This window comes from Tiliqua scincoides, chromosome 7, assembly GCF_035046505.1.
Source record: "Tiliqua scincoides isolate rTilSci1 chromosome 7, rTilSci1.hap2, whole genome shotgun sequence".
Classification (NCBI taxonomy): domain Eukaryota; kingdom Metazoa; phylum Chordata; class Lepidosauria; order Squamata; family Scincidae; genus Tiliqua; species Tiliqua scincoides.
Window position 1 is genome coordinate 54,285,221 of NC_089827.1, and position 288,358 is coordinate 54,573,578.

At 46.0% G+C, this 288,358-nt stretch overlaps 4 protein-coding genes and 1 pseudogene across 4 annotated transcripts; 2 read left to right on the forward strand and 3 right to left on the reverse strand.

Annotated features, from left to right (window-relative positions):
• Positions 1-19,092: 19,092 nt before the first annotated feature.
• On the reverse strand, positions 19,093-140,280 carry CACNG2 (calcium voltage-gated channel auxiliary subunit gamma 2). The gene is made up of 4 exons (XM_066634170.1): positions 140,070-140,280; positions 48,845-48,928; positions 27,371-27,511; positions 19,093-19,628 (listed from the first exon to the last, which is right to left on the reverse strand). Exons 1-4 carry the CDS (start codon positions 140,278-140,280, stop codon positions 19,093-19,095), a joined length of 972 nt encoding a protein of 323 aa, XP_066490267.1.
• A 37,432-nt stretch (positions 140,281-177,712) lies between these two features.
• Positions 177,713-177,832, forward strand: LOC136658046 (5S ribosomal RNA; annotated as a pseudogene).
• A 632-nt stretch (positions 177,833-178,464) lies between these two features.
• Positions 178,465-184,975, reverse strand: IFT27 (intraflagellar transport 27). Its single transcript, XM_066634088.1, has 7 exons — positions 184,749-184,975; positions 182,293-182,372; positions 181,426-181,485; positions 180,732-180,791; positions 179,371-179,488; positions 178,963-179,072; positions 178,465-178,744 (listed from the first exon to the last, which is right to left on the reverse strand). Exons 1-7 carry the CDS (start codon positions 184,780-184,782, stop codon positions 178,646-178,648), a joined length of 561 nt encoding a protein of 186 aa, XP_066490185.1. The 5' UTR covers positions 184,783-184,975; the 3' UTR covers positions 178,465-178,645.
• A 27,243-nt stretch (positions 184,976-212,218) lies between these two features.
• PVALB (parvalbumin) lies at positions 212,219-220,364 on the reverse strand. Its single transcript, XM_066634108.1, has 4 exons — positions 220,304-220,364; positions 216,626-216,758; positions 213,911-214,020; positions 212,219-212,247 (listed from the first exon to the last, which is right to left on the reverse strand). The coding sequence occupies exons 1-4, from the start codon at positions 220,362-220,364 to the stop codon at positions 212,219-212,221; spliced, it is 333 nt and encodes a 110-aa protein (XP_066490205.1).
• Positions 220,365-265,955: 45,591 nt separating this feature from the next.
• NCF4 (neutrophil cytosolic factor 4) lies at positions 265,956-279,794 on the forward strand. The gene is made up of 10 exons (XM_066633990.1): positions 265,956-266,056; positions 268,646-268,730; positions 269,560-269,713; positions 270,973-271,043; positions 271,576-271,703; positions 271,849-271,906; positions 273,685-273,783; positions 275,210-275,340; positions 276,067-276,132; positions 278,828-279,794. Exons 1-10 carry the CDS (start codon positions 266,025-266,027, stop codon positions 279,045-279,047), a joined length of 1,044 nt encoding a protein of 347 aa, XP_066490087.1. The 5' UTR covers positions 265,956-266,024; the 3' UTR covers positions 279,048-279,794.
• The last annotated feature ends 8,564 nt before the right edge of the window (positions 279,795-288,358 follow it).

The window sequence follows — 288,358 nt, forward strand, 5'->3', positions numbered from 1 at the left end:
AAGGGATGGCTCTGCAACATAGTTGATAGCAGTGATGCATGTGATACTCCGGAAGGGTCAGGAGGGCAAGGGTAGAGAAATGAGATGCAGCATCAGTGCATTGAGGCATGGAGTTGTCCCCCCCCCCCATTACCTGTGTTGGATGCATTGTACTTGCTGCCCCTGTTGGGGAGGTGAGGTAGAAGTTCCAACTGGGTGTCTGTCCATGGAGTCCTCCTGGAGCAGACGGCCTGCAATAAGAATTCTGAGGAGACAAGTGTTAACAAACTGTCTTACCAAATATGTTGTGAGGGACAAGAAGGGACAAGAAGTTTGTGCAAGTGCTCCCTTTGTGTGTCAAGGACCCTTTCAGCATGGGTCCCACATCACCACAGTTTCCCTTTGAGAAGAGTATAGCCTCATGCTGGGCTTCTGCTCATCTGAGTTGTGGTTTCATCTGCTGGGGTTCCTGTGGTATATATGGTACCTGTTGCCTATATGCGGATGTTGGGCAGAAATGGCTTAAGGGGAAGGAAGGCTGTAGTGCTGTAGTGCCCATCTGTAGTTCCTCTCCTCGTTCCTTCTTTCCATCAAGAACTTTGTCACTTCTCAGTCTCTTGAAGGTGTCCACACTGCACTTGGAAGTTTCTTTCTCCATAGAAACCGCCACTATTTTGGCATTTTCTTCTTGGGAGGTATCCATGCTGCTGTGTGTCTTGGAGCAGTGGCATCACCAGGGGGGTGCAGGCCACACCGGGTAACACACACGGGGGTGTGTGTGACACCACTACTTGCCAAAATTTTTATAATCTTGGTATTTTTGAATAATACCATCATGTTATACATCAATCGATGTGTTATTTCATGCATAATGCAACGAAACTATGGTTGGCAACCTTCAGTCTTGAAAGACTATGGTATAAGCCTACAGCACCTGGTATTCCCAGGCGGTCTCCCATCCAAGTACTAACCAGGCCTAACTAACCTTGTTGCAATATTTCCATTCCAGGGATTTGCGGTGTGGGGATGGCAGGTGAGGCAGAACCACTTCATCAAAGTCTGTGGAAAAACACCATCGCCACCCCACCCTCTTACACTTGAGGAGGCTCTCCTTACACCTGAGAAAGAAGGTATAAGGAGAGCCTCCTTGGATGTAGTCTCCTCAGGAGTAAGGAGAGGTTTCTCAGGTGTAAGCAGGTGGGGCAACTGAGGTGCTTTTCCACAATGACGGGGCAGTTCTGCTTCACCTGCTGCTCCCACACAGCATGTCCCTGCTCTACTCTATCAAAAGTTATGGCCAAAAAACCAGTAGGGGTGGGGTGATGGTCCATCACCATACGCACTGCTTGGGGCATTGCCCTGCCTGCTGCACAGGAAGAGATCCATCACGGAGGTGACCTGCTGGCCTCCAGCACTGGGTGACGCAAACCCTAGTAGCACCACTGTTTTGGTGGTCTCTTTCCCAATAGGACCTCCTCCCATTTTGTGCTCTTCCTTCCCCACCGAAAGCTTCCATGTTCTCCACTTTGCCAGACCTTTTGCTCTGGAAGCTGCCTGCACCCTTCTACCTGGGCAGGCCCAGAAAGAATAATTCTGCAACAACTCACATATAGGCTTTGGGCGCAGAGGTGGTCTCAGGAATCAGCAGTGGGCCCTTGGCAGCTGCTCAGTGATGCTGGTCCTGCTAACAGTTTCAGAAGAAAAACAACATTCTTTCTGGAGAGGGATACTTAGAGCTAAGTTAGACTGAGAAATGGTTGAATGTAATTCAGCAAGTTTCAGGGCTGAGGGCCAGCCTATACGTAAACCCACATCTTTCAACACAAGTCTGCCCCAAATAGGGGGTGGGGAGAGTGAGAGAGTGGGGTAGATGATATTAAAGCAGGAAGTAGGTGTATAGACAGTTCACCCTTTGTCTTAAAAACGTAAGAAAAACCCTGCTGGATCAGGCCAAAGGCCCATCTAATCCAGCATCCTGTTTCTCCACATCTGCCTCAGTTGATCTCTCCTCTGTGAATGTGTCCTTTTAAAGCCATCCAACCTAGTGGTCATCACGTCTTGTAGGAATGAATTCCACATGCTACTTATGGGCTATGATGTGAAAAAGTTACTTTTTTTCTGTCCTATATCTCCTTCCAATCAATTTCAATGGATTACCCCTGGTCCTAACATTGGGAGAGAGGAAGAAAAATCTCTTCCCCACCCCACTCTCCACACATACATAATGTCTCAATCACATTCTCTCTTAATTCCCATTTTTTTCCAAGCCAAGGAGCCTCAAATGTTGCAGTCCTTTCTCATTAGGAAGGTGCTCCAGCTCTCTGATCATTTTGGTTCCCCTCTTTTGCACCTTTTTCAGCTCTACAATGTCCTGCTTGAGGTTTGGAGACCAGCCTGGAAATAGAATTTCAAGTGTAGTTGCACCAGAGTTTTCTATAAGGCTATTACAATATTAGCAGCTAATGTGTGGCAGGGAAGACCTTGGGAAGAAGGAAAGCAAGAAGAGTACAGCAATTCCCTTCTGCCCTTTAAATTGCACCCCCCCCCCCGTCCAGTTTCAGTGATCCTGGAGTAAAACCCAGTACTGCCTTTTCAAGTTTACTGGTGATGGCTGCTACCATGCTGCCCATTGGCAAATGGGGCAATGACAACTTTGGGGGGACTTCCGGTCAGGGCTGGGAAGGGGAGAGGAGTCAGTATCTCTTGCTCAAGGTTGGGATTAATTGAATAGCAAACATGACTAACAAGATCCGAACGCCTGCTAAAGGGAGGAAAAGACAGAGGAAAAGCCCGTGCTCAGATTGCCCAGATCGCCTAGAAAGGGGAAACCTGAAGAAGAGGAAAAAGAAACAACTGAGAATGGAGAGCTTCTTCCCCTCCTCCACCCCCACTGGATCTGAGTGCGCTGTAAGTACAAATATTAGTCTTACTGCAATGGCAACTGAACCTGTGGAATCTTCAGATGACTCAGCAATAAGGGTGCCTATTAGCAGATTGTGTCCAGCTGAAGTGAGGGGGAAAGCTAGAAAAGTTGGGAAACAAACCTCTCCCGGACAGAATCATAAGACTAATGGTGCCCAGATAAGGCAGTCTGCCTCAGATTGCACTTTCCAACAATTAGGAGAAATCTGTTTTACATCTGCAGAGTCACTGCTAGTGATACTAGATCGCCTAAACAAAATAGAAGGGCAACTAGAAGCCATAATTCAGAATCCATCTCAGCTAACTCTGAATGCTGCCAGGTTCCAACCTCCAGTAATTAATGCCGAGGACGCCATTAAATCATCCTCCTCCATACCAGAGACAACAGACTATAGCAGCGCACAACACAGAAAACAAAGGAAAGTGCAGCAATTATTCCAAAACAATCAGATACTAATTCACTTCCCCAGAAGAGATGCCCACCTTTGGAAATCTAAAGAAACAATACTCCGGTCTCTTTCCCAACTTTTGAACTTTCAGGTTGTTCATTCGGATATAAAGTATTTTTATTTCTTACCCGTCCAGTCAACGTATAAAAGACTTTTTCTTGACTTCTGCTCAGCAAGTGTGCCCCAGCAGATATTTCACGCAGCACAAAGGCTCAGAAGATTTGATATCTTCCCTCAGTGCATTTTTAAAGAGCTAGGCATCAGATCATTAATCAGGAAAAAAGCTAAGCGTGTAGAAGTCAACATCACTTGGAAGACAGATATGCCAACATCATGCAATTCAGATCTTCATGGTACAGTATCTGCAAGACAAGCTACTGTGAAGGATAGACATCAAGTGCATGGGCGTGATGAACTGGAGGATCTGCAGATAAGATTGGACAGTCTCTTAGAACAAAGTAGACAACCCAACCGTGGACATGAAGGAAAAGATCTGGTTTCTGAGATGACAAGTGAGGCGAGTGAGCCGATGGAGTCTGATATCTCCATAGGACTGAGTCCACCATCAAAAAAGCTGTCAAATTCTATTATAGAAGCTGCTGATATGGTCCAAGACTCTATGGCAAAGGAATTGTGCTTTGGAAAACCACAAGGGAGCTTTAGTCTCCCTCTAACAACCAAAGTGGAAGAAATGACTAATCGTCTGGGACTGCTGCTGGCTCCAGACCCTCACTTCAACAACATAACAGCTCTTCTTGCCCCAGATTTGCTTCATTCACCATGCAACTCACACCATGCATCTGAGGGGATAGATAAAGAACATGCCAAAGAACACTCTTTAAGGACTCTTCTGCCCAGCTCTGAAGAGCTTCCAATTTCTGATAATGGCCCCCAAGGTTTGTCCTTTGACCCCTTACAAACAATGAAGCTATTTGCAAAATCTGATTCTTTCAACTGTAATATAAGCTCCCAGCTTACGGACCAGTTGCCTCAACTGGATGTGGATGAGGTCAAGCTGACTAGGGAGGCCCTGGAGGCATTCAGAATCTTACCTCATCAGGAACAATGACAGACTGTGCAGAAAGTGGAAATGCTCTGGAAGGAGCTGTCGGATATGATGCAGATCACACATTGCCTTACTTCATGTGAGAGCACATCTTCTCCACGGGACTCTCCAATGGTTTCCTCAGACAAAGTCCCTTTCTTAAGGGCAACCTATCAGACTGAGATGCATCAGGAGTCCCCAGTCAGGGGAAGCATCCCTTACTCCCTCTCTCTTGGGGGCTCTCCCTCTACAGTGCCACCTCCTGTTGGCTCAGCCTGGGCTTTTGAGTGTGAGAAACAGCCCCTTAACCATCTGCTCCCTCCACGAAAAGAGGCCATCGATAGCAAACACTGCTGTTTAGATGATAAAATGGAGGGCGTGGTGATGGAGATGCCCAATACATCTATTCAAATTAAACAGCAACCTGCCTCTACTGTTTTAGAGGAACCCATGACACAACTCTCCCAACTTTCAACAGTGGATATCCAACCAAGTCAACAACCATTGATCCATCTTGTTCCTGATAGAACCCCAGCCGTAGCAGCAACAGGCAATGCTCTAGAAGAGACAAATCTGCCGGATGGATTGGAAACCAAGCTAAGATTGCCGGAGACCATTATGCTTGAGCCAGAGCTACAACCACCTGCCTCAAGTATGCAGAGGGGCTCAGAAATTCAAATTCCCTTAATTCCATCAGACTGACTGCTTCCACATCGACTCCCTGAAGCCCTCCAAGGTCAACTGAAAATCCTGTCTTGGAATATCACTGGCTGGTCAGCAAAGTCACGGGAGAAAGTGCTAGATGAAATCCTAAGGGATAGAGATGTCATATTGCTACAGGAAACATGGGCTACCTTACCCATTGAGTATGAAGGGTTCTCCATAACATCACTACCAGCGCGGAAGAGCGCAGCAAAAGGTTGTCCTGCTGGCAGTCTCGCCATATTAGTGAAACCAGTTTTTAAGCATGAGTTGCTGTTTATGGCTGATAGCGATTGTAAAATCCAGGCAATTAAGCTGAGGTTGCCACATCAAAGCCTTATGGTTATAAATGTGTACATACCACCTGTCAATGACAAAGCGGCAATCGAAAAGCAGTGGGTATATTTTAGTGGCATGTTTAATGAACTGACTGGCAAATTTCCTTCTCTCATACCAATAATTTCTGCGGATTTTAACGCCAGGGTGGGACACAATAACGACATCTTCCATCAAATCTTAGATCTGCCTACTGATATGACCTTATCAGAGATTTGTTTCTCTGAAAGGCAGTCAAAAGACAGAACAATTAATGCGGCTGGGCTTCTTTTGGCTAAATTCTGTATTATCAATGGCCTCACTTGGTTAAACAGCCTAGATTATCTGGGGCATAAAGGAGAGTATACCCATATTTCAACTAGAGGTATCAGTGTTATTGATTACATTCTGGTTCCTTTTTATTTTCTCCCACAGATAGTGAATTTTAGACTCCCACCATAGTCTAGTGACCATTTACCCTTAATATGTGATCTGGCCTACTTCTCAGATTGCCACCACAATTCCCACTCTCAGGTGGAGGACGGTCACCCTGACATAATTAAAAGAATTAAATGGGATGCAGCCACTAAAGAGTCCTTTTGCGCACTACTACAAACTGAGGACATGTTCCAGTTGTCTACTCTGGATCCAGATAACCAACTAGGGATTGTGACCTTATTTGAGGTTTTAATATCAACTCTCCAGAACAAACTGGGCCGGATACCTCCACCTCAAAGAACAGAAGGTGGGAGAAAGAACTCTGCCAAGCTTGAGCAGACTTGCTTGACACTGAAGTTTGCTGTACGCAGTGCTTACAATAAATTTCGAGTAACTAATAATAGATTAAATTTACTACAATATTTTAAGCTGTCTGCCCAACTCAAGGAAGCTATTAAAACTTCGTTGCACCACAATGCAACAGCGAGATGGTCACGTTTAATTAAATCTGTGAGATTTAAAAACGCCAAGATTTTTTAGCAAATTATATCAGGCTGTTTTTATGAAAACTCATTTGGTTTCACAGCAATTCCAGCTAAAATGTGGGAAGCACATTTTAAATCAATCTTCTTTGATGAATCTAAAGCTGTCTCCATTGTTAATATGCCACTCCTGTTAGATCTACCTGATTGGCCTGCAGTCTCAGTGGATGAAGTTCTTTCACTCATTAAGCAGTTAAAGCTGGGTAAAGCAGCGGGACCAGACTCAATTCCTCCTGATATTTATAAAGAAGCACCAGAGTGGTGGGCCCCAATAATTGCAGAACTTTTCACTAGAATTGATAAATTTGGGGTACTTCCGGACACTTGGACTAGATCTATCTTGGTTCCCATCTTTAAAAAAGGGGATAAAAAACTTCCGCCCAGCTACAGGCCAATCAACCTTTTAGACCTGGCAGGAAAAATGTATGCTTCCCATCTACTTAAGAAACTTTCTGCCTGGATCTCGGACCATAACATCATAGGCCCAGAGCAAGCGGGTTTCAGGACAAATAAGTCTGCAATTGATCAGTGTGTGGTATTATCACACCTAATCTTCAAACAAAGGACCCAAAATAAAGCCCGACTATATGTGGACTTTTTAGATTTAAAGTCGGCCTTTGATTCCATAGATAGAGATAGACTCTGGGATAAACTTGAGAAGATGGGAGTGGACAAAAGGCTATTAATATTAATTCATGCGCTTCATTTAAACACCTCGTGCCAAGTGAAATTATCTCCGAGGGGCGGCCTCTCGGCCCCAATTCCAATCAACAAGGGGGCAGGGGTGTGTTCTTGCTCCCACCCTGTTCAATCTCTTCATTAATGATCTGGCTCCCTATCTAGCAAACTTTGATACACATTCCCCCAAATTAGGTTCAGTGGATATCCCTCTCCTTTTGTATGCTGATGACATGGCCCTGATATATCGAACTAAAATAGGATTAAGGAGACTGGTTAATGCCTGCATAGAATATTTCACCAACAATGCCCTTCAGCTAAACTATGAAAAGTCCAAGATTGTGGTGTTTGGGCACTCTTGGAAATCACAGTCTTGGCTTTTCAATGGTAAAACAATACAACAAGTAAAGGAATTTCAGTATCTTGGTCTCCGGTTTCACTACCGGCATTTCTGGTCTTCCCATCGTCTTATAGTAATTCATCCAAACTAGCTGTTCAGGCTATTACTCGCTTTTTCTTCTCTTGGGGTAATTCATTCATTCCAGCTGCTCTCCAGGCTTTTAATGCCAAAGTTACACCTCAAATTTTGTATGGCATTCCTGTTTGGATGCCAGCATTAAATGATTCAATTGAAAAGATACTTTCTAATTTTCTATACAAGTTCTTAGGTGTACCGCATTGCGTTCCCTTTGCGGCACTTTGCCTGGAGACAGGCCAATATAGGCTGGAGTTTCTAGCTTGGTCCAGTTTCTTAAAATACTGGGCCAAAGTGTGCTTCAGGGCTGACCAAAATCCTTTGTTAAAGGGGTTATTGACTGACTCGCTGTTGTCTCCTTGCTTAGCTCTATTCAATAAGAAAATTAGACAAATGGGTCTCGAGGAAGATCTACAAGGAGCTGCTACACTTGAGACTTCTATCAGGCTCTTGATAACAAGACTGGTAGACATAGAAAGGCAAGAGATTTTGGCTGCAGCACAAAAAAAATGTTCACCCCTAAATTTCCATCTTAACAATACCTTTGGTCTACAACCAAAATACCTGTCCTTCTTAGAGTGCCCCTTTGCAAGGAGGGCTTTTACATTAGCCCGATGCAACGTGTTGCCTTCTAATGACCTACTTGGTAGGTTTAGAAATGCCCCGAAGGAAGAACGATTTTGCAATTGTGGCCTCAGAGAGGTAGACTCTCTTCCACACATTGTTCTGCATTGTGCTTTTAATCAGGTGCTCAGAGACCAGTATCTCCCCTCATTATCAGGAAACAAAAAAGGTCTCTCTGAGATCACCTCTTTACAACTTTTGCTGGCAGGTGAATTTGAATCTGTGACCCTTCCAGTTGCTAAATTTCTACATTTGAGCAACTTGAAGCGGGCTAAGTTGCTGGTTCTAAGCAACTTGGAGTAACTGTGTAAGCAAACTGGTGTGTTTTAACTCTTATTTCCTATCTCTCTTTTAATATATACCTTCATACATGACTGTTTGGAGATATTAGTTGTAAAACTATATGCCTAATAAAGGTTTGTTGTATGACAACTTGGGGCAGTTCACTAGTAGTATGCAGGGGGCCTCAGGGGGTCAGCCAGGTCAAGTCAACCCTCTGAGACATGTGGACCCACAGCTGGTGCCAACCTGACCAACCCCTGCACATTTGACATGTGATTATGCGGTACTCACATTGAAAGACACAGATAAGTGCTATGGGTAGTTTAGGGATCTGAGCTCAGGACTCCTTATCTGAGGTTGTCCACTACACATGCCTCCTGCTTTTTCAAGCCTTTGGGTTGATAGTGGACAGTGGATGAAATTGCTCTGGAGCAACCTCTGCCATGTCGCAGACTCGGAGTGGCTCCTTGGTTTACTGAGGAGCTGCGAATGATGAAGCGGCAGGGCAGACGTCTAGAGCAATGGTGGCAGAAAACTTGCAATGAATCTGATCGGACATGGAGTAGAGCTCATTACAGAGCCTACTCCGTGGCGGTGGTAGCAGCGAAGAGATCGCTCTTCTCTGCTACCATTGCGTCTCCTGATAGCCGTCCGGCAGAGCTGTTCCGTGTGGTGCGGGGCCTCCTTCATCAGGCCCCTCTAGTGGGCCAGGAGGAATACACGGTCAGCCACTGTGACGTGTTTGCGCAACACTTTGCAGATAAAATTGATTGTATTCGTCGCGACTTGGATGCCACATTGACAATGTCTGACGATGTCCCCTTGGCAACTGCTTGTCCAGTGTTGTGGGATTCTTTTCAGCTTGTACAGCCTGAGGATGTGGACAGACTCCTTTGGAGTGTGAGGCCATCTGCCTGCCTGTTTGACCCTTGCCCAGCTTGGCTGATAAGAGCTGCCCAGGGTGGACTGGCTGAGTGGACGGGGGGGGGGTGGTGGTGGTGGTCAACTCTTCCTTGATGGAGAGGACGTTGCCACTCGCTTTGAAATGGGCGGTGGTTCGTCCCCTCCTGAAGAAGCCCTCCCTGGATTCCACTGTGTTGGATAACTACCGGCTGTCAGGTCTATGTTCTGGATAAGGCAGAAACACAGCCAACAAGGTGGTTCAGGAACAGGTGCAGATTGCTGGAGTCAGCAGGATCAGCAAACACCTGTGACTGCCTCACCCTGGGTGTGGCTTAGCCTACACTGATTGGCCACTCCAACTACTTAATGTTTGGTCTGTTGAGCTTCCAGTGCAGCAGTAGGGGTGTAGTAGGAGACTACTGAACTGCTGCCAGTAACTTGGGAGGCTGGATGTGAGTATATACATGTTGTTACTGACCATGGAATGAACTTTGACTGTGTATCTTGGAAAACTGATTTGGATTTGTTGTTTATGGACTGACTGCTCATCGTGCTGACTAGGACTGTTTATTGATTACTCTACCTGTGATAACCCTTGCTCTGAAATATAACCACTGCATTCAAAGAACTCTGCTGGTGTATGCTGTTTTGTGTGCCTGCTCATCCAAGGTTCCATACAACTCTTTACCAGACAAAGGGTTGCAACTCTAACACCGGCCAGTCTCCAACATCCCGTTTCTGGGCAAGGTAATTGAGTGGGTGGTGGCATCCCAACTCCAGAGGGTTTTGGATGAAGCAGATTATCTGGATCCTTTTCAATCTGGTTTCAGGCCGGGCTTTGGGATGGAAACTGCCTTGGTTGCCTTGGTTACCTACGCTGGGGACTGGACAGGGGGAGCGCATCCCTGTTGGTCCTGCTGGACCTCTCAGCAGCTTTCGATACCGTCGACCATGGTATCCTTCTGGGCCAATTGGCCGAGTTGGAAGTTGGAGGCACTGTTTTGCGGTGGTTCCGCTCCTACTTGGAGGGTCGGTCCCAGATGGTTGTGCTGGGGGATGCCTGTTCGACACCCTGGCCTTTGACGTGCGGGGTGCCGCAGGGTTCAGTTCTGTCCCCCATGCCATCTAATATCTACATGAAACTGCTGGGAGAGGTCATCTGGGGGTTTGGAATGGGGTGTCATCAATATGCTGATGACACCCAGCTCTATCTCTCCTTTCCTCCAGACTCCAGGGTGGCGGTTGTGGGCCTTGAGCGTTCTCTAGAAGCAGTGAGGATCTGGATGGGGGCTAATAAGCTGAAATTAAATCCGGATAAGACAGAGGCTCTCCTGGTTTGGAAATCCTCAATGCAGGTGCTGGACTATCGGCTTGCTCTGAATGGGGTTGCACTCCCTCTGAAGGAGCAGGTCCGCAGCTTGGGGGTCCACCTGGATTCGCAGCTGCTCCTGGATTCCCAGGTGGCGGTTGTGGCTAGGGGGGCCTTTGCTCAGCTTCAGCTGGTGCGCCAGCTGCGGCCGTACTTGGATCGTGCAGACCTGGCCACAGTGATCCATGCCACGGTGACATCGAGGTTAGATTACACAGGTCTGCAACCAAAAAGCTGTTTTCATAATTTTATCTGATTCTTATGTTTTTTGGTGTGCTGAATTCGAAAATGACCACCGTTTTTTCCTGGGACGTCAGGTTTTTTCACAATCGAAATGTGCCGTGGTCAAACAGGTAGCTGGAAATCGCTAAATTTCAGTCATCATACTTGGGGGGAAAAAACTGAACATGGGAAAACAAATTTATTTTCACTGCCAGTGCTTCCCAAAAACATGAAAATACATGTTCTAGACTTAAAAGCAAAAATTTGTTGATGGAAGGTACATCTTTTCCATGGTACAGACATCGGGAAAAAGACTTTCTGTCTTTTTTCATGAGGGCAATTTGGTGTTTTGCTCTGATTTAGAGGGGTTGATGGCTCAGTTCCACATTCAGTATGATTCTTCTGAATGGAGGCTTTTCATTGACTCTTCCAAAAGAAGCTTAAAAGCAGTTTTACTTCACAATGGTGGCCGTTATGCATCCATTCCTGTTGCTCATTCGGTGTACTTGAAGGAGACTTATGAGAACTTGGAGTTGGTACTCAAGAAAGTGGGTTATCAAAACCAAAACTGGTTGGTATGTGGGGATTTAAAAGTATTGTGTATGCTGCTGGGACAACAGGCTGGGTACACCAAATACCCTTGTTTTCTATGTTTATGGAACAGTAGAGACCGACAAAATCACTGGAAGCAAAAAAATTGGCCACCAAGAAGTCTAGTTGTTGGTGAAAAGAATGTTATCAGAGATACATTGGTACCCCCTGAGAAGGTTTTATTACCACCACTCCATATAAAATTAGGATTAATGAAGCAATTTGTTAAGGCACTTCCCAAAGACAGCGAATGCTTCAAGTACTTGGGATCCAAGTTTCCAGGTTTAACGGAGGCAAAACTGAAAGCGGGGTTTTTTGTTGGCCCGGATATTAGAAAACTCATATCCGACAAAGACTTAATCAGTTCAATGACTCCAACTCAAAAAGAAGCGTGGGTTGCCTTTACTGTGGTCATAAATAACTTATTGGGAGACTAAAAGGACCCAAATTACAAGGAAATGGTGGAAAAAATGTTGAAAGCGTTCCACAAGCTTGGTTGCTCCATGAGCTTAAAAGTCCATTTTCTCAATTCACACCTTGACTATTTTCCTGAAAATTTGGGAGTAGTGAGTGAAGAGCAGGGAGAACGTTTCCATCAAGATATAAAAGAAATGGAAAGAAGGTATCAAGGGAAATGGAGTGTAACGATGATGGCTGACTACTGCTGGGTGTTGTATAGGGATCTTCCGGAAGCCACCTACAAGAGGAAAAGCTCAAAAAGAAGTTTAGAGTTTAAAAAAAGACGATTTCATAAGCAATCTACTTGAGTGTGTTGTTAATTTTGTTGTCACCTGTGCAAATGAGTTAATATTTTTCATGTAAATAAAAATATTTGTGTTATAAGATTTTTTAAAACGATGACCACCCGTTTGTTCGAAAACCTGATGTCACAGGACAAAACTGCTATCGTTTTTGGAATCAGCGCACCAAAAAACATAAGAATCAGTCAACAAAACCAAAACAGCTGTCCAAAAATTTTTTTTTGCAGACCTGTGTTATTGTAACGTGCTTTATATGGGGCTGCCCCTGAAGATGGTTCGGAAATTGCAATTAGTGCAGAATGCGGCGGCCCGTGTGGTCACTGGAGGTAGGCAGTTTGACTCTGTCAGCCCGCTTCTCTGGGGGCTGCATTGGCTGCCCATTTGTTTCCAGGCCCAATTCAAGGTGCTGGTTTTGACCTTTAAAGCCCTATACTGCTCTGGGCCAGGGTATCTTAGAGATCGCCTACTTCCGTACAATCCAGTTCGTCCTCTTAGGTCATCAGAGAAGGCCTTTTTACAAGTGCCGTCGCCTAAGGAGGTACATGGGGCGGCGGCAAGAAATAGGGCCTTCTCAGTAGTGGCACCAACTTTATGGAACTCCCTTCCCCTTGACTTGAGAATGGCTCCCTCTCTTGAGACTTTTCGGCGAGGCCTGAAGACCCTTTTGTTTAAACAAGCCTTCTGAGTTCCTGGCCTTTTTACCATCTTTTCTATATCTTTTAGTATTTTTACAGGCCTGATTCCTCTATGATTTGCTGCGTTTTGCTCTTTTTATCTGACTTTTTATCTGACTACTGTTTTTATGGTATCTGTTAATGTGTTTTAATATGTTTTTATTTGCTGTTAAATTGTGTTTTAAATCTGTTTTTAACATGTTGTAAGCCGCCCTGGGTCCCTTTGGGGAGAAGGGCGGGATATAAATAGAGTATTATTATTATTATTACTACTACTACTACTGAAGGTCCTCTGTCAAAACATTCCTTTGCCTGCAGGGTTACAGAATTTACAGTGCATCCCTACCCATGTCTACTCAGATGAAAATCCCAATGTGCCTAACAGAGCTTACTTCCAGGTAAACATGCTTAGAATTGCAGCCTTAAACTTTCAGCTGCTGGGTGCAGCGAGAGCAAGCAAATTGTCCAAATCCAAAGAGGTGTGGTTGATGCTTTGCGTGGAGTGAGAGGTGAGAGGTGACAGCTGAATCTGGCCTCACTGAATCTGGGATAAATAATGTGTGATTTTGACACATGTTGCAGGGTAACCTTCAGTTATGAGTCAAGGCTTGACATTCTAGCTAGACATCTTGTCTCAAGTCCAAGGTACATAGTTTCCCAACAACTACAAAACTTCTCTACTATGTTGTGTCAAGAGTGAATCTGTTCATGATTGGGCCCCTTTTCATTCCATCTTTGCCAAGATTTGTTAGTTACATAGACATTTTGTCTTTCCTCAAGGGATCTGAGAGATATTTTAACTTTGCAGTAGCTCTGCAAAAAAGGTTAGGTTGAGGGATTTGCCTAAGCCACCCTAAGATTTGCCAAAGATTTGCCACCCACCCTTGCCTAAGATTGGGACCATTCTGGTGCCCTCATATTCCCCTTTGCCTGGCCTGATAACAAGCCAAGGCATGTCTGCCTACTCACGAGTAAATGTGGCCACATGGCTTTGTTTCGCTTTCCATAGGGCTCAATACACTCGCAGCTTGGAGGGAGGGACTTCCTTCTTGGGTGTTTTTTGGGGGCTGCATTCATTGGATCAGGTCCATTCTGACATTGTTGGATTCCTCTCAGCCTGCCCTTTCCTGCACTATGGCAAGTTCGCCTACTCATGAGTAAACGTGTGATATGGCTCGGTTTCACTTTCCATAGGGCTCCATGCATTTTTTTCCTTTCTGGATTTTCGGCCCTAACTTATGAAGAAAAGGAACTATTTTGCTCTGGTTTTTGCATTGCATTCCGCTGGAAATTCCACATCCAACAGTATGTGGCATGATGGGGTTGCTCCTAAAACTGCAAATTTAGCATGTCATCTCCCCAGTGCACATCACCTCCCCCCTTGTGTGTCAACTGGTGAGGCCCGCAACCCCCTAGTGATGCCACTGGTAGGGCAGACAAGGCAGCTTAAGGTTTTCTGTGCTACCATGAGTACTAGAACTAGATTTCATTGACGCTGCTCTGTCAAGACAGTCCCTTCTGAACGTACTGTGGGCATTACATAGCTTCTTGCTCATATAATTGTGAGGCAGGCTGTGCCTTTTTTTTTAAGTCATGCCCTTTTCCGGTTCTTAAGCGCGCGACATTATGGCACAATACTTTGAAAGCTTGGATCCCTGACTATGTGATCTTTCAAATATACCTGTATCAGGAAGTTGGCATGATCTAGCAGTGGATGAGGAGATAACCGTGAATTTAGGAGTTCCAATTCAAGTCATATCTTGATGATGGAATTATGATATGGCCTTAGTCATTCTCGTTCTCAGCCTCAGTTCACATTCTGTGAAATGGGAATTAGAGTCACCCATCTACCACAGTTGTTGTAAGGGCAACGACAATAAAAAAAGGTTGTAAAACAAGTATAGGCGTCAAAAGTGCTTATAACAAAGGAACAGTATGAACAGGTCTGCAGCGAGAACACTGCTTCAGAGGCTCTATTTTTGCCATCATCCCCATTTCAGGGCTCATTCAGAATTAATGTTTTAATCATAACATTCAAGCAAGCAAGCAAACAGTTGGTTGTGTGAACTTGGTGTTGGGAATCTGAAAGTACCCACAACACATTGCCTTTCAGAGAAGACCAAACAATTTCAATGAACAACATTTACTTCAGACTCAAAATGTCAACACCCTCTCCCCTTTTCCAGGTTCCACATCTTTTACCCTGGGTCCCCTAAAAGAGGGCAAATCTGAGATCTTGTTGGCCAGGTCGTCAGTCATGCCCTCCACTGACCAACTTTCCATGGGGATTTTGCCATGAAAAAGAAGAGTTGGGTATAGGAGGGAAAAAAAGCACCATTTTACTTCAGGCCTCCAAACAAACCTAGAAACAAGGACCAAGTTATATATAAAAAAATCTTTATTTCATGTACCAGGATTTTTTTTTTTTGTAATTTTCTTCTTTTTAAAATTTTTCTTTTTAACAGTCTGAAAAAAAACACAAAGAAAATGGAGGTTTGTTTCTTGAACTGGTTTGAGCTGAACATAAGCAGTATTCTTGGAAAAATTTCCCCACCAGTCCTAGTCCTCCCTCTCTTTTGCCCCCCTCGCTTACGTCTTCTCACTCTCACTCACAACACTCGCTCGCTCAGTCACTCACAGGAATACTCATTCATCTTTATTCGATCAGAAATGCTCAAGAACTCTACAGGCATCAAGTTCTCAAAAGCAGCTTTGGGATTTTCAACCAAAATACCATCCTCTGTCTATGCTGGAGTACAGGAAATTGGTTTTAACTCATTTCTGGAGGGGCTTGGATTTTATTTCTGCTGCCCTTTTCCCATTGTTAACAGGTTTACAGGCTGAGGTTTGGGATTTAGCAAGAATTTCTAGGCATTCCTTACAGAATGAGGTGTCCTGTATCGATTCCTAGTGTCACCTAAACTGTATCTATGCTCTTCAGGCGCATTTGACCTACCTTGTTAAGTTTGTACAGAATGGATCCATTCTGCCACTGGTGCAGGTTCCTGTATCCTGCTCTGTCAGCCCTGCTCTTGGAGAGACACTGCTGTCCTCTGAGAGGAGAAAAGCAAGAGAAAGCAGCAGTACCTGGGTTGGTGCTACAGGGTGCTTGAGCCCTGCTTATATTCCAGTGGGAGCTGAGCTGTGGAAAGTGAAGACTCTTTGAATTGGAGCAGCACTAGTTTGGACAGAAAGCATCAAGCCCAGGCCTCAGGGTATTGAGAGTAGTCAGTGGACCCCATTCAGTAAACCCTAAACGCTATTATTTCAAGACAACAGAAAGGGCTCACAGAGAACTCACTCCATTTCTTTTGGCCCCAGCCACACCTGCACCTTCACACAAACTTCATGCCATGTGCCAGCATAGCCAGTGTCTCGCCTGCTGTCGCACTGCCTTGTCAGAGCCTGCTCTCTCCATCTCCCAGTAGCAGCATTCAAGCAGGAACTTGAATTGTTTCCTGGCACACTGTGGCCCTTCAGCAGAAAGCACCAAATGTCCCTCACATGCGCATGATCATGCTTTGGACATGTGCTACGTGTATGCTGTGGCTGAACTCTGTCAAGGATGTCAGTGGTAAGAAGGGAAGGAAGAAGCAGTGCTAGGTGTGCACTTTGCTTTCACGGATGTAAACCAGAAGCAACTGGGGCAGAATCAGCAGCATAAGCCGAGGGTTCCAGTTGTAAAGGTGGAGGAGGAGAATCATGGATGCAACCAGCAGGGCTGAACTCTCTATTGCTTTGCAGCTTACAGCATGACAATGTCCTTGCTCCCAAATGAATGTGGAAGGATACTATACCAGTGAGCAAGGGACAACTTTAGATCAGGACGATCAGCAACAGAAGGAGGGTTTGCCTACGACATCCTAAATTTTGTCTCCTCTCCTGGCATGTGCTAAGAAGCATACATAAGCTAGTCATGTAGGGCATTCCTCAACCTGAGAGGGGGCACAGTGAGGGGGGGGGAAGCAGCACCTGCCAAACCTTTGCTTGCTACTTAGCTATTAAAGGCACATGAGCCCCTTTTCAGGGAAGGGGCTGGCAAGGCCCAGCCATAGGCCCGTGGTAGAATTTTACACCGAGTCTTTATGGCCATAATAGTAGGAATGGCCAGTAAGCAGAGTACCAAGAGGCCCTTGAAGGAAATCTGGAGTCCCAAGAAGACAATTCTCATGATCCTTCTCCCCAACTTCTTAAAAAAATCTATTGCACTTCCATAGATTGGCTCCCACCTCCAACTTCTGGCAAGGATAGCATATGTGAAGACCTTCCTTTCTCTCTGCCATCATGGACACGCACACCATCATGGAGATCCACATTGAGAGACAGAGAGAAGTATGGGGAGACAGAGAATGAAATGGGTCACCTAAAGTGGCTAAGCCCCAGGGATCCGGCTTACTTCCCTTTTCCTCTGCCAAAACTTGCAGACTCCACATGGCACAACTTGGCTTCTCTGACTTTAAATACAGTGTAAGAGGGGAAACTTCAGCAGTGGCAGGTTCTCCCCTCATTGTGCTGCAGTGGTGAAAATAACTGGTCTGCTGAAATTCTCTCCTCTGTGCAATTCTTAAAGGCACAGAACCAAACTGTCCCATAATGAACAGGGCAAGACTTACTGTATACTGTCTCTGTATTAGGCAGAGTAAGCTTACCTCTTTGTGTGGCTGGCACTGACAACAGAATGAAGTCAGGGAATTACCTTTTCAGGAGTATATACCTGGTTTGGGGACTGTATCTTGGGAGCTGCGCTGGTTGTGTATGTAGAGGAGGGAGGGATGCGGGTGAAGCTGGCAGCCCCCTACCCATGAATCAGGAAAGCTACCACTGGAAAGAAACAGACATCAGTGGGCATGTAGCAGCCACCCCATCTGGAGGCTTAAGCCTGAGTGCAGGGGAACAACATGTGAGCCTGCCTGGGAGTGAATGAGAGCAGATGTCTTATGCATTAACAGCGAGTCCTTGTTCAGTGTTCCGACTCCAGCTAGAGCAGCACCTCTCTCTCTGTCTCCTGGGAAGAGATTTTGCTTGGCCCAAAATTCTTAGATGGCCTTTGGGGAATGCTAGCCACTCCAACCAGCTGGCCAAGTTCGGATGTCTTTTTAAAAGGTTTGTCGTTGTCATTAAATGGACCTGGTTTCCATGTTCTCTTTAGAAGCCTCTCAACCCCTAAGTTTTTTTTAGTTTTCACAGTTTTCAAGCTGGAAAAAAAAAAGAAAGAAAATGAAAAGAAAAATACTATCTGGCTTTCTTGCAGGTAAATCCACTTATTATATTTACATGTATTTATAGTTGGTTTTCTTTTATTAAAAAATTGCCACTTTTTTATGAAGCTTTTTTATTTTTATTTTTTTGCAATGTCACTGTTAACGTCAGGATAGTCACAGGCTCGTGAGGCTGAACTGATCAGCCGTCACTTCCTGAGGCCTGGAGACCAGCGAATTGGCATTAGCCCCCGGAATCCCCAGGGGCAGGAAGGTCACTCTTAAGCCCTGTGGACCACCACGAACATGGCTGAATCACCAGTTCCTCCAGGGGCTCCAGTTAAGCTGAGGCAGGCCACGATGCAGGTGCAAACAGAAGCATCCCCAAGGATGCTCAAATCACCGCACTGCACTGCCCAGATGCCCCTGGAATTCCTTAGGAACCTGCCAGTCCACAGGGGGTTAAAAGCGAACAGAAAAGAAACAAAGGATGAAAGAATAAAACCCCCCAAAATCCAAAGAGCTGCCTCCTCTTCCTGCTTGGTTTTTAAATTTTTGTTGTTATTTCTCTGTTCCTTTTTTAAATGTTTTTATTAAATGTTAAAATAATGGTACATGGGAAATCATGCATTTTCTTTTAAATTTATTTTCTATTTTTATATTTTTAAATTTCTTTCTCTTGATTTTTTTTAAAGTTTTTTTCTTTTTTTTCTTTTTCCTTTTTTTTGAACTTTTTGTTGTTTCTTCTCGGATGTTTCACTTACGTTTGTTTAGTTTTTTATTCCTTTTTTGCTTTTGGAAGTTTTCCCCATGGTTGCTTTCTCCTCTCCCCCCCTGCCCTCCCCACTGCTCCCTCCCCATTCCTGTACCCAATTCCCACTCCCACCTTCCCTGTCCCCCATTTTCAGCCCCTCTCGATGGCTTCATACGGGGGTGGTCCGGCGGTTGGCTGTGTTAGTGTGGATAGAGTCCTTGTTTTCTTTCTGGATACAGTTGTGAACCTGGAGGAAGCTGTTATCCCTGTCTGAATTGTAGGTGGCGGTGGGGGTAGTAGCAGCCTTCAGGGGGTCCCTGGTCAGGGTATACATCGAGATCTCTGTTGATGGGAGGGTGTTGAACCCTTTGATCCCGACAGGAGAGGCATCCCTGGAGTGTGAAGGCTCAGTGGAACGGGAACTGGAGCGACTGCGTCTCTGATAGCGGTAGCGGTAGCTGGGTATGCGGGTGATGGCAGAGGACTGGAGGTAGTCCGTGGCATGAGCGCTGGCACGCAGCTGTTTGTGCCGGTCAATAAACATGTGTACGGCCAGCACTCCCACCATCTCGGCTATAATGAAGGACAGGGCCCCGAAGTAGAAGGACCATCCGTAAGAGTAACTGTTCTTTTTGGAGTCGCTTTTCGAGGGGTCTCCAGCATTGGCTGATATGTACACAATGATGCCAATTATATTACTCAGACCTGTGGACCAAGGGCAAGAGAGAAGAAAGTGTTAAGAGCCTCCCCAAGTGTACACCAAGCAATAAACTGTGGGGGCCTTGCAGGCATGGCAACTACCTTGAGTACTATGCAGATATTTCCTCCAATATCTACCCACTTCTAAGGGCCAATTTGCATGATTATTTTTGGCACTGTGGTTGTTCAGGGCAGCTACCACAAGGTAACCATCGGGCATATGGCCTGGGACCCAGAATACTCCAACACTTGTCAGAATCACAGCAACACCTTCTAGTTCAACTTTCTTTTGGAGTGTGCTGTTGTCAATGTCTGCTGACAAATTCACAACTACAGAAAAAAAGACAATTGCGGTGGCCTTTTCATTTAAAAAAAAAAAATGCAAGTGACTTGTCCCTGACTGTTTGGTAAAAGAATACCAATTCCTAAAAGCTTGCAAACTATTTAGCACCTTGGCAAATAGCTGAATAAAAGCCTGTTTTGTTTTTTTTAAACTTAAAGCAGGGGTCCCTGAATTATGGTCTGCAGGCTGCATCAGCTCCACTAATACATTTTAACCAGTTTACTGAGTTCATTGGCATTATAATGGCACTTCTTCCCCCCCCCCCCCCCCCGCCACCAAAGCACTCTCTGCTGGATGAAACAACTGCTGACTCTGGGAGAGCCCAGCTGAGAGAGAGAGAGAGAGAGAGAGAGAGATTAAATGGTGTGGGCAATTCGAGCTTCTATTCCACTCATGGAGTATACACATGAGATGGAAGAATGAATAGGCTGTTCCCTCTGTAGTCTCAGTTCTGGTGTGTCTTTTGTAGTGTGATTTTTGTTTTTAAAGAGTTCATACACATTTTTGGAATTTAAGAAAGTTTCAACTATATGCAATTTCTCCCCTTATGCACTGACTTTAAAACCTCATCCTCACATAAGATGTGGCCTGATTGTATACGTTCAGCATATGAAAAATTAACATTGTGAAAAAAAAAAACTTTCATTCTTTCTTTCCTATTCCATTTTGTGTGTGTGTGTGTGTAAGATTGCAAGCCATCAAACAAATAAATAAGGGTCTGTTTACATTACAGCTATTGTATGATGGAATTCACTATACCAGGGGTGTCAAACATAAGGCGGGGGGGGGGTGCAGCCTGTGGAAACTCTTTATCCAACTCAAAGGCTCTCCCAGGACCACCATCAGCTGTTATCAGTTGTTGAACTGGGTATCGGTATCACGGCTGGAAGCGCAGCCTAAGTTATAATTGGACTTTCCCAGCTCTTGAAAATATTTGCATATTTTCTCTTCTGTTATTTGCAGCTAATGAGTTTCTAAGTGAAAAAAGTGCTTGTTTCTGGTTATGACCTGTTTAATGACATCACTTCCTGCCTAATGACATCACCTCTTGTGCTCAGCAGGCATCATGAATGCCATTCAGCCCGCTGTATGAAACGGATTTGATACCCCTGCCCTATACTGTGGCTTCAAAGGAAAAGACAGTGGCAGGAACCGAGGCAGGGCACATGACTTCAACAGGTACCCAACTTTAGCCATTCAAGGCTCTTCATTCAGAATCAGCATGTTTCCCCTTGTGACTGCCAGCCACTCTCCACGGCCACATTGTTCAGAATACTTGGGCTTTACTGCACAGCGGCTGCTCCCATCTTCCTCCACCACATGAGAAACAGCAGAAGTTGAACATAAAGGCTTGTAGTATCGGCATGTCAAAATGCGCTTGGCTAGAGGGTCCTTTGCAGCACACTGTTATCCTCCTTTGGGGCTTAATGTCAAAGGTCTGCCAACTTTCATTTGAGGAAAAAAATGGCAGGAGATAGAGGAGATTGTTGATCAAGACAGATGATGAAGTTTTGGTACCAGTTCCACAAAGTGCTATGGAGAAGCTTGGTGAATTAAGAAGCATTTCATTATATTCTGTGACCCTCCTAAGCTCTGTATTGAAGGACAATTGGTAAGCCTAGAAAGAGGAACAAAAGTTCAGTCCATGCCTATAGGTATAAAATTTGCACTTTGACTGGTACACAGTCTGGATTGCATTCATGCCCGCTGAGAGTTGAAAATCCAATAAAAGTGTATGAAGGGCCTTTCCAGAGGAGCAGACAACAGTGCACTTCAGTGTAGTATAGTGTAATAATATGCATTCGTTGCATAGAATCTGTCCTCAAAAGTGTGCTTCTGATGTGAGGACATCAGTTTCTCCCAGCCCTGGATGCACTATATCTCATAGTTGGGAAAATGCAATTCCTTTGCCAGACTGCAATTGTCATATGTCAGAAGTACCTCTTGACTATTGCCTCTGATATCAATGACAATGAATGATTCAATTCCTTCATTAGTACACAGGTGATTAAGTCACCTTTTTTAATAATCAGGGTTGTGCAGTGCGGGGGGGTGGCAGGTGAGGGAGAACTGCCCCATCAGCCTGTGGGAAAGCACCGCAGCTGTCCCATCTGCTTACGCCCAAGGAGGCTGTCCTTACACCTGAGAAAGCGGGTATAAGGAGCGCCTCCTCGGATGTAAGCAGGCGGGGCAGCTGCGGTGCTTTCCAATGGACTACAATGGGGCAGTTCTGTTTCACCTGCCGCCCCTGCAACTACACACCTTTGAATCAAGATAAGCCCTAAAGCTTCCATTCAGTTTGGATTCCATCTCCAAATATACCTGCTAGACTTCACCTCCAACCCGTGCTGGAAATAATAAAACTAGGTTAGACATTTTAATAATCTTACCCATTCTGATCATATTTCTAAAGGTATGTTGAAGAAACTTTACAATGCTCGGTATAATTATGTTTTAAGATGGAATCTAAGTCTCGCTTTGTTCTGCTCCAGTTATAAGATACTGTTATAACTGCCTTGCAGTTGGTATCTTACAAAGTTGATCCTAGTTAAATATGCAAAGGGGTGATGCTCTTCTAAGCAGCTTTAGTCTGAAGTGGAAGATTGGCTTTTTTAAAGTATTCTTTAACTGGCCATGTTCAGGAAACCTCAAGAAACAGAGGGATGTTTTTCAGAATTTGGGATAAAATTGGCCAGCATAAATGCAATCTAAGAGGTAACAGACAAGATTCAAGAGTGGTACAGAAGCAGGGCTGCCAGTTTTTCAACCAGCCTTTGTAACTGGTCCTTTAACAGCTTGGTCCACTGGCATTAAGGGATGATAACGTTTATGCCTGTGCCACAAAAATGCAGCTGCTAAAGAGGCTCTCATGGACCAGGGCATTTTTTTCTGATCAGTTGGGACTCTTGGGAGGTGGGTCAGCATCTTCATCTGTGTGATCCAACTTGATAACAAAATAACATGCGGCACAATTCTATCCCCCTTCTGGACACACGCTCCGCTGGTGCAGGCGGACATAAATGCATCATATAGCACATCATGATAGTGCTCCAGTTAGTAGTGCTGGCGGGAAGGCCTGTGCCATCTTGCTGATACCAGTGCAAGGAGCAGCATGTGCTGGATCCAGTAAGTTCTTTGCCAGGCAGTGCAGGGGCAGGGAAAGGACAGGGAGGGGGTGTAACGGGGTGGCGTAGCGTGGCGATGGTGACGGGTGGGCAGCGTGGCCACCTCCTCCTTGGGAGGAGGTGGGATTGGCAGCAGTGGTGCATGCCATATCCAATCCCCCTTCCTGATCCTGATCCACCAACAAGGACAACATGGTCTTGAACCAGAGATTTAGCAGACGCAGGTCCGAGTTGCCCCATTGCGGCTGCTGGGGCTTTCTCCTGGGCAAGGTAATGAATGTCACCTTCCCTTGAGGAGGTATCTAGCATGCAAAATTCCCCTGCAGGATACAGCGCAAGCAGCACTGGTGCCACTGCGCCAGCGTGGGGGAATTTAGTTAGGATTGGGCTGTTGGGGCCAAATCCTATCCAATATTCTAGCACAGGTGCAGCCTTGCCAATGGGGTGTTGGATAGGAAAAGTTGGGGAAGTCCAATGGGAAAGTTGGGTAGGATTGGGCCCTTGGTCTTTGACCCTTCTATAAGGACTCTGAGCAGAGTGCAAAACTGACTCAAACCCTAGACTGGAGTGACCCTAGATAGAATGCACACATTATTTTTTGAAACTTGGCAGTAGTGTTCCCAGAGGATGGGTAAAGTGCCAAGTTTTGCAGGGTGCCTCAAGTGCCTTGTAAGTTGTGCCCCACCTCACCCTCAGAGTCATTCCCTGTGGCAAGAGCAACACAGAAGGGATGCCTTCACATTGCTCTTGCTGTTGGGAATGGCTCTGAGGGTGAGGGGGAGCAGCAGCTTACAAGGCGCGTTGAGGTGCCCTGTAAAACATAGCACTTTGTCCCCCCTGGGAACATTACTGAAACTCGGGTACAAAAACTAGTCCATTGCCTATATGCTGAAATACATCAACAATGCACACTTGTTTCAACTGCTGGGGTTTCCTGCAATAAGCACAGAAGTAGAGAATGAAAAATTATTGGGTTCTCAGTTCCAAGTTTATTGCATTTCATGACCCCATGTGACACCAGACCTCTGCCTTTATGTTTGGAATGCATTATGATTCTTAGGCTGCAATCCTAAGCTCACTTTCCTGGGAGTAAGTCCCATTCAACACAATAGGGCTTACTCCTGAGTAGACCCAGTCAGGATTGTGCCCTTAATACGTTACTGTCCCTTTAAGAAAAACACGGCATTGGAAAGAGAGAAGTCAAAATAGTAAAAAGGCGTCTATTTTGGTTGGTGGGTGATGGTGACCAGAGGCTGGTGCAGGCTGCTTCAGAGACACATGGGGTGTTCTTGACAAAGAAATGTTTGATTTTCATTAATCACTTTGGTCCAGAGCACAACCTGTGCAGTACCACAACTGATGGCACCACACCAGTATTTTGCCATGTAAATTTGGGTAGATTTTTGTACCCAAGTTTTAAAAAATAAAGCATAAATTAGCACAATCACCTGGCTCTGACAGACCCCAAGCTCCATCTCCATCCCAAGCAGACCCCAAGCTCCATCTCTGTTTAATATAAACATGCTCTCCCTTTCACATTTTCCCCAACAGCATGAAGAAAGTCAATTTCTACCTGCCCCCAGTACTAGGTAAAGGAAAATGTGCTGTTGGCAGCTGCGACAAGAACAGAAGTGAAGTCTTTTTGCTTTCTGAGTCCCTCCTGAAGCACCTGTAGCTGTGACATCTACAACACTGTTTCATGTTCAGTGTGCTGCCTTTGGAATCAGGGAGAGTCCTTCCCCAACCATCAACCTCACCTCCCCAGCGACCTGTAGGAAGAGACTCACGTTTTGCTTTGCAGTTCAGAGGTACAAGGGCCAAATGACACAATATTTTAAACGTGTGGCTGCCTCTTCCCCGTGCCATCTCTAGAAGCTAACATTTTATTAAGCCAGTTCTGCCCAGCCCACAGGTGTACATATTTGATCCCTGTTGCGTATATGCATCAATGGGCAGAAATGGCTTAAAGCAGATCCCCAATGTGACATCCACAGGCTCTGTAGTCCACTGGCTGAGCACAACAATTTCTTGTTATATGGGCTGACTGAACAGCACACCACTGAGAAAGTCAGAGAGAAGTTGAGGTTAGAGGTAGCCATGCACTTCAGCTCAAGTGCCGTTTGGCCCTGAAGGAAGTTCCACATTAGAGACATGAGCTTGAGAAGCTAGTTAATCAGCACCTGTCTTCAGGTGCCACCTCTCCCTGTGTTAGCCTGGGGACAGTGGTGGCCATGTGACAAAATTCTGCTTTGTACAACCTCACTGCAAGAAGTTAGAACTGTGAGTGCAAGAAGGAGGGTCTTCATCACAGTGGCCCCACCTTTAGCCCCACCTCCCTTTATAGAGGAGGAGGAGCCTCACCACCTCTGGCTGATTTCCGGGAAGACTGCAAAACTGCACAGATTCAGTAGGCACTGAGCTGCTTTAGCAGTGTGGGTGGCTGTCTTTACAATTACTCTTTGGTTTCCTGCTTTATCATTCCATTGTTTTGAAAGACTGTACATGGCTTGAAATACTGGAGAAGCAAGCAAACAAGGGGTGCTTCACGATGAGAGTTTTTGACAAGTCCTGGAAATATGAACGTTCTTTGAGTCTTAAGAGCAGGCCAATATACAGGGTGTCTCAAAATGTACACACATTTTAAGGAGCTTTAATTCGGTGGTTCCCAAACTTTTTAGCACCGGAACCCACTTTTAAAAACGTTACTCTATGGTTCATTTGTGACAGTGCACGCACCTGTACCGATGGCAGAGGCCAGCATAGGATCGAATTGTAACTGATTAGGTCAAGAAACTGCTTCTGTGTACACTATAGACACGATATGTGTGAATTATATTATTATATGTGTGAATTTGAGCATAATAAAGTTGACACTATATAAAGCATGTGTACATTTTCTAGGGATGCCCAGTATGTTGACCTATAGGAATTCTGCAGATCATCATATGGCTGCAAATTATGAGAGCATGTGAAAGCAGGTGTAAGTATAGAGAAATTTTGCAGCATCTCAGAGCTGTCTTCAGGCTCTGCCTTCTCCCTACACACATCCATCACGTCTGCAACATGTCAATGCATGTACAACTGTTCACATAGAGGCATGCTGCAAGCATCCATCAGAACACACTTAGAGTTTGGCTGTCTTCATGCTTCCCCTCTACCCAACATGCATTCACTGAGCATGTAGACAAGTCCTCAAATGTCTGAAGGGGGCTTATATGTTGGCCCCCTTTGGTAGTGGCAGAGGAACTCTGGTGGTGGTAGGAACTTTGGTAGTGGCAGAGACTTCAAGCACAGTAATTTGTCCAAACATCTCACTGGTAGCCCCATACTAGAAAGCTACAGACATGTGATCCCTAAATGATCCAGTGGTTCTTAGAGGATAGGGAGGGTTGCAGGAAGTGAAATGCAAAGTTTGATTCACTTCTGCCTGGTTGCTGATGGCATATCTGACTAACCCTGCAGGTTACACGTTTTAGGGTATGAACTCACAAGCTGTTTTTCCAACATCTGCCCAGAAGACAAATGGGAAAGGCTAGATTAGTCTGCACCACATCTTGGGTGGTTTCTCTAATGATGACAGCACTTCTGGGCAAGTCAGTACTTCACAATGTCTAGTGGCCTCACCTAGCAAGCAACGCTTAAACCCCGGAGACCTCTAAAAATGAGATCTCCCCTTCCAGCTCTATGTGTGATTGGAGCAGATCCAGGTCACCAGACTTCTGCAATCATGTGTAGGTTGGGCTTCACCTAGTTATGTGTGAGAACCCCAAGGCACCAAACTGATTCATTTGGTTTATCTCCCACCTGCTTTCCATAGCTAAAGAAGGTGGCTAGAATGGGTTCTGGGGCAGTCTCATCCAGGCACTGAGCAGACCCAGACCTGGTTAGCTTCAGCAAGACCACACTGTACCCTGCACTTTCACACTGTGCCCTGGGACCACTTTCCTGAATCCACGAGTACAGCCATTTATTTAATTTTTTATTCTCTCTCTCTTTTGGGAAGGTTTTAAGTTCTGCTCTTTCATCTAAAGTCAGTTCATTCACACCACAATTGTATACATGTCTACGCAGAAGTAAGTCCCATTGTATAGTCGCCCATGGCTGTGCAAACACAGCATATCCTTTCTCCACCCATTTTGTCCTTTTGCCCCCCCCCCCAAAGATCAGACAACCTGCTGCTCTCTTGACCTCCAAACACACTGAGCATCTCCCTCAGCTCTTGGTTTTGTTCTTTGATCCCCACAGATGGGCAACTTGCTCATCATCCCTCATCCCTTTACCTGCAGACACGAAGAAGATGCCGGCACTAAGGATGATGTTATGTCGGGTTTTGTAGAACTCGCTGGCTGCAATGCAGAGTCCACCCATGAAAAGCAGAATCACACTCAGGATCGGAAAAATACTAGAGGCCCTGACAGCCCCTGTAAGCAAAGAGAGGGAGAGAGGGCCAGAGGAAGGAGAAAGGACAGTGTGCACGGCAGACAAGGGGAGAGGGGAAGACAAAACAAATGGGAGAAAAGTGAGGAGGGAGGAGATGGTGGGAGAGGGAGAATTGCAGCAAGGATGGATGAGGAAGACCGAGGAACAGGAAAGGCCAGTGGTACAGGGAGGAACAGGGAGATAGAGAAATAGAATGTCAACAGAAGTAGACTGTTACATATGAACTCTCAACATCTTGGATATTATTGTAATACCAAACGGTGCTTTTAAGGGTTGGGAGCCAGTTAAGTGGCATCTGGGAGCAGGACTGTGCCAGGCTCCTCCTCCTTTATGCAGTTAGAGAGCCCGAAGGCATATCTGCCTGTTCAAACAGAAAGTGAAATCGGAGGGCCAGAAAACCACGGTCAGCATATTGTAACATTTAGAACAGAGGCAGCGGCTGCACACAGCAGAGGAAAAGAAACAGGGGGCTGGTTCAGATGACACTTTCTCTGCTAGCCCCCTCTTTCGAGTGCTTGAAACACACCACGAGCATGCAGGCTCTACCGGTGTCCCAGCATGCCAGGGAGTTACAGCTGAAGCCCATGGGGGTTTGCGTGTCCACTCCTCGACAAGCTGCAAGCACTATTTTAAATGTCATTTGCAAATGTGTGAAGAGGGGCCAAAGGATCATCTAAACAGGCCCACAGAGAGTTTGCAGTTGTGGGTGTGAAGGACTTAGGTCAGGGCAGCCACATGTGTGTGTGTGTTCGTGTACCCCCTTATTCTTTGGCACCCATCCTCACACATTCCAACCAGCAGATGGTGGCAGCACGTAGGTACACCGCACATACACACAGAGTCCCCTCCTTACGTAATGCGCTTCGGATTAATAGTTGTGGTATGTGGGCAGCAATACTACATAATATGATTGATTGCTATAGGAATTACGCTGCTTCACCAGTGTTTCCTGCCGCAAACGTGTAAAGTGTGAATAATAATAACTTTAATAATAACTTAAGGCAGGAGGTCTGGTCTAGAGGGTAGAGCCTCCGTCTGCCTGAAGATAACATCCACAAGGTCGCCAGTTTGAGGCCACCGGCACCGTGCGACCTTGGAGCAGCTGACAAGCTGAAGCCGAGCCATTCCATCTGCTCTGAGCGTGGGAGGATGGAGGCCATAATGTGAAACCAGATCAGAGTGAAACATCTGGACTGTTGTGGTTCTTGAAAGATAGAACCTTCTTTCAATTGTAAAAATCCCTATTTAATAAGGGATTTAAATAAAAGCCTGCCTATGTAAACCGCCTTGAATAAAGTCTTGAATAAAGACCAAGAAAGGCGGTATATAAATACCTGTTATATATTGTTATTATAACTTTATTTTTACCCCGCCTTTCCCCCTTTCTTGAAGGGACTCAAGGTGGCTCAAGGTGGGTGAATGTCACCCACATATGCGCATGTGAGTTTGGAGAACTTGACCGGGCCTGAGTGCTTAACGATGAAGATGCATGTGCAACATTCACAACTGGAATATTTGCGGTGAGAGACACTGGCACTAACGTTTCCTGTTTCCAGTCTTCATATGTACATCAAACGCTCCCTTGGTCAGTCTTCGCAAACACAAATACAGAGTAGAATGGCCAGACATCATGTGCATGGGAAACATGGGCAAAATCCTCCAAGCACCTTGATGGTTTGAAACAGTGTCGTATGACATCACAATCTATGTTACATCATCTTGGAAAGGTGCCTGTAGTCACGTCAAAGCAGGGTGGTAGCGCTTTTAACATAAATCTTTCCCCCTCTCTGCCCAGGGGAGAGAAACCCAAAATGTCTGCATTACCTTTGATTTGCTCTTCCAATTGCTCATCAAAACCTCTAAGCCCGACTCCTTCCCAGATTCTGCACCTTCCCTCCCCACTTAGATCATCGGTGTCACTAATTCTCAGTAGTGTTTCTCTTGATGCAGTAGCGTGGTGGATCTTGTCATACAAAGAAGTACAGAAGCTCACAGGAGACAAAACTGTTAGCACAGTTAGCTCACAGGAGACAAAACTGTTAGCACAGTTAGCACAGGAGGGGGGAGGAGCCAGCCAGGAGTATAAAGCTAGGCGGGCCATCGCGTGAGGCTCTCTGCAGACGCGTGTGGCCTCTGGGAACCAAGTGCCTTGGGAACTAAGTGCCAGGTAAGGCACAAGAGTTTAGCATCTGGGCGAGTTCAGCAGCAGGGCGAGGAGGCCAGGGCCCCATACACTGCCCTTCCTCTTCCCTAGAGAAAAGGGCTGCTATCCAGTGTACGGTTTTTAAAAGGATCCCTAAATAAAACAACAACAACAACAAAAAGCTATGCAGTCAGACAGCCAGCAGCAGGGTGGGGGCTATCCAGTGTTCTGTATCGAGTGCCACATGTATGATTATATGCCTCTGGGGCATAAGTCATGGGTGTGTCCTCGATGCAAGGAGCTCCAGGCTCTCAGGGAACGCGTCCGCTCCCTTGAAGCCTTGGTGGCCGACCTGGAGAAGCGCAGGCAGCCAGAGGAGGACCGTGGGGAGACTTCTGGGGACGATCAGGCTTCGTCCCAACCTCAGGCGTGCAGCTCCTCGGCTGCCCGGGTGGGAAGTCTCGGGACTGGAGGACGTCATCCTGGAGAGGAGGGAAACAATCCCCTAGGGGGGATCCCTTCTCCAGGGGATGGGCCCGTATCCGAGCGCACTTGGGATACTCCTCGGCGGGAGGGGGGTCGGGGCCTTCTTGTAGTGGGGGATTCGATTATTAGAAACATAGAGAGGGGGGTTTGCGACGGATGTGAGGACCGCATGGTGACTTGCCTGCCTGGTGCGAAGGTTGCGGACATCACTTCTCGTCTAGACAGGCTGGTAGACAGTGCTGGGGGAGAGGTAGCGGCTGTGGTGCATGTCGGCACCAACGATGTGGGCAAGTGTAGCTGGGAGGTCATGGAGGCCAAATTTAGGCTTTTAGGCAGGAAGCTGAAAGCCAGGACCTCAAAGGTAGCGTTCTCCGAAGTGCTACCTGTTCCACGCGCAGGGCCAGCTAGGCAGGCGGAGATCAGGGGTCTCAATGCGTGGATGAGACGGTGGTGTAGGGAGGAGGGGTTTAGATTCGTTAGGCACTGGGGAACGTTTTGGGACAAGCGGGGCCTGTACAAGAGGCATGGGCTCCATTTGAACCAGAATGGAACCAGACTGCTGGCGCATAACATTAAAAAGGTGGCAGAGCAGCTTTTAAACTGATCCCTGGGGGAAGGCCGACAGGAGCCGAGGGGCATCCGGTTCGGGACTCCTCATCCCTATGGGATGAGGATGGGGAGGTTAGAGAACAACAAGACAAAGGCAGGGTAGGAGAAGAAATTGGGAAAGGTAGGGAGATGGGATGTGATAGACGGTTTGGCACAATGAGAGGATGCGGGGACAAAGGAGCGAATAAGCAGCCCATCCTGGGGCATTCCGTGTATAAATGCTTTTATGCGAATGCCCGAAGTCTACGAGCAAAGGTGGGAGAACTGGAATGTCTGGTGACAAGGGAAAATATTGACATAGTGGGCATAACGGAAACCTGGTGGAATGCGGAGAATCAGTGGGATACCGCAATCCCGGGCTATAAACTCTACAGGAGGGACAGGCAGGGGCGTGTTGGAGGTGGGGTGGCCCTTTATATTAAGGAAGGGATAGAATCCAGCAAAGTAGAGATTGAAGGTGGGTCCGACTCCACCGTAGAATCTCTGTGGGTTAAATTACCAGGCTTGTGCAGCGATGTAATACTGGGGGCGTGCTATCGTCCTCCAGACCAGAAATCTGATGGGGACCTTGAAATGAGGAAACAGATCAGGGAGGTGACAAGGAAGGACAGGGTTGTAATCATGGGGGACTTCAATTATCCTCATATTGACTGGGTCAATTTGTGTTCTGGTCACGATAAGGAAACCGGATTTCTTGACGTGCTGAATGACTGTGGCTTAGATCAGCTAGTCACGGAGCCCACCAGAGGACAGGTGACTCTGGATTTAATTTTGTGCGGTACGCAAGACCTGGTTAGAGATGTAAACGTTACTGAGCCGTTGGGGAACAGCGATCATGCTGCGATCCGTTTTGACGTGCACGTTGGGGGAAGAATACCAGGCAAATCTCTAACAAAAACCCTTGACTTCCGACGGGCGGACTTCCCTCAAATGAGGAGGCTGGTTAGAAGGAGGTTGAAAGGGAGGGTAAAAAGAGTCCAGTCTCTCCAGAATGCATGGAGGCTGCTTAAAACAACAGTAATAGAGGCCCAGCAGAGGTGTATACCGCAAAGAAAGAAGGGTTCCACTAAATCCAGGAGAGTGCCCGCATGGCTAACCAGCCAAGTTAGAGAGGCTGTGAAGGGCAAGGAAGCTTCCTTCCGTAAATGGAAGTCTTGCCCTAATGAAGAGAATAAAAAGGAACATAAACTGTGGCAAAAGAAATGTAAGAAGGTGATAGGGGAGGCCAAGCGAGACTATGAGGAACGCATGGCCAGCAACATTAAGGGGAATAATAAAAGCTTCTTCAAATATGTTAGAAGCAGGAAACCCGCCAGAGAAGCGGTTGGCCCTCTGGATGGTGAGGGAGGGAAAGGGGAGATAAAAGGAGACTTGGAGATGGCAGAGAAATTAAATGAGTTCTTTGCATCTGTCTTCACGGCAGAAGACCTCGGGCAGATACCGCTACCCGAACGGCCCCTCCTAACCGAGGAGTTAAGTCAGATAGAGGTTAAAAGAGAAGATGTTTCAGACCTCATTGATAAATTAAAGATCAATAAGTCACCGGGCCCTGATGGCATACACCCAAGGGTTATTAAGGAATTAAAGAATGAAGTTGCAGATCTCTTGACTAAGGTATGCAACTTGTCCCTCAAAACGGCCACGGTGCCAGAAGATTGGAGGATAGCAAATGTCACGCCTATTTTTAAAAAGGGAAAGAGGGGGGACCCGGGAAACTATAGGCCGGTCAGCCTAACATCCATACCGGGTAAGATGGTGGAATGCCTCATCAAAGATAGGATCTCAAAACACATAGACGAACAGGCCTTGCTGAGGGAGAGTCAGCATGGCTTCTGTAAGGGTAAGTCTTGCCTCACGAACCTTATAGAATTCTTTGAAAAGGTCAGCAGGCATGTGGATGCGGGAGAACCCGTGGACATTATATATCTGGACTTTCAGAAGGCGTTTGACACGGTCCCTCACCAAAGGCTACTGAAAAAACTCCACAGTCAGGGAATTAGAGGACAGGTCCTCTCGTGGATTGAGAACTGGTTGGAGGCCAGGAAGCAGAGAGTGGGTGTCAATGGGCAATTTTCACAATGGAGAGAGGTGAAAAGCGGTGTGCCCCAAGGATCTGTCCTGGGACCGGTGCTTTTCAACCTCTTCATAAATGACCTGGAGACAGGGTTGAGCAGTGAAGTGGCTAAGTTTGCAGACGACACCAAACTTTTCTGAGTGGTAAAGACCAGAGGTGATTGTGAGGAGCTCCAGAAGGATCTCTCCAGACTGGCAGAATGGGCAGCAAAATGGCAGATGCGCTTCAATGTCAGTAAGTGTAAAGTCATGCACATTGGGGCAAAAAATCAAAACTTTAGATATAGGCTGATGGGTTCTGAGCTGTCTGTGACAGATCAGGAGAGAGATCTTGGGGTGGTGGTGGACAGGTCGATGAAAGTGTCGACCCAATGTGCGGCGGCAGTGAAGAAGGCCAATTCTATGCTTGGGATCATTAGGAAGGGTATTGAGAACAAAACGGTTAGTTTTATAATGCCGTTGTACAAATCGATGGTAAGGCCACACCTGGAGTATTGTGTCCAGTTCTGGTCGCCACATCTCAAAAAAGACATAGTGGAAATGGAAAAGGTGCAAAAGAGAGCGACTAAGATGATTACGGGGCTGGGGCACCTTCCTTATGAGGAAAGGCTACGGCGTTTGGGCCTCTTCAGCCTAGAAAAGAGACGCTTGAGGGGGGACATGATTGAGACATACAAAATTATGCAGGGGATGGACAGAGTGGATAGGGAGATGCTCTTTACACTCTCACATAATACCAGAACCAGGGGACATCCACTAAAATTGAGCGTTGGGCGGGTTAGGACAGACAAAAGAAAATATTTCTTTACTCAGCGCGTGGTCGGTCTGTGGAACTCCTTGCCACAGGATGTGGTGCTGGCGTCTAGCCTAGACGCCTTTAAAAGGGGATTGGACGAGTTTCTGGAGGAAAAATCCATTATGGGGTACAAGCCATGATGTGTATGCGCAACCTCCTGATTTTAGGAATGGGTTAAGTCAGAATGCCAGATGTAGGGGAGAGCACCAGGATGAGGTCTCTTGTTATCTGGTGTGCTCCCTGGGGCATTTGGTGGGCCGCTGTGAGATACAGGAAGCTGGACTAGATGGGCCTATGGCCTGATCCAGTGGGGCTGTTCTTATGTTCTTATGTTCTTATGTTCTTAGTGGTTCTCAAACTTTTGGCACCAGGACCCACTTTTTAGAATGATAATCTGTCAGGACCCACTGGAAGTGATGTCATGACCAGGACATCATCAAGCAGAAAATTTTTTTATCAATCCTAGGCTGCAATTCTACCCACACTTACCCAGGAGTAAATCCCAGGAGTTACTCCCAGGAGTAAAAGCATATTCATTGTAGCCTGTTAAAAGTACAGGTCTGTAACATTTCCCCAAATGTAGTCATGTACCATAGTAGCATCAAGTTGGATATATTAAAAATAAAATATTTAAATGAATGGGGACCCACCTGAAATTGATTTGTGACCCACCTAATGGGTCCCGACTCACAGTTTGAGAAACACTGTGTTAGCAGCTTTCTTTCTTGGGAGCACGATGAGATTCAAAGACAATCTGGTTAAGCGGTCACAACTGGCCACTCCGGTTTAAGGGAGCACTCCATTGCTGGGCAGGCAGGCCATTACCAAGAGAGAACGCCAAGGAGACCTGGTGCAAAAGCATATGTACATGCGCGCAGCACCCACAAATGTTAACGATGGAAGCACATTTGTATCTGTGTTGAGATGCTTGCCTGGGCCCCAGTGAAATGGTTGGATGCCATTTTGGATGTGGATAAGTACAGGTTGCACATGACCTGGCCCCACACGACCTGTTCAGTCTGAAACAGCTGTCTTTGCTGAATGCAGTTCTTATGGGCAGTTCAGGCCAACATTATTGCCAACTTGCTGCGTAGCATCGCTTTGTGAATTACACAGTATCCAGCATATCTCTGACTTGATTGCTTCCAACTTTTCTGTATTTTACAAAACGGAAGCATTTGTCTATCTGGTGTGAACTAGCAAAGTGCCATTGCTCTGAGGTAGAAGGAGGCAGAGTGACCGGGGGATTGATTGACAGCCCAGTCCTAACCTGTGCCAGCACAGCAGGCTGTACGAACTGCACTGTATCCAACACAGGTTAGAAGGAAGCTGGAGGTCTCCGGGGGGGGGGGGGGGAGAGATATTTCTCTTTACCCTGAGTAATGCTGCAGCCTGCCTTATGGCGCTTTTCGGATCTGCGTCAGCTACATAGCTAGTGCAAATTTGGGAAGCCTGGAGTAATGATGGGAGGGCCAGGAAGGGGGTTAGGATATAGCATAGGAGGCCTCTGCCAATCCTGCCCCCCTCCTGGACCTGATCTGCCTCCTGTTCCTCCTTCCCCTGCCCAGAAACACCCCCTTCCCAGCCTCCCCCCCCTTCCCTCTGCTTTCTCCTCCACTGCCCAGTGCAACCTTACCTATGCCATCCAGGCGAATTGCTGGATGCAGCATCAGTGGGGCAGCGCAGGGCCTTCTCTCTGGGTGCCGTGAACATGCTTTATGGCACGTTTGCGACACTTTCAGTCAGCACGGCAGTAGCTGTGCTGGCCAAGAGCACGGTTAGGGTTGCACTATGGTGTTGCATGGGGTCAGATTCTACAGTGTTATTCTAGGTAACTAGTGCTGCGTTAAGCCCTGTGTAATTGGCGCCCTCTCCTTGTAATTCTGATTCTAAGTGAGCATGGAAAAACCATGTCTCAGCAATGCTAGAGAGCTCTAGAGCAGAACCTATTTAAGGCTGCAATCCTATACATAGTCACCTGGGAGTAAGTCCCATTGAATAAAGGATTGCACTGTAATCAACAATTCCTAATCACCCAATCCTATGAGCATAATGCACGGCCAGAACTTGCATTCTGATGGTGCAGTGTGCTTTAGGCAATCACAAAAGGCAATATGTATATCAGTGACTTACAAAGATGCCCTGGCACCCATAAGTCAGTACAGGGAGTGGGGGGGGGGGGAAGAGTGGAGCAGGAGGCGGAGTAATAGGGCAGGAAGAAGGGTATGTCCAGGCAGGGAAGGGGGTTGTACCAGTGGTAGCAGTGATGCCAATATCCTATCCCCCTTCTCCATCTCAATCTACCTTTCCAGGTCCACTTGGACTTGCACCAGCTCAATTGCTGGCACAGGTCCAAGTAGACCCATTTGGGGAGTGGAGACTTCCCCTGCAAGGGAAGGGAAGCAAGGGAACAAATACTCTCTTACCCAGAGGAGATATCTGGGACACACAGCAGCTGCATTGGCAGGGGAGGTGTTTAGAAAGGATTGTGCTATCAGTCTGTGTTACAGGAGTTGGATTATGGCCCATGTCTACATTTAGATGTTACCTTTGCCCATGGTAAATGTGGACTAGTACCTAATATTTGTCCACTCTTGACAAATATTGTAAGAGTTCAGGAAATGCATGTAGAAATCCTTGGCTGTTACTTTGCAAGAAGTCAATTTAACTGCGTCCATAGTGTCTGGAGGGTAAGTTCTGGGAACTAGCTGAGATGCCAACTGATGTTGTGCCAATGCAAGTCCAAGTGGTGAATGAATAGCAGGACAGCACGAATCCAAATATGTCACTGAAAAAAGAGGCAAGTGACTTACAGCCCAATCCTCAGCTGCCTGGAGCGCAGGACTGCTGGGGCACCAAAATGGCTGCCACAGCATCCAACGTGCCCCAGGCAGCCACCACTGCCTCCTTGGGAGGAGACTTTTGTCCCTTTCCTGAGAGTCAGGGAAGTAGCCCCACAATGGGGTTACTTGATTCTGCAGCAGCTCTGGAGCTGGAGCAGAATTGGAGAATCCCTTGTCAGGTTGCGCAGCCTGACATGGGGCTCAGGATCTGGTGAAGTGGACCTCTACCAGTCCCGCCCCCTCCTTCCCTGCCCTCTGCCTGCCCTCCACCTGCCTCCCCCCACTCTGGAACTCCTCCCATCACCTCCCCCCATGCCCCACTTACCTCTCTGCTGCCTGGCAGTCCGGGTGTCCGCTGGGTGGCAGAATGTAGGCCCAGTGCCAGAGCTGGCCCAGTGTGGGCTCGCCCTTGGCTAGCTCCAGTGCTGGGCCCGCAGTAAGGGCTCGCAAACATGCCTTACGGTACAGTTGCGACAGTGCATGCTGGCAGTAAGCCGGCGTGCATGGGTCTGGATCAGGCCCTCAGAGCCCAGTCCTATACCGGTCTACTCAGAAGTAAGTCCCATTAGAGTCAATGGAGCTTACTTCCAGGAAAATGTGGTTTGGATTGGAGCCTTCAGCAGATGCAAGAAAACTGCCTCATTACAGAATGATGCACTCAATCCCCATGCATTTTGAATGGTGCTTGGTCTTCATCAGGGAAACATTTATTTGTTTAAAAATCTCCTTTACATTTTCCAAGAGGAGCTGCATTTTTTCTTTTTCCTGCAGGTAACTGATGTTATGCAGCTTTTCTTCGAGAGTGTCAAGGGAGATTTTTAAGCAGATTGGTGCTCCCCTGATGAATGGCTCTGACCGATCAAAATGTGGTGGGAACATTTGGAGAATGTTGAATTTAAAATCATTTTCCTCCGCCTACTTGAATCCAGTTACTTGAAAGGGGTTAATATCTGTGCTCAAAATATGCAAGGCAAGAAACAAATTTTCCCCATACTGTATTCCGTGAGCTTTGGGACTAGAGTGACACAGAGCCTGAAATTTTGGATTCAGTGGACTTTTTGTTCCTTCTTTGCAAGGCAGAAGTGAGAGCTGGCCATAGAAAGCATTCTTAGCAAAGCTAGGATTAGACAGCAAATTTCCTCCCCTTGGAACAAAAGGTACCTGAAAAGGGAGGCATTCATTCTCTTACTAATTCATATCATATTTCATATGAAAAATGTAATCTTACTGTTTAGCTTTCAAATATTTAAAAGTGCAAGTAAAAGCAGCACATGACTTCTGCATGCAACTGAGTATGGGATTTGGGGTGCTAGTCAGAGGGGAGAATGTGACTAGCTTGACCTTTGCTGCAGCCTGAGGGGTGTTTTGTAAGGAACATTTGGGGTTGGAAATCCAAACCAGCCTCAGCTCAACCTCTAAACAGCAGTACTAACAGTGGACTACACTGCAGGGCTGTCGTAAACTGCTTTTTCTGTTTCAATTCTCTCCCCCTCCTCCTCTTCACAGAATGGGATTAACTAACTGTTATGGCATTGATGTAGCTTGAGGGGTGCTTTGTAAGAGGCATTTGGGGTTGGAAATCCAAACCAGCCTCAGTTCCACTTCTAAACTGCAGAATTAAAAGTGGACAACACTGCAGTGCTGTTGTAAACTGCTGTCTCTCAGTTTCAACTCTCTTCTCCCCCTCTTCACAGTATGGGGTTAATAGACTGTAGTGGTATTGAAATATGCATTGGCAGGGCTATTTTTTGAAGGTTTAAATCTAAAAAACACCACAATTACCACATTTTTCATATGAACTAAGCCTTGAGTTGAAAAAAGCAGCAATTTATCTCTTTACTGGTATTTTTGCTTTTTGGAGGAGTGGAAGACACATGCTACTGTCCAATCACAACTATGTTAAAATCCTGGATTCTGCCATTGTTTCCTATGGGGTGCCCTGTTGTGTGTCTGTGTGTGTGTGTGTGTGTGTGTGTGTGTGTGTGTGTGTGTGTGTGTGTGTGTGTGTGGTTGAAGGAAGGGAGAGTTTAAAAATAATTTCTCCAGAAATTTCCTCTCCAAATAAATGAGATGGGTGGCTTTGCTATTTTCTTATCTTGGGGTTTGGGGTTTTTGTGCCTTTTCTGGGCTTTCCTTTGGCACCTGCTAACCAATTTGCTTAGCCAAGTGCAAAAGGTTGATCCCACACTAAGCAATTCAGGTATTTTCCATCTGATTTTGCTGGGCGTTTTTTTATTCATTGCTTTGTGAGATTTCTCCATGAATTCTGTGTACATGCATGAAACGCAAAGAAAAAAATTCAATTCCTCACTTAGAAAGGGACGGGCAATCTTGGCTCAATGCCTATCTATTCCCCACCGATTACTTACAGCTAAAACTGCATTTGCTTAGGGCCAGAATGTATGAAAACTGCCTTCTATTGAGCCATCTGACACTGTAGTATTATCCACACTGATCGGCTGCAGCTCTCCAGGATTTTAGGCGTATTTTGGAGATGTCCAGGATTGAACCTGGGACACCCTGAATGCGGAGTATGTGCTTGGCCATTGAGCTGCAGCCCAGTCCCCAACACACACCTCATTGCTCTGGAAAACACAGAAGTGATGTTGTTGAGGTCCAGCAGATTTTAAAAAAACAAAACGTTTTAGATGGACAAAATCGACCTCCCTTGCATTCCCCAGTCTTCTGGCCATGTTTCAGAGATGGTGCTATGCTATGCTAATGACTTCTGGAAAGCACTAATGAGATTTCACAGTGGGGAATGTCAGCAAATGCCAGGAGATGTTCACCATCCATGGATGCCCTACATACAGGGGAACTTTGGAGACCAGGACTGTATACCACCGCTTGCCTTTTTTCATATCTCACTAATTAGTTCAGTGTGAAAACAACAAGGACGCTCACGGCAGAAACAGAGAGGTTTTTCTGGGCCCATTTTAACGGGCTGGAAAAGGACCAGTACTCAGAGTACACGACGGAAAAGCAAGCCTTTCTATGCCAGCCCAACTCTATGCAGGATTCATTGCAGTTACAGGCTGTGGATTCCATCCCAATCCTGCAGATTCCTAGAGCATCTCCCCCATATGCAAGCCTCTCCTTTGATGAGAACAGCAGAGCAAATGAAACCCTTTGACATAGATAGCTGTTGCAGGGGGAGTGTGATCTGTAGAAGCAAGGGGGACTGGCCACATCCTAGAATTGCTCTGTAGAAACAATGCAGTGTGAAGGTATTACCTGAAGAAGGTTTGAGCAAAAGGGTTGGGGCTGGGACTGTTGCTCTGTGATATGCATGTGGGAGACCTGCTGGGAACGACCTCTGAGCCTGAAACCCTGGAGAGCTGCTGTCCATCTGTAGTCAACACTGACCCAGGTGGATCAATTAGTGGAAGGCAGATTCAAGAATGATAGGGAGCATGTATGGGGAATGTTGTCCAAGCCGGCTTGTCCTATCTACACTACCAACTACTCTTGTATGGGGGGGAAGAGTCTAAGGGAAGACTGGCAAGTAGGATGCCCAACTTTTGAATGGACTTCTGTAGCTGTCCCCTTATCAGCAAGTTGATCTACAGCAATTGGGGCATAAGAAGAACCCTGCAGGATCAGGTGAAAGTCCCATCTAGTCCAGCACCCCTTTTCCCCACAGAAGCCAACCAGACACCCTGGGAAGCCAACAAGTGGCATCCCAGGAAGTGGCTCCCCAGCAACTGGCATTCCAAGGTACAATGCTTCTTGAACCTACAATGCTTCCTGAACATTACAGCCCATTGAGTAGCAGCTATGGATAGACCAGTCTTCCATGCAACTGTCCACTTCTAAAGCCATCTGAGATTGTGTCAATTCCACAAGTTGTGGCAATGGCCACAAGCTTAGATGGCAGGTGATTACAATAGTAAATGTTTAGCAGATGAAAGTGTTTTAGCTCAGTGCCATAAAAACATTCATCTGCTGAATTCTGCATGCAAACTGCTGCTAAAGGAACATGGGCAGGCCAGACCAGGCCAGGTTTTATTTTTCTGCCTAACTGACAAACCCTACCTAGAAGTCACAGCAGCTGCTCTCCCACCTGACAAGACTGGCACATGGCTTCCTCCACAGTCTGAAGGACCAGAAATTTAACTCTCTGTGAAACAAAACAAATAAATATGCAGTGGCATAGCTAGAGGGGTGCAAAGCACTAAGTCTTGCAAGGAGCCTGACCGCAGCATGCAAGGGCCCCTCCCCCCTTTCTGAACCATTCTGGATGGTGGGAACAAACTGAAGGCACACACCTAGAATGGCTCCGAAGGAGAGGGGGAGGGGCCCCTTGCATGCTGCGATGAGGCTCCCTTCAAGACTTAGGGCACAATCCTAGGTCTACTCAGAACTAAGTCCTATTTTGTTCAATGTTGCTTACTCTCAGGAAAGTGTGGTTAGTTTGGCAGCCTTAGTGCTTTGCACCCCCCCTCTAGCTACACCACTGCAAATATGAAAGATGGCATCTCTCTGTATCAAGTGTGTTGTGGATAAATCTGACTGAGGGCAATCTCAATCAGCCGATCTGAATGGCAGGATAACATTCCTGGCTACACCCCATGTCATTGTAATTCTCTCATCCCCACCTTAGGAAGAGTATTGAGGATCGTCGTTCTTGCACTGATTTATTGCTTTAACTGGTAACAAGTTAAAGAGTTAATGGCTGCAAAATCTTCCACCGGTTGACAGCCTTTCTTGGAACAAAAGCTCCAAAGCTCTTTTACCTCACACCAAGTCTGTGAAGGGTACCCTGGTGATCTAACAAGCCCAGGCTGAGGGACTTTCCACTGGGAAAAACACAAAGCAGGAGGAATAGACCTGATAACATTCGCCAAACCTGCAAATGAGAAAATGCAGCCTCAGCAAAAAGGAGAACAAATGTGGAACCTAGAGAGTATATTTTTTAAATTCTACAAATAAAAGGAGCTTTGGATGAAGGCTGCCAACCTTCACCTTAGAAGTGACAACAGGTGTACCTTTTCCTATTGCTGCGGTCTTGTGCAAAGAAAAAACTGCACTTTCTGAGGGTGTTGTTGGTTTTGCAGACAAGTCTTTCCAGAAAAAAGACAAATTTTCCTTGATCTTCCAAACACACACACTTACAACTGAAGTATATAAGAAACTTACAAGTGGGGTGCCCTTGCCTTGCCCAATCCTCTTCTTTTGGCCTAATTTAGAGCAAATCTACCACCGGGTAGATGGGACTCGTCAGCCTGGGAAGGCAGCTCATCTGAGAGAAGGAAAACTCTGATCCCAAACCTCCACTGCCTTGTGGCTACATCCAGTTGTGGAAAAGGCTTCAGGAGTCAACCTCGAGGCAAAATCCGGAGCCGGAGTCCCTGAGGCAGTTCATGGCTGAACACAGTCACGTTCTGGCAACTCCTGCGACGCCGCTGGAACCAACCGTATTGGCTTCTGCCTTTCCACTGGACCATTTCAGCGACGTGGAGAGGGGGGATTTGCTGCATGGGTAACAGCCTATCCTCCATACCTACTTTACCCAGGCTTCGCGCACTGGAGAGGACACTCTGTTCCAGAGCCACCATTCAGAGCGTGACACCATGGTCTTCCGAGACTGAAGGATGCCAACATGAGAGCAAAATGTCCTTTCATTAGGCAGCTTGCCCACAGAAGAGAAGCTACATGAAGCCTTGGGTAAAGGCTTTTTTTGGTGTGATTTCTGCTCAGCAGCACACATGCAGACCCGGATTTCGAAACACAAACAGGCCTTATAACTTGGAGCGAGATGCTTTTTGAAAAGAGTTCCAAGTGATCAAATGCCTGTCACCAGGAATCGCCATGATCGCACATTCCCCTGCACATGCACCTGTAGACATGTGGTGTGCACACACAGCACCACACATGCCTGCATTTGTTGGTCCTAGCCAGATCATGCCCTTCTCATTTTCCCATTTTACCCTGGCAAATTAGAAATAATGACTTCACAGTTGAGTGGGGATTTGAAACTGAGTCTCCTCAGTCCAATTCACCACAATGCCCTGGCTCTCATAGAGAAAGAACTGCAGATTGTGACATATTAAAGGTATTTACAAATAGGAAGGCTCAATGAACCATTGTAACAAGTGGCTGTAGGAGGTGAATATATCTACTGTTATGAAGATCCAGGAAATGTGGGCAGATGACAAGATGAAACTGCCTTATTCTGAGTCAAACTATTGGTCCAGCTATGTCAGTACAGTCTACACTGACTGGCAGTGCAGCTCAGTTTCAGATGGGCCCTCTCAGTCCTTCCTGGATAAGCCATGGATGAAACCTGAGACATTCTGGATACAAGCATCTGTTCTGTGTCTGAGCTACAGCCCAGTTTGAAGCCCCATCACTAACAAAAGGGTCTAGAATTCCTACCTGTACAAATCTGGAATTCCAGAAGAGGGATATTTCGGTCCTTTCCCCCAGCCTCTATCCCCACTATTTAAATCATCATGAAAGTAAGGCCAAGAGGGCAAGGGGAGATATTTTAATATTTGCATATGAATGCCAATTTTATTACTATGAGTTGTCTAAAGATTAATTAAAAAATCAAGATGCATTGAATGATCCTGCTTTGAGGTTGAATAATGGCTCCAGGTCTTCTTGTTCTCTATAAATTTTTAAGGTAGGAAGATAATCAAATGTCTGCTTGTGAAAACCCTTAAAATTTGAGTAGCCCAACAGCTTAGCTTCCATTAAACGCACAGCAGGTCGAGGTCTTTCATTTAGAAGTTTCGGAACAACAATGCTTAGAAAAGTCCAGGTGCTAAACCTGTTAAAGTAAAGCAAAGCACTTGGCAACACAGTTCAGTGCTTTTGTGAGCTATTCAGCATGTGCTTGATTCAGGTACTCAAAACAAGGAAATAAAGTGGACATCAGATCCAGTAGCCACGCTTGTTGACATATCAGACTGCCTTGCTGCATAAGATCAGAAGACCATCTAACCCAGTTATACTAGAGTACTAGTATCTCTAATATTCAGAGATATACTGCCTCCAGACATGGAAGTTCTATCAAGTTAGTAGCCAGTGTTTGAGCTTTAACTCAAGTTACACAGCAGCCACATATCATGTTAGCTCAACAATCCCTTCTCCATTGCAGAGCGATCTCTCAGGAGGGGGTACTTTGCAGCAAAGGGAAGAGGGTGCCTAGTTCTTCTTTGTCAGTTACTTTTCCCCTGAAGTCCTCCCCCCCTTTACCCCTCCAAGGTTTCCAGATCCAGAGGGGTCAGCTGCCAGGAGGGTGGAGGAAGGAGCTTGTTATTACTTACACCTGTGTTGGACTTTTGAGACTGACGATTGGCTCCTTTTCTCTGCAGGTTACCTGCTAAAGCCTCTGGCTTGCCTTTGGCAAGAGCCAAACGGCATGGGGATCGTGCCCAGAGGACTGAGGTTCCTTCCTGGATGGTGAACTAAAACAGCGGTTGGATTATTCCTCCCCTTAGGTTTAAAGGCAGGGGAGAGGAGCAACATAAATCCTTAGGGCAGCACAGTCTTTTTCCAGCAGAGGAGTGGCCTGTGAGACATCCAGTATTAGGCTTGTCCTCCTTTTATCTTTTTATAAGCAGCTCTGCTGGTTGTCTCTGTCTGTACAGGCCAGTCTCAGAAGGTGGGCCTCGCCACATGTGTTTTTTCTTAGGAGGGAACTCAGGGGAAGGGAGGGGTGCCACTATCAAGAGAGTGATGGGCCAGGGGAGATATGGTGGTGGGGGTTGGACAGGCCATTACAGGAGAAGGAGAATCCATCATAGGCAGATCATCTCTCCTTCTGGTCCTTCCCCCAATTCTTGGATGCCTGGTGGTCTTGGCAGTGAGTCCCTGGATCTGAAGCTGCCGCTTCTGAATGCCAGGTCGGTGAATAACAAAACCTGCATCATCCAGGATTTAATCCTGGATGAGAAAGCCGACCTGGTATGTATTACGGAGACCTGGTTGGACATGGTAGGAGGAGTTAGTGTCTCCGAACTTTGTCCACCAGGTTTCCAGGTGTTGCAGCAGCCAAGATTGCAGGGACGGGGAGGGGGAGTTGCAATGGTCTATCGTGAGTCCATCTCCCTTACCAGGTGCCCTGTTCAGCAGTTTGCTGGGTTCGAGTGCCTGCATGTTGTGTTGAGAGGGCCGGACAGGATTGGGATTCTGTTGGTGTACCACCCGCCCTGCTGCCCAACAATCTCCCTGCCTGAGCTGACCGGGGTGATCTCGGGAGTAGCATTGGAGTCCCCCTGCCTATTAGTGCTGGGGGACTTCAATGTTCATGCTGAGGCACCTGCAGCAGGTGCAGCTCAGGATTTCATGGCTGCCATGACAACCATGGGCCTGTCCCAGAAGATCTTGGCCCCAACACATACTGCAGGACACGTGCTGGACCTGGTGTTTACAGCTGGGCATGGGGGTAGTGATCTGGATGTAGAGGAGGTTAAGATCACTCCGTTGTCATGGACAGATCACTTCCTGGTAAGGTTTAGGCTTGTTGCGGCTTCTTACCTCCGCAGAGGCGGGGGACCGCATTCTATGGTCTGCCCTCGGAGGCTAATGGATCCTGAAGGTTTCCTGGGGGCTCTGGGGGATTTTCCCACTGCCAAGACTGGCGTCTCATCTGAGGCCCTGGTTGACCTCTGGAATGGGGAAACGATCAGGGCAGTGGATGAGATTGCTCCGGAGCGACCTCTGCCACGTTGCAGACTCAGAGCAGCTCCTTGGTTCACTGAGGAGCTGTGAATTATGAAGCGGCAGGGCAGGCGTCTAGAGACGGTGGCAGAAAACTTGTGATGAATCCGATCGGACACGGAGTAGAGCCTACTCCGTGGCGGTGGTAGCAGCAAAGAGATCTTTCTTCTCTGCTACCATTGCGTCTGCTGATAACAGTCCGGCAGAGCTGTTCGTTGTGGTATGGGGCCTCCTCCATCAGGCCCCAATAGTAGACCAGGAGGAACACATGGTCAGCCACTGTGATGTGTTTGCACAACATTTCGCAGATAAAATCGATCGTATTAGTCATGACTTGGATGCCACATTGACAATGTCTGATGATGTCCCCTTGGCAACTGCTTGTCCGGTGTTGTGGGATTCTTTTCAGCTTGTACAGCCTGAGAATGTGGACAGACTCCTTTGGAGTGTGAGGCCATTTGCCTGCCTGCTCGACCCTTGCCCAGCTTGGCTGATAAGAGCTGCCCGGGCTGGACTGGCTGAGTGGACAGGGAGGGTGGTCAACTCTTCCTTGATGGAGGGGACGTTGCCACGTGCTTTGAAACGGGTGGTGGTTCGCCCCCTCCTGAAGAAGCCCTCCTTGGATTCCACTGTATTAGACAACTACCGGCCAGTCTCCAACATCCCGTTTCTGGGCAAGGTAATTGAGCGGGTAGTGGTGTCTCAACTCCAGAGGGTCTTGGATGAAGTGGATTATCTGGATCCTTTTCAATCTGATTTCAGGCCAGGCTTTGGGATGGAAACCGGTGGATGACCTACGCTGGGGACTGGACAGGCGAAGTGCGTCCCTGTTGGTCCTGCTGGACTTCTCAGTGGCTTTCGATACCATCAACCATGGTATCGTTCTGGGCCGATTGGTCGAGTTGGGAGTTGGAGGCACTGTTTTGCGGTGGTTCCGCTCCTACTTGGAGGATCAGTCCCAGATGGTGGTACTGGGGGATGCCTGTTTGACACCCTGGCCCTTGAGGTGCGGGGTGCCACAGGGCTCAATTCTGTCCCCCATGCTATTTAACATCTACATGAAACCACTGGGAGAGGTCATCCGGGGGTTTGGAGTGGGGTGCCATCAATATGCTGATGACATCCAGCTGTGTCTCTCCTTTCCTCCAGACTCCAGGGTGGCAGTTGAGGTCCTGGAGTGCTGTCTGGAGGCAGTAAGGATCTGGATGGGGGCTAACAAGCTGAAATTAAATCTGGATAAGACAGAGGCTCTCCTGGTTTGGAAATCCGCGATGCAGGTGCTGGAGTATCGGCTTGCACTGAATGGGGTTGCACTCCCCCTGAAGGAGCAGGCCTGCAGCTTGGGGTTTCACCTGGACTCAGCTGCTCCTGGATTCCCAGGTGGCGGCTGTGGCTAGGGGGGCCTTTGCTCAGCTTTGGCTAGTGCATCAGCTGCGGCCGTACTTGGATCGTGCAAACCTGGCCACGGTGATCCATGCCACGGTGACATCAAGGCTAGATTATTCTAACACGCTCTATGTGGGGCTGCCCTTGAAGACTGTTTGGAAACTGCAACTAGTGCAGAATGCGGTGGCCCGTGTAGTTACTGGAGGTAGGCAGTTTGACTCTGTCAGTCCGCTTCTCCAGCGGCTGCACTGGCTGCTCATTCATTTCCGGGCCCAATTCAAGGTGCTGGTTTTGACCTTTAAAGCCCTATACTGCTCTGGGCCAGGGTATCTTTAGAAATTGCTTACTCCCATACAATCTGGCTCGTCCTCTTAGGTCATCAGAGAAGGCCTTTTTACAAGTGCTGCCGCCTAGGGAGGTACGTGGGGCGGCGGCAAGAAATAGGGCCTTCTCAGTAGTGGCACCAACACTATGGAATTCCCTTCCCCTTGACTTAAGAACTGCTCCCTCTCTTGAAACTTTTCGACGAGGCCTGAAGACCCTTCTGTTTAGACAAGCCTTCTGAGTTCCTGGCCTTTTAAACATCTTTTTATATCTTTTTTAACATCTGATTATAGGCCTGATCCTTTTCTAATTTGCTGCGCTATGCTCTTTTACCTGACTACTTTTTTTATCTGACTACTGTTTTTATGATGTGTCGTTATGTTTTTATCTGTTTTTAAATTATGTTTTTCAATTTGTTTTAACCTTGTTTGTAAGCCGCCTTGAGTCCCTCCGGGGAGAAAGGCGGGGTAAAAATAAAGTTGTTAATCATCATCACCACCATCATCATCATCTCCCAAGATTGCTCTGTGATAGGCAAAGTTTAAACCAGAGTATGAATGGCAAAAGACAGATGACAACACATTGTGTGATTCCATTCCAAATGGCACACTTGCATCAAAGACAAGGGCTGGGTCCAGGAAAGAGTCAGACTCCCTCATCCATATGCTTATTACAGGAGAACCTGTGCATTTTAATGCATGCATGCCATTCATAATGATCAGTGCTACGAATATATTTTGCCATTTAAATTCAAGGATATTTTTGGTAACTGTGTTTAAACAGCAGACATATGAACAGGTTCCATGCCTCTTCTCTTTATCTCCCTGTCCACTACTACACCCCTCACATCTTTTTCTGCTCATCATCCGGACTGTGAGTCCCCCAACCCTGGTTCATGCCCCTACTGGGGTTGCCAGCAGTCAACATGAGGGGCAGGTGCACAGGACAGCTGAAGTATCAAGGGAGACTGATTAGAGGCAACTAGCCCATCCCACAAATTAACTGAGAGTGCAATCCTATCCATCTTTCCAGCATTGATGCAGCTGTACCAACAGGGCATGTGCTGCATCCTACGGTGGGAGGGCAGTCCTGGAGGCCTCCTCAAGGTACGGGAATATTTGTTCCCTTACCAAGGGGCTGCATTGAGGCTGTATCAGCCCTGAGAAGTTGGTTAGGATTGGGCTCTGAATAGGGCTGACTTATTTAGCATGCATGGAGAGTTGAACAGAAAAAAAGAAACCTAAGTGTTGCCTTTTGATTAAAAATGTAATCATTCAAAAAATAAGTGCACAGAATGGAGACACAGGCAGATGGAGACAAATGGCCCAATCCTATGCTGCCCGGAGCGCAGGGATGCCGCGGTGCTGAAAATGGCTACTGCGGCATCCTAAGCACTAACTGGGCAGTGCTGGCAGCACCTTGGGAGAAGGGACTTTTGTTCCCTTCCCCCAGGTGAGTAGCCCCACAATGGGACTACTTGATTCTACTGCAGCCCTTGAGTCAAGAGCCTCCATGTCGGGTGCTGGACCTGACTCGGAGGCTCAGGATCCGGTGAAGCAGAGCTCCACCTGTCCAGTCTTTCTCCCACCCCACTCTCTCCCCTGGCATGCCACCTCCCCATCTCCCTCCATGCCCCCACGACCTCTCCACTACCTGGTGGTCTACACAACTGCCGAGCGGTGGAGCACCAGTGCTCTGCTGGCACTAGGGTCTCGTAAATGTGCTTTACAGCACGCTTGTGACAGTGCATGCCGGCAGTAAGCTGCTGCGCACTGTTTAGGTTTGGGCTCACAGGCATCTGCAAAGGGGGGGGGCTAAGAGAAACTCCCCCTGGCTTTTCACATTTTTGCCTCATTGCCATTGAGCATGTCCATCCTCAGGGGAAATGATTTTTGTCTCATGTCATCATCAGGGAATGCAAGGCACCCAGTGCACGAAGGCACACACCATCATCAGTTCAAAGGAAAAGAAGCTGCAGACTTACGGAGGAAATATTCTGCTGTGTCGGCTTCATACTCTGTGTCCTCGAGGAAGTGATCGATTTGCTTACACAGACCTTTAAAATTCCCTACAATACAAAGAGAAGAAACAACAAATGAGAACATCAGAAATCGAGGCAACAGCTCCCCTCCTGTCCTCTCCATTTCCTTCTTGCAGGCCTTGCCAGAACACAGTCTCACCGTACAATAAACGTGTGGTTCGTTTGTTGCAGGAGAGCCAAACACCTTCCCCCACCCCAGTCGTGTGTTTCTCCAATGCTTGCACGGCGATAAACCGCGGTTGGGGAAATGTGATTCGTCCTTTCCTGTTCCTCTTCGTTGAGAGTTTGTATTGCAGTAGTAAACGGTGCGCTACATGAGCCTCACAGTTAGTTACTGGACAAATGCCTATGACGTCACTGCGCTATTCTGCGAGCTTTAAATTAACGTTCTACCTTTTGTTAAAAAAATCAATTCTTTAGAGACTGTCAGCTGAACCAGTCAAGAGCAGAGCACTCAGGCAGTCATAAAAACAAGTGAGGATGAAACACATTTTCTGCAGAAAAGCACCCCTCCTTAAAAACAAAACATCACTGCTTTTCTTCTTAAGTTCCCAGCACTGGGGTGCGCATGGCCTCAGATAGTTGCAAGCAAGAAACACCAGCAAATGGACTATTCCCCCTTGTAGCAAACAACTCTCTTTGGGAGCAAAACTAAACTAATGTACTCTTTGCTCCATGCTTTGCATGGAATATTGCCCCACAGAAAGAGGATTGTGGTTAGAATTACTTTCATGTTCAGGATGAAGTTCATTTTTTTTTTTTGTTATCTGAAAATAAGAACATAAGAACAGCCCCACTGGACCAGGCCATAGGCCCATCTAGTCCAGCTTCCTGTATCTCACAGCAGCCCACCAAATGCCCCAGGGAGCACACCAGATAACAAGAGACCTCATCCTGGTGCCCTCCCTTGCATCTGGCCTTCTGACATAGCCCATTTCTAAAATCAGGAGGTGGCACATACACATCATGGCTTGTACCCCGTAATGGATTTTTCCTCCAGAAACTTGTCCAATCCCCTTTTAAAGGCGTCCAGGCCAGATGCCGTCACCACATCCTGTGGCAAGGAGTTCCACAGACCAACCACACACTGAGTAAAGAAAAATGCCCTAGTTGTGCCTTTATTCACATCTAACCCAATACACATTACAACTATATTTATGCAAATGGACGGAGCTACATTATCCTTCCATCCATACCTACTTACACATGCTTACCAATATAACACAAGCATCCATCTGCATGGGCAGATACGTTTCATATTCATGTATATTGCGGCATCACAATGTGTGGCCAACATTCAACATGCTCATTAGTTAATCTGTGCACAATCAGAAAGAGCTTCTGGCGATGTCTTGTAAGAAATTGAGGCATTGTAAGGTCCTGCCTTCAAGATTCTCTAGAGACCCAGAAAATGTGTAATTTTAAAAGCATTGGGTAGCAAGAAGTCTTTAAAAGGAAACTGAAAGAGTCTCTCATTGCAGCCAGACCAGGTCCAGCTGAAATCCTAAATGAAACCAAGATCAGAACTCACTCAGATTCTGGCATGGTCGAGCTACTACCTGGAGTGGGCCTCTAAACTCTATACCATTGTTGGCCTTCAGCATCAAAACTGATTTTCTATACATAACAGTTATTATTTAGGCAGCACTTTATGCACACATAGAGCTAGATCCCAGATATGTAGAACCCCATCGTTGGTGGTGATTTGCTAAGACCATTTATGGTAACCAGACAAGATGGACGCTTGCTCTCCCCAGATGTCCAGGACTCATACCCACTGCTCCCCACCAGGACCATGTATGACAGACATGTTCCCTATTCCAGAAAATTAAATTTACAATGACACTAGTGACAGCATACAGATCAAGCAGAGGCCATCAGGATGTCAATAACAGCAGCAAAGGAAACTGGGCACCTGGTGGAGCCAAAGGCCACCAGATTTAACTTGCTGGGTGAGCAGATTCTCAGATTGGAGTTTAAAATCAGTTGTGTTCACACAAAGCTGCTGTGTTTAACCACCTTTAACTCTCTTAAAATCACCCCCTTTAACTCTCTTAAAATCTATTGTCTGTCTCTGGTCTTGTTTTGATTTTGTATTAGTTGACCTATCAGAGCTTCTCCCAAAGAATTCTAGGAATTGTTGTTTGGCGAAGAGAATTCTTCGTCAGAGGCATTTTTAAGGAACTACGGTTCCCAAGCTTCCCTGGGGAGAAGAAATGACTGCTAAATCACCCAGTGTAGATTCTAGGTGGCTACTCTCCAAAAATCCAACTTTACTGATAAATACGTCAGCAACCTGGAGACAAAGTGGAAGAGAGAACCCGTTAGAGTTCTGAATGTCAACATCCAACATAACTTAGCCAGATATAAAAAGAAATCAAGCCTTATCAAAAACGCTACTATGTTTTGATATTAAACCAAACAGGGTTTAGTCCTCAGCAGGTTCCCTCTAAGCTCCTGGCAATGCAGCTGTGCAGTCAAAACCAAGCCACACAGCTCAGAGTCTGGCAACCTGAAAGTCCGGCGATGATGAAACTGGCCCACCTCACCCCAGCAGTGTCTTTTCTAGTGGCTGTCTGCTGGCGTTGCATCTTTTTAGATTGTGAGCCCTTTTGGGACAGGGAGCCATTAGATATTTGATTTTCTCTGTAAACCGCTTTGTGAACTTTTCGTTGAAAATCGGTATATAAATACTGTTGTTATGTTATGTTATGTTATGTTATGTTATGTTATGTTATGTTGGATGTCATCGCAGAATCTCTGGAGATGCTGCTGGCAACTACAGAAGGCGTCCACACAGTGTTACAGACCTCCTTACAAGCAATATTGGTCTGCAAGACCTCCAGTGAGGACTGGGAAAGACAATGGAGAGCTACTGCCAGTCAGTGTACAGAGCTAGATGGACAAATGGTCTGATTCAGTATAAAGCAGATTCAGTGTTCAAAGCCAGCCAAGCCAAATTACTCAACAATTTCAGAACTGCATATGGGTTCATAAGGAATAGCTGATATCCCAAGGATCTCAGTACAGCAATCACATGGGCAGCCCAATCTGAAGCTCGTGGTGGCCAGGGCTGCAACAGTGCCAAAACAGCAGCAGCAGCAGCAGCAACTGTTACCCTGCACATGCCCGATCTCTTCTGATCTTGGAAGCTAAGCAGGGTCAGGCCTGGTTAGTACTTGGATGGGAGACTGCCTCAGAATACCGGGTGCTGTAGGCTTATACCATAGTCTTTTGAGACTGAAGGTTGCCAACCAACCAGCATCCTATGGTCATCAGGCAGCCACCAGCATCTCCTTGGGAGAAGGCAACATTCGTCCTCTTCTCCTGGGTAAGGGAGGAGGCCCTACAATGGGGCTACTAGACTATGTGCAGACTGTTTAGCTGGCACAGAGTAAAGCAGCCCTGTGCTGGGCTGGGAGGCTCTAATCTACTAATGAGTCAAAATCAATCTGTTAAGCTTGAGGCCTGCCTAGTTCCAGTCCTGCTCTTACACATCTGTGAGAACCTGAGCAAATGGTTTAAAACAGTATTTCTCAACTAGTGGTACGGTTACCAGCAGTGGTACTTGAGGTGGTGCCTGGTGGTACTCCTGGGACACCTGGACACCTGTCACCTGGAACGTGACGCAACAAACAGTGATAGGAGGCTCAGCTCAGTGGGCAGAGCTCCAAAGCAAGCTTTTCTGTGCTTGGAAAAGCCCTCCTGTCCACTGCTGGTGTTTGTCATGTCTCATCTGGCCACCCAATCCAGAAGTAACTGGTGATGATACCAGTGCCATTTACTTCCGGTGGCACTTTGAACAGCTGGACCATGAGAAGTGGTATGGCAGAGGACAAAGCTTGAGAAACACTGGTTTAAAAGCCATCTCCAGTTCTCCCCAAAAGACAAAATAAGGACAGTGATTTACCAGGGATACACAGGAACCGTGGTAAATAGGGGCAGTTGAAGTGTATATAGCCATAGGAGGAAAAACAGAGATTGATTGCTTGTGTTGAGCCCTTGACAATCACAGCCTCTAGGACTAAGAAAGAGTCCAGGCAACCTAAGCAGGAAATTAGATTGGTTAGCCAGTGCTCTAAGCCTGTCAGGAAGTCAAATAGAGACAGCTACCTGTCCGAGAGATGAGTCTTTATTACATAACTAGCTACAAACAGGCCCTTGAGTCATGGGGTCAAATAGATAGGCTTCAATTATAACTGCCTTGACATAACCCTTTGGGAACAGCCACAATGCATACAAAGAAGAGGACGGAACGATGCCTTGGGAAGACGGTTTCCAGATTATTAAGAGAAACTGCAAAGAATCAGCCTAGGGTTTCATAACAATCCTACATTTTGGCTCTCGTCGCTGGTCACTGCCTCTGCTAGCTCAGCTTCACTACAAGTGGCGTTATGTCAGTAGCACTGCCAGAACTCTCTGGGTAGGGCCACACACGCAGATCCCATCACTTGATTACTCAGCATCTGATGATTTGCAGCATCTGTTGAAATGTATTATGCTCGAGGTGATCTGAGGTGACACCAACGTTTGTGGTGTCAGAGATCTGCGATGCCTGCAGACACGAAACAGGTGATCCCAAACGACCCAAGAGAGATGGGAATCATTAAGGATATCAAGTCAATATCCAGTTATCCGTTATTCCCAGAGCCCCTTGCAGCCCCCCGTGCCCTATTACCTTTGCTTATGTTGATTACAGATCTCTTGCTTGTACAAATGCTATAAGCCAGTGGTTCTCAAACTTTTACCACCGGGACCCACTTTTTAGAATAAGAATTTGTCAGGGCCCACTGGAAGTGATGTCATGTCCAGAAATGACATCATCAAGCAGGAAATTTTTTTACAATCCTAGGTTGCAATCCTACCCACACTTACCCAGGAGTAAGTCCCACTTACTATCATTGTTCAAAGCATGTACATAGTAGCCTGTTAAAAGTACAGATGTGTAACGTTTCCCCAAATGCAGTCACATACTATGGAAGCATCAATTGTAATATATTAAAAATAAAATATTGAAATGAATGGGGACACACCTGAAATTGGCTTGTGACCCACCTAGTGGGTCCTGACCCACAAGTTTGAGAAACATTGCGTATAAGCCAAAAGCTTATAGCCTGTCGAGCAGGCAAGCAGCCTGCAGCCTAGAAGCCTTAAAAAAAATGAAGGAGGTGGCGCAAGTCCGATGAGATCCATACGTGCAAGGATGGCTTACCCGGAAGTAAGGCGAAAAGTTTCCCCTTACCTCTGGTTGAGCCGCTTTGGGTACCTATCCTGCGCTGGATATAGTGCAAGCCTCTTGGCTTGCCTGTTCCAGCGCAGGATAGGATTGCGCCCTTAGTCTTGTTTTTTGCTTATAGCGTTTGTTGTAACAAGACATCTTCTCACTTTGGGGGAATGCAATCAACATAAATAAAGGTTGCACAAGGGTCACAGAGATAGGGGTTCCCCTTATCTGTGGTTTCCGATATCCACGGGGTGGGGGTGGAATGTATCCCTCATGGATACCGAGGGACACCTGTAGTGTACACAGAAAAATAACCTCTAAAGATAGTCACAATGGCTATTTGACCACATACAATTCAAATTGCCAGAGAAATAGTGATAGTTGAGATACAGTTTAAGTTCCACTCTAGGCAAGGCCAACATTCTGAAGATTTCTGGAAGAATGTCCACAGAAATTCAATATTTAACCTAGAAAAACAAGGGGTCCAGGTTATATATTGAACTCCTGTAGACTTTTTCCAAACAGTCTTCAGAATATCAGCTCTCGCCTGTAGTGGTTATAGAATTTGAACTCTATTGCATTTACTCCCTCGGGTAAATCATAAGGAAGGCCTTAACAAGTTAGTTAATAAGTTCTACTTTTCCCCAAAGGCAGAGCTGTTAGCCTATTCCTTAGAAATTCCAGCAGTGTTTCCCATTATCTATGATATTCTAACCTAATTTATTGGGTAAAGTTGCTACAGGCTGACAAATAACAAAGACATTCTTTCTCATATGCTTGCCACATCTAAGCGTGTGTGCAAGCCAGTTGCAAAACCCACTGTTAAAATTATATATGTTTCATCTTTAAATTGTTTTTTTTCCCCACAAGGTGGGTCATAGACTTTTGGAAGAAATTAATATGTTTGTTCATTTGGGTAATAAAGAAAGCATTTTTGCGTAACATTTACAGCCTTTGCACGCTTACTCAAAAATTAATTCAGAAGTGCTTCCTTCCAGGTACATGTACCAAGGATGGCAGCCATGTAACCCAACTCTATACATGTATGCACAGTAGTACCTGATCTGTAGACCTGATCACTTCCTAGAGAGGAGACTACTTGATCAAGCCCTGCTGGATCCATGCAAAGCCCCCCGGTATAACATTCTTCTTCAGAGGCCCACCAGTTGCCTCCGGGAAGCCCACAAGAAAGAGAGAAAGGTATACTGGTTTGATCTTGGAAAAAGGAATCACAGGCCGCTGTCAACTACACTGTCGCTACAACAGCTGAAAAAAGCAGCTGGTAGGATTGGACAGAGGAGTAACTTTATTCTCAACATGTTTAGATTGAAACTAGCGAGGGTTGCTTCAGATAGTGTTTGGTGAGGTTCTTCTGAAGTGGGTTCATGCTCGAGAAAGGACTGGTTTCCATTCAAATGCATCAGGAACGAAGCTGCTTTCCTTTCCAGTTTTACCAGCTGTTTTTGTTTGTTTTTGTTTTAATCTACCTGAACTAGTCAGGTCGGTTCTGGTTCATGTGGGAAAATGTGAACGATAATTAAAACGATGCTGTTTGCATATCTAACAAGGCAATTAATATATTTGTGACATAGTCTCTATCCTAATCTTGACACCAGATGGTTAAACATGCTAGACCGAGGAAGGCTGCAACATCGGCAGGAATAAGGAACAAAAGGAAAAATGGAAAACAAATGGAAAACAAATGGAAAAGGAAAAATGGAAACAATCCTGGATTATTTCTTGATGCTGAAAGATGTAATGACGGAAACTACTACATCGTTTACATTTTGAAAACCCAGCTTCTTCTCACTCTCACCATCTATCTTCATGCTGCCAACTGCTATCTCTAATTTATTGGAGCTACATCATTCTGGGTTGAAAGTGAGGGGCTGAAGTGAGGGGGTGAAGAATCAAGGGTCCTGGTTGTTGCTGTGCTTGCCTCTGCCAGGGATCCTGCAGGTCTGTACAGCTGCGAAGAGCATTGGGATCCCCCCTTGTATCTTTCACAAGATGCAGTGACACCCAGTAACTTTAAGGGGTTTTCAAAGGGAATAACACAGTTCTATCACTGGCTACCCACCAGGACAGCTATATTTGACCTCCAGGATCAGGGTTGGCGAGCCTTGGAAAACCAGTTGCAGAGGAGCAGCGACAGCAGAGGGGTATTCTTAATCTCCTGTTTGTAAGCTTCCCCAAGACAGCTGGTGGGTCACTGTGGGAAACAGAAAGCTGGACTAGAGGGACCTGTGGCCTCACCCAGCAGAACTTTTCTCATGAGTAGCAGAGAGCATTTCAGCAGGTGCAGCTTTTCTCCCCTCCGCAAAACACATACCTGCCAAAATCCTCTCTGAGTGCAATCCAGAGCAGCTGCAAGTCCCTTGCGTCGGCCCAGGAGTGTTGCAAATGTGCCATAAGGCAAGACTGTGATGACTAGTGTGCTGGATAGGCTGGAGCATGGACATGTGCTGGCCTCCCAATGCTGGATCCAGCCTGGTGAAAGGTAAGTTCGCACTGGCTTAAAGAGAAGAGCATAAGAGGTTGGGGAGGGTGGCGGAAAGGTGGAATGGGGGTGTTTTGCGGTGGGGGAGGGCAGGTGGGTCAATGGGCCAACAAGGCCTGGGAAGGGGTGGGACCGGCCTCCAAAAGTTGGGCTGGATCCTAATACCCCTCCCGAGCAGGCCAACATTACACTGGGCTGCTTGGATCAGCGCCAGCAATTTCGCTAGCGCAGAACCGAGTTGCCCTTCTGAGGTGGCTGCTGCCACAAGGTAGGGGAAAATAAATCCCTGTACTCTGAGTTGCACTTCTACCAACTTCTGCCCTGTGCTGGATACAGCACAGGCCAGATGGCCTGCCTGTTCCACCACAGGATTGGATTGGGCTGCCCACCTTACATTAAAAGTACAGGCAGAAATCCTATCCTCCTTTGCACCCTCATGGCGCTTTTGAAACAAACAATGAGGTACATTCTGGCTTCTGTGTCAGGGCTACAGTCTGGGGGAAGCATTACCCGGGTCACAGAACAGTTGTCATGTCTCCCTTCTCTGCCAGCTTGTGCACTGCAGTCTTAAAGCAATGGGCCATTAAAGATAGCAGAGAACAGAAGTTTGGGAAGTTCAAAATTGATGAAATTGTTCCCAGATATTAGATTTATGATAAAGTGCTCAGGTTTGGGACTAGTGAGTATGACCACATCAGATCTCTCTCTCTCTCTCTCTCTCTCTCTCTCTCTCTCTCTCTCTCTCTGTCTAAACCAAACCCTTATTCTGAATTGCAATCATTAAACAAATAATAAAATATTCAACCGAGACTTTCAAATAACGATTCATGCATAAACCATGGTTTAATCTGGTTTTCAGTTCAGGTTTACTCTGATTCCTGGGCATTTCATGTACTACAGACTTATTGCTTTATACTAGTTTAACACTTATGGCTCCCTCATCCCATTTCCAGAAGCCCAGGAACTGTAGTTTGCCAAGGATGCTGATCAGTCTGTTAACTACACAGTCTGCCCTCCTAGTATAGAACTACAGCACCCATAGTTCTCTAGGAGTGAGGGAGTGACTATTATACTTGTTTAAATCTAAAGGAGGGAAATGATCAATGTGAGTCTGCACAGCTGGTGTCTGCCTGGGTACTACTAGAGCAGTGGTTCTCAACCTTTTAGCACTGGGACACACTTTTTAGAATGAGAATCTGTCAGGACCCATTGGAAGTGATGTCTTGACTAGAAGTGACGTCATCAAGCAGGAAAATTTTTTAACAATCCCAGGCTGCAATCCTACCCACACTTACCTAGGGGTAAGTCCCATTTATTATTGTTAAAAGAATATACATAGTAGCTTGTTAAAAGTACAGGTCTGTAACATTTCCCCAAATGCAGTCACATACCATGGTAGCATCAAGTCTGATATATTAAAAATAAAATATTGAAATGAATGGGGACCCACCTGAAATTAGCTTGCGACCCACAGTTTGAGAAACACTATACTAGACCTTTGATCCATTCAGTTTTGTATCAGAAAAATACAGTTTAGAAACTGTAGGGGGCAAGGGGAGATCTCAAGTCTAAGAGCAGTTTCAGCAATGGAAAAAGGAGGTTACAGAACCTTGTTCTTTGGAGGTTTTCCAGTAAGGTTGGGCAGGCATGTTTCAGGGGTATATTTGGTATAGGATGTCCTGTCCTAGGACACACGGCTGGACAAGATGACTCACTGGACCTTTTCCAACTCTGTGAGCCAGGCCACTATGGGCCATTTCCTGTATTGCATTTTAATAGACCCATGTTACAGACCCATCCAATGTACCCACTCAAACTGTAATTGCTGAAGGAACCACACACCTTTTTGAACAATATGCACATTACAAGCATGCAAAAAATGTACTGTGTGAAGTACCCTAAGGGTTCCTGAGAATTCTAATTTTGTGTGGGTGCCCTCTAGACAGACAGACTTGGGAAAAGGAGATGCAATTATTTCATGTACATATACTGACGCTTAGATGCAGTCAGGCAGAGGAAGGATTAGGGGTAGTGCCAAGGCCTTCATGAAGAAGATGGGTTTTGAGGAGGGAAATGGAGGAAGTAAGATGGGAGGCATCTTGCAGGTGATCTAGGATGGAGTTCCAGGCAAATGAGAGAAGGGGAGGAGGAGATCTTTGGCAGGTGAAGCTGGTGGAGGAACCAGAGGAGTGAAGGGGTGCAGGTGGGGTTAAGAGGGAATGAAGGGTAAGGTAAGAAGGGATGAGGCCACAGAGGGCTTTGAGGATAAAAACCACAAGCCTGTGCAGGTTCAGTAGTGGAGAGAAAGCCAGTGAGGGAAACGACATAATCAGAGTTATGAGGGAGGCAAATTATTTTAGTGGTGGAATGCTGGATGGAAGTGAGCCAGCAGAAGATTTCCATAATCACAGTGAAATGACTAGGGCAAGAACATTTGTTTGCACAGAAGGGGCAGAGAGGAAGGAACACATTTTTATGATGCTGTGAAGGCAGAAGCAAGACAACTGGCAACAGGCTGGATATGGGGGACGGCAAGATGTCTGGCTGGACGCCAGGTGCCCCTGTAATTCTAATACTCTGGGCAGTTTTCTAGTTTGCCATTATGCTGGGCCAGCCCTGGGACATAGTGATATCTAGGTTAGCAAAGGTCCAAACAGCTGACACAGCTCAAATATAGTCTTTTTATTATACTTCTATGATATCTATGTCTTGGCAGTGGCACCCAGAGATTGTTCAATTTCTCTGTTCCACAAAGGAAAAGGATATTCCTGTTTTTTTTCAGCTGAAATACACCAAATGGTCAGGAGGTCTGGTCTAGAGGGTAGAGCCTCCATTTGCCTGAAGATAACATCCGAAAGTCGCCAGTTCGAGGCCACCGGCACCGTGCGACCTTGAAGCAGCTGACAAGCTGAGCCGAGCTATTCCATCTGCTCTGAGCGTGGGAGGATGGAGGCCAGAATGAAACATCTGAATGTTGTGGTTTCTTGAAAGATTGAACCTTTCAAATTGTAAAAATCCCTATGGGGATTTAAAAATTGCCTGCCTATGTAAACCGCCTTGAATAAGGTCCGAGGAGAAATCTGAGGACCAAGAAAGGCGGTATAGAAATACCTGTATTATTATTATTATTATTATTATTATTATTATTATTATTATTATTATTATTATTATTATTATTAGTTTGACTGTAACAAAGCTAAACTTATGCATGTATTGAAAAAAAAAAGAATTCGGAATTCAAAGGGAAAAAAATGAAGTGGGAGAAGGCAAATACTGGTTACAAAGAAAGCAAATCAAAAATACACAAAACCTGCTGACTACAAATTATACCTTTACTGAAAAAGCAAGGAAGGTGTGGTTGCTCATCATGGAATTTCTTGGCTAGCAAAGCATGAGCAGAGGAGGAGCTCTCTTTTACTCAGGTTCTGCTTTTGTGTGTCACACAGCTGAGCCATCAAAAATAATTGGCATTTCAGTGGGTTTCCCAGGTCCATCTGTCGTTTGAGTAGCTCCAAATGCCTCATCTGCATGGACATGGACTGTGCCTTCATTACATCTTTAAGAGGTTAAAGAAAGAGGACAGCCTAGGAGGGTGCGAGACAAGCCCATGCTACCCTGGAGTTGGTGTTGTCAGAAAACCGCAATCGCAAACCCCAGAGACAGATTTCTCAGCCACTGAATATGCCACTGCTATGTAAACATAGGGCTCACATCTAAAACTTGGCAGCTGACAAGGGAGTAGTCAGTCACGTACAAATGTACTCTTAGCTTGGATGCGCTGCAGGAAAGCCCACAGTGTTCACAGGATTGACTAAGGTGTGAGCGCTTCAGTCAGACATCCCATATGCTATGCTGCACAGCATAGCAGTGGCACGCATAGTCTTACAGCACCTGCCAGTTCTGGGACATCCATCTGCCCACTGTGAATTCCACCACGTTGACTTTCACGTTTGATAACTGTAAGGTTCAGGGATAGCATGAGTGTGAGATCATATACCTTATCCAATCTGGGCTAATTCTTATCCTCCAGGAAACTATCAAGCAGATATAACAATTGGCCCACTACCACCATGTCATGCGCCAGCCCTTTTTATGCGCGGCATGATCACATATTTCCTTCTGTTGGTGTTACACAGGCTGTGTGCTTGATTCATTCAGTGCTTTCTAGTTTTGTATGATGTGGTATGGTGAATAGCTGTTTACTGGTACATCCCCCTCCCTCAATTTATGCTTTTGCATGACTCTATCACCTGATAGCAACTGACAAACTGGAAACAGAAAAAGGGGACATATCACAGAAAGATGGATGGAGCGGCTTCCTGATGCTCTAGCGGTTGGAGTCTATAATTGTGTCACATTTCAATTCAGCACCTGTGGGAGGGCACCAAACCCCAAAGACAGGGAATATTGTTCTTGTAGCATTGCTGGTATGATGGTACCATAGCAGCAGACAGACAGGTGCTAGAGTGGCTTGTGGCAGCCTAGGGACAAAGACACCACCAAAATCTGCTGAACTGCCAAAGCTCAAGGCACACAGGTGAATAAAACAAAGAGAACTGCAAGGCAGGTAACACAAAAAGTGACTCAGACATGGAAGCATTTCTTTCAGTACCTACTGAATCAGCACCCTTCCCTGACAGCTCCTAGATTTCTGAGGCTCAAGATAGAGAATAGATTCTTAGGATGTCATTTGACAGAGGGCACTTCCTAAAGTACACTAGTTGCATCTTTTGTCCCAGCTTTAAAAAGCCTTGTGAAACAATACAAGCATCTGCAAAACCTGTTTGACCAGAGAGAAAAGCGGGATAACTGTACCCACCATAAATGTCAATATCTCACTCAAAAGCATCTTCAAAGCATCTTTCCAGGAAACAAATATTGAGACTGTCGACAGGCTGAGTCGATCCTGTCTCAGATAAATGGGTGTAATTCTGGAGTATTTTGCTTACCTCCTTCTTTCTTTTTTTCCTTTTTTTCCTTTTTTTTGGACCGCCACTGTAAGTGAGACAGAATCTGCCTAATTAGTTTATAAAGTATGTAAAATGCTCTGGGGTCTTTCAGGATGGAAAGAGCTATATAAAACATTATTAATAATAAAAAATACCCCAGGGCTCTTGGGAAATAATCCAGAGCATGTAGCAAGCCAATTATACAGACATCTTTCAATCCAACTCCCTCTCTGCCTTAGCCACTGGTTCGATTTCTCCCTCTGCCCGTTCCATAATGACACAGTTGTTTGGAGAATGTGATAGCAGTCACTGGTATCTGGTGATCTTTGTGCTGCGCTCTGAAATTGTGCAGCTTTCCAAAGCTGTAAGTACTACTGAAAAAGATGTGAAATGAGGAACTGAAGTCCTTTGTTGCCTCTGTCACCTTTCCCGCACACACAAAACACACAGAGCCCTGTGACATAGACAGCAGCAACTTCAGACGATGCAGCTGAGTTTATATTACAGAAATCAATGAGACATATGCTTAGTTTATAATCATGCTGGGCTTCCCATTTGCTGCACCTTGCATGGATTTTAGAAACCTTTGGTAAGGACTGGGAGACTGAATGGGGGCAGGGGTGGCACTGGAGAAATAATAAATGAGGGGTGGGCTTGGGGAACCTTTCTTCCCAGCTTCTTATGTCTTCGAGGATGGACCTTCTGCAGTTACTTGGCTGGATTATTTTAGACCAGAGTTTCTCAACCAGTGGTATGGGTACCACCATTAGTTCTTGAGGTGGCACTTGCAGAACCCCTGGATATCTGCTGCCTGGCAGCAAGACTGGAATGTAACACAACAAACAGTGGTAGGAGGCTTGGCTTGGCAGACAGAGCTCCAAAGTATGCTTTTTCACACTCAAAAAAGCATATCACACAATACCCCATGCCATGACTGGGTCAAAAGTAGAAGGGTTTGCTGTAATGCATTTGCATTACTTTACCAGGGTTAGGCTTGGACAATAAAACCACCCTCACAGTAGGAAGCAGTTTCCTTCCACTCTGTTACTGAGCCAAGGACATCTGGACATCATTTAATGTTTTCCAGGTAGGGTTAGAGAGAAGGGCAACAAGAGTCACTGGAGGCAGACAACAGGGTTTTATTGTTCCAGAGAGCTGAGACTTAAGCACTGTGATGTGCATTCAACCCACTATAATGATCTAGTCCAGCCGTTCTTGAACTTTTCAGTCTCTGGAGGCCTTTAAACTCCTAAACTGAGTCTCGGGGCCGCCACTGGCAGATGCTTGGAGTCTTGGGGAGCCTATGCACAGTGTGGGGCAACGCTGAGCAGTCTGGTGTGCTTGTGGAGCTCCTGAAGGGGTCTCACGAAGCCACAGAGATCCTAGGAGCAGATGTTGAGAAACCCTGATCCAGGGGTACCATCAGACAATCCAACAAACCATATTTTCTGGGATTGCAAATGCAGTGGGAATGAGCAGAGCCCACGTGCTCCATTTCTTCCTCACCACACCTGCAAAGGAATCCTGGTTAGTTACAGTATACCACAGTGCTGTCTGAACTTGGGAGCTGTGGTTTAATTGTGGTTTGCAAGCCAGGATATGAAACCAAGATTAGAATCTACTTTCATATTTTAGGCTGCAATCCTGTACACACTTACCAGGGAGTAAGTCTCATTTAATTCAATGGGGCTTACTTCTGAGTAGTCACATAGGGGCTTGAGCTGGTACAGCTCCTGCGTTTGGATGGCAGGCAGAGCTGTAGCTTAACTAACCCAGATTCTGTCATCATAGCTCTGCATCAGAGGCAAGGAGGAAAGGGAAATGGGGAGGAGGGAGAAAATGGACTCAGCGTTCCTTCCTTCCTGTTATGTTTGCCATTCAACGTCATCCAACAAAGGATCATCCAAATCGGTCTTGGAACAAAAGAAACATGGGGGTATAGCACAATGCCTCTGATACCATCTTCAACTTAAAAACAAAGCAAACTGTTGTCAGTCTCTGGCTAAGGTTGCAGGAGCTAAGGAGGCTGCATCCCATGATTATTGTTTGTTGATGTCAGGGGCTTAGAAACTCCACTACAGAAGTTATTTTTGGAAGTGAAAGAGAGCAGGACAGACTGGAGTTGGGGATTCTCGTACCCCAGGGAGCCCAAAGCCCTTCATGCAACACTGAGGAAAGCCCCCCAGTGAAGTGCAGAGTGCAGGCAAACATGGCCACCATTATGTGCTCAGTGATCTCTCTCACACTCTTATGCCCTCAGACGGCAAACCAGTTTTATTGAGCTAGGATGGATCGTCCGCTATTATTCCTTGGTCTGCTCAGATTCAGAATTAGCTCTGAGACTTTCCACGTCCCTCTTTGGGCAGCTCACCAGAGAGGGCAAGAAGGAAACCTGGTTTAGTAATCCTTGGTGGTGGAGCAACATGGGGGAAGCTGACCCAAGATCTCTTGGCACCTGAGGTAGCAAGGCAAAGCTGGCTCCCCTTACCTGGAGATGCACCAGTCCCTGCTCCTCTTGCTCTCACACTTCTGCTCTGTTCTTCTCTTCCTTTTTCCAGTTCAGGGAATGGGAGGAGGAAGAGGATCAACAGATGGATGAGTATGGACAGAAGTGGGCAGAGCCCCCAGGGCCCATGGCAGTGACGTCTCATGACATCATCCCCAGAGGAGCGGGAAGCCGCTATGGCAGCTTCACACATTCTGTTCCTTCTCCTCTGTGGGCTGGGAGCAAATGGGGCACAAAGCTGCCGGCCCCTCCTTTGTAGCTAGAGCAGAGCCTGGGGGCAGTCATGTGCCTCTGCTTGGCATAGCGCCCGGGGGCAGGTGCCTCTCAGGTTCTACCCTAGTATGGCTCTAGAAGTGGGCACTCCCTGCCAGTCTGAGATAACTGCTTCAGGTAGCCTCCTGGATGGCCTGCCCTACTTGCTAGACACAAAACTGGACAAAAGTACAGTGGCTCTGTGTATGAGATTTATTTCTTGCATGTTGAGGGCCAAACTGCACATTACAACATACTGTTTGGCCCTCTGGATTCTTTTTTTCTTTTAAAAGCGTAAAGGGCGGGGGGGGGGGAAGCTCAACAAGATTAGGACTACAGAAAGGTTGATTTCATCTCTTGCCATTGTGCTGCAGTCCGCATGAGAATCATGCCCCTCCAAACTTTGTATTTGCTGTTGGTACCCATGGCAGCTTCCTTTTTGGGGCAAGTAGCAGCTTCAGGGGGTGGGTGATTTGTGACATGTGGCATAAGGCAAAAAGGTCAAAAAACCTTCGCCTCCATGCAATAGACTGACTCCAGATAGCTTCAGCTGCTTCTTAGACAAGAGTAATAAAGAAGGTCAAGAAGAAGATGCAACATAACATGTAGTTTGGCCCTGATTCAGGTTAGCTCTCTCCCACACTGACTATTCTGACATGCTCGAAAAGGTGGCAGTACTGAAGGGACTTCATTGCCTGCTGCATACTATCTTGGTGGTCTCTCCCGCCCGCCCCCCGCCGCCAACAGCCTGTCCTCTACTGACTTAAAAGACACATGTTTGTTCTTTGGGTTAAAAAATCTACTAGAAAAAGCATTAATTGTCCTCCAATATGCTATCAATCATTCGAAACACGCTTTGATGGCTGCAAAGTATAAATTCGAAAGCTGTGCGAATACATGTATGCTGGAGACGAGATGTGTCTATACAGCCACCTACTCGCTCAAACGTTTAATTTCTAGAGACCTGGGGGAGGAAGGGAAATCCCAAAGGCTGGTAGCTCATGCAAACAACATTTTAGGAAGGCAACCCCCTAAAGCAAGAACAGGGACAAAGGAATGACAAAGATCTTACCAGAAAATAGAGACTGTCCCAGGTAAACAGGAACAGTGGGAGAATATGCCAGTGGCTTTAAATGGAGATTTCTATTTCCCCTGCATATCCCTATGGTGCTTTCATTTCCCAACTGCTGTCATGTTCACAAAACCATATCTGCAATGGCTATGAGTGCAGATTAATATCTTTTACAAATGGAAAGCGGAGGGTTTTTAAAGGTCTAATTATGGGTCCCCCCAGGGCAATAATACCTTCTTGTTACAGGTCACCAGTCACTGCTTATACTGAACTCCAATCATTCTGAGTGGCACTCAGTGTAGGGAAAAAAAAGTCAAGTACTAGCCAGTTCAGGAACTAACACACACCAGGATTTGCTCCAGCTCAGACTAGAACCACACCTGAGAAACTACCGTCTGATGCAGGGATGGTCCAAGGTGATCTGCCACTCAACCCAAAGCCCCTGCTGTGCCACCCCCAACCTGCCACTGCGTCCCCATGCAGAAGGCAACAATGCAGCCCCTACCTCTTCATGTTGTTCCTTTGCACTATCTACACCCTCCCCCAGTTTGCTGTGGCGAATTGGACTCTGGCACTCTCACCGGTACTATAGTTTAGGGGTCAGCCCAGCCAAGTGGGAGTTCTGATAGGTGTGGGCCAGTGGCATCCCTAGGGAGGTGCAGGGTCTGTTGGCAACCTTCAGTCTCGAAAGACTATGGTATCGCGCTCTGAAAGGTGGTTCTGGAACAGCGTCTAGTGTGGCTGAAAAGGCCAATTCGGGAGTGACAATCCCTTCCACACCAGGAGCAAGTGCAGTCTGTCCCTGGTCTGTCTCCCTGGCTATGGGCCTTCCTTCTTTGCCTCTTAGCCTCAGACTGTTGGCCAAGTGTCTCTTCAAACTGGGAAAGGCCATGCTGCACAGCCTGCCTCCAAGCGGGCCGCTCAGAGGCCAGGGTTTCCCACTTGTTGAGGTCCACTCCTAAGGCCTTCAGATCCCTCTGGCAAATGTCCTTGTATTGCAGCTGTGGTCTACCCATAGGGCGCTTTCCTTGCACGAGTTCTCCATAGAGGAGATCCTTTGGGATCTGGCCATCATCCATTCTCATGACATGATCGAGCCAACGCAGGTGTCTCTGTTTCAGCAGTGCATACATGCTAGGGATTCCAGCACGTTCCAGGACTGTGTTGTTTGGAACTTTGTCCTGCCAGGTGATGCCAAGAATGCGTTGGAGGCAGCGCATGTTGAAAGTGTCACGTGCCAGTGACACTTCAAGTGACACAGTGCCAGTGACACTTTTGACACTTTAAGTCAAAAATCAAATTCACAGGATAGGCCTATTTATCATAATCAGACAGTAAACCCTTTGCAGTTTGGTTTCATCCACACCCTGCCCTGACTGGTGGGACGTTTGGGACAAGGTAACATGCAGCGCAAGACTGGGACCAGAGTCAGCTCAGCCAGAGGTCAGGGGAAGCCACCACAGCCCCAATGGGTCTCCTCGGACCTGCGCCACCTCAGGAAGTGATGCAAGTCCGAGGAGAACAAAGTGGTTTGAAGTTGCTCCACGCTGCTTGGGGAACGGGGTTGGTATCTGACATAACTGCTGGGTTCCAGTCCCACCTCCCACTGCCCGCCTGCCTGCACCCTGGAACACCCTCTGCCTGCCCTCCCCAGAACACCTCCCTCCCATCTCCTCACCTTACCCCTGCATCGGCTGAGCTTGGCCAGAGCAGTCTTCCCACTCCGCATTGGTGTGAAGGCTGGCTGCGTCCTCCGTGGGCCAGCGTGTATCCCTGCACTGGCCCAGCCAACACATGAGGAGTTGCACTGGCCTAACTGATAGTTAGGATTGGCTCTTAGATTTTTAGATTGTGAGATTTTGGGGGACAGGGAACCATATGGTTTATCTTACAATGTAAACAACATTGTGAACCATTCTTATAATAATAATAATAATAATAATAATAATAATAATAATAATAATAATAATAATAATAATAATAATATAGTTTCCTTTGAAGGAGAGAGAACCCCTGATACATGGTGCCTTTGCAGTCACCGGATGAAGAAGGTATTTCAGAGGCACAGAAGCAAGCATGCAGGCAAGACTAGATTCTCAACAACATCAATCTAGTTCCCCCAAATCTAAGTAAGTACTTATCCAAATGGAAATCTCAAACTGGCTTTTTGCTGCTCTTCTTGCACACCTCTTTGCCTTCCAAATGGGCAAATCAGTTTCGGCTCCCTTCCACCTGACAGAAGAGTGTGATTCAAGGCACATTCCACGTTTGCTTTACACAAAGGACAGCCCAACTGAACATTGGTGCCTGATGTTCCCCATCAGCGACCAGGCTGCACCAAGCCCAGGGAGAAAAGCCATCTCTCCACTTTGCTCAACGCAACAGCATGACTCACGACGGTACTCTTGATAAGCGAACTTATCTTCAAGGACAGAAGCCTAAAGCATTAGGACAGGAACGGCATTTTGTATTTTCTTTCCTTGCAACGCTTTTTGCATCTCTCTAATCTCGCCCCATCCCAGCCTATCCTATTACTTTCCTAAATAAATTTCATGCTTGGTTTACTGTAAATTGGACTGGAAGGGTTGCGGGTGTCAAGGGGTGTTGAACGGACTAGAACTGACTGCAGAGGCTGCAAAGGTAGCCTGTGCCAAGAACACAGCAAAAGGGCAAGTGATAGAGGAACAACTGCAAAAGGCCAAGATCCTCAGGCCTACGGGCTGTGCCTGTTGCGGCTATTCTTGGGGACTGCAATGCAAGATTGACGAGAACCTCCTTGGAGCAGCTGCATCAAAGGCTCTGATGAGCCAGACCACTGTAGTATAAGGCAGCTCCTTATACTGGATCAGAATTCAAACCCTTTCTCAGCCATGAAACTCACCTTGTGAACACTGAGTTGATCACACACCTTCTCTCCCACCTAACCTACCTCTCAGGGATCTTGTGTGAATAAAAAATGGGGTGTGCCACCCCATACTTATTGGTGGAAAGGTGGAAAACATAATTATTAATAAATTGAGAAGCCAAGAAACAGTGGAGTTAGAAGGAACGTTATAGTAAACCATAGGGACCAATTTGCACATGGGCACCCATGGTTTTGACAGACTTTAGCTTTAAGGCAAGAATTTGCGATAGACACAGAAGGCCACCTTTTTTTTTTTTTTTTTGCCTTCCACACTTCTAGTAGCACCTCTGCCCTGATTTAGAGAGGTCCTGCCCCCTTGAAGATGGAAGTGGGATCAGATGATGGCACATGTTTACAGTTGCCTTTACCAGCAGAGCAGAGAATAGCCTTCTTGCTACTAAACACACCATAGCCATGGCTGTTTAACTAGTATAAAACCAATATACATTTGTAGTCCTTAAGCTTGGACTGTGCCCCTTCCCCCTCACAGTGGCAACAGAAGGATCGAATGCTCTGTGAGGAGGAGGAAGAGGAGGAGGAAAGATGCAGGCAAGGCATAACCCCTCCCCACCTTTTTCTGTTGTAATGATTTCCTATTATCTTTTGATTTTATGTAAGCTGCCCTGGGAGCCTTCTTGCCTGAAGGGCAGGGTACAAATGCTTTAAATAGAGAAATAAATAGATAGCACAGCTATGTCCTTCAAAGAATTCAAGTGACAGACTGCACGTTTTTCAAGGGATGCTGGCTAGAGAGATGGCACCTGGTCTAGAGCATTTGTCACCAGTCTAAAAGATGTCCTTTTTTTTGGGTTTGTTTTTTTGACAGCTTTTCATCAATGCTAGTCAGAGAAGAGATTTTAAATCTGGATAAATTCAAATGAATATGCATTATCCGGTTGTTCTTCCGGGAGAGGCATCAACATCTGTGCGTAGATCGTGATTTAGCTCTCAGTCTTTAAGAAATTCCTCACCTGCAAAGCTTCCATCTGCCGAGTCTCATTATGTCTTTCGCTGCAAGAATATTGAGCTGGCTCTTTCCACAGAAACTGACACCTCATATAGAAATCTATACCACAGTCATGGCAAAATGATTATATATGAAAAAGCATTTCTTAACCTTCACTTGTTTTCCCCCCTCCCCCCGACTTTAAAATATATCATTATCTCATAAGCAGTTTCTCCATGCGCTGGGCATTTTTGATTCAATGGCTTTGTAAATAGCTTTGAAAAATGACTGCTAGCTGCCGAGCAACTTAAGGACAACGGCACAAGATTTGGACTCACACCTGGAATTTTATGGCAGGATCTTGTTTAAGCTGCAGCTTAACTGCATGTATGCTTTGGGGGCACCCAAGAGTGCCCCTTTTCGTTCTGTTCGCAAAGATTTCAAAGCCCCATTGCAATTCAGATAAATTCGGTTGGATATTTCAACCCGTCAGCAGTGTTTCTGCAAAATTGGCTCAGCAGAGATTCAAATATGCATCTTATTTTGAGGGTTTTGCATAAAGGTGGGATCTTTCATTTTGGCTCAATCACTGACCATCAAAGCTGTCTCTGCGCACACCCCCACTCCAACGACGTAGGAAAGAAACTCATTTAGTACAGTATCAGCCCAACAAGACCTTAATACAGTGTGGTACTGGGTGTTCAATTTACTCAGCAAACCTATATTTGACTCTCTATGAAGTGGGCCGCATGATCTTAGAGGAATGACTATCTATGAGCCTAGCCTACCTCAAAAAGTTGTTTTGAAGATAAAATGGGGAACCTTCCTTATACAGTATGCTGCTCTATTTATTATACACAGGTCTGCCTTTCACCAGTCCATTGAGGTGAACGCTAAGGAAGGCAGAAGGGAAAAGGAACATTTGTTTTGCAAAGGTAATAGAAATGCTGTACTATTACTGTACAGCAGCAGTCTCCAGACCCTGGCCTGTGAACCACATCCAGCTCTCTGGAGGATTTTATCTGGCCTGTGCAGTTCCCCAGTCTCTTGGGGCTAAAAATAGCTCAAAAGATGGACTTCCAGGTCTCCCAGCATGGGTATATGCCTTATTCAGACATTAGAGGTGTTGATGGTCATGTCGTGAGAATGGATGATGGCCGGATCCCAAAGGATCTCCTCTATGGAGAACTCGTGCAAGGAAAGCGCCCTACAGGTAGACCACAGCTGCGATACAAGGACATCTGCAAGAGGGATCTGAAGGCCTTAGGAGTGGACCTCAACAAGTGGGAAACCCTGGCCTCTGAGCGGCCCACTTGGAGGCAGGCTGTGCAGCATGGCCTTTCCCAGTTTGAAGAGACACTTGGCCAACAGGCTGAGGCAAAGAGGCAAAGAAGGAAGGCCCATAGCCAGGGAGACAGACCAGGGACAGACTGCACTTGCTCCCGGTGTGGAAGGGATTGTCACTCCCGAATTGGCCTTTTCAGCCACACTAGACGCTGTTCCAGAACCACCATTCAGAGCGTGATACCAGAGTCTTTCGAGACTGAAGGTTGCCAACACCAGAGGTGCTGAATGTAATGCAATATAGTAGATCCATTTCATTACATTCAGCACCTCTAGTGGCTGAATGCTGGATATACACATGCTTTTTCAATCCTTTTTCAAAATCCATTCCCCCCTCTTCCTGTGCAAGTCAATTTTGCCCTCTGATTCCCCTCCTTCTTCCATCTTCACCCATTTATTGTATTCAGTCAAACTCTCCATGTATTTCTCACATCTTTTCTCCATGTAGTATTTTTTTTCTAGTCCTCAGCACTGTGTCAGATATACGATGCAGCGTTCTTGACGAAAGGTTTGGAGACCCCTGCTGTACAGCAATAGCACATCAATGAAGTCTATATAGTCAGTGTATGCAAGCAGTGTCTATGGACTCTTGCCCTGCCAAGGAAAGTTTAACTTCAGAATAATAAAACTCTTATAGTCCACAGGTTACATTCAGATGTCATAAGGGTATACTTTTTTATCCTCATGCACTTCACACTCTTAAAATATTCAAAATATCAAAGCCAAGCACAGTCAAACAAATTTGGGGTTGCAGTTTCCCGTAGGACAGACACAATACAATGGCAGTCAAATTAAGACCATAAGAACATAAGAGCCCCACTGGATCAGGCTGAGGGCCCACCTAGTCCAGCTTCCTGTAAATCTCAAAGGCCATCCTGATGCCTCTGGTTGCACTCAAGACCACAAGATACTTGCAAATTGGGCTTGTTAGTACTTTTATCTCTTGACAGTTTCCTTAACAGACTGTGCTTTGAACAGCAGTGTAACCATCAGAAATTCAACAGGAAAAGTTTTTCCCATAACTGCATTTCCTGGTTATGAAAGATTTCACCTGCTTAATTTCTAACTGACCTGCTGTTTCAAAGGGAGGTCTGCTGCCACCCCTGCCTTGAAATATGGTAACCACAGGTTAGATGAGCATAGCTGCCATATGTGCACCAATTTTTGGTACAAATGAACACACATTGACAGCAACCGATGTACAAAATTATGCCTATCAAAGAAGAACCGGTGGAAAGTTCGCAAGTAGACAATAGCCTGCCTACCTCACTGCCAGCCATTATTTCGTTCTCCCTTCACAGACCCAGCCTGCCTTTGTCAGCTCTGTGGCTGCTACCTAAAGCCTGCATCTCCCTCTAGCCATGTATTTGCATTCACTCCACATCTACATCAGCTGGTATGCCACTTTTCCATAACACTCAACACAGCATCTCCTTTTCTGGACCTGCCGGAATGTCAGTGATTGCTATACACGCAGCTGGGCAGATGCTGATGAAGAAGGGTCCTTTGTTCTGTCAGCTCCCCTTGCTGATGAAGCTTGCTTGCCTCCCTTTTGCTTGTTCAAAACAACCTGCAAAAAGCCACCGACACTGTTTGGCCTGGGGCCTACCTGCTTAATGCAGATTCACCATGTCCATATTACGTGTGCTGTATATTCTTAACTCTTGCTGCTTCTTGGATTCTTCTCCTCTCCTCAAACACTAATATTTATCTTGAGCCAAAAGAACACTGGATATCATTTACCATCTACACATACACACACAATCTAGCAATTCTGTTTATTGTAACTCTCTAGTTTTCAGTGTCAAAAACACATGCCTACACCCCCCTTAAAAAAAATAAATTAAATGTCCATTATTGAAGACACAATGCATTTTCAGATCTAGGTGTATCTAAACAATAACAAAATTACAAAGACCATATATGAAGTTCTGTGTCAATGAATAGTTCCTTTCTTCTCACATACAGAGTTCTGATCATGGCAATTTTGGGGGAGTTCTTTAGTGCTGGGCTCAGATTTCCTTTACTGAGCTTATTTAATGCTCGGCTGAAGCTTAGCAAAATCCGACATCCAAATGTGTCTTTTATTTTGCTCATTCAAAATGTCACTTCTTGTCAGATCCGTGGTACAAAGTCTCCTGCAGGGCTACCCCTCTCCCTATTGATCTGTTGTTTTCTCACTGAAGCACCAGAAGAGCTTGCAAGAGGAGAGATGCTGTTAATTGCCTCCGAAAAAATAATGAGAGACTTTGCTTAACAACAATATTTCGGTATCAATCCAAGTACAAGCAGATATCCCACAGAGAAGGAGACAAGAGAACATTTCTGCTTAGCTGGAAATACTGCGTGGAGAATACCTGCCGAGATGGACAGAGAGCCGACACTGGATCTATTCCAGAAGCTGAGACTCACTGCGAAGGATGCTAAATTGTGACAATGGGAGAGGAACAGCCAGACAATAGGAAGAGAGGGGGAGGAGAGAGATTTGCTGTGCAAGTTCTCTTTCTCTTCATAAAATGGAACCCTGCATTTTACTATTATTTATTATGTGATCTTATGCAATTGTGTGTGTTGGGTGGTTTTAAGTTTTAGAAAATCCAGTTATAAAAATACTAACAGCACAATTTCCTATGGCTACTTTTTCAGAAGTAAGTCTTATTGTATAAAATTGGACTTATTCTCAGGAAAGTGTGCATAGGATTGCAGCCCAACAGCAGCCCATGGGTGTTTTATGACAGCATATCTCTCGATATGGTGTTGCAAAAGGCCCAGGAATGGCCTGAACATTGCATCACTACTGGGCCATTTGGGGCTGCCACCACAAACTGGTGGCAGCTCTGCACACCAGACACCATAGAACCTGGGCTGCGCTGACCCTGGTAAGTTGGCAGTGGGGTGGTGCCGTAGGCAGCTTGGAACACTTTTCTGCTTTTGATTTCACCCCCTCCAGCTGCTTTTTTCACTGCAGAAGAAAAAATCCAGATTCTGATGAAAAATTTGCTCAAGGGGAAAAGAGTTAAGCAGTCCTCCCCCAAGTCTACAGTCTCCCCGGCTGCTTTTCATTCATAACATCAGTTCTCTAAGTAACGTTTGTTTGGTCCTCCTTCAGATAGTGGGGTTGGAACCATGACCAGTAAGCGAAGTCCCTTCTAGACCAGCGTTCCTCAACATTTGTCCCCCGCTGTACCACTTCGCATGCATGGTTCACCTATTTGGAAGTACCACTGGAAGTAACTGGTGATAATGTAAAACTGGATTGGGATGCCAATGCATAAACACGGTAAGAGGCTCAGAGTGGATGTGAGGGCTTTTCCGAGTGCAAGAAAAGTGCGCGCCGTAGCTCTACCCACTAAGCCTAGCCTCCTATCGCTTCATGTCATGTGGCTTTGCTGGTCTCACTGCCAAGTAGCAGCTGTCTGGGGCCCCCGCATGTATCACCAGATACCACCTCAACTATCACTGGTGGTACGAGTACCACTGGTTGAGAACCACTGTTCTAATCTAGACCAAGACTTTCTAAGTCACTTTGGCACTGGGTAACATCAGTGAGCAGTTACCCAAACATAAGTTGATGAGAGTTTCCTTGGACCAACTCAGTAAATGGCTTTTGCTCATGTCCATCATTGGGGTCAGGATGGAAGCCCCACCCACTGGTGGGTCAAATTTGTTAGTTTTCCTTTAGCGGCACTGTTATTCTAGCACAACATGGTATTTAACATAATGTGAGTGACAATGGCATTTGTCTGTGTCACACACAAACACACACACACGAGTTCAGATGTCTAAAATAAAATGTGTTTGATTTATCAAGGCAAGGAGCCAAATAATTTTTGTATAATTTATGTAGCCTGTGCAGTCTATTCAGCTTGCACTGCAGTTGTCAGTATTGCTTGCTCATCTAGCTGGCTGAAATTCTGAAAAATCTAAGTCATGCAAATGAAGACACAATTAGCTGAGTCTGCATACACCAGGGGCTCATTCACACTGAGCTTACCCTGGAGCAATAAAACCCACATGGTATCCTACCGGGGCTTGCAGACGTGGCAGAATGGCACATACTCATTTTTTTTTTTTACAAAGCATGGAACCCCTCCTGGTAAAGTAATGCATTTTTACAGCAAATCCTTTTGCTTTTGACCCTATCGTGGCATGGGGCATTGTGATTTGCCTGACAAGAAGAAAAAATATCTCGTTACCCATCTCTTTTCCAAGAGGACTGTACAGGTGACCCAATCTCTGAAGTTCAACAAGCCAGGTAGTAAGGGTTAGCTTGTGCCTCTTCAACCTGGTGCCATCATTTGACCTTAAAGTTCATACAATCAAAGAACCATGAAGATGGATATAAACACCATTCAGGCTCCTCCCACAGCTATGCGCTATGTTCCCTCTCAGCTGGCCCATCCATGAAGCTGAGGCAGCAGATTCATGGGGGGCATCTATCTTCATCTGCCCAATCACTTCCTCTGCAGCTGCTGGATTGAAAAAGAGACAGAGCAAAAGAGGAAGTATGGGAGAGGAGAGTGGTGAGCTGGAGTGTCTCCACACTTCCTTCCTTCCTTTTCTAGCTTACTACTCACCTCTCTTCCACACCTCCTTTTCTGCTTCATTCCTCCTCTTCCTTTCCCAATCCAGGTTGTGGAAGCAGCAGAGGCTGGCATATCACCAGGTAAGGGGGGCAGCGTTCAGCGCACTGCCTCAAGTGCTGGGAGGTCTTGGGCTGACTCTTTGCCCGCTGTCCTTAGGGAAGGGGCCATAGCTCAGCGATTTAGCACAGGACTTGCATGCCGAAGGTCCCAGGTTCTGTCTCTGCGGTGAAAAGGCTTAGGTAGTAGGTGATAGGATAGACCTCTCTCTGCCTGAGAGATTGTAGAAAGTCAAGAATAGACAGTGCTGGTCTAGATGGGCCAACATTCTGACTTGGGATAACACAGCTTCATGTATACTTAAAGAACAGCCACCCAGCCCAATCCTATGGCCCCTTGGCTCTGGTGCAACAAGTGTTCTGCCAGCGCTACATCCTTTAGGACTGCTGTAAAAGCACTTCCGGCAGTGTGAGAAGTAGCATGCTGCTGAAGTACCAGTGGAAAGGATTTCCAGTGCATGATGGGGGATTGCTGGCCACCTGCCAAGTCAGGTAAGACAGTGGGGGAGGTGGGACAGGATGGGGGGCAGTGGAACAGGGCAGGGGGAGGGTGGAATGAGGCAGCAAGGGGCGGGGAACAGGCAGATAGTGTCTGGGAGGGGTGGGTTTAGTGGCAGTGGTGGCTGCCGAGTTTTAGTCCCCTTCCTGAACCCAATCCTGTGATGCGGGTCCAGGTTGACCTACATCCAATAATTTACTACTGCAGGTCTGAGCAGATTCCCTTGTGCTGCAAAGTCATACACCTGGATAAAGAAATGAACATTCCCTTACCCGGAGGAGATCTCTGCAACTGCCCCCACACAGGATGTGAGGGCAGCTATTTTGGCATTTGTGCATTGGTGGGCGGGGGAATAGATAGGATTGAACTCACAACCACAAACAGTGGCTAACAGAGAAGCAATCACATATATTGGACATGCAAATTCATCCTGAGGATACACGTCATATCCCAGTCAAATATACTGTTTCTCCTGTGGTTCTTAAACAGCCATGTTCACAGCTGGGACAGGTTTGAGGGCCCCGGCTAAGGAGTATACCACAAACTGGGAAGAGGAAGGTGGTAATCAGCATGACATTCTCAGAAATAGTCAACTGCTCAAGAAACAAAATATTGAAAAAGAAATCAAGTAAGAGCAAGGAAAGATTCCACACAGAGTCCAGGTGTGACTGTTTTACTACACAACTGCACATGAAGTAAAATCTCCCCCTTATTCCTTGGCAGGGTGATACAAAAGATTGTCCTGGGACAGTATCTGTATGAGCCGTAGCCAGGGGTAAGGTTGGCAGAGAGGAAGAGATACTGCTAAGGGAAATGTATTTTAAAGTCCCTGTTCAGCCATGAAGCTCAGCGGGTTACTTCGGATCAGTCGGTATCCCACAGTCTAACCTACCTCACAGGGTTGTTGTGAGCCCAAACTTCAATAATGTCGGGGAGTCTCAGTGGTGGGGAGGCATAGCTCACATGCCACCCTGAGCTCCTGATGGAAGAGCAGGATAATCTTGCAAAATTTAAACAGATCAAAATTGCATCTGTAACAAATTCAGGGGTTTTTGTATATCCCACGGCTTGCATGTTCCTGTTTATGAAGCCTTCAGTGACAGGGCTGTGTGTGTGTGTGTGTGTGTAGGGGTGGTTAGTACATGTAAAATATATGATATTAAATTCAACGAAGTGAATAGTTTGGAAGAGCAAAGTCCATTAAGAGTGCTGGAATGCTGGAGCACAATCATTGCTGGGGGGCAAACATGGAAATGGAGGTAGTCAGTCAGAATTTGAAAAAGCGGGGCTGTGTAGTGTGAAAGATTGTGGGAGAATTTGGGAAGGGGAGGGGTGGCCTGGGAAGGAGTGTGAGAGAGAAAACAGGTGTGGATTTGCTTGAGCACAGAGAAGGCTTGGGAAGCGCGGAGGCATGCTGAGTTTTAGTGGAACGTGGAACACAAGAAGGGTTAAGAGATACAGGCAGGAAAAAACCCGGCAGGGCTGACTGTGAGACTAGGAAACCTGGATTGGATCGAGAAGGAGATCAGAAATGCATGCCGGAATTTGGGGAGAGATGATGACTCAAAGTAGGACAGCAAGCCAGCAAGATGGCAACAGCATATTTCAGAGTGCCTGTGGGCTTCGATGTCCCTGCAGAATGGGGTTGGTTTGCTTGTGTGAGCTGATCTGTATTGCTTGATAAAGTCCCATCTCTCTAATCCACAGCCACAGTCTAGGAATCTGCAGCTAGTGCTCACACATTCAACGTCAGGCAAGAGAAATGGCTGTCACAGGAAAAGGTTTCTGAGCTACAAATCTGGATACAGGGCAGGGTCCATAAGTACTGAGAAGCAACACCGTTCCGAACCCTAAACGTTCACACTGGCAATCATTACGGCAACCACTCGGATGGTTTCTTGCCCACTGCAGGTGTTAAATGAGCACAGCAAGGACAGAACACCCGTATTATCACCATACTGCTTCTTTGAACAGTCAATCGCCCGCACTTGTATTCATTTGAGCTCTGCATAGAAATGTCACAAGCCTTCTGGACCACTTTGCATTTTGAGATCTTTTGGCCTTTTGGCTTCACTATTTAGATCCCCCCCCCCCCAATGTGGGTGTATCAATGGATGAGGGCCAAACTGGAAGTGATGTGGGAAATCCCTATACACTCTTTACACTCTCACATAACACCAGAACCAGGGGACATTCACTAAAATTGAGTGTTGGGAGGGTTAGGATAGACAAAAGAAAATATTTCTTAACTCAGCGTGTGGTCAGTCTGTGGAACTCCTTGCCGCAGGATGTGGTGACAGCATCTGACCTGGATGCCTTTAAAAGGGGATTGGACAAGTTTCTGCAGGAAAAATCCATTCTGGTTTACATGCCATGATGTGTATGTGCAACCTCCTGATTTTAGAAATGGGCTGTGTCAGAATGCCAATGCAAGGAAGGGCACCAGGATGCAGGTCTCTTGTTATCTGGTGTGCTCCCTGGGGCATTTGGTGGGCCGCTGTGAGATACAGGAAGCTGGACTAGATGGGCCTATGGCTTGATCCAGTGGGGCTGTTCTTATCCATGCTAGGAGTGTACCCAAAGTCTTTTCCATTCTCACAAAGAAGGTCTCAATCACAAAGGGCCCAATTTGGAGGAAGGCCATAGTTTTTTTGTTTTTTTTTAACTTTTGCTCCCTTGCCAACTCCCAATAAACCCCTTCTCTGCTAAACAGCTATTCACTACAGAGGAAAAAGCTTATGTATACAATTTGTGTCCATAGCATCCCCCAGGTTGGGTCTCATAACAGTTTTGTGGGAGGCAATTTGGGTCAGGCTTGCTGGTAAGGAAAGAGTTAGGCAGCTCTTCCCTGGGACCAAAGTCTCAATCAGGGCCTGCCCATCCTTGAGCCTGAATGATGGTCACCTCCAGCACCAGATTGGTGGGAGGGTGTCCAACTCTGCCTGCCAACTTGCTCCTACTGCTGCTCCTCCCATGCCCTGGACTGAAAAAGGAAGAGGGAGAAGAAAAGGAAGTATAGAGGAGAAGGGAGTGGTAGGCAAGAGCAATACTCCTCAGAGTGTGGCCTGTGGACTGGCATCAGTCTATGAGCCATAAGCTGATGATCCATTGTGAATTTAAGGTGTGTGTGTGGGGGGGGGGGGTCAAAACAGATGGTTTGAGAAGCTCTGAACAAGAGCAGTGGAGACATTTCCTCTTTTGCTCCTCCCATCTTCCGTTTCCAGTAGACAGAGTGGAAGGAACAGTGCGTCACTAGGGGGGGCCACACCGGGTGACATGCATAGGGGGCTGACACCGCTACTGGCTAAAATTTTTCAAATCTTGGTATTTTTTGAATAATACCATCATTTGGATATCATTCAATGGGTAATTCAGAATGCAATGAAATGAATCTCATTGAAATATCTCTATTGTATCAAAAGTTATAACCAAAAAAACCCAGTGGGAGTGGGTGATGGTGCATCACCCTGCCCACTGCCTGGTGTTGCTCCACCCAGTGCATGGGAGGAGTTCCATCACGGGGGTGACGCACTGGCCTCTCGCAAACCCTAGTGACGCCACTGGGGAGAAATGGAGGCTGACACATCCCCAGGTAAGGAGAAAGTATCATTTGGCATGCTGCATTCAGGGCCAGGAGGTTTTGGTCCAGACCTGACTCCCCAGCCAACCCTTCCATGGCTACTTTTTGATATAGACATTGGGGAGCTCTCACATTTCACATAGTTCAGACCTGAGGACAGAACTTCATAGAACTGGGAAAGCAGGTTCTACTCCACAAAAGCTTTTGTCACAAGAGGCTGGTTTGACGTGAAGGTGCCACAAGACCCTTAACTGTTTCTGATACCTTAAGATCCATTGCACCCATAAGCAGGCATCAAAAGATTGGAAAGAAAACCCCTAATGCCCTCTCATCACTGGTGAACTAATTCATGTTAGCTGCCTCTTCTTTTGTTGTCTGCTATGCTCATGTTCTTGTTTGTTTCTTCTGTGGGTTTTATTTTCATGCTGCTCTGCTTATTTACTGTTTAATTTTTACTTGGCTTGGTGAAAAGCCACAGTACAGTAATACTTTTTTCAAAGATAAACTAAAAGCCAAACTACATGTTTCCATAAACTAATCATTAATTGGGGGGGGGGGAGGGTGGCCCTTAAAGTGGGGAAGTGAGCAGGAAGCAGTCCCTTTAAGTTCCCAAACCACTGCAAGGACCTGGTTCAGTATTGGAGTGCAGGGAATAGTGTGTGTGTGTGTGTGTGTAAGGGGGGGGGGTTATATATGCTGGCTATATGCTATATGCTTCCAAAACAGGTTTTTAAATTTTAAAAAGCCCCTTTTCTCCCTATGGTCCTCATTAAGATTAGAGCCCTCCCGCCATGATTGCATTTCAATGTGAGGTTTCCAGCACATTTTTGAAGTCCTGTCTAGTCTGGTCCTTTGTGTTTTCTTTGTCCATGTTAAGAAGCATTCTTTCAGGATAGACCAGGAAGGTCAAACTCATTTCATACATCGGGTTGAATAGCATTCATGATGCCCCCTGAGTGATGTCATTAAGCAGGAAATGATGTCATTAATCAGGTCATGACCAGAAATAAGCACTTTTTTCTTAATTAGCAACTCATTAGCTGCAAATGACAAGAGAAAATATGCAAATCTGGATCATATTTTCAAGATATGGGGAAGAACCCAATTATCATGTGGGCAGCTCTTTCAGCAGTGACACCTCAACACAGCTCAGCAGCTGATGGTGGTGTTGGGAGAGCCCGGGGCTTGGAAAACAAGCTTCTGTGGGCCTCATCCAGCCTCTGGGCCTTATGTTTGACACCCCTGGGGTAGCAGAGCCACTAAGCCAGGAAAAAGTGCACGTCTTCAGAACACTGACTTCTTTTAAACCAGCTCTTGGCTTTTGGCTGCAATCCTAACCACACTTTCCTGAGAGTAAGCCCCATTGAACAAAATAGGACTTACTTCTGAGCAGACCCGGTTAGGATTGTGCCCTTTGTTTACTTGCCCAGGTATACTGTTGCTCAGCTCAGCGCATAATGTCAGGCTATAGGAAAATGTTCAGTGCACATATTTTAATGGAACGACATAAGCAAATAGAAAGGTCTCAAGTCATGTTCCTTGTGCTCCTGATGAACAATCACATTCCTTTCTTTCTCTTCTTTCTTCCTTGCAGCCAGGAATGTGATTCAGACCTTTCCTTCCTCTTAAATGAAGATAAACAACACCGAGGCAACTTTTCAAAACTGTTTTTAGGTATGGAGACAGAATAAATTAGACAGTCAGGGTTTGAACCAACAGCCGCTGGTGAGTCTCTCACCTAGATGCAGAGAAGGTGACAGTCAGTTGTAGGAAGGATGCTACAGAGGGAAGGAGGGAGGCAGGCAGGCGGAGATCACATTCAAATTAGGAGGTGCAGGGAAGAGTCTGGCTGAGGCAAATAAATGCATTTTGTGTTTATTCCAAGGCACATTCTCCAACAGAGGAAAGGCACTTTCTCAACATGGCACTGGAGCCATTTAGGACAAAATGGAACAAGAATTCCCAAACTCGTCTGTCTGTGTGATTTCTGTATTTCAGTTTTTTGTTGCCTTATTCTGCCTGTGCATAATTATGTCCTTCACTTAGGACATCAGTTACGCATCTCAACACTCTCTCTTTTACATCCCAATCCTATCCAGGATTGGGTTGCCCGGCAGAGTTGTTACCAAAAAGTGCTGTTTTGTTCAGGGGAATCAGCGTATCAGCCCCTTGGAAACCCCTTAGGATCGCAGGCTGGATAACAAGACAGCGTAAAGCAAAGAGATCCCATGTCTAGCTTAAAGAGGACACTGGGAGAAAAGTAACTTTCAATCAAAGGATGATATTTTTATTGCAAAACACACAAAGGTAAACATAATACACATTTCTTGGTGCTAGTACTTGAAAAATGTACCAATACTTGAAAAATGTACCTAGTTTTTATGGTGGTTGCATGTGCTATGTGTTTGGTGCATCTGAAAAAGAGTTCAGAAACAGATAGGTTGTAGGGAAGGAGTTTAGGGGTTCCTTAATCTGCTAAACCCAGTTTGCTAACTAAAGATGGGGGAAGAAGGGAGGAATAGATAGGGAAGAAGGGAAAGAGTTTTAGATGCAAGATATATTTACCTGTCCGGGGGAGCAGTAGGGAAGGGGAGAGTCCCGTGTAGGACCACTCCCTTGGGAGGGCAGTCAGAGAGCGAGAGACGTGCTCTGAGCTTCTCTCTTAAAGGGGTTGTGTCTGACCTGGAAGCTGACCTAGAATGACCGGAAGCATCCCACAGCTGTCCTAGATGTGCATGCTCAGTACACACAATGGTACACGTGGAGTATGTAAGAAAAAGGGTGGAAGGGTCCAGAAATCAGCTATCAGCAAAGTCTGACTCTGGGGGAGGGAGGCAATTTGCATAAGGTGCTTAAGAGTGATAAAACTACAACAATAGACTTCTTCCTCTGGAGGTGCATGCTTGTTTTGCATAATCAGGAGACACAGTGATTAGGTTATACATTGACCTGCAAGGAAGTGGGGGTTGTGTAATTCATGTGTTTGTAGCCTGACCAAGGCCTTTGGAAACATGTGCTGGGGGAAGAAGTGTCCTGTATTCTGAGGTTTGAGCTGCGTGAGTTTTTAACTTGGAAGGGAATAGGAGATTTTCACGTAACAGAGTGGGTTATGACAGTGGAAGTGACTTCTGCTGTTGTAAAATGGCTGCTGATGGCATGTGTTGTGCTCTGTTGGTGGTCGTTTTGTGCACATTGCTGTGAGAGGTGGCGATGCCACAGCTCCATCGCTGGACCCCACCATGCTCACTGGACCCAGTAAGGCAGCAGTGGGCAGCAGGGCTGGGTGGAGATGGGGAGGGAGTAGGCAGACTGGGGGCATAACAGGAGGGAGGAGGAAACAGAAGTGGGGAGGAGGTGGGTGGATCCAGCTGCAATAGCGCACACTGGATCCTATTGCCTCCATTCTGAAACTTCCTGCCCCTTTCGTCTCCTCAAACATAAGTGGCCCAAGGGCTTACTGAAAGGTACTCACCTCCCATTTGCCCTTGGATTCCCCCCCCCCCCACACTTTTGGTGTGGCTGCGTTGGTGCAGCTGGCAGGGAATGGGATTGGCCCTTACTCTCTCAGTTTCTCTCTTCCTAATCTACAGACAACGGTTATTCCTCCTGGGGGCTTGTCTACATTGTAAACTACCAGAGCACATACCTGCTCAATGACAGCAAAGGGCCTGCATAAGTATGGTGCCCAGTTATATGAACAGACCATGGAGTTGGCACTGCAGTAAGCTTCCTTATGTCCAATGCACATATTTTGGGGTCATCTTCAGCAGCTCCACTGGTGGAAGTTTGGTTCATTGGGTATCTCTGAGCAGGCTAGGCCTGCTTCCTTGGCATGATCAAGAAAAGGACTGGGGTGCCTCCCTGCACAGACAGATCCCTCCCAGTCTGTGCCTCCCCTCATTGCATACAGCCTCCCCTCCCCTCACTTCTTTGATCCTGCCACTTCATATGGCTTCTTTTGGGTTTGCCATCTGCCTACTTATCCTCTCCAGATAACCCTTTGCTTCAGCCTCCAGATACTGGAGACTTGCTTTTTCAAATCACTTTGTGAATTTACATTGCTGGAGTCAAGCCTGACAACAGGGCACTTATTTCTATAAAGGCTCTGTGGTGAAGGCGGACCCTTTACCCTAATGGAGGGTGTTTGTGTGTTCATGGATCTGGCTAAGGTGAAGTAGTTTGATCATCTTCACCATCTTGAACTTTGTAACCTGCACATCTGTGGGAACATCTGGGCACACTAGAAAGTCTGATCCGGGTCAGTTTTAGCAAAAGGCCAGGCAAGAAATGGCTAGAGTCTGGCAGAGTTTTGATCACACCAGTCTATTGTTCACTCCTGACCACAGGCAAGGAGAGGCCGGCCAGCTCTGCCTTTGGATTGGCTGATCAGAGCAGTATAAATGCTAGTGTTTTGAGCTGGGAGAAGTAAACTAGCTTCATTTCAGCTTTTTCCTACTGTTCTAAAACTAACTCACGCCCTATCTGTTGATAGAAGTGGCAGCCTTAGTGCATAGAAGTGCATGCACATGTATCTTTCCTTCATTTGTCTTGGAGAATTAAGGAGCAAGCAAATAAGTCAGATGTAACAGTCTATTGGTACAAGAGTAGGCAAAAAAGGAAAAAAAATAGACTGTCACTTCTTTCCCACCCTCTTAGTTCACCCACTCTCTGCCCAATAACTTTTCATTTTTCCCTAGATCAGTTGTGCATGTCTCTTAGAGAGGTGTAAAAAAGGCACCCATCCTTTTTTACACCTTAGTAATGCTATGTATCTTATCAAGGCAATGAAGTACAAATGGCCTTAAAAACTACATTCCGCATTCTAACTAGTTACGTGCCTTGCTAAAATGACATAATGTTACCAGACATTCTCTCCTTTAAAAAAGAGGCAAATTCTTGCCTTCCTTAGCAGCTGCATTCTTCAGCATACAAAGTGATCTTTTCAGGAATCATTGTTAGTGTGGTCAAAAGAGAGAAGGAGAAAAGGGAAGGAATCAGCGAGCGCAGTGCTTGAGATTGTTCTGATCCAAGAATGTCAACTCAAGGTTATTCAAGCAAGGAGCCAATTCTTCCAACAACAGGGCCAGTCCATCCAAAAGGTGGATGGGACTGGTCACCTCAGGCAGCAGATTGGCACGGGCTGGCACACCACCTCCTGCCCATTTGCTTCCATTGCTGTTCCTCCTCCTCCTCCTCCTCCCCTCCCTAGAAGAAGGGACAGAGTGGAAGGCTGAAGGAGAGGACAGTACTGGGCTAGAGTGTTGGAGATGCAGTAGCCCACTTACTCATCAGGCTTCCGTCCCACCCTGCCCTTACTTTTACAGTCCAGGGCAGCAATTTCCAACTTTTTCATCTCCTGCCACACTGACAAGGTGCTAAAACGCACACCATCAAGGCACACCATCAGTTTTTTATGGCTATATTTTATCATTTTAAAAAGAGGATCAGGAAGGGCGGCAGTGACAGGGTGGGAATGGGCGGATCAGGCCCAGGAGGGGGTGGGTTTGGTGGCACCGACATGCACTATACACAACCCCCTTTCCTGGGCCTGATCTACCTGCCCCGATCAACATGGACTTGAACCAGCAATGTCCCTTTACTCCAGCAGCCAAAAATGCCCTACAGGATGCCCTACAGGATGCCCTACCTGTGCTAACACTGCTGCATTGCTGTGCAGGGATTTAGGTAGGAATCGGCTGTAAATCCCTTTGAAAGCTATGGGACTAACTTTAGGGGTGACTATCTTGTCCTGTTTTTTTCCCCAGTGGGATTGAGCAATGACTAACTTTAGGTGGCTCAGGGTGAGAATGTGTGTGACCATAAACCCATTCAATGTCATTTCTCTTTCTCCTGTTGTCTCTCTTCGTTTTTGCACATTATGTGAAAATGCCATTCTGTTGCTCCGCAAAGCCAGACATTCAAATGTTCAAAACTGCTAGATTTACAATTGCTCATCAAAGCTTTATTCTGTGCATCCGGCAAACTTAATGATGCAGGAGGCCTGTCGATGGTATGTGTGATGGTTTTAGAATGTACTATAATGAATATGCACCAGTGGGCAGAATTAAGGCGGCAGCTACAAACGTAGCAATCGGTGACTTTCATCTGCTTGCTTTTGCAATGCAAATAACAAATTTGTCATATGTCCCTTTTGTCCTTATATACACAAGACTGTGTCCCACACACATCTCCAATTTGCTAGGCATCAACAAAAGACAGACTTGCTGGGGAAAGAATGTGGAGTGGGTCCACCCTGACTCCAGAAAACCAGAAGGCATGAAGCCACTTGGAGGATGCGGTTGTGGCACTCTGCGTCAAGTGCAGAGCTGTGATCATAGTGGTCACACCCAAAGTTCAAACTGTCCCAAGTGAGGAGGGAGCTGGCTGTTCACAAAACCTCTCATAGCATCTGCTTTGGCAGTGCTCCATAAACCAGCAGTAACAGGCTAGTCTGAGCTGAGAGGCATATATCTGTATGAAATATTTATTGTATATCATTACACCCTTGAACTCCGCAACAGTCTCATTGAATAAGTACACCACCTGACCTCAAATAATTTGCACTTTCACTGTTGCCCTCCTAACCAGCCAGCCAAGAGGCCGTTGTGCTATTGACCAGGGTTGGTTAAGACAGCTGAATCGTTTCAAACTGCACAACAAAACTTCAGCCTGTGCCCAAATCTGCTACTGTAGCAGAAATGGATTAAAAACAAAGTTGTCTCCGGCATCAAAAGAAATCTGGTGTAATCTTTACGCTAGTGAGTCAGATACCTTTAAAATATTGTAAAAGACACTTTCTGTGTCCCGCTTTTCCCCCTGACTGCACTGCCTGACTACAGCTGCTGCTCTGCCTGCACTATCCTGCTAGGGAAATTGGATGCAGCTATGCATTGCATGATGGGACTATTGTCTAATGCAGTGCAAAGAGCTAAACAGATCTGATTGCATAAAGATCTTTCGGTAATCATTGGGGACCTACATTCTTTAGCTTGCCTGAGAGGACACCGCTTTTAATGGCAATCCTTGGAATTTTAGAACATGGAGATCCTGCCAACCTGATAATGAAGGTCCTTGTTTGCTCCCAGAAAAGCATGGGATTGACTGGCATGGATGCACGCAACCTACTCGTGGCCATTTCACTTATGCAAAACTGAAGACCATCACCCTCTTTCACACTGAGCCACAGAACCTGTCGAGAGGCGAGATATGGAACTGAAAGGAATACATTTGCCAGAAGAGGCACACTTTCATATTTAATTGCATTCTGCAGCACTCTTGTCACTGCACTTCACACACACTTCCCTGTTCTCCAGTTGTTTCACACTATCCATTGCACAGCTATCTCCTTATTCCTCAGTTTCTCCAACTTCAAAGCTGCAAGTGACGCTCCACTCTTGAGTACTTATTATGGACTCCATTGAGGCTGTCTTATGATGCCTATGGGCATGTGCACAGCCCATTTGTGGGATGAGACTGTAGCTCAATAGCAGAGCACCTGCTTTGCATGCGGAAGGGCCCAGGTTCAATCCCTGACATCTGCGGGTAGGGCTGGGAAAGACCCCCTGCCTGCAACTCTGGAGAGCCACTTCTAGTCAGTGTAGGCAAACGTGAGCCAAATGGACCACTGGCCTGTATGGGACAATTCACATGGGATGGTACATACTCACTAGAAGGCAGTGTCATATGATCATCCTGCCCAAATGGGCAAGGTCTTGCATGTGTGGTGGAGGGGGAAAAAGGACTTTGGCATGTTAAGCGCATGTCTGAGTCTGTGATTCAGCATATTCTCTCTTTGCGGCAGTATGCTAATCTTGAGAAAATTCAAATGAAGTGCTTTCTGTGGCTGGCTTGCTACATATGCAGGGTTTGGTCTAGGAATGGTAATTCTTCCGTCATGGATCAGTACATAAAAGCTCTGCTTGGCTGAGGAATCAGGGTGACTTTCAAGGTCTAATAACTCACGAATCACCAGGATTAAAAACTGAACATTGCTTATGCTGTGTGCCACTGGAAATTTAAGGATATCTGCCTTCCAGTAATATATAGCTTGCACTACTCATTCTAGCAGAGCACATTATTTAGGACTGCAACATCGACTTTCTTCCTTGCCAATTTCTGCTTCGGTGTGATTCCAGGGATCACCGTTCTGAAAGCAGAAACTAAAGTGGTCTGTCAATAAAAGAACTGAAATGATAACTGTCAAAATATATATCCGGCAGCATGCTCTGCCAAGTTGAAAAATGAAAGCATATATACATATGTATATGGTATATAAAATTATACATAAGATGATGATGGCAGCAGTGCAGAATGATAAGCAAAAAATGGAGGGGGTGGAACAGGGTAAATTACAGCAGAAGATAAAAGGGTGGGCCTCATTTCAATAGAGAGCTGATCAGTTCATATAGCAAATACAAATTACGTAATAATGAGAAAAATATTAAATATGGGATGGATCTAGACTTTGTTTTGGATCCAGAGTTGTGGTTAGGCATATCCAATGGAAACTTTTCCTCCTTTTTTTTCCTTCGACATATCCCTGTGCCACATCACCAACTGTTTTTCAAACTCTCCTTGAAGTTTGAAAGCAGTTTGTGATATGGCATATCCATTTGGCAAAAGGAAGAAGTCAAATATTCCTTTAGGCCTACCAAGGTAGATCTTTGGATCTAAGCCCATGAGTCCAAGAAACGCCTGAAAATATACACTTTGGTATACCTAACAGCAGATTAGTAGGTGACAGAATTAAACTTCCAAGATCAAGGTGTCATAAACAGACGTTAAAAACCATTTCTTTTGCAGTATGTAAGAAGTTGGTTAGAATTCAAATTTTCCATCAAAAACCATTTAAGTTACAAAAAAAAAAAAAAATACGGGAAGGGAAGTTTGTTTTGAAAGTCTCTCCCAAATGACCCATTGAAAGGGGAAAGAGTTAAGTAGCCTCAAAGGGTATATAAAGGACAGTCCCTAGCCATTCTGTGTGAGAGGTTGGAGCTGAAATACTGAACTAAATCACCGAGCTAAAATCATTGAGTTGGATCACTGCAGAATTACATTGCTGAAGTATCTGAGAGGAAGATTACTAGTAGTGTCCTTTGTAAATAAATCCAGTTTTGTGCGAGGTACTGTGTCGTCTCTATTTCAGTCTTGCCCTAAATTCTGGTAAGGTGCCAGGTTACCAGAAGGGAGTGTTCCTAATCCCTCAAAGCCTAGTGTAGAATGTGCAGTGGCATAGCTAAGCCATCTGGCATCCAGGGGCACAATTTTTTTTAATACCCCCCCCCCCCAGAAGGCCTTCGACAGGCACTTTCGGTTTTCAACAAAAACTGGAAGTGCCTATCTAAGCCCCCAGCAGGTTTTCTGAGGCTCGGGGTGCAATCCAGACCTGATGATGGGCTGGCACAAGTCCCCTGTGCTGGCCAAACGGTGTCACAAAAGTGCCATAAAGCACTTTTGTGCCACCATCTGCGAAGGGAGATTGGTCCAAACCTTGTAGGGCTGGCAGAAATGGTAAGCCTATGCCAGCAGAGTCAGGCCAACGTAGGGGTCTGGGGGAATGGGAGAGGGGTGAATGTGAGTGGGTGGATGTTGAGCGGTGGTGGGGCCAGGATCTGGCACTTGTGCCTGATCCTAACCCCAGTCCTGGGTGACCTGGAGCAGCTCCAGGCTTCTTGGATTTGCGCCACCTCAAGATGTGGCGCAGATCTGAGTAACCCCATTGGGGCTGCTGCAGCTTTACCTAGGGTAAGGGGAGCAAATTTCCCCTTGCCCCTCGCTGAGCTACAACCACTTCCAATCCCTCTCTGGATATGAGGCAGGCTGGCTGGCCTCCTCATTCCAGAGCAGAATAGGATTGGGCTGTCTGGGAGGCAGCACATGGCCTCCCCAAACCTCAGAAAGGCCCCCCCACACAGATCCAGACATGGCACCCAAGACAATTGACCCCACGGCCTCCCCTTAGCTATGCTACTGGTCCTGGCAAGTTAGGAACTGGTGGCAGCACAAGAATGACCAGACTGGTTGCTGTCAGCAACTTGGGCTCCTGGATCGGAAAGTATGAGAGTGCCACAAAAGATGGGTACTGAAATAGGTCCAAGACCAGCATCCTGTTGTACAAAAATACAGAGTATACAAAACAGATGTCTGTAGGAAATCATTCAGGAAATCCCTGTGAATTAATCCTGCAAACTGGTTGTGTGAATTGAGCCTGAGAGAAAAATCTTCATGGAGTCAGGGTCTGGTTTACAACATACTCAAGAATTTCTATGTAAGGGCAGGAATTCATTTTTTATGGTGCTATCTTGTAAAGAGATAGCACCATAAAGACTGCAGACTTTTTGGATGTAGGAAAAGCAAGTTAATCTGGTCATAACGCTATGTAAGCAGAGAACAGGTGTATACTGTATCCCCATTTATTTGGTGCCTTAGGGCTATGTTTAGGGGGGGAAAGGACATAGTGCAGCCCTAAAATTGTACTGTCTCTCTTGGAGGTCTTCTCTCCCCCCCCCACCCCAGTATGTTTTCAAGCAATGAATGGTTAGGGATGTCACTGACCTTTGCTGATCCTGGAAAACAGAAAAGCAGCAGGGGCTTTCATTTTACATTGTTTTCATCTTGTAAAAGTTGCATATGCAAATGACATCAAATTGAGTGTACCACCAGGAAACTCATACATATGCAGGGAGAGAGGAAGATATTTATACCTGAAAATGAGAAGCAGGAGATGTGCAAATGGAGACCTGTATATGGAGCGCTGTCCTCACTAGGGTTGCCGGGTCGGATGCACCCAAAAATCTGAGATTTCAGAAGCGGAGCCTGAGAAGGAGCTTGGTGATGTCGCAAGATATCACCAAAAAATAGGTTAAAAATCTAGCACCCGAGTGGCCCTGCAGTGGCCCCCAAACATCTTGAAGCTTGTCTTTGCCTGCCCGAGAAGAAAAACTAAAAGCTGGAAAAACAGGGTCACTTGGGGGCAGGTTGGCAACCCTACTCCTTATCCTAAATTAGGGGTGCTCACACTTTTTTAGCTCGAGAGCTACTTTGAAACCCAGCAAGGCCCAGAGATCTACCAGAGTTTTTTTACAATGTTCGCGCCATCATAACATATAACATTTATGTGTACAATGTATGTTGGTGTACCTTGAGCCCCACTGAGTATAACAGGACTTACTCCTGAGTAGTCATGCCTAGGATTAGGCTGTGAGGCTGCAATCCTAACCACACTTACCTGGGAGTAAGCCCCATTGAGTACAATGGGCCTTACTCCCGGCGTTTCCTCCCAGAGGCACCTGAAGGGGGGGGTTGGCACTCTGCGATCTACTCATTTTGCCTCGCGATCTACCGGTAGATCGCGATCCACCTATTGAGCACCCCTGTCCTAAATGGACGGGCATGTGTCATCCACTTACTCTTGTGGAGCCTTGAACAGCTGGATTGGGGAGGCATGGAGAGATTAACAGCCCAAATCATATCCCTTGTCAGCGGTGCCACCATTGCAGCCAGTGCTGCATGCTGTGGGCCAGCCAGGGAGCAGACAGTCCAGGAGAGGCAAGTAAAGACATTTTTTTATGGACTTTCCCATAGGCCACCTGGTCCCCAATGGGTCTCCTCAGACCCATGCCAGCTCTTTGGCTAGCATGTCTGAAGAGCCTCCTGGTGGTGAATCCAGGCTAGGAAGGGGGATAGAATCTAGTCTGTCCAGCCGCCACTAAGATCCACCCCGGCATGGCCCGCTTCCTACCCCGATCTGCCCCTTCCTCTGACTGACTGGTTCTAGGGGGAGGTTCTGCAGGGCACTGTTGCCCATGTGCAGCCTCCAAAGCTTTACACTGGTGGCGGCAGCCTGCAGAATGGTGGAACAGCTGCAGCACGAGCCGCCCAGGCCTTGTGCTAGATGACCACAAGATCTGCCAGGGTAAGGCCCAGACAGGACTGGGCTGCTAATGATCAAAAGCAGGATCATATTTGGTCCTTGTCATGCCTACTATGAACAATAGAGGAACAAAATGTGTACACGCATTAAAAAAATATGCCTGCATACAATATTGTTTTTAATGCACTGTACAATATTTATTTGCAACATTTCTGCCCTACCTTTCTCTCCAAGGGGACCAAGATGGCTTACAAAAAGTGCAAGTACAATATTTATTGGAAGATATTAAACACTTTGCATTTGTTTCAACCAGAAAAGATTCCAAAGTAATGACATTCTCCAAGAAGAGGTCCCAAAACAAATAGTCACAGTAAAGGTTCCTAGTGGTTAACACTGTCATTGTAACCTAGTCAGTGCTGCCCCCAGCCTCCTGACTCTTGAGGCTGCCCCCCTTTAATGGATGACGTACCAGCCTCTGCTTCTCCTATCCTCCAATGTTCTTGCTCAGCGCTATCCTCCCCTCCACTTTCCTCTTTTTGTCTGCCCCCCTCTTCCTTCTCAATCCAGGGAGAAGAAGGAGGAGGAGGAGCAGGAAGGGAAGCAGGCAGAGATAGGCCAATCTGCTGCCTGATGAAGCCATTTCAGTTGGCCTCATGGATGGGCCAGCCCTGATCGTAGTTACAGGGAGGATATTCACTGGAAAGAGACTCCTTATCAATCCTTGCTCAGGGGAAAAAAAAATTCTTGTTAACAGCTGTGAATGTGCATTTCGCCCCAAGTGAAGCAAACCACATGTTAAAATATGTTCATACAAATTCAGCCGCAGAGATCTATTAATCTGCTTGAGCAGCCTCAGCCAGCAATAAATCCTAGATCAGCCAATTCTACCTATTTAGGCAACACATTGTACTGCATTATACTTTATAATGCTTGCTCTTACTACAGAATTTGCATCTGTTCTATTGCCTTTTGCCTCTCATTGTGCTGCAAAGCACACATTTTGTCACTAGAGCATCTTGTCCCATGCCAGGACAAGATAAAGGCCCTTTGGAAGACCTAGGCAGCTAGAACAAATCAGAACAGTGTTTCTCAACGTTTGTCCTTCGCCATACCACTTCACAGGGTCCACACAAACTAATGACATCATTACTAGTTACTTCTGGGTTGGGAGGCTAGATGTGATGTAACAAACACCAGCAAGAGGCTTAGGGTGGATGGCAGGGCTTTCTCAAGCACGGAAAAGCATGCTTTGGAGCTCTGCCCACCAAGCTGAGCTTCCTAATGCTGTTTGTTGTGTCACGTTCCTGGTCTCGCTGCTGAGCGGCAGAGGTCCATGGGTCCTGTGAGTACCACCAGACACCATTTCAGGTATCACTGGTGGTACCCTTACCACTGGTTGAGAATATCTAAACTAGAGCACTTGCTCCTTTTAATGTTACGGCCCACTCCTATTCTTTCCGAGTGCCAGTACAGTGGCTGACTTTAGAGTAAGGTGTGCTGGTGGAAAGATCTGCACCATCCTGCTGGTGCTGGATCCTGAGGAAGGGCTGCCAACGCTGGTGAGTTCATCACCAAGCAGGGCCGAGCAGTGCAGTGCAGGGGCAGGGGTGTTGCGCAAAACCGGAAGTGGAGCGTGGTAATTCCACTTTCACTTCTAACTAGCTGGGGAGCCCTGCAGATGCTTGTGCAAGGCTCCCCACACCCCCGACAGGCTGCTGCAGGGACTGGTGAGTGCAACCCAGTTCCTGCAGCCCTCCTGAGTGGCGCGATCCTAGGGATCGCATCGCTGCCTTCCTCCCACCCCTGCTGGCTCCCCCGCCCCACGCAAGGACTTACAGCAGTGCAAACTCTCCTAGAGAGTTTGAAAACTGCTGGACTAAGGCAAAGTCACCTACTCGCAAGTAAACGCACGATACAGCTCAGTTTTGCTTTCCATAGGTCTCCATGCATTTTTTGTTCTCTGGTGTTTTGGCCATAACGTTTGATAGAAAGGAGATATTTCACTCTGGTTTTTTGCATTGCATTCAGCTGGAAATTCCTCATCGAATGGTATATAACATGATGGTATTACTCCTAACCACCACAATTTTAGCATGTCATCCTCAGTGCATGTCACCCCCCCATGCTTGTCACCCGGTGCGACCTGCACCCCCGCACTCCCACTGGCTAGAATCACCCTCCTTTCGGCTTTGTGACCATCTTGGACCCCCCCCCAATGAGATATTAACCAGCTTTATGCAAAGATAAGAACTTATCTTTCAGGCTTATTTTTGGTGTCTCTTTTTTGTTCAAGTACTCTATAAGACTGGAGCTACTAGAACAGGTCCTCTCCTGGATTGAGAACTGGTTGGAGGCCAGGAAGCAGAGAGTGGGTGTCAATGGGCAATTTTCACAATGGAGAGAGGTGAAAAGCGGTGTGCCCCAAGGATCTGTCCTGGGACCGGTGCTTTTTAACCTCTTCATAAATGACCTGGAGACAGGGTTGAGCAGTGAAGTGGCTAAGTTTGCAGACGACACCAAACTTTTCCGAGTGGTAAAGACCAGAAGTGATTGTGAGGAGCTCCAGAAGGATCTCTCCAGACTGGCAGAATGGGCAGCAAAATGGCAGATGCGCTTCAATGTCAGTAAGTGTAAAGTCATGCACATTGGGGCAAAAAATCAAAACTTTAGATATAGGCTGATGGGTTCTGAGCTGTCTGTGACAGATCAGGAGAGAGATCTTGGGGTGCTGGTGGACAGGTCGATGAAAGTGTCGACCCAATGTGCGGCGGCAGTGAAGAAGGCCAATTCTATGCTTGGGATCATTAGGAAGGGTATTGAGAACAAAACGGCTAGTATTATAATGCCGTTGTACAAATCTATGGTAAGGCCACACCTGGAGTATTGTGTCCAGTTCTGGTCGCCGCATCTCAAAAAAGACATAGTGGAAATGGAAAAGGTGCAAAAGAGAGCGACTAAGATGATTACGGGGCTGGGGCACCTTCCTTATGAGGAAAGGCTACGGCGTTTGGGCCTCTTCAGCCTAGAGAAGAGACGCTTGAGGGGGGACATGATTGAGACATACAAAATTATGCAGGGGATGGACAGAGTGGATAGGGAGATGCTCTTTACACTCTCACATAATACCAGAACCAGGGGACATCCACTAAAATTGAGTGTTGGGCGGGTTAGGACAGACAAAAGAAAATATTTCTTTACTCAGCGCGTGGTCGGTCTGTGGAACTCCTTGCCACAGGATGTGGTGCTGGCGTCTAGCCTAGACGCCTTTAAAAGGGGATTGGACGAGTTTCTGGAGGAAAAATCCATTATGGGGTACAAGCCATGATGTGTATGCGCAACCTCCTGATTTTAGGAATGGGTTAAGTCAGAATGCCAGATGTAGGGGAGAGCACCAGGATGAGGTCTCTTGTTATCTGGTGTGCTCCCTGGGGCATTTGGTGGGCCGCTGTGAGATACAGGAAGCTGGACTAGATGGGCCTATGGCCTGATCCAGTGGGGCTGTTCTTATGTTCTTATGTTAACAGACCCCGGCATAAATGTTATTTTTCATTTGAGCTGGAATCCTCAATTCACTTACTAGGGAGTAAGCCCCACTGAATGAAGTGGGATGAAAGTCCAAGAAAACACAAAGAGGATCACACTGCATGTCTTGCTGCTCAAGAACTAAAATGGATGTTTTTTTTTCTTTATGTCATGTTACCCCCCCTCCCCAAGTAAAGGCAAAAGGCAAGTTGAGGCCAAAAGCTCTCAAAAATTGCTTGAGCATCTGCAAGTGAAATGAATAAAGATGTAGGTCACTTAGCTACCACAGGCTCAGGCAAGGTATATAGGAATTCTGCAAGATTTCACAGTACTCTTTTATGATGTACAACAGTGGTACTCCAAGGAAGTAATAGCATGGGAAAAAGAGCTGGTCTTGTGTAATGAGTGGGGGGAGAACTACTGCACCTATGCCTCCCTTCTTCTCTCCAAACATCCCCTATTCCATGTCCAGAACTGGTAGTTTGTACTACCTCCCTTCCAACTGCATGGAGAATCCCCCAAATTCCCCAGTAATCATGTGGATCCAGGGATCCAGGAGGACTAGGGCAAAGCTTTGACTGAGTTTCACTGACATCAGGCAGGTGAACAGTTAAAACATCAAAATAATTTATTAGCGGAGGTAAAGTAGAGTAATATAGGAAAAGACAGAGAATAGGGCAGGTTAAATGCATTGGATACTGGAAATGCCAGGTGTGGAACTTCGCAAAAAGTATAGCAGGCAAGTATAGGCTTAAAACAGTAAGCAAAACAATTCCTTTATATGCATCAGTTCATTGTCTACTCTCAGCACCAGATTTCCAGACTCCATTTTACCTTGCCAAACCTCTGGGAGGTGGGTGCATCTAGCCATGTACAGATATCCTCTGTGAGGGAGCCAGGTCAGAACCCACATTAGCATCCCTGGGCTTGATCTTAAGTAAATGTTGCTGAATGAGATCATTGTGCCATCTGATTTGATGTTTTACAACAACCTGGGCATCCCACCCCACCCCACCCCACCCCACCCCAAACTAATCAGGTGGGCTTGGATGCCTGTTGGTAGGCATGAACTCTAGGGTGGCTGTCCTTCTAGACTCAAATGGTGAAGATGGTCAATCCACAAAATGATCTGCCTGCCTGGCCTTTCAGTCCTTCTGTCATGGTGATGATTTCTGGGTATCTCTGTGTGAACCTTATACTGGGACTTCCCTGAAGGAAAACAGATAGTTGAAAGAGGGCATTACACCCTGTAGCCTCTGATTTGACGTATCCTGGAATCAAGGGACGCACCAAGTTACAACAGGTGCTCCAGAATATTATCCCAATATAAGAATGGTTAAGGCTCCTTCTCTCTCCACTCACATCCAACACAACCAGAAAACAAACAAGTTTCTCACTTTTATTCGTCCCCTACACCTGATGTCACACGAAACCCTTTCCTACTGCACCACGCAAATTCAGAAAATACGTCACCCAGGAGAGACAATATGCCTATTCCTTTGTTCTGTGTTTCATGAATGTTTCATGAAATTCATGTTCCTAGAAACCATTACAACATGTGTTATTTCTGTATCTGAAGTCCTGGACCATGTGTGGTGAAGAGCCATGCCATGGACTCCTCTTAAATGATCATGAGGTTTCTGATGTTACATGAATGGTATGGGAAGAAGCTGCATTGTAGCATCTTCCATGATGCTGGAGTAACATTAGAATGGGCACACTGAATTGTAATATTGGGATTTTTTAATGTTTATGATAAAAAATTGTCCTACCTACCTATTTACATGTATAAGCCCAGGAATAATCCAATGTCAGCCACTGCCCAACTTGAAGCCCCTGTTGACACCACCCTGACCTGTTACAATGCCCCCTGCAAAAACACCATGCAGAAGGTGCCTACCTTCTCATGTTGTTCCTTCCTCACATGGTTCCTTTAAACAAAACAGGAAGTATGGAGCATGAGAAAGTGAAGTGCTGGATAGCCTCCTCCTGATTGGCTTCCCACTTGCTTTTAGCAGGCAGAAAGCTGTTTGGGGCAGCTCCGTCCACAGCGGGCTGGAGGGAAGCGATGGCAGACTTAGTGTGAAGAGCACCCTGAGTCTGTTTGCTGCTTCCTGCAACCCACTGCTTGATGAGGGTGGTACCAGTTGCATCATGCAAAAGTCAGCTATGATACTGCTTTAGAGTGGGTGCTTTCAGCCTCTACCAAGGAAAATGCCAACTGTGGTGCACACCAGGAACATGAATGAAATAACAGATAGCAATAATGCCTCCATTGGTACATCATTGGGTATATGAGCTAGGGTTGTCATTGTTCCCAGAAGAAAAATAAAAATATCTCTAATCATTTTTTTATTTCCATAAAACAAGACATTTACTCAGGGCCCAATCCTATCCAACTTTCCAGCACCGGTGCAGCCGCAATGCAGCCCCGAGGTAAGGGGACAAATGTTCCCATACCTTGAGGAGGCCTCTGGGACTGCCTCCCCACCACAGGATGCAGCACACACCCCATTGGCACGGTTGCACCAGCACTGGAAAATTGGATAGGATTGGGCCCTCAGAGCCAAATCCTATGCATGTCTACTCAGAAGTAAGTCCCATTATAGTCAATGGAGCTTATGCCTAGGCAAGTATGAATAGGACTGCAGCCTAAGACTACGGTTGAAATACACAATACTCACCAAACAGGCAGCAGAGCAAACTCCATCCCTCAAATTTCCCCAAGTCTGTTTGACTTAAACCTGCCAGAAGGCAACCAAATTGTGAGTCTGCTTTGTAGAGATGGTTCACTATGCACATAACAGATATAAACCACCATGGCAAAGGGCTTGTTTGATTTTTTCAACATTCAATGTTCAACATTCTTGGCAAGAATGAACACTGGAGGTGTATCAACAGTAAATGCACAATGCTTAAAAACCATTGCAGAGCAGATATTGGAGAGAAGCTATAGATACTGGAGCTGCTACCTCTTAGCCCAGATGGCAGACATTGCCTTTTAAATATCCAGCAGCTGTCTGGAGTAAGAAGTGGCAACAACATTATTTGGTATTTGAGGGGAAAGATTAAATAGGAACAGAATAAGAAACTTGCTGGATCAGACCAAAGGTCCATTTAGTTCAGCACTCACGTTCTCAAGGTGGCCAACCAGATTTGTTTGGGAAACCCAGAAGTAGGACAAGTAGGCAAATGACACTCTTCTATCATTGCTCCCCAGCAATGGGTACTCAGAACTATACCATTATATAGAGGGAGCATACAGCCAATATGACTAATAAGTCATTGATAGATTTATCCTCTATGAATTGATTTAGTTATCCTGTTTTCATTTAGGCTAATGGCCATCACCACCTCTTATGGCAGTAAATTCCACAAATTAATTATCTGCTACAGTATATGAAAAAGTGGATATTTTTGTCTGTCCTGAATCTCCTGCCAATCAGTTTAATTAGATGCCCCTGGGTTCTAGCATCATGGGAGCAGGGGAAAGCACAGAACCTCCATCAACTTCCTTCACAGCATGCATAATTCTTCAAACCTTTACCATGATCCTTCTTAACTAAATTTAAAAGCCCCAAACGTTGCAATCTTTCCTAGCAGAGAGGGTTGTCCAGCCTCCAAGTCATTTTGATCCCCCTTTTCTGAATGCTTTCCAGCTTTACATTACCCTTTTTGAGATGACCTGGGCAACCAGAACTGCATGTAGTATTTTGAGAGCGACTTTCCCCCTTTGCACAGAATCACAGTTCTCCTTATCCTTGCATCACCCTGCTATAGCCACACCTGCCCTAGTGGGGTCCTTGGCTCTTTCACTATGTGTCTCTTACACCACAATCCTACGTGTATCTACTCAGAAGTAAGTCCCACTCTATTCAGTAGGGCTTACTCCTGCACACATGCTTGAAGTCTTAGTGAGCTCCAAGTTCTGACAAGTTGCTGCTTATCCACCTACATCTCCAGTGATTCTGTAACTGATTCTTCTTATTACATTATATCAGTGGAATCTCCAGCTTTGGGACACCCTGGAGCAGAGGCTTGCCCCCCACAAGGTGTAAACCCGCATGGTTTGGAAAGCATCGGCGTGGACCAGCTACTTCCCTGGTGTCCTGGAACCTGCGTCCAGACAGACACAAGTCCTTCTTCTGCCATCACCTGCAGCTACGGTGGCAGTGGTGAATGAGGACTCTTGCTTGTCCATTGCTTAACTTCCTGTCAGCTTTCTTAGTTGAGCACCATCCAAGGTGTACATCTGGGAAAACTAACCACTGGGCAGTGAGCAGGCCCCTGACCCACCGGGACCCACCTGTGGAACTTTGGGTGGAGGGAACATGTGTCTTGCTGTCCCTATCCACCCCCCTCCCCGGCAGATGCTTGAGTTCCTCTCTAAGGATGTCAGCCTGCTTGATCAGAATCAGTGTCTGATTCATTTCCAGGATCTGGCCCTGTAAATTCAAATGCTGAAACTTGCATTCCATTTGTGAGTGTCACAATGTTGCTAGAAAATGGGTTTTCATTAGCTTGCACTTTGCTAATTCACAGCTTGTTCTCACAGTTCTCCGCCAGCTACAATCATCTTTTTTTTTCCAAATTTTCACTCAGAGAGATTACGCAAAAGTCAGATAAGGTTGCCGACGTCCCCTTTTGAAAGGCACAGCGGCGGCAAATGAACGCTCGGCTTTGATTTTCTGCAATTCACTTGTTTTGCGAAAGAAAAAATATATATGCTAACAACTATATCCATTTTAGACATAATTAAACAATAACCAATTAACAAAGAATTTCTTTTCATCTTTGGAGGCTGCCTAATGGAACTAAGCAAATTATCTTACATGAGCATTGAAAAAGGGATGAGAATATTTTGTAGAAACAACCATTCTTTACCTCCTTGTATTGAAGGAAAGAAAACACAGGTGCAATTTTCTTGTTCATGCAAAACATTCATGATCAGTTGGAGTCAGGGAGAGCAAACTGTCTTGGGGTAAACTTGCCCACAGCTGCTCTTGACAGGTGTTCGTGGAATAGGCAAACATTTGCCTATTCCATGTGAGGCCACGGCTGGACAAGTTAGTACTGCTGAGATCCAGGAGACAGATTTCAGTAACTGCTGGGTTTTATACTTGGGGGGGGGGGGGGGGAGGAAAAGCAATTTTTGATTAACTCATCAGCTCTTCTTGGAGCAAACTGTCATCCCCCCAGCCCACATTTTTTTTTGCTTTGCTTAACATCCAGCCTGAAGAAGCATTCTGGAGAACTCAAAAGCTTGCTTACTACTTTGTGATCTTTTAGTTGGTCCTAATAAAAAAGATTGCCCTCCATGGATCTGAGCTGCCAATTTAAAGAACTTTCACTCTCACCCTTTAGTTATACTGGTCTAGCACTCTTGTTTCTCAAACTGTGGGTTGCAAGCCAATTTCAGGTGGGTCCCCATTCATTTCAATATTTTATTTTTAATACAGTAGACTTGATGCTACCAAGGGATGTGACTGCATTTGGGGAAATGTTACAGACCTATACTTTACAAATTACTATGTATATTGTTTTAACAATGATAGTGAATGGGACTTACTCTTGGGTAAGTGTGAGTCAGATTGCAGACTAGGGTTGTTAAAAATTTTCCCTGCTTGATGATGTCACTTCTGGTCATGACATCACTTCCAGTGGGCCCTGACAGATTCTCATACTAAAAAGAGCGTCCGGGTGCTAAATGTTTGAGAACCACTGGACTAGGGTGTTTATTAATCTTGTTGAAAAGCAGTGTATAAATATGTGTAACAAAGACAAAAATAATATGTTTATAGGAAGTGGAATGGTTGCCATCTATCGCCATGTTATACTGAACAGGGGTGCGTTCACCCCTTGCCAGATTTTGAACATATGAAGCTGCCTCCTAATCTTATTTGGAGATGTGAAAGTTTCAACTTCAGACCTTCTGGACATGCAGAACACAAGTTTTATCGCAGAGTTACTCTCCCTCCCCTTTCTGCCTTCTAGGTTTCAGTCTTAAGGACTGCTCCCTGACAGTAAGGCACAGTGAGTCAGTGACTCACCTCTAAATAAATACACAGGACTGGGAGCTTCACATCACTACCTGGAGAAAGATGCACAATAGTGCAGGAGTTCCCCCTTGGTTCAGCAAGCCAGACACTCAGTACAGGTTTCCTTCAAGTCTCACAGCCCAGTCCTATGCAGGTCTCTTCCAAGCTAAGTTCTACTGTGTTCAATAGGACCTACTCCCAGGAAAGTGCACATAAGATTGTAACCCCAGATAGTAATGCTCAGGTCTGACTGGTGTTGGAAAGAGAGAAGCATTTCTCGTTTTATGAACAGAACCACTTCTTTAAAGTTATTCCTGCTCTTATTCAACTATGGGACATAGTGGGAAAAAGGAATCCCTGGTTCATTGCAGAAAGTGCAAGTGACTGAATCAGCATTGGCAATGAGGAAGATAGGTGGACATGAGATCAGTGGAGGTGGGACAAAGGAGCGCATTTAAAAGAATCCTGAAAAAAACAGGGAGGTCGCCAAGGAGTTTTTGAGCAGAATCCATACTGAAGCAGAATCCAACATACAGTGTGAGTTGAGAAACCAGCATAGCAGCTGGGGAAGTGTCTCATTCAGTTACTCACTTGACAGTGGTCAGGCTAAATGAGATGAGTTAAAATGAGGATGAACTATAATTGCTAAATTGAGCACCTGTAGCGATTCTTCGGCGCCCCTCCTCCCTCAGTGATGCTTTCAGAGGAAAGGAGAAGCTGTGCCCTACATAACTGGCAGGAAACGGTGCTAATGGAGCCGTGGCAGATACCTCAAAGAGGCCAGGGAGTCCTTTTATCCCCAGCAAAGCTAATTTGGAGGCAGAGTGACAGCTACAGAATTAGGAATAGAAAGTATGGATGGATTGCCTCCCCAGCCCCAGCAATTGACAGATCTAGAAAGATCCTCTAGTGGTCAGGGGTGGATCTGGGGGGACCATGGGTGTGAGGCCCCCCTCCCAAACTGTTGCATCAGTGAGGAAGAGCGCCCACTGTGATGGGGAGAAGCCCAAGCCTGGCCAAGAGCCCGGGACTACCTGCCTGTAAGAGGCAGCTCTAAAGGGCAGAGTTGGAATGGGAGCCCAGGTCTACCCAGCTGGAAGAGGCAGCTCCAGAGGGCAGTTGGAATGGGAGCCCAGGTCTATCTGGCAAGTAGGTTTGGGTTTCAAATCTGTGTGGGAGCCCGAGTGTACCTGCCTGGCAAACCTCGGCCACAGAGGCCCAAGTTCAACCCAGAGCCCATGTCTACCTACCTGGTTGACCTGGGCTCTGGAGTTAAGGTAGTGCTCATGCACCACCCCCAGATACAAACACTGGATCCGCCCCTGCTAGTGCTAGAGGTATGAGCCACACAGAATCCCAGCATCATAGTCAAAATGTATGAACGCTGGCCACAAGTAGCAGCTCCCCAGGGTTACACACCAAGAAGGACCTTCCCCAGCTTTACCTAGAGATTGGACCTGAAACCTTCTACATGCAAATGACGTATTGCACCAATACGCTGCAGTTTACATAGAATTTGGGAGTGGGTTCAGGTGGTGAGGTGGATCGCAAGGCATTCTGGGGGGACATTGGGTGAAAGGAGGAGCCTCATGCAACAAAGAAGAGGCTGCAGGCAGCTTGGAAGACTTCTTGCAGCCCTCAAAATGCACTGTTTTTTGCTGTGCGTCGGTAGGAAAATCCATTTCTGTCTTCTTTCTTCACTTTCCCTACTGTTTTAAAGGGTATCCCTGGTATCCATGAAATCGCAGATAACTGAAACAGTGGATACTGAATCCGAGTATGCCTGTATTTGTTCTGCAGTATTGAAAGGGTTGTCATGGTAGACAATTAGTGCTTTGTAATGGAATAAATGCCCTGTACACTTTATGCTTGAGTAGGAATGGAATGGCCAGTTTCTTCAACATACAGGTAAGGGTTGATCCCCATTGGCCAACCTGCTTGAGGAACAGCTCCTCAGCCATGAAATAGCTGCTGCTGGAGAGAGTCCAGCCTCTCAGGGTGAGGAAATTGACCATCCATGCCCTAGAGCACGGGTTGGCCACTACAGCCTGTGGGCCAGACCTGGCCCACCATCTGAAGTCATCTGGTTCATGGGGAGCTCAGGCCAGATGACCCTCCTGTTCAATTTGCTGCACACCAGGCTCTGCCATGCCTTGTCTGACGTGCAGCAAATTGGACAGGAGGCTTCATCTCCCAAGCCAAGCTTGATTCAATTGAGCTCTATGAGCTCTGGAAACCTTAGAAAAGCACAGGTTACATGTCTCCACTTGATGCTCAACTCCCATTTCTTGTGCTTTTATAATATTTGGTTTATATAAACCAAATATTACAAAAGCACCAGAAGCCTCCAGGGCTGTCTCCTCTAAAGGATGCCAAACCCAGGTTGTCATGCTCATGGAAACTTCTCAGTGCTTGGGGATGTGGGGATTGTATAATAACATTATGGAACTGAATGCCTTTCAAGCTGCCTTTTAAGAGACTGTAAAACACGACTCTATTTCCTAGAAGTTATTGCTCCGTTGCTGAATCTGCACCGTGTTCCGGCAGGAAAAGTCCTAGAAGAACAGTGTAACTGAAGAATAGGGGAAAAAATTCTTCGCCAAAGATTCAGCCAGGAAAGGTCAAGAAGGATCAAGTTTCCTTCTCTTTAACTTTGCTGGCGAGTTTCATCTTTATTCTTAATGTTGTCAGCCGTTTTTTAGCAGACAGAGTAGCTCCTCTTTCTCTCCCTCCTGTGCCCCAGATAAAGTGCCAGCAACTGAGCCAAGCGGTACTTGTATGTGTGTGTGTGTGTGTGTGTGTGTGCGCGCGCACGCGCATGTGCGTGTGTGTGTTAACAGAGGGACTGCTGTTAACAAACTGCTCCCATAGCCTGCGCAAGTGTCTTGCGCTGACCTGAGAGGGTCGCAAATGTGCCATAAAGCACGTTTGCGCCTCTGTGGGAGTCAGCCGGACCAACGCAGGGACGAGCACTGGCCCACAGAGACCACATTCAGCTTCTGCACTGATGGGGATGGGTAAGTATGTGCTGGCAGAGTTCGGCTAGTGTGGGGGTCTGGGGGGGTTGGGGTCAGGATCCGGCATTTATGCCAGATCCTAGCCCCATTCCCAGGCAGCTTGGTCCAGCCCTGGGATGCTCGGATTTGCATCACCTCTATAGGTGGCATGGATCCAAGTAGCCCCATTGAGGCTGCTATGGTGTTACCCAGAGTAAGGGGAATTTTTTCCCCTTACCCCAGGCTGGCCTGCAGTCAACCCCAAACTTGCGCTGAATTCAGCACAGCCCTGCTGGCCTGCTTGTTCCAGTGCAAGTTAGAATTGTGCTGACATAGCAATAAAACAAAATAAACCTTATATTCCTTGATTCTTCCCCCCCCTCTCCAAAAATAATCTGTGACTTGAACTGATTTCCAGGATCCATTCCTAGCCATAGTTCTTCTCTCTGATTGAACGGAAGTCAAGAGCCTCCTGCAGCAAGGAGGTCATGATGTGGGAGAAGGAAGGAATATAAAAGGGAAGAAGAAATCAGTGAAAGAGGGGAAATTGAGCAAAGGAGCAAGAGCAAAAAAGGGAGTGGAAAGAAAAGAGATCAGAAGGAAGAGCAGCAGAACTGCTGACCTGCAAGGAACTGTGACAAGGACTACTCTTCCAGTAGCAATAAATCCCTGACACCATTATTATGTAAACAAGATGGTTTGGGACTGTTTTCTTTTGTGCTTAATTACAATTAATAATTGTGATATTTAATAATTGTGATAATTATTTAATGGCAATGCCATTAACTCTTTGAATAGATGTTGTTCACATTTATTAGTATGTGTACTAATTTCCTTCCTGTTACCCTCCTGTCTGCCCTGTGCTGATTTCTGCAAGCCCCTTGGGGCAGAGATCCATTCTCTTGTACTTTGCAAGCACCCATGCAAGTGATGGTGCTTCACAAATCAATTCATCCTCATCACTGCCCAAAGAATGATTGCCAGTTTTGGCTCTCCTCACCTGAAACTCGTGAGCTTGATGGCCCAAACTCATGTGCCTTTTACAACAGTGGAATGAGCATGTTGCGGTTGTGAAAGGCTCAGTGACAGTGCATCTATCACACCACCACTGGGTCAGACACATCTCTTGCCACAAGGTAACAACAGCTTTGCAGATCCACTTCCATGGCTGTGCTGACTCTGGTAAGCCAGTGGCAGGGGTATGCCATGCGCAGGGAGAGGGAGGGGGTGGGTGATGAGGGTGATTCCTGGTGGCACCAGAGTGCACCAGGATTCTATTCTATCCTTTTTGACCCCACTCTGCTGCTTTTCCTCTTCTTGGACTTATGTAGTTATACAGCCGGTATAGGTCCGAGGAGACCCAAAGATCACTATGAGGCTTATGAAGAGGTATGTACGACATATTTTTATATACCTCTGGCAAGTCTCCTAATGGACTCCCACCACAGAATGCAGTGCATCCTCAGTCAACATGGCTGCACAGTTGCTAATGGTGGGGATAGGATTGGGGCTTTATATATGTAATGCAGGATATCACCCAGTATATTTTACCAGGTTTTAATCTGCATTTTCCTTCTGTAATCTATTCTTTCCCATTTCTCTACATCTAATGTGCAGCACTTGGTTCATTTTATTGCTAAGATTGCCTGTTATATGAAGAACATACATCCTGGGCTGTTCCTTTGCTTAGAACAGCAGGAATTAGCAGGTGAAATTTTTCTCAGCATGAAAATAAACATTATCACCCACTCCTGTCTTTACATCAAGATACTGTCAACGGTACAGAACCAAGGATTGGTTAAGAAGTTGGCAACCTATGGACTTTGTTCATTATTCTATATGCCTACTTTTATTTATAGCCAACGCTCCCCCCCACATGCTATAGCACGCAGCCACATTGAATAGGCACAGGCTGCATGCTTTACAGGAGAGGGGGGCAACCTGAAGGCAAATGGGAGGTAGGTAAAAATATTTTTGTTTATCTCTGCATAAACCTACAGGCCGCCTCTGGGTTATCTATCTAGAACATACACCAGCCATTTCAGTGGTGTATGTCCAAGGAGAGAAAAGGGGCAGAAAGGCTTTGAAAAGAGGGGAAAAGATCCAGCGTGTGTGAGTGTCACCAGATCTACCCCTCCCTTTTCCGATATGCCCCCACTTTCTTACAAGCACTGGAGCAGGTCACCGGCCAGGGCAGAAGGTTGCAGTTGCCACTTTGTAGTTGGAGTTTGAAAATGGCCTCCAGTAGTATTTGACGATGACAATGTCCCGCTGCCATAAATCAGAAGATAGGGTTGGGCCATTAGTTATTCTGGGTTACTCCCCTTTGAGATGCTCGGCCCAGATTTGTTTGTATGTCTCTCACACATACACTCTTCAATCTTTCTTTTGGGTAACAGGTGTACTCAAAGGAACACATGTGATACGTAGGAATATGACTATGCAAAGAAGTAAGTCCTTCATTTTGTAACTGGCAAGGGCGGGCACATCTCACATTGGCCTGTGCTACAAGACTGTAGAATCAGGGTTAAAACACGTTATCTGAACATGATTTGTGACACTGAAGCCATATACTGTAACTTCTTCTAGAATTGGTGATCATTTTTAGCTCCTGAGATATTACACTGATTTTGCAACTGTGAGCCGTGAAGGTGATGCAGAGAGGGTGTGTGTAGAATTCACACCAAACTGAAAATCAAAATCAAATAAAACCCATAGTGTAAAGCCAGTACCGAGAGACCTCTAATTGTGGGTTAGAAGGAGCGCTAACTGAAGAAGGCTGGATGACACATTTGCTTGGCACATACATTTCTCTCCTTTCCTGACAAACAGGAAAAAGTCCATCAGTGACGTGGTAGGAAGAACTGGAGTGGCAAGCTATGTTTCCTGAGTCACAACGGCTAGTTGGCTTGTCCTAGTTTGCCTCTTAGAGAAAAGGTGTTCAGACCTCCAGTACATAGATTAATCTTAAGCTAATCACACCAAAAGCTGAAGCTCACATTAATGAAGAAGCACTTGCTGACCATGTGTTTCTCAGGGGGTATTAGTTCAGCCATTTATTTATACAAGGAACTCAAGATAGAATTTCTAAGCAAGTATTTTATAACGTATAACGTAATGCATAGAACGAGAATGGATGGTGAGGAATACAATAGACACAACACACAAAGAGATAATATTAAGGAGCTTATTTAAGGAGCATAGTCTTACAGCCTGATCCTATGGGCAGGATGCGATGACAGCTCTCGTAATCCATCATTGCATCCCTTGGGCACAGCTTGCATGGCGCAGCTTGGGAGAGCTGGTGCCACCACAAATGCCCAGGAAAAAGCACACAGGCACCAGTGGGTTCCAAAGAAAGCACGCAGGAACCATCATCTACCATGCTGGTAAGTTGGAAGGGGGAAGGATCAAAGTGGAGCAGGGCAGGAAGTGGGCTGGATTGGGGCCGGTTCACGGGCAGGCCAGGGGTGGAAGGGGGAGGACTAAGGTAGCAGCACCTCAATCCTTCTCTTGGACATAAGGGATTTATGACAGCAAAATAGTTGGTGCATATCTGAGTAGGCCCTTTGGGGACCAGGGAGTGGTGGAGTAAGTAGGTAAAGCATTTCTTTACTTTCTACCACTGCCTGGTCCCCAGACAGCCCAGGAGATGCAGAGCAGGCTACATTGGTGTCATTGCAACCCACAGGGCAGCAGAGCATAGGTTTGGGCCCTTAATTACAGATTCTTCCCGCAAAAAGCCACCTCCAGGGCCAGGAATATGGAGGAACAAGGTATAGGAGTCTTCACCTGTTTTTCACTTGTCCCATTTCAGGCTCACACTAACTTTATACCCAATTTTCTCATGACCTCCTGCACATGCCCGATCTCGTCTGATCTCAGAAGCTAAGCAGGGTCAGGCCTGGTTAGTATTTGGATGGGAGACCGCCTGGGAATACTGGGTGCTGTAGGCTTATACCATAGTCTTTCGAGACTGAAGGTTGCCAACCAACCATGACCTCACCAAATGAAAAAGATGGCTCAACAACAATATTTTCTCATAAACTCAACTCAAACACAATCTTTCCGATTCTGTAAACAGATTCATAATTAACATGTTTCATCTCCATACATTCTGACATGACTGGCCCTGTATAAATGTGCAAGTACGTGACAATAAAGTAGTGATAACAGCAGCTATGAAACACAGTAAGTATTTTTGTACATACTTGTATTAAAAATAGCTAACAGATTTTTTTTTCATCTGCTGCTCAGTTAATTAGGGGCATCTTTTTAATCGATTAAAAGGTCATTATATAATGTCATTATGTAACAATATGAAAGAGTTACCACCTGAACTTTTTTTTTCTTCCATTCTCACTCTGTTCCTTTCCCCCTTTGTAGCACACTCCTTCGATTGTAAGCCATTTTAAACGAAGAAATGGCCTTGAGTGCACTGGTAAAAAGGCAGTACATAAATGTAGTAAATAAATGAATGTTGCAAGCCTGGGTTCATATTTTAAACAATTATTTCCAAGCCACCAGATCCTATGGAAGCAGTAATACCATAGACCCAGACCCTTGTTCAGTAAATGCAAGGGTTTTATATTTCTGTTGCCAAATATTGAAGTATAAAATTCTGCTCTCCTTCCCAAAGGCCAAATGAGAGTTTTGAGAAAAGACCTTTAACAAGTATAAAACACACAGTGCTCCCTTAAATAGATGCCAGGGCTCTGACTCCAGTGTGTCTGATCTAGACCCAAGATTCCTGCTAGGCAAGACAACCTAGTATTCCCAAGCATCACGAACAGGGTTCATTCTTTCTTTTTGGCCTTTATATAATACAGTCATGGGCCATTCTATCCTGATAATCAAAATCTCCCTTTAGCTTTGGTGAGGCTTGCCCACTAAGGATGTATGGTTAATTGGCAACTAAAGTCAGCTAGGGATATGATCCCACTAGGATCATATCTAGAGTCCCACTCTAGAGGCAAAACAAAATCTGAGTGGGGAAAAGAGGGAGATTTTAATCTGGTGGGGAGAGCGAGAGCAAGCATGGCTGGCTCCAAGACTGAGAGGATCCTTGGCATGCTGCCCTCAGGTTGGCCTTCCCGTCTTCCTTTCACATCTGCTGCCACACCTGCAGACATCAGATCAGCTGAAGTTATAAGTCTGACATCAAAGCAGCTGGGCTAATGGCAGCTAGAGATGCTGTGAATAAGCCACAGGGAGCTTTGGAAGCTTTGAGCCATGTAATTGTTACTCTTCAAGTGATCAGACCCACTGTGACATCAGAGCAGGTCAGCCAATGGCGTCTTGAGCAGCAAGGCTGGCGGAGAATGCAGCACTTGGAAGCTGAAGATTGGGGATGGGAATGAAGCTCATCGGACAGCACCTGCTTTGCATGCAGAAGGCAGCAAAGTAAAAGAGAAGAGGACCCACCTTGCTGGTGATTGCTGGTTGCTGACTGAGGGCCCAATCCTACTCCTCAGTATTTGGCCCAGCAGCTGCCAAATTCACCAGTGCAATGTACTGACACTGATGGTCAGACTAAGAGGCAGAGAAACAGTTAGTTTTGGAGCTGGCTGGCAAGAAGCTGTGTTGTGGCTGATCTTGCACCACTTCTTTTCTGGCTTGTTTTCCCTCTGAATATGTGTAGATACATAGACAACCATTACAAACATACATAGACAACCATTACAACCATTACAACCATTACAAAACACCATAGTCTCTTCAGTTCTCTCTCTCTTCTCTAAGGAAATGGACTCTGTAAAGCTACCCGGAGTTTCAGGAAACGGGGAGCATGAAACAATATATTTTTCTTTTCATCACAAAATACATCTGAAGTTACTGCAAAAGCAATACCCTGGAGCTTTCTCTTTCCCCTTTGGTCCTAACAACCAAAGAGAATCAAACCTGGTTTTCTTTTTTTTGGTTTTTTTTTATTTCAGAGATGAAATAATCCAAAAAGGTAAAATAACCCCTGTAAAAGATAAAGGGAGAGGGCGCTTGGGTTGAATGGCAATGGGAAGGAACCACATCTTCCTGCTTTATTCATTCTTTCCCAGAGGAAAGGCAGAATTCGGAGCAGGTTCAATGGTGTCCCTGATAGGCTTTGTTCAAGGAAGCTCAGAAGTGGCCCTCTAAGGACTGCAAAGCCCAAACGAGATGTTGTATTTTATGACAGAGATCCATGCCGTTTCCACAGCACATCCTAAACGCTCTCTGTATGTCACATGTCAGGGCTTGCAAGGCTGGCAGGACACTGTGAAGTCACCAGATCCAACTTCAGACTGATTCAAACATACAGTTTTGAGATAGTTTTTCAGCAGCTATTGGGCCAGGACTCAGGAGAAGTAGACTCAGCCAGCAACCAGCAACCACCAGCAAGGTGGGTCACCTTCTCTTTGCCTTGCTGCCTTCCGCAGGAAAGCAGATGCTGTACAATGAGTTACATTCCCATCCCCAACCTTTGGCTCCAGGGTGCTGCATTTTCCTCAGCCAGCTTTGCTGTTCAAGACACCATTGGTTGACTCGCTCTGATGTCACTGTGGGTCTGATCACTTGAAAAGCAACAGCTACATGGCTCAAAGCTTCCAAAGCTCCCAGTGATGTCCGAAGGCTTATGCATATCCGCTATAGCTGTGATTAGCTCAACTGCTGTGATGTCAGTCTCCTGACCTTAGCTGATCTGATGTCACAGAGGGTTCTACCATCCCTGGGGAAGACAGCTGATTAATTAGGGGCAATGGGGAAAGCTCTGGTACTGATTCATACACCCATGGGCAATTTGGACTAAATGAAACAATGCCTTTGGCTGGAAACATATAAGATGTTTCCTGCTTATAAAGTGGAGTTTATAGACAGTTGCTTTTTGTAAATTATGTGATTAGATTGTCAGCTTGTGGTCATGATGGGTATACCTTTTTCCTAATTTGTAGATCTAATTTTTTGGTAGGTGGTGACGATGATTGTCTAATTAGGTCACAGCCTGTATCTTTTTCACAAGGGAACTTTTGTGACCGGATCAGGACCTTTTAGTTTATTATATTGTCTATCCTGCTTGATCACCAGCTGTTCTAAGCTACACGGGGCAGGCGGGTGAGGAGCGGGAGGTAGAGATGGGACCTGGCTGTTACGCTGGATCTCAACCCCGTTCCCCGAGCAGTGTGGAGCGGCTCCAAGCTACTCTGCTCTCCTTGGACTTATGCCACCTCTGGAGGTGGCGCAAGTCCGAGAAGACCCACTGGGGGCTGCAGTGGCTTATCCAGGGGTAAGGGGTAAGTTTCCCCTTTCCTTTGGCTGAGCCACTTTGGGCACCAGTGGTACTTGAGGTAGTGTCTGATGATATTTGCAGGACTCCTGGACACCAGCTACCCAGTAGCAAGACCAGGAATGTGACACAACAAACAGTGGTAAGTGGCTTGGCAGGCAGAGCTCCAAAGCATGCTTTTCTGAACGCAAAAATGCCCTCCAGTCCACCCTGAGCCTCTTACTGGTGTTTGCCGTATTGCATCTGGCCTCCCAACCCAGAAGTAACTAGCAATGACATAGACGTCAGTTAGTTCTAGTGGTACTTTGAATAGGTAGACCATGTGAAGTGGTACAGCAAACATTGAGAAACATTGGTATCGAACAAGCCTTTTCAGGGCTCATCGACAGGAACAACTGATGACATAATAAAATGGTTTCTGGACTGTACAAATTGCACATGGTGTGTGAATGTCTCAATATCTCCCCATGGGAGGAAAAAAATCATGCACATAGAAAGCTAGCATGATGGAAGGCAGGCCAGGCTAGACACCATCTCCCTGACTTTTAGTTTACTATGTGCAACATGGTTTGTTTGTTTTTTTCTAAACACACCAGATTGTCTAACTATGTATGCAAGTTATTATTTTGATCCTGCATAACTTGCATACATAACACCAACTATGCAATCCTGCACCTTCAATCTGAACCGGTACAATCCAAGAACGTGTTTACCACCTGAGCTGTTTGGGGAGAGGAAGCTCCAGACAGCATGGAATCTTCGGTATATCTTCTGCAGTCCTGTTCATCTGCCTCTGTTTGAGCAAATAATTCCCATTCTACCCCTAGTGTCACTTGAGCAAACAGGCTCCTTCTGCCATCATGAGATGCAAATGTCTTGTACTTTTAATCCTTGCAGGGTAGTATCTGTATCAAAGCAAGATAACAACCATTTTCCAGTCTCTCGTATGGCTGCACCGATGCCTGAACAGTAGCCACATCTGGGGCTGGGAGCAGCAGATGGTTTCTGATGGAGACATTATGCAACATGTTGTTGCCATCCTGCCCTTTCGTTAGACTCCTGGGAGCCTCACAAATCCAGTGCAAGACAACCCTGAAGAACTGGCATCTCAGTAGAAAATGAGCAGGCAGTCATAAGCAAATGCTAATGTGAACCCTAATGTGACTCTATGACTCAATTGAAATCAACGCAGCACCATCGAAACTGAAGTGACCCATTCATAGGCACCACTATAGCACAGCACGACCCACCGCATGAATCCTGTAGTTATTTGATTACTGTAAATAATATAATCATTCCCTGAAGACTGTGCGGGATGACACAGCACTGTGGTTCACTTTATCGAACAGCTGTACTCTGATTGGTTTAGAGAGTACACCCACTGGATGATTCAGCCAATTATATGGCCTGCAAACCCACAAAAGCATAATTAAATACATCCCTCTTTCATTATGCCATTTCCTATCCAGCAATTGGGATTGTTCGGCTGTACTCCTTGTTGTTGAGTATGATTGAATTGTTCACTGCAGATCAAGAGGGCTCCAGTTGGCTGATATTCAAGAACAGCAAATCCAGTTTCTAATAGCATAACTCTGAATGCTTTTTACATATTCTGAGAATCGCATTCAGCTGAGGTTGCCAATCTGGGGCTCAGACAGCTGCCAGGAGGCTCGTGTGGGGTTCCTTGGGATTTTCCCCCTTCCTGGCCAAACCAGAAGGGGAGAGGAATGCAAGTGGTATGCAGAACAGGCCAACATCATTCCAAATATTGCCGCCTTCAGTTTTCCCCCTCTGGAACATAACCTCAGGCTGGGTTTATTTATGCAAGAGAATGACATTATTTGTATAGGTGTTTGAAAATGGTGATGTGAAATAACCTGATATAATGCAAAATTCACATCAAAAAACCAAAATAAAATGATTTCTATGCATAAAACAAAAAGGCTGTTAAAAGAGATTACCTTAGGGCACAATCCAAGAATGGACTTTGGCCAGCGCGCTTGTGCCAGCCTGGGAGGGTTGCAAACGTGCCGTAAAGCATGCTTGCACCTCCTCGAGAGGAAACTGGGCCGGCGCTCTGAGAAGCACTGGCCTGCAGAGGCTGACGTAAGCCTCTGTGCCGGCTTCCCCTTGGATGCTTGCATCAGCCCAGCTGGGCCGATGCAAGCAGAAAAGGGAGACGGGGGGAGGTGGGGAGGTGGCGGGAGAGAAGCATTCCTGGGCGGAGGGAGGGTGGGCAGCGGGTGGACGGGGAGAGGAAGGTGGGGCCTGGATCTGGCAGTTATGCAGGATCCCAACCACCGTTCCCAGGAGAACAGAGCAGCTTCAAGCCACTCCGCTCTCCTCTGACTTGTGCCACCTCCAGAGGGGGCGCAAGTTCGAGGAGACCCATAAGGGCCAGCAGCACTTACCCAGGGGTAAGGGGAAAGGTTTCTGGCTAAGTCTCTGGCTAAGCCACTTCTGGCCACTATCCTGCACTGGATACAGCGCAAGCCTCTTGGCTTGCCTGCTCCAGCGCAGGATAGGATTGCGCCCTTAGTAACTTTTCAGTCCTTCAACACAATATTATAATGGCACCCCAACTTCAACACAGCAGATTCCTCTTCCACCTCTCATTGCCAAGGGTATCTCTTGTCTGTTGCCAGGCCCATTGTTAATACACTAGCCCTTTGGTCTCTTCAAGTCTCTGAACAACAGAAAAGCACGTGTACTAAGATAGAACAAAGTTCCTTCCACCTGGATCTTCAGAAAAATGCTATCCGTATCCATTGCTATCCTTTTCTAACAGCTGCATCAGTTCCAAGAGGCCCAGTGGAAACGGGTGGCAGCATTAGGTATCATCTCAGGGGAGACCAGCAAAAATCAGTGAGGATAAAGGGGGTGGAGCATAGTAGAAGACAGTCCTTCCAACCTGCAGAGGTAGTGCAGCCGCCAGGGAAACACTGCTTCTAGTTGAAGAGTGGTGAAACTCAACAGACGGGTACTGGGAGTAACATATTTATCTGATCTAAGTACAGACTCCATAAGTCTATTTTGGACTCCTTGAGCCTGTTCCACCACAGTGGGGGGGGGGGGGATTTTCCCCTATATTTGCCTCCCTGCTGAAGTCACAGAACTTCCCATGCCAGACAGAAGGCCAGTTTTCAACCCTTCTCTGACACAGTCAATCCATTTGAAGGTTTTCTCTTGTGCACACAGTGACTGGATGTTTCTTTTTGCATTCAGACATTTCCTTCCCAAACATTTGAGGTAGGTTTCATTAAGAATTCCACATGCCTTCATGTGATTCAGCCTGAACTCTAGCACTGTCCCAGACCTGTGTTTGACTTATATGACCACGCCAAGTCCTTTGACATAACTGCCTTTGCTCCAGTCTTTTGGAAAGAGACAAACACTTGTAAAGTATACATCAAGCATTTTAAAAATGACAATACCCACTTAGGGAAATGAAGACATAGACCAGAAAGGTATTGAGGAGTCATTACTTTAAGATAGGCCCAGCAGAGCCTGTCTTGGAACATCGCTAGTCATCACCTACAGGTCCCGGGTAAAACCCTTCAGGGGCATCATCAAGGTGGCCTTTGAAGGAAGGTCTGTCCTTGCTTACAAACAGTTCCCCAATCTGAAGCAACTACCCACTAGCAGCAGTGGACCACGCAAGTACAAATCCAGGAACTAACTCTTACAACCAACCCTGGTACCAGCTCTGCCCCGCACCCTACTCAAGTGATGCTATCACAGGACCCAGCAACATCAACCACTGTGCCCCAGCAATACCCTTCTGCCATTTGCATACAGACCAAAACAGGAATATCTTGACTCGACGCAAATATGACTTTAAAAGTTGCAATTTTCAGGTGCCAGTTCAGTCTTCCTGGGCAATCTGAACAGAATCAAAAGTGTCCACAGTTCCACAAAATGGTTTCAAAGGGAGATTCCAACATGAAGATGCCAGCTACTGTGAGATTCACCTCCAAATTTAACACCATCATTCTTGGGTTTGCTAGAAACTGGGAGACGTGGGCTCCCTACAAAAAGCAGTTGTCCCAGCATAAGAAGAGACCCACTGGATCACCCCAAAGGCCCAACTAGACCAGCTCCCCATATCTCATAATCACCAGATGCTTCAGGGAGCACACAAGACAAGAGACCTGCATCCTGTTGCCACTCCCTTACATCTGGCCTTCTGAGGTAGCCTAAAACTAAAACCAGGAGGTTGCACATACTTATTATGGCTTGTAAATCTGTACACAGCTTTTCTGTTTTGGTGTTTCTGGATACAGCTCATCTTGCTTTGCCAATTCCATCACCAGTTGGGAATGGGTCACTCACAGCCACACTGACTGGAAATTTTGCCTGGATCTTGTTTTCATTTGTTATCCACACAGCAATCTGTTTCATGCTCACTTTGAAAAAAAACTATTTCTCTCCAGCTCCCCTATTTAAGAACAGGTTAGGTTCCAGGAGTCTGCAAAGAAGACTTTGTTCTTAAGTTCAAAATCACTATGATTGGTAGTGAACATGTGAAATAGTGTGTGTGTGGGGTATTTACAGTACATCTGCAGGATAGTCCTCTATATTAGGTGGTCTTACCTTGGGCTAGTAACATTTGCTGGAATACGATGGGATAACCTTGGACAGCTGGGAACAAATGCTAATACTATCTATGGACATATGGCCAGGCGTATTTGTAGTTTAAAAGATCTTAAGTAGAGAAGCTTCTGTATTAATGGTATAATGCTTATATTCTGAGCTGACTACTTTGTATATTTGATAAAATAAGCTTTGGTTTACAGAAGCATTTGCAACAAGACATAAGTTTCATATCTTTCAGGTGTCACAAGGTGCTCTGTAGTTTTCCTGCAATAAGCAAACATGGCTATCTCTCTGGCGTTTGACTAAAACACCGTATAAAACTACCTTATATCATTGTTCCATCTAGCCTAGTATTGTCTACACGCAGTGGCTCACCAGGGTTTCAGATGGGAGGTCACCATCACCCCAACTAGAGACTGAACTTGCCACCATCAGCTTGTAAACCATGTGCACTACCATTGAAATACAACCCCATCCACACCCACACCACAGAAAAAGGCACGAAACTCACAGAAAGCTTGTGGGATATTTTGAGGAAGCATCGCTAGGAAACGCAGAGCAACACTAACAGCTACAATTGTCGGCTCCCACACACTTCACATGATGCCAAAGCCAGGTTTGCTTCCAGTTACACCCCAAGACAAGCTGCAGCCAGAACATCAAGCTTTCGCTACCATTAAATTCTGCTGGGCCTCCTGTTCATAAATTAAAGGGACTTAGCAACAGCCCTGCAGAGGGAAAACTCTTATTTATTCATCACCACACCAATGTGGCACACCAATGCCACAGACAGACTGAACTTCTGAGCCACAAGGTGGAGGGAGAGTATTGAGAAGTTAGAGGCGATTTGGATCTTCGTGGTCTATTTAATATTTGGCCTCTGCTGTGAGAGCAAGACAAGGACTTGGTCCAGCGGTTAGGATAGTGTGTTAGAAGAGCTCCCCTAGCCCTACTTAGGAACTGACAGAAAGGCACTTTTGCATGGAGGTTTTTGTGGTGGGGGGGAGAAGGAATCAACTAAATCAACAGGTCGTCAGATCAGAACAGATGCAAGTGAGCACCACGTAACTCTACAGCTTTTCAGCCCTATTAAATTAATTGTCACAAGAAGCTGTGATGACAACCAGACAAAGTAAATTTTTGAACAGAGTCACAGCCCAATCCTATGTTGCCTTACATAGAGGAAACCTCCCAGACTGCCTTCCCCAGGTTGTTTTGGGGGGAGGGGAAGGCACAGGATTGGGTCCTCAGACAGACCCATGAAGGAATGACCATGATAGCTAAGAATGGAATAGCCATGGGAGGAGCCAATGAACCTTTGACTGCCAGATACTGGGGACAAGCATCTGGGGATAGCTAACATTCTCATCATGCCTTGCTTGTGAGCTTCTGGCTGGCTGCTGTAAGGCAGGATGCTGGGCTAGAAGGAGTCTGATTCAGCAGGGCAGTTAATACCTTCCTTATGCCAAACAAGAAACATAAGACACCCAACACATTATGATTCCTAAACCTAGGGATGGCTCCATGATGATCTGCAGCTTGAGGCTGCCCCTAAACTGCCGCCACACCCTAAAACCTGGGCAGAAGAATCCTGCCTCTTACCTCCCTCCTTCCTGTGCAATCCTTTTCTACCAAACAGGAAGTGCAGGACTACAGTTCCTGTTTAATTTAAAGGAACCTCATGAAAATGGAGCAAAGGGGTGGATAGGGAAATATACTGTGCTGCCCACACATTTTGGGAGGGGAGGGGGAGGTCACAGGCAGCGAAGATCTGCTTTTTTACCCACACACCTTGCTCATTCCTTGTGCAGTTCCTTATTAGAGAGTCAGAGATACAACATCTGTTCCACAAGATCATCCAGACTTTTTACATCTGCACAGTGGACTCTTCATATCTAGGAAATTCAGGTATATGAATAACGGAGGCGTACCAGTAGATGTTTTTGAAATAATCTGATAACAGCTGAGCTCTTTGGAACTTGGGGTTTGAACTCCTTTTTGGGAGATCTAGTTGAGCAGCATGTTCTTATGTGTATTCACAGGTGTGTGCCGCTTAACAACCATTCGATTAACAACAGACTGCATATACAGCAGTGGTTAAAGTACAACAAAGAGGCTCTTAATGAGGCAGTCAGCTTTCCCATAGCCTGCAGCAGTGTCTGTTTACACAACAAAGAGGCAAAGAATGCAAAGAAGAGGCAATCTATCTCCAGTAGCCTGTGCAGCCAGTGAGTGTCTGGAAGGGGGTGTCTGTTTATACAACAAAGGCAATAGATTGGGCTGAATGTTTGCTTAATGACCTAATCACATAACAACAGGAATAGGAGAATGTATCTCCCTCATTAAGTGGTGCACACCTGCACTTGGAAATAAGCCTTCCAAAGTACTGCATAGTGTGTTTACAAATTGCTCTGCAGTGTGAGGTCACTGATTAGGTTGTTGCATACCAAGTACAAAACCAGCCATGAGTTTAATCCAAACTTTCTCTATACATTGGGACTGGCTGGGAAGGAATGTCTAGCAGGAAAATCTTTGGTGTTCAATTATTTTCTGCTGGAATTCTGGGAGGTCATTGATACACATTGGGGATTATTTCCAAAGCATGAAAATAAAATCCTCATTTAAAAGTTGGCAGTATTTTGCAACTGTCACTCATTACTATTCCTAGTATAGATTGTTGTCTTTAATTATGATCAGGGATGGGGAACTAGTTTGGCACCAAGGGCCATATTGGAAATTTATGAGCTGGAGAACTGTCGCTAATCTGCATATTTTATCAACATGCTCGAGAATTGTGATAAGTCTGTTTCACAAGCTGACTCTTCCACTCAACTGAATTACCAACTGCTTATAATTCACAACTCTCAAAATCTGACCTTACCCTTCTATACCACCATGATATGAAATTAAAAAGTGGTTGAATTTTAAAAACCCCACCATAGCCTTTTAAACATGTGCCTTCCAGTTCTGCTGTCTTCTGTCACACTTGCTAGTTTTTCTGCATCCAGGAGGACTAGAACCTTATTTCAAAATGAGGATTTATGGCCAAAACTGTCAAGATTCTAATAAGTGATTTCAATCTCTGCCCCTGTCCCACTGAAAATAGCAGCCATTTGCAAGGCTCTTGAAGGAGTTTACTGGGTGGAAGAAGAACTAGGCTAAACCAGAGCAACCATAGCCAAGGATAGCATTGGGGAGAGGGTCCCAGGTCAGGCACTGGCAGTGGGCCCATCCCCATCACAGACCAGCTGAACCAATAGCACCCAATACATCAGTAGTTCCCAGCCTGGGGGTTGTGACCCCCTAGAGGGTCAAGAGCTGATTTTTCAGAGAGTCGTGGAGAGTTTACGAACATAGATGCATTTGCGCAACATTTAAAAAGTTGCTTTTTTGCAACATTTTCAGGGAACTTCCTGATCAGAGAAATATGACTTTGAAAAAAATTTCAAGATGTTTCCACATACCTGAAAACAACTGTTGCACGTGGCAAACTATGATAGTCTACATACGTGTTTTTTATAGGCACAGTGCTAATGTGCTGAGTATTAATTCTGATGGAAATCATGCAAAAAAGCTGAACTCACCCTAGAAAATTAAAAAAAAAAACCCATGGTTTTACTGATCACACAGCTTATCACTTCCTGCTTAATGACATCATTTCCAGCCGTGCTGGCACAGTGATGTCACTTCCTGCTTAATGACAACATTTACAATCTTGGGGGGTCCAGACAGATTGTCGTACTTAAAAGTGTGTCCCGGTGCTAAAAAGATTGGGAACCACTGTGATACACCATCAGGAGAGGGCCCAGTGCAGAGATCTACTCCGGGGCCTCAGCAACCAGCATCAATAGCACTTCTGATATCAGCCTTGTTGAATGGCAGTGCACATCTGTCATGCTTTTGCTTCAGCTGCGGTGGGAGTATGGCGCAGAGTTACTGTTTCAGCAGGAATTGTGAGGCGCATGACACCTGGGTGTCAACACTGCTCCTGAGGCGGCTTCTATACTACAAACAGAGTTTTTTTGAAAAACCAATTTAACTGTCATGGCTTACACCAACAAAGGGACTCTGGGAATTGTTGAGGATGTGAAGACAGGCACAGTGAGAAACCAGCAGGGTGTGTGCTTTAAAAGGATCTATTCATATGGACCTCTTCCATAGCCACTCCCTTCATGCCTTCATTTGTTCTGCCTCCCACCTCCTCCCACTTCTTTCACCTTGCCTGCTCATGTTTCATTTAGAGGCCAGAAGCTTCTGCTTTCTTACAACCAATCATTTATTTTTCCTTGCTTCCCTCACTCCTTGTTCCCTTTCACTTTAATCATTAATAACCTTAGCTGTGAACTCTTCCTGAACCTGTATTTACTGCAAATCTCTTCTTCACCTAAAAGGGGGGGGGGGGGTGCCTGCTTTGGTGCAAGATGATTGGGGAACAAGGAGTCAAACACCCCAAGTCCTGATAGACAGTGGAGAGAAAGCTCACACCATCAACTGTCTGAGAGCCAAGCTGGATATAGCAGATACTCAAAGACAGAAATCACACCATCTTTGGAAGAGTCAAGAGCCAATACCTTCAACAATGCGCTCTTTACTCAGCATGATTTAGTATCTTTTTGCCACTCTCTATTGCCACCTCTTCCCATCTTCTTCAAATGCTCATGGTAACTAACACCCCCACCTCCCATTCTGGCTTCCATTGGCAATTGCACACGTGCATCGTAATAAGGAGATATGGTGGCCAAAACTGGGATGCCAGCAGTCACCTTGAACATTCACATATCAAGCTGCCTTGTATGGAATCAGATTGTTGGACTGTCTAGGTCAGGGGTGCCCAAACCCCGGCTCCGGGGGCCATTTGCAGCACTCAGGGACTCCTAATCTGGCCTGCGGGGAACCCCCAGTCTTCAATGAACCTCTGGCCCTCCGGAGACTTGCTGGAGTCTGGAGACTTGTTGGCCCAACACAACTGCTATCAGCATGAGGGTGACTGTTCAACCTCTCACATGAGCTGTGGGATGAGGGCTCCCTCCATTGCTTGCTGTTTCATGTCTGTGATGCAGTAGCAGCTGCAAAGGAAAGGCCAGCCTTGCTTTGTGCAAGGCCTTTTATAGAACCATTGCAAGATTCATTCAAATAAGTTCCACCTCTAATATAGTCATTTATGTAAATTTATTGAAATTAGAAATGTTAATTAATTCTTTTTTTTTTTCCTGGTCCCCCGACACAGTTTCAGAGGGATGATGTGGCCCTCCTGCCAAAAAGTTTGGACACCCCTGGTCTAGGTCATTATTATCTACGTATGTTGAATGACTGGCAGTGAGGCTCCAGGGTTTCACAAAAGGGTATTCCTTCAGCTCAGCAATTTTCAACCGGCCATGGCACAATGGTGTGCCAGGAATTGAATCTGGGACCAGACCATATAACCCTCCACTGTGATATGGCCCTTCCCCAAACTGGATGCATGTTATCAATACGGCTGACCTGCTTTACAAATAACTTCTAACAATGTTCTAGAGTTCAGATCAAGTCTGCACAACTGGTGATCCACCAAGGCAAATTGACCCTATCAGCTAGCTATGGCAACCCACAAGTATATCAGTGAAACTTCTATTCTGCTGCCTGACTGGGACTGCTTCAGCATATGCCAATCCTCCCCAGAGCTCATCACTGGCAATGCAGCAGTAGAACAGGACAGTTGCAGACATTGTGCATTCTAGCTGGCTGGCTTCCTGTCGTGAGTGCAGGGACATCCCAGGGAGAAAGCATCAGTATTTGCTTGTGTTGTTCCCCCACTCCTGGTTGTGTGCCAACTGTCTTCGAGCAAGGAATGCAGGAGGCTCCTGCAATCCACACTCTCAGAAACAGTGGCATCATTAGATTATGTCATTTGCTATAGTCGTTGCGCAACGGCAAAGCTCAGCCACAAACTCACTGCGTGGTCTTCTGCAAGCCACTATTATGGAACCTCAGCCCTCTCTCCCCCACCCTGGTTATGATGAAGGAAACATAACAATGGCCTACCTTACAGGGCTGCTGTATGTTTACTGAGTTAATGTACGCGAAGTGCTTTGAACACTCTGGGAACACTCAATATAAATGCTCAATAGACAAAATATTGGTAATAAAGAAGAAATGGGGGAAATGCTTAATATGAATTTCTTCAACTGCAAAAACCCAGCGCAAACAAACCTGAGAGGAGCTGAGCTGCAGGCCTTCTAGGAAGTTGCATACTGTAACAAGGAAGACTTTCAGAAGCATGAGGCCTAATTTGTGGTTACTCATTGAAGAGGACACTCTCCCCATGCTCAGAGACACTCTTCTTATAATTTCACATGCTCCTGCATTTACCATGGTATTGAAAATAGGTTTCAGGTTGCTGATTAAAAAATAAGCTTTGCCTTTCATCTTTTGGTAGGAACCATTTGCCGTGTTTCTACTCCTCCCCTTAGCTAACCTGGGAGCCTGGTGAACCGGGGCCTGGATTTTGCACTGGCCATCCTCCCCCCCCCCTCGTTTTGTCATTGAATTTGTTTCTGGCTTTTGACTGGCAGGATCTTTCTTCCTCGGTCTCCGAGAGCCGATAATCCGGCCACACTGCTGTCCACAGCCTCCATCCTGGCTCTTTGGGAGCCAACAATGCATCCCCTGTGCCTGCGAGAGGCTTCTCTAAGCGACAGCTGTCAGGTTGTCAGAGTGCAAGGAGAGGTAGACTATGGTGCTCAGGGCTGGGATCATCAAGGATGACATTCAATTAAAGGTAATGAAGGAAGGGAAGCTGGATGCATCGGAGCGCTCAGCGTTTCAGCCCGCTCCACCTTGAGTGGCAGCTCTTAGCAGCAGCGGCCCACGTTGTTTGTGTGTGTTTGCGTTGCTGGAATTTGCTTTGGAAAAATTCAAAGGCATTTCCAAACCTGAAGGTTTAATCGGCAGCTCTCAAGAGAGAGAGAGAGCAAAGAAACGTTAGGTGCTGCTCTGTGTACACTCTAGAATGGAGCTGGGATAAACTGAATAAAAACAGGGGGCTACTTTCATCACCCCTTGAGTGACTGCCTCCTCCTAAGACCGCCTAAGTTTTTTTGCTTGGGGTACTTAGGGGAGGGGCTGCGGCTTAGGGGGAGAGCAGAAGTCTTTGCATGCAGAAAGCCTCAGGTGATCTGCAGGTAGGTCTGTGGAGCAGCACCCCTTTCCCCAAACCTGCTGCCAGCCTGGGTTGATATGATTGAGCTAGATGAACAAATGGCCCAGCTCAATATGAGACAGTTTCATACATTCTTTAATATTCTCCAACCATATATACTGAAGAGGCAAACACTTTCTAGCTGAAAATGTGTACTAAAAAGCAGCTTGCCATGGAATGTCAAATGTCTCAGTGGGTACATGACTCTCTCCCACATAGTATAATTTGTCGTGGCCACAAAAGGCAAGTGAAGTGGAATCTAGAAATCTTGCAATAATCCTCCCTTATTTCTTGCCAGTGAAGCAAGAAAACAGAACAAGCAAAGAATAACCAAGCTAGGTGGTCAAAATGGCAATGTCGAAGAACCTCCACCTGAAGGCAATGGTTTTCAGACTTTCTAGTTTTAGAGAACTTGTTTTCACATTGACTTGTCTATCCAGAAATTTCTGTACATCTGCCTTTTGGGTGCCATCTTCAAGCCTGGAGCACCCCATCCACAATCTCCAACAAGGAGAAAAACTGTGCCATCTTCCTGGAGGCTGGAGCAGCCAGCAATAGAGACCACATAGGAATTTGTGGCGCTATGCCAATTTGATCAGCACAGCCTCTGTTACCATGACAAGTCGATGGCATGCCACATCCAGACTACACAGACTAGGAAGGAACCAACAGTGCATGCTCAGCTTGCTTTATGAGAGCTTTCAAAGCAGGAGACTAAGTTGCTTCCGACCAAGAAGGAGGACTCAACTGGTTGATCCCATGAAGCAACTCTCAGGGGATGAGGATGACTGAGGATGAGAGCTAACCCCCTCCCTTCCACCTAAGATCACTCTTAAACCCAGGCAACAGCTACATCCTCCCAGCCCGCCTCCAGAACCATTACCTGCTACCTGAAAGAATCTTGAGGACACCAGAGGGGTGGTCTTTGTGAACCCCAGAGGCACCTGGGACATGCAAGTTCTATACACAGTCATGGAACATCTGTGTGTCGCAGAAGATTTGGGGAAGTGTTCAAGCGTACATGCAGATCATGCTGGGGGCTGACTAGGCCTGCTGGGTCTTTTCCATTGTCTCACATGAACTCGGTTGATTGTGCACTGGAGAAGCCCCAACATACTCCGCTCCAAACTTTAGGGGCTGATGAGTAGTGGTGAGAAAACTGCCTGTCTGAAAGCCATTAGCGCCCATCGTCTCCTCGAGGAGCCAGTGAGGATCCTAGAACACAGCTCCAATGTAATGGACCCCCTGGCCTTAAAATTTCATTTGTCTCTTGAAAGCCTTTTCTTATACAATAGCTTCTCTATCAAATATTAATCATAAATCCAGTTGCTTTAATTCCTGTTTGCCTTTTTTCATTTCAGTTATGCCGGATCCCAACCCTGTTCCCTGAGCAGCGCAGAGCGGCTCCAACCGCTCCATTCTCCGCGAATTTGTGCCACCTCCTGAGGTGGTGTAGGTCTGAGAAGACCCATTGGGGTTGTGGTGGCGTACCCAGGGTTAAGGGGAAGAGTTTTCTCTTGTCTCTGGCTGAGCCAATTCTGGCCCCAATCTTGCGCTGGATACCGCGCAGGGCTCCTGGCCTGCCTGTTCTAGAGCAAGATAGGATTGAACTGTTAGTTGTTTTAGACTACAATCCTATGCACACTTTCCTGAGAGTAGGCTCACTGAACACACTGGAACTTACTTCTGAGCAGACCTGCATAGGCATGGACTGGTAAAGTCATACTTTAACCCCCCACTTACATTTCAAGAGTTAATATTTGATCAACTGGACATTCCCTCTTGTTATCTTGGCCCATGTCCAGAGGCAGACCTCAAGAAAGACATATGTAAAGAAGTCTTTGTGTCACAACTAAAATGTGACACCTGAATGTTATTTGAAAATCATACAAAAGCAGCAAAGGAGTTTGATGCCGCAGTGCCTTAAATATAGCTAGATTTCCCTGAATACTGTAAAATACAAAAATAATGTGGATATACAAGGAAGGTTTGGTGACAGAGAACACATCTTGCATATGAAAGCTCCAGCCAGGGCCAGTCCATCTGTGAGGAGATTGATGAGCACCTATCTCCACCTGCCCATTCACCTCCCTTCCTTTTTTTCCTCCTCCCATTCCCTGGATTGGGAAAGGAAGAGGGGATGGAGTGGAAGAAGTGCAGAAGAGAAAGGAGTGGTGGGCTAGAGCCTCTCCAATGCTCAGCCAGTGCAGCCCACCCTTCTCCTCTCTCCACATTTCCTGTTCTGCCTTTTTCAATCCTGGGAGTGGGAGGAGCAAAGCCTGGCACATCACCAGGTCAAGGGAGGCAGCACTTGGCACATCATGTATTGGGTGACCCTGGCCTCATGTGAACTCCCAGTTGCAGGATCTCAGATAGCAGGGTTGGGAGTTCAGGCAGACCTGAACTCCACCCCTGTCTGAGACCTGTTGCCAGTCAGGGCAGGCTGTCTGTGGATCACTGGTCTGACTCAGTATAGGCTAGATTCTTACATAAGTGCCCGCTTCTTCTCTTGCTTGAATTGCTTCAATACCAAATATAAAATCATCCTCTCTCTCTCTCTCTCTCTCTCTCTCTCTCTCTCTCTCTCTCTCTCTCTCTCTTTTTCCTGGTGGAGTGACACATGAGTTACAACAGCATGAGAGAAAAAAAACCAACAACATTAATTCTCACATGTATTTTGAAGCAACCGAACAGATTTATAGAAAACCAGTGACACTGGATCTTTAGCACACATTTTCATGAATTCAAAATAAATGAGACTGAGAAGCTTGGCAAGAATGGTATAGAGTACTTGGTACCTGAGTTTGATATATCTAAGAATGGTTTATTTAGTACCTGAGTTTGTTCATCTCAGCTCAATTGCAAACTCAGTGAGAGGCCTTGAGTGTCAATCTTTCCATCTGCAAAATGGGAACAATAATCTACTACAGTGCTGGGAAAGACATGCGTTATAAAGTACTGCAGGAAGTGCCATACTGATGAATAATCATAACTCTCTATCTCAACCTGGGTTTGGGAGCATCAGAAAGGCTCAAAGTGTTAGTAGCTTACTAGCTCACCAAGGCTAAGTCCCAATGTCTATTTTTAATGTTGAGGCGGAGACCTGTAATTTGGGGCCTAAGAACTGAAGGAAGATGCATCTGAATAGCTACAGAATGCTTTTCTCTTCAGCACTGAAGCCTCTCTCTTCTTCGAAATCAAGCACTGTTTGACAGACGTCAGCATTTTCACTGTATTAAAACTCCCTCATTACTGACATACCAAATCATTCCTTCCCTCTACCTGCACAGCTGTCATTAACTCACCTTCCCCAGTTCACAGTACAATGGAAAAGTCCTGAATTGACTCTATCACCTCCATCAAACCAGTACAGGTGCTGATCCAAGCAGAATCACACAGCCTTGTTCAAATACAGGCAGAGTCACATGGCCTTGTTCAAACACTCTTACCCTACAATATTTCCCAGGTGAAAAGAGGGACACTCTTGTGTACTTATAAGAAACATCCATATTCTCCCTTTGCAGATCACTGCCTGGCCACTTCTGTACACATGCTGAAGTCTCTTTTCCACGGCATGCTGTACTCCCTTGCTCTCCAACAACTAACCCTTCACTGCGCTGAAAGTAAAGAGCCTTTCCTTTTCGCCACAGTCTGGAAATATCTTTATTATTATTATTATTATTATTATTATTATTATTATTATTATTATTTCGCATAGTCATGTTGTTTTTGACTGGATTTTGTTTGTATCCACCTATCAAGTCCTTCCCAAGGATGATGACGACGACGATGACGACGATGGCTAATCAAGTGGAGTAACACCTGTAATATCTCCTGCATTCCATCTTATTATTACTACCCTTATTATTAAGAATATTTATATACCTCTTTTCAAAAAAAAAGGTTCACAAAGCAGTTGACAGAGAAAATTAAATTGCTAGGAGTGCAATCCTAAACAACTTTCCAGCACTGGCATAGCTATGTGAGTGGGGCATGTGCTACATCCTGCATTTGGGGGGCAGTCACAGAGGCCACCTTAAGATAAGGCAATGTTTGTTCCCTTATCTCAGAGTTGCATTGTCCTTATGTCGATGCTAGAAAATGGGTTAGGATTGCGCCCTAAATAGTTCCCCATTATAAACTGCAGCCTTTGGGACTCCGCTACCATACCCAGCCCTCCCCACCCTCCTATTTGTGTGGTTTTGAGTTCTTTAGGAATCTTCACCAGGTTAGATGTTAATCTAACACCAGGTTAATCTAGCCTGGTGAAGATTCCTAAAGAACTCAAAAATTTGCTGGCACAACTTAGTGTTATTTTGGTTCCTAGTTAAGGTCTTTCTAGACTGTAGCCTGGGGATTTTTTTTTCTAATGGATCAACATAACTACCTAAGATTTTTGTGTCTTTTGTTCTAGTTAAAGATATACTTAAAAACATGGTTGTCATATAAATCACCCTGAACACATCCAAATGAACCTTCTCAGTGGCAGCATGTGGAACGGTGGGCTGTGTATTGTGTGGTATGTTCATGTTACAAACATATAGTTGTGTGGTTCTGCAACAGAGACAAGATGCATCTATTCCACCCCCTCCCCACCCCTCAGAGACTTAAGGCGCAATCCTAACCAACTTTCCAGCTCTGACCTAGCCGCAATGCAGCCCCAAGTTAAGGTAACAACCATGCCCTTACCTTGAGGAGGCCCCTTTGACTATCACCCCACTGCAGGATGCAGTGCATGTCACATAGGCACAGCTATGTCAGTGCTGGACATTTGGTTAGGATTGTGCCCTTAACTACTCAAAACCAAAGAGAGGGAACTGAAGCAACTCACAGTCAAATAAATTTCAAAAGCGTGTCCAAAATCTTTTCAAAAGGCAAAATAGGGACGAAATAAGGACAATCATTTATCAGGGGAAAGCAGTAGAATGATATATTGGCCCCGGGACAGTGGGGGGAGGAGTGGGGGGAGGTGTACGATGATGAACAAGCTTTAGCAATTAGGAGTCTAGCAATTGGTAAGATTTGTGGTAATTTCTTTTCATGGTGAGGAAAGACAGTTCCTTCTAAAGCAAACACATTATTTAGATGAATGTTTGCCTTTCCACTTTCCTCTTGTTCACAGTAGCACAGCAGCCACCCAAGGTCAGCCATTCAAGGTCACCAAGGCCCACAGCTATAGTGCTTCAGGCCTTTGTGTAGGACCTTGGACAGTTGGTTTAGAATAGCTGCTGCTACTAGATGGATAAAAGCACTAAATTTTACGGGAGGATCTTTCATGTCCTCATATTCATATTTACTCTAGGAACCCTCTTGAATTTTGTTTAGTATGCCAATATGACGTTAAAATCCAAGGTGGCCAATATCAACAGTAAAAATAAATTATATAACCTGGTTGCTGTTAGAAAATCAACCCCAGAATGGTGCCTGTGGCCAAAGAAGAATCTTTATCACTTTTGTGCAAGACCCTCCAGCTTTCATTGCATTGTGCTTCTATGAGAAATCTGCTTCTCCATCCATTATTAAACATGGCATGGATGTTACAAGTCAATGGATTTATCAATCCAATACAAGATCCAGTGAACCAGCCTCTGTTTAGCATAGCCAACCTTGGTTCACAAAAGTGACCAGATACTTGTGCTGAGTCTGGGCTGGGGTTTATGCTGGGTGAATTTCACACCAAAATGGCCCTATGGAAGACCAATGAATGATAGACAGCAGAAAAGCTTGAATGAAAGGATGTAAGGAACAGAATGTAAGGAACGGAATATGGAAAGCCAAAAGGACATTGGGGAACACAGGCTAAAACTGGGTACAAATTCTCAGGAACTGCAATGAAGCAAGAGCAAGAGAAAGAGAATGAAGAATAAGTCAAGGAAAGAAATTTGGAGACCTGGTACTCTGTGTTTATTGAGTCTCTAACTCAGCGATGTTAACCAGTGTGCCGGGGCATATGTGCCAGGGCATATTGGTGTGTTGTGACTGGTTCACAGACATGCCATGAAAATTTATTTATATTTATTTACAAATGTATACCCCACTTTATCTAACAGGTATTCAAAGACCTGTTTGGGGAGGATCCTTTATTAACAGGGCTGTTGGGAGGTGTAAGCCTCCACTGGTAGCCCAGTGCACTTTGTCAGTTGTCAAAAAACTGATGATGTGTCTGGACAATTTCAGCGCCTTGTCAGTGTGCCGTGAGGTGAAAAAGATTGAAAATCACTGCTCTAACTTCTCCCAGTCCTTCTGCATCCACTAAGTATAATATACATATGCATTAGCTACAATCAGTGATTAAACTCAAATTTTAAAAGTAAACTTCAGTGTAACTGGAAAAAAAAAATCTGACTGGGGCCCTTCACCTTTTGCGTAGGGCCCTGTCCTGGTACAGCTGTATCCCCCCTTTTCTTTCCTCATTTCAGGTTGGGCTGTACAACAAAATAGTTAAGTGAAAGATCTTTCAGGGTAACTTTCCAGAATCCTTTTTTCCCCCAGCTCCTTGACCCAGCTGAATTCCTTTTAGGTCTTTGAAGAAAAAGTACAAGGAAAAAAGAAACAGCAGTGGAATTATTCAGCAAAGCATGATTTCCTCTAGAAAGCAAGAATGAATTGTATTATATCCCAACAAATGCCTTCTCTGAAGCAGAAGAATGGTGCGGGTCAGGCTCTCTTTGAAATAAAAGACACCAGGGTTTTGAAATAAGCATCACCAGGGTTGGCGTCACCCAGTAAGGGAGGCCAGAGCATCACCCCCATTGTGGACCTCCTCCCATGCAGTGGGTGGGGCAACACCCTGGGCAGTGGGCGTAGTGATGTGCCATTGCCCTGCTCCTCCGGTTTCTTGGCTATACCTTTTGATAGAATAGAGATATTTCAACGTAGTTTGTTTCATTGCATTCTGCATGAAATTACACATTGAATGATACATAACATGATGGTATTATTTGAAAATATCAAGATTTTGGCCAGTAGTGGTATCACCCCTCCCCCCCATGTGCATCACCTGGTGTGACCCACACCCCCCCCCAGGAATGTCACTGAGAGACACCACCCTGTTTGATTGGTAATCTTTCCACACAAACAGCAGAGGTGAAGCCCCAGTTCTCCAAGACCTGATTTCCTCAGCAAATTTCTTGCCTGTTTGTGCACTGGTCCAATGGTTAATCACATCACATCAAAATGCATGCACATTTGATGATCAAGCACCTGTTGAGGCCCATTCCTCAGCATGGGACCCACTGCCACCCCCTGAAGATCTCCTGCTGCTCCTCCTGGCTTGTCTTCTGCTGCTTCAACTGCCTTAATGAATGAGTGGGAGTTAGAACCACAGCAGTGGCCTCTCTCCGTTTTCACTCCCAATCTGATCAGGCAAATGGATTGGGATCTGAGAAAGAGGATAAAGGGTAACAGTAACAGGGAGGAGAGGGGCCTATTGATGGGGCCCATCTTAACTCAAGATCCCCCAAACCCTGAACCAGCATTGAACATAAAGGTGTCAACTTAAGGCCCCACAAATCTGTATTATGCATGAGGACAAGGTTTGATTCATCAGATGAGAGCTCTCCATATCCCCAGAAAAGCCAGAATGTTTTCTTTATCCTCACACAACTGCTCTGTGTAGTGCTGCTGCTGCTACACTGCAGTTTCACATCCCTCTTACTACACTTCCCTCACACTCAGTTGAAGGCAGCAATTTATGGTGCATTTCAGGACAGTGTCAACCTATCCGTCTCCCCCTTGCACAGCAGGAGCATTGGTCGTCACTCGTAATTTTTGTACCGTCTTTAGCTCTTCATTTTGGAGGATGGCGTTTTTCACAAATAAAATGGACTTTGCTGGTCTGAACCTAATCAGTTCTCATTTTCCTGTAAAACACTTCGTAGAATTATCTGTGGTTTATAAAACTAGGGAGCAACTTTTGGAGAACCACCAAGCACCAAACCTTAGTTTCTGCGTCAACCTTCTTTCCAGCTCCTAAAATAACCTCACTTTACCACACTCTTTTATCTTTCAAGAATCATGGAAACCATACCATACCATGCAATGCCAAGCATGTCTTCTCCAGGGATGGGAATTCGACTTGGGATGACCCGACTCAAATTGCTCAAACACACGTTTTTGTCATGTGTCATTGTTGACGACTCGTGTCATGGACATTCCTGACTCAACTCAGGGCCAGACTTGGGAACTCTAAAAATGAGTCTGAACTCAAACTGACTTGAGTCCTACCACAAGTCCCTATCTTATGTGTGTGTGTTCCAGCTTATTTTTCTTATCACTTCCACATCACTCCAAAGACCAAGTGGGCAATCTGGACGCAAGCAGGCATTCTGAAGGATGGCACGACAGTAGTTGTGGTGGGAGGGTGGGTTCCAGGAGGTGGGTAGTGAGGGAGTAAGGGAATGAGGAAGGCTTATGGGTTTTTTTTGGCTGCACAAGGTTGCGGGGAGGGACCAGCCAGGTCACAAAGGAGGGGCTCTTTTGCCATCAGAATGAAGCCATGCTCAAAGAAGCCCTTGACTCATGACTTGGTCATATTACGAAATGACTCATGACTTGAAAGATTAAATTTCTCATGGGTCAAGTTGTGATGGCTGCATGCTATGATTCATGACTCAAGTCAAGTCACAGGGTTGCTGACTCAGCACTTGACTCGCAACTTGGGCTCAGTTACTCAAGCACATCCCTATGCCCTAGTCTTCTGTATAAAATGTGAGCAATGATCTTACAACCACTCAAACCCAAGACCTATCTTGTCCAATGCCATCTACTGATAGGCAGAAGTTCTCCTGTTCTTATGGAGGACACTCCAAGTCCAGCTGTTTGAGGTTGTTCGTTAGTTTGTTTTTTTTTTAAAGCAGAGTTGCAAAAGATTGAACCTTGAACCTTGAACCTTACATATGCCCAGCATGAATTCACCTACTGAGCTATGACTCTTACCCAACCCACCTCCATGTGGACATCCAGCCACTAGTGTGTGCAAAGTGCTGGACAATCGCTTGCTGCTCTGTGTGAGAGACAGTGCTGCATCTGGGCCACTTGTGAAGATACAATCACCCAGCCTTAATCCAGAGCAATTAACTGTGTTGTGCTCAGAGGAGATCTAAGGCCAGAACAGCAAGGGGTACTATAAATCAGGCTGGATGTGCATGAGCAAAGCTGTGAGAGTTTCTGTACTAATAGCAGGCGTTCTGGACTGGCAAAATTGAGGGGGTAAAGCACTGCAGAGACTTCAGAGCTGGAACAGCAAATATTGCTGCCAATCAAGATTGTGGTTTATTGGCAAAGCTCCGTTGAGGATTGATTAAGAGGAAAAGGGATTCTAAGGCTGTAAGCATGCTAAAGGTGTATTGGCAAAAATAAATAGGGACCTTGGGGTGGAAAATTCAAGTGATGGAGGCAAGAGATGGACCCTGGATGAACGATGCTTGCAGAAAAACATGGGGGCCTAAGACTGAACAGCGGGATTTCTGTGCTACTCAGGAGGTTGTCAGAACAGTACTGCAAAGGAAAGATTGCCTACTGCTGGCTTGTCTTCCACCTCAACTTGCCATCAACACTTGGCTTTCATGATTGTCAAAATTGCACTCAAACTCATGCACACAAGACACTGCTCAGCTATAATAAGTTGCAAAGGGAAAGCGATGAGCTCATTAATTTCCTTTCGGAAGGGTCTTTAGGCCGGGATGCTTTTCAGCACCAGTCTCCATTCAATTACTTGCAACCACACCAGACAAATCCACAGGGATGTCTAACCCCTTGCACATCACTCACACTTACTCTCTGCAGATTGTTCTCTCTCCGCCCTCTGTCCCATATATGAGCCTCCCAGACCAATCCCTTCTCTAACAGTAATGACATGACAAAGCCAATAACCATGCAGTGAAAGAAAATCAAATTCATTCCTATTTGCTGCACAAGGCATCAGAGAGCCAATCTCTTTATGTCCCTGGGTTTCTGGAAACGGAGGATCGCATTAGTTCCTAGTTACGGAGATTTAACTGAAGCTCAGAAACAGCATTCATCAAAATTAATAGATAAAGGCTAAGGGGAAATGGCCATCAAAGACAGAGTTATGTGGAAACTGATAACATGGCTGATGGGAGCTGATTTCAGCTGCCTGACATACAAATGAGCAATTAAAAATCCAAAAGATTGCTTCCCAGCCCCCAGCTCACAAATCTAGTCACCCAGCCCAGAGGGGAAAAGAAACAGTTAATGGTTCCAACTATATACGACAATTCAGAGCCAGTGTGGTGTAGTGGTTAGTACAAAGGACTTCGACCTGGTTTCAAATCCCTGCTCAGTCATAAAACTTCCAGGGTGATCTTGGGTCAATCACTGTCTCTCAACCTAACCTACCTCACAGGGTTGTTGTGAGGATAAAAGGAGAGGGAGGAGCCAGGTACACTCTCATGAGTTCCACGGAGAAAACATGAGGACAGAAAGACCCATAAGTAGGGATGTACAACCCCCCCCCCCCGAGCTTAAGGGGTGGGTTTAGGAAGATAGCTAATGGATGGATGAAACAGAGGACCGAGACAACCACCATAGTACAGTACAGTACGGTACAGTACCTGGCTGCCCTGATGAAGAGAAGAAGCTCTAGACCAGGGGTGTCAAACATAAGACCCAGGGGTCAAATGTGGTCTGTGGAACCTTTATATCTGGGCCCTCAGGCTCTCCCAGCACCACCATCAGCTGCTCTCGGCTGCTGGACTGTGCTGAGGTGTCACTGCTGAAAGGGCAGCCCGCACAATAATTGGACTCTCCCATATCTTGAAAATAGGATCTAGATTTGCATGTTTTCTCTTCTGTCATTTCCAGCCGAGTTCCTGAGTGAAAAAAGTGCTAATTCCTGGTCATGACGTGCTTAATGATATCACTTCCTGCTTAATGACATTAGTTCTGGCCCTTGGCAGGCATCATGAATGCTATTTGGCCCTCTGTACAAAATGAGTTTGATACCCCTGCTCTAGAACAAAGCTGTACCTCCCAACCCATACTATCCTAGACCCATTTATCTGCAATAAAATAATAATGCATATCATTTATACCACATATTTTAAGTGTCAAAAATACTTTCATATACATTAGCTCAGTAATCAGTAATCATAATTATCTCTGTAATTTAAAAACTTATTTTTCCACCTGTTTGCGTCAGGAGCCCTGATTAAACCAATCACTTGGGAATCAAGGCAATTCTCCTTAAACAAACGCCTAGCAGAAGCCCAGAAAACTGTCCATTATGCCCTCAGTGATCTTCTCTCTGGGGTAACCAGCTTCTGAATTCTTGGGGGCCACTTTGTCCCCCAGACAATGGGAGCCAGAAGTGCACTTTGTCACATGAACATGTGTGGTGAGGTTCAACAATAAAGTTCCCAACAACTAGCACAGGAACATAGGAAACTGCCTTCTGCTGAGTCAGGTCATTGGTATAGCCAGTTCAGTGTGGTCTACACTGACTGGCAGCAGTTCTTCAGCATTTCAGAGGTGGAGACCTTCCCAACCTCCCTAGAGATGCCAAGGATTGAAACTGGGACCTCCTGTATGCACAGCACTGAGCTAGGGCCCTGTTGTAAGGCTAGCAAAAACAGCCCTTCCAAGTGTGCTGTGGCAAACACACTTCTTTTGAATTCCTAGATGGAAAAGTTGGGGGAGGGTGTGAATTTGAAGAGAAGAAATTTGCAGAGGGAAAGTGTTGAGCATCATCCATTCCCATTCCCCTCTGAGGTTTCTCCTAATCTCCTGATCATTCCCTCTGGAAGTTGCTTCGCTAAAGTATTTGCAATGTATTTGTAAGGTGGACATGTACATATATACTTCTCTCACAAAACAGTGCATTACATCCAAATGTACACACAAATCTCTAAAGAGAGATGTAAGCTGACAACATTGAATATCCTGATTTCTTACAATCTGAAAACACTTTTCATTCTGAGCAAAATTGTGGATCACCTTTTTCTTATACATTAATTAAAAATTGATAGATCATCAAGGGCCAAGTAAAATCTATTAAGGGGCTGGATCTGGCCTATAAGATGCCAGGTGCTCAACCCTGATCTAACCAAAACTTCATTAGCAAAAGATGGGCCAAAGCACACTCCAACAGAGTGCCAGTTTCTGTTCAATGGCCCAGCAAGTTCCAATTCAAAAAACCACACCACAGCCTGGTGGGGTATGATGTTGTTTTGATGGGACAGAACAGCCATACTGAAAAGAAAAGGGAAAAAAAAAAATCAGTGAACACATGCACTATAATACTGGAGAGAGGGACAGTCTAATGAAATAAATACATAAAATAAATATCACATTCTTAAATGCCAACCATTTTAAGAAGGTGAAGAATTTCAAAATGGGGAAGGCATACTGTGGGGAATGCCTGTGTCTTCCTGGTGTTCTGGACTTTGCGAAAAAGGATGGAGTAGCCCCAGATTGAAGTGGCACAGAACAGGATTGCTCAGCCTCTGATCTCTCTCTCTCTCTCTCTCTCTCTCTCTCTCTCACACACACACACACACACACACACACACACAAACCCTTGTGCAATGAGTCCTAGCCATGTTTGGTTAAAGTAAATCCCATGATTGTGTCCAGTGAGCTTATTGCTATAGAACTGCAGTTGTAAAAGGTCACAAATGAGTGTGGATGAGGAACTGTGACACTCCTTACTGGCAATGGCGCAGTCAGAAAGCTGCCTTTACAGTCAGATCCTTGGTCCATCAGGCCAGTAAGCAGCACCTCTCTAGGGGTTTAAGCAGGGCTCTTTCTCAGGCCTACCTGGACATGCCGGGGATTCAGTTTGGGTCTTCTGTATATCACGCACATGCTCTAGGCCCTGCCCTTAACCTATCCCCCTCCTCCCTCCAACTGGAAAGACCCCTGTGCAAGCTGGAGGCCACCTCAGCCTTGGCATGTTCTTTGGAACTCACACTGATCACTAGCCTCAGATATTTAAATCTTCATCCTGGACAAAGTTGAGGCTACTGTAGTATCCCATAGGCGCTTGTGACAATATGGCTGCACACAAGTGATGGCTGTGCTAGTTGGGGTAAAAATCACCCAGGGCCAAAACGTTGGTGTTTTGAGTTTCTAGAAAGGTGAGATATTCTTACAAACAAGGCCTTATGCGGTGGCAAGATGGGGCAGCAATATATTGTTCTCTTGCTCGACAAGAGACTATATGGAGCCTCTGAGTTTTAGAGGTAACCTAAATCTGAATGCCAGATGCAAGGGAGTGGCAACAGGATACATTTGGTGGATCACTGTGAGATACAGGAAGCTGGACCGGGGCCCTTGATTCTTATTTCCCTGTGTAAATTTTCCTTATTTCCCTAAATCTTATTTCCCTGTGTATTTCTCTGTATATATATATATATATATATATATATATATATATATATATATATATATATATATATATATATATATAGCATGAGAACTCCAATGTGACTTTCTACACACAAGGGCGCTTCTCTGCACTATGTGAATTTATTGCTGATTTAATGAAACTTTCCCACCAGGAAGACATCACACCCCACTTCGTAGGCAGAGATATGGAGGAAGAGGGTAGGGGAGAGTCCTGGAATGTGAGCACAGCTATAGAGGCCAAACTTGGTGACACTTTGTTATATTCCCACAGAAAAACCAGATCCTACTCTACACCACAAACTCCTTCCTCAAGTCCTATGATAATAGTATCCCTAACATACGACAGTCCCCAGGCTTCCTTAAAAGGAAACCAAAAGGTGCCCCACATTTGCCTACATCCTAAAAGCAGGATTATAGGTAAGTCTTGAAGGGGAAGAAGGAAGATGGGAGAAAGCACAAGTCTTCCCCTTCCCTTCCCCACTTTCAACCCAAGCCAGGTTAGCTTTCCAGATTGTCTTCAGAAAAGGAAAGGCATCTTGAGCAAGACCAGAAGTACCACAAACACTTGGAGCCCTTCCTAGTGCTTCAGAGCAGCTTCTTTAAAACCTGCACTTTTAGACTTATTCTGCTGGTGAAGGGATAGACTGGGGTGGAGGGAAAGAGAACCAAACCAACCTCCTTCTCCCTGCAGCTGGAAAGTCCACTGGGTATTTGATGCACAGGCAGAGATCATTTCTGGCCTAGGCATGTTCTGGGGAACTTCTCTTAGTATGATTTGTGGTTCTTTAACATCCAAGAGCTCCAGCAAATCAGGTAGGGTTACCAGATACAAAGGGGGACAGAGTGCACCTACATTTACTCATTGTATAGGAGAGGGAATGTAGCTCAACAAAAGCTGATCTTGCCAAAACTCCCTCTTCTATGCCATGGTGAAAGGTCTAGGCGCTCTGTCCCACTTTATATCTGGTAATCCTAAATCAGACACAGGAGACTCAGCATCCCAAGGCCAGCAGCCCTCACCCCAGGCAAAGTTTCCAGGTTCCTCCATTGGGCGCTGCTTCCTGTTCTAGGGGAACATCTGAGCCCCCCACCCTTCCGATCTACCTCCAGGTTTCTCTGGACGTGGTGGTGGAGGTGGGGGTGTGTGTGTGTGTGTGTGAACTAGCAGTAGGGAAACGCCAGCTCCACACTGAATGGGCTACAGAGAACGGTGGGATCAGGCCAATCTTGAGCGAGTGTGTGATGTGTGTGTTGAACGTTCCCTGATCCAGCGTTTGGGGGAGGAGAGGGTGGTGGGCGCCGTGACAGCATCCCGCAGGGCTCAAGCTGTGGCCTCTCTGTCTGGATTTCACACCCCTTTTGCAGGGCTACTTTTTGTGTTGGTTTTTTTTTTTTGGTTTCATCTAAAGTGGTTCAGATCTCTCTCTCTCTCTCTCTCTCTCTCACACACACACACACACACACACAGAGAGAGAGAGAGAGAGAGAGAGAGAGACGCAGAGGCGCTAGCCACCGAATTAAATAGGCTGATGATGGTACCCGTCTTGGGATGGGGGATTAGGAGCTTTTAATTAAAAGATCCTTGCCCTTTTAATCTACGGGTGATCACAGCACAGGCGAGCCGAGAAAGGGAGGGGAAAGAGGTGCCTCGTGAAAAAAGGTCGAGAGCAGAAAGAGAGCCCAGCCAGCTTCTCCACTCCGACTGACAATCCACCTCCCCCCCCCCCCGCCAAATGCCTTGTAGCCAGAGATACGTGTCTGTAGATGAAGCCCCGGCCGGAATACCCAGCACTTCCTCGTCTCCGCTGAAGATCGCCTGGCTCCCTACTTCTTCAAGCATCCCTTCCCCCAACCCTGTTCCCATCTGCCCGGGGCTCCGAATCCCGGAGACGCAGATCAGAAAGAGAAGGTTGCTCTCTGCCTCCCCTCCACCCCCATCCCCACCCCACCCCCCCTCCAGGCAAGCCAGTCTCTTTCCTCCTTTGGTATTTAGAAGACAGGGATCTCATCAATGTTTCATTCAATCGATGCTCTCTTTCCTTCGATCTTAATGAATAGCTGCCTGGCAGGCTCTTGAATAGAGAGGTACTGGAAATAAATATCACTAAATTAATCGAGGCGCACACGCACACGCACACACACAGTCCGGAGAAATATTTCTCCGGAGTGTGTGTGTGTCTGCCTCGATTAATTTTGTGATATTGATTTCTCCCCCCCCCCCCCTTTCTGGCTTGGAGATGGCATAGAGTATTCAGCATGGAGGTCCTCTGCAGAATATGTTAAAAGGCAGCGGCTTGGATAGAGAAAGGGCACCAGATGCAGTATGCGTCAAAGAGACCATCGTTCAATGAAGCCACTTAGCTATTCAAAACATGTTCAGCCATCACTCAACCGTTTGCACCAAGAACAGGAGGGGGGGGGGGATTTCTCTCTTCTTCCTGGCCACAACCATTTGCAAACAGTCTCTCTCTCTCTCTCTCTCTCTCTCTCTCTCTCATCCCTACTTTAATAGAATGGGGAGAAAGAGAGAGACCGCTAGGATGGATGCAGAAGTTTTTATAGCCTCTTCCCCCTTCCTTCCATCCCCCCTTCCTCTTCCCCAGACCCCCCTCGACCAGATTCTGCGGGATCCTCTTTCTCCCTTCCCAGGCATCATCAGCACATCATCCCAATCATGCACAAGCGTGTCCGCATTCGCAGTGTGTACACCCACCCCATCCTCCCCCCCCACACACACTCTCCAAGTTTGATCCTCCGGTGGGAGGCTCTGTGTGCCCAGAAAATGCCCCACGTTTGCATCAGCCTCCCCTCGCTCCTCCTCGTCTTTTCACGCACGATCCTAACAGAGCCCTCTTCAGTCCCCCCCCCCCCACACCACCACCCCGCTTCCCCGGCTCTGCACATCTCTACCGAGAGAGCAATGCTGAATAGCACATTTCCGAGCCAGCCACCGACATCCCTCCTCCCTTCGCCGATTCACAGCGTCTGATTTCAGAAACTGGCTGCGGTAGTGATTCTGCTGCTGCTGCCATCAGACATGTCAATGGGGGAGGGGGGGAGGAACGCAAAAGCTCTGGTTCAGTTGCCCATTAGACTGTGTGGTGGGGGGGGGGGAGAGAGAGAGAGAGAGAGAGAGAGAGAGAGAGAGAGAAGCTGGTTTGAAGAGGGTTTCTTTTTTCTCCCCTCCCCCCCCACGTTTCCACCACTTGTTCATTGGATGACTTTTCTCATGAAACCCCCTTGAAACGCCCAGTACACCAGCCCAATATGCGGCTGCCGGAGGAGATCACAGAAGCCTCTTTGAAAAACTCCGCCGGAGACAACTGGGAATGTTCGAGCTTGTCCAAACAAGCAGCCAAGAAGACATAACAAGACCGGCTGTTGTGGCTACTGGGAACATTGTTGATGGGAGAGAGACCCAGACCTGGGAAGTTGTGCTGGCTTTCTCTCCCTTCCACTCTCTCCCAGACGCTCTTTCGCAAAAGGAGACCAATTCCCCCCCCCCCCAAACTCCCCAGTCATTAAGAACCAACGGCGCACTCCAACAATACAGCATCTTTATGTTCACTTTCCAAAAGGGAACTCAAAAGAAACCAGATAAGAGGCGGACCCAACACACAGTTTGAGCTTTCAGGAAGCTCTCTTTGATGCGTTCAACATACAGAGATCAGGCCAATTAACAGGGGCTTCGGGGGGGGGGAGATGTGGGGGGGGGAAAGAGGGCTAATGGGAAGAGGATGGAGAGAGGTGTACTTTGGAGGTAGACAACTTCTCTGCTCCCCCGCAGAAACTAATGCAAGCACCCTGGCACTTGATGGGGTTAAAGTGGGAAAATGGTGGCATGGGGAGGATTTTTGGTGGTGGTGGTGGTGGGGAGAATGGAGAGGATGGGGGGGGGGGAGTTTGATCCGGAATCAAATACCTTCCAGGCAGCAGGTTCTCCATAATCCAGAATGGGTCATGACTTCTTCGTTCTTTTTGCTGGTTTCATTCTCCCCGGTCCCCTTCATCTTGCAAACCCCTCTGGAGTAAAGCCAGTAATCGGTCCCCACAGCTATGGTCATGAGGCTGAAGGCAGCGAAAGCACCAACGGTGGTTAAAAGCATCTGAACACCTCTGTCAAAGAGCCCCATAATTCTTCATTATACAAATACCCAACCGCCTTCTGCTTCTTGGGCTCTCTGTGTGTGTGAGTGGGTGAGAATAACAAAATAAAAGAATAATATTTCCTCTAATAATAAGAATAATATAATGGGTATCTATTCGAGATCAATAGAGAGAAATCTATATATATAAAAAAGGGAGGTAAGAAAGCCCACGGAATCAGTGTAAATGAAAAAAAAAAATCACACGGAAGAGGCTTGCTTTTGTTTTAAAAGAGAAACGTTCCAGCTGTTAATATTTTATATATATATATATGTATTTATATATATATATTTATATATATAATATAATATAAAAATAAAATAAAGGGAAAAAATAGATAACCCCCTCCCCCCAAAAATTAGATGCCTTAATCCCTTTTTCTAAAATTCTGGTCTCCAGTTTCCATATGTAATGGCTAAATTGGAGATGGCTTCCACAGTGAACAGGAGAGCAGGAGCGGCAACAGAGACAGCATCCTCAACACACTCTGTCATTATCTGGACCTAGACAGTTAGAGACCGTAAAAGCAGAGGTGCAACCTTCAGTCTTCTTGCTGAGCTCTGCAGGCTGCGCCATGAAAAATCCCTTTCCTTCCCAGTTATCTTCCTTGGGTTTCTTTGCTTTTTTGGTGATGGGGTTTTTGCTGGCTTGTTCGCTTGCTTGTTGTTTCAAGTCTTGCTTCCTCTCCCCCGTTTTCTACCACCGCACCAGACTTGCCAGGATATTGTAAGCCCTTGATTTCAGCTGAACAGGTGCTGAGCTTTCGCCTTCCATGGTGTGGTCTTTTTTTTCAGCTCCCCCACCTCGCCCCCGAGGTAGAGCAGCAGTTGTTAGGGGTGGGTGATGCTGGTCGGTGATGGTGAAATGGACAGAGGAGGGGGGAGTTTTTTCCCCCCCTTTCTCGTGAAGGATCCAGTCGGATTTTCCTGCCTGCCCCCTCTCTGCGAAGCTTCTTGAAGATAAAGGGAAAGCAGTCGCCTTGCTGCAGGATAGGCTTCTGGTTCTGCTGCTGCCTCTGCCCGTCGGTGTCTCGCGCCTCTCTTGCCTTGCGAGTCCCGCTCCCACCTACTGCATCAACGCTGGTGGTGCTGAAATGGACAGCTCCCCCGCACCGATCGTTCCGCGGTGCTGAAGAACAGCTCCTTTACCTCTTGGCCCGCGGTGCTGCTGGGAAAAACTGGGGAGGGTTGGGAAGGGGGAACCTTCCACTTCCTAGATCCTCTTCCCGAGCATCTGCAAGTGATCATAACCCTTCTTGGCTTTCAGGGGCAGGAAGGGCGGGGGCGATGAGCCTTCCTGCTTGTCCTTTTCCGTTTCCACTCTTCTTCTTCTTCCAAATCCTGAAATGATGAGCCCCCTTAGGCTTCAGAAGCTCAGAGGAAGGCGTAGCTGGATCTGTGTCTTTCTCCCCCCTCCCCTCTTCCCCCCGTCCAGCCTCCTTCTCATTCCAGTTATACGTGCCCAGAGCTCCAAATGCAACCCTCACATCACAATTACACCAGCACAAAACTTCAATCAGTTGTTTCTCTTCCTAGGACAGAGAGAAAATGCAAGGCGGAAGGGTAACTTGAACTATATATTTCATATACTGTATATGTATGTATGCTTTGGTGATGCACTTAAGCAGAAAAAGCACTCCAAAAATCTTCATTTATTGTCCATTGTGAACTAACCCATTTGGGGTCTGTGCGGGCTGCTGTTTGTGATTTTGTTCTTCCTATAGTGGCTGGGTATGGATCTGTGCTGTCTCTTTTTCTTTTGACATTTCTGTGAGAGTCTCACACATGGCTTGTGTGTCCCATCAAGGGGACGTTTTGGACAGAAGGGACAGGTAAAATAGTGTAGTTTAATGAAGTTGATGAATATATAGAATCTTGTTTTGATTCAAGCTAAGTGTCTCTTAAATGCCCTTGTTCTTATACAAAAAAAGGCAAGTTGAACATTAAACATACACACAATGTTCCTTGAATATACAAAGTTTCCTGTGCCGATAGCAGTGGACTGGAGAATATATCTCTATTAATCTCTGATCATTGTTCAGAGAACAAGAGCGACTAGAAGGGCAAGCTTGATGCTGCCTGTAGCAGCACCAGAAGGATGTGTGGGGAAGTTGAATCTGTTGAAGGGGTTGAGGCACATTGCAATTTCATAATTCTCAACTTCCCACCTTTCTTTGGCTCCCTCCCTCCCCTCTCTTTCTTTTTAAAGGCTGATTCCATTTTTGTTAGACAGTCCCAAAGAGGTCTAGTAATTGTTAAAGTATTTGGAGAAGACAAATTGGCTTGCAAGTCAGCTTCACATACCGGAGGGAAAGTATCTATCATTAAAGTATTCCTTCATGTTTATGCTCTTCAGTGTATCAAAACAAACAGAACAAATACACTGCAGGTTTTTGACAGCTGTAAAACAACTGGACTCAAAATAGTTAATGTTGACAAACTACATGGCAATGATCTTGTAGCCAGGTCTGCGTTTAATTATTTCATGCTGGTGTGGGAAAAGCATATCATGGCATTTTCTTCCTGAAGTTAACTTTGTGTTCCTAAGAATCTCATTATGCATTTTCCAGTGCCCCTAAGCTCCTAGCCCTCATAGCAAAATGCTCTTTGGTTTTTTTCTTGTGGTCATCCAGTGACCCTGTAAATAAAAATTGCTGTCATGTCACATTTTTAGAGATGGGAGTTATCCTCCATGTGAATGGTTGGGATATTTGGGAATATTTGGAAACATCTCAGAGTGGGATCTGGCAAGGATACAGTATTCTGGCCTACTCTTAGGTGCCATCTAACAAAGCTGGCTATTAGTCAAGTTAACTTCATGGCATCTATAAGGACAGTTCAGTGCTGTTCTCTAATAGCAAACTCAGGTGGTTGAGGACCTACCAGTTTGTATGCAAACAGGGGTCTCTTGCAGACATAGGAATGGACTCTACACACTTGGGGGACTACCTAGGTACCCAGATATCTTTGTATCAGGGGCGTAGCTAAGGGGGTGCAGGGAGTAGCAGATGCACCAGGCAACGAGCTTTCGGGGGGCAACAGGCTAAGCTTGACACTAGTGGCCAAAATTGTGAAAATCTTGGTATGTACGAATAATACCATCACGTTGTATATCACTGGAAAGGTAATTTAATGCAGAATGCAGCGAAACAAACTGCATTGGATTATCTGTATTCTATCAAACGTTATGACCAATTAACAGAAAACAAAAACACAACTGCCTTAAAGAACAAAAAGTAGATTTCTTTAACTCAAAACTGACCTATCAGACTGATTGTTCTGAGAGCCAATGAGATGTTATTATGATACATCATGGAACAAATAAGGTGTTAGTATGGAGGAGGCAGGTTTCCCCCCAATTTGCACTTTTTAAAAAGGTCTGGGCGTGATGTCACTTCCAGTTATGACATCACTTCCAGGGCGTTATTTTGAGCTCCGCACTGGTCTACATGTTCATTAGCTACGCCACTGCTTTGTACAGTCTTTCTAAATTTAGAGACAAAGAAAAGACCTGCCCCAAACAGTCTACTGAAGTGTTTCTCAACACTTGTCAACTGTACCACTTTGGATGGTCAACCTATTGGAAGCACCACCAGAAGTAACTGATGATGATGTCATTACCAGTTATTTCATAACTGGGAGGCCAGATGAAACACGACAAATACTAGGAAGACCAGCTGAGCCTTCTACTGCTTATTGTTGTGTTGCATTGCTGGTCTCACTGCCAGGTGGCAGGGGTCTAGGGGTCCCAAGTGTACCACTGGACTCCACCTCAAATACCACCAGTAGTATGAGTATCACTTTGTAAAAAAAGAATTCCTGTGAAAGAAATATAACATTGGAACTAGCATTGGACAATATGACAATAGATAGCCTAAGTCTGTCCAGGGATCTTATGAGGCTGAACAAGGATTTGTGCCCAGGTCTCCCAGGCGCAAGTCCCACACGATCCATATTAGAGGAATAAACAGACACACTATACCAAGCCCAACAGTAAATATTTAGACTGTGTCTTTTCCTGTTAAAATAAGACTGACAGTTTCTTCCTCAGTCAATTTCTTTTTCTGGGTAGACACCATCTGCTGTTATCCTATTTATGCCTTCAGAAGATGGGATGCCAAAGTGGGTGGGGGTGGGGAGTGGAACTAGTTACTTGGGAGGATGAACGGTCCTTCCTGAGACCTGATGCTCTTTGGAAACAGAGGCCAACTGAGTCTTCTGGACAGGAGGATGGAGAAGTCCAAACAGTGAGATGGTGGGTATTGCAGAAAACATATTGAACAGGGCTTGGTTATGGTCCAGAAACAGGTGGGCTGAAAGCAGACAGAAGGAGACTGGCTCTAGGAAGCTGCATCAGGATAGCAGGGCCAGCTCTTGTTCTACAGAACGTGGGTGAGGTCCCAGTGACTTATCCTGCTTAGGAAAGCAGGTTTGAACTCAACCGAGCACTTACAAAACAGTAGGCTCGCATGCTCAATGTCCAATTTGCATTTAGGAGTCAATGATAAGATACACGCAAATTTCAGAAGGGGCAAATGAGAGTGGAGAAGCAGTCAGGGAGAGCTGCTTAACCATTTTTCCACCTGACATTTCTCCTTTTCAAATCATGTCCTCAGTGACATCCCCCTCCCTCCCCACACACAGAGGTCCAGATGTGTTTGTGAAAGCCAATGCATGAAGCTGTGTAGGGGAGGAATCTACTGGGTATGTGCAATTTGAGTGGAGAAACAGTGGACTGGGAATGGGTGAAGTGGACCTTCTAGCCATCACTTCTTTGATTCCCAGTCATCCTGTTTCAAATTTTTTTTTTCTTGAGTCTTTAAAAAGAGCCTTTGAAGTATATTGACATGCATTAGCATATTTAACTGTGTAGTTTAGTCCTCAGTTGAGAGCTACTGAGTTCCTTCTACAAAAATTTAAATGGACTGAGTCCTGGTTTAGTATTTGGCACTTCTAACATCACTGGGTACTGAAACTGAAGGTGCTATCTTCCCTCCTAGAAACTTACAGAAAAGGAAGGAGGCGTGGGCTTTTGGTGAGGTGATGGAGCTCGAGATTCTGGTTCTTTGCTTGAGGAGTCTAGTCTTCAGTTTCAGGGCTACTATAAGAACTCCTCTTCATCAGGGGACTTGCAGAATGCTCTTTTGTGGACTATATCTTAGGATTCTATATATGATTCCTGAGGCAGCATCCTGCAGACTCATCTCTGCAGATGCCCTCTTCTGTCTCGGAATTGCTGCTCATGCTGTCTGGAGACTGGGACATGTAACTATAATTGGACACAAGTGTTGCGTGGTTAAAACCTGAGAACTGGGGCCAGCTGGTCAGTTGGTCACAGCACAGAGTGGCTCAGAGAGCTGATCCCGGAAGAGGGCAAGTAGAAGCACACTTGCGCCAGTTTTGGGGAGATGTGATACCCACTGGTCATGTGATATTGAGTGATGTAAGAACATAAGAACAGCCCCGCTGGATCAGGCCATTGGCCCATCTAGTCCAGCTTCCTGTATCTCACAGCGGCCCACCAAATGCCCCAGGGAGCACACCAGATAACAAGAGACCTACATTCTGGTGCCCTCCCTTACATCTGGCATTCTGACATAGCCCATTTCTAAAATCAGGAGGTTGTACATACACATCATGGCTTGTAACCCATGATGGATTTTTCCTCCAGAAATTTGTCCAATCCCCTTTTAAAGGCATCTAGGCCAGATGCCATCACCACATCCTGTGGCAAGGAGTTCCATAGGCTAACTACACGCTAACATGTAACTATATGGCACACTGATCATCAGCCCAGCCACTGACCTGAAGAAACTACTGCAATTGCAAAATCAAACCATGTTAGATTCAGGCTGCAATATATAGGGCATGAACAGATTCCTGTATGTTCAATGTGAACTGGTGCACAATTGACAAGCAGTTGTGCAGTATGCCAAAGGTAACTTAGGGCACAATCCTGACCAGGTCTACTTAAAAGTAAGTCCTATTTTGTTCAATGGGGCTTACTTTCAGGAAGGTGTGGTTAGAATTGCAACCTTAGAGCTCAATCCTATGCATGTCTACTTAGAAGTAAGTTCCATTATAGTCCAGGGGGCTTGCTTCCAAGTAAGTGTGGATAGGATTGCAGCCTTAATTTTGTGAAAGCTAATGTAGGTTGATTTTAGATGGCCAGCTGAGATGGTCACTGACTAAATGAATCCCCTGTAGCAGGATTGTTGTTTTTGGCATGGTCATGCACTACCCAGCACCAATATCTCTCCCCTGCTATTCATTCACTGGTGATGAGCCATGTTCAAGCTTTGCTTAGCACCTCTTAGGCAGTCAGCCCAGTTGGTACTGATCTGAATATTAGGGTGTCATATACCTGTGGTGAGATTTCATCTCACACTGTCCTGCAAAACCATGTGAAATCTGGGAGAACAACCACCAGGCATCTTTTGAGCAGCAGAATATTCCAAAAACCAAATCAACAATCAACCATGACCAGCCTTCTCCTCATGCCAGCTCCATCACATCTATTATACAGGTCCAACCTTGTTATATACAGACACGGATTTGACTCAACACGAATGGCCACTGCAAATGAGAAGGAATGTGCTGATCCCTGGAAAACGTATCTCTTTAAAATCACAGTTTTAAAAACTGCCTTTTAGTGTTGTAGAGAGACAGTCATGCATTACGGGTATAACCTAATAATCCATGAATTTTTCTATCTCAACTTGATGAGAAGTACCCATTAAATTAAAGGAAAACAGTCCTTTAACAATAGCCTCAATAATGCAAGAGAAGGCAGCAGGCTGACAATCCATCAATCATTCTCTCTCCAGGCACAAGGCAAACCCCTCTGTTCCCCCTGAGCAGTGAAAGAAGGCTAAATGGCAGTGATTATTACCCATTCTTTCCCTCTTGCTGGGGCTCCTGGTGAAGGGAGAGAGTGCTTCCTCCTAGTGAAGCCTAAGTGACTGTCGAGAGACTGATTGCCTCTGTGTGCATTTCAAAAGATCAGCAAGGCTGTTTTTAAATCACCAGAGCAAAAGGACTTTGTTTTTTAAATTGATTTGCTTTAGTTCATTTTTTTTCCATCCAGGAGAGTTCTTGGAACAGGAATAATGAGACTCAACCTGCAATTTCATTTGATTATTGACCTTCTCCTATGTAAGCTGATCCTGGAACATAGTTTCCCCAATGGCTTATGGGAAGTTCAATATGACAATGACCAAGATTCTCAGCCCAATCCTATCTCCTGCCAGCCCATAGCATGCAGCACTGACAACAGAGTATGCCCCACATGCTATGGTGGGGGAACAAGGATACAACCTGGGAGATGTAAGTAATCTTTTTTACTTACCTCCCTGTAGAAGGCCTGGCCTCCCTGTAGGTGGTCTGGGCATATATGCCAGCTGTTTAGCTGGCATGAGTCCAAGGAGCCTCAGACGGCATGTTGGGATGGAAAAGGGGGGATAAGATCTTGGTGTGTGCTACTGCCAGTGAGTTGGCTTGCCTGCGAGATCCGCCTTCATAAAGCCCTGGAAAGGATTGGGGCTTCTCTGTTTTTGTCTAATAACCCATATGGATCATTGTTGCTCTTTCTTGACTAATCCTTTCTTCTCATCTAGTCTTGTTGCTTGCCAACAAGAAAGTCACCAAGAAATGGAGACTAACTAAAGAAAATGGAAGCAATGGCAATCGTAGGGATTTGTTTGTCAACAAATGTACCCCAGTGTCTGGCATCATTGGTGATATAAGGCCATATCAGCAGCTGCTCTGTTCTGTAGCAGACGTTCCTTTCCTTCTGGATGGAGTGAGCCTCTGAGAAGAAGCAGGAGGAGATGTGGAGGTGTCACTGTGCTTATTTTAGACTAGTTTTATACCTTTCTATTCTATTGAGAACTTCGCAAGATTAGAACAGGACCTGGTCTTCTGGTCTTCTTTGTAACTGAGCATCACAAAGATCCAGCTAGACATATCTGACATATATACAACTGTGCCTTTCAGGAATAATGGCATTGGAAAGAGATTTTTCACACAGGCACCTCTCTTTTTCATGTGATCTTTTAGCTAAGAAAGCAGATGGGAAAGCAGAGAAAAATCAGCAACTGTACTGACATTCTAGAATCAAACTTGTGAGTAAAAACAAAAAAGTTCACAAATATCTTTAAAAAGGCACTAGGATGATACCAGCAAACAGTCACTGGAAAAGATTGTGCTGTGCTGGATTGAATAGAGGCAGCTGCTCTCCTTCTGTTAAATATAAGGGAACCATCACTTAAAAGGTGCCTTTTGCCTAGCTAATACGGTTACCAAAATTTCCAGTAGAGTGGAAATTGTGAAGTGCCATTTCACTTCTATTATTTTAAACTAAACCTTCCACTCTCTGGGAACATTATCATACCCTTGTGGTGCAAAGTTTGCTCTTCAAGAGAATGATCTGGGATCTCAGAGCCCAGGGCATGGAGTGCCAGTGCTGGGTGTCATAAACGTACTGTAAAGCACGTTTACTGCACCCTCCAAGAAGGGAGTGCCAGCACTGGGGCAGTGCCAGTCGGCCGTGGGCCGAGTGCCAGATGGACGCCGCCCAGAGCAAGGTAAGAGCTCCAGGCAGTAGTAAGGGGCCGGGAGGGAGGCATTCCAGGGAGGGGAGAGGAACCGGCCTGGGAGGAAGTGGCGATGGTGACACGCTCTGCCACCATATCCTGTTCTCCCTCCCAGCCTGGGCAGCCTGACAGGGGACTTCTTGGCTCTGCACCCACTCAAACAAGGGCACCGAGCTAAGGAGACCCTTTGTTTCCAGCTGCCGTCTATCCAGGGCAAGGGGGAAAATGCTCCCTTCTTCCAAGGAGGCTTCTGGCAGTGTCCTGGCACCCACAGGATCCCGTGGTTGCCATTTTGGTGCTGCTGGAGTCATGGGCGCTGGGAACCATAGGGCTCCATGGGCTGCCATGCAGGTGGAAAAAAGTTACATCAGAATTGGTCATTTGTGTAGATTTTTCTGGGACCATTCTGTAGGTAGGAGATCGGCATGATCTAGTCTCCTGCTCATAGAATCCTGCTTGAAAAATCCATAAGGCTGATCAATGTGTTAGCTCGAGGTTTTTCCAAGTGTCAGGAACCATTCCCAAAGGCCACATTTGGAGGAAGACACTGCTTGGGAAATGGCCCTGTTTCTGCACACCAAAATGACACAAAGTGCAGGCTGAGTTCCCTTTGTTTCCCTTCCCACCAAGCCTTCATTGCAAAAATACGTGCAGCTGAATAATTAGTTCTGCAGGGTACCTGATTGTACTCAGCAAGTGCAAAAGAGACCGGAGGGAAAGGAGAAAGAAAAGAAGATGGTAAAGAGGAGAATTAGAAAGTTAGGACTTTCACATCTAATATCCTTGCCCTTCTTCGCCTCGATTTCTTCCCTATAGGATGAGCTCTCCCTACGGCCTAAGCAATTTCTTTTTTATTTAACCTGTTTCTCATACTGCTTCCTGTTTCCCCCTTCCCTTTCCCCCTACATTATTGTGTTCCTCTCCCAATTGTCCCAGATTGTACATACAATTCTGTACATGCACACTTCTGTACACATACAGCAATATACCATGCAGAATCTTTGTACACCCCCCCCCCCCCGGATAAAATTTCTCTCAGAGGCCCTGCTTCCAAGTGCAATCACCATCCACATTGCTGTTTCCAACATGATTGAATTATGCCCATGCTAGGGGAGACGCCATCCTTGAAAAGTACTGTGTCCACTGAATATAGTTCCCCTATTAATACAGTTCCTTCCAGTAGTGTTGAACATGCATTCTGTCCATGCTCAGAAACCCTCACTTTTATCATACCTGGCAAATGGTATACAAGCTCTCTGCACTAGATCAGAATCTGCTACCTTTTATGATTTATTCTATGAAATCTTAATGCTGGGCACAGTGGCATACCTAGGTAAAATGGCACCCATGGCAAGCACTGAAATTGTGCCTCTCTCCAAATACAGAAGTAGAGATCATGGGGTGGGAAGCCGGAACTGTCCCATTAAGGCCGCGGTTTTCAAACTCTCTGGGAGTTTGAAACCCACAGTAAGTCTTTGCAGGGGCGGGGGGGGGGGAAGCAGCAGGGGCAGGGGGAGGGCAGTGATGCGATCCCCAGGATTGCCTTGCTCTGCTCTGCCTCCGCAAAAGTGGAAGGGGAGTGCGATCGCCCCACTCTCCCTTTCCCTGACCTGGGGTGCCCTGCAGGCGCTCGCACAGGGCTCCCACACACAGGAACAGCTGCTACAGGGACTGGAGGGTGCACCCCAGTCCCTGCAGCCCCATCAGAAGGGAAAGCGGAGTGATCGTGCTCCGCTTCCGGTTTTGCAGAGCGGGGTGCGATCACTTTGCTTTCCCTTTTCCTGACCTGGGGAGCCCTGCCAAAGGTTGCGCAGGGCTTCCCGCACCTCTGGGAGGCTGCAGGAGGCTTGGGCAAGTGCACCCAAGCCCCTGCAGCCCCCCTGAGCGGCACAATCCTGCGGATTGTGCCGCTGCCTTCCCCCTGTCTCCTGGCTGCCCCCGCCCCTTAAGGGGGCAGAGGCCAGGACCCACAGGCTGGGGTGTCGTGACACTCCCAGTTTGAATACCACTGCATTAAGGGCACAATCCTAACCAGGTCTTCTCAGAAGTAAGTCCTATTTTGTTTAATGAGGTTTACTCTCAGGAAAGTGTGGTTAGGATTGCAGCCTAAGTGAATTTGTGTGCTCAGTAAAACCATGTCTTTTTCAAAAAGATTTTCTTGAGTGAGGTCAGCTTCTGACTATGATTTAGATCAAGGCCATCCAAGCTCCAGCCTGGTGGCTGGATCCAGAGTTTGGACGAACCCATCCGCTGGTGACTGCACCCTACTGTTCCACCAGGTTGCCAAGTTTGGCCACCACTAATTTAGATTAGGATCTATATGTTAGCATCCTGGAAAGTACTGCAAAAAATGATTTCCTTTCCTACTACTGTTGCACATTTGCAATGCCTCTGTTTTAAGATATACAGATACCCCTTAAATTTTTTTCTGCAGGCATTTTGGAGGTCCCCTGAAACTGGTGCAAAAATGCACCATTGGCAGTGGTGCAGAAATGCATCATTGGTAGAATATGTGTAAGTCCATGCTCAATGCCGCCCTTCAAGTGGAGCCCGGGGCAGATGTCCCCACTTGCCACACCCTAGATATGCTACTGACTGGGCATGTTTGTTACTGTCAGTGACACAAATATATAGGAACTTTTATATATAGGAACTGTATATAACTTTTAATCTGCTTTTTACAGAGTTGAAAGTTGCAGAAAGGGGTGGGAAGGGAGAAGAGGAGGAATGAATATTAGAACCAACCTAGAACATCAACAGAATTCATATGATGCTATGGTCCTTTTGAATGCACTGTGTTGGTGTTCCAAGAGGAAATGGCAAATCCCAAAAGAAAAACAGGAAGAAAAAGTGAGAAGAGAAAAAGAAGAGACATACTGTTTGGGCAGGACAGGAAGAGCCAGGAAGGTTCTGCAACTGCTGGTGAAAAATATCTGTCTAGAAACTCCCATAAAGATGGTGTCAGGAACCAGAAGATGGAATGGGACAGACTGCACTTCTCCTATCAAGAGCACATGGTCTCCAGAGGAATGGGAAGCAAGGATACCTAGGAGCAAACTGACATTGTCCAGAGCAGTTCTGCAGTTCCTCCTGATCATGTAATGATTGATGGCACTCATCAGCCTTCAAAGGAAGAAAGCAGTTTCCTTAAACATGTAACCACACTCTGGAATTTCTGGAGACTTCTCTGCAGGAATAGAAATCAATTTTTAAAAAAATCTGCCCTTGGTCAAGCTTTAGCATATTTTTGGTTCTTTGCAAAACTTCCACACAACCTCAAGACAAAAAACCTGGTTTTGCTCCACTGTGCAATTTTTTTCATGCTGTGCAACAAAGAGTACAGCTTGAAGTGGTAAGTGAAAACATGGATTCCCAGTTTTAAAAATAATATATATAGATGCTGCCATTTTGTGACTAAATCAAATCATCGCTGACTCAGGATAGATTTATACAGATAAGTGCTAAGTGGAGATTAGAGATAGAACCTGGGAAGGGGAGAGACACCTCTAAGAAATGTTTTTTAAAGGTGAAAGTAATTCTGGTAGGAGGGAATTGGGTTATGCAAATGAAGGCCAAGGCAAACAACCACCACCACAACAATGAAATAACAATGATACAAAGGTTCTTTACGCCTTCTACTTTTCATTGCAGTATTCATTCCTATGCTAGGTATTAGGGTTTGATCTGTTCACATCAGAACTGTGCTATCTCTTAGCTATTAACTATTAACTATTAACTGCTGCTAATTGGGTAAGAGGCACTTTTTCAAGTGGGTGCTCCTTTTTTTAGCAGGGGGAGAGTAACTGGCCCACCTCATCCCAGCACTGTCTGTTCTAGTGGCTGTCTGCTGGTATTCCTTTGCATCTTTTTAGATTGTGAGCCCTTTTGGGACAGGGAGCCATTTAGTTATTTGATTTTTCTTTGTAAACTGCTTTGTGAACTTTTAGTTGAAAAGTGGTATATAAATACTGTTAATAAATAACAATAACAATAACAATAACAATAACAATAACAATAACAATAACAATAACAATAACAATCATCATCATCATCATCATCATCATCATCATCATCATCTCCACCAGCATCTATGGTGCTCCAGATTCTTCCAGGCCTTGGTTCACACATTAAAGGCCGGTCTTGCACATACTAACAAATATACTGAATCCAGGCTCTCTGCATTTTTGATTCCTGCAACAGCTGTGATGTGATCTTTGTTTTGGGCAGATTTTTACTCCTGCGCTCTGCAACGAAGACACAGACAAGGTTCTGTTGGTAGAATGGGCCACTTTAACAATTTAATTACAACAAAAACTGCATCTGCAACTGATTTAACTATTAAATCATGTGGGTTCTGACTAGGGGAAGTAGGGCTGCCCACAGGGATACGGGAGAGCCATCAGACTCCAGGCTATGGCAGTTCAGGGACCTGCCACACCTTTTATTGTCACCTTTGAAAGGGTTGGGGCAGCTGGGCAGCATCAACCACAGGGGCCAAGCCTGATGTAAGCCCTTGTGTGCCCAGCCAGAGGGTCAGCTAGCCCACCTCATCTAGCCAGGCACGCAAGCATGACCAGGCATGGCTTCCCCCCTGGCCTTACCACCCCACGATGGACAACAAGTTTGTCCTTACCTACGCCAAACCCACATGACACCTGCCTAAAGTGACCAGTGACTATACAACCTATTTAACACCACAACGCACAAACTCCAGTCTAGGGTAGGAAAAAAACCCACCAGCCAACAAGCCAATCCTGGCTGGTGGCAAAAAATTCCTATCCAGACCCCAGTTGGGCAACCAGTTAGTCTTAGACTGCAGAGGGTGGGCTGTGGGTGATCGCCGCTGAAGCTCAACTGGTGGGCTTGCCCAGCGGCACCTCATGACCCAGCTCCTCCCCCTCTGTCAGCCAATCGGCTGGGAGCAGCCCCATGTCTGCATCCCGTGCAGAGGTGGCCCAAAATTGGCGGCGCACAGTTGCACGCCACTGGACTTAATAATGTCTTACTTTTAAGTTTTTATTGCAAATTGTACATTGGGGTTTCAGCTGAAAACCAGCACATGCATTTTACAAACAGACGTTCCCAACATGTATTAAAACAGGGGTGTCAAACATAAGGCTGGGGGGGGGGGCTGGATGTGGCCCGTGTATGGTGTAAGCCATGGTGTAGGCTTCCTCATGAGGAAGCTGCTTGAACCATTCACTAAAGAGGCTATGCCATGTCTCCGAAACTAGACGTGATGGGGCAAAACAGATGCCATTTTTTGAATCGGTACCCCAAATATACCAAGGAATTGATGTAACTGTAAACTGTAATTGTTTAAGGAAGCAAAATGTGTGTTCGCCTGTGTTATCAAAGCATCATTTATGTCCTTTAATCCTGCCTTTGCACCAATTCCCCCTTTCTCTATTTCTATATGCTCTGCTTTTTCATTGCTCCCCAGCTTCATTCATGTCTTAGGAATGCAACTGTGGCTTCCTAGCCTTGTCATAATCCACTGTAGAATTTTTCTATTTGTTCTTAAAGCTTTCCCATGCAAGCACTCAGTTCATGCTACCTGATAGATTTTGGCTGCATTCCTGAAGGCACTTGTGAATTCGTCAGTCCTATTGACTACAATAGCTTTTTATGGGCACACAAAGGGCTTTATAGTTACATCCATTGTCTCTCTAAACATGCCACCTTCTTCCTGTCACTTGCCTAATCTTATTTTCACCACAGCTTTGTAACTTATTATGACTTAACATTGTTGTTGTCTCTCCCTCCTCAACTCCTGAAATCTCAACTGATCTTGCATTGTTCTGTGTATCATTGGTTTATATGACATCAAATCTGATTTCCTCCCAATATCCCTCCTCTAGCCTGTTTGTTAGTCAGCAAGGCATACGCTGCTTTAAAGCCCAGTTCTATCCATTCCTCCCCCCCCCCCCACTGATGCAGCAGCACCAGATTGGTGACTGATGCATCCTATGGGGGGGGGCAGTTGCAGTGGTCTCCTCTGGGTAAAGGAACAGTTATTCCCATGCCCAGAAGTAAGCCTCTGCAGCACAGGGGGGCTACTTGGACCTCTGCTAGCTAAAGAGCTGGCACAGGTCTGCATTGACCCACACAGTAGGATTGAGTCTGGACCCCTCTTGGGTCTGATCTGCCCATCCTCCAAGCGGTTGCCACCTTCCCTGCGCCTTTCCCATTCTGCCGTCTCCCACCCCTCTTGCCTCTCCTGCTGACTTATCTGCTCTGGCAAGCAGCAGGAGAACCACTGGAGCAGGCAGGAAGTCACAGGCCTTTCCGCTGGCACTCCTGGCAACCTGCTATGTAGTGCACGGTCATAGTACCTTTTGCGACTGGTGGTGACTGCTTCAGAGCAGTCAGTGTCAGTATAGGATGATGTATGACATCTGAAGGTAAACATAGATTTGGGCCCTTAGGAACATGTTACTTTGGCCATTTTGTTGACAGTATGTATGTTCTATATATTCTATATCAGGGCCTAGGACAGGGGGCTAAAGGGGATAATTTGTACCCAGGCCCAGGGTTCAAACGTGGGCCCTGGAGCCAAAGAAGGAAGCCCAGAAATTTCCTGGGATCTTGTGTTTTCCTATCTACTCAGACTTGTTGCCTCCACGGGATGCTGGGGACACTACTGATGACACATGGGTTGTTAGACCTGGGCTTCAAAGACTTTTCCAGCTGTCTCTACCCACCCCCTACCCTGTTTTGCCCCTCTCTGCCCCTATTCTGCTTGCCTGTCACCACCCTCCCCTGCTCTGTTTCACCATTCCCTCTTTGCAAAGGGGCCCAATAGAAACTTTGCACCCCCTGATAAAATTCCTCTCAGAGGCCCTGTCCTATATTGTCAAAGCCCTCCATAGCCTCGTTGCTCCTCTTGAGCTCTCCTTTACATTTACACTCTGGCTTGTGACCTCTGCTCTTTCAGCTCCACCACTCCCAACTATCCAAAGGTCTCAGAAGCCTCCACCTAGTCTCTCTCTTACTTGCAATGGCCTCCTAGATCACCAGTGCAATGTCTGCTTTCTTACTTTGGTTACCTTCTTAAAACCCACTCTTTCCAAGAGGCAAAACGAACCATCTACACAGGCCAGTGCTATAGACATGATTGTTGTTGCTGTGATAATTACAGGTGTGCATTAAAGACCGATATGTTCCCCAATCCCCGTTGTTATGCGATTAAGTCATTAAGCAAACATTAAGCCCAATCTAGTGCCTTTGTTGTGTAAATAGACACTCCCTGCCAGACACTCTGATGCACAAGCTACTGGAGACAGATTGCCTCTTCTTTGCATTAAGAGCCTCTTTGTTGTGTAAACAGACACTCTACTCTATGTAAACCGCCTTGAATAAAGTCAGAGGAGTAATCCGGAAAGGCGGTATATAAATACCGAGTTATTACTACTACTACTACTACTACTACTGTGGGCTATGAGAGACCTGACTGCCTCATTAAGACCCTCTTTGTTGTGCTTTGACCATGTATATGTGGTCCATTGTTAAGCTGAAGGTTGTTAAGTGACGCATGCCTGTATTATTATGCTATCAAGCATTCTGTAACATTTCTTTGAGAATGTGAGAACTATCAGAGAACATGAGGACTACTTAGCTAAATCAATATATTTCTGAAACCAGCCTTCCTGAATTTTGCTCTTCTGCTTATCCAAGCTATGATTTTCAAATTCCATTCTCTCATTCCACCTCCCCCCCCTTTCCAGCAAAGCCTATACTTCCAAAGAAATAGAAAACCGTTTTGGCAGACCAAAATAGTTAAGGTTGTTAAGTAGTGGATATTACCCCCCCCCCACCCTTGAACTCTCCTAATAGTAGATTGCAACTCTGTTTCATTCTTTGTGCAAGATATATTGGGGTTTGCCATGGTAAACATTTAATGTGTGAAGAAGCAGATTGCCAAACACTCAGGACATCCAATCGGGAGCTAGGATTGGCTGCAGTCCACTGGCAGGTGTCGACTATAAATCTCAGAGTGTTTGAAGATGCATACCTTGCCATCTTACTTTATGTGCTTAGCGTGGCAAACACAGTGCCAGCATACTTTCATTTTTCTACATAAAGCACAAAGTAGATCTCAGTGTTGCATGTGGATGAAAATGTTTTCCCCGGAGCACCATTATTTTTGCCAGTACTTGGTCACTCTTGCCTACTTTCACCACTATTAAAGATAAATCACAGAGACTGTGTATAGAAAGAAGGAAAACACTGGGCTTAGAGGGTGTAAAGCTGAAGTGATAGAACCATCCAGCCATTCATAAGCACATCTCTGTCTGCTATTGAACTCCAGTGACCTTCCCTAATCGCCGTGCCTTGGACTGTAAGAGTACATTAAAGCTGGATCTTCAGTCCTTCTTACCCATCCCTTTCAGCGGCACTCCAAGCCTATTCCTGACACCTGGTTTCTTTGCTGTCCATATATGTTTCATTTTCCACATGTAAACATCGCACAATTCACACAGTTAGGCAAATGGCATTAGCCAGTGGTTCTCATACTTTTTAGCACTGGGACTCATTTTTAGAATGACAATCTGTCTGGGACCCACCAGAAATGATGTAATTAACCTGGAAGTGATGCTGAAGTGTCGGAAGTGCCATCATCAAGCAGGAAGTGCCATCATTGTGATGCGAGAGCCTGCTGCTTTCCTTCTTCCCATATTTTCAATGGCAGCTGTGCTAGGTACTGCATGACACACCTAAAATTTGCTCACCACCTAGTAGATCCCAACCCACAGCTGGAGAAACACTGGCTTAACCAAGCAGCAGCATTTGCATGCCACCGAATTGTCAAAAATGGTCAGTGATTTTATTTATTATTACATATTTTTCCTGTTTGGGGGGGGGGGGCCAATTTGTTTTTTTAACCCCAGGTTTGAAATAAAGCCCTGAACCAGGGTGTTTCTGGAGGTGGGAGGAGGTGGCATGGTGAGGAAGACACAATGAGCTGTAGGTACGTATATAGTTCACTGATATTTGGGGACCTCTACAGGTGGGTTAGGTGAAGAGGTGCAGAATGTCCACTAATGGAAAAATGTTGTAGTTATACAACTTTTATTCTCTCTGCTTCATCACCGTATGAAGGTTGCAATGTCAGAACAAACCAAAAGTTACCTCGTTGCCTCCAGAATTAGGGCTGCAATCCTATGTATGTTGCTTGTGGGCACTGCCATAAGGAGCACTGTAAGGGATGTTCGCGGAGGTTCGTGCTGGCCCAGTGCTGGAGCAGGCTTGGCAGAAGCCTGTGCTGGGCTGGTGCCTATTGGCAGCTGGTGAAGTGCCGGGCGACCAAGAGGCAAGTCAGGGCCTTCTGGGGCAGGAGGTGGGCAGGGAGAAGGCGTGGCAGGGGAAGGGCATCTAGGCCAGGTGCCATCACCACATCCTGGAAGAAAAAGTTCCCCAGATTAATTTCATGCTGGGTAAAGAAATATTTTATCTGTTCTACCTCTCTCGACACTCAGTTTTAGTGCATGGATGTCCCCTGGTTCTGGCGTTGTGTGAGAAAGAAAAGAACATCCCTCTAAGCACTCTAAAGCATTTTGTAATGGTCGAACTTTCAAAATGGCTTACACTGGCACCATGAGGGCTTTGGATGTTGCAGGCCCAGTCTCTTAAGTCCTTGGGACATTCATGAAACCACTTTCCTCTGCACCAAAGGATGTGCAACAACTATGCTAACTGCAGGGAAAAATTGCGATCGACCAGCAAAATTTGGCTAAAGGAATGAGCTTTGGCAAGGAGCAATTGAAGCAATATCATTCAGTCATGGATGTTTCGAGATGAACCAGCAGGCCTGGATAAACTGCCAAGAGTGGGAGTGGACAATGGGATATGGGGTGTTTTACTTGTATTCTGGATGGTTGTGCAGAATAATCATCCACAATATGAGAGGTGGCGTAGGAGACTAGGAGAGCTGAACTGCAAACCAGGACTTCAAATCTCACCTGTGCCATGGACTCAGAAGATGGCCGTCATCATACCACGGCCTCTCAGCTTCAGCACACTAGTTGCTATATGGGGATAATGCTACTTGCCTTACAGGGTTGTTGTAAGGACAACAGACAAGTAAAAAACACATGTAGCACATTCAGAATGGGCTACAGAAATGTTAATTTATTTTATATACCTTCTCAAGCATCTGAAAGGGGTTATTGTCAAAGCCAGGATCCAGGGCTGTTGGTGCCAACCCCATATTTTTGGGGAAATAACTAAAACTCGGGCTGTGTGTTTTGGAAATCCTACACTTTCTCAAGGTATACCTGCATGGTTCCTGAGGAAGGCTCAGTGTCCTGTGTCGCTTTTATCCTCTTTTTAAAAATCACTGATTCTTAAATGTTACCTGGTAGACCTTGTGAACCGATTTCTCCCAAGAGGGAAATGCTGGGGCTCTTTGGGGAGAAATAGATAGGACACTCATCCAGACTCCTCTTGGCACATTCTGTGCATAGCCCTGGTTTCCGAGACATGAACTGTTTTACCTCGCTTCTCTTGTCTTTGCATGTTGTGGTGGGGTTTGTGTATTCAGTAGCTGCCTAATCAATAGAAATAGGAAAGAGATCAATGCATGTAAGCCATTAGCTCCACACAGAGGACTGGCTGTTAACAAGGCATACTAGCTGGAATCATACTTTTGGTGAAGTATTCTTGATGGGATAGGCGGACTTTGCAAACAGAGTCAGATTAAAAGAGGAACTGTCTATGGCATGCCATCTATTTTGAAGCCTCTGAGCAGTTAGGTGCTTTCCTTTACCTGCAATTCCAAAGTCAAGAACAGCCTTCCAACAGAGGGGAAAAGTGGTGGAAAATCACATCTTGTGCTGCATATCAGAATAATATATACCATTGTTTCTCAACCAGTGGTATAGGTACCAGTAGTGGTACTTGAGGTGGTACTCGTGGGACCCCTGGACACCTGCTGCCCAGCAGTGAGACCAGGAATGTGACACAACAGTCAGTAGTAGGAGGCTCCAAAGCATGCTTTTCCACACTCAAAAAGCCCTCCAGTCCACCCTGAGCCTCTTACTGGTGTTTGTCACGTTGCATCTGGCCTCCCAACCCAGAAGTAACTAGTATTTATGTCATTGCCAGTTCCTGCTGGTGGTACTTAGAACAAGTGGACCATGTGAACTGGTATATTTGGAGGACAAAGGTTGAGAAACACTGATATACATGCATTGCCTACTCTGAAAGGGGAACATCACTCATCTGTCAACGTGGAGAAATAACATGTATTTGTCAACTTGTAATAGCATCACACCTCCAAAGACACTTTGATCCAGGGCTGTCCCTGGGGTAAAAAAAAACAAAACACACAAAAAAACAAGTATCCCCAAAGTACTTTTAGAAAGGCAACTGAAATTTGATAGGCACATAGCCAATAACACCTCAGTTCCTACCAAAGTATAAAAGGTATAATTTTGGAAGTCTTTCCCTAGAAATAGAGAGCAAGGTGTACCCCAAATGGTTAAGGCACTTGCAGGTCGCTCAAGAAAGCTGAAATTTGATACAGAATAAGTCCAGGTCACACCTATCTCAAAAGGTGTTTGAAAATTGACTTCAAAAAAATGTAACTATTAAAAATTGGGGGTATGATTTGTAGCCTGAAGCAGTTATCACCACATCACCATGGTTTCATTTTGGATTCACACAATGTTCATGACTCCCAGGCTTACTTGCAAGGCTTCCATGCAGGGATGGGAACTCGACTCAGAAAGACTTGAGTTGTGAAAACATGCCTTTTTTGCAATTTGTGTTACCTCAAGCCACTGGGGTTATTGACTTGGACCCAACTCACCGCTCAGGGCCAGTGATTCAAAAAAGAGTCATGACTTTAATAGACCAAACTCACTTTTGTGTATGCTTGCAGCTCTGTTTTGTGTGTGTGCTTGCTTACTTTTATTTTGCTGCGCCTGACTTGTGCCAAGACTTGTTTCTCATAGAGCCTAATTCTGTGCCTCAGAAGTAAGTCCCATCAGAGTCAATGGAGCTTACTCCCAGGAAACAGGGAGTGGATAGGATTGCAACAAATGTTCCTTTACCCAGAAGAAACCTCTGCAACTGATCTCCCCCCCCCCCCCCCAGGATGCAGTGGTAGCCATTTTGGCTTGCTGTATCGGTGAAGGTGGAAGTATAGGACTGTGTTTCTTAAAGTGAGACTGACATGGTCACAGCAATCACATAAGATGCTCAAGTCAGCTGTCCTAATGATAAAGATTTCCATAATGTGAAATTATCTAATGCAAGAGAGGAGAGGAAAGAAAGGAAGAGTTTGGGACCAAGAGAGAAATCATTTCTCCATTTACAATTTCAGAATCTTATTGGCCACAATAAGAACGAAATTAAAAAATGCAGGAAATGCAGGAGGCCTGGACTGGGGATGATTCATTTTGATGGTTATCAATACAGAGTGGTAAGGGCTCTTGTTTCAGTGTGAAAGGCACAGATGGCAGTGAGAACACAGCCCCTTTGCAGCTTCACCCCTCTCACTTCCATTTGCTAGAGCCACACTCGTTAACCCTGGCTTCCTGATCCAATCTCTAGCAGTCAGAAACACACACACACACACACACACACACACACACACACACACACACACACAACACCCCTTCTTGGAAACTTCATCACCTGAATTCTGTATGGAACAGACTTGCTTGCCTAGGGCAGCTGTTAGGGAAAGATCATGAAAACATAAGAACTGCCACTGTGGATCAGTCCATCAGTCCATGGAGCTCGGTATCCTCTCACAGATAGTGGCCAGTACTGGATGTTATAAAGGAAGCTACAGGGCAAACTGAGGAGTGAGCTGTCCCATGTTCCCTCCCAGCTCCTGGCATTTAGAGATTTAGAGATACCCAAGATCACAAGACTACATTCATCCCAGACCACCATGGCTAGCAAGTCACCAATGAGTCTGTCCTCTTTGAATATATATCATCCTGAAGGCTGCCGTCAAGATGCCCGTCTTTCCTTTGGGCCACCCTTTTTTTCCCCTTTTCTGAAACACTGCTTGGGAAGCAAGAAAGAGATGCTGCAGATTCGTCTCATTTTCTAATGTCCAGTTATGCACATCAGAGTGACTGACAGAGCCTAAAAATGGAATTTCTAAAAAACGTTAAGTAAAAAAAAGAAAGGAAAATATATTTGCAGTGCAATGTTCTGTGAGGAAAACTGTCTCTGGATATGCATGAGTCCATTCATGTCTGACTTTCCAGACACACAAAGCTTAGCAAAGAAATAACAGAAAAATCAAAGGTTTAGGAGCTCGGCAAGTACAGTAGCCTAGAGGGGTCAAACATTCTGGATTGCCAATATGACTATTCTAGTCCTCATAGGCAATGGAGCTGTTGAGCACAATAGCAGCTTGTAAAATCACAGTACCAAGGAAAACCAGCCAGTTAACACACAGCTGCTCTGGGAAGCCCAGGAGGCATTTGCTATTGACATGACCCTAAATATTACAAATTCTAGATAATGTGAGCAAACCTATGGAGACAAGTGTGGTTTTTCACTCTAGTATCATGAACTTGCAGGCAGCTCTTGCAGTCTGAATTTGGCGCTGCACCACAGCACCAAGAGCAGAGAATGCACCCCTGGGGGGAAAAATGGTCCTGTTCCCTCCACTTACCTCCAATCATCTTGAAAGCAGGAAATTGACAATGCTGTATTGTTAAAATGAGAGACGCTGAGCTCTTAAGTTCGCTTGGAAGTCCCATCCCTCTCATCCAAGATTTGTGATTACCTGAAGAGAGAGGAAGAGAGTTGCACTCTACACATGCTCAGAGGCTCTTTTCCTACTGCTTTTTTTTTTCTAGGTCTGAGACTAGGGTTTGAGCTGTCAAATAGGGTTTGAGCTGTTTGTTTATAATGTCAGAACAAACAGCTCAAACCCTATTTTTAAAATTTAAACTACAGGTGGAGCCTGCGGATTTTTTATCAGTGGCTCAACGTGGGTCCCCCTCAGAAGGGGACAGGAGCAGAACTCCGAAAAGGGAAAGAAAGAAAGAAAGAAAGAAAGAAAGAAAGAAAGAAAGAAAGAAAGAAAGAAAGAAAGAAAGAAAGAAAGAGCACTACTTCCAGTTTTTGAAGGGAAACAAGAAGTGCCTTTTTTGGTCTTTTCAGTCATTCTGAAGCCCACAGAGGCCATGGGTAGATGCATGCAGCCTCTGCAGGCTTCAAAAAGCCCTCTGGAGGTGACTAGAATGTCCCTTTGGAGGGTTTAATGAGCTGAAAAACTGTGGATTTGCTTATCTGTGGCTTTTGTTATCCATGGGGGGGTCTGAGAATGGATTCCGAAGATTCCGAGGCCCCACCTGTATTTATCACTTATCCTTTTCCTGCCCAGCTCCCAGCTTTATGGCACATTTACAACACCTAGCACCAGTGCTGATGCAAATGGCCTAAAGGATTGGGCCCTTATACTCCTGATAGTCTTCTACCTATATGGGCCAATAAAGTTGCTTTCATTGGACCATTAAGCTTCTAGGCTATTGTCTCTGCTGACTGGCATCAGCTCTCCACTCAGAGATCTTTTGCAGTCCTATCTGGAGGTACTGCCAGGGAGGGATTGAACTGGTGGCCTTCTTCATGCAAACCACAGAGCTACATGCCCTCCCACCAAATGGCCCTACGTGAGCCACAGAGCTATATGCCCTCCCAGCAAGCTTGGAGGGAGTTGTATGGAAGCCCACGTAACATGTAGTTTTGGTCCTCATGACCTTCATGTGTTTATCTTGTTTCACATGTGTGCACTCCACAAGCAAATAATAAGTGGGCCCCAACCTCACCAAACACAAGCTGGTTTCCATCTAGCTCTAGTCATCCACAAGAGTGGTCCAGAACGGGAGGTGTGCATCTTCATCAGTATCAAAAGATGCATCCAGTCAGTCCAGCTGTGCGCAGAATCCAGCAATTGCCCTGATCTCCTTTGCAGGATTAGAGAGATTGTTTTATAGCAACAGGCAAACATCCTGGTAACATATGCTCATGTGATTGATAATGCCTCCTCCACTATATTATTTGTGAAGCTCTATTACTCAGTTGCCATGTTTTCAGTATCTCGCCAAAAGCAACAAGATACTGTTTTACTAAGACCACTTAGGGTCTTATCTGTGATTGACCTATATTCATCTTAAGCTCCATTTGTTTTGGCCTGCACTCCCCCTTGACACACACACTGCAGCCCCTCCCCCTTGAATAAACACCTTTCACATCCAAGGACAATGTAAAAATAAAATGATCACAACTTGGCCCTCTGGGAATTTCAGTTTTACAGCTTTCCCCGCTTAGATGCTGATAGAATTCACAGCCTAGTTCAAGAGGGACAGAGAGAGAGAATGAAGAGAGGGAGACAGACGAAGGGCATGGCAGGAAGAGAGAAACTAAAAAGTGAACCTAGGGGGATATCAAGCCAGGTAACTGGAAGGACTACCTTGCATGAAAAAATGTTATGCAAAGGAAGGAAGGAACTTTCTAGAACAGTGGTTCCCAAACTGTGGGTTGGGACCCACTGGTGGGTTCTGATTTTTGGTGGGTCATCAAAAGGTGATACAAAGATTAGATAACTAAGGGCCAAATCCTATCCAACTTTCCAGCCCTAGTGTAGCTGTGCCAATGGGGTTTGCGCTGCATCTTGTGGGAGGGTATTTATTGAGGCCTCCACAAGGTAAGGGAACATTTGTTTTCTTACCTTGGGGCTGCACTGCAGCTGCACAGGGGCTGGAAAATTGGATAGGATTGGGCCCTAATTGCCTCAAGGCCTGAGGCGAAAATCAGATACTCTAGCTACTAATTACCCTGCAAAGAGCCCAGCTCCTGCAGTTTGCAAGCATGCCTAAATATAGGGAGATAAATGTCTGAGGGTCTTTTTTTCTGGTTATTATTACTAATAAATGAATGAATGAATCAATAAATCAATGAATGAAACTTCTTTCTAGACCTTTTTTAAAAGTCTGCTAAACCTAGGTGGGACCTGATAGAGTATCATTTAAAAAGTGGGTCCTGGTGTTAAAAAGTTTGGGAACCACTGTACTAGAGAACAGACATACAGTTAGAAGCAGGACAGGGAGACTGAAAGACTGGGAAGAAGAATGGAATGGCAAGTAAGACTGGAATTATAGAGTTGGATTGGAGCAACAGGGTCATCTCGTCCAACCCCTTGCCTAGTAGGACATTCTCCTAGAGCATCTCCAGTAGGTGCCGAGCCTCTGCTTGAAGATCTCCAGTGAGGGAGACTACACCACCATGGCAATCTATTCCACTGCCAAACTGCCCTTACTATCAAGAATTTCTTCCTGATGTCCAACCAGAACATCTATATTGATACTATACAGTATTGATATTGGAAAGGTCATAATCAAGTGGGGGGGGGGAGAGAGAGAGAGAGAGGAATGAAGCCTCACATGTACATCGTTTTCTGTGAGCAACTGTAGTGTTCCTGTTAATGCCAGTCTGTATCCATGACCAAGCATGACAACTGTTGTTAGAAGTTCTAAGGAAGCATGGCCAAGGGTGCTGATGGGCCATGTAGGATAGTAGCACACACACAATTACTATGTTGCAACTACTGTGATATTGCCAGTCATCAAGTTCTGCCTTATTTGAGCAGTGTGCCCAAGCTTCTTCTGCCTGGCTTCAGCTACAATTGTAACACGTACCAGAACAGAAAACAAAGACTTCAACCCTATGCACACTTGCATGGGAATTAGTCTCATGGAACTCAGTGGTACTTGGGGCATCTTTCTGAGCAGACATGCATAGGAACGCACTGTTCCTTATCTGTGTCTGTTAGAGATATTAATCCTTGAAATTGCCACCACGGTTGGCCAACTATTTTTATGTACAGACTGGCAGGAAGCCTGTTCAACCAACAGGATGGTATGCTGGGAGATGTTTGGGTGCTCTTCCTTTCTCTAGGTTAGAGCTGGGTCCTTGTGTCTGCTCTCCCACTTGACCGTGGTAGTATGATACACTAGCAGCAGAGGCAAAACTTAAGCAAGCAAGGCCAGAACATTGGATTTCCACACACAAATAGAACTGCATTGTCAAAAGACATTTAATAGTTCACTACACACATATACTATGTCTGGAGAAAATAAACAAAAGATAGATGCACTTATAAAACATAACCCGAGCTAGATGGTCATTACTAAGAAAGGCAGAACAGGCTGACTGAGTTACATTACAGCCAGCAATACCTAAAACATACCCACCTAGTAAAGGATCTAAGCTTGACTCCAAACCTCCAAACCCATGACAAGGAAAGAACACTGGACTTTTTTAAAAAAATCAACACATACATGGTGGTTTGGGCTGGTTCTGTCAGTCAGTTTGATATTAAAATTAATTTGTATCCAGGCAGAACTCATTCAGCTCATACATTTGGGTATCTTCCAACTTCATCTCCTTTGTGGAACAAGATTCTAGGTAGGTGGACAAGACACAAAGAAACAAGGATGGACTTGCTTCCCAACCAAGTTCCTGGCTTTGTGTAGTGTTGCCAAGCTGTAACCCAGAAAAAGCCATTTAATATCCTGGCTCCTTGCCTCTCTGGAGAAATGTGTTGTATCCCCCTGCCCGCCTCCCCACTGAACTCAGGTTACTCAGGGTTTGCCCTATGCAAACTCAATCCATTTTGTTTTCCTTCACCAGGGCTGTGTCCAGAGGTGGTGAATTTCAAAGAGCCTCAGTTCACAGGAACTTTAAAGAACTGGTGCCATCAGCTGGGGAGGAAGACACTACCACAGTGACCTTTTTTCCTGGTGGGGGATTCAGCTCTAGTGTCTGCTCCCTCCCTCTTGATCAGCACTCAGCAATGGCTGGATGGAAAAGTGCAGCAGTGGCCTTGGCATAGATGAAGGATTAGGGCCATTTAGACATTCAGGACTCGCCTCTGAGTTTAGTAATTTAGTAGCCCTACTAAATGACAGCCCAATCCTATCCTGTGCTGAAAGGGGGAAGCCAGCTGGCCTGCCCTGTATCCAGAGTGGGATTGGGGCCAGTTGTAGCTCAGCCAGGAGCAAGGGGAATTCCTTCCCCTTACTCCAGGTAAAGCCACCGCTGCCTCAATAGGGCTACTCAGATCTGCGCCACCTCCAGAAGTGTTGCAGATCTGAGCAGCCTGGAGCTGCACTGGGCCATCTGGGACAAGCGCTGGATCCAAGCCCCACCCCCCACTCAACTCCTGCCCACCAGCCTCTGCCTCCCTCCCACCCCCCAACCTTTGTGCCGACCTGACTCAGCCAGCGCAGGCTTACCTTCTGTGCCAGCCTCATGGGGCTTGGGCTGGCCTCCCTTCTCTTTTAGTGGTGCAAACGTGTCTTAGAGCTTGTTTGTAACATCTTTTGACCAGCACAAGGGATTAGCCAGCCCATCTACACTTGTAGATAGGGCCCAAAGTACTGTAGTAGCAGCCCTACTTTTGAGTAGGGCACCTGATAGTAGGGATGGGAAAACCCAGCATGGCTTGACTCCTGTCGAGTTGCCGAATCACCACCCGCCACGACTTGACTTGAAAAACGAGTCCTAACGGTGGTACTTTCCGAGTCACCCTTTAGTTACTCTAAAGGATTTGAGTTGTGCACCCCCCCCCCTTAGAAAGCCCACTGTGGAGAAAATGGGGCTTCTGCCAGTGTGTGTGGGTGGGTGGGCAGGAGTTCTCTTTACTCCCTCCTCTGAGTGTATACAGCCCACCCATCTGTACACAGGGCAGGAGGAGGTGAGAGGCGAGAGAGCCAGGAGAGAAGTGGCAAGAGGGAGGAGGGCCACAGGCAGCAGCTGCAAGGCTTACCAGAACGATCTTTGCTCATCTTTGCAGCCCTACTCAGAAGTAGTCCTACTGCAGTCGGTCATTCAGTGATGGAAAGCGTGATCGCGATGATCTCCTTCCCCCATCCCTGCCTCCTCCCCTTCCCTGGGCTTCTGGAGCCAATTGTAAAGCAAGAGCCCCCCTGGGCTCTTCCCTCCTGTTTTCCCTCAGCTAATGAAAATATCAGAATGCCCATCCTTTGTCCAATTATAATCCTTCCCTCCTTCCTATCAGAGATAGGAAAAGAGAGCCTAGTCCTGCCTCCTCCCATTCATTGCAACACTTTCCTGCCTCCTGGTTGGAATCTCCCTGCTCACCCTGCCGGAACGCTGGCCCCATGAGGTTTTTCACACCATGGAAACAGTAAGCAAGCACACCTAGACACAGGCAGACTTGAGTCAGCATGCCTGGGGGCGAGTGCAGAGTCATGGGGGTCTTGATTCAAGTCTTTTTCAGAGTCTTCCATGTGTGCAACTCACGAGTCACCAAGTCACCCAAAATCATGCATGTTCACGACTCGAGTCTGAGTCACTGGCTCGAGTTCCCAACCCTGCTTGATAGTGCATTCCTCCCCAGTTGATGGCACAGATTCTTACAAGTCCCTGAGAAGTGAGGCTTCCTAAAATTCACTGCTTCCTGAGCCAGGTCGTGGTTAACAAAAACAAAATGGCTTTAGTGTAGCTACATATAAGATTTCCTGTAGACAAGGAAAGGACAAGAAGAAAATAAAGAAATAAATATGCACGTACATTTAAAATAACCAAAGCATCTTAAAGCAATCCTGTCAGGAAGGTATCTCAAGTGTTCCCTTTGCAAGAAAGATACATCCCCCCCAAAGCCTTTGATTGGCTTTCCCATTGCATGTCAGGTGAGCTGTGACTCCCCCAATATGCTTCACTGGCAGCACATATTCAACCCCTGAAGATAAAGTGATGTATCACTGCACTTTCTGCATGAGCAGTGGTATTTGGCCATGTGAATCAAGCCAGAGATTATAGGGGTCCAAAATAACTTCTCAAGGCTAGTCCTACCACAATACGTGAAGCAGCAGCCCAAAAGGAGGTTGTCACTGCACCCTGAATCCGAAAAGGGTTTGGAGCTGGGATTCATTGGGTCCTGACACCAAGCATTGTCTCTCTTCCTCTCATATTATCAAAGTGCCCCCCTAATTCAGCCAGAGTGCAGCCTCCTTGCCCCACAGAGACAGAACCACGATCTATACACCATCCTGACAGCCTGCCAGAGACTGTGTGGGAGGGTCTCCCTTGCATTCGGAGGCATCATCTCTCACACAGGCTTTCATCCATCTCTCTTTGTCAACCGCCACTCCTTAACGTGTTCACAAAGCTTTTCTTCTGCTGCCGGCCACATATATCCCCTCCATCCGTCATTCTTTTTCCCACCGTTGTTCATATAATCCATTTCTCACTCTAATCTCTCTGTCACACAGTCTAGCCAACTGTATTGATTTAGGGGCGATCCATGGCTGTTTTCATGTGCCAGGTGCTGATGGGGACCAGGAAACACCCAACTTGCTGCCTTTCACTCTGTCCATGTCTACCAGCTCTGGCAATTCCGACCTCCTTTAGATAATCTCCAGCCTTGTTCCTTCTATCCCTTTCACCTCTTCAATACCCGGTGCACCCGTTTGCCTCCTCCCATCACAGCCCATTTGTGATGGGCTCCCCTCCCCAAAACTCTGATTTTGCCTCCTTCACACAGTCCACCTCTCTGCACCTCTAACACTTCCAGGCCCTCACTCACTCTCTCCTATACTGAGAGGAGGAGGCAGCGGCAGCAAAGAATTTGCTGCTGACCGCTGCATTGCTAGGAGGCAAACACATGCCCGGCCTTGTGCAGGCCAGTTTCCGCCTGAGTGCCCCAAGTCACATATCCCCAGCATCATCTCCAGCGCTGAGAAAACAGATGGTATAATAAATGAGAGCAGTCTGATAGGGGGACAAAGAGGGTGCTTGCCTAGATCACCCCCACCCAAACACACAAGCACGCATATACAGAAACCCAAATGATCCCTCAGTTCTCCTCTAGCAGCCCACCTTCCTGACCAGCACTGAAGAGTAACAGCTAAACTCGGGCCTGAGCATCAAGTGGGACACGCAGAAGTACACAAGGAGACAAGGTGGGGATTAAGATTTGACATCAAAATCTGCTTGGTAAATGAGAGACGAGATGTTCAGGAGATGCTGGACTGGCTTTGTAGATAGAGAAGGGAAGGCATACATAGTGGTTCAAATCCCTGGTCATTCCCAGGCATTGCTAATACAGTTCAGTGACAGTGGCTGTATTCACACAGAAAGGACTGGCAGAAAGAGCCGTTTCGCCTTGGTAGAGGTGCATACAGTTTCCTGCTGCCCAGAAGTCTCCTGTGTGGCTATGCGCTCAGCCCCATCTCTCCTGCAAGCCCCTGTCACTTTGGTTTAGCCATGTCTTCTATCTGTGAGAACAAGTGAAAGCCACACCACTAGGCTGACTTCAGCGAAAGGGCTATCGGCAGCAGAAGTAGCAGCAGCTGTGACTCAATCCTTGCCCAAGAGAAACATCCTCAGGCTTCTGAGCATGAGGAGAACATAGAGGATGGAAAGAGCTTTGTTTGGAGGCTTTGCTTTTGACACAGGCTTGTAACACCTTCCTACTAAACCCAAGCCTAACCTAATGTGCTGACTGCTGTCACCAACCTAGCCACATGACTGCCCACGAGTTTCCTGCTAAACTGTTTCCATCTTGGTTTTGTTTTAAATCCTAGGATTTTTTTCATGCCAAATTCCCTTGGTGGTACTGGTTTGTTATCCAGTGTTTCTCAAACTGTGGGTCGCGAGACAATTTCAAGTTCATTTCAATATTTTATTTTAAATCTATTAGACTTGATGCTCCCATGGTGTGTGACTGCATTTGGGGAAATGTTACAGACCTGTGCTTTTAAAGACTATGTATATATTTTTTTTTAACAATGATAGTAAATTGGACTTACTCCTGGATAAGTGTGGATAGGATGGTAGCCAAAGATTGTTAAAAATTTTCCTGCTTGATGATGTCACTTCCAGTCATGACATCACTTCTGGTGGGTCCTGACAGATTCTCATTCTAAAAAGGGGGTCCCGGTGCTAAATGTGTGAGAATTACTGTGTTATACTAATAAGGCCATTTTGCCAAGGGTTGAACAACAGCCTAGATTCAGTCCTATGCTTCACTTAAGACAATTTTGTGAGCCAACTCTAAAGAATTGTCTAATCCAGTGTTTTTCAAACTGTGGGTCAGGACCCACTATGTGAGTTGCGAGCCAATTTCAGGTGGATCCCCATTCATTTCAATGTGTATTTAATTTTTGAATATATTAGACTTGATGCTACCATGGTATGTGACTGCATTTGAAGAAATGCTAGACGTATACTTTGAACAGGCTACTATGTATATGCTTTTAACAATGATAGTCAATGGGGCTTACTTCTGGGTAACTGTGGATAGGATTGCAGCCTTTGAGATGTTTGGGGAATTCTTTTTAAACAGATGAGTAATTGCTTGGAAGGGTTAGCAGGGTTCTTTATTTTAAATATATATTTTTTAACTTACTGCAAACTATTAATTTACTTGACTGATTTGATTTTGTCACATGGGAGTGTTAAAATTTTCCTGCTTAATGATTTCACTTCTGGCCATGACATCACTTCCAGGTTAATGACATCACTTTTGGTGGGTCGCAACAGATTATCATTCCAAAAAGTGGATCCCAGCTCTAATAAGTTTGAGAACAACTGCTCTAATCAGTTTCTTTAATTGTGCATAGATTCCTCAAGCATACATTCAGCACACCATCGTCAATTGCCCCATCTCCACACCAACTGGATGATCTTGAAGTAACCCCGGCACCCCTCCTCCATGGTGACATTTCCTATCAAGCAATTGTCACATACAGTGACACCCAATTCTACACTTGTACCACTTGTTTTCCAAATAGTGCGCTAACTGTCAAGCTGCCAATACTTGACACTGAGGCAATGCAACACACAGGACTTGAGAATATTGCCACTTTGTACATCAGTTGACATTAATGAATGTCAAATAAAAAAAAGTTTAGATGGAGGTACACTTATTAAAAAGAATAAATACCCCTTAGTTAACCTTAGATGCAGGTAGGTTCCATTAGGCCACCAGGAGGCAAGAAGCATGAAATCCCCAAGCTGCCCCTGCTGTTTGGAAGACAAGGAACAGTGGCTCAGCCTCCTGGACTTCGCTGTCTTTCCTGCACACTCAAACAGAGCCCTTATCTGCTCTGGTCATCTGCCCCAGATAGGACTGGATGAATGGATCCAAGAACCAGACTCTGCTGAAGATAGGCAAGGAAGAAAGAATTGTGATAGGACATTTCACTGGATTTCTGACACATATGTGCCCCTTTTGCAGAGCCTAGTTACCTAGTTGGCATCCTTCAGTCTTGGAAGACTATGGTATCGCTCTCTGAATAGTGGTTCCGGAACAGTGTCCTCTCCAGTGCGCGAAGCCTGGGTAAGGTAGATATGGAGGATAGACTGTTTTGCAGAGCATATTACATGAAAAGCCCAGAATGATCAACAGATGCATACAGAATACATGCTTTTTCTCTGGCTTCATTTGTATTTCTCTAATTTGACCACAATATACTAAGGGCTCGGTACATATTATGTAGAATGCCACTTCATAAAGTATTTCTTTAGAAATGTTCAAAACATTTTTTTAAAAATAATCCTTTCTTTCGATGTTCAGTCTTGAGTTTTGTGTATCAGTAGCCCACCACTAAGCTTTGCCGAGAGGCTTGGACCCCCTTGATTTAATGCAGAGGACAGGGTGGGGGGGGGTTGGTGTTGGAGGACCAGCTGTATATAGCAAATTGTTATATATTTGTGTCATATAACCTTTGACCTTTTTTTTTTATACACAGCCCAGCGATCTATAGCCACCTGGCTGTAAAGAAAAGGGTGGTACTATCAGAATTTATATTTATATTTATAATATCAGTGTAAATGAAAACCTAATTAAATTTTTCCCATATTAGGAAGACACTTAGAGCAGTTCCAAGAGTGGGATCATTCAGGTGGTCTGTAAAACTCCAGGTTCTTCTCAGAGTGACTAGGGGTGCAATCCCATGCACCTTTCCTGGAAGGAAGCCCCATTGAACACAATGGGACTTACTGCTGAGTAGACATGCATGGGCTTGTGTTGTAAGTCACAGGCCACACAGCCAAGAGCAACTAGCAACTCCAAGACGGAAAAAAAAATCTCAGAAAGATACCCATTTTGTGAAACAAACCTAAATCTTAGCAAAGTGAAAGGCAAGGTATGTTTAGAAACTAACTACAGTATCTACTTTGATCTACACTGAGGAGAGTCCTCAGGTTATTCTAAACAAGAGTCTGAGTTGTAAATCCACTGATAGATCTGGGTGGAATTAAACTGTTAAATCCATGTACCAACTGATTTTTGATAGGGGTGTACATCTCAGATAGTCATCAAGGTCTTCTTGAAAACCAGAGTCCTTCACTGGATAGTCCTGAACTTGACCTTAAGTAAAGTTCAAATCCACCTCAGCCACTCTCACTGAATGGGTTTATGTGTCACTCTTGGCCTCTGTTTAACACCCACAAAATGGGAATAAGAGTGACATACAAGCTTGTTGAGAGGACAAAGTAAACATTAGAGAGCACTTTGCACTTTCAGAACAGTTCAGATCAGCATCCTTCATTCCCTTGGACACCTCTTTGGACCCAGCAAAGATGGTGTGAAACACTACAAAATTAGAAAGATCCTGCTTTTGCATTCACTTTATGCAACAGAAAACAACGGCAGAAAATGCTGGGTAAGAGGAACTGAACCTTTGATGTTTTAAGATTTGGAGAGATAACGGGAGTTTTCATTCTATCTGATTGTGCAAGACAGTAGGAAGAAAGATGGTTCTTTTGTGGACAAGCCAAGAGCAGTATTTTCCTAGATATTCTCTCTCTCTCTCTCTCTCTCTCTAACTTCACCCATTTGCTTCAGGGCTTTTGCAAGTGTAGTTTTGCTGTATCAAGCAGTAACTGTTGTGTTTACCTCTAGGTAGCTGAAAACCTGCATCTAGAAATAATTGACTTGCAGTAATGGGGGATATGAGATTGCAACCACCCCAAGAAAGATTCAACTACCCAAGGGAAAATGCCATAGTTACAGATGTCCCATCCATCAGAGGTCTGAGACATGGAAATCACCCTGGTGTGTTCACTGTTCACTTCTTTTGTAGCCATCATTTTCTGCTGCGAACTGGTGATTTGCACTTTGCTCAGTACTTATTCAGAGATCTTATTTCAAGCTCCACGTTGTTCCGGTTCGTACTCCTGTGGCTTGAGGGAGACTGAGCCCTTTCCCCAACCCGCCTGACCCACAGGGTCTGTCATATTGCCCCTTATCAACAACAGATTTTGATTTGTTCTCAGAGAAAAAAAGGCAATTCCCGGCTTCTCTTTGAAGAAAGAAAACAGCTCTCCGGGAGGAGATATGCCAGGCTGTGACAGAAGAGCGAGAGAAACTGCCCCCTCAAGGAGCAGGAAAGTCTCCCAAGTCAGAACAAGAACAGCCAGTGCCTGCAAAAGTTAAATTACAGCAACCTCAGCAAAGTGTAGACAAGGCTGCCAACACCCAAGCAGAGGCCAGCCTGCAGGGAACCCTTGCCTCACTAACACCCACAGCCTCCTGGGGAAAGATCAAGTGAGAGATAGAACTCAATGATTCCGCAGAGCGACTGCTGCAAGGGAGTGGAAAACCAGAGCCCAGGACTGAGCAGCTTTTCAATCCATATTGCTGTTTTGGGTCACAAGAACCACAAGCTACAGTGACCTAACAGATGCGAGATAAGGAGGTGCGCAGGCCTGTGACATCTACAATGATATGCATTCTATCCACAACAGAGGTTTATGCAACTAACTGCCCAATCATGACTGCTAGTGCTGTGATACAACAGCATCAAAACAGCTCCTGCTGTATCCCATGTGGGCAAGGAGGCAGCCGGTGGTCTCCTCGAAGTAAGGGAACATTTTTTCCCTTACCCTGTATCAAACCCCAGCCTGCTCAATAGAGCTACTTGGATCTGAACCCACTCACTTGCTGGCACAGAACTGAGTAGCCCCATGTAAAGCTTTCAGGCCCAGGACAAAGAGGAATAGGATTCCACAGCAGCCTGTGCTGTCGTCCCTGCCCCCCTCCCTGGCCTGAAACACCTTCCTTCCCCAGCCCAGTTTCTCCCCCTCCCTGCCTTCCCCCCACACTGCTCAGTGGCAGATTCACCACCAATGGCTCCTGTAGGCCTCTCCGACCAGCATGGATGCCCATCACCCGCCTGCACTGCCTTCTGCCTCCCTCCTTCTGGCCTCCACAAAGTGCTTTATGGTACTTTTGTGATGGTCATCTCCCTGGCAGCGTGCACAAGACCAGCACTGCTGAAGAGCAGGATCAGGCTGTAAGTCTGCAGTCCTATACCCACTTACCCGGGAATAAGCTCCATTGAACATGGTGTACAGCGTACTTACTACTGTGTAGATATGCATAGGACTGAGCAGTAATTATGCAAGGTGTGAAGAAAGTGGATGGAAAGAAACTGATCTTCCACTCTCAACCCTAGAACCAGGGGTCAACCAATGAACCTGATTGGCAGGAGGTTAGGAACAGATATGAAGAATTTCTCCATTCAGTGAGTGGTTAAGTTATGGAATTTTCTGCCACAAGCTGGGATAATGGCCTCCAGCTTCAAAGGTTTTAAAAGGGGTGCCCTATCCATGGCTGGGGACCACCCCTCCTCCCCAGGGGGCAGGGCTTCCTCTCATGTGTTGAGAGCCCTCTCAAACTTACTGCACCGAGGAAGATGTCGAATCCAGAAGAGAGGCTGAGATAGTCGGTTTAATGTGGTCAAGGATTTTACATTCATGAGGGGGGCCTTGTTACGCCACTAGGACTCCCCCTGCTCACAAACTTTAGGTTGTGCAATGGCAATGTTGCAACAGAGGGATGATGCCTTGCCCTGGAGTTGTCTGCATTACACCCCAAGGCTGGGGGGCCTCACTGTTTGGCCTGGAGCTGATGGCAGCCTCTTGGCCCAGCTGGGGGACTACCCAACCCAGGGGGCCAGGAGGTCCAATGCTTTGATGAGGCTCCTGCACCTTCCAAGAGTGCCAGGAATCCTCTCCTCCTTGAGCTAGGGGCTGAGCACCCCTGGTTGAGGCTTCTCTGCCCCCTTCAGGGGTGGGTAAGGGCAGCACGAAAGGCCAGGGACCACTTTCACCTCCCTGAGCCACCCTCCCTAAGCAGGAGCCCAAGGAGTCTTTCTATGCCTGCCAGGCTCCTTATGAAGACAGCAGCTGGCCCAGCCAGCCCTACCCTTTCCAGCCATGTGACTGGCCTGAGATCTCCTGAGTGAGAGACCTCCTGAGTGGGGGCTGGATCCAAGCCATACTCGCTCCACTCCCTTACTCCTGAGGAGCCCCTTACCAGCCCGGGCGACAAGGGGATAGGACAAATTCATAGAAAACAAGTCTGTCAATGGCTCCTAGCCAAGGTGACTACCTGTCATCCCTGGGTTCATAGGCAATATGTGTGCCAGTTGCTAGGGAGCAGTAGCAGGCCATTATGCCCTGCTTGTGCATTTCCCACAGGCATTTCATTGGCCATTGTGGAAAACTGGATGCTGGACTACATAGGCCTTGGGTCTCATCCAGTCAGACTTTTCTTACAATATGAGCCACTCTCAAATATTTTAACTCCTTGGTGTTAAGAACATTTCATTTTTAGCTGTACAGACTGGCAAAGCTGGAAGGAAAAACAAGCAGATAAACTATAACTATAAACACCTGGCTACCTTTTGTTTGGGAAATGAGAACTGATAGGGTTACAGTGATAATGCATGGAGAAGAGATCCAATGTATTGGACAAGGACAATACAGATGCTTTATTCACAGATTATACTAATGGTTCAAAGCAAACATCACAAACCAGAGGGAAGTAGCTGCTACTTTAGACATTTTGCTGTCCTACCTAGTGCATGAGGAAGGGAAAAGCCCTATTTGGGATCAAATGACAGCATATCCCCCTTTCCTTGCCTGTGTGTGTGCAAGCACCCAAAGGAAGCAAGAGCTACATAAAGAATGGAAATACAGTGTTTTTTCCCCTGCTGCCAGCATCTGCATCACAATTCTGGTTTAAGGAACAATTCCTGACTGGGATTTATTACAGGCTTCCAGCAGCAGCAGTCTACTAATGTCCTTAATTGCTGCCTTTTTGGCACAAGGACAGAACACAGTATCACCATCACTGCTTATCCATTTGTCTCCTATGAAATAAAGATCTAAAGCAGAAGGAGTGAAGTTCTACACAATTTGCTGATGGTCAAAAAACATATGTTAATGCTTACTGTTTAAAATTCAATCGTCAGTTGACTTTTTGCTACCATCAAAAGCAGGTCTTACACACCTTGCCAGGCATGTTACTGAAATGAGTGGGCCCTGGCAAGAATTTCTGCACATCACCAATGGGGCATGTGCAGAAATTCTTGGCACATGTACTTCATATCACCAGTCAAAGTTATATGGATTTCTGTAATGTGATTGCTCAGATAGCTTTCATTACATTTACTCCACTTCTATTTTGCTGGCATCCTAGAACTGACAGTCATAAGCCTTTCCTGTGTCGACTGGCTTTCAGTAAGTGGCGTTAAACGCTGTGTGGGTGGGCATTGAGGGTGGGACATATATTAATATTGTGTGAGTTTTACAATGTGATATTTCTAGACTTTATGTTATGTGTAGCATGTTATGACCTGCCCTGAGCCCTTGGGAGGAGGAGGAATAAAAACCAGAATAAATAAATACATTGTGACAAGTCTTTCCAGTATAGTCTTTCAATTTCAAAGTAGAGAGAGTATTCTGTAATGTTCCCAAAATTCATATTCCATAGTATAGATGTCAGAGATTCATAAGTTACAACTGTACAATGTGTCAGTTGCAATTGTTACCCTGCACATGCCCGATCTCATCTGAGCTCGGAAGCTAAGCAGGGTCAGGCCTGGTTAGTACTTGGATGGGAGACCGCCTGGGAATACCGGGTGCTGTAGGCTTATACCATAGTCTTTCGAGACTGAAGGTTGCCAACCATTTGAAAAGAAATATTTAGTAAAAACAAAGTTGTCATTGAACCTAATGTGTTATCATAAACATTATGTTATACAAAGCCAATGAGAGTGGTTGCTTCCTGCCCCACATCCCCTCCTCAAAATGGCTTAGGCACCAGCAGAGGGCAGTGCACTCTCAAGTAGAGAAGAAAAGTCCTTGGCAGTTTGGTCACATCCTACAGCTAGAGAGAATGCACTGCATGAAAATAAAATTTACATTCTTGGTAGTAATGCTGCAGAGTTCCAGACTGGGAGAATTATCCTAGTGACTCCTATCTAAGAAGAGAAACTTAAGCCAGTGTCTGTGCTTTGGTACATCATGGTTCTCTTTTGTGCCTTGCCTCTTTAGCTGCTTCCACAGTATCTAACCCAGAAACTATCACTGATGGCCAGGCTCGAACAGGTGTTTAGGCTCTTACTTATAAAGAATGTTAAGTTGCCCATCTCTGATTAGATTTTATTTTTGAAAATTTCTTAAATTAGTTGTGCTATACATGGTTTCGCAACATTTAACAGTGCAATAATGTAAAATCCATAAAAAGGTCATGTAAAAAAAAGTAAGTTCACAGAAGTTGAAATAATTGGGAAAAGACTCCTTTTGTAGGTTTATTTTTGGTTTTGTCAGAATTACTGGAAGGCAATGGTTACAAGACAACAAAAACCTTACCTCCACTTTCATATAGTTTTGTTGGATTATTAAATATCTCATTATTTTCATACTCAAAAAAAGAAAAGAAAAAAGACATTACACGCAGCACTTCATACTAAAGAATGAAAGGCTTCCACCTTCTCTTTGTATAGTCGGTGGAAGGAATTCGCTAAAATGTGAAAAGGGGCTTCATAGTTTTCCATCTCTTTCTGCAAAAAAGAAAGATAATAAATTAAAAATTACAGATTGGGAGTGGGGTAGGATAGGGGAAGAAGAAGCAAGGAAAAAATTCTTGGCCAGCTCTTCAAACTGTTACTGCTCAGAATGAGCTAAGCTAGTGGCAACAATAACCACGTGAACCCAGAGCCACCTTCACCTGAAAGTGCATTCTTTACCTATGCCCAGTGATACAGACAAAAATACTCACTACTGACATCTCGCAGTATTCTAGGCCATTGTTCTCTGCCCACATTTGTGCTTGTTTCTGCTCCACAGTTCGCCTTCCAGCCAAATCGGTCTTATTGCCCACCAGCACACCTACAGAAAAAGGGGGAAAAACAACACTGAATTATTAAGAGAGTAAGCACATCGAAACATAGCAAGTGAATGGGTAAAAAAAGACAGGAAAGTGGATTGTTTGACAAGGTAATGGGGAGGAAGAGCACAAGGGAATCACATGGAATATGTACATTCCATGTTTGTTTCAGATGCCGATTGAATAAATGGAGAAATGTCATCCAAGACTTTGGCAAGAAAATGCTGCTGTCACCTAAAACATCTGAGTAGGATATACGGGCATTTAATATATACACAACGGATGTTTACAGTCTCTTACCTGGGATGTGCATTCCAGAGGTCTGGGCCCTCAGCCTCTCTAGCCATTTGGCACAGTTATTGAAAGATTGTTCATTAGTGATGTCATACACAATACACAGGGCATTGGGCTGTTCCCACTAGGTAGCAAGAGGAAAATATTGTCAACTCTATTGAAACTGATGTAATCAACAGCAACCTCAACCCCAGGAGCCTCCCTAAGAAGTGAAAATAATTTCTATATGTAAAATTATAGAGCCCAGGCCACAAATAAAATTAGCCTGATAAAAGACTCCTCAATCCACTTCCACATAAATGATCCTAACATTTGGAAGAGAAGATATATTTGAGAGCACCTGGACTTCTACCTAAACACTCACTAAATAATAAAATGATGGTAGAAAGAAAGGGGATTGTGGTTTTATACTGCAGTGGTGTCTGGTGGTATCAATACGCTATAGTTTGAATTAATACAATAAAGTCACCACAGTAGTAGATCTCTAAAAACTTTCAAACAAAGGTATGCCAGGAAGAGAGGATCTAGACTACACTTCTCTCTGACATTCCCAATAGCGAGGCACGTAATGTAAGGTTCCATACGAATATCTAACGTTCATGAAAGAGCACTATAATTATCCCAGAGTTTTAAAATTAAGTGAACATATAAGGAACAAAAACAACTTGGCTGAAATATAAATAACTGTGGAATGCTCTCTACACATTTCTGTTTGGTTTGCAGAAGCCTAGTGGAGCTTTGAAAGGCCAGAGAGAGTTAACTTCAATCTTTGCAGGGACTATTTTTGGCTGCAATCCTAACCACACTTTCCTGACAGTAAGCCCCATTGAAGAAAATAGGACTTACTCCTGGGTAGACCTTGTTAGGATTGTGCCCTTTGTCTCACACACACAACCAACAACAACCCTTGTAAGTCCACCACTGAACTTGGGAGTTCTGAACAATTAAGACACAAACAATCTGTATAAAGTGTTCTTGAGCATGCATTCAAGCTTAAGAACAGAAGTAGTGTCTTGCTAGATCAGACCAACTAACATAGCCCAACATTCTTTGTAAGAAATCTTAGCAGCTGATAGATGCTAGGTGGTTCACAGAAATCATCCAGTGATCCACTGGTAGCTGTAGCCTAGCTTTAGCCCACCTCCGTTTTAGGGGACTGCCCCCCACTCCCCTTCACCACTGCTTTGTTTAAGGGATCATTTTTCCAATGTTGCTCCATGTGTTAGCCAGAAAAAAAGAGTGACAATGAAAAGCCAGGGAGGCAAAAATAATTATTCCTTGCTTTTGTCCAAATCTTAATCAGGAAGTGGAGGTCAGGTTTGCTTCACAGCACATCTGCTGAACCAAGAGTTTTATATTCTACTTGCCAGTTTCTCTAGCATCTCCGAAAACAGCTCTTTGCCTGCTGAGTCAAAGAGGAAGAGTTCCTGAAAGGAAAAGAAAAACAAAATGTGCAGCAATAGAATGTTCCATAATAAGTAAACAGCCTATAAGAAGTAGCTCCTCTCAGTCAAAGCAGCAGCAACAGCAGCCCAAAAATGCTTTACTTCCAAAACAGTGACTTGGTTTTCACTTTAAAAAAATTGTTATTGAAGAAATCACACTCCGTGGCCTGGCACAAACCCAGCAAGATTTGCTCATCCCTTGTCTTGAACCAGCAGTCTATGCATGAGCTACCAACTGGGGACAGTTCAAAGCTGCATGGGGTATAGTGCAGATATAGACACAGTGCATAGGCTAGATATAGCTCCATAAATCCATTCTCCACTGTAGTCACTAGGCCCTACTTCTGTTTCCAGCATCAACTCACTACATCTGCAGAATGACAGCTCGTATACTAGTCTAATTACATTTGTATACAGTACTCCCAATATGTTTAGAGTTTCAATGACTGGTATTCTTAAGAACACGTTAACGTCCATTTTTCTACGGTACCCATGTTAAGGTTCCAAATTGATACAAAATGTACACAGACTCATCTAACAGAATGAGATGAATTCAGAACAAGTCAGTAAAAACTCTAGACAGCTTTTTAAAGTCTCTGTTTAGATAACAGCTCACCACACTATCACTTGTCTCTGGAACAGGTACAGTCTTCACCAGAAGTTCCACTCCTGTTGTCTGTCAAACGGAATATGGAAAACACATCAGAAAGATTCAGACAGACAGTTTATCAAGCAATGCTTGCCTGATAACAACAAAACTCTTTCAGTCCTTTCAAATCACCCTCAGAACACCTCTAAATGATACATTTTCTTCAATCACAGAACACCCAGAATTTGAAAACTGGATGTTAGGGACATGGTTGGAAAAACAAAACTAGAATGGGGAATGAAGATGCTCATCCTCTTTTCATCAGGCACCTAAGGCTGTGCATAAGACTGATATTCAGCACAAATCCCTGAATGTGCAGTTGCACAATTCTACCCCCGCAAAACAAACAAAACAATAGCACAAACCAGGTTTTTCCACATATGCAGGGACTTTCCTTGCATGGAAATCCTTTTAGTCATGAAAAATGACTGGGGGCCCAACCCTATTCAACTTTCCAGCACCGGTGCAGCTGAAATGCAGCCCTGAGGTATGGCAACAAATGTACCCTGACTTTGAGGAGGCATCACACTCCCCACCACAGGATGCAGTACACACCCCACTGGCACTGGAAAATTGGATAGGATTGGACCCTGGGATGCATTATGGATCCTCCAACACATGAAGAAGCTCATTGGCCAGGTAAGTGCGTGAACAGGCCCCAGTTAAAAATATTCTTGGTGTTCTTCTGATTGATTGTTCTAAAATGGGCCCAAGATGGTTGGCACTGATTAATTAGTTCAACAATGCAAAATTACAGAATGCTAACCTTGCCTCCGATTAGCTGCCAGATTTGTGAAGGTTGTGTTGCCTCTTCCCTTTCCCCAGGACACTCACCAATGTATAGTTTTTCTGGAAATGAGCCCCATCGTTGCAAAACATCTGGACCAAGGCACTCTTCCCCACTGTTGAATCACCTGCATGACAAAGAGGAAAAAGCCTTTGTTCTAATTGGACTGTTCCACTTCCTTCCTATCATAACTATTATATCTCAAGAAATGATTTCTTCAGATTGCAGAAAATCTTTTTTTTTTTAATTGGAACAAAAACTTCTAATCATGTAGATTCAGCTTGGTTTTCCACAGACATAAACTAATATTTATAACTTGAGTTTATTTTGGGGGTACGTTTGCCAGATCACATGACTTGTAATACAATCCTGTGCATCTTGACTTAGAAGTAAGCCCCACAGTGTTAAATGATTTAGGGCCCAATCCTATCCAACTTTCCAGCACCAGTGCTGCCACAATGTAGCTTCTGAGGAGGCCGCTGTGTCTGTCCACCTCCACCACAGGATGCACCTCACACCCTATTGGCATGGCTGCATCAGTGCTGGAATGCTGCATAGGATTGGGGCCCTTAGTCTCAGTTAAGCATGTATAAAACTGCAGGTTCACATTTGACCTACTGGTTTATCTATTAAAACCTAACGATTAGAACCAACACCCTCTTTTCCCCATTTATGGTTCTTGGTTTGACCTCTAAAAAAGAAACCAAATTATTGGCCATTAGACTTATTAATTATTTATTATTATTATTATTATTATTATTATTATTATTATTATTATTAACATACTGTATATACCACTTTTCAACAAAAACATTCACAAAAAAGTTTACAGGCAAAGAAATATAACGAAATGTTCCAATATAATGTCCCTGTTCCAAAAGGGCTCTCAGTCTAAAAACAAGCAGACCACCAGCAAACAGCCATTAAAAAAGACACTGTGCTGGGGTGCAAAGGGACTATTAACTCTTCCCCTGCTAAATATAAGAGGAATATCACTTGAAAAAGTGCCTCTTGCCCAGTTAGTATGAGGCATTAATTATTATTATTATTTTAAGTATGTATATACCATACCACATGCCCAACCAAAGGCACTCAATGCAGCTGACAGCAACAACAGCAAATGATTACAATTCACATCAGAAAATAATATTAAAATTGGAAAAAAAAATCAGTGATGGCCTGTTGTGGATTGTTTAAATTTAGATTAAAACATCAAATTTGGCCCAGGACAACATAATAACTATTGATGGCTTAGGACAGAGATTTTCAGCCTTTTCACTTCGCTGCACACTGTGAAGGTGCTAAAATTGCACACCAGCAGTATTTTTTTTACAATTCACAGGGCACACCGTGCTGCTGGTGGGATGCTCACATTCCCCTATGGACCTACTAATAAATGACCCTTCCCCAAATTCCAGTGGCACACCTGTGGACCATTCATGGCACACCAATGTACTGTGGCATATTGGTTGAAAATAACTGGCTTAGGACATTTACACCTTATGCCTTTAGAACAACTTTAGCTACCTGACACACAAATACCCTACTGCTTTTACATTGACCTGAATACACTTTATACAGCCCAGGTCTAATCATTTTGCCTCACATTTAATCCCTATTGATATTAATGGTAATTATTTTGAAATACAACTTAGGAACATATGAAGAACCCTGTTGGATCAGGCCAAAGGCCCATCTAGTCTACCTTCCTGTATCTCACAGTGGCCCACCAGATGCCTCAGGAAGCACACAAGACAACAAGAGACCTGCATTCTGGTGCCCTCCCTTGCACCTGGCATTCTGAGGTACCCTACCTCTGAAATCAGGAGGTTGCACATACCCATCATACCTTGTAACCTGTGATGCACTTTTCCTCCAGAAAAGCCTTTTGATGGACTTTTCCTCCAGATAGTATGTACCCATCGTGGCTTGAAACCTGTGATGGACTTTTCCTCCAGAAACCTGTCCAATTCCCCTTTAAAAGCATCTAGGCCAGATGCCATCATCACATCTGGTGGCAAGGAGTCCCACAGGCCAATTACATGAGGTTCCACTGAGCCCTGATGGCTCATCGCTGCTGATGGAAAGAGCCTTATCCGGCCGTCATGATGAGCGACCAGCTAGTCTCACACTGTGTGTACCCATCGTGGCTTGTAACCTGTGATGGACTTTTCCTCCAGAAATCTGTCCAGTTCCCTTTCAAAGGCATCTAGGCCAGATGCCATCACCACATCTTGTGGCAAGGAGTTCTGCAGGCCAAGTACACAAGGTTCCACTGATGGCTCATAGCTGCTAAAAGAGCCCATCCAGCCTTCATGATGAGCAACCAGCTAACCTCTGCGTGTATCCATCATGGCTTGTAACCTGTGATGGAGGTTTCCTGCATAAACCTGCCCAGTCCCCTTTTCAAGGCATCTCAGCCGCCCCCACACCCTGTGGCAAGGAGTTCCACAGACTAATCGCACAGCTAGTGCTGCCTGAGGAGGCCAGAGCTGGAACTCACCTGCCACGAGGCACTTGGCAGCCAGCTTCACCATAGCCTGCAGTGCCCTTCAGGACCAACTACCCTGATGGGGTGTGCATCAAGTCACAGCGTGTGCCAGGGAGAGAAGGGACCAAGGCAACCCTCAGGGGGTAGCAGTGTCAGGACTCGCCCAGGGGGACCAAGAGGACGAGCCCTCACCGCCCCCACTCGCTCCCCCTCCCAGCACTGACTCCCCTAGCAACAGAACACTATCGCGCTCGCTTTCCCACTCAGGGGGAGGAGCCTTCAATCTTAGAATGTGATTGGGTAACACTCGTACCTGCCTACATTTCCATTGGCTTCCACGTTCACGTCTTTCTGTCTTTGTGGGGGAAGTGCCGCCAGTATCCTCAGCTCATTGGCTCTCCGCAGACGCCGATCAGAGCAACTCTAGCCTGCGGTTGGTTGAGCTCGTTGCCAATCCAAACACCAGCCCGCCCCCATTTCCCCCCTCAGGCAAGCAATGAAGTCATTCCCCGCTACAATATTGCATGCGTGGACAAAGGCTCCTGTTCTGCCTGGTAACGTACAACGCAAACAAAATCCTATTTTGTGATTGGTTGGAACAAACAGGACTCTACCACTTGAATTAATCTACAGGGCGGCTCTTTTTTTTTGCCTGTTCCAGAAAGAATCGAGGGATACATTCAGTGACGGTCTTCCCGGCGGGATTTCAGATTCGAAGGGCTGAGGCGATCTTTTATCCAATATATTGCGACTTTCCCCCCCCGGGTGCCTCTCAATAGTGGGCCTTCCCACGTGGCAGTGCAATGCCTGGGTGCCGCTTTCTTAGGTGTCTGTGGTGGCTCCACACAAGGTTAACTGAGTCTTTTGCGCATGCGCAGTCAGGTCCTAGCGGTTTCTCCCAGTCCCCCTCCCCCCTTCTTGAGAATGGAGCAGGAACGGGCTTGCGCATGCTCAGACCTCAGCATGGTCTCGAGTCGCTTAAAACGTTCGCCTTCTTCGTTGATTGACAGCCACGCCCAACGTTGTGACCCTCCCCCCTCCTGACTCCTCTGGTGTGAAGGGCAGGAAGGCCAATAGCTGTTACAAAGCACTGAGCCTTTCTGTAGTGTGCAAGAGGCCCCTCCCCCTCCCCTTTGAAGCCATTCTGGGCCACTAGAACAAAATGGAGGCATACTTGCACTTCGTGGTAAGGCATGCCTCTGTTTTACTCTTGTGGACCAGAATGACTGAAGGGGAAGGAAAGGGGTCGCTTGCACGCCGTGGTGAGACATGCCTCCATCTCGCTATCATGGCCTGGAATGGCTCAGAGGAAGGGAAGGGGTCGCTTGTGCGCTGTGGTGAGGCATGCCTCCTTTTTGGTCTTGCAGCCCAGAATGGCTCTGAAGGGGAGTGAAAGGGACCACTTCCATGCCACAGTGAGGCATGCCTCCATTGTGCTCTTGTGGCCCATTATGGCTCTGAAGGGAAGGGGAAGGGTCCGCTCGCACACTGCAGTGAAGCATGCTTCCATTTTGCTCTCGTGGCCCGGAATGACTCCAAAGAGGAGGGGAAGGGAAGGGGCCATTTGCACATCACAGTGAGCTCCCTTCAAAACTTTGTGCTTTTCACCCCTCTTGCTTGCCACTGGTTCACACAATGTTCATATCTAATATCTAATGTGTGATTGGTTGTGTTGCTCCCCCTCTTGGACAAGAAACCAGAGAAGATTGGTCGTTCCTTTCAAAAGAATTCCTGTACTGAAGTCTGAGAGAAGAGGAACACGCGAAGGGCCCTGCTTTTCAGACCAAACGTCTATCGAGACCAGCATCCTGTTTCCCGCACAGTGTCCCACTTGCAAGCGGGAGAGAGCCACTTCTCTCCTGCCATTGTTCCTCTGCAACTGATAATACGAGGGCTGTTCAGAAAGTGACCTCTGGTAGGCTGTTAAAAAAAAATGGAGGAAAACAATTCTATTATACATAAAAGTTACTTACTATACAAAACTACTTCTCGGCGTAATCACCACCCAAATTGAGGCTCTTGTCTTAGCGTGGCATAAGCTTTTGTGGCACAAGCATTGAGAGGCCTTAGAAGAGTTAAGAGGCCTTCAGAGGGCCAGAGCTCCCCTCACTTCTGGGGAATTACAGGTTCCTGAAATCCAAGGATTTCATTATCTGCAGGTTTGCTTATTTGCAGGGGCAGGGTCCTGGAATTGAAGCCCCCACGGTTAATGAGGGTGGTCCTGTACAATGGGCAGAGTTGCCAGGTTGCAGCTCAGACTGTATATACCTGTATATTATGCTGCTGTATAATATATTCTGTATAAAATTATTCTGTATAAAATTATTCTGAATACATTATTCTGAATACATTATTCAGAATGTATACTGAATGTATACTGAATGTATAATTCTGAATTATTCAGAATGTATAGTGTATTCTGAATACATTATTCAGAATACATTATATTCTGTATAATGTATTCTGTATAAAATATTCTGCTGTATATTTAAAGCAGAACTTTCACAGCCCAATCCTATCCAAATTTCCAATGCTGGTGCAACTGTGCCAATGGGGCATGCAATGCATCTTGTGGTGGGGCAGTAGTCACAGGGGCTTCCTTAAGGTATGGGAACATTTGTTCCCTTACCTTGGGGCTGCATTGCAGCTGCACCAGTGCTGGAAAGTTGGATAGGATTGGGCCTTCAGCTGAGTAAATAACTTTTAGTTGAATCACTGAGGGCACAGTCCTAACCCACTTTCCAGCACCGACATAAGGGGACCAAAGCTCTGAGGTAAGGGAACAAACATTCCCTTATTTTGAGGAGGCTTCCGTGAGTGCCACCCAACTGCAAGATACAGCATACTTCCCATTGGGACAGCTGGAAAGTTGCTTAGGGCCTGAGTAAATAACTTTTAGTTGAATTAAAAATGCAAATTTTCTCTCACCCCTATGTTCACTGACTGCTGAAATTATCCTACCTGCAAGGGCCACAGTTAGATGACTGTGATAGAAAACCACAGAGAACACACAGAAACTACGGTGAAGTTTAACAAAAACAAGGATTTTATTTAGAAAGAGATCAGCGGTAAAGCTTTGTCATTTAATCAAGATCCCAGAACATATATCTATGGGCCTTTCCCTTTCCTAAACTTCTGCTGGGGCAGGCTATTGTGGGGGAAGGAGTGAGTGTGGGAATCAGCTGCTGAAAAAGCTATTATCTTCACACATCACAGTCTCTGGTGGTAGCTGGAACCACAGACAGAAGTAGGGGTCTTTGATGGAGCTCAAGACCTGTGTGGTCTGTTCCATAAGAGCCCTTCTCCTGGAGACTTCTGCCTGGCTCACCCAAATCAACAGAGAACTCCCAGTCCCCATTTAGTTTGCTTTCCTTTTTATATGCTGGTCTCAGAGACCCTTCTAGCTGTGCAGCCAATCAGAACCCTCCCCTGCCTGCTTTTTTGCATAACTATCACTGGGAGGGGCAGAGGGAGGAGAACTCATGAACCAAATACCCCCCCCCCCTTTTTACATACATTCTCTGGTTTATGCTTCTCCAGGGGTGGAGAAGGATAAAGATACTTTTTGTAGCACTGTATTCCCCTCTTAGCTATTTTTATTGTTCAAGTTACTGGAAAAAAATCTCATTTATAGCCCAATCCTATTCAGCCCTGGCACTGGGGCCACTAACCTATGCTGTGTCAAGCACTGGAACTGAGCAGGCTGGAGGTTTCTTTGAGGTAAGGGAACATTTTCTCAGTGGGGTTACTTTGATCTGTGCCAGCTAACAGCCCAATCCTATTCACACTTTCCTGGGAGTAGGCCCTTTGACTCTAATGGGACTTACTTTTGAGTAGACATGCATAGGATTGGGCTATAAATTACTAAGAACCAAGTAGCCCCATGTAGGGCTTTCAGGCCTGGGACAGGGTTTAGGATACAGAGGAGGCCTCCTCTGCTGTCCCTAGCCGCTTCTTGGTGTTGCCAAAATTATCTGGCCCCAACTGTAGTTTAGGCCAAAATGGCCCTTGGTGAACCCAGACTGAGACAACAGTCACAAAGATAAGTTTTTAATAGCTTTTCCTTTTTTCTTAAAGACAGATATCAACCTCAACAGATCAAGAGGCAGGTAAGTAAAGCATTGAAATAGAACATATGCATAAACACAATTTCCCAATAGATCTTCCCACTCAGTCTAGATCAATATCCTACACCCTCAGGCCAGGCAGATGTTAAATTACCATCCAAAGAACAACCAAGAACTGTAGCTGATGTTGAAGCTAACTTCCCATTAGATGGCACAAGCAGGAACCTGGAACTCCAGGTCACTGGTTGAGCATAGGTCTCATTCACAGAAGCCCAAACGGCTCAAAGAACCCATCAATCCAAAGAACCCCAAGTGCTAACAGCAGCCTCCTTTTATAGCTGGTGCTGCACATGGCACACTATTTAAGTGGCACATGGCCAGCTAGCAGGACCTGAAAGATACAGTCTTCACACAGGTCCTATGTTTACTCCCCCCCACCCTCATGGGAAAGTATCAACCTTGGGGTGAAGAAAACATCTCTGGGCAGAAAGAAGGTTGTCTTTGGGGAGAAATTATTAGCAGAACAGCATCAAACAGTACAGAAATTTTCCTCAACACTGGGTCTGAAGCATGCCTGCCCCCTAAAAAAAAAACACAAAAAAACACCCCTTCTCACCTCCTTTCCACCCTCCTCCCACCCCTTTGCCACCTGATACAGCACTTTCCTGCCCCCTGGATATGGTGCCCGCAGGATGGCACAGTCCTTCCTGTTACTCTCCAGGTGTCAGTCCTTCCACTGCTTACTCTCTGGGTGTTGAAAAGCTGGTAATCCTCTCCAATAAGATTGGGCTCTTAGATACCTTCTTGATATATTATGACCTAGCAACAGAAATAACAGGTAATCCCTGTTTGAGCAATTTGAGCAATGACAGAGCTTGCCCTTAGTGAACTGTTTCAGAACTGCTGTGCTAGAGAAACCTTAGGAAATACAGCTGCCCCTTTTGTCTTCCTGGGGGAGTCGGGGTAGTAGCCTTCAGATAATAAAAGGGAAAGTTCTTGACGTAAGTGCAAGGAATTGTTGTTATATGACATTCACTAAGGACTTGAAGGTGTGGGTTCAGTTCCCTCCTGTATTTCTTGTCTGAAGATCCAATTCACACTGTATTTTTGCTTTTTGTCTGCAGAGGTTAACAACAGGGCATTGTTTTTTTCTTTTTTCTTTTTTTTACAAAATGGTGAGATGATCAGATGGTGTGGGAGACAGATAGCTGAGGAATGAAAACAAAATAGTTACTGTGCTGGTGTAACTATGCTCTGAACAAGCAAGCTGTAATACCATAGTTCTTGAAGTGTGAGTTGGCCCACCCTAAGGAGGTGTGGGCCTTTGACAGAAGAGGTGTGAGCATGTAGTGAAGAAAAAACAAAATGAAAGACATTTGGAAGAAAGAAAGATGGAGCAAGAAAAAGTTATCTGTTTGACAGTCTGAAGTCTCTTTTCATTTTCAAAATGGAAGTTGCAAGGGGAGATGGTAGTTTGCCAAGGATAGGCACTGAAATTAATGTACGAGGATTAATGCACGAGGACAGTTCAGACACTGCAAAAAATATTGTGTGTTTCTTTGACACGGCCATGTGCTCAGGATTTGACATGCATATTTTAAGCACTTGTTCTCTGGACCAAAGGTATGCAAACTGTATGTAAATTCTCATCAAGTGATTGTTGCTTTTATCAAGTGAATATTGCTTTCTCCTAATTCAGCATGAACTCAAAGTTCATAACTGTTCAGAGCTATGGGGAATAGAGGAAAAAGCAACCAAGTGTGTAAAAGGCAGCAAAGGCTTGTATAACAGTGTCACAAAGTCTTTTATTTCCTTAACCTCTGATTCATGCTTGGTGACACAGGGCAGGTGCAAGGAGGTAGGTCAGTTGAAACATATCTTAGCAGCTGTGTGAGTAGATGCAATGACGCTGTATTCAGCAAAATACAGGGTTACTTTAAAAGGGAAAAGGGCAGAAATATTATTTGGAAAATGTACTTTCAGCTGTAACATCAGTTTCTGCAGTGGAGCAGAAAACAAGCGGGCATTCAAATGAACCACATTATATTACTGCAGTAACTGGATAGTATTACAGAATAGTTTGACTCTGTTGATGTAAGTGAGTATCTATGGCCTAGTTATCAGTGAGGCTGTGAACCTGTGTCTGGGTGATACTATTTCATACTGCAGGTGAGGGAGCGTGTGATTACATAATCCTCCGTGCCCCCCAAATGTCCTTCTCTGTAGAAAACTAACTTGTCAGGAGGAAATCTAGATAAGAATTCTCTCTGATACTGTTTCTAGGTAGAGGGACTGATTTTTTAAATCAAGAGTGTTCAGTCATGTGAACCCTGATTCTATTCAAAAATCAGATACTGTAGCTGCTAATTACCTTGCATAGAGCTTGGCTCCTGCAGTTTGCAAGCATGTGTAAACATAGGAAGATAATGTCTGAGGGTCTTTTTTCTGGTTGTTATTACTTACAAATAAATAAATATTATTTCTTTCTATATCTCCTTTTTTAAAAGTCTGGTAAACCTTGGTGGGTCCCAATAGTGTCATTTAAAAAAGTGGGCCCTGGTGCTAAAAAGTTTGGGAAGCACTGCCCTAGATTGTGTCACAGTGAAGCCACTGGTGAGAGGGAAAGCACACTTTCAGCAAATGTGCCAGACTTTGTTATTCAGGTAACCTGAGTCAATTATTGATTTGTTTTGCTGTGTAAATTGCTTTGTGAACTACTTTTTGTTGTAAAGCGGTATAAAAATATTCATTAAGAAGAATTAATAATGTTTTTTAGTAGCCTGTCAAACACTCTAGCAAAATTCTCTACTCAAAAGTACATTCTCAGCCTCTGGTGAAAAAAAGTCTTTAAACAGTGTGATTGTGTGTGGGGTGGTGCAGGTCTCAAATAGGTATGTGATTTTTCTTGTAGTATTAGTAGGTACGACACCAACTCAATTCCTTATATAGCTGTAAAATAACACAAGAGGATTGGGGCAGTGGCTGCCCACCTCTTTCTTCAGCACTGAGGAGGAAGAGGAGGAGGTGGGGCTGCAGCAGTAGCAGCAAAGGTGGTGGTAGGGCACAAATGTGCTAATGTGTCTGCAAGATTGGTGGGCAGGGTGCAAGGTTAATATCAGGGGCTGCTGCTGGGCTCCACACTTTTACGTTTGTTTCACCACTTTACTTCTGGCCTCTGCCCCTTCATCTCTGCGTTTTGCTCTGACACCAGATTTCTAGTCCCCCCTTTTTTCTTGTGATATCAGCAGGTCCCATTTCAAAGTGTTCAGGTGTGGGATTCATCCGACCTGGCATCTCAAGTTGCAGAGGATTCTCAGGTATGTTCGGAGATGTATAATAATAATTGAGATGTATAATAATAATAATAATAACTAGGTCTTTATATACCACCTTTCTGGTCATCGGATTACTCCTCTGACTTTGTTCAAGGCGGTTTACATAGACAGGCATTTCTAAATCCCTCAAGGGGATTTTTTACAAACATAGAGGTTCTCTCTTTCAAGAACCAACAACATTTCAGAATGGATCTTCCTGGTTTGGTGTCACTTCTGGCCTCCAGTTCTGACAGGCAGGCTGACAAGTAGCTCCATCTCTCACATGGAGGGCAGCCAAGACGCTTCTTGTTCACACCAAGAGCAGGTGGAATCCCTCAGCTGGGCTTGTCAGCTGCTTCAAGGTCTCGCCATTCTCAGCCGTTCGGGGAGCTGCCGGTGTCCTCGAACTGGCGACCTTCTGATGTTATCTTCAGGCTAACGGAGGCTCTACCCTCTAGACCAGACCTCCTGCCCAACATACCTAGGTTGTTCAGGTGACTGGCTAGTCATGTTGGGCCTCACTGCTGCCCTCTGTGAACTGTGCATGTTCCCTGCAAGCACTGCACGTATGGCTGCATGTTTCTAGAGAACATGTGTCGCCATGTTGTCAAACTGTGTTGAAATATCTCTATTCTATCAAAAGCTATAGCCAAAAATCCAGGGGGGGGGGCAGGGCAATGATACATCACCACACCCACTGCTTGGGGCATTGCCCCACCCACTGCATGGAAGGAAGTCCATCGTAGGGATGTCATGCTGGCCTCTCACACCGAGTGACACAAACCTTAATGACACCAGTGATTGGCACCTATCCGTTGGAAAAGCAGACTGGTTAATACTGGGGCCAGTGTTGTCAAGCCAGTATACATATTGGAGATAATCAGTTTGGTGTGGGATTCCCCCTAAGGAACCTTATAATGAGGCAAGGTGTGGCGACTACCTTAGGCCTGGGTTTTGAAAGCCATTGCAGTCAGCAGGCTATGTGCTTTTTTAACATGACAAAAGTTCAGTTTCAAATGTCAAAGTCTGGCGTTTAAAGGAAGAAATTAATTCTGCTGTATTACATTTTGTTTGTCACAGCTGGAAGAGTATTTAAAACAGTATTCAGAAGAAAGCGCCCAAGTTCCACACACCCAGCAATTTGCAATTTCAGAGGTAAGGTTCTCAGGTCAAGCTTAATTTGTTATTCTGGCAGAAACACAGTGGTAGGTTCTTTCAATAAATAATCACACAACATCAAATACTGTGCCTAATTTATGTGTATAACAGTCATAGTATAATTGAGGCCCTGAGTGTGAGCGACTGCAAGATTGACCTAAATTCTCCTGGAAACTTCCCGCATTCTTCAATGCAGCTGATTAGTGGTTCTGCTATATAGCCTTAGATGCATTTAAAAAATTGAAGATTGTAATGAATTAAATATAATGCTGAATAATGGAATAATGACATCACTTTCTATTATTTAATCAGAAATATGATTTTAGGTTACAGTGTCCCCAAATGGAAATGTTCACTGTGTTGTGGACAGGCTGGTGATAGCTTTGCTGGTTGGGAAGAGGGAAACTGCATATTTTGGAAATGTGAATAGAACTTGGCTATACAAAGGAGGGTATTGGGGGGGGGGTGTTCAGACTGGTCTTATTTTTGCATAGGTTGCTACTGTCAGCCATGCAGCCAACTGAAGTGATAGACTATTCAGAGCCCAATCCTGAGCTTGCTCCACCAGCGGTGAATGTTGCAAACGTGCCATAAAGCATGTTTGCAGCCCTCAGCACCAGTCCAGCGCTGGTGCTTTGCTACTAGGTGGTTGCCCGAACTGCAGGGTGGCAGAGAAGTAGGTGTTGGTTTGGGGGGGGGGAAGCAAGGAGCAGGCGTTCTGGGGTGGGGGGATGGATGGATGGACGGACGGACAGAGGGAGGTTGAGGAAAGGGCGAGGAGGAGGCGGACTGGAGTGAGGGAGCGGGGCTGGAGTGAGGCGGGACTGGTGGAGCTCAGCTCCACTGAATCCTGAGCCTCCTTATCGGCTTCACTGCCCAACATGGAGGCTGTTGATTCTATGGCCACCCAAGGGTTGCCGCAGAATCATGTTGTCCCATTGCAGGGCTACTTGCCTTACAAAAGTCTCTTCCTCTTCAGAGCCAACAGCAGCTGCCCAGTTGTGCTCAGGATGCTGCGGCAGCCATTTTTGGCATCGCGGAAGTCCAGCACTCTGGGCAGCTCAGGATTGGGCTGCCTGGCAGCAGATTAAAGGGAGTGGGGAATCTCTGTCTACCTACTTGCCTCTACTGCTCTTTCTCCTTCCATTCCCTGGAATGGAAAAGGAAGAGGGGGATAGAGAGGGAAAGGAAATGTGGAGGGGCGGAGGATGCTGCGCTAGAACACTGCTGAGTGGGAAGAACAGACTGGCACATCACTGGATAAGGGGGGAGACAGCATTTGATATGTCATCTCGGGCATCAGGGAGGTCTTGCAGCCCTGGTATAGTACTGATATTTCATTATTAGGGATACAATTCTGGAATCCGTAACTATTTTTGTTCCATTTCTTATGTGCAGGTAGCTGTATGTGTGCATGTGTTTCCAGATACAAACCTGTTCCTAATTAAAGAACACAGCATTTTGTATCAGTTTGGGCAATAGTTTTTATTCTTCCCGCTTCCTGGCTATTGTCCACCCTCCTTCATTATCAGATCATTTTTCTTCTGTTTTGTCTTTCCCACCTTTTATCTTACAATTAATTGTGCTGTGCCCTTATGCACTATCATTCAAATACCTTGTTTTCTTTTAGCAATGCTAAGCAGTATTACTGAGTCTGGACAAAATTGTCTGCTCTTTCTTGCACTCAAAATGTATTGCTTGAGGTGCTTACCACATGTTTTGTAATGGCTTCCATAAAGCCATTGGGTTCTTGAAAACAGGCGGGATCTCAAATTTTAACTCTCTAAAATGGCAAAATATCCTGCCGGATAATGAAGAATAAAGCATGATTAAAGCCGTAGCAACCCAGATCCTTCTTTCAATCATAATTCAATTTCAAATGAAAGGGATACTCACTCATTCATGAACATCACTTAGTTAGTGGACACTGATGACTCTCAGCTAAACGTGTGAATTGACTCCATCGAACAGAATTGTGCCTAGCTGATGTGAAAGTTCCCCCTGCTGTGTCTCCATTTATTTAAAAGATTTCTATCCTACCTTTCCTCTGCTGAAAGCAGATACCCAAGGCTGCTTACAATTTATAGATTTTTTAAAAAATACAATATGCAATAGAACGAAAAATAGAAAATACAAGATAGTAACAGTAAATAAATGGAAATACAATAGGGGAAATACCAATTGAAAGATGGCAAAAATACACATGCAGCAAGCTAAATCTGTGACATCCACAATTCAGCAAACATTCTCTTATTAATGGAATGCAACAACATAAGGTTTACAAAGTGGTAATGAGACCTATAGGGAGGGCCTTTAGCTCTGCAATAAAGTAGGAGCCTGAACAATAAAAAATGTTCAAGGCTTAGAATAGTCAGTTTCAAATTGGAACAGAGTTTCAGGAGTGAGGTGCACGTTCTCTCACCATTGCTATATAATTGCCCCATTCTGCTTGAAGTGCATATTATGCGTGGAAGCAGGCTTCCATAAATGTATCCCTAGGTGCTGAGAAAAAATAAGGAAAACTATGCATGAATGGGCAATGTGTGTGTGATTCTTCCCCCAATGCCACTGTCAATGCTGGAGCCTGGACAAGCATGATCCTGTTAAGCCTGGACTTCCTCCCTACCAAATAGCTAGTTGTCTGAGTTGCCAGCTGTTTTAACTGTATCATACACACCCAGTGGCATCACTAGGGTTCACGTCACCTTGTGTGGGAGGCCAGGGTGTCACCCCTATGGTGGACCTCCTCCCATGCAGTGGGTGGGGCAACACCCGGGTGGTGGGCGTGGCAATGTACCATTGCCCCAGCCCCCAGATTTTTTGGCTGTACCTTTTGATAGACCACAGATATTTCAACACAGTTTGCTTCATTGCATTCTGCATGAAATCACACATTGATTGATATATAGCATAATGGAATTATTCTTACAAACTATGATTATAGTCACTAGTGGTGTCACCCCCCCCCCAAGTATGTCACCTTAATAACAACTTTTTGCAGCAGTTCTCAAACTTTAAGCAGTGGGACCCATTTCTTATAATGACAAACTGTCCAGGACCTGCCAGAAGTGATGTCATGGCTGGAAGTGATATCATCAAGCAAATTAAAATACATAATTATAAATAATTAAATTAAAGTACAACAAATAATTAAATAAGGGGAAGCCAGCCCTGTTCCACCAAGTGATTTTCTCTGTAGCCTGCCTGCAATACACCCCCCCCCCCGCAATCAATGAGGTTTTCAGCCCTACCCAGTGTCCAGTTCAGTTTAAGGTCTTAAGTTCAAACCATATCACTGTCGCGATCCACCTGGCTTTGCAAGTCTAAAAAAAGGAAAAAAATTTACCTTACCAGTTGAAGCCTCTATTTTATCCTTCTTTGGGGGGGGGGGCACCCTTCTGGAGCATTTGTTGAGCTCCACATTCATCAGATCAGAACCATTCTAGTGACCACAAGCCAAGGCATGTTTGCTTACTCATAAGTAAATGCGACTGTGTGGTTTAGTTTTGCTTGCCATAGGGCTCAATGCATTCATCAGCTTGGAGGGAGGGACTTCCTTCTTGGGCTTTTTGGGAGGTTGTGTTCATCAGATCAAACCATTCTGGTGTTGTTGGATTTCTCTCAGCCTGCCCTTTCCGATGGACTAAGGCAAGTTTGCCTACTTGAGAGTAAATGCGCGATATGGTTCAGTTTCACTTTCCATAGAGCTCCATGCATTTTTTCTGGTTATTTGGCCATAACTTTTGATAAAAAGGAGATATTTCACTCTGGTTTTTTTCATTGCATTCTGCTGTAAACTCCACATTGATTGGTTTATAACATGATGGTATTATTCTTAAAAACCACGATTTTAGCTATTTTGGTCTCCAGTCAATGTCACCACTCCCTGCGTGTCACCCAGTGCAGCGTGCACCCTCTGCACCCCCTAGCGATGCCACTGCACACACCTTTTGGAATTAGTGCCAGTGGCAGGAGAGACTCACCACAATCAGTACTGGATTCTTGTAACCATAATGTATTTTATTGAACCCTGATTACTCCTTCAGGCTGCAAGCAGGTTTAGTGCACAGAGTTATGCACAGCTCATTGGCAGGGCTCCTAAGGCAGGCCTGTCTCACAATTTCTCCTAGTCCAAGGAAAAGGGGAGAGGGAAAAGGGGAGTCTGCAGCTTGATTGTACTTAAGGGGATAGCACACAGTTAACTGTGCCCAGATACCCCTTCCATAACGAAGCTGCAAAGCTGATTCCAGTCCTCACCTCCATATCAAGAGATCTGGAGTACAACCTTCATTAGTTTGAGGAAAGAGTTCTCAAGAAACCTCTCCTACCTTAAGAACATAAGAACAGCCCCACTGGATCAGGCCATAGGCCCATCTAGTCCAGCTTCCTGTATCTCACAGTGGCCCCACCAAATGCCCCAGGGAGCACACCTGATAACAAGAGACCTGCATCCTGGTGCCCTCCCTTGCACCTGACATAGCCCATGTCTAAAATCAGGAGGTTGCACATACACATCATGGCTTGTAACTCGTAATGGATTTTTCTTCCAGAAACTGGTCCAATCCCCTTTTAAAGGCATCCAGGCCAGATGCTGTCACCACATCCTGTGGCAAGGTGTTCCACAGACAAACCACACGCTGAATAAAGAAATATTTTCTTTTGTCTCTCCTAACTCTCCCAACACTCAATTTTAGTGGATGTGCCCTGGTTCTGGTGTTATGTGAGAGTGTAAAGAGCTTTATCTCTATCCACTTTATCCTTCCCATGCATAATTTTGTATGTCTCAATCATGTCCTCCCTCAGGCGCCTCTTTTCTAGGCTGAAGAGGCCCAAACGCCGTAGCCTTTCCTCATAAGGAAGGTGCCCCAGCCCAGCAATCGTCTTAGTTGCCCTCTTTTGCACCTTTTCCATTTCCACTATATCCTTTTTGAGAAGCGGCGACCAGAACTGGACACAATACTCCAGGTATGGCCTTACCATTGATTTGTGCAACAACAGTATAATATTAGCTGTTTTGTTCTCAATACCTTTTCTAATGATCCCAAGCATAGAATTGGTCTTCTTTACTGCCGCCGCACATTGGGTTGACACTTTCAGCGACTTGTCCACCACCACCCCAAGATCTCTCTCCTGATCTGTCACAGACAGCTCAGAACCCATTAGCCTATATGTGAAGTTTTGATTTTTTGCCCCAATGTGCATGACTTTACACTTACTTACATTGAAACGCATCTGCCATTTTGCTGCCCATTCTGCCAGTTTGGAGAGATCCTTCTGGAGCTCCTTACAATCAATTCGGGTCTTCACCACTCGGAAAATTTTGGTGTCGTCCGCAGACTTAGCCACCTCACTGCTCACCCCCTGTCTCCAGGTCATTTATGAAGAGGTTGAAGAGCACTGGTCCCAGGACAGATCCTTGGGGCACACTGCTTTTCACCTCTCTCCATTGTGAAAATTGACCATTGACACCCACTCTCTGTTTCCTGGTCTTCAACCAGTTCTCAATCCATGAGAGGACCTACCCTCTAATTCCCTGACTGTGGAGTTTTTTTCAGTAGCCTTTGGTGAGGGACCGTGTCAAACGCCTTCTGAAAGTCCAGATATATAATGTCTATGGGTTCTCCTGCATCCATATGCCTGTTGACCTTTTCAAAGAATTCTAAAAGGTTTGTGAAGCAAGACTTACCCTTACAGAAGCCATGCTGATTCTCCCACAGCAAGGTTTGTTTGACTAAGTGTTTTGAGATTCTATCTTTGATGAGGCATTCCACCATCTTACCCGGTATAGATGTTAGGCTGACCGGCCTATAGTTTCCCTGGTGCCCCTCTTTCCCTTTTTAAAGATCGGCGTGACATTTGCTATCCTCCAATCCTCTGGCACCGTGGCTGTTTTGAGGGACAAGTTGCATATTTTAGTCAAGAGATCAGCAACTTCATTCTTCAATTCCTTAATAACTCTTGGGTGGATGCCATCAGGGCCCGGTGACTTATTGATCTTTATCAATGAGGTCTGAAACACCTTCTCTTTTAATCTCTATCTGACTTAATTCCTCGGTCAGGAGGGGCCGTTCGGGCAGCAGTATCTGCCTGAGGACTTCTGCCATGAAGACAGATGCAAAGAACTCATTCAATTTCTCTGCCATCTCTAAGTCTCCTTTTATTTCCCCTTTCCCTCCCTCACCATCCAGAGGACCAACTGCTTCTCTGGCGGGTTTCCTGCTTCTAACATATTTGAAGAAGCTTTTATTATTCCCCTTAATGCTGCTGGCCATGTGTTTCTCATAGTCTCTCTTGGTCTCCCGTATCACCTTCTTACATTTCTTTTGCCACAGTTTATGTTCCTTGTTATTCTCCTCATTAGGGGAAGACTTCCATTTATGGAAGGAAGCTTCCTTGCCCTTTACGGCCTCTATAACTTAGCTGGTTAGCCATGCAGGCACCCTCCTGGACTTAGTCAAGCCCTTCTTCCTTTGCGGTATACACTTCCGCTGGGCCTCTATTACTGTTGATTTGAGCAACCTCCATGCACTCTATGGAGATTGGAATCTTTTTACCTTCCCTTTCAACCTCCTTCTAACCAGCTTCCTCATTTGAGGGAAGTCCACTCGTCGTAAGTCAAGGGTTTTTGTGAAAGATTTGCCCGGTATTCTTCCCCCGACGTGCATGTCGAAACGGATCGCAGCATGATCACTGTTCCCCAATAGCTCAGTAACATTGACATCTCTAACCAGGTCCTGAGTACTGCACAATATTAAATCCAGAGTTGCCTGTCCTCTGGTGGGCTCCATGACTAGCTGCTCTAAGGCACAGTCATTTAGCATGTCAAGGAATCTGGTCTCCTTTTTGTGACCAGAACACAAATTGACCCAGTCGATGTGAGGATAATTGAAGTCCCCCATGATTACAACCCTGTCCTCCTTGTCACCTCCCTGAACTGTTTCCTCATTTCAAGGTCCCCTTCCCATTTCTGGTCTGAAGGACAATAGTATGCCCCCAGTATTACATCACTCCTCAGGCCTGGTAATTTAACCCACAGAGATTCTATGGAGTCGGACCCATCTTCAATCTCTACTTTGCGGGATTCTATCCCTTCCTTAACATAAATGGCCACCCCACCTCCAACACGCCCCTGCCTGTCCCTCCTGTAGCGTTTATAGCCTGGGATTGCGGTATCCCACGGATTTTCGCATTCTACCAGGTTTCCATTATGCCAACTATGTCAATGTTTTCCCTAGTCACCAGACATTCCAGTTCTCCCATCTTTGCTTGGAGACTTCGGGTATTTGCATAAAAGCATTTTTACATGGAATGCCCCAGGATGGGCTGCTTATTAGCTCCTTTATCCCTGAATCCTCTCATTGTGCCAAACTGTGTATCACATCCCATCATGCTACCAAAAATTCCTACTCTGTCTTTGCCTTGTTGTTCTCTAACCTCCCCATCCTCGTCCCATAGGAATGAGGAGTCCTGAACTGGATGCCCCTTAGCTCCTGTCAGCCTTCCCCCAGGGATCAGTTTAAAAGCTACTCTGCCACCTTTTTTATGTTATGCGCCAGCAGTCTGGTTCCATTCTGGTTCAAGTGAAGCCCGTCCCTCTTGTACAGGTCCCACTTGTCCCAAAACGTCCCCCAGTGCCTAACGAATCTAAACCCCTCCTCCCTACACCACCGTCTTATCCACACATTGATACCCCTGATCTCCACTTGCCTAGCTGGCCCTGCGCATGGAACAGGTAGCACTTCAGAGAACATGTCCTTTGTGGTCCTGGCTTTCAGCTTCCTACCTAATAGCCTAAATTTGGCCTCCACGACCTCCTGGCTACACTTGCCCACGTTGTTGGTGCTGACATGCACCACAACCACTACTTCCTCCGCAGCACTATCTTCCAGCCTGTCTAGACGAGAAGTGATGTCCACAACCTTTGCACCAGGCAGGCAAGTCGCCATGCGGTCCTCAAATCCATTGCAAACTCCCCTCTCTATATTTCTAATAATCGAATCCCCCACTACAAGAAGCCCCCGACCCCCCTCCTGCCGAAGAGTATCCTGAGTGCGTTTGGATACGGGCCCGTCCCCTGGAGAAGAGGTCCCCCCTAGGGGATTGTTTCCCTCCTCTCCAGGATGAAGTCCTCCAGCCCTGAGACTTTCCACCCGGGCAGCTGAGGAGCTGCACGTCTGAGGTTGGGATGAAGCCTGATCGTCCCCAGAAGTCTCCCCATGGTCCTTCTCTGCCTGCCTCTGCTTCTCCAGGTCGACCACCAAGGCTTCAAGGGAGCGGACACATTCCCTGAGTCCCTGGAGCTCCTTGCACCGAGGACACACCCATGACTTATGTCCCAGAGGCATATAGTCATACATATGGCACTCGATGCAAAACACTGGATAGCCCCCACCCTGCTGCTGGCTGTCTGACTGCATAGCTTTTTTTTATTTTGTTTGTTTTTGTTCAGGGGTACTTAAAAACTGTACACTAGTTTGCTGCCCTGCTTCTCAAGGGAAGAGAAAGGGCGGTATCTGGGGCCCTGGCTTCTTCGCCCTGCACTGAACTCGCACAGATGCTAAACTCGCGGTGCCTTACCTGGCACTTTGTTCCCGAGGCACTTGGTGTCCCAGAGGCCACGCGCGGTTCTGCAGAGAGGCTCACGCAGTGGCAGGCACTAGCTTTATACTCCTAGCTAGCTCCTCCTCCCTCCCTACTTGCTGATTGAAAGGGGGCTGGTCTTCCCAGGTGAAATTTCTCTGAATGGGGTGCTTGGATTTGCCTAATGGGGTTCTTATCAACTCCTAAAGGTCAATTGCTATGACCTAAAGGACAATGACTATGCTAAATTGCCCTGGCTGGATGGGATCTGGCCCTTCCTGGGTTCTTACCCTCCTACTTCAGTTCTCTGAGTTCCTTGAAGTTCCTTACCAGACTTTAAATGTGCAGAACACTTATGAATGTTTTGGTCAACATTCCCATTATAGGTGTTCTAATTTTTAGGGGGAGGGGGGGTGCAGCAATAATGAATTTGGCATTTTAATAATAAAAACACTGTATTTTTGTCTTAATCCTCATTAACGAGAATTAAGATTTCATTTTTTTAAATAAAAGAAATATCTCTCAACATCATATTTAGAATATTCAACATTTTTGTATCCTCTAAAATCAGATAACAGGACTGGGAACAATTCTTTGCCTCCCTCCCCCCCAGTTCACTGTTGGTCATGACTGATTTTTCTAGACTTGGAACAAACATTGGTATGACTCAGTAAAGTCAGCTCTTTTCAATATCTCCAGGTAGAGTATGAAAGATAAAGGTAGGTCGTGTGCCGTTACGGAGTCCACATTACACCTAGTGGACTAAACACACACAACACTTGTTAATTCCTGTGGGGACAAGGATGACCCTCAGTGGAATTGTCCAATTCGTTAAATAAAAAAGTATAGAAATTGCTTTACTGTCTACCAGTGGCATTGCTAGGGGTGTGCTGGGGTGTGTGGGCTGCATCGGGTGAAATGCCGCACCAGATGATGGGGGTGACACCACTACTTGCCGAAATTTGATATTTTCAAATAATACCATCATATTATATGCTGATCAATGTGTAATTTATGCAGAATGCAATGAAACAGATCATGCTGAAATATCTATTCTATCAAAAGGTCAGTTTCAGTTGGCATCCTTCAGTCTCAGAAGACTATGGAATTGCGCTCTGAATGGTGGTTCTGGAACAGAGTGTCCTCTCCAGTGCGCGAAGCCTGGGTAAAGTAGGTATGGAGGATAGGCTGTTACCCATGCAGCAAATCCTCCCTCTCCACGTCGCTGAAATGGTCCAATGGAAAGGCAGAGGCCAATACGGTTGGTTCCAGCGACATCGCAGGAGTTGCCAGAACGTGACTGTGTTCAGCCATGAACTGTCTCAGGGACTCTGGCTCCGGATTTTGCCTCGAGGTTGACTCCTGAAGCCTTTTCCATAACTGGATGTAGCCACAAGGTAGTGGAGGTTTGGGATCAGAGTTTTCCTTCTCTCAGATGAGCTGCCTTCCCAGGCTAACGAGTCCCATCTACCCGGTAGCTGTTTAGTCGCCTCTTACGACAAGTACAGCCAAACTGAGGGCCTATTCTTAGCCCCCAGCCCCCAGGGGTTAAAGATATGGCCCCAAAAAACCAGCAGGGGCAGAGCAATGGTGCATCACCACACCCACTGCCCGGGGCTTTGCGCCACTGGTGCATGGGAAGAGGTTCATCATAGAGGTGACACGCTGGCCTTCCGTACTGGGTGATACAAAGCGTAGTGATGCCACTGCTGTTTGCAAACACTTCAGTGCTTGCCAGTTTTCCTGCAGCTCTGGTTATAAACTGTGTAATTGCATCTTCTTGCCACATGAGGTCAGTGGCTGCTGAGAAAAAAATATTAACAAATGCAATCTCAATTTCTTCATTCATTTACTAATGCATTTAGCACATCTACAGGGTTTGGAGGATTGGGTCGAATGCACATTGATTGAACCTCTCCTTGTGCTGTGCTGTCTTTGGCCTTTTTGCAGGACCAGCAATTTCAGTCCAGTCCACAAAACTGGAAGAATTGTAATTGGTGTGAAGCAACCTGTCCTTGAGGACAGATTAGACAGACACCTGAGGCAATCGTCTTGGGGTGCCGTTAAATTCAGCAGAATGGGGTGCGTGTATGTGAACACCGATGATGGTAGGCAGCAGCAGTAATGAGATGAAAGTGCCTTCGGGGTGATGCTGAGCATGTATGTGGTGTGTTCAATTTCCTGTTTTTTTTAGGTGGTGACACCTGAAAAAGGTGTGTGACACCTTGAAGGACTGCCATAAAGAGTGCGGGAGGCAACAGTTAATGGGATGGGGAAGTTGCAACCTGTCTACAGTGTCTCAAGTGGCAAAAAGGGGAGACTAAGCCTGGGTCCTAACCAGAGTGTCTCCTCTCCCCTTATGGGGACTTTTTCTCCTGGTAGTGCAGTTACTATGTCCTCACGCAGATGTAGCTTTAGGTTGGGTCCACATTAGTACAGATCTGAGAATCGTTCACACAATGTGTATATAACTACAAGTCCTGTCCTGCAAGGTCATGATTGTGGCTACAGACTCTTTCTTGCACTAAGAGAAGTGCTGGAGATAGCCTAGGTGGGGCAATGCCACACCATAAATTCCAGCATGGTGTGGCTCATACTGCACCAGTGTTTATTTTCTTTTGCTTGCATGCTCAAAGGCTGGTAGACGCAAATACAGTTGCATACAGAGCTTCCATCCACTTCATTTTGTTTTCTCCTTAAAAATCACCTGCAAGAGACCCAACTGCTGAATGACTTTCTGCTACATCACCATTTCCTTTCATTGGCTTACTCCTGCGAATCCCTCTCATGCTAGAACTCACAGCATGCGAAAGATGCTTCAGAGTTAGACACAGGCATGTGGAGTCTTAGGCTGCAATCCTAACCACGCATTCCTGATTGTAAGCCCCATTGAACAAAATAGAACGTACTTTTGAATAAACCTGGTTAGAATTGCACCCTTAATATATCCCTGCTGAACTCATGAACCTTTTCAGGTAAGCTGCCTTGAGGGCTTCTTGTGATGGAAAGATGCAAGAGATAAATGTAAAAATATATGAACTAATATATCCCATCTTATTACAGTAGAACCTCTTTAAGTTGACCACCCAAGGGACTGGAGGAATTGGTCAACATAGAGAGGTGGTCAACATACATAGGGAAAAAAAGACTCTAGAAAATTAGGTCTAGAAAAACCCAAGCCTCTAGAAAATTAGGTCAACTTAAGGAGGTGGTCAACTTTGGAGGTTCTATTGTATATTCTTTCAGATAAAGGCTTTGTGAAAGCTCTCCCATCAGTGTGAATAGCATCACAGGAAGGTTACCCTTAACACACACAAATAAGTTTGTGTCACTCATTACTACTTTTGTGTTTCTACTACAGAAGCAGGAGGAGATATTATGGATATGGAACTTGACTGCTGAGAGATAACCTGGCTTCAAATTAGCAGCTTCTTAGATAACTTTAAGAAATGCTTTAGGTACAGTGACGGTGATTCTGGAAGTAGATTTTTTTTTAATGTATCGTACTTGCATTTTGCTACTTCTCCCATGAACTCAGGGCAATCAGTGAACATAGGTTTGATCCCATTTTTATTCTCCTAATAAGCTTATAAAATAGGTTAACCTGAGAGAGTCGCTGGTGGTACTCAGTCCAATGAGCTTTCTGAGGGACCTATCCAGATCTTCGTGTGCCAGCTCACTGCTGGTGCACACTGTCGCAAATGTTCTGTAAGGCATGTTTGCGAGCCTTACTGCTGGGCCCATGGTCCATTGCCCAGTGCTCTGTGTGAAGTGCCAAGTGGCGGAGAGATGATGGGGTGGGAGAAGGTGGGGAGGAGCATTCTGAGGTGGACAGAGGGTAGGGAAGGTGTGGTGGAGCATTCTGAGGTGGGCAGAGGATAGGGAAGGTGTGGTGGAGCATTCTGAGGTGGGCAGAGGGTAGGGAAGGTGTGGTGGAGAAGGGAGTTGGGTGGGAGCAAGTGGGACTGGCAGAGCTCAGCTTCACTGGATCATGTGACCTGACATGGGACTCCTTGATTCTGCACTGGCTAATGAGCTGCCGCAGAATCTAGAAGCCGCATTGGGGTGCTACTTCCCTTACTTGGGGGAAGGGGACAAATGTCTCCTTCTCCTGAGCAGGTGGTGGCTTCTTGGTGCACTCAGGATGCTGCAATAGCCATTTCGGCAATGCAGCAGCACCATGCACCAGGCTGTTCAGGATTGGGCTGCCCATGAGCTAGGACTTGAACGGGTGTCTCCCCAGATGAAGCCCATCAATTTATTCATTACTGCACTACTGAGATAGTGATGCTCAGCATGATAGTGTAAATCAGTGTTTCTCAAGGTTTGCCCTCCACTGTACCACTTCACATGGTTTACCTGTTTGAAGTACCACTAGAAGTAATTGGCAATGAAATCATTGCCAGGTCCTTCTGGGTTAGGAGGCCAGAAGTGACATGACAAATGTTGATAAGAGGCTCAGGGGTGGACGGGAGGGCTTTTTCAAGCACAGAAAAGCATGCTTTAGAGACTCCTACCATTTGTTGTGTCATGTTCCTGGTCTCATTGCCAGGCAGCAGGTGTCCAGGGGTCTCATGAGTACCACCAGACACCACCTCAGGTACCACTGGTGGTACTTGTGCCACTGGTTGAGAAACACTGGTTTAGATCACTGCCAATAATATACAGCTTGCTTTTCTGAATTTAATGCATGCGACCTTCTAAACACAATAGTGTACATGAAAGTTGGCAAAATACCTGTCTGGACTTCACACTTTCCCTGATTGCAAAGCACCTATTGGTGTTCAAGTGGCGTCCTCTGTTTTTTAATTATAGGTCTTCACTGGTCACCATTTTTTTTTAATCTGAAAGAAAACTATGGCACTTTGCAACTGATGTCATTTTTCTCTACACAAGGATTTCTGGATGATATCCTAGAACCCCACTGGTTCCACACGCAAGAGACCAGAAAGGGCTATTTTGGTAGTTTTCCAGTGTTAGCATAAGTACTGGAAAACAACATATTGCTTAAATGAACAGTTTCATACATATGTACTGTGCCTTTAAAGCAGAGTAACATGTTATTAGGAGAGAGCATCAAGGTGTGAAGTGGAAATAAAGTAATGCTAGTACTTGGAACAGACACCAGCTATTTGTAAATGAATGTTGCTCCATCCCCTAACTTGTTTGAACGGAACAGTTTAGCTCCATCCTGTTTGGAAAAGGCACAAGGGTTTGGGCAAGTTGGGATCAGCTCTAGCTAATTCTGGGGAAAGCTGAGTTGGCTTAACTGTTAGCTGCTCCAAATGCCAAGCAGTTTGCAGCAGATGTGGCTCCCATTTGCCTTCCCAGGATTTTGTGACATGGGATTGGGTGGTTGCTTTGGAGCCAGGGCAGGGGCGGGGGGGGGGGTGTTCTTAGCAGTTTGGTCACAATTGGTGTGGGCTTCAGAAACATATGAAGGGATTAGCAACTACCCCAAGGGCACTCCATTAAGGGGGTGATGGAAAGATTGCACCATGATCCCTAGAGGCCAGATGGCTCAACTGAAGGTTCCCTAGGCTGCAATTGTATTACATCCTGAAAGACTGCACAGATTGTGGTGTAGGGCATGCACTGTGTCTCACAGGGAGTTTCCTGTCACCTAGGTCTCCTCTGGGTAACAATTGTTCCATTGCCTGGGGTAAGTCTCTCTGTCCTTCTGGGTGTACTTGGACCTGGAAAAGCAGATCAAGACCAGGAAGGGGGATAGGACATCAGCAGCACCACTGCTACTAATGCCACCCCCTTCCCAGCCTTGATCTTCCCTCCTCCTCACCCCAATCTCTGCCCTGTTCCTCCCCCTTCTTACTCTGTTCTGCCCACCCCCTGCCTTCCTTCCTCTCCCTGCGCTGACTTATTGGCACTGGGTTCTTTTCCTGGCTGCTGGCACATGGCTGTGGTGCTCTGAATAGCATGTCACATTTTGCAATAGCTGCAAAGGAGCTTGTGCTGCTGGAACGCTAGTTCTGGCAGTGCAAGGCCCCATTAGCATTGGGTCAAAAGTTGTGACCCAGTCTGAACATGTCTTTTTTGCAGAAGCGTATGTGTGTGTATGCATGTTGTGTTATACGGGATTAAACAGAGCTGGATTAAATATTATGACTATTTCATGGCAATCCATATTCTTGATGTGCTTCATTTGACTCTTGCAGTAAATTGGCAGCCCAACTCCTTGTGTGGTGATGCAGTGGCACCAACATGACTTCTGGCACCAATTCCCCACAGGGAGAGTTTTGGCCTTCGGAGGCCTCCTTAGAATAAGCCCCTGACAGCCGCTTGGACTTCTCAGACCTTCAGCAGCACCATAGCTGATGCAAGTCCATATGGACCCATGAAAGTAGATCATGGCCAGGAAGGAGGTTTGGATTTGACACATGCCATTGCCTCTGAACCTGCCCCCTTCCTGGTCTGGATCCACCTTCCTCCCTGCCCTTGTTACCGCCCTATTCCACCCACCTCTACTTATCTCCCACCCATTTACTAGGGCATCTGTCAGCTGTTGGTGTGCAGAGCTGGCCATCCGTCACTTGTGATGGCAGCCAGACCACACACTCTGTCATTCTGCCTTTTGCTACAGCCGGAAAGCAATGTCACCGGAATGCTTGTTCCAGAAGCATCACATACCCATAGGATTGGGCCCTAAGTTTTCTTGTCTTTCACTTGCATGCTCAAAGGCTGGTAGACACAAATAAAGTTACATGTAGAGCTTCAGTGCACTTCATTTTGTTTTTTCCTTTAAAATCACCTGCAAAATGTACAATGCCCTTTGCAATGACCAGACAACCAGACTTTCTCAATTCGGACAGTTTGACTTTGATTCCTCAAAGCATTCTCAACAGTCCCATCCATGACCCGGTTAAAAAGAAAGGTAAGGGCTTAAGGCCAAGTTACATATTTTTTGTCTTCAATGAGATGAGCAGTGTGATCCTATCTGATTGCTTTTACCTGATACGGCACAAGGAGAGGCTTGTGCCACAACATGTGTAGCATATCTTATGCTGCAAAACAACAAAGCCCTGCTCCATTGGGCTGCACTGCCTCCTCAGCACTCTACCAGGCTGTGTAGTTCAAGTACAATGCACTAATGAGGACAAGGTCTTTTCTGGGATCTGCTTGTAGCACTAGTGGTAGCCTTGCCTCATTCTCCACCTGCAAGCACACTCTGCCCTGTTCCATGTAGAGCACTGAACAAACTTGGACATAGACAAGAGTAGGAACCGAGAAGCAGGTCTCTTCACTCTGCATTGAGAAAAGCATGTAGTAGGAAGCTTCAAGGAGCAGGATGTGGCTCTGCAAAATTTGGGATTGTGGCTAGTGAAGGAGAATGTTGCTTTGACAATGGCTGGAGCTCAGCTAAGTCCTTAAGAAATGATGCTGACTTGCTAAGGGTTGAATTCCTGCCCTTTAGCAGGAATTTTAAGAAGCAGCCAATGTCTTCTCTTGGAGCTGGGCATTCTGGCATTTCTGTGTGGCTCAAGAGCATGCTCCTCATTCTGGAGTTTGTAGGGAAACATTGAGATACCTGGTGAAGAAGCAGATTTGTAAATATTGGCATCAATGGGAGCTTTCTTTCTGGGGCAGGGGATGCAATCTGGTTTGGGACCATAGCAGGGCCAAGTGTTAAAGCCCCCTCTTGCCATGCCAAGATCTTGATCCAGACTCCCCCCCCCCCCAATAGCTGGTATTTATGGTTAAAAACAAACTAAGCACTTGTAATTTGTAGTTCTGCCACATAAGGCGCTCTTGAGCCCTCATCCTGCAGGTCAGAAAGCTTCAGAAAATAGCTCCTCTTTCTACACTTTTGGCAACAGCATTCGTGCTTCTCTGTGAGCTAGTGTGGTGTGTAGTGGATGTGTCTGGGGACTGTGATCCAGTTGTCCTGGGTCAGCCATGAAGTTCATGGATGACCTTGGGGCTCAGTCTAACCCACCTCAGAGGACTGTTGTGAGTATAAAAGAGGTAAGGGATAAAATCTTGTATGCCCTCTTGAGCTTCCTGGATGAGATTAAAATAAAACAGGGGTCTTTGTAATGCATCTTTCCATTGGTAGCACAGCCAAGCAAAGGTCCTGTAAGAATGATGAATTTTGACTGGAAAAGCTGGCTTTATATCAGATAAAACCTAGTTGCTTTCAAGCATAAAAGGAATTCCACAAATATGTTGCATAGAACTAGTACTAGTTGCATCTGGGGTTCAGTGAAGCTAGTTACTTTCCAGTGATTTTTCCAGTGTTTGAGACTTTTATTTCCTGTCCTAAATTACAGTCTGACATTGCTGGTAAACATACAAGTGTGTTGCCCCTCCTAGAGATGACTGTGTTGTTATAGCCATTTGTGACACGACCTTTGTCTTTGATTGACACAGTGCAATACAGTCCAATTGTACAAGCTTTGTAGAATTTTGATCAAGCACCTCCCTTTATCTTCCATATGGTAAATATAGGGGGAAAGGTATTCTTTCCACTAAATATATTGGGAAAGATTTACCAAGGATGGGAACTTGAGTCAGGCAACTCAAGTCCAAGTTACGAAACAAGTGTTTTTTGCTGACTCATTTATGCTCAAGTCACTCATATTGATGACTCGGACATTGACTCAACTCTGAGATCACTGACTCGGCACTCAGTCCCCATGCATGCAGACTTGGGTCTATCTGTGTCTGGGTGTGCTTACTTACTTTTTTTGTGGCATGAAAGACCTCACAGGGCCATCATTCAGACCAGGCAAGTTCCAGCCAGGGAAGTTCCAGCCAGGAGGAAGGGAAGGGTTAATTTTTTGCTTTTGCATTGAGTAGGAGGGGGTGGGAATTCTCTTTTCCATCTCTGAAAGAACAGATGCTCATTGGACAAAGGATGAGTGGTCTGATTTTTTCTTTGGATGCAGTAGGGCAATAGCAGGAACCCAAGGGGGTTCTTGCCTTAGAATTGGCTGGAGAAGTCGGGGGGGGGAGGCAATTTGTAGTGATCATGCTTTCCAACCACACTCCTGCACGCTCCACTGTTACTTGGGAGGAGGGAACCTTATTGAAAAATTGACACAAATGGGACTACTTCTGAGCAGAGTTGCAAACGATTGCGTCATACTGGTAAGTCTTCCAGCTGTTGCACGTGACCCTCCTCTCTCTTGCCGCTTGTCCCCACTCTCACAGAGTCCATCCCACCCCCTCCCACCTTGTTTACAGATGGGATGGGAACAGCAGGAGAGTGTTTAAAGATAACTATCTCACTGGCAGCAGTTCTGTTTTTTTTTCCATGGAGCCATGCTTGACACGTGTATCAAAAAGACTTGTGATTTGAGTCTTTTTGAGTTGCCAAAATACTCTGGGCGACTTAGAAAGTCCCCTCCATTAGGATTTGTTTTTGAGTTGAGTGGGGGGGGGCATAAACTCATGATTCGACTCAAGTCAAGCCATCCTGGACTTGCCTATCCCTGAGATTTACTGAGCATTAAAACAGTGTTTGGGAGGAAACTGGATGTTAGCTGCTAAGAATTATTTTATAGCTTCCAGAACAGTTAAAGGAATTGACCTCCATCAATAATAATAATAATACAGGTATTTATATACCACCTTTCTTGGTCGTCAGATTTCTCCTCAGACTTTATTCAAGGTGGTTTACAAAGGCAGGCTATTCTAAATCCTTGTAGGGATTTTTACAATTGAAAAGTTCTATCTTTCAAGAACCACAACATTTCAGATGGATCTTTCTGATCTGGTATCACATTCTGGCCTCCAGTTTCCTCCCATGCAAGCTGACAAGCAGCTCCTTCATCTGTCATGCAGAGGGCAGCCAAGACATTTCTTCGCTCACACCGAAGAGCAGGTGGAATGGCTCGGCTTGGCAGTTGCTTCAACGTCTCACCGGTGGCCTTGAACTGGTGACCTGCGGATGTTATCTTCAGGCAAATGGAGGCTCTACCCTCTAGACAGAGTGGAATCAGTTTTGCCACAAAAATGTGAGATTAAATTATTCACCATTAGCATATACATGATGAAATAATTTTGATAATTGCTTCCTATCTTACACCAGTTTACAGTACCACAGGAGGTGTATCAGACAGCCAGAAGGGATGCAACTCTAACCCCATCCCAGCTTCTCTTCCTTTTCAAGCCAGAATAAATGAGGCACTTGTGAAAGGCAAGCAGAACAGAGCCCAGATTGATGTGACCTTTATTATTTTAACAGCATCTTTCAGCACAGTTACAGAGTTACAGGGCTGCAGAGAGCAGAGTTGGAGTATAAAACAGCATAAATAAATAGAAGAGGAACCAAGGAGGTCAGCAGAGAAGAGTTGGAATCAGGCAGTGAAGGGTGAATGAAGGGTTCAGATTGGTCAAAACCTTTTTAACTTTCAGCCACCAAGCTTGTGAATTCTGGAGGAGAGATAGAAGACATGAGGAGGAAAGTCAGTGACGAGAGGTAATATGCTCCATGCAAGGGCTGCGAGGACTGGATTGTCAGTACGCTATTGATGATGTTTATGAGATCCAGCATGTCTCTGGATATGGTTGCCAAATCACTGGTGTCAATGAAGAAATAAGAGTAAGGGCGTAATCCTGAGTAGCAGATGAGCTGGCGCAAGTCCCTTGTGCTGGCTCAGTGTCACGAAAGTGCCATAAAGCACTTTCACACTGACATAAGGGGAGTTACGCCAGTGCATGGATATGTGCCGGCCTCCCTGCGCCAAAATGGGCTACGGGCAGGATGAGTTTGCATTGGCTGAGCTCAGCTGGTGCAGGGGCCTGGTGTGTATGGGGAGGGCAGGGAGGAGGTGGGAGGGAAGTGCTTTGGGGCAGGGGGAGGGTGGGTGGCGGGAGTTCCTGGGGACGAGTGGGTGAACGGGGAGCAGGAGGCAGGACAGGATTCATCACTTATGCCAGATCTTAGACCTGTTCCCGGCTAGCCCAGGGCAGTCCCGGGCTGCTTGGATTTGTGCCACCTTGTCATGTGGAACAGATCTGAGTAGACCGATTGGGGCTGCTGCGGTTCTCCGCTGAGTAAGGGGGAAAGTTTCCCCTTGCCTCGGGCTGAGCTTCAGGCAGCCCCAAACTTGCGCTGGATACAGCCGACCTGCCTGTTCTAGCACAAGTTAGGATTGTGCCCTAAATGTTTCAAGGCTTGCATTTCATTACTGAGCTATTAACCCAACTTGCCAGCAAAAACATGCCATGCTTTTACTTGGGACTCCCTAAATAATTGCATACATTGGTCACACTGGACACCTAGAAAGCCTGCTCCAGGTCACAGTGGGTGCCCCACATAAGTGACAAGAATCCCACAAAACAGGAAGTGAGTGTGTGTGGTGCTCAGTGCACTTCACAGAAACCTTACACCAACAAGCTCCCTCTCCACATATGCATTAACTATTCCCAATCATGATGAGCATTTCACTAGCAGACTATGAAACCTGGATACTACGCTTGCTAGAGTTCTACCACCACTGGGAGGCTAGTCACTGCTCCATCCCTTGTCTTTTTGTTTATCCCTCTCCCCCCATTTTCTGTAGTGGGCAGAACTCCAGGTATGCTGCACAGCCAGGGGGGGGGGGGAAGGACATGGGCAGATGAAGAAAGTTAGGATACACATGGGGTGAAAAAACTGCAGTTGCCACCCTCTCCACTTGCTTCTTAATGCAAGTCTCTGGGTTGTAAGCTGGCAACCCTGTCCACTATGGTGAATGAAAGAAGCTTGCACATTTGTAATCATTCTGCAGAAGTTCTTGCCTGTGAACCATTGTCTCAACAAACTTTGTTCAGGCCAACAATTAGATAAGGGACACAGGCACACCTCAGTGGCAGAGCACAAGCTCCACATGCAGAAGGTCCCTGGTTCAATCACTGGTATCTCTAGGTATGTCTGGAAAAGACCCCTATCTGAGCCCACCACCACTCAGTGTAGAGACAATATTGAGCTCAAAGGCCCGACTCAGTAAAACTCAGCATCAAATGTTCCAACAGTACAACTGGAGAATTTTTTGTCTGTCTGTCCACCCGCCCCCCGCCCCCAAGCTTGAACTCTCTGGGACAGCACACCTACCATCAATACCGATTTTGCCATCCCCATCTTTGTCTCCAGCAGTCAAGAAAGCCTTGGTTTCTTTATCAGACAGGGGTCTGCCATTAGGGGTAAAACCTTTCAATACAAACCTATGAACAGAAGGATTAAAGAAAAGGAGAAGCTAGTTCAGGAGAGCTTATAGTTACCCAGGTTTTAAAATGCATCCATTTATTTATTTTAATATTTACGTTACTAAACAGCTTTTCCATCAAAAAATACCCAAAGCAGATTACAACAGAGAATTAAAACTCCATAAGGCAAATACAATTCAATTTTAAGACGTTTCATATTAAAAATAGCTATTTGGAGCAGCACGGAAAAATAATATTGGAAGTAAACTGTGTGTGAGGACCAGGCAGAACAAAATGCACATTCAACAGATGCTAGAACTATTCAAACATCAGGTTGTATGCATATATATATATAATGTGTCCACTGTACCCCTATCTGCCCCACAGGTATTTTACTCGCATGTTGTGTTCAGTGTGCACATGACAATGAGCACCATCTGCACTTAACATTTGAAGGGTGCAGTCTCCAGGTTCAAACCTAAGCATGTGTGGAGACACTTGTATGCATGTACATGTGTAGGACCATTCATACATTCATAATGTATGAATGGTCCTACTGAAAGTCTTTGATAGAAGTGGACCTCTCTTGGAAACCACAATCCAAGCACTGCCATAAAAAAAAGATGGCATTTCTAGTGTAGATACTCTCACTTCAGATAGTGGCAACAGCACCTCAGTGGACCAATATGCTGCCTGGAGATCCCATTTTATGGAGATGGGTTTATTAAATGAGGAACAAGGTGCTCCCTAAGGTATCCCAGACTGCAGAGGGCTTTAAAGGTTGAAACCAGCACTTGAATTTAACCTGGAAATGAACTGGCAACAAGTGGGGCTTACAAAGGTTCAGCATCACATGTTCCCAGGAGCTATCACTTGATAGCCATATTGCCTTATTCAGGAACAGTTGAAGGTTTGTGGGCTGTCTTCAAGGTCAGCCTCATGGAAAGCACATTATAGTAGTCAAGTTGAGGTTACTGCCACATGAGCAATCATCACCAGGTCCCCAAGTTTCCAGAAAAGAGCACAGCTGTCATAGCATGCAGAACAGGTGCTGGGTTCAAGAGCATTGTCAAACTGCAAACCTGTTCCTTAATTTTGTCCAGCCCACGGGTGTACACATTTGGTCCCTGTTACGTATATGCAACGTTGGGCAGAAATGGCTTAAGGGGAACAGGGAAATGTGAATCAACCCAAGAATCAACATTTCCCCTAAAGCCCGGTCATCAGAACCTGCCACCATCAGCGTCTCTTATCTCCACCTTGTCCTGATGGAGTTTCACGCTCATCTTGTTCAGGACTGAGCTCAAGCAAAGGGTAGCATGGAGCAGATGGCACAGTTGGTGCTGTCCTGGTTTGCAAGGGTGACCTTCCTCATGTCACCGAAAGAAAGTGAATTGTCACATGAAGCTACTTCAGGTGGAAGGAAGTCTCACTAGGGAAAGCTCCATTTCAATTGCTTCAGCAGTTATTTCAAGCAATGTTACAGATTCCTTCCATGCATCCTCTTTGGAGAATAGTTTTCTTTTAAGTGCTTTCACCGTGCTGCACGCCCCCGCCTTTTAGGAATATTCTGGGTGCATTCTTTGAATTTTCATCTTTTTTGTTTGTTTTAAAGAAACTCTTCCACCCTTCTATTTGCAGAGAAAAGATATAAGTAACATGCAGGTAACATCCCCCCACTTGCTCACAAGGAAGCAATTGGTGGGCGCTTGAAAGTTATTATACATGTTAATATATAAAATATTTATTTATATATTATTAATATTTAATATTTATTTATATATTAATATTTATATTTATTTAATATAAAATAAAATTGCATGATATTAAAATGGTTTAATAAACTGAGGGCCCCATCCTATCCAACTTTCCAGCTCTGATGCAACCATTCCAATGGGGGTGGGGGAAGACTCATAAAGGCCTCCTCAAGGTAAAGGAACAAATATTCCCTTACCTTGGGGAGGCATCGTGGTTGTATTAGTGCTGGAAAGTTGGATAGGATTGGGCCCTGAATGTCTTTAAAAGTATGAGACTTTTTGCATTTAGCTTTCTGTTGTTTCACATTGACTTTGGATGGCCTTCCAGGATAACCTCTGTTCCCTCCCTCCCCACACACATTTCTGGCTAATGGCCTAAACTCAAGCATTGCACAAAAATATTACTTTCAGTTGGCTTCCTGGGCTTGTATTTTGGACTGGGATTGTATTTCAGCAACAAAAATGTGAAACCAAAGCTATTCAATAATGAAGGGCAGTGTTGATGTTGGCTGTCTTTTCTGCAGGCCAATTCATACTCGTAATACCGTCAGTCATATGACAGCAGGTTCAAATCGATTTGTTCATTGGCTTCTGGCCAGCAAGCCATGTGCAGCTGCTAGCACATGTAAGATCAGGCAATGTTGCACATTGTTACTACAACCATGGTCAATGTTAGGGATTGACACCATTGAGTGGCTGTTAAGCATCCCCTGTTGGTCCCTCAAACCACCTCTGTGGGCCTAACTTTCAAATAGTTGTGGTGAGTGACCCAAGTAGGAGGGGCCCCATAGAGGACCCTTTGCCAAAGGACCCTAAAACCCACATTTCAGCTGTACATGAGATGGGAGGAATGTATTTTTGCTTACTTTAATTCACCTTCTTCAATGAAGCCGCTTTTATCTTTGTCCAGAATGTGGAAAACTTTCTTCACTTCTTCATGGTTCTTCTTTTTCAACCCCACCAACTCAAAGAACTTCTTGCAGTTAAAAGATTCGGCAGCTGTAGGAAGATGAATTGAGCAGGGAGACCACTGATTAGACTGGTTACCGGGGCAGGTTAGTAAATGGACCTGCTTACTATGCCTGAATGCTCTATGCTTGTGATCACCAACATTCTCACAATGTATGTAACTACGAGTATGTTTTGGGACGTCATATTTTCTACTCGGTTGTTCTTTGTAAATGTGAAACATTCTCTAATATAAATTTAACATGTTCTACCTTAAACAGCACCAAGTCTATATATTTTACCTACACAGGAGTCACAGGGCTGGTTAACACACGCCTGTTTCTTCCTTATGACTGCATCATCAGCAATCATTGTGTGAATGAACACTATGGAAGTAGAAAATCTCTCCCTTGCAAGGATTTCAGAATTTTTTTAAAATCTCAAATTTCAGAATGTCCAGTGTAGACTTGAAAGCTGGAGTTCATGGATCAAGAGGGAGGGGCAATGACCCAGCTGTAGGCAATCAGGTAATTGATAGGGTTGGAGTCACAAGACATCTGTCAATGAGGTGTTGAGTAAGTCTGGCATCAAAATGAAATACAAAATTGCACTAGGAGCAAATTTTAGAGCTCTTCTCAAGGTGGGACATCTGAGCATTTTCAAAGGAAGCCAAATGAATTTCTATAAGAAAAATCTCCATGGCGATTCTGCATGTTCTTTACTCTGAAGCCCAGTGGAGCCTTTATATGCTATCTTGCCCTGTACTTCTCCCAGGATCAAACCCCTTGCTGAGAAGTGGAGAGTCCTGAAGAGGTGGCCTTTTGGTCTGAAGCTTGTTGCTCCATTTCTTCTCTTTGCTACTTCTTGCCTGGCATACTGCCTGCTTTGATGAGTAGTGTTTTGGGGGTTGGGGCTGATGATGTCAGTCCCTTGATGGGATCTGCCTTGGGAGTGGTAAGGGGTCTTAGGTTCAAGGTGTTCTGGGATGTGGGGTTTAGCCTAGTGCTGAGACTCAAGTGTAGTGGCTCCACAATCTGCAACCTGGGCCTCCTGACTCCGATGGCACTCCATGTCAGTGGCCAGACAGATTGCTACTTGTCAGCTCAGGACACAGGAGCTTTTAGAACTAGACTTTAATTCCTTTAAACATTATTTAAATTATCTAAGGCTTTTGCACTTGCTTGGTATAAATATTTGACTAACTGAAACATTTTAGGATGCAGAAAACTACGCTCATCTAAGGATATTTGAATCTAAAAAACTGAAAGGGAGCAGGGAATGTGAACCCCCCCCCCTTAATTCATGTGGGGGAGAAGACAACCAACTGTATAGGGAAGGTGTGGTGGCTTTCCCAACCCCTTGCCAGGCTACCAGCCTCCTTCCTTATCATGTGATATGCATGTATTTGAAAGTAAACCCCACTGCTTCCAATGGGACTTCCTGCCAAGTAGTGCCGGCCCAAACACAGAGGGAAGCTAGAAAGCTTCCTGGGGAGCCAAAACTGGAACTGAGCAGAAGTTATCCACAAAATACATTTGTGCTCAAATTTCTCGGGGCTTGGCAGACCCTGGGGTGGGCACAACAGACCCTATTTCCATTTTTTATGCTACCCCAGGGACCCAACAGACCCTTCTGATCTCCAGCAGGTGTCCAAGACACAGGCACAGTAGGAAACCAAGACAGAGTTTCATAGAAGTTAATATGTTGAACTAGGACTCGGAAGACCTGGGTTCAAATCCCCCCTCAGCTGTGAAGCCAACTGGGTTACCTTGGGCCAGTCTTTCTCTCTCTCTCTCTCTCTCTCTCTCTCTCTCTCTCTCTCAACCTATCTCAGAGGGTTGTTGTGAAGATGGGGTGGGTAAGAACCATGCTGAGCTCCTTGGAGGAAGGGCAAGATAAAAATATGCAGAAGACACACACACACAACAATAACTCTTGACAGCAAAACCCTTAGGCCAGCCTTGCAGCCCTGTAAGTATGCTACTGTACCTACAGAATGCTGTCTTCATTTTCATATTTTATAAAATAGTGATTTGGCCTGTGCACTTCAAGAGCAGGTCAGGACAGAAATAGAATGGGAGTAATAAATAGCACCAGAATTCACAATGATTGAGGGCAGTTACCCAGAGACTGCTAGCTAGACTTCGGTCCTCCCCCCACCCCATGAATCCAGGCAGAGTTTCAATTTTTTTTCCTTTTAGAGGACTTCATAAGCTTCAAAGCTTGTGAAGTTAAGTGCAGGCTCTTTCTTGCCAAATGTTTGGAGATCCAGGGAAATCTAGCACAGTGACCTCCAAGAGTGCCCTGATTGGGTGCTTGTACCTCTTTATCTGGGCAGCAACAAGCCTTTCTGTGGCAGTGCATGGCAATCAAGAGAGAATCAATGAATGAAAAGCTGTGGGGGGGGGGAAGAGGGAGGGAGAGAGGGAAGGTTCCCACCCTTGAGGAATCTCTCCTGCCTTTTAATTGACTTTCCTTTCATTCCTTGGGGCAATGAAGAGCCCATGAATAGTGGGGTTTAAGAAAGAGAATGTGTGCCTTCAGTCCTTGGTATGGCATTTGGCAAGGTCACCACAGAAGCAAGAAGAAAAAGAGAGGTGGCCCCAGAGGACATCACTGTGGTTTTAGGACAGAGAAGGGGGCATTTTTAGCACTCCAGGTGGGATTACAGTCGTCCTGGGACTTTAAAAAAGTTGTGTCTACAAAAGATACTAAGACAATGCAGATTCCTTAGTTGAGAAGGCGGGTGGGTGGAAGTGGTTTTAAGAGCTTAAGAGGTCTGCAGACACCTTGATGAAGTGAACCTTGCCAGATTCAGTCCCTTGCTTTTTGATTTGGATTATGCGGGGGACGGGGGACGGGGACGGGTTGCCTTGGGGAAAGGACTTGGATATATACAATATATGATCAATTCAGGCCGAAGAAGGTCATATTGCCATGTCATTGCGGTATATATGTACTGTAATCCCAAATCAAGAGGTACAGAGAGGACAGATCCCTCCAAGAAGTGGGGAATGGGACATGTGGGATACTGCATCGGGGGGGGGGGGCTTGCTAGATCCTGGATCACTGACAGCACTATGACACAGCTGGTGAAGTTTGGAGCATTGCAGCCGCCACCACAGATCCAGTGGAGCATCAGTTACCCTAAATCCCCGGGATTCTTGGAAAAAACCCTCTTCTGTATCCTGAAAAGCAGAAGCGCAGAAAGAAGCACACTTGGAGAAGGCAGGGAGAGGGGGAAGGAGAGAACTGGGGGTGGGGAGTTACAGGGGGGAGAAGTCAAACTAAGGACTTCATTCTGTAGGCTGAGCTTCCTCAGAACTTCCCATGCCGGTGACTGGGGCAGAAGGAATGTGGGGCTTCTCTCCCACCCGTGGCACCGAGCCTGCCCGCAGTGGGAGTGGGGAATGGCACGGAGCGTTTCAACGCGACAGTGTCCCACGGAACCTCCCGCCACTGGACCCACCCAGCGCTGCGGGCTGACTTCGCGCTCCCCACCTCGCCCACCCGCGGTTCTCCCGCTGCCTGCCCCGGAGCTGGACTTCGAAGTGATGCCCCCCTACCCTGGGGGTAAGGGCTCCGCCGCGGCTCACCTGCAAAGGCTGCCACCGCCTTCTTGATATCTTCAGCGCTGAGCACGTCAGTCATCGCCATCCTTGCAACTGTCGGGAGAAGGAGAGAGAGGCCAAGTAACGAGAAAGAAGCTTAAGGAGGTGGTGGGAGGGGGAGCAGCACCGGTGCCCTTCTCATCGCTCCTGCTCATATGACCAGAGCTGCAGTGCCGGGCGGGGATGGCACACCGGGAGAGGGCTGGAGCCATGCCAGCCTCCAGCAGAAGGGCCACCAGGCTGCCTGGTGGTGCATCGGCTGGCAGAGGAGCCCGGAGTGGGATGGATGAAGGGCGATCGCGCTGCCTCCGGCCCAGGACACGATGGCTTCTTTGCGAGTCTGCAAAGTGGTCCATGGAGGGGCCCGGGGAAGGGGGTCAGGTCAAGGTCGCGCCGTCTGGCCCGTGCAGAGGAAGAAGTCACGTCGGGACAGCTCGTCGATGCAAAGGGGAGCAGGGTTGGCTGGCGTCCCAACTTTCCTTCAAGGAACTCTGGGCGGGGGATATGATTGCTCTTCCCCCTTTAGGCAGATCTGGGGGGGGGGAGGCAGGTGGCTCTGAGGGCTAATGTTGGGCCCAATGTCACCTGCACAGGATTTGAATCCAGGGCTCGCCAGTCCAAGAGTCGAGCCAGAAAACCCATCAAGCATCAAGGGGGACATTTTCACCCATGCACCCCACAGGGCACCTTCCAAAATCCCCTTTTCAGCACATTTATTTAAGAGTAACATGATGTAGTGGATAAGGTTTTTGATTAGGACCAGGGACCTTAGTTCAAATCCCCCTTGAGCCATGAAGTGCCTTGGACAAGCCGCTAGCTCTCAGCCTAACAGTGCTCCAACTTTCAGTTTAAATAAATAAATAAACAAACCACAGAGCTGCAGCATCTACTGCAGATCCAGTCGGCACTGTGGTTTAGCTGCACTGAGTGCCGTGTTACTCGGTTTTGAGTAAAAGTGTATCAAATTGAGCTCTACTGGAGTCCAGCAGTGCAATCTTATGCACTCAGAGGTAAGTCCCATTGAGTTCAATGGAAGATACAGCCAGGTGAGTGTGATGTGATCCAGCAGAGCTCCACCCCACCCCTACTCATTACTTACTGGCTGTCTTATTTTCAATCCTTTCCTATTAGTCTCTAACATGGAAATTGCTTATTTCATCCCCCCTCCCACACACACACAATTGACAAAGTTATCACTGAATTGTTCATCACAACTTCAAGATTGATTTCCTAATTAATCACAATCAATTCAGACCCTATGTGCATACAGGTACTTATTATGTGAATTGGGGCTGTTCTTTCCCCAGCACGAGTAATTTTGTATTTATTTAAATGGAACCTCATTTCCACTTTTGGGGACTATTCATCTCATTCTTTTGGATGACACATGAACCTAGACCCCTTTAAAAATAAAAATTGGTATTTTTATGGGCTACTTTCTAACTCTTCAGAAAAGAGGCCTATTTTGGTAACAGTGCAATTACATGTTGGGGTTCTGTATGCCATCCAGACCAGGTGCCTTGTCAATTTTTGATTTGCCAGATAAAAACTGAAGCCCTGTAATTTCACCTCTCTACACCTCTGATGCCTCCCAACTGAAAAAGTGATCCAGGCATGCGTTTTGTCTTCTGCCACAGTGGAGAATCAATTTAACTCATCTTCAGTCTCCTTATCCTCCATCCACAGCCCCTTCCTACATTTATCTTCAAATGTTCCAACCACTCACCTGGTTGGTTTCCTATACTCACCTGGTTGGTTTCCAGGTATGTAACTATTTTTAAATATTGTACTGCAGTGGTTCTCAAACTTAACACCCCCATACAACAAAATCAAATCAATCAAGTCCTGTAAACTTATAAAGTTTACAATAAGTTTTAAAATTTATTTACAATAAAGAAGAACCCTCCTAGCCTTCCCAAGCAGTTGCTGATCTGTTTGTAAAAAATTCCCCAAACATCCCCCAAAGGTTGAAAAATTCTATCCACACTTACTGGGGAGTAAGCCCCATTGACTAGCATTGTTAAAAGCATATACATAGTAGCTTGTTAAAAGAACAGATCTGTAATATTTCCCCAAATGCAGTCTTATACCATCAAGTCTAATATATGAAAAATAAAATACACATTGAAATGAATGGGACCCACCTGGAATGGGTTTGCGACCCACCTAGTGGGTCCTGACCCATAGTTTGAGAAACACTGTTGTACTGTATTGTGAACATTGTTTAGGTTTTCAAATATGTTTTTTTTAGCTTGCCTTATTGTCAAAATCTAGAGTTTGTTCCCCCTTGTGCTTTTTTAACTTCCTTGACTACTCATCAACCACACCAGCATCCTCTTGACGTTGTATACCAGAGATCAGAAAGTACTAACATTTTGAATGAGCTGTTCTAGTGGTCTAAAATAATTTCCAAGCACCCTCCCTGAGTCTCCCTTTGAAGTTCTTGTTAAATAATTCATTTTTTAAGATATTTACTCTGTTGAAATGAAATGTGACTACGTTGAACTGTCTGGGCAACTTTCCAATGACACATATGTCTGATAGCATTGTGCTCACAGTTCCCCAATGGATCAATGACATTTCTCACTCCAGATCCTGGCCAGCACTCAAGAAGGATTCAGTCCAGCATTATCTCCCCTCAAGTTGGCTCCATGACTAACTCCTATGCACATGGACATGGGAATAACTCCCTTTGGACTGAGACTTATTTCTGACTGAACATTCATAGAATTATACTGCAAGGAATGTTTAAGATGGGGTATGTTTATCCAGTTAGTATGAGGGCAGTTGGGGCCATTTGTTATTACACAACATTTTCTCCTTTGGAAGCTTTCCTGATATCATTATCATCATCATCACCATCCTATAACAAGGCAGTTGGAAAATGGAACAAAGGACCTTGGTCCAAAACTTGCAATAAGTTAAACACATGACACAGGCTGGATTTTCCAGTTTCAGTAAGAGGGTTGGACCAGATGGCCTTGAACACCCCTTCCAACTGTACAATTCTAAGTAGGAGTGGGAAGGAGTTAGAAAGGTCAATGAGGTCAGTAGTGACTATAAAAAGTTGGAGAACATTTGGGGGAGAAAAACAGATGAGTCTTATGTTCTTATGTTTTTACGTAAGTCAATTAAACATAGGCAAAGTACATACATAAAGAGAATTCCAAAAATAAGGATGGATAACAGAGAAAGGATGAGCAGGTGTGGCTTAACAAAAAGAAGCATGGAAAGAACAAAGAGAACCAGCTGGAACACATAGCAGAAGAAGAGATGAAGGACAAGGAGATGCAGGTGAGCAAAGCAATTTAAAGATGAGAGGTAGAAATTTAAATCTGATGTGATACAGAAACTGCACAGAAGTGTGTATTTTCAGAACATAAGAGTGGTATGATCAAAGTGATGAGAACAGAAGACAAGATGCTAGCTATTTGATATACGGTTTGCTCAGTGCTGGCTGCTCAGGGGTCACAGTGCTATTTCTGTTTTTCTCTCCATCTGCAGATTCCCCTTAGAGTTTGGGTCAAGGGCTGATTGTATGCCCCTGGGGCTTTTCTTGGGGGCCTGGTGTTCTGCAGTGGGATCTCCTTGCTTCCTTCACATTTTTAGTGTTTATTGGACCCCATGCTTCTCTGTGACAGACAGAGCAACACCATGACCAATCTCTCCCTCCCTGTCCATGGAGTTTTTATATCCATGGACAACCATTTCCTATTAACTGTCCTCATTTCACCAGGTTTCCAACATGCTCACTATATCCATGTTCACTTTTAGTTTCTTGGCTTTGTAGCACATGACATTAGTATTTAAACACCTATGGCCGCAATCCTAACCAAATTTCCAGTACTGACATAAGGCCAATGAAACTCTGAGGTAAGGGAACAAACATTGCCTTACCTTGAGAAGGCCTCCATGACTGCCCCCCAACTATAGGATGCAGCACATGCCCCACTGGCACAGGTATGCCAGTGCTGGAAAGTTGGTTAGGATTGCACCCTATACCTGCAATGTCATTTTCCCATTTTTTAGGGGAGCTGACTTTTTAGGGGGCAGGATGGGTAAGCTAGCCTCTACCTTCCCACAGATAGAGCCAGCTGCTTTTAAATTATGCACAATAAATATGTATCTGCTAATTAATATGCAAACAGGCCTTATGGAAAGTGTGCCCTGGGGAGGCTGAGCTGGAATAAGATAAGACTTGTGGCTCTCATCAAAGTACACACAATCTGAAATCCATGCCTCATTTGTTAAATGGCCTCCAATAAAAATGCAGCACAGGATTCTGAGATCAAAAGAGGCCACCCTGCTAGCCATAGTGTTCAGCAAAGAAAGGTAGAGTTGAGTTATATCAAACAGCTAGGAGGGCCTGTTACATGACCCTCCACCCCCTTCCTGCATGAAGGATCAAGTCCAAGTAAAGGAGGGCAGAAGAGGAATTAGGCTTTTGGCAACCTCTCCCCTGCTAAAGCCAACAGCTGGAAAGAGGAAAAAAAAAAGAGAGAGAGCTGTGGCATGGAAGCTCATGCCACCATGAATGTTAAGACTTTAGGTGTCTCAGGTTGGTTTTGCTACCACTGATGTTTCAAAGAGAGTTTCAAAGAGAGGTTTGAAGCCTGCAGAAATGCAGGAAGCGCATGGTGGATTGGCTTCGCTCTCTTGACCTAGTGATGACCCCCTCAAGGCCAAGCATTTCATCCTGTCTTCCCAGATCCACCAAACAATGAATGGGGGAAATGCCTTTGTGAGAAGGAAGATGCTGAGCCATGGTGTTCCTTACAGCCAGGGGGCCCTTCCTGCCTTGCCCATGCATTGAAACAGTCTCCTCTTGTTGGCTTGCATCATCTCTTCCTTCACAGAAAGGAACACTGTGCACCCTACGCCTCCTGCAATCCTTCTTCTCTATCTTAGTGGAGAACTGCAGGCAGTGTGTCAAGGTGGCACTGGACCATGACAGTGAGAAGCACAAGTTGGAGAAAGGAACCAGGCTTTTCCTTGGCCTGGTTCCAGAACAAATGATATGCAAAATAGTGGCTATCTTTTGTGGCATTAGGAGAGATGAGGGTCTGAGTGCAGAAAAGAACATAAGAAGAGCCTTGAAAGATCAGGTCAAAAACCCATTTAGTCCTGTATCTCACAGTGGCCCACCAGATGTCTCAGGGAACACACAAAACAACAAGAGACCTTCACCCTGGTGCAACTCCCTTGCATCTGGCATTCTGAGGTAGGTTGCAGAGACCTATCTGTACATACCCATCATGGCTGGTACCCTGTAATGGACTTTTCCTCAATAAATCTGTCCGATCCCCTGTTAAAGGTATCTAGGCCAGATGCCATCACCACATCCAGTGGCAAGGAGTTCCACAGACCAATTACACGCCGGGTAAAGAAGAAATAATTCCTTTTGTCTGTTCCAACTCTCCTGACACTTAATTTTAGTGGATGTCCCACTGAAGGCTGAAGACCTCCCCTCTTCCCCCCCCCAACTGTAAAAAAAAAAAAAAAAAAAAGATGCTGCTTCATCTTGTTGGTTCCTTTCTAGGCAATTGCAACAGATGTTCCAAGACATGGATCGTGGGGCCCACAAGTGCCAGCTATGGACTGGGTCTGTTCTCTCCACTTGTCCACCCCTCCTGGCTTCTTCAAGGCTGCGAGGAGGATCGAGGATCGTGGCTGGGCGAGGGCCCCTATCCTTGCGGGGGCCTCCGGGAGGGAGAAGCCCAGGGCTGCTGCGCACCTGTTCAGCTCCTTCTTCACTACACACCCGATACTGCTACCTCTCGTTGCCCAGGTCTTACTCAGCAGCAGCAGCCGCTCCTGGATTCAGGACGTCTCGGGTCGCCGCGCTCCCAATCTTGCCTTGAGTGGCAGCCAGAAGCAGAGGGAGAAGGAGAGAGAGGAGCCCCTTTGCTAGCTGGCTGAGATGACTCGAGTTTCCCCTCCGCTTTGCTGAAGATGCTGCTCCCCCCCCCCGGGTAACTTGACCCCCCAGCCGGTCTCCTAAGAGTTAACCCGAAGAAGGGAGACCAAAGCAATGACTTAAGAGAAACTCCAAGATCAGGCTGGTCTTCCCACACTCCAGCATCCCTAAAGGTGGCCCACGATCAGTTTGGTTTGGATGGGTCCAGCTTTGTTGGGCCAGTTAGGACAACCAGCTTTAGAACCCCATAGAACTCTTCTTCAGGGAGGGAGTCAGGCTTAAAGTAAGAGGGGGGAAGCATCCGAAACACCTTGGACCCTGCTGGTCTTTTGAAAAGGACACCACAGCCTGAGACCAGCTGTGGAATAAACATTTTGCCCCACGCCATTTTTTTTTAAAATTCTGGGTATTACAGGACACGATGAACAAGCAGCGAAATGGGCAGAGTTAAGGGTAAAAGGTGGAGGAAGCGAATAAGAAGAGATCTGCCCGGATTAAAGCGAAACAACACTGGCATCACCATAGATTTCTCTCCCTTTATGTGGCGGGGTGGGGAGAGGGGGAATGGCCTTGACCCTCTTCCAGCCCAATCCTATGCATATATACTCCAGGAGTAAATCCCACTGAGTTCAATGGAGCCTACTCCCAGGTAAGTGTGTATAGGATTAGTGTCCTCTAGTGACACTATAGTGCCTTACAGCCCAATCCTATCCATACTTTCCTGGAAGTAAGCCCCATTGACTCTAATGGGACTTACGTCTAAGTAGACACGCCTAGCATTGGGCTCTTAGTGTCTAAGGATCGCACAGCATGCATTGCGCTTCACTTTCTCTCTGAACCCAGGAGCATGGCTGGGGGGGGGGGGCAGCCCATAAACTGAGACGGAATCACTCGATTTTCAGTTTCTCGCGGAGCGAACCCCAAAGGTTGCAAACCACAGCTTCCCTTCCCCCGGCCAGACTAAACAAATACACGCTTGGAAAAGGCACAACAGAAACAGGCGATCTGTTTAGACTACCTCGAGAGATTCACAAAGTGCCCAAGATTTTAGGTGAACACAAGCACAGACACAAGTGCCCAATATTTTTCGTGCAACAAACACGCAGACAAGTGTCCAAGGTTTCCGGTGCAACACACACACACACACAGAAGTGCCGAACGTTCTCAGTGCAACACACACACAAACACACAGAGCCACTGGGATGCCAGCATCCCCTCGCTGACAAGAAGCCCCCAGGCAGCAGGTGTCAGAGAGAGGGATTCCTCGCCTTCTCTCGGGCTTTCCGCTCTCTAGGTACTGCTGGGATCAAGGTGTTCAGCCTCCCTAAGGCTGCGATCTTACGTACACTTTCCTGGGAGTAAGCCCCCTTGAAGCCAATGGGACTTACTTCTGAGTAGACAAGCCTAGAATTGGGCTGCAAGCCCAAGGTTGAGGCTGATGTGCTTTGAGTTTTACAAGCGCTGGGAAGAGGGGGGAGTTAGAGCCCAATCCTATACAGGTCCACTCAAAAGTAAGTCCCATATGAGTCAATGGGGCTCACTCCCAGGAAAGTGTGGATAGGATTGCAGCCTTGGATCGCAAGGTGGAGAAGCGTTTTTGAAGCCCTTTGTCCCAGCCACGGTCCCGATCTGGATCACTCCCCTCTGCAACTACCCACCACCACCAACCAGGACCCCTTGGCACACTGGAGATTTATTTTTTGCACAATGCCCCTCTTGCATCCCTCCCCCTTGGTGCTCTGCAGGTCAGCCCCACTTCGCCTGTCCTCTCATGGTGGTCCAGCCCCACGCTCCCCAAGTCCCCCCCCCACTCCTCCTTCAGGTGAGCTTCCCCTGTGTTTGAGTCTTCACCTGTTGGCTGGGACGGGGGCAAACCCACAAACCATCACCTGTTGCAAATTCCTGCTCGGGAAAGACACGTCCTTCTTGGGGGGGGGGAGACTTTCTCCCTTAGACTGATTTTATTTGGGGGGGGGGGGAGTGGACAGTACACGTCAAGAGGGATCGCACATCCGATCCCCTGGAATCGAAATACGTGTGAATCAGGTGTGGCACGGGCATAAGAACATATCCACGTTCTAGATGATGATGGATGATGATGGCAGCTTTCTGTGCACTCTCAGCTCCAACCAATGGCGTAGCTATAGGGGGGCAAAGCACTAAGTCTTGCAGGGAGCCTCACCGCAGACCACCCACCCCCCGAACTTACCTGTCGAACGCTTGCTGGGCGCAGAGGGGAAGGCTGGTGGCGGTGCTCAGGGGAAGGTGAACCCGCGGGTGGGAGCCACACTTATATAGGCTCCTGGGTTTTTCTATTTTGGGCAGGAGATGCCCCCCCCCCCGCCGGTGTCAGATACTCGGGGACGGAGGTATCGCATTTACCTCCCCCTAACTAACCAAGCGGCACTATTAATAATCCTTGGCACCTACCTTCCACTCCCACCCGAAACCTATTACCTCGGCAGTCTGGAGGGACGCGCCGGTGAAACTCTCATTTATTTGTCCCGAGAGTCGAAATGACATCGAGTCCCTGCGCGGCTGCTTAAGCGGCGTGGATGTGATTGATTGGATGCGCCTCGGGGCGGCCCAGCTGGCTGCGCTGAAACTGACACGCACCTGGCTGGGGAGGAAGGAAAGGGCCGAGAGGAGGGAGTCCGCCGGCCCGCCCCTCTTCTCTCTCTCTCTCTCTCTCTCTCAGATCCACATTCTAGAACAGGGGTGTCCAAAGTTTTTGGCAGGAGGGCCACATCAGCTCTCTGACACTGTGTGGGGGGGGGGCGGGGGGAGGGAAGAATTAATTTACATTTAAAATTTGAATAAATTTGAATAAATTTACATAAATGAATATATTAAAGATGAACTTATATGAATGAATGAAGGTCTTGCAATAGCTCAATGCCTATAAAAGGCCTTGCACAAAGCAAGGCTGGCCTTTCCTTTGCTGCCGCTGATGCATCACAGATGTGAAAGAGCAAGCAGTGGAGGGAGCTCTCATCCCACAGCTCACACGAGAGGTCAAACAGTCGCCCTCACGCTGAGAGAAGTTGTGTTGGGCCAGTGCAGACTTCAACAAATCTCCAGAGGGCCAGAGGCTCATTGGAGACTGGGGGCTCCCTGAGGGCTGCATTGAGAGGCCTCGAGGGCTGCAAGTGGCCCCCGGGCCGGGGTTTGGGCACCCCTGTTCTAGAATGATGATGATGCCTTCTGTGCACAGTGAGCTCCAAACAGTGGCACAGCGGGGGGCGGGGGGGCAAAGCACTAAGTCTTGCAGGGAAGTTGCTGGTTTCCCCCATGTCACTTTTCAAGTTAAACTCTCTCTAGCCCCAGAAGAACTGTTTTTGTGAAAGAAAGAAAGAAAGAAAGAAAGAAAGAAAGAAGTCCTTTCTTTGGCTTCTTCTGGCGGGCAATGTTTCAGCAGGGGTTGGAGCCAGTGGCGTAGCTAGAGGGGGGCAAAGTAGTACTATGTCTTGCAGGTACCCTCATCTCAGCGTGCAAGGGACCCTTCCCCCTCCCCTTCCAAGCCCTTCGTCTCTGTTTTGTTCCCCCTGCCTGGAATGACGGATTCGCACGAGGATGGTCAGAGAGCATCAGAACCCCAGCCCTGGTCCACTGGAAGTTCTGCTCCAGAACCTCTCCCCTAACTAATCAGCCACTTTCTCCACTTTAGTCACTTTCTGGCTAAAGTCTGAAGTTGCTGGTTCCCCCATCCCATGCCATTTTCAAGTTCAACTCTCACCAAAAAGATATGAAACTGGTTTGTTTTTGTGAAAGAAAGAAAGAAAGAAAGAAAGAAAGAAAGAAAGAAAGAAAGAAAGAAAGAAAGAGAAATGTCACAATGTTGAATCAACAGTATCTGCATAATTCATGGTAAGGGTACTGTAATATGGGGAAGAGTAAGAGTGACTGTGGTGTGACAGCAAGCCTGCTGCAGTAGAGTGTTGCTTAGGACCAGGGAGACCTGGGTTCAAGTTACCAGGCAGTCATGAAGCTCACTGGATGACATTAGACCAGTTGTAACATTTTCCCAACCTCACCTCCTTCCCCCCAGGGCTGCTGTGAAGATAAGATGTGGGGGGTGGGGGGGAACCATTCACATTATTTACAGTATTTTGTTCTTCACATTTTTATAGCCCTTCCTCCAAGGAGCTCAGGGTGGTGTGCATAGTTCCTTCCCTCCTTTTGTACTCACAACAACCCTGTGAGGTAGGTTAGGCTGAGAGATTGTGTTTGGCCCAAGTTCCTTGGAGAAAGGGTAGAAGAAACTGGTAGTAAAATATATGAACAGGGGATATGAGAAATCATGAGAGGGGTCAAGACTTCTGTGTCTTTTGTCTTTCCCCAAAGTGGGGTGGAGCAACCCCTTTGAGATAGGTAGTGAGTCCCCCATGCCAGAACTTTGAGACCCACTGGGATTTTCGTTGCAGTTACCCTTTGGGGAGCAACCAAAGCCCAGGGGTCAGGTTGCTGGATATAGGTGCGAGAGCAGAAGCAATGAATGGTCAGACAGAAAATCACGAGACAGCAGACATATTGAGGGTTGAGAGTGCAGAGAGAGAGAGAGGCTGCTTGTACAAGCTTTCTCACTGCTCTTTTATTGAACATTACAAAATTAATTCAGTTACATTCTGTTCCCAGATAGTGTGCCACATTGGAATCGCATACAGGGGTGAGAACAATGGGTGCTTGTTTCTCAGTGCCGGCCTGGGAACTTAGCACCCCCTTTCTGTGTGCTGTAAAAGGGGGGGAAGGTTTGCCTTTGCCTCTTGCCATATTACCAAGGCTTTCTGTGTGCTTCTGCTTAAGCACTTAAAACACCACAGATTTTAAAGCATTCTACTACAACAATCCATCTAATGTCACCACCTAGGCTGATTGGTCACAGATGTCAGCAGCTGTTTGCAATGACTTCTAACTAGAGCTGGATTCATAAGGGTGACCTAGAGATGTCAAACTCTGCATCTCATTATCAGTCCTGCCAGGTGGAAAAAGTGCTTGCTGGCTGATGAAATATTGCAGGTAAATTAGCATTTGACAGACACTCCCCCCCCCCCATGAGGGTTATAGATTTTCTTTCATGCACATATGGCTGCTTTGCCAATAAGCCTCAGTGAAGGATTGCTTTGAAAGGGTTAGAGTAAGAAACTAGTATTTCATGTCCTTCCTCTGTTTGCTCTTAGTTTTCCAGTTTATTAACTACCTCCCATTGAACTTCCACTGATGAACATTCTGATATAATTCTGCTTGTTTAATTCTGCTTGTATAATTTACGCATCGGTAAAGCAGCTACCACGTTTTCCAGACTCTCTTTGTGAGTCTTTTTGTGAGTCTGGTCCAACAAGAAGCTGACGGAACATACCAAGATCCAGGTCTACAGAGCTTGCGTCCTGAGTACACTTCTGTACTGCAGTGAGTCATGGACTCTTCGCTCACAACAGGAGAGGAAACTGAACGCTTTCCACATGCGCTGCCTCCGACGCATTCTTGGCATCACCTGGCAGGACAAAGTTCCAAACAACACAGTCCTGGAACGTGCTGGAATCCCTAGCATGTATGCACTGCTGAAGCAGAGACGCCTGCGTTGGCTCGGTCATGTCGTGAGAATGGATGATGGCCGGATCCCAAAGGATCTCCTCTATGGAGAACTCATGCAAGGAAAGCGCCCTACAGGTAGACCACAGCTGCGATACAAGGACATCTGCAAGAGGGATCTGAAGGCCTTAGGACTGGACCTCAACAAGTGGGAAACTCTGGCCTCTGAGCGGCCCGTGTGGACACAGGCTGTGCAGCATGGCCTTTCCCAGTTTGAAGAGACACTTGGCCAACAGTCTGAGGCAAAGAGGCAAAGAAGGAAGGCCCATAGCCAGGGAGACAGACCAGGGACACACTACACTTGCTCCCGGTGTGGAAGGGATTGTCACTCCCGAATCGGCCTTTTCAGCCACACTAGATGCTGTTCCAGAACCACCATTCAGAGCGTGATACCAGAGTCTTTCGAGACTGAAGGTTGCCAACATTAATTCTGCTTGTTTCTGTTTCATCCTTTTTTTTGTTTTTACAGTATGATTTTATCTTTCAACAGTGATTTTGTATTTTATTATTTTAACTTAAGTTGCTTGAGGACAGTGGTTCCCAAATTTTTTAGACTGGTGCCTCCCTTGACCTACTAGGGCCCCTGGCTGCAGCTCCACATTAGGGCTCCAATCTTACACATTGTATAGGGCAGGGGTGCCCAAACCCCGGCCCTAGGGCCACTTGTGGTCCTTGAGGACTCCCAATGCGGCCCTCAGGGAGCCCCCAGTCTCCAATAAGCCTCTGGCCCTCCAGAGATTTGCTGGAGCCCACACTGGCAACTGCTCTTAGCGTGAGGGTGACTGTTTGACCTCTTGCATGAGCTGTGGGATGAGGGCTCCCTCCACTGCTTGTTGTTTCACATCTGTGATGCAGCAGCGGCAGCAAAGGAAAGGCCAGCCTTGCTTTGTGCAAGGCCTTTTATAGGCCTTGAGCTATTGCAAGACCTTCACTCATTGGTGGTTTTGTAACTGATGAATGTTCATTTTTAATATATTCATCTTTAATATATACACTTATGTAAATGTGTGTAAATTTATTCAAATTTTAAATGTATATTAATTCTTTTTTTCCCTGGCCCCCGAACACAGTGTCAGAGAGATGATGTGGTCCTCCTGCCAAAAACTTTGGACACCCCTGGTATAGGGTGTTGGGTTTTTTGCAAGGAGTTTGCAAGTCCCCTGGCTGGCTTCTGCAGCTCCCCAGAGAGCCACGGCTCACCATTTGGGAACCAGTGCTCTAGGACGGGGGTGGGCAAACTTTCAACTTTAGGAATCCAGGACCTTTAACAATTTTACAGACGAGGAGATTTCAGCAGGTGCTGCTTGTCATCTCACAGGAGATGCTCTAGGATGGTGTTTCTCAACCTGTGGGTCTGGACCCACTAGGTGGGTCACAAGCCAATTTCAGGTTCATTTCAATATCTTATTTTTAATATATTAGACTACAGATCTGTACTTTTAACAGGCTGCTATGTATATGCTTTTAACAATGATAGTCACTCCTGGCTAAGTGTGAGTAGGATTACAGCCTAGGATTGTGAAAAATTTTCCAGCTTGATGATGTCACTTCTGGTCATGACATCATTTCCGGTGGGTCCTGGCAGATTCTCATTTTAAAAAGTGGATCCTGACGGTAAACATTTGAGAACCACTGGAGGATTTGGTCCTGAAGGATGGACTATACACAGTGCTTTTTTTGTAAATAAAAAGGTGCAGGAACGCACAACTTGTTAATCTTTTATTTATTTATTTATTTATTTATTTATTTATTTATTTATTTATTTATTTATAAACCATTTTTTATTGGAGAAATAAAATATTTTTTATGTGCTTCCCCCCCTAAAGATGAACTTACTTCTGAGTAGACATGCATAGGATTGGGCTGTCAATCTCCACATCCCCTTCCCCCTAGCTATTTTTTCTGCACATGGGGAAAAATACTATACAGGTGCACTTGTAGCATGTAGTATGTAGTGTGGCACTACTTCGAGGAGAGGAAGCAGTGAATGGATTCTGAAAAATGGCTTACATGAGTTCCATGTAGTAAAATGGGAGTAAGAACAAAAAAGGAATTCTTACACGAGAGGGGTCCTTAGGTGCACATAGAAACAGCTACATTTGCAAACAAGTGATTAAATATGGTTTAATTCAGGTATCAGAATATTCTGTGTCTTTGGGAAGGCGCTTGGCATGCAATTGTATGTTCTCTGCTGCCCTGAGCAGCTGCTGTGCATTGCTGGAGAGGAGCTGCAAACGCTGGCTGGCGGAGGGCATGCTTGTGGGGGAAGGATGAAGAGGATCTCTGGCAAGGCTGGACAGCATGTTGTGCACACGTAGAATCCCTTTTCACCTGCCCTTAGCGTGTGAAAACAGGTGCAGATATATATCTCTGCCAGGATTAAGAGCCCAATCCTAGGTATGTCTACTCTGCAGTAAGTCTTGTTCTAGTCAATGGAGCTTACTCACAGGAAAGTGCCTAGGATTGCACCCTAAGAGCCCAATCCTTTGCATGTCTACTCAGAAGTCCATTTTAGTGAATGGGGCTTACTGTGGATAGCCTCAGGGCCCAATCCTGTGCCTGTCTACTCAGAAGTCAGTCCCATCAGAGGCAGTGGGGCTTCCTCCCAGGAAAGTGTGGAGAGGACTGCAGCCACAGAGCCCTTCCTCTGCCTGTCTACTCAGGCTGCAAGGCTATGACACTTTCCCGGGAGTAAGCCCCATTGAACACAGTGGAACTTACTTCTGAGTAGACATGCTTGGGCTCTCAGGCTGCAAGGCTATGCACCCTTTCCCAGGAGCAAGCCCCATTGAGCACAATGAGACATATTTCTGAGTAGACGTGCCTAGGCTCGTGCTGCAGATTGGCACGGGGCTGCACCAGCCGGTTTCCTTCCCCTCCTCCTCCGCCAAGCCAGTACCTAGGCCAGTACCTAGGCGTTCCGTGGGTGCCGCAGCCCATCTCCCTGGCTGGCTGGCTGGCTGGCTGGCTGGCTGGCCCTCCTCCTCCTCAGCATCGGCACATGTCCCCCACACCCTCCACTGGCTTGGAAGCTGCTCTGGGAAGCAGAGCGTGGGGGAGGGGAGGCGGGCTGGGCTCAGGCGAGAGCTTGGAAATGGGGCAGGAGGGGGTCGTTGTGCGGTCAGGCAGGGGTCAGGCACCCGCCCACCCTGCACCCCCCAGCACCCACCTAGCGAATGCCTCTATTTTGCTCCCCCCTCCTGGAATGCCTCCAAAGGGGAGGGGCCCCTGCAAAAAGGTGCCAGAACTCCGTCCCCCGCGTTCCATTAGAAAAAAAGCCCTGACTATACATATTTTAACTCACTCAATAAAAATACTGGTTTCTATTGGGCAATAAAAAGCAATCACTTGTCACAGCTTTTGGATTAGCTACAGCTGTGCCTTGCCTGTTCATTTTGTAGCTGACCGCAGCAGTGAGAAAATTTGTTCTTGAAAGCGGTTGGTTTATACAGATGTATCCTGTATCAGCTTACCAAAAGAAAAATGGACAGTTCTCTCCAGTTGCCAATGACAACATCCTGTGTAGGTCAATGTTATAAGCCAGCTTCTGTCACAAAGAAGCTGCCAACAATGCACCTCACTCACTCAAAGAAAAATAAAATGTTTTAAGTTCCTCCAAGCTGAAAGAAAAAAAAAAAAAAGGAAAAGAGGTGTCAATGGAAGGTGCTTGTTCCCATGACAGGTTGATAGGACCAGTGGTGTAGCTAACCAAGTTGCTGCCTGGGAGAGGATTGCAGCCTTGGAGCCCAATCCTCTGCCTGTCTGCTTGGAAGCAAGCCCATTATAGTCAATGGGGCTTACTCCCAGGAAAGTGGGGAGAGGATTGCAGCCTTGGAGCCCAACCCTCTACCTGTCTACTTGGAAGCAAGCCCATTATAGTCAATGGGGGCCTACTCCAGGATAGTGTGGACAGGGTTGCAGCCTCAGAGCCCAATTTGCTGCATGTCTACTCAGGAGCAAGCCCTACTGGCTTAGATTGCTGAGACAATTGGGCTGCTGCAGCCTTGCCAGGAGGAGAGAGGAGGATAAGGGGGCAGGCAAGTAGAAAGAGGATTGTGATGAGCAGAGGAGAGTAGGTGGCACAGGGGAGGGGTGAGCAACTGGTCCTGCTGCACAAGGGGAACCCCCTCCTCAGTTCAGGCTGGGCTCCACAAGGGTCTCTAGGGGCTATGCCTACCTATGGGGGCTCTCTCTCTCTCTCTTTCTCTCTCTCACACACACACCCAGTGTCCTGATCAGCATCTAACACACTTCTTCCTCCCTCTCTAAACACAAACAAGCACTGACTTGCTCAGCTCCCCACACACCTCTCTTGCCATTTAAGCCAAATAGGGCTTCAGGGGGCAGTATGTTGAGCAGGACAGGTGGAGAAAATCATGGAGGGAATGAGGGCTGGCAGGTGCATGCAAGGAAGACTCCAAGGAGGTCTGTGTTTGCTGACAGCATATGGGGGGGGGGGAAAGAGGGCCAGCTCCTTGTGCCTGCCTTGACCTGTGGTTCTTGAGCTCTGCTGGAAGCAACAAGCTAGACTACCTTCCATCTTGGCTGCAGGGAGCCCGGTGCACCTGCTACCCCCTGCACCTTCCTAGCTACGCTACTGGATAGAACCATGAAGATGTGCTGTAACAATGTTGATGGAGGGGAGATTCATAGAAAGGGCCCAGACACACTGACAGCTCACTGATATCTGTACAAAATGCAGACAGTCCAGAGACCCAGTTCCCTTGAATCTGTGACAGTGGAACTGCCAGGGCATTTTACATCAGGGGTGGGTGACACTCCCCACTACATGACACTCCCCTCTCTCATGATGATGATGGTTTTACTGGCAGTGGTGGGCCCAGGGTTGATGGCGCCTGGCATGCAGGCGTGGAGCACAGCAGCCAAAGTTGGTTGGTAGTGATGTGATTATGTCATTGTGTCATCGCCAATTGTTTCTGGCATGCTGCACATTGAATTTTACTGCACATGAATTTTACTGAGCTTACTTAATACACATGAGAACTATAATACAGGCATGTAGAACCACTTGAGAACTATGAACTGTTTGCCACACACTTCTTGCACAGTGTAAACATACAGACCAAGCCAGACGCGCATGGAGACATAAGTTGTTTGGAGGCAGTGGGGTGTGTGTGTGTTAAAATAATACCCAGGGAAAAGCAGGAAACACATGGAGACTGTAAATGGCCTTGGTTTAACTCAGCCCACACCTCGTGTCTGGTGATTGCGACTGGCAGTTGTGGGCCAGCATGGGCTCAATAGTCTTTGGCGGGCCAGAGGCTCATCGGAGACTGGGGCTCCCTGCAGGCTGAATTGGGGGTCCCCAAGGGCTGCAAATGGCCTGCTGGCTGGGGTTTGCCCTTCCCTGTTCTAGTGATATCGATGTGGGTCCCTGCACATTTGCAGAGCCAGTCTTGGAAAGCCATCATCTTAAATCAACCCAGAGTGCCATTTGCCACAAGAAATGTGCTGAAAATACTGTAGTTTATTAACATTTAATCAAGATTCTGTTGAACAGTGGGTCATTAAACCTTACTAGGGATCACTTGCATAGGGAATTTGAAAATGATGTTACTGTCATGGCCTCATTTGACTATTTCTGGAAAGACCAGGAAATGATTAAGGATGCAATCCTAACCACACTTTCCTGAGAGTAAGCCCCACTGAACAAAATAGGGGCTTCTGAGTAGACCTGGTTAGGACTGTCCCCTAAGCCAAACAAAATATGTCAAATCTCAATTGTAAACACAAATGAACAGATTTTGGCAAATTCAGCAGCCAAAACGTAGTATGAACAAATAAAAAGGTTTTCAGAGTCCATTTAAATGGGTGGATCTGGAAAGTCCACTTAAAGTTCCTGGATCTGGAAAAATCCCATGTGGGAAATGATTTCATAATCTCAGGTATCTAGCCAAAAAATGCCCTCTCCATTGTCAGCGCTATAATTTATGGGCCCTTGCAATAAACTGTTGTTACTAGATCTCAAAGTGTAGGAGGGTAGGTATGAGAGAAGGTGCTTACTCATGTAGTAAGGGTTGGAAACACCCTTATCCTGCTTTGAATATTTTAAATAATGAAACAACTGCTCATTGACTTCTTAGGAGTGATGCCACAGATGGAGGCTTGAATTGAATGGCATCCAGCATATTTTTTAATGGTTTGAAGTTGCGCTGAGTGATTCTATGAACGTTATCAACAACATTTGATTTCACTTTAGTGACCTTGTGGTATTTATGTGTATAAACTATGGGCTGTATTTAGATATAGATCTAACCTTCATTTGCAATGAACTATCAAATAGCCGTCAAATTGTTGCATGTCAGCTCTCAAATACTCTCAGATATCAACTATTGAATGACAATGTCAAATATCAAAATTGGGGATCGCTGTCAAATCCAGATGTATCAAATATTTGATGAATATTCAGCAAAACATCTGAGTGTTCTGAAAATGGTGAATATCAAATGTCAGAATAAGAAGAGGAGAGTTTCGAGGAGATGGTGTCAGCGCTGGGCTATAGGCAGACATCGAGTGAGATCCAGGAATCAAGCCAGGGATCAGATCTGGGAAGTCAACCGGGAGCCAGAGCATGCCAAGGGTGGGAGGCAGAGACACTTGCTGCCTCCGTGAAGTTCCATATCCTGAACAAGAAGTGTTTATAGCTCTTCCTGTTGGGTGGGTGGAGTCGGGGTGCAGGGCTGACCCTCCCCATAGCACAACATGAAACAAGCTGCCTCGGGTGACAAATCTGGGAGGTGCAGCAATGTTTGAGATATCCCACTTGCTTGCTGTCCCCTTCCATTGCTGCCAGCAACCCCACAGAGGTGGCTCTAAACCCAACTCTAGGCTAAAACAGCACTCTCTACTACTCCACAGCTCCACATTCTTTTCCTCTCCCTCCTTTTGTAAAAACTGAGTGTGCAAAGCGGAGGTGGTATGACTATCTGCTTGCCACGTACAGCAGGTCTGCTCATGGCCATCACTTCTGTCCTAGTCAAGCAGTTGGATAACGGAGTGGAAGCCGAGGTTGCTGGACTTGGATCAGGCAGCAACATTTGGGCACCAAAATTTCTATATTGCTCCGGTGCCTGGAAACCCCTTACTATCTAGGGCAGCCATTTTCAACCACTCTACCGTAGCACATTGGTGTGCTGTGAATGGTCTGTAGGTGTGCCACGGGAGCTTGGGGAGGGTCCATTTATTAGTAGAGCCATTGGGGATGTGAGTCCTCCTTTCTGGCAGCATGGTGTGTCTTGTCAATCGTCCTGAAACTGATGGCGCACCTTAACAATTTTAATGCTCCATCAGTGTGCCGTGAGATAAAAAGGTTGAAAATCGCTGATCTAGGGAATAGCTCCAGTCTGGAATGCAGGCAGCTCAACAGACAGCGCAGGCAGGCCCTGGCAGCTCCTGACAGAATGGGGGCAAAGTAGTTTCCGTTGTATTCTGAAGTCATGCACTGTTTTATTCAAAGCCCTCACATGCATTTGTTCCTTTCTCTCTGCCACAGACTTTATTTTCTCTTTCTGTTGCCTCTGCACCCATTGCTGATACTTTCTTCCTACCTATATAATGTAGTCATAGATTTGAAAGGGAATCCATGGCTCATTTAATCTACTCCCACATCTTGAAACTGTGCGAGTAAGTAGATTAGTAGATTCTGTACCTAAACCATGGCTAGCAGAGTTTCTAATGTCTGACAGAAAAACTCTCGAAGCAACTTGTTTCATTCCTGAGTGTCTCTTCTACTTCCTTTGTTTCGCGGTGACTTAATCTAAGGTAGATTATCCCCAATTGCAACCCTCTGCATGCTTACCTGGGAGTAGGTTCCACTGAACTCAGTGGGACTTACTTCTGAGTAGACACAAATAGAGTTGACCTGTTTAATCTAGCACTGTATGCAAGATGCCAGGCAGGCACCTTAGTCTTTGTTCTGCCATGGCAACTTGCCAGAAGAGGGCGCCGATGCCCTGCTCTCTGTTGTGCTTGGGTGCCACCACTGCAGTTGACCAGAGGGCAATATTGCAGCTTCTAATGCTACAAGTATCAGCTGACACAAAAAGTTCAATTGAGTTCCACCTGGCCCTATAATGCTTCAGTTAGACCACAGGTGTATTACATTTTAGTTTTCTGTTTGCTGTAGATAGAAGTATCTATCAGCCTGGATCCACGGACAACTGAAACTAAATTGAACTGGTATGTTCTCCAGCTCAGGAACTGAAGCTCAGAGACAGAAGGTCTCTGTTATCCTGGTAAAGCTTTCAACACTAGGTCCAGGACTTCCTGATGACTGTGGCTGCCCTCCTCACCCGATGATGTTCCAGCCTCTGCTCCTCACACTCTCCAAAACTCTATCCCAGCACTCTCTTCCCCTCCACACTTCCCCTTTCCCTCTGTTCCTTCTTCCTTTTCCAATCCAGAGAGAGGAAAGAGAAGCTGAGGAGGCAAGTATTATGACAGGGATGCATGTCCCTCAGCTATCTATTGCCTGAGGCTACCACTTCAATTGCCCTCATGGATGGGCTGGCCCTGACTAAGCCTGTCCAATCCAGAAACTTCATACTATCTACCAATTGCAGGGGCCTATGTTGAACTTATAAAGCTATCTTATCCTGGCCGTTGATTCACCTAGATTCACATTTTCTGCACTGCCTGAATTCTCCAGCATTTCAGGCAGTGGGTTTTCCGACCTAGCCCTAGCTAGGATCGAAACTGGTACTTTCGTCACACAAAACTGAACCTCAATCACTGAGCTATGGTCCTTCTCCATGCTAACCTCCGTAGCTCACCTCTTTTTCTTTCCTATGCCTGCACAAGCATCTGGTCTCTGAGAACGCAAAGTCCACAGTTGCTCACTGGCTATGTCCCAGGTGAACCTTGGGGCACGGGGTTTCTGGTTTAAGCTCTGGAATTCTTGATAGTATCTCAGCAATTTTTATACCCAGTGAGTGAATGTTTCAATGAGATGCAAACATCCTTCCCTGCCTGCCTTCCTCTCCATCTATATATAGGGAGAGGGAGAGAGATAAGGTAACATGAGAGGGCAAGTTAATGATCTTGGCGGTGATGAGCAAATAGTGGGATGCAGATGTGAAAAGTAGGGATTGTCATAATTGCAGTTGCTGTACAAGCCCCTGGTAAGAGCTGGGCTTCATTCATTAAACATGAAAAGAAAGCCAAAATGTAAACGTATCTGTCATGTTAAAAAAAAAACAAAACCCTCCTAGCAGTGCTCACATGGATGCCTAGGAAGGAAAAAGAAGAAGAAAGGAAGGGTGAAAGAGCTGTTAGTATAAGTGGAAAAACGGTGGTGTGGGCTGGAGAAAATGGAAAAGGACCATTTTTCTAAACAACAGGGAGTTGTGTGTCTATCAAGCATTTGGTGTAATTGCCACTATGGCATTATTCACACCAGGCAAGAGAAGCCCGTGTAATTATTACTGCAGGGGTTTTTATGCTAGGATAAACTAGCTGAGCAGAAGGCAGCCCCACCCATTGCTTAACACCCTGCCCATTCTAGACTGAATTAGGATGAAATGAATTTCAATCTGTCCCTTTCACCCCAAGAGCCCTTTTTTTTTGTGGTGGGGAAAAAGTTCATATACCCATTTGGAAATGATAGTTGGACCTGAGCACCTGGAGAAGCTGAATAACCAAACTCTGTGATTTCGCATGTAGAAAGTTCCGCACCCTGCAAATAGTGTACTAAAATCTTCTTGAGTCTGAGAGCCCATAGACGCACATCACCTGCAGTCTTTGCTATGTCCAGTCTTATGGCCTTAATTTCTGCTCCTCCTCTTCTCTTGAGTGCTTGTAGCTCTAGCAACCCCAAGTTGCACTAGCTTCAAGTCATTTTATCTTTCCTTCCTACAGAAATAGAGACACCCGTCCTCTTTCTAGCAAAGATCTGGCTAGTGACATGAACCGCTGGCCATGGGGTTAGCTGATCTACTCTTCTCCTCTTCCTCCTCCCAATTCTGGAGGACCAGTTAACATCTCAGAGTCACCACACAGTGGCTTTTTCAGATCACTCCCTAGGGCAGATCACTTCCTAGGGCAACCACTATCTCATGGGAAGTTGTTCATATCGAGCATCTCCCCATGTGATCGGGATGTCTTCTTCTATGTTTGAAAAGAAAAGCTTTTTCCAGTATGGAGAGAATCACCCAGCAATGTTGTGAGCATCTCTACATGAGTGACTTACTGTGTAAATAACAACTGCCCCAGAAGCAACCACCTGGCTGAAAAGCTGCAGTACCCATTCTGGACAGAACAAGAGTGGCGCTGCAGTGTAATAGAAAGGGGACCAAGAACTCCATTTGCACAAGAGCTTCTAAGGTGGTGCAGGGAGTAAGGTGCCTTTCTCCTGCTGCCCCCAGAGCATTTCCAATAACTTGCAGTTTCTCTATTCCATGGTCTTCTATGCAAAGCCTCTTTGTTCAGAAGCCACACCTGCGCTCCAGTCAAGCTATAAGCCACCCTATTATATATTTGTTGCCATTTTGGACTGTGCATGCTCTCCATAAACAGAGAAGAACTGTACTGTATACAGAAACTCAGATACACAGGTCTGCAAAAAAAAAAATTTTTGACAGCTGTTTTGGTTTTGTTGACTGATTCTTATGTTTTTTGGTGCGCTGAATCCAAAAACGATAGCAGTTTGGTCCTGGGACATCAGGTTTTCGAACAAATGGGTGGTCATCGTTTTAAAAAATCTCTTAACACAAATATTTTATTTACATGAAAAATATTAACTCATTTGCACAGGTGACAACAAAATTAACACCACACTCAAGTAGATTGCTTGTGAAATCACCTTTTTTTAAACTCTAAACTTCTTTTTGAGCTTTTCCTCTTGTAGGTGGCTTCCGGAAGTTCCCTATACAACATCCAGCAGTAGTCAGCCATCATCGTTACACTCCATTTCCCTTGATACCTTCTTTCCATTTCTTTTATATCTTGATGGAAACGTTCTCCCTGCTCTTCACTCACTACTCCCAAATTTTCAGGAAAATAGTCAAGGTGTGAGTTGAGAAAATGGACTTTTAAGCTCATGGAGCAACCAAGCTTGTGGAACGCTTTCAACATTGTTTCCACCATTTCCTTGTAATTTGGGTCCTTTTGGTTTCCCAAAAAGTTATTTATGACCACAGTAAAGGCAACCCATGCTTCTTTTTGAGTTGGAGTCATTGAACTGATGAAGTCTTTGTCGGATATGAGTTTTCTAATATCCGGGCCAACAAAAAACCCCTCTTTCAGTTTTGCCTCCGTTAAACCTGGAAACTTGGATCCCAAGTACTTGAAGCATTCGCTATCTTTGGGAAGTGCCTTAACAAATTGCTTCATTAATCCTAATTTTATATGGAGTGGTGGTAATAAAACCTTCTCAGGGGGTACCAATGTATCTCTGAGAACATTCTTTTCACCAACAACTAGACTTCTTGGTGGCCAATTTTTTTGCTTCCAGAGATTTTGTCGGTCTCTACTGTCCCATAAACATAGAAAACAAGGGTATTTGGTGTACCCAGCCTGTTGTCCCAGCAGCATACACAATACTTTTAAATCCCCACATACCAACCAGTTTTGGTTAAGATAACCCACTTTCTTGAGTACCAACTCCAAGTTCTCATAAGTCTCCTTCAAGTACACCGAATGAGCAACAGGAATGGACGCATAATGGCCACCATTGTGAAGTAAAACTGCTTTTAAGCTTCTTTTGGAAGAGTCAATGAAAAGCCTCCATTCAGAAGAATCATACTGAATGTGGAACTGAGCCATCAACCCCTCTAAACCAGAGCAAAACACCAAATTGCCCTCATGAAAAAAGTAAGACAGAATTTCCCGATGTCTGTACCATGCAAAAGATGTACCTTCCATCAACAAATTTTTGCTTTTAAGTCTAGAACATGTATTTTCATGTTTTTGGGAACACTGGCAGTGAAAATAAATTTGTTTTTCCATGTTCCGTTTTTTCCCCCCAAGTATGATGAATTTGAAATTTAGCAATTTCCAGCAACCTGTTTGACCAAGGCACATTTCGATTGTGAAAAAACCTGACGTCCCAGGGAAAAACGGTGGTCATTTTCGAATTCAGCGCACCAAAAAACATAAGAATCAGATAAAATTATGAAAACAGCTTTTTGGTTGCAGACCTGTGTAATAGCACATGGAAAGTGGGGTAGAACTTGTCACAACACTTTTGCATTTATAACTAAATAGTTTGAAACCCTGAAGCACAATTAATAGTGGACCAGCTTCACAATGGCAGCTGGACTACCATTTATCCTCAATCAAGAGCTGACACCAAATATTAGCATAGGAATCCTGAGTAGTTCAAGCTATCATGAACTTGCCTAGTAATTTTTTTTTTAAAACTATTTGCCTCCCAGTGGTTAGGGCAAAGTACTTGCAAAGACCCTAACAACAACAGTCAAAACAATCAATACATCTAATACTAAAGTCTTGGAGACTTTTGGAAAAGTACAGTAAGCTCTAAGTACTACATGCCTCAATGGCATGGAACAGGCAGCAGAACTGACAAGAAAGTAATTTGGTTGCACATGCTATTCGAAGCCCAAAAGAAAAACAAATTGACCATAGGTGTTTACAGAGGCTTCTCATTAATAATGGCGCATTGCCCAGAGACCTGCTCAACTAAGATCTTAAAACGTTTCATATGTATGGGCATTGATGCCAGCTCTTAAAATCCCCAGCTTGTATAGGGTTGGCTTGAGCTGTGCTGAGACTATCATGGCTAGGATCCTAGAATTTTGATCTGAGGGCTTTCCTGCCAACATCCCAAGTAAAAAGTGCTGGCTAAGAAAGTCTAAAACTAGCATCAGGCAATGAGTGAGGATTCCGTCAGCTGGCAATTCACCTAGCAATAGTTCATTGGTCAACAGTTTTTCTAAATGGCATACAGGGAGAGAGCAAGGTTGACTTTAGGTTTGACAATGAAAGCATGCAGCTGCAAGGACTTCAGAGTGGTTCATCCATCCATCCACTGTTCCCTGAGTGCTTGGAGTTCTCAGGAAGTTTGGGCGAGGGATCATACTAGAACAGAAGGGATACTAGTGGCCTGGTTTTGCAGAAGATGTACCTGTTGCCAGAACCTTGCTTTCCAACCAATTCTATTTATTGGTGGGGGGGGGCAGTTTCTGTTTTTGTTGTTGTTGTTGTTGTTACCTGCCCCTGATAAACTGCTGTCCCTCTTCTGCCCTGGTTTTTGCCTTTTGAGCACGCCTTGATATTAATGTGAGCTGCAAATCTTGCCTTTATAGCAGTGGTTCTCAAACCTTTTAGCCCTGGGACCCACTTTTTAGAATGACAATCCGTTGGGACCCACCAGAAGGGATGTCATTAACCTGAAAGTGATGTCATGGCCAGAAGTGACATCATCAAGCAGGAAAATTCTTAACACCACCATAGAACAAAATCAAATCAATCAAGTAAGCAAATAAAAAGTTTACAGTAAGAATAACTTTAAAAATGTGTTTAAAATAAAGATGAACCCTCCTAAACAGTTGCTGATCAGTTTAAAAAAATTCCCCAAACATCCAAAAGGCTGCAATCCTATCCACAGTGACGTGGGTGTAAATCCCATTGACTATAATTGTTAAAAACATATACATAGTAACCTGTTAAAAGTACAGCTCCCCAAATGCAGTTGCATATCATGGTAGCATCAAATCTAATATATGAAAAAATAAAGTACATATTGAAATAAATGGGGAACCACATGAAATTGGCTCCCAACCCACAGTTTGAGAAACACCGCTTTAGAAGGACTTAAGATACTACCCACCCAGAACATTCCATCAGCGCCAAAACTTCCTTTTGGTTTGCACCTGGTTAATTCTGTTGCTGGGGATGATTGACTAACTCTGAGTGCAATATAAGCAAGAAGTGCAAATGTTAGGGCCCAATCCTATCCAACTTTCCACTATGGATGCAGCCATGCCAAAGGGGCTTGTGCTGCTTCAATGGGGGGGGGGGGCGGCAGTCATGGAGGCCTACTTAAGGTAAGGGAATGCTTGTTCTCTTTCCTAGGGGCTGCACTGCAGCTGCATCAGTGCTGGATAAGGATTGGGTCCTTAGGGATGAACCTTGAGTCTTTGTATTTGCTCTGCAACTTCAACTTGGAGGGATCCCAATTTGACCACTGCAACTGGCACTAAGGAAAGATCCAGCTGGCAGTGATTAATGGAGCAACCCCTGCAAATTTTTAAAATGTATGTCTTGCCCTTCTCATAATATTTAGACTGGCTTACATTATAAACTGTGAACACCTAAAACTCAGAATGCTAAAAACAATGAAATGGCAGCAGCAATTGAAAACCAAGGTCCCAAGAAACAGCAAAAGACAGAGCACCTTACCAAATACACCCAACACCAGGCATCATCACAGCTGGACCATACAGACCTGCTGAAAGAGACAGGTCTTAGTCAATCACTGATTGGCAGCAAGGGGATTTACCATGCAGGGGATTCCATAGGGTGGAGGCCACCACAGAAAATGTCTTCATTGCATTGCTGTCAACAGTGCCTCAGAAGGAGGTAGAACACACCAGAGGGCCTCCCTGAAAAAATCTTACAGCTCAGGCAGATTCATATGTTGGGAGACCATCCTTGAGATCCTTGAGATCCTTGGATACTTGATCTAGTAAACCAAATATTTACAGAGTCAACCACTTCTGGCAAGCCTCCCTTCATCCTAAATCCAGGTGACACCCGGCATTATTTTTATCTATTGCAGTGTTCTTCAACAAGTGGGTCATGACCCAAATGGGGTCACAAAGCCTTATTTTTTTTGGGGGGGGGGGGGGTTGCGCAACCTTTCAAATCTTGTGGCAAAGAGGGCTTGAATCCAATCCAACCATGGTACTGCCTTATCAAAACTGAGTTCGTGACGTAATCCTGTACAACCTCCTTCACTGTCTTGTCCCACAGTTCCTAAGGCTGGCCCTGACTTCTTCCTTACAGGGTTGTTGTGAAGGAACAAGAGGTAGGGTGAAACAAGGGAGGCAGAAGCTGGGGTTGGTAGGTGGGATCCAAGGAGGGGGTAGGATCAGTGGTGGGTCTCTTTGATTGTTTGGGTCATGGCATGAAAAATGTTGAAGACCACTAATCTATTGTATTGAATCCTGCCTAGAGCAGCAATACCTGGTTCTAGTACATGTAGAAGATTCAGAACCAAAAATTCTCTGTGTCCTTGCCAGGGCAAATTTAAATCCTGTAGCCCCCCAAATTCCTACAAAAGGTCATGGGACCTTCTGGATAATGATATGTGATGCATGCGACTGCTGAAGGAAGGGGGATCAGTGAAAATAGCCGCCCCCCCCCCCCCGGATTAGAAGACAACCCAACGAAAATAGTTTTTTTGCAGTTGTGTTCAAAGTACTTCACATATTTTATCTCAGATCAGTGTTGGGGGGGGGAGAGAGAGAGAGTTCTGTCAAAGTCATGTTGTGAGTTTATGGCAGAGGCAAGGTTTGAACTATTGTTTCATCATCTCTTAGTACTCCATTAGTCATAACCACTAGTATTCCAGTTAGCTAAAAATAATTACCTAACTCATGACCTAATCTAGTTAATTCATTAGCATGAGACAACATGAGACTTCATCTCGGTTGCTCTTGGACTGTAGTCCCTGTCAGTCTGGACACCACTGAATAAAGAGCTAATAAGACGATACCTTTTTTTGGACCAAGGGACATGTGAATGTTCACGTTACAAAGAATTTTTCAGAAGAAGTAAGTGTTCAAAATAAAGGATGATGTTACATGGCGGCAGTAGGTGATACTAGCCTGCCTTCAAACCACTGCAAGTTTGAAGTTATGCTAACTGGATTGCAAATCATCTGGCCTTGCTGGAGAGATCAGGTTATGTCTCCCCCAGAGACAAGGCACCCGATTTTTAAATAAGAAGTAGAGAAATAAAATTCAGCAAGGAAACATGTAAAATTTAAATGGTCAGGCATCCGTCCCAAGTGTCAATTACAAAACCAGTTGTTCTTATAATGAAAAGAAGGGGCAATGGCAAACAGGCTAACCATGACCTGCCCATTAGAGGATGGACAGAAAGTTTCCACAAAGCCTGGTACGATGGCAGGCTTGGAGTTTCACTGCTTTTCACATTACAGTAATGATGCTTTGTTCCGTTTTGGTCTTCTGTAGATTTTTCGGTGGTGAATTACTAACAATTCCTCTGGCAGAAAAAACCAGCGGGCAATTTCTGTGACATTAGAACCTCCATGTTCTTTGAGCTTCTGCCACAAAAGCAGATGTATGATCTTTCCTTTCCTTCCATTTTTTGTGTGTGTGCTAAGTGACTGGAATAGAAACCAATCCCTTTTATTACGGCATGCAGTTTTGCCTCTTCATTGTAATATCTGGTCTAATAAAGTTCGTTGCTTTGATGGTAATTGCAAATTTAGCCAAGTAAAGTACAGGTCCAGCCTTGTTATGCACGGATATTTTATACACGGATTTGACTCAACACGAATGACCACTGCAAATGAGAAAGAATGAGCTGATCCCTGGAGAAGGGAAAAAATGCATCTCTTTAAAATCACAGTTTAAAAAAACCGCTTTTCTTACTGTTGTACTGCTGGTTCAGTGCTGGTGCCAGGTTGTGGGGGGTCTGGGGACAAGCTCCAGCACTGTGATTCCCATAATGTCTCCTTCCTGGTGTGCTGTTTCATTGGACCACCAGTGCTTCTGCTACTGAAGTTTCTAGATTACAGCCTGCTACTGGGGGGGGGGGTTCTAGACTAGGGTTCTAGACTAGCCAGTACCCAGCCTGGCCTTCTTGAGCCAACTGGGAGTTCGGTTTGGGGAGAACCAACAACTTGTTGCACGTTCCACTTTTTTCTTATATATCCAAATCAATTAAGAAGAGCATCAACTTTTATACTGTCCTGGTTAATCCTGGCCATCTACCAGCTTTCTTATGGTGCCAATGCATATTTATGCATTGATGCCTACCTCCACCCCATGTCTGTCTGTCTGTCTGTCTGTCTGTCTGTCTGTCTGAGTGGTATCCCTTAAGAAGAAAAATAAAATAATGGATGCATTTTGATTTTAGAAACCAGGATTTTCAGTGCAACCTTTAAACTTTCATGTGTGCTACGATAATATTTATGTTAATTTTTGACTGTGCGAAATGAACGCTCTATGTACATAGAGCTTACATACATGAGTAAGAACATAAGAACAGCGCTGCTGGATCAGGCCATAGGCCCATCTAGTCCAGCTTCCTGTACCTCAGTGGCCCACCAAATGCTCCAGGGAGCACACAAGACAACAAGAGATCTGCATCCGGGTGCCCTCCCCTGTATCTGCAATTCTCACATAGCCCACTTCCAAAATCAGGAGGTTGCACATACACATCATGGCTTGTAACCCATAATGGATTCTTCCTCCAGAAATTTGTCCAATCTCTTTTTAAAGGCATCCAGGCCAGATACCATCACCACATGCTGTGGCAAGGAGTTCCACAGACCAACTGCACGCTGAGTAAAGAGTCTTGCACTTTGCCTGAAAGAGCCACTTAATACATTTTATTTTTCAGTGTGCACTTCTTTAATTGCACACCTACAAATTAATGTGAACATCAGTGCAGAAGTAAACCCCTGCTGGACCAGGCAAAAAGCATCTTCTTTCTTACAATAGCCAACTGGATGCCTCTGGGTAGCCTGTAAGCAGGAGATCCCCTTTTCACTGCTGCTCCTCAGCAGCTGGGTCACAGCCCTGACCTTAACTGCCAGCCAAAATGTAGAGGAAGAGAAGCCAGTCAGATCTCTGTCACTGACATCAGCTACCAAGGGACAGGACCCAAGCCCTGCCACTGACCAGGGCTAGACTTTAAGAAGCCCCGGGAAGTGACCCCCCCCCCCACTGAAGCAGTCAAATGTTATAATGACATGTGACAAACATGTTCATTGTAGGTTACTTAGGAAGTTGCATTATTCTGAGTCAGATCATTGGTCCGTTTACCCGAGTATTGGTTATATTGGCTACTCTGACTAGAGCTGCTCTCCAGGATTTTAGATGGGTATTTCCCAGCATTACTCTGAAAATGCAAGGGACTGAACTTAAGGGTCTTCTGCTTGCACTCTTTCACTGAGGCCTCTAATGCAGGCCCACAATCAGGTACATTCAGCAGAGTTGGGACTAGCTGCAACTCAGGGCAGGCCCAAGTCTTCCTGATGCCTGAGGAAGCCAGTGCTATTCCTTCTTAACATAAGGAGAGCCCTGCTGGATCAGGCCAAAGGCCCATCTAGTCCAGCTTCCTGTATCTCACAGTGGCCCACCAAATGCCCCAGGGAGCACACAAGACAACATATATTCCTTCCTCTGCTCTTGCCACTCTCCAATGTTCTAGCGCAGCGCTCTTCACTTTTCCTCTTCCTCCCTGTCCCCCTTCCCCTTTCCCATCCAGTTGGTGGAATGAGAAGGAGGAGCAGTGGAAGGCAAGTGGACGGACCGAGATGGGCACCAATCCCACCAATCTTGCCTGAGTGTTGCCTCAGTTGGCCACATGGATGGGCTGACCTGGCTGCAGCCCCATACCAAGTGGACACCCTGTGGCCAGCTGTGCTAGCATGTGAAATGGTTTGGATATGGGTAAATAGGTGATGGGATACAGAGTGAGCAATTGCACGATAGGAAAAGATGCATACATGCTCGTGCGTGCCACGTATCTGCTCACATGCTGATACTGGCCACACTCTTGCACACAGATTGCAGTGTCACATGTTAACAGACTCGCACTTTACAGGTATGCTGCAAGACGGAGATCAATCCTCACACTTGAGACTTAGAATGAACATGTCCAGATGCTGCCCATCCACTTGCTGGACAGTAGCGCTTTGAGTGGCAGGTACATCCCCAGATCAGCTTTCCACCAGGCTAAAGCCATCAAAGTTGCCACAGGCTTGAAGAGGTGAAAAAGAAGCCTCTGATGAGAAGGAAGTGTCTCCTGGCAGCTTGTAATTGAGGCACTCTGTGCAGCTCCACCTCCCCTTAACTTGGGTGCACCTGATACACTCTACATGGGATTCCAAAGTTTAATTTAGCTTAACTCTTGGCTGCAATCAACAGCTGATAAATTTAGTTGGAGGGATTAAGGAACCTATAAGGCTTAATAGCTCCTTAAAAGGAGCCCGACGATGGGAGACAGCAAAATAACAGGCATCTTGTCAGGAAAGAAAACACCCCCCAAAGGCCAAAACAAAACAACTACAAAACCCAGCCTCAAAAAGAGGATGCGCAATGCAGGTCAGCTTCAGACCCAAGCAAAGAGGCTGTTTGTGGGGATCAATTTTACAGGAAGGACGTAGGAGAGATATTTAGTGGCTGAGCAGTTGAAGCCATCCAAAGAGAAAGGGAACACTTGAAATGGATAGGAGACTCATGATGCAGTACACTACTGTCCTCCTGTCAGAAGAACTGAATTAATTGTCTCCCCAAAATCCAGGAGCGATTTGTATGGTGGTAGTGGAAGTGGTTTACAATCACTCATTTTCAGTATTCTAAGACTCGGGAAGCCCTGCAGAGAGCTGCATAGGGCACCCTGCACCTCCTGGATGCTGCAGTAGCCCCCTGTGAGTAAAGAAAAAACCCTAGGCCCCAGCGGCAGACCTCCGCAGCCCCACACCCAGGGCAAAGGTCTGTGATGGCACACCCCCTGTGGGCTGTTGCTGCCCCCCCCCGTGAAAATCTGCCCCCTCTACTCTCCTGAGGCTCACGGAGCCTCACACGACCCAGGAATGCATCGGCAAAGCCTCTCTGAGGTTCCCCAATGCAATAAACTGCTTCTGCAAAACCGGAAGCAGTTTCTGATCCCGTTGGGAGCTTCTGTGGGGTCATAGAGGCTTGCGCCTGGGGCATTTGCCCCATCAAACCTAATGACTGGTCTTCAACTGCTAGCTCCCCATTAGTGATGCAATCCTGCATCCCCAGCCCTTTAAGGGGACAGAGGCTGAGGATCTCAGGCAGGGGTGTCACGATGCCCAAGTTTGAGAACCTCAGTCATAGATGGATGACACCAAGCGGAACACTTTTGGATACTGTCCAAAAAGAAGATGTGCTGGAGATTTTGATCTGGACTTTCATCAAACTGCCCAGCAAAATCAGTATCTTAGCCCAATCAGCCCCCTTGCCTCCCCAAAAGGATTCTGCTTCCAATTCTGCCCCAGGCGAAGGGGTAGCTCTTCAAAACTGCTGAGTAACCTTGACTTTCCAGAGTCTTTCTCCTCATGCTGGGTGTATAACAGAGAAGCCATTTGGAAACCCTTGCTTTGTAATTAGTTTATCTCACAGAAGGGTTCAGTGTATTAACACCAGGGAAACTCCAGCAGGTCTGATGGAGAATGAAATTGCTCTGGAGTGTTTAAAGATAATGAAAGAAGCTAAATGGAAAAGATAGTGCCTCTTTGTGGATCAATTTCTACTGGAGACATTGCAGGGACAAAAGAAGCAAAGCTTTGTGGATGTAGTTGGAGGGGACAATACCAGCTTGCTGATAAGAACTCTGCCCAATAAAGAAAGGATCTCCTTACCCAGTCTGCATCTCAGGTTTCACTTTATTGAAGAAGTGACTTTTGCCAAAGAGGATCTTGTTTCAAACAGGCTTGTTCCTGTGCTGAAATGTGTTTATTCTCTTTGACACAAAGCAAGTTCACTGAAATGTTCTTAATATGTGGGTGAAAACAAAATACATGGGTTAAAACAAGGAGGCCACTCATACTTCCTGATATTGCATGTGGCCTGACCCAAAATGAAACACACAATCTGTACTATGGACCATATATGTCCATAAGGCAGGCTAAGTTTGGGGGGCAGGGGAGTGAGCAGACAACACAGGCTCAGGTGGCTCCACTGTTGTATGTCCAGTGTTGTTTAATGAACCCCTGTCTATTGAATTCATGCTTCACATTGGTGTGGGTGATGCAATGGGTTTATTAAGCAGGGTTATATACAGCTCCTTGGCAGGGCTCCTCCTGCAGACCAACATGCAGGCGTAGGCCAAGGAAAGAGAGCAAGTGGGAAATCCGGAGGTGGAGAAATGCTTAAGGGGACTGCGTAGATTTAAGTTATGCCTGAATGCGATGCACTGACAACGTTAGCAGGTCTACACAGCTTGTGACTCACAAAATCAGATGCAGCTCTGCTCACCAACCATGTGTTGCAGACTGCCAGGCGTGCAGCAAATGCAGGAGGTTTATTGAGCCCAGTTTGGAGCATCATATGGGGCTGGGGGGATGCAACTGGCTTGGTGGGTCAGAAGTTGTGAAATCCTAGCAGTGAGAGGGCATGAGGAAGACCAACAGTGAATAGTACTGATGGTCCAGTTCTACTTACGTTCTGCAAACGCAAGGTCTGGGCTGCTGGTGTAGAAGCCTGGGCTGTGGCCACCAGTGTGAATGTCTGTCAGTGCTGGCAACAGACTGCCCAACTCCTCCTCTCTGGGGGGTCCAGGGAGCCATCTGATGGGCTCTTTGTTCCTCCAAATGCCTGGACCCCCCCCCCCCGGACTGCAGTGCTGGCTCCAGGTAAGTAAAAAAAACAACCTCTCATCCCCATCAGCAGCGTGATCCTGGGGGTCAGTTGCTGCTTTCCCTCCTCCCTGCCCCCTTAAAGGGGCAGGGACAAGTCTTTTCCCAGCTGGTGGGTTGTGACCCACTAGTTTGGGAACCACTGAAATAGGTAGGTAAAAAACTTGCCTCCCCATTGCTGCCTGGTCCCTGTCCAGCCCACAGCATGCAGCAGAGTCTGTGCCTGCATTGTTGCACACTGTGGGCCAGCCCAGGACAGGATTGGTCTGTGAGTTTTTCAATCATAAGCTCTACCTGTCTCGATCAAGGCTTCAAACAATTCTACTTTCTCTGAGGAGTCTGATCCTTTCCTAACAGAGCTTGTAAGCTTGGCACAGCTATGCCAGCGCTGGAAAGTTGGTTAGGATTGCACCCTGAGTAAAGTAAATAACACCATTTTCAAACACCTTTATTCATAGGACATACCTACACAACTAAGGGCACAATCCTAACCAACTTTCCAGCACTGGCATAGCTATGCTAGTGGGGCATGTGCTACAACCTGCAGTTGGGGGGGGGCAGTTATGGAGGCCTCCTCAAGGTAAGGCAATATTTGTTACCTTGGAGTTGCATTGCCCTTATGTCAGTGCTGGAAAGTTGGTTAGGAATGCGGCCTAAATTTCATTTCTTCCATGTCTACTAAACTGCCGTGCCTTTCCCCCAAAGACTCTTGGAAACAGAAGGTCCTGCAAACCTCTATTAAAGATTTCTACTCCTTCACAGAACATCAAGCACCACCAGGTCTAGTGAGTCATGAACCTCTGAGTACAGCAGCTCTATGCCACTATCCACTGTGACCAGGACTATCATGTGGAGCATCTTTCTGAGCCATAGGGCACAGTCCTAACCAGGTCTACTCAGAAGTAAGTCCTATTTTGTTCAATGGGACTTACTCTCAGGAAAGTGTGGGTAAGATTGCAGCTGTAAGGTGCCCAAGGTTTTGGGTTGGCTACACTCACCCAGGTTAAATTTCTTTGGTTTCACTTTTAGGCTAGGGTGGTGGTTCCCAAATTTACCACTGCCAGGGTGCTCTTTGTTCATGGCGCCCTGTTGTGGCAGCACCATCATGTGAAATGATGCACCATTGCATGAGATTTCACACAATCTTGGCCCAGCCAGCAGGGAAGAAGAGGCTGCACAGCACATCGAGGCACTCTAGGGTGTGGTGGCGCACAGTTTGGGAACCAGTGGGCTAGGTCATGGCTGGGGCTGCAGATGTGTCCAGGCCCTGGACCCAACTCATTTTTGCCTGGCCCAGAGGTATATACGTTTGATCCCTGTTGCGTATATACAACGTTGGGCAGAAATGGCTTAACAAAGAACTCCTGTTCCCAGGCTTCCCTGGGGCGAGGGAATGGCTATTAAAGAACTTAAGTCTGTGCTGCAGACATGTCCCACCAGTCACTCCTTTTCCTCCACCCTCTGTTTTTCAGTAGCACATCAGTCACGGGAAGTGTCAGATAACATTTTAGACGGGGCGTTGGCCCTAAGAGGTTTCTGGTGTTAAACCCTGTTGCTTTTTCTACAAGAATCACTCATGCAGGCCTGACTTTCCATGGGATTACCAGGTCAGCCTGTGGATTTCCTGGATGGCATTCCAGAGCTTCCTGCCATGCCCCACATGCCACATGATTAAGCGGGTGCTGCAATGGGAAAGATGTTCCACCGCCAAGTTATTCACTGCCTTGAGGAATGCCATTCTCTCCCTTTCGGAGACGGAGAGGAATGACAGGGCGGGAACGTTGAGGTGGCACCAAGGGAGGGCGTGTGGGCAAAAGCATCCAAAGGATATTGGATACAGTTTTGGGAGCACATCTGACCCACAAAGGAATGGATGGGAGCAGTAGCAGCTGCCTCCCCGGCTGTTGCATTGAGAAATTTAAATGTATCGCATGAATCCCCTGACAGCAACCTGTCAGCCGTAACTGGGATTGAAGAATTTGGCAGCCTCTGTACAGAACCATCCAGTCTCCTGCCCTGGTAATCCCAATTCCATCCACAATACGTCACAATTCGAATACAGGTGCACTGCAGAAAGGCACCTGAGCAGTGGTGGTGCAAACCAAAATCTTTCACCTGCACCTACCCCCAAATTCCATCTCCCTCCCTGCCACCTCACTAAAGCATATCTTTCCAAAGCATATCATCTTGGACTTCCTTCTCCTACCCTGCTTTTGTTTTTGGTAAAGCGACTTGGCCAGGAGAGTCTTGGGCGTAGAACCTCTCCACTCCCAGCATACCTTCTGTGGGCCACTTTACAAGTAGTGGTGGCGGACCTGGGAGAGCAGGAAGTCAGCCTTCCTCAACTTCCTCTCACACAGAAGAAGGTGGGGCAGCTGGGTGGCAGGTTGAGGGAGACAGTGTGTGGGAGCAGGGTGCAAGTCATTCCCTGCCAGCTTGCCACTCCCCCCAGCCCTCTGAGTGAGGTGACAGATTCAACAGGCCTCGTGACTGGGCTGCTTCTGTGCCTGAAGGAATAGAGGAAGCCAGACCAAACCAGGAAAATATTTTATGCTTACCTTTCTGCAGGCCACCTGGCTGTCAATTGTCTCCTTGGGAATAAGTCCGAGGAGATTTGGGGGCAGGTTGGGTCTCCTTGGGCATAAAGTCCAAGGAGATTTGGGGGGCAGGAAAGGGGGATAGCATTCAGTGCAGACTGCTGCCACCAATATCCAAACCTCTGCTGCCTGGCCCTTGGCATGCCCCCCCACACCTGACCTGCTCCTGTGCGGCTTGGGTGGGCCATTGGCAGCGATGTGGAGACTCTGTTTGTGCAGGTGACTCTGGAGTGCCCGACAGCAGTGTGCCTTTCATGGTGTCGCAACTGGACTTAACTGCAAGATCTGGTGCCGTAGATCCAGGATAAGAATGGGCTGTAAGAAGTAATAATAATCCATGACTGTATAACAATAACAACAACAAAGTCCATTGACCTGCCGCTATTCACATTTTCTCAGAAGCCCCATTTTGTTAGTGCAGCTCACTCCCAAGTGACTGTGCATAGACCTACATGGGCTATTAACATAAGAACATAAGAACAGTCCCATTGGATCAGGCCATAGGCCCATCTAGTTCAGTTTCCTGTATCTCACAGCGGCCCCACCAAATGCCCCAGGGAGCACACCTGATAACAAGAGACCTGCATCCTGGTGCCCTCCCTTGCATCTATCATAGCCCATTTCTAAAATCAGGAGGTTGAACATACACATCATGGCTTGTAACCCGTAATGGATTTTTCCTCCAGAAACTTGTCCAATCCCCCTTTAAAGGCATCCAGGCCAGGTGCCGTCACCACATCCTGTGGCAAGGAGTTCCACAGACCAACCACACGCTGAGTAAAGAAATATTTTCTTTTGTCTGTTCTAACTCTCCCAACACTCAATTTTAGTGGATGTGCCCTGGTTCTGGTGTTATGTGAGAGTGTAAAGAGCATCTCTCTATCCTTCCCATGCATAATTTTGTATGTCTCAATCATGTCCTCCCTCAGGTGCCTCTTTTCTAGGCTGAAGAGGCCCAAACGCCGTAGCCTTTCCTCATAAGGGTGGTGCCCCAGCCCAGCAATCATCTTTGTCGCCCTCTTTGCCATCCACTATATCCTTTTTGAGATGTGGCGACCAGAACTGGACACAATACTCCAGGTGTGGCCTTACAATTGATTTGTACAATGGCATTATAATATTAGCTGTTTTGTTCTCAATACCTTTTCTAATGATCCCAAGCATAGAATTGGTCTTCTTCACTGCCACCGCACATTGGGTTGACACTTTCATCGACTTGTCCACCACCACCCCAAGATCTCTCTCCTGATGTGTCACAGACCGCTCAGAATCCATGAACCTATGTGTAAAGTTTTGATTTTTTGCCCCAATGTGCATGACCTTACACTTACTGACATTGAAGCACATCTGCCATTTTGCTGCCCATTCTGCCAGTCTGGAGAGATCCTTCTGGAGCTCCTCACAATCACTTCTGGTCTTCACCACTCAGAAAAGTTGGTGTCGTCTGCAAACTTAGCCACCTCACTGCTCACCCCCTGTCTCCAGGTCATTTATGAAGAGGTTGAAGAGCACTGGTCCCAGGACAGATCCTTGGGGCACACCGCTTTTCACCTCTCTCCATTGTGAAAATTGCCCATTGACACCCACTCTCTGTTTCCTGGTCTTCAACCAGGTCTCAATCCAGGAGAGGACCTGCCCTCTAATTCCTTGACTGTGGAGTTTTTTCAGTAGCCTTTGGTGAGGGACCATGTCGAATGCCTTCTGAAAGTCCAGATATATAATGTCTACGGGTTCTCCTGCATCCACATGCCTGTTGAGCTTTTCAAAGAATTCTAAAAGGTTTGTGAAGTAAGACTTACCCTTACAGAAGCCATGCTGATTCTCCCTCAGCAAGGCCTGTTCGTCTATGTGTTTTGAGATTCTATCTTTGATGAGGCATTTCACCATCTTACCCGGTATAGATGTTAGGCTGACCGGCCTATAGTTTCCCGGGTCCCACTCTTTCCATTTTTAAAGATCGATGTGACATTCGCTATCCTCCAACCCTCTGGCACCATGGCTGTTTTGAGGGACAAGTTGCATATTTTAGTCAAGAGATCAGCAACTACATTCTTCAATTCCTTAATAACTCTAGGGTGGATGCCATCAGGGCCCGGTGACTTACTGATCTTTAATTTATCAATGAGGTCTGAGACATCTTCTCTTTTAACCTCTATCTGACTTAATTCCTTGGTCAGGAGGGGCCGTTCGGGCAGCAATATCTGCCTGAGGTCTTCTGCCATGAAGACAGATGCAAAGAACTCATTCAATTTCTCTGCCATCTCTAAGTCTCCTTTTATTCCCTCTTTCCCTCCCTCACCATCCAGAGGGCCAGCCGCTTCTCTGGCGGGTTTCCTGCTTCTAACATATTTGAAGAAGCTTTTATTGTCCCCTTAATGCTACTGGCCATGTGTTCCTCATAGTCTCTCTTGGCCTCCCGTATCACCTTCTTACATTTCTTTTGCCACAGTTTATGTTCCTTGTTATTCTCCTCATTAGCGGAAGACTTCCATTTATAGAAGGAAGCTTCCTTGCCCTTCACGGCCTCTCTAACTTGGCTGGATAGCCATGTGGGCACCCTCCTGGACTTAGTTGGGCCCTTCTTCCTTTGCGGTATACACTTCTGCTGGGCCTCTATTACTGTTGATTTGAGCAACCTCCATGCACTCTGTGGAAATTGGACTGTTTTTACCTTCCCTTTCAACCTCCTTCTAACCAGCCTCCTCATCTGAGGGAAGTCCGCTCGTCGTAAGTCAAGGGTTTTTGTGAGAGATTTCCCCGGTATTCTTCCCCCGACGTGCATGTCGAAACAGATCGCAGCATGATCACTGTTCCCCAATAGCTCAGTAACATTGACATCTCTAACCAGGTCCTGAGTACCGCACAATATTAAATCCAGAGTCACCTGTCCTCTGGTGGGCTCCATGACTAGCTGCTCTAAGGCACAGTCATTTAGCATGTCAAGGAATCTGGTCTCCTTTTTGTGACCAGAACACAAATTGACCCAGTCGATGTGAGGATAATTGAAGTCCCCCATGATTACAACCCTGTCCCTCCTTGTCACCTCCCTGATCTGTTTCCTCATTTCAAGGTTCCCTTCCGGTTTCTGGTCTGGAGGACGATAGTACGCCCCCAGTATTACATCAGGCCTGGTAATGTAACCCATAGAGATTCTATGGACCCACCTTCAATCTCTACTTTGCGGGATTCTATCCCTTCCTTGACATAAATGGCCACCCCACCTCCAACATGCCCCTCCCTTTCCCTCCTGTAGAGTATATAGCCCGGGATTGCGGTATCCCATGGATTCTCCGCATTCCACCAGATTTCCATTATGCCCACTATGTCAATGTTTTCCCTTGTCACAAGACATTCTAGTTCTCCCATCTTTGCTCAGAGATTTTGGGCATTTGCATAAACGCATTTGTACATGGAATGACCCAAGATGGGCTGCTTATTCGCTCCTTTTTTCCTGAAACCTCTCATTGTGCCAAACTGTGTATCACATCCCATCATGCTACCAAACATTCCCAATTTTTTCTCCTACTCTGTCTTTGCCTTGCTGTTCTCTAACCTCCCCATCCTTGTCCCATAGGGATGAGGAGTCCCAAACCGGATGCGCCTCGGCTCCTGTTGGCCTTCCCCCAGGGATCAGTTTAAAAGCTGCTCTGCCACCTTTTTAATATTATGCGCCAGCAGTCTGGTTCTGTTCTGGTTCAAGTGAAGCCCGTCCCTCTTGTACAGGCCCCGCTTGTCCCAAAACGTCCCCCAGTGCCTAACGAATCTAAACCCCTCCTCCCTACACCCCCGTCTCATCTACGCATTGAGACCCCTGATCTCCGCTTACCTAGCTTAAATTTGGCCTCCAGGACCTCCCGGCTACACTTGCCCACGTCATTGCTGCCGACATGCACCACAACCATTATCTCCTCCCCAGCACTATCTACCAGCCTGTCTAGATGAGAAGTGATGTCCGGAACCTTCGCACCAGGCAGCAAGTCACCATGTGGTCCTCACATCTGTTGCAAACTCCCCTCTCTATGTTTCTAATAATCGAATCCCCCACTACAAGAAGCCCCCGACCCACCTCCCGCCGATGGGTATCCTGAGTTTGGATACAGGCCCATCCCCTGGAGAAGAGGTCCCCCCTAGGGGATTGTTTCCCTCCTCTCCAGGATGAAGTCCTCCAGCCCTGAGACTTTCCACCCGGGCAGCTGAGGAGCGGCACGCCTGAGGTTGGGACGATGCCTGATCGTCCCCGGAAGTCTCCCCATGGTCCTTCTCTGCCTGCCTCTGCTTCTCCAGGTCGGCCACCAAGGCTTCAAGGAAGCAGATGCATTCTCTGAGTCCCTGGAGTTCCTTGCACCGAGGACACACCCATGACTTATGCCCCAGAGGCATATAGTCATACATGTGGCACTCAATGCAAAACACTGGATAGCCCCCACCCTGCTGCTGGCTGTCTGACTGCATAGCTTTTTTTTATTTTGTTTGTTTTTGTTTAGGGGTACTTAAAAACCCTACACTGTTTAGCAGCCCTCTTCTCAAGGGAAGAGAAAGGGCGGTATCTTTTGTGCATGGTATCGTGCATCAAGGCAATGATTGATAGCTGAATTAAGTCTGTGGTTCAGGTACACTGTGCAGTTTTCTACTCTTCAACCACAGAGCTTCCTTGTAGCTGAATACCAAGATATCTCAGCAGGTTTCTGGTCCAAGAGCATACATTCTGCAGGCCACAGCAATCCCAAGAGGGTTGGTGGTGGAGTTCTTGTTTTGTGGGCTCATGGCTTAGCCAAGAGGAATGATGGATGGCCCAGCTGCTGACTAGTCCAATTTAGTGCCTCTCATAAATTAGAGAATGGATAAAGTTTTGGAGCTGTACTGCATACCTTTGGAGAGGGATGGAATCTTCCTCTCTTCTCTTGAGTGCCGCCTTTCTTATCCTTTTCTGTTTCGCTTTTCCCCTTGCTGGTGTGAGTTTGTAACCTGTGGGCAAACATTTCAAACTATACAACTAATAGTTGAGAGCAAGTAAGCCATGGAGCACTGAACCAGGGCTTCCCTGATTTGAACCTTGTTTCTGCTATGAACTCATTAGGTGGCCTTAAGCAAGCCACACCTTGGCTGCAGCTGGGGGATAATTGCCTTGCAGGGTTGTTGTAAGGATTACATTGAGATAACACACGTGAAATGCTTCACATATTCAAAAAGCTGTATACAAACCCTAAATATTATTCTTTCCTGCTCTCCCAGATTTTGGTCTAAAAGGAAACCTGAATCATTATTTTAGAACACGTGCCAGATCTTTAAAATCCATAGCCCTGTAAAACAGAGATTTGTTTGGAGAATTTGGACCTTCATAGGTTACCAAACTGATAGGGCATATCTGCATTCACAATCAAATTACTTTCACAGTATCCAGGAATGTGCTACCATTTTATATTTCTCGATGAGGAATTTTATCTAACTCAGAAGCTTACATCAACAGAACACCTAGTGAAGGACATTCAATCAAGATATCACCCAAAGCTAGTTCCCTTCTTACGCCAAGGGACTTTACTTTTTTTGGCACTAGCAGTCTTGAACCAGTGAATCCGGTTCAGTTCCAAAGCACCTGAACTGGGAGAGCTTGCAGTGGGGGAAAATGGCTGGTCTGACAGCCCAATCGTATCCAACTTTCCAGTACCGGTGCAGTCGCAATGGAGCCCCAAGGTAATGGAACAAATGATCTTATACCTTGAGGTGGCCTCTGTGACTGCCCCTCCATCACAGGATACAGCTTACTCTTCATTAGCATGGCTGCACCAGCATGGGAAAATTGGATAGGATTTGGCAGGAAGTCTTCCTGCTCCATAGCGCCACCCTGATAGTGGCAGGAAAAGAGATTGCAAGTGGTCAGAGGACTCCAGCCATGCGGGCAACCAGTGGCAGGAGTGACTGTATAAAAGCACAGTGACAATTCAAAACAGTAGTAAGGGGAGATAATATTTGCCTAGCCTTTCCCAGCATTAATTAACCTTGTAATGTGATAGGAAGCCATGATCTTGATTCAAACCTGTACTGTGTGGGAAAATCATTATCTCTATTCAGGCCATAAAGAATAGACTCGTGATGCATTCTAATTCAGCAGTTTGATGTCGAAACAGAACATGTGGCTGCTTGAGTGTTACAAGAATAGGGTGGGTTCTCAAGGTTTACTAAAGAGTCGCATGGCTCATTTGCTGTGTCTTTCTGGACAAAATCATTTTTGGAGAGGTCTTCGAGAGGCATCTCTGTGGACTCTTCAACACCCAATTTCCAATCAGTTTCAATGCCCCCCCCCACCCCAACTAGCATGCAGAAGCTCACACCGGCCTATCTCTAAGCATCAGTTATGACCCTGACCTCAGCCATAACGAGGTGCAAGCATGCATGTTCCATTCAGGTCTTCACCAGCCTGGATTTTAATCAGATTGCTTACTGGGGACCCCAGTTTGTTGATGCAGGCAGAGGACTGAGAAAGGGAGCATGGGGCGGGGGAGAGAGGAGGGCATCTGAGCAGATGCTGGGCAGGACCAGAAGCCATCCCAACATCCTTGTGCAAGCTCTGACATGTGCCACATGTTTTCCCTCCCTCCTCCTGCTTCTCAGCAGTGCTGGATGGTGGCTGTGGCTGTGCCCTGGCTGGCAGACGGCTTGGTGGTGTCCAATTACACACCATCAGAGCCCTGGGCATAAAATTAGCAGCAGATGTTTGGAGTGAGGCGCCAGGGGAAAATGTCACATTCAGTAGAAGGAGAAAAGAGGGAGACCTGGAAGAGGAAGAATGTTTTCTTACTAACTACCTTAGTACCCCCATTCTTTTCTTTATTCCCATTGTAATCAGATCTTCAGAGGCCCTGAGACACCAGAACTGATTGGCCTCTGGACATAAAGTACTTGGAGATCGAATGAGCAGCCAAAAAAGCAAAACAAAACACTCCAGTACCTTTAAGGGCCAGTTCATTCTAGTTTTCTCCTTGCTTTCCTTGTGAAACCCCTCTGCAGAAACTCAGATGCCCCCCTCAGAGGATCTTGTACACATGACCACAAAGAATACATTCCAACTCACAGGAGAGGAGCTGACACAAGTGCCGGCCCTCCTCTTAAACATTCATTCATGCATCCATCCATTCAATTTATATCCCACTCAGTCCGATGGGATCTGGGTGGTTTATATTATTTTTTTTTTAAGGTTATTAGGCACGTCCCCAGAATACTTGTAATCTAAAAAATAATAATAGTTTGGGGGAATAAAAGAGATCAAATGAACTCCAAAGGACACCCTAAACGTATCATCTATGAATTGTAAGAAAATAAAGACAAGAGGGGAAAAAAACGCTCTCACTCCTAAGTGTGATGGTGATAGCAGCCCTAGCATTCTGTGCAGAAGTAGGTGAACTTCCAGGTTCTCCTGGATTGATAATCCTCTTCCTTCAACTCCAACTCCTCCAGCAACAACTTCAACTGCCAGTGACCTGAAGCAAAAAGGCACAGAGTAGGAGCCAGTTGGCTCTTCTGAGGCAGGGGGTTCAAAGAGACCAAGAAAGCCATGAACTGAGTATCCAGCAATGGTGATGGGGTGCAGATCGGGGGTCTCCTGTTTTAATTACTGTGACAGTGTAACCACAGGGAAATGTGAGTGATGGATGAATGACAATGTCATTTGAACAACCTCACCTGTGAAATCTGCATGAAAAACAGCAGAGTGTTCTTGTTCATTCATGAAGGTCCACTTCTCTTTCCAAACACCTTCTCTGGAAAAGCCCTGAGCCCCTACAATCTGGCCTGCCTCCCCCTTATATGGGTCCAAGGGGGCATGTCAGACCCGGGTCAGGCATAGGATATCGGTGCCGATGCGGCTGCTGCTATCTAGTACCAGCCCACCCTCAATGTGCCCTAGCTCTGCCACCCTGATTCTCCCACTAGTGGCCCCCCTGACACCTTTCCTACCTAGTGTCTTTGGTTCTGGCATGCATATGGAGCCTTTGGCCGTTTCCAATAGCAGCTCTGTCTCACATGACGGCAGCGTGATGTTGGCACTATCACAGGGTCACTTACAGCAGTGGATATCTAGATCTGCTTCCGTAATGCCCCCCCCCCACAAGCAAGCAAGCAAGCATGTAAATCCAGAATAATGTTTCTGTCTAGCATCTTCATCCACTAGTAGGAATCCTGAACCTCTCATGATAACAAAATTTGGTGGATGCAGAATTGAAATTCGGGCACCCAAGGTGTAGTGTAGGCTGGGTGTAGTGTAGTTGGTAACAGTTACAAGCTAGACATTCCTGAGTCAAATACCAGCTAGTCCATTAATTCAATGCTTGGCCTTAGAATGAACCACCTCTTATCTATCATCTAAGCCAGTGGCCCCCAAACTTTTTTTGACCCTGACCATGAATACAGTTTTTCTCTTAGTCTGGTCACCCATGGAGCTGATATGTGTTAATTTAAAAAAACAAACAAAAAACCAATTAATTTGGGTAATTAATTCAGTAAAATGAAAATTAGTAAGTTGCATGGGTTCCTGGGCTCGGGAATGCAGGTGGCTGAGTATGTGCTGGGATGATAGGGAGGGTGACTCCGTTTGCAAGCTTGCAACTTTGCTCCAGACCAGGGGTGCCCAAACCCCGGCCCTGGGGCCACGTGCAGCCCTTGAGGACTCCCAAAGTGGCCCTCAAGGAGCCCCCAGTCTCCTGTGAGCCTCTGGCCCACCGGAGATTTGTTGGAGCCTACACTGGCCCGATGCAACTGCTCTCAGTAGTTGGACCTCTCGCGTGAGCTGTGGGATGAGGGCTCCCTTCACTGCTTGCTGTTTCACATCTGTGATGCAGCAGTGGCAGCAAAGGAAAGGCCAGCCTTGCTTTGTGGAAGGCCTTTTATAGGCCTTGAGCTATTGCAAGACTTTCATTCATTCATATAAGTTCATCTTGAATATATTCATTTATGTAAGCTTATTTAAATTTATTCAAATTTTAAATGTAAATTAATTCTTTTTCCCCTGGCCCCAGACAAATTTATGTAAATTTATTCAAATTTTAAATGTAAATGAATTCTTTTTTCCCCTGCTCCAGACAAAAGGGTGCAATTGGAGCAGCAGCTTAAGCTGCACAAAGGCACTCCTGGTCATGGCCAATGTCTGGGTGTCCAAGAACAAGGTCAGATCCAGATTTGCCCCACACTGTAAACCTGGGTCCTTCAAGAGGAATACGACAAGTTGCCAATCCCTAGTAGAGTCACAGGCCTCCTGACCAGCAGCACCTCTGTCTGGTTTGGATTGCATTTCAACTCGTTTGCCCTCAGCCAGTTTGTGGAGAGGTCAAGGCACTCTGCACGTACTCAGAGGCAATCCTCTTTCTGAGCAATGTGTCTGCCTAGCAGAAACGTTCTCATTTTACACTCCAGAGCATTAGTCAAGGGTACTTATTGGTTACACTTCAGTCACTCCTTGTTGAATTTCATTTCCTGTTATCAAACCAGCAGCCCTGTTTCTTGAGTCTGTTTCAAAACAGCTTTCCTCTGGGACTGCCCCCCGGGCCTTTGTCTACTCATTGCCTGACAGTGCCTGCACCACTTCCATCGATGAAAAATGGACAAAAAGGGCTGCCTTTTGAACCCTCTGGAACCTGATCTCATTGTCATCATTTGGTTCCAGTATTTGCACGGGGGGGGGGGGGGGGAAACAGGTTTCAGCTCTTCTCTTTTAATAGGACACGGCCGTTTTGACACCATCCCAAGTCACGCAATTTCACTCTCTGTTTCAAAAGGCCTTTGTGCAGTCGCACTTCCTCAATCTGATGAGGGTGGGGAAGGCCAAGGGAAGCACCCTGTCAGATACGAGAGAAGCACCCAGAACTGCTGGATTTCCGCGGCCTTGCAGAGAATTTACAGGGCAAATCCTAGACTAAGGCAGAGAGGTGGAGGAGCTCCAGAACCAAAACCTTCCTCTTTGCTGAGCTGTTGGAAGTGCAGAGAAGGGGCTCTGAATCTTTTCCCCTTTTGCTCTTCAACAATTTTGCTCTAGAAGGAGTTCAGCAAGGCCCAATGTCTATTCCGAGGCAGCTGCGAGGCGAGAGGTGAGTCTTTCAGTTGGCTGCGCTCAGGTGCTGTCATGTTTACTTTAGGCTGAAACACAGTGGCACCTTTAAGGGGCCAGATGGATATTTTGATGAGATAGTGTTGTCTGCACAGGCAGCAGCAGGGGTGCTTTGTGGGTCTTTCCCAGCTCTGCTGGAAACACCAAGGATCAAAACTGGGGCCTTCTGCATGCACATCAGGTGCCCTACTACTGAACTGCAGCCCCCTCCCTAATCTGGTAACCTTCTAGTGTTTGGACTTCATACAGGAAAGATGACTGTACCATTTCAGCTACCCTAGCCCCACCCCTTTCCTGCTAATAGCAGATAAGGAGGCTGGTTTTGAATGAGTGAGGGAGGGATGAGTGAGGACGTGTCAATGAAGGGAGGACTACATGGTGGGCGGGCAAGTGGAAACAGGGAGGAATGGGGTGGCTCTGTCACCTTGGCTAGAAGGGATCCAACTATTCTAAGAGTTGAACTATCATCATCATCATCATCATCATCATCATCATCATCATCATCATCATCATCAGATTAATTGCAACCCACTTAGTGGTGGCTGGTGTTTTCTAAATATTGAGTCCTTTCCAAGGACCTAGGATATCTAGAAGTATTTCTGCAGATGATGATGAGGATGATGATTGAAACAATGGTTTATACTTTTGAATGTATTTATTGGGTTGTTATGAAATGTGATATCTCTCTATATACTGAGTTAATGAACCGTTTGGTATATTGATGTGTATTTTTTTTTTTTTTTTACTGCATGTTATCCTCTTGATTGAATGGTTCTTTGTTGGGTTTTGACTTGTGAGTCATCTTGGGAACACTTCTGTAGAAAAGTGGCCAGCAAATGCTGGATGGAAGCAAGGTGAATAGATGGGTATGAACCATTCTGGTAGAGAAATTCTAGTTTTAACTTATAAATACTAGTGAAAGTAAGGGAGTACTACCTGTGGTATTGAATATTAGTACTGTATACCATTTTAGCAATGGTGCAAATGGTACCATTGAAAACTGCCACCTCCATTGCCACTTTCCTGTTCTCAGAAGTGGTGATGGAGAGGGGAGTCCTGGTGCTAGTACCTGCCTCCTTCCTTCTCCGGATCCGCCACTTTCCCAGGGCCAAAAGGCTGGGCTGCCACCACAAGGACAAGTCCAGGCAGAGTGGAAGCATCCTCTAAAACCTCTCTGTTACATGAATGGGTCCCCCAAAGCTGATACCGTCATGGTAGCCTCAGTTGTGCTGGACTGAGTGAGGCACAGTTCTGACAGAGTGCAGCTGGCAACACACAGGTGGAGGAGTTTATTTGAGAAAAATATGCTAAAGATGGAAAAAAGGATATATGCAACAGGCTTACAAAAATGGCTTGGACAATGAGCCCAGGTGCAAAATGTAGCAATAGGCCACCAGAGGTCATGTTTAAAGCTAAATTAATGCCCTTATGCATTTTAAGGCACTGCTCCCATTTATTAGTAGGACCATTGGAGGATGTGAGTCCTCCACTGACAGCTTGGTGTGCATTGCCAATTGTCCAAAAATGGATGGCCATTTTTGCGTCTCATTAGTGTGCCCTGAGATGAGACAGGTTGCAAATCACTGCTTTACAGCATCGCAAAATGGCTGGCATAGGTCTAAAGAGAACTATAGGTGATTGGGCAGCCAACGCACCAAGGGGTACATCAAATTTTTTTTACCTCTTGCTGGCTGTCCGATCGCTCCCGCCCTCCAGTAGATGCAGTGCATGCTCCATCAGTGCAGTTGCATCAGTGCCAATGATGGGGGATAGGATTGGGCAGACACTGGCCAGGCAACCACTGGAGCATCCCTACTTCCTTTTAACTGTCAGGTAGGTTGGAATGCCCATACGACTGGCTTATGCTATTGACAGTGGATGGCCTGGCTGGAATCTGTCGTTGCTGGGATGCCAGCCAAAGGAGAGAAGCAGTGCACAAAATGCCCTGTGGACCTTCTGCAATGGCGATGATCTCAGGAAAACAAAAGGGGAGGAAAGCAGGGGAGCAAGGAGAGTTCAGTCATCATGTATGGATAGGGGGATAAGCACATCTCAGTGGTGAGGGAAAGGAGATGTGCCCTTGGCCTGGTAATGAGATAATGAAACCAAACAGGGCTCTTCCTTATGCCAGGTCTGCCATTGGAACCAGCTGCTGGTTCACAAAAGGCACACTCACTTGCTCTCTGGTGAGTGCAGAAGGTCAGCATTGCTTGGATGACAAAAGTAGCTAGCAGCAGGGGCAGTATCTCCAGCCTCGTCCCATAAAAATGAGGAGTCCTGAACCGGATGCCACTCAGCTCCTGTTGGCTTTCCCCCAGGGATCAGTTTAAAAGCTGTTGTGCCACCTTTTTAGTGTTGCATGCCAGCAGTCTGGTTCTATCTGAATTCAAGTGAAGCCTGTCCCTGTGGTAGAGGCCTGGCTTGTCCCAAAGCATGTTCCAGTGCCTAACATGACAGTTAATTGTGCTAATTAATTATGGGGTGGAATAAAAAATCTGTTACATGGTTATGGCCATCATAACTGTAGCCACCACCTTCAGTACTGATCATCTCTTCACTTGCCTTTCAGTGATTTTGACCAGCTTCCAGATGATGTGGCTGTTTCTGCTAATATTGCAGACACTGAAGAGAAGAGAGGCTTTACCAGTTACTATGTAAGAGAAGGACTTTTCTCATGCATGCTGTTGACCCCTGTGATACGAGGAACAGAGAAGCTGGGCCTGTAGGAAATGTTTGCTTCCGCGACATTTGTCCATAGGAAATGTGACGACTTATTTCTCAGCAATGGATAGATTTCACAATATACACTGCGGTTTCACAATTTTACCATAAACATGGACATTTGCAATGAGTGACTGTTATGCAATTGTAGCCTTACCCGTTAGTCTCTTGAAGACACAAACAAAACACTCTAGACATGGACCAAACTAGACGCAGCTTCAAACACGTCCCTTGGCTCTGTATGTTTGGTGGGTGTGTACTAAACAGTGTATCGCATGGCCTGATTTGGATTGGGACCATGAGAGGGAGTTATAGTTTGCTCCTGCCATAGACCTGATCTGAACTGGGGGCTCCTTTGTCTGCTATTTTCCCCAAAATGGAAGCTGCCTTTAGTTTGAATACCTGCTTTTCTACTGGGGCAAACAGAGGCACCTAATTCAAATCAGGTCCATGGTGGGAGCAAACAGTTAAATCCCCCTCTCTCTGCCAAGGACCAAATCCAGGTATCCTACAGCTAGTCTGTGCCAAAAATCAAATGAAAACAAGCTTGCAGGGCCAAACAGTGGATTTAAAGTTGCATCTAATTTGGCTTTTCCAGGCATTCTGTGTTCAGTGGAGAAGCTACTTCTATTCCAGTGCTATGGAGAAAGTCATAAATAGGGGGAGATGGTTTATGTTTTTCTATCTTCCCTTAACCATGATGCCTAAGACCCTTTCACTGGAGATGGCAGGGGACTGAACTTTTGTCTTCTTCTCTTCCAGGTGTTTGTGATTGAGGTGAAAACAAAAGGTGGGGGCAGGTATATTATCTTCCGCCGTTACCGCCAGTTCTATAACCTGCATGGCAAGTTAGAGGAAAGGTATGGTGCTGAGAGCAAAAACAGCCGCTTTACCTGTACGCTTCCAGTTCTTCCAGGTAAGCCAGGAATATGTTCTGAGCCTTCCCCTGGTGCTTCTCCCCAGATACTCTAGTCGTGTATAATTCTTATGAATGACAGCAGAATGAGGATGACAGGAGAGCAGGACTATGGGTTATGTCAGAATGCCAGATGCAAGGGAGGGCAGCAGGATGCAGGTCTCTTGTTGTCTTGTGTGCTCCCTGAGGCATTGAGGGCCACTGTGAGATACAGGAAACTGGATTAGATGGGCCTATGGCCTGATCCAGCGGGACTGTTCTTATGTTCTTATGTTAGAGAAATTGTTCTTTCTATAGTGTCATCTACATGCACGGCCTGTCCAAAGAAACTGAGAGTCATGCTTGCAGTAAACTCATTGTGATGGCAGTGGGAAAGTGGTCTCATTTCCACACAGTGCCACTGGAAACACTCTCTTCCACCTCCACCTCTGCTCACCTAAAAGGTCACATTTGTTCAAAAACACAGTTCCTTCCTGAGCCCAATCTGCCCATATTTGCCTCTGTCGCTGCCCTCCCCATCCCATTCAGCCCTCTCCCTGCCCTTCCCCACCCCTGCACCAGACTTACTTTCTCCAGTGGGCATTCCTGCAAGCGCTGGTTCACGCTGTTGCAAGGCAACTTATGGTACTTTTGTGACACTGCGTGCCGGGGCAGTGTGCGTTCCACCAGCACGTTGGCGGGATAGGATTCAGCTGTGACGGCTGGGCCATCAGATCACAATAATGAGAACTATATCTAATTTCTGATAATATACCTTATCAAATCATTCCTATTCTTCAAAGTTGTCATCCCTAGGTCCTTAAGGCCCCATGAAACAGACTTTCGTATGCATATATACTCTCAAAGATTTCCATCAAACACACAACTATCTGTAAACCATTTCACTTCAGAGTTTATAGAAAGCTCACTGTAACCCTCCTGTGAAATGTTTTGGGCTTCTGCTCTCTACTTTAAGAACTATCAGTATTATGGGCTTAAACCAGGTGAATAGTCATTCTCTTGAGCTGTCTTGACATGACTACAGTTCCCAGGGCTCTCTAAAAGAGACTGTTGAATGATCTTGCCAAATTATCGTTCCCAGGATTTGGGGGAAGAAGCCATAAGAGTTAAACTGGTAAGCAGCAGCAAAATTTGGTGATGCAGATATCATCCTAGCATTGCTAAAGGAAAAAAACCCCTAGCAGTCAGGTGTGTCTTTGGCTCCTGGTCCCTTTCCATGGCAACAGCCCTTTAAGTTCTCTTGGTTTTGTTCTTTTCAGGAAAAGTTTATGTTGGCGCAAAAAGGGAAATTGCGGATAGCCGAATCCCAGCACTCAATATATACATGAAGGTAAAGAGTGATTTTGGAGCTATATATAACAATACAGGTAACCCCACAATCAATCAAAAACCAGTGGCCAAATTGATGACACTCACGCAACTGAATAAGCATTCTAGTCTTAGCTCTGATCCATGAAAATGAGAGCTGACACAGACTAATTCCTTATTGGTTCCCTGCTGTGTCATTATAACACCTCCTTGGCTCTCAGAACAATCGGTCTCATTGGTCAGTTTTGAGTTAAGAAAATCCACTTGTTGTTACATAAGGCAATTGTGTTTTCCTTTTCTGGTTATATGGCTATAACCTTTGATAGAATACAGATATTTCAATATTGTTTGTTTCATTGCATTCTGCATTAAATTACCTACAGAATGGTATTTCTCATGATGGTATTATTTGTAAATATCATGGTTTTCACCATTTTGGCCACTAGGGGTATCACTCCCCCCCCCCGAGAGTGCCACGCGGTGTGGTCCACTCTATCCACACCCCCTACTGACATCACTGGGAGACCTTGTTCCTTTCTTTTCTTGTAACCCAGAAACTGCTTTCCCTGCCATCCTGGGTGCTGCTGGATGAAGATGTCCGACTGTTTTTCTATCAGTCAGACTTTGACAGTGTGCAGACCCCTCAGGGACTGCGAAGACTTCGGCCACGAACTCGGCGAGTGTGAGTCTTTCTTTCTCTCGTCCTTCGTCAAATAATTGTCAACTTGTCCAATGATAGTCTGCCCGTCTGTGATTTAATCCCACTGCTTCTTGACCTAACCTCAGTAGATCTGATGAAAAATTGCTTTCCCTCTTCTTGGTGACAGGAAAAGCATTTCTCCCCGAGAACCTGGTTTTGACAGAATGGCAGCCCCACGAGCTGAGGTGGGTACTTTACCCAGTGTGCTGCTTGCTTTGCAAAAGATTGCATGACTACAAAGATATTTTTCAGAACACAGAGTTATATAATTGAAGACCAGACAAAACCATTATGGTAACATAGTCTGAATTACAGTCCAATTCTATTGGGCTTATCACCCATGCTCTAACCCCACCTCCAGCTTCGGGTGTTGTAAAAAGTAGCACTCTGGTGCTGGTGGTAAGTCCACAGAGCCTGCGCTGAAGCCAGTGCCAGTTGGCATTTGTCTTCAGCACAGAGAAATTGTAACAGAAGAATGCTGGGCAGTGTGGCTTTTCAGGGTGGGGGGAGGGTGGAACTGGGCAGAAGGAGGGAGGGCCGGAGGATCAGGCCTGGAAGGGGGCAGATAAGGCAGCAGAGGGTGCAGATAAATCCTAAACCCCCTCCCAAGCCATGGAGGCTGACACGGGTCTCCTTGGTTCTATGCCCACCCAATAGCGATAACAGATCTGAGTAGACCCATCAGGGCGCCTGGGCTTAACACGGGGTAAGAGAATCAAGGTTCCCTTCCCTTGAGGAGGCCTTGGGCAGCTTCCCTGTCCCCACAGGATATAGCGGCAGCCATTTTGGTGCCAGTACTCCTCCAGGCGCTGGGGAAAGATAGGATGGGGCCCTTAACCTTTCTCTGCAAAGAAGCTGTTCTAGCCTTCCCTTGTGAGTGCTTATTGTTTCAAATGGGGGAGGTAAGAAAGTCTGAACAAAAAATGCATCCTTCTTGGTGATGGGCAAGCAATGCTGAAGAAATGTGTGTTAGCTGCGGTGGTTTGCAGTTCTGTTAGACTGGAAAGACCTGGGTTCAAATTCCTTCTCAACCAAGCAGCTCACCAGTTAGCCTTGAACAAGTCACTGTCTCAGCCCTGTGAGGCCAATATGTTAAAATCTGTTTTTGAAATGTACTAGTGGGTTCAACTAGAAAATGGATTCACTGGTCACCTTCTTCTAGAAGCATGTTATCCGGCCGCCTTCATTACCAGGGGGCTGCAAGTAGTTTTGTAGTGGGTGAGGGGTTACTCCTGCAGTATCTGTGAGCCAATAGGGGTCTTTGCACTGAGGAAGTAGGTGACCATTGGAGACAAATAGTGCTTGTGAATGAGTGTGGTGGAGGTGTCAGCCGATTCAGAGATGGTGGACCAAGTTATTGGATGCTTGAAAAACATCTTCAGAGAAATACATTGGCTGTGTTGTTTCCTGGCAAATGAGAGCTACAGAAAACAACAACAGCAACAACAACAACAACAACAATATGTATACAGCATACGTACAGCAAAAATGTTCATGGGCAGCCCGATCCCACCTAAGATCCCCCCTCCTGGGCCTGATCTGTCCAGCCCACACCCCTGTCGGTGTCCTCCCTGAATCCCATTCCACCCTCTCACCACTTTCCCCTGCCCTCCCCCTGCCCCTGAGCTGCACAGTACCAGCCTTACCTGCTCCAGTGGGCGTCCTCCACTGTGCTGGTGTACATGGAAAGGCTCTGGCCTTCCTGTCAGCACCCCGGGAACGAACACTGTTGCAAAGTGCTTTATGGCCCTTTTGCGATGGCGAGCGCCAGCAGAGCACACACTCCACTAGCGCAGAAGGGAGATAGGAATTGTGCCAAAAGTGGTTTATAGCGTGAATCATATAAAGTATTGGCTCCCTATCCCAAAAGCGCTCCCAGGTATGTAAACTTTTATCTCCTTGGTGCCTTGGAGTGGATGCAATTCTTCAACTCAGTCATTTTATGTTGGTTTGTTTCTGACAGGCACTGTTTGATTTTACTGGGTCCACCAAACTGGAGCTGAGCTTCAGGAAAGGAGATTTGATCTATTTACTCAGCAAGGTCAACAAAGACTGGTTCGAGGTAAGCATCAAGGCGTTGTGTCACCAATCTGAGTTGTCATCCTTGCTCAGAGGCTTGGGTGTTCGACCCAGGTGGCGTCATTTAGGGCCGGATCCTAATGGCCCAGTGCCGGCGCTGAGCATTGCAAACATGCCATAAAGCATGTCTGTGATACTCTGCACTGGGTGGGTGCTGGTGTGGGTTCAGCATGAGCCAGTGTTGGGCACGGGCCTGTTGGACACCACCCAGCACGCTGGGCAAATGCTGGGCTGCGGAAAGGGGAGTGGGGGTGTGAGGGAGGGCGGGGCAAGGCAGAGCAGGGGGCGGGACTGGCAGAGCAGATCCAGAGCCCTGTGTCAGGCCTCTCGGCTAAATGACCAGCGCACAGTTGAGTAGCCCCATTGCGGGGCCTCTTCCCTTACAAATGTCCCCTTCCCCTGAGGAGACACTCAGACAATCCAGCAACTGCCCAGATTGATTGGATGTGGCGGCAGCCATTTCAGTGCCGCTGCAGCCCTGGGAGCCGGGCAGCATAGGGTTGAGCTGTTAATCACCATTAGGGAAATGATAAATAAAAGCGCTAAGAGTGCTGTCCTAGGTATATCTACTCAGAAGCTAGTCCCATTGCATTCATTGGCATTTACTCTGGAAAATGCCAGAGTATTTAATTGCCAGAGTAATGAATAAAATGCCAGAGTAATTCATTGGCATTTACTCTGGGAAAGCATGTATAGATGGCAGCCTGGATTGCTTTCTGGCTCTCCACTATTGGCTAGCAGCATTCTGGAATTTTTTTTCTAGTGCTCCAGTACAACACTAAAGCCCAAGGTGGCTGATATATCTATGGAAGACATAAATTATATAACCTGGTAGCACTTTGATTAGACAGATCAAAGTGGCCAAAAATATTTGGCACCCCAGCTGTGGCTCATCTATTACTCCTTTAGAAGAACCTGCAGTTCTGAATGTATCATCACTTCTGTTCTATGAGGAACGTACGTCACAAAATAAGCCTGGGTGCTTTTCCATATTGAATGTTGACAATCTTGCACGTCAGTGCAGGGCAATGCTTAGAGTGTCAGAGTAGGGTTAAAAACTCACTTGTGACTTTTGCCAGCAAATCCTTTTTCTCTTAACTCCAGCGATTTTTCTTTTTCTTTTTTTTACCTCTGTGGATAAACATGAGCTTGTAACTTCAACAGAGTGTGTGTGTATGTTGGGGGTGTGTGTTCAGGGGACTACAGAGTATTGATTAATTCAAGGGGAAAAAATGAACTAGGACTTACTTCTGAGTAGACATGCATAGGATTGTGCTGAAATTCTCTTTTACAGGGGAAACTCTCTTTCACTGCATTTATCAGGAGATACCAAAATCGCCCCCCCCATCTGATCATATGCAACCAACCAAACGTGGGCCACATTTTATCTTGTGTACTCCTTTTCCCAGGGAACAGTCAGAGATGCCACTGGCATTTTCCCATCTGCTTTTGTGGATGTCATTAAAGAGCTCCCACAAGGAGAGGACACTGTCAATTGGGTTCGCTGCTATTACCATGAGGACAACTTCAGCACCGTCAGGTAATGCTGTGAGGCTCTTTTGGGATCTCCTGACAAAGTTCTGAGGCTCAGTCAGGTTCCTGAAGGACCCTTTCTTCCTGCTCTTAAACAAAATAGGGCCAAAATTTGTTATGGGTAGCCTCTTCCTAAAGTAGTTGGTTTGGGTTTTGTCCTTAAAAGGCCCTTTTGGCACTGTTGTGTGCATTAATGCAATAGGTTTAACTAGCTCAGAGGGCCAGACTCTACAAAACAAAGGGACCCCCTTTGCCACAATATTATTTCCATTATAGACTTTTGTTTTACTGCAAGCATATGAGAGAAAGGGATTCATTTGGCAACACCTAGACCTCTGCTTCTGGGGATTGTGGAGATGCTCAACTATTTCAACATGTCTACGTCATTCACAAGGGACAGGTCCATGTGAGTATTCTTTTAAAGGCAGAAGCCTAAGCAGGTCTACTCAGAAATAAGTCCTATTTTGTTCAATTGGGCTTACTCTCAGGAAAGTGTGGTTAGGATTGCAGCCTTAATCTCAGATACGGAGTTAAGAATTTCTTGTATCTGAGTGCAAAAAGTACAACGTGAATTCTTTACAAATAAATAGGATCAGCAGCTTTTACAAAAAAGAGCAGGGAGATGGGCAGTCCAGTTCTTCCTATGCCAGCTCCTAGTGTGAATTGCCTCTTAGTTCCCAGATTTTCCCCCCATGGTATTTCCGTGAACTGAATTTATTCCTTTCTCTTTTAGGGACATATCAGTGGAAGAGGATCTGAAAAGCACCCCATTGTTCCAAGACCTAATGGAATTAATAAGGTGAAAAGTCTAAATCAGTTAGCCCTCTGTTAGAAAACAAAGGAGGCGTTCACTTTAATATAGATGTCGCTGGTCCTGAATGGATGGGGATTCTCCTCTCTTTTCAGTCTCCTCATTCTAAAATGCTAAATTACCCCTCCAATTGTATCAGGAAAGGCTTTACTCTGCTTGGAGCCCAGGGAGCCCATGATTGAAAGAGCGTCTGCATTTTTTTCCAACCCCAAAGTGGCATGTTGTGTTACCTGAAGTAGGTTATGCTGTTCTCCCATGAAACTTTTTAGTGAAGAACTGTTAGTTTGTCATTATTTCCTGCTCCTACACAGGGGATGCTCACATTGCTACTAGGGCCTATTTTTCTTACCTAATAGCACGCCCTGTCCTGATTTGCACTCTGCTTCTAGTTTTGAGTGCCAAATTTAGCACTTCATTAAACAGATAAATGGATAAGTATGCTCATTAATGCTAACTTTAGTGCAACATGTTCCTCCTGGTCATTGGCCTGTCCTTTCCTTTCTCAGGACATTGAATCATGTGGTCTGTATCAGTGGTGTCATTAGGGTTTGAGTCACCCAGTGCAGAAGGCCGTCACCCCTATAATGAATCTCCTCCAATGCAGTGGACATGGTGATGTACCATTGCCCCTCGGCTGGTCCTTTTGATCTAACTTTTGATAGAATAGGGATATTTCAGTGTGGTTTATTTCATTGCGTTCTGCATGAAATCACACATCGATTGATATATAACATGGTGGCATTATTCAAAAACGCCAAGTTCTTAAAAATTTTGGCTGTTACCCTGCACATGCCTGATCTTCTCTGATCTCGGAAGCTAAGCAGGGTCAGGCCTGGTTAGTACTTGGATGGGAGACCGCCTGGGAATACTGGGGTGCTGTAGGCTTGTACCATAGTCTTTCAAGACTGAAGGTTGCCAACCATTTGGCCAGTAGTAGTGTCACCTCCCCCCCCGTGTGCATTACCCAGTGAGGCCCACACCTTCCGCACCCCCTATATGTGCATGTATGATTACTCAGATTGCACGCACATGTATTTAGGCACCAAGCTTCCAAAGAGGACCATTTCATTAACTTTTAATATTGTAATGTTATCTGTGTGTGTGTGTACATGACCCACCTGTTTTGCCAGTCCTTATAGAGAAAGAGAAAAAGAAAACATTTTTCCTCTTGTTTTTCAATCATGCACACCCCATTACTCCAGCTTTGTTAGATGGGTACAGCTCTTACTTGGCAAATTCACAGATGATGTTTGGCTTGTACTGGGGAGACCTGGGTTCAAACCTGCCATGAAGTGGTAACTTTGGACATCTCTTGATGCTGGGGTGGGGGGGTAGGTTTTATATCCCAGCCTTCATCTGAGAAGCTCAGAGTGCTGTACAGATCACAGTGCCACCCCCATTTTCTCCTCAAAACAATCTGTGGGGTAGGTGAGTCTGAAACAGAGCCCAAGGTCACACAGTGTTCTTCATGACAGAGCGAGGACTGAACCCACATCTCCCCATTCCTAGTCTGAATCTCTAACCACTGCATCATACTGGGTGACAACATGTATATTATTAGGTGCTTGTATAGTTCTTCCCTAATACCACATCCTGTCTTGATTTGCACTCCGCTTCCAGTGACAGCATAGCTCTTTATGATGCATGCCACCCTGAAATCCTTGGAGGAAAGGAGTAGACTTAAGATGTAATAAATAAATAAAAACATGCCCCCCTCCAGAAAACACCAAAACCTATCCCACAGCTCAGTAGTCAAGCCAGGATAAAGCATGCATATGCTGCACACAAGCTACAACATACTCAATTTCAGAAGCAAGGTATTGCTCACAGACACTACTGGGACAGTGTCAGTGAATAAAACAATGACAAACCTTTGACAGATTGTAACAGAGGTATGTTGATACAGGATGCAGTCCTAGAGCCAAATCAAACAAACATGCAGTTTTTATTTTCTGACATCTGGATTCACATGGGGACTTGTGCATATGACAGCACACCATGCTTATTTGTGGGAAAGAGCATCAGCTTGTGCAGGGGAACCCTGAGTATCTTCCTCTGCCCTCCCCACTTACCACAATGTGAACTCTTTGGCAGAAGATCTCTCACCTATTGTCAACTCATTTCTGTCCTGTCATATTGATCCACAGCCCCTGTTCCCCCACCTTTTCACTATAATTCCAGAATCCAGAAGACCATTCCAAATCCTGCCATCCCAAATAGTCTCCCTCTGCACTGAGCAGGATTTCTTGGCCTGCCAGGAGCCTTCTAGCCCACAACCAGATGTTGCATGAAACTGGAAGGGAGACCACACTCTCTGTTGGGATTTCACTGCTGCATTAGTTTGTCCTCCACGTCGCTAGGGTGACTGAGGGCTGTAGCAGGGTGAACGGGTTGCTGACCACCACATAACAGAAAACTCATAAAGTGATGGAGACAAACAAAAAACCCCTGCAGAAACAGAAACCTCATCAACCATCATCATCAACCTCCTCAACCTCCTCAAGGGAAGTACAGCCACTGGATAAACTTCCAATCTCTCTCTCTCACACACACACAGACATACACACGCTTCTGAGGACATTTTCTTCTTGAATGCTCTTATTGCTCTTATTGGGATGCTCTTCTTGAATGCTCTTATTGGGATGATTGTGGGTTGAGGACTAATGTGTTTCTCCTTTTCCAGGCGAGGGTTTGGGCGTGATGATATTGCCCTGAATTACCGTGATGCTGAGGGTGATCTGATCCGTCTGCTCACCAATGAGGATGTCGCCCTGATGGTGTCGCAGGTGAACAATTCACCCTTTGAGAAACATATCTTCCCGTGGAAACTGCACGTTACCCAGAAAGATGACTACAGCGTCTACAACACAGCCAAATATATGCCATCTCCACCCAGGCAGTGATAGGGCCGTGAGCTCCATTGCCCAAGCTGCTCAAGGAGAAGGAGATTGTCACACAACAAATAGAAACAGCACAACACTGACCTGCTGTAAAAGAACATCTCTGATAGGCTTCTCCATACTTCCCTACACTTTTTCATTGATTTAAAAAAAATGTAATATAGGAATGAAGACCGTTTGCAAGGGCTATTATTATTATTATTATTAGGAATATTTATATGCCACTTTTCAACAAAAAAAAAGTTTACAAAGTGGTTTCTGGAGAAAATCAGATATGTACAGTGTTCTCAGTTCCAAGAGGACTCACAATCAGTGGCTTCACTAGGCAGTGCAGACCGCACTGGGTGACATCCTCGGGGCATGTGTGACACCACTGGTGACCAAAGTTTTGGAAATCTTTTGGAAAATGTGTATTTATGAATAATACCATCATATATCATTGGAAAGGTAATTTTGTGTGGAATGTAACGCAGGTAATTCAACACAGTTTATCTGCATTCTACCAAAAGGTATTGCCAATTAACCAGAAAAAAACACAACTGCCTTATGTAACAAAAAGTGGATTTCTTTAACTCAAAACTGACCCATGAGACAAATTGTTCCGAGAGCCAATGAGGTGTTGTTATGACACACCTTGGTTATGACACGCATTGGTTCTGAACAAATAATGAGTTAGTATATGTCAGCTCTCAATTCCACATATCAGAGCTAGCACTAGAACTCTTATTCAGTTGTGTGCATGTCATGAAGTTGGACACTGTGTTTTTTTTTTTTGTTGGTTACTGATTTCTTGGGTGACCTGCACTGTTATAGAGTTAAATAAATAAATAAAGTTAATGGGGGTCACACCATCCCTAGTATTGTCACTGCATTTAGTGGGATATGCATATGGTATTGTAATCTCTTCTGCATGTTCTGGTATGGGAAGTGGTCCATCATGGGGGGTGATGCAGTGAGCTCTCATACAGGGTAGTGCAAACCCTAGTGATGCCTCTGCTCACAATCTAAAAAGATGCAGAAGAATCACCATTAAGCAGCCCCTAGAAAAGACACTGAGCTGGGGAGAATAGAGCCTGTTGCTGTCTCGCTGCTAAACACCATTTGAAAAAGTACCTCTTCACCCAGTTGTCAGACTAGCTAGAACATACAGACACCATTATCAAATCAGACTGTACCAGCCCACCAAGCTAACCAGGCTGATTGGATGCTAACAATACAATTCTATGCTCAGCAGTTGCTGGATCCCCACTACATCAGTGGCACATCTAAACAGTCACATCCTAATTAAGCCCATTCAGCACAAAGGGGGAAAGGGAAAACAGAGGCCAAAGGACTCCATGGAGGTGCAGCCCTCCCTGTAAATCCACCAGCATCCATGGAAACACCAGTACCATGCATCAGTCCTGGGGCAGTGGCCTGACAATGGCCCCACATCAATCAGAAGTGCAAGGAGCCACTCACTGCAACTTACCCAGCCCCACAACTGACAGGCAGGGAAGTGCAGCCAGGATGAATCCAGCATGGGGTGACATCTGATGCAGGCCCAATAAGCAGCTGTGCTTGTCAACACACCATGCCTGTGACCATTGGGGTGTGTATTTAAACATGCTATCCCACAAATGGTTGGCAATCTTCAGTCTCGAAAGACTATGGTATAAGCCTACAGCCCTTGGTATTCCCAAGTGGTCTCCCATCCAAGTAGTAACCAGGCCTGACCCTGCTTAGCTTCCGAGATCAGACAAGATCAGGCATCTGCACAGTAACAGTTGCTGCTATCCCACAACATGTATTAAATTTTGCATTATTCGTGAATCCCTCTCTCATATTCTTGTTGCCTATAAACCGTAACACAGGCTTTGCAGCACAGCTCAATTTCACTCTGCCTGAATATCAGCTGTTATCAGCTCTGCATTCTGGATTGTTTTCCTGAAAGTCTTTATAGACATCAGTGGACCATAATATGAACTATGGACACTGTTTTCCCAGAACTCAGGTCAAGCTCGCAAAACTCCATCTTCACTTCTGTTTACACAAGCTCATGCAGGCCACGTACTCTGGGGAGAAGGGATATTGCTGTAAATGCCTACCTCATTGTATTGTGAAAAATCAGTCTCCTCTTGGTATCCGTTTGCATTTATACTTTACTGCAATTGTCGCCTATATCAGTACTTGTTTAAAACCTCCTCACATACCAAGTCACACATGAGCAACCACAAAAGAGACCCCTGAAATTTAATGGGCAGCCCGACCCTACCTAAATTCCTCCATGCCGATGCAGCTATGCTTGTGTTGCTTTCTGCTGCATCCCACATTTTGCAGGTGGGAGGTCTCTTTGGGGTAAGAGGACATTGTCCCCTTGCTCTGGGGTAAGCCACCATCCACAATGAGATCTGCTGACAAAGATCAGAGCGGACTTGTGCTGTATAACTGGCACAAGTCCGTGTTGATCTGTGTTGGTGGATCAGGCTCAGGAAGGGGGATAGGATACAGCAAGCACCAGGGCTAACAATCCTATCTCCTCCCCGGCGCAATCCACACACCCTGCCTCATTTCCACCCTTCCCTGTTACACCCCCTCCCCAATTTCCCCCCTGCACAGGACCTACCTGCTCTGGCAGGCGCAGTTCCATCCTCTGGTACCAGTGGGAAGAATCTGGCAAACATAAAGGAGGCCACAGAAGCAGCAGCTTCTCGATCTGGCCACTGCAACCCTTCCTCTACCTTGGGAGGCTCTCGAGCCCCCAAAAGAGGAAGGGGGGCAGCAGCCAGATGAAGAAACCACCACTGTGAGTGCAAATGCTCTCCAGAGGCTGTTCTGAGTCAGGAAGCAGTGGAGCAGAAGCGCCTGGCACCTGGGGCGGACCTGGCACCCCCTGCCCCCCCACTTGCACTGATTCAGATATAACTCATTAATTTCAAGGGCATTTCACAATATTTCAGACTGTCCTTCATGGGAAAAGAGTGCAACCTCATCATGTTTTGAGTGCTACATGATATGATGGTGGGAGTCCATGTACAAAGGAAAAGGAAGTTGCAGCCCACAGAGGGAGAAATCAAATTTGTAACTCCATGACAGTGATTCCTTGGCATGGTTGTTTATTGATCACCTCTCCAGGAGATTAATGTGCTTTACAAAATGAATGAGAATATCATAAAAACATAATCAAAACAAGATCTATAAACGCAAAAGTGACACAAAAATGGCAATTGTCATTACAATGACAATGTCAGTGCTCCCATGAGTTCATAGATGTGGTGATGCAACATCAGAATTGACGGGACAAATCTGTAAGATCCAATCCAGCATCACGCTGAAAGATTTATTCCTGAAAAAGTGTGATGCCTGGCTGGTTGTTATGGCTGGTTAAATCTAAGATGTATATGCTTGATCATTTCAGAAAGTGATTTCTAAAAAAAAAAGATGAGGATTCTGTTAAGCACCAAATCTGCCCTGTTAAGCACCTGATTCTGTTAAGCACCAAAGCGCCCTACAGGTAGACCACAGCTGCGATACAAGGACATCTGCAAGAGGGATCTGAAGGCCTTAGGAGTGGACCTCAACAGGTGGGAAACCCTGGCCTCTGAGCGGCCCGCTTGGAGGCAGGCTGTGCAGCATGGCCTTTCCCACTTTGAAGAGACACTTGGCCAAGAGGCTGAGGCAAAGAAGGAAGGCCCACAGCCAGGGAGACAGACCAGGGACTCACTACACTTGCTCCCAGTGTGGAAGGGATTGTCACTCCCAAATCAGCCTTTTCAGCCACACTAGACGCTGTTCCAGAACACCATCCAGAGCGCGATACTATAGTCTTCCGAGACTGAAGGTTGCCAACAACAACAAATCTGCTGGACAGTCCTGCCCTGAAGTTTGTACTTAGGAAAATTGTTAACACCTATTAGTGTGATGCAATGAGTGTGCTTCTCCTGTTGGTGCTTTACTGAAAAGAGAGCAATAACTGTTCAAGTGCGATGAGTGGGAAAGTTGCAGAAGTCTTTTTCAGCAGGATCACTTTCCTACTCCCCCCACATAGAAAGAAATAGAATGGGAGATTATAGTTTGGTGCAGGAGAGATTGAGACCACACTCTTTAAAAGACAAATAAAAAATTATTTAATTACATGGGAATAGCTTTGCACTTGCATTTTTCAAAAGTTTCTGTATACTGCCTCTTTAAGAGCTTGGCCTGGAAGGCCTCAGAATGAGAAAGGCCATGGAAGCGAATTGTATGTTTCAGTGTTGCAGGTGTGTGTAAGTGCTTGGTTCTGTACAATCTCCTGGGCTTGAAAAATCCTAAGGCCAGACAAAGTCGAAACTAGGGACAATCTTCAGATGTGCGTGTGTGTCTTTTTCCTTCACCTATATTTTTTAAAAAATGCACTGGGCTTTCCAGTGATTTGTAACTTTGTGGCTTGAGAGAAGACCACAAAGGAAGAAACTCAGGCAATGGAGTCTTACCATCAGCCCCCTGAGAAACCATCCGGGTCCTGAAACACTCCTGCTTTATATATCTTCTGTAAATATGTTTGTTTTAATAGTACAAACCGTTTTGGGTACCCACACCAAGGCAGAAAGGTAAATGTAGCAATAAATAGGTGCATTATGAAAAGTGGTGTGGGCTGTGCTCCTTGTTTTACATTTTGGATGCTAAAAGGAGGCACTTGGCCTTCACATACAGTTTCTGAAAACGAGAAATCAATTCTGCCTTTTAACCAACATGAGCATGGAGCCTGCATGAAGAGGCTGGGGTTGTAATCAATGATATTGCTGGCACCATCTCAGAAGTGCCTGGGCTGGTCGAACAACAATCACAGGGCAACCACCTCATTCACAATCAGTGGTGTCACTTGGGGGGGGGTGCAGATCACACTGGGTGACAGCATGGGGGTGATACCAAGATGATTGTTTACCCCCCTGCAAGGCCACGCGAGCTGCCCGCTTGGCTTCATACCGCCTTCTGCTCCACCAACATCAGGGGTCACTGCACATCCAGCTACCTCATTGGGTAGCATCCCAAAATGCTTTGCACTACAACCTAGGGCACTAACACTCTGAGGAAGCTGGCTTGCATAGTGCAAGGCATGATGGGGTGCTACCTAACAAGGTAGCCAGAGGTGCTGCAGCCCCTGACATTGGGTGGTGCAGAACCGAGTGGGTTGCTTGTGGGGCTTTCGCTAGAGAATGGGCTGAAAATGATGCTCTATGAGGCTGGAAGGGGTGGGACTGGCTGCCACACATACTGGGTGATACCAAACCTAGCCACTGTTCCGAACAGAAATGCTAACTGGGAGGGAGAGGTGCATGTCTTTCTTCACCAAAGTGCACTCCACAACATTCCCCAGGTGCAATTAGAGTGCTGGGTTCTTTTCAAAAGACAGGCACCCTGAAAAGAAGATGTTTGTTAAAATCTCCTTTATGCACCGTAATTACCATTTTCCTACCTATAAATGTGCGCTAAGTACTTGCTGAATTAAAGACCATGTGCTGTTTCCCCGGGAGGATTTTATTTATTTATTCCACAGCGCCATCAAGTGTGCTCAGTACTTTGGAAGGGAGCGCAGGTAGAAGAAAAGGCCTCTTGTCCCACAGTTTTTAATGTTATGGAAGCACTTTTGCTGCATGAATCTCCTTGGGACAGCACCGACACCAGTGCAAGCATGCTGAAAGTCTCCCTCTCCTAATTACAAAAGCACCAGCACTTATCATCTATGCAGATTTAATCCCACAACCAATTAGCATTTCCTGCTGGCAAAGGCAGGGGCAAGGCTTTCTGCTTTCCACCAGCTCAGAACTGAGGGAGCCAATGTCTACTTCTCAAGCCAAATAAAGTATCACACCAAACTCAAAAAATTAAACGGGGAAGAAGACGAGGGAGGCAAAGCAACAATCAGGAGTCACCAAGATTAGAATCCACTGGTGCATGTTTGAAATATGCTGGGAAGGCAGACTTGAAAAATCTGGGAGAGCTCAGACCTGAACTCCCAAAATATAAAGGTGCTTTCAGGCCATTGGTCCACCCAGCCCAGCGTGGTTTACTTTGGTGCCTTATAACTGTCTAGAATATTATGGCAAGGGTCCCTTGAATCAAATATGGGAAGTCCCACCATGGCAGTTTTATTGCTCCCTATATCACATGCCCCCCTCCTGAAGTGACTGGCATCATTGCTACCTCTTCCATCTCACCACCAAGGGTAACTCAGGGCCTAATCCTATTGCCAGATATCGGAAAGGCCCAACCCAAAGAACACAGTGCTGCTAATGGAGCACATGCTGCATGCTGTGGGGGGATGGGATCAGATGGCCTGGGAGAGGTAAGTAAATATAGTTTTTGCTTAACTCCCTGTAGTCTGGCTGCTCACCAACAGGTCTCCCTGGGCCCACACCAGCTATCTAGCTGGCAAAAGTCAGAAGAGAATCAGGGAGCTTGTCTGGGCAGGGAAAAGGGAGACAGGATCTTAGTGTGCACCACTGTCACTGAGATCCGCCCCCGCCACCCTGGCTGAGCCTGGTCTTCATCCCTTAACTGTCCACAATCCTACCCCAAACTGCCCCGGCTCCCATCTTACCAGTCCTGGTGGGCAATCTGCAGCCCACCGCTGGTGGCGTGAGGCTTCCTGGCTAAGGGTCCAATCCTGTCCAATCTTCCAGTATCGGTGCAGCTGTGCCAATGGGGCTTGTGCTGCATCCTATGGTGGGAGGGCAGTCACAGAGGCCTCCTCAAGGTATGGGAACATTTGCTCCCTTATCCTGAGGCTGTATTACGGCTGCACCAGTGCTGGAAAGTTGGATAGGATTGGGCCCTAAGAAAGGAAGCTTCCTGGCTGCCACTCCGTTGTTAGCAGGCCGCGGAATGGCAGCGAGGTTGGGGTGACAGCAGATCACATGATGTAGTGAGATCGTGAGGTCCGTCAGCATATGGTGCCTCTAAGATTGGGCTGTTAACTAGATGCACAATCTGATATTGATTCTGCCCATTTTGGAGGGATGGTAGAATAAATTTATAGGAACTTTCAGATGTTTATAGGCTAGTAGGTGCCCATTTGAAATGCCAGATGTGCAGCTAAGTACCATACTTCTGTTCTTAGACAGTCCTAAGAAATATATTGTGGTTTCCTGATCTGTGCTATTCCAGGAATCTCTGTGAAGCAGAAAATGCATCTCTACATTGCAGGCAATTATGTTTTAAAGTCTGCATTTCCAAAGTTCTTTTTAATGAGAAATTACAAATAACAGGAGTTCATTGTGGCCATTGTGTAACTCAGTTACGTCTGGGTAAAGACAAGATAGCAATGTAGAAAATATAGTGTTTAATTTCCTGTGTATGCTTTTGATGGTTGCTACGAGTTGCTCTTCAAAAGTGCAGTGTACTTAGCTCTTTTCTAAGGCAACTTTTGATTTTTTACCCTGTAATAATCCCTTATTAGATTAGAAATCTTGGCTCTGTTCATCTAATGCTCACATAGAGAAGGCGACATTGGAGGATTGCCACTGTGTCTGTCTACCTGAAGTCCCTGGACAGACTGAGGCTGAGGGGAGAGGGCTACCTGGGCATTCCTATAAGCCTCACTGCACCGATTGAAGGATTTTCTACCCCAAATTCAATTGTTCAGTTCCAACAATCTAATAAACTGTGGTTTATTGGATTGTGAACAAGCAATAGAGGAGCAACGAGACCACCCCCTTCACTTTCCCTTGCACTTCGCTAGATGGGAAGCATCCCAGGTTGTTAAATCACAGTTTCCCACAATGCCTCAGCTAGGATCTGCGCCTGGCAGCCCAACCCTAACTAAATTGCTGTGTGGCGATGTGGCGGCTCCACTGCATCCTGTGGGGGAATGTCGGCTGCTGGAGGTCTCCTCGAAGTAAGGGGACATTTGTCTCCTTGCCCTGGGGTAAGCCTCAGCTTAGCCTCATGTGACCAGAAGTGGTGCACCCACACACCCTTGACACAGGCTGCAGCCTCTACCGCAAGGGCAGCCAAACTTGCTTTGTGTAAGAGCCACGTACGATAAACTTCAGACATTTCAGATAAGAAAGCATCTCAATTCTTAAATATATTTACTTACCATGAACATTAAACGTTTGTTTTAATCCAGCGCACTCTCAGTTTATACCCAGTAAATAATGACAAAGCTTGAAAATTTCTTATTTATCTTTTATTTACCTTTGTGATGCATGAAGGAGCTCAGCCAACGTATTTCTGAGAGCCGCACATTATATGTCAGAGAGCCACTCATGAACCACAGTTTGGCCACCCTTGTTCTACAGTCTTCGATGGAAGCCGGTTGTGGCTATCACAGCTGTTGCCGTTGTGGGGTTACTTCTTCACTGGGTCAGGGGAAGTGGCCCAGTTAGGGTTTTCTAGACTATGGCCTGCACAAAATCCCCTTGGCACTGTTCAAGGGGATGACTTCATAGGTCCGTTATGGGGCCTCCACGTCTCTGGTAGCTCTTTCTAGCAGCACTCCTTTTTCCCCGAGAACTTGTACAGGCCACCTTGGAGTCAAAAGGAGGGATTTAAATTCCAATAAGAGCAATACAATAGGGGGCATATTCAGATCAGCAGCAGGCATTCAACAGTAGGACTTGACAGGCTAACCAAACCCCTTTACAAAGTGGTATTTTTCTTACTCTGCCCTTTCGTAGCTAGACCTTTTCCTATCCTATAAACCTGGTACTCTGTACTCTTCAGTATAGAAAGTCCTGACAACAGATTATGTTTCATAATCTTTTAACCCAGTGCTTCCCAAAGTGTGGGTCACAATCTACTGGTGGGCCATGAGTCCAAGCACAGTGGGTCTGTTACCAAAAGGGCTGTTTGGTTTAGGGGAATCATTACACTGCCCTTATTGGAACCTTAGGGTTGTAGGCTGGATAACAAGATGGCGTAATGCAGAGAAATTCCCTTTTGCTTAAAGAAGAGGCTGAGAGAAAGATAACTTTTAATAAAAGATTATAGTTTTATTACAAACGCACAAAGGTAAACATAATGCACATGGAGAAATGATAAGTGTATGTTTCTTGGTCCTAGTACTTGAATCTAGTGTACCTCGCTTTCTTGGTGGTTGCATGTGAAGAGTATTTGGTGCATCCGAGGAAATTAGAAAAAGGAGAGGTTGTAGGGAAGGATTTTAGGGCTCCTTGATCTGCCAATCCCAGCTGCTAACTAAAGATGGGGAGAGAAGGGGAGAAAAAGGGGGGGGGGAAGAAGGGAAAGAGTTCTAGGCGCAAGATAGTTACCTGTCCTGTAGAGCAGTTGGGGGGGGGGGAGAGTCCTGTGAAGAGGACCCTCTGACACAACACAGATGTGTTGGTCCTTGG

Excerpts from the sequence above, each read along its gene's own strand:
- CACNG2 (XM_066634170.1), bottom strand. The coding sequence starts at position 140,280 with ATGGGGCTCTTTGACAGAGGTGTTCAGATGCTTTTAACCACCGTTGGT. Across the intron at positions 27,512-48,844 it reads CACAGCAGAATATTTCCTCC|GGGCTGTCAGGGCCTCTAGT; the intron begins GTAAGTCTGCAG and ends CTTTGCTTACAG. Across the intron at positions 19,629-27,370 it reads CATCTTCTTCGTGTCTGCAG|GTCTGAGTAATATAATTGGC; the intron begins GTAAAGGGATGA and ends CTTGGTCCACAG.
- IFT27 (XM_066634088.1), bottom strand. The coding sequence starts at position 184,782 with ATGGTGAAGCTGGCTGCCAAGTGCCTCGTGGCAG. Across the intron at positions 181,486-182,292 it reads TCCAGAAAAACTATACATTG|ACAACAGGAGTGGAACTTCT; the intron begins GTGAGTGTCCTG and ends TCCGTTTGACAG. Across the intron at positions 180,792-181,425 it reads CAGAGACAAGTGATAGTGTG|GAACTCTTCCTCTTTGACTC; the intron begins GTGAGCTGTTAT and ends TTTTCCTTTCAG.
- PVALB (XM_066634108.1), bottom strand. The coding sequence starts at position 220,364 with ATGGCGATGACTGACGTGCTCAGCGCTGAAGATATCAAGAAGGCGGTG. Across the intron at positions 216,759-220,303 it reads GGCGGTGGCAGCCTTTGCAG|CTGCCGAATCTTTTAACTGC; the intron begins GTGAGCCGCGGC and ends ATCTTCCTACAG. Across the intron at positions 214,021-216,625 it reads ATTGAAGAAGGTGAATTAAA|GTTTGTATTGAAAGGTTTTA; the intron begins GTAAGCAAAAAT and ends TTCTGTTCATAG.
- NCF4 (XM_066633990.1), top strand. The coding sequence starts at position 266,025 with ATGTCTATTCCGAGGCAGCTGCGAGGCGAGAG. Across the intron at positions 268,731-269,559 it reads GAGGCTTTACCAGTTACTAT|GTGTTTGTGATTGAGGTGAA; the intron begins GTAAGAGAAGGA and ends CTTCTCTTCCAG. Across the intron at positions 273,784-275,209 it reads TCAACAAAGACTGGTTCGAG|GGAACAGTCAGAGATGCCAC; the intron begins GTAAGCATCAAG and ends TCCTTTTCCCAG.